At 39.0% G+C, this 243,793-nt stretch overlaps 8 protein-coding genes across 11 annotated transcripts; 1 reads left to right on the top strand and 7 right to left on the bottom strand.

The window, feature by feature from the left end:
- Nucleotides 1-5,497: 5,497 nt before the first annotated feature.
- On the bottom strand, nucleotides 5,498-8,254 carry tlnrd1 (talin rod domain containing 1). The gene has a single exon (XM_058078659.1). The coding sequence runs from the start codon at nucleotides 6,993-6,995 to the stop codon at nucleotides 5,931-5,933; it is 1,065 nt and encodes a 354-aa protein (XP_057934642.1). The 5' UTR covers nucleotides 6,996-8,254; the 3' UTR covers nucleotides 5,498-5,930.
- Nucleotides 8,255-8,543: 289 nt separating this feature from the next.
- Nucleotides 8,544-10,952, bottom strand: mesd (mesoderm development LRP chaperone). The gene is made up of 3 exons (XM_058078660.1): nucleotides 10,759-10,952; nucleotides 9,481-9,713; nucleotides 8,544-9,350 (listed from the first exon to the last, which is right to left on the bottom strand). Exons 1-3 carry the CDS (start codon nucleotides 10,912-10,914, stop codon nucleotides 9,083-9,085), a joined length of 657 nt encoding a protein of 218 aa, XP_057934643.1. The 5' UTR covers nucleotides 10,915-10,952; the 3' UTR covers nucleotides 8,544-9,082.
- Nucleotides 10,953-11,406: 454 nt separating this feature from the next.
- LOC131132144 (cell migration-inducing and hyaluronan-binding protein-like) lies at nucleotides 11,407-125,948 on the bottom strand. 2 transcript variants are annotated; one of them, XM_058077488.1, is made up of 29 exons: nucleotides 125,815-125,948; nucleotides 64,444-64,609; nucleotides 59,353-59,490; nucleotides 57,035-57,173; nucleotides 56,410-56,646; nucleotides 56,036-56,215; nucleotides 52,949-53,019; nucleotides 52,073-52,168; nucleotides 47,893-48,014; nucleotides 46,314-46,461; nucleotides 44,815-45,006; nucleotides 38,925-39,094; nucleotides 34,813-35,022; nucleotides 33,102-33,307; nucleotides 30,828-30,897; nucleotides 30,184-30,312; nucleotides 28,424-28,509; nucleotides 27,354-27,485; nucleotides 27,233-27,268; nucleotides 23,750-23,905; nucleotides 23,329-23,509; nucleotides 22,969-23,184; nucleotides 22,215-22,426; nucleotides 19,445-19,630; nucleotides 19,079-19,283; nucleotides 18,085-18,171; nucleotides 17,558-17,715; nucleotides 16,008-16,108; nucleotides 11,409-15,604 (listed from the first exon to the last, which is right to left on the bottom strand). In XM_058077488.1, the coding sequence occupies exons 2-29, from the start codon at nucleotides 64,496-64,498 to the stop codon at nucleotides 15,477-15,479; spliced, it is 4,047 nt and encodes a 1,348-aa protein (XP_057933471.1). In that variant the 5' UTR covers nucleotides 64,499-64,609; nucleotides 125,815-125,948; the 3' UTR covers nucleotides 11,409-15,476. The 2 variants fall into 2 exon arrangements, with proteins under 2 accessions (XP_057933472.1, XP_057933471.1); XM_058077489.1 differs by lacking the exons at nucleotides 59,353-59,490; nucleotides 64,444-64,609; nucleotides 125,815-125,948 and adding an exon at nucleotides 57,284-57,290 and having other exon boundaries at nucleotides 11,407-15,604.
- Nucleotides 125,949-131,810: 5,862 nt separating this feature from the next.
- On the bottom strand, nucleotides 131,811-137,617 carry abhd17c (abhydrolase domain containing 17C, depalmitoylase). The gene is made up of 3 exons (XM_058078608.1): nucleotides 136,813-137,617; nucleotides 136,054-136,233; nucleotides 131,811-134,480 (listed from the first exon to the last, which is right to left on the bottom strand). Exons 1-3 carry the CDS (start codon nucleotides 137,295-137,297, stop codon nucleotides 134,261-134,263), a joined length of 885 nt encoding a protein of 294 aa, XP_057934591.1. The 5' UTR covers nucleotides 137,298-137,617; the 3' UTR covers nucleotides 131,811-134,260.
- A 4,030-nt stretch (nucleotides 137,618-141,647) lies between these two features.
- On the bottom strand, nucleotides 141,648-190,443 carry arnt2 (aryl-hydrocarbon receptor nuclear translocator 2). 2 transcript variants are annotated; one of them, XM_058078311.1, is made up of 21 exons: nucleotides 188,559-190,443; nucleotides 186,370-186,551; nucleotides 179,978-180,089; nucleotides 177,128-177,175; nucleotides 175,203-175,250; nucleotides 173,392-173,605; nucleotides 172,376-172,589; nucleotides 169,341-169,443; nucleotides 165,893-165,958; nucleotides 164,989-165,074; nucleotides 160,924-161,000; nucleotides 159,422-159,556; nucleotides 158,361-158,435; nucleotides 153,885-154,036; nucleotides 151,451-151,523; nucleotides 151,227-151,350; nucleotides 150,951-151,053; nucleotides 148,646-148,784; nucleotides 145,492-145,642; nucleotides 144,223-144,368; nucleotides 141,648-144,139 (listed from the first exon to the last, which is right to left on the bottom strand). In XM_058078311.1, the coding sequence occupies exons 2-21, from the start codon at nucleotides 186,398-186,400 to the stop codon at nucleotides 144,041-144,043; spliced, it is 2,196 nt and encodes a 731-aa protein (XP_057934294.1). In that variant the 5' UTR covers nucleotides 186,401-186,551; nucleotides 188,559-190,443; the 3' UTR covers nucleotides 141,648-144,040. The 2 variants fall into 2 exon arrangements, with proteins under 2 accessions (XP_057934294.1, XP_057934295.1); XM_058078312.1 differs by lacking the exon at nucleotides 175,203-175,250.
- A 147-nt stretch (nucleotides 190,444-190,590) lies between these two features.
- fah (fumarylacetoacetate hydrolase (fumarylacetoacetase)) lies at nucleotides 190,591-199,963 on the bottom strand. Its single transcript, XM_058078313.1, has 14 exons — nucleotides 199,794-199,963; nucleotides 199,432-199,542; nucleotides 198,553-198,674; nucleotides 197,868-197,917; nucleotides 197,223-197,313; nucleotides 196,850-196,947; nucleotides 195,652-195,704; nucleotides 195,432-195,531; nucleotides 194,130-194,260; nucleotides 193,941-194,016; nucleotides 192,865-192,911; nucleotides 192,691-192,792; nucleotides 191,800-191,917; nucleotides 190,591-190,910 (listed from the first exon to the last, which is right to left on the bottom strand). Exons 1-14 carry the CDS (start codon nucleotides 199,872-199,874, stop codon nucleotides 190,834-190,836), a joined length of 1,257 nt encoding a protein of 418 aa, XP_057934296.1. The 5' UTR covers nucleotides 199,875-199,963; the 3' UTR covers nucleotides 190,591-190,833.
- On the top strand, nucleotides 199,801-203,160 carry mthfs (5,10-methenyltetrahydrofolate synthetase (5-formyltetrahydrofolate cyclo-ligase)). 2 transcript variants are annotated; one of them, XM_058078315.1, is made up of 3 exons: nucleotides 199,801-200,118; nucleotides 201,741-202,005; nucleotides 202,139-203,160. In XM_058078315.1, exons 1-3 carry the CDS (start codon nucleotides 200,050-200,052, stop codon nucleotides 202,363-202,365), a joined length of 561 nt encoding a protein of 186 aa, XP_057934298.1. In that variant the 5' UTR covers nucleotides 199,801-200,049; the 3' UTR covers nucleotides 202,366-203,160. The 2 variants fall into 2 exon arrangements, with proteins under 2 accessions (XP_057934298.1, XP_057934297.1); XM_058078314.1 differs by lacking the exon at nucleotides 199,801-200,118 and adding an exon at nucleotides 200,153-201,233 and having other exon boundaries at nucleotides 202,139-203,157.
- Nucleotides 203,161-204,741: 1,581 nt separating this feature from the next.
- Nucleotides 204,742-239,976, bottom strand: LOC131132562 (EMILIN-1-A-like). Its single transcript, XM_058078305.1, has 14 exons — nucleotides 239,552-239,976; nucleotides 229,827-229,952; nucleotides 226,659-226,879; nucleotides 224,353-224,606; nucleotides 222,404-222,577; nucleotides 221,353-222,327; nucleotides 219,544-219,847; nucleotides 218,032-218,277; nucleotides 217,706-217,954; nucleotides 214,714-214,884; nucleotides 209,816-209,941; nucleotides 209,193-209,210; nucleotides 206,572-206,706; nucleotides 204,742-206,498 (listed from the first exon to the last, which is right to left on the bottom strand). Exons 1-14 carry the CDS (start codon nucleotides 239,683-239,685, stop codon nucleotides 206,176-206,178), a joined length of 3,456 nt encoding a protein of 1,151 aa, XP_057934288.1. The 5' UTR covers nucleotides 239,686-239,976; the 3' UTR covers nucleotides 204,742-206,175.
- Between the last annotated feature and the right edge of the window lie 3,817 nt (nucleotides 239,977-243,793).

The following is a 243,793-nucleotide window of genomic DNA, read 5'->3' as shown; positions in this document are numbered from 1 at the left end:
AACAGAGTAAAAGATGCATAAAAATACAACATTAATTTGTTAATACACAGTTAAAACATGAGAAAAAGCGGGGGATAATAATCATAATAATGGTAATAACAATAATAATTATTATTATTTTTAAATATACAAAATATAAAACAGATTATAAAAGTAAAAAATATAATTATCATTATTATTAGTAATAATAATAATCATCATATTAAGTTAAGTGCTCTGAGAACGCAGCATTTTGTCTATGTACTGTTTATAGGACAAAGGTGGGCCGCGGACATTTTTTCGATTTTCAAGTGGGCCCTGAGTTGGTAAAGTTTGGGAACTCCTGTTTTAGAGTTTCAAGGTGACATTGATTTCACTTCTGTCTAGGTTGAGCTGGAGGAAATGGTTCCATTAAATGCAGAACAAAGTCAATGTACAGGACCATGTTCACCCACCAACAGTGATGGGAGTGTTATCTGCATAGTTGGGGTAGGACACATTGTATCTGCGTATTAACTGACGTAATGGAATTGATATGATTATGATTATTATCAAAACAAGTTTCCTTCAACACGGTCTTCTCTTGAAACTTCTTAGAATCCCCAAAAAGGGCTTGTCCGAGATCAGACGTGTTCTGACGACCAGCCAAGTTTCCGTATTATGTTGCTAAACTGGACCACTGAATGTTTTGAGTAAAACAGAGCAAGCCTGAAGAACAACAATCTCATCCCATCACTGGAACCAACAGTTCGTCACGGTTCTGGATGCACATGCCTGATTAAAAATTGAAGACAAATTACACTAAAGATGTTTCCAGTTTGAGTCCTGAGGGTTATGGAACCAAAAAAGTCAAGTGGTAGACCCAAAATATGTATAAAGGTTACGTTTATTTGACATTTGGGGGCAGGTTTTGGTTTCTATTGGCTGTAAGCTTTGGACTGACATGTCAGTCACTTAGGCTTAGATCAACCTATCCATACACGCGTTTATTATTAGAAACCCCAGCATTATTATAATCCCTCGTTTATGGCGGTTAATTGGTCAATTTCCACCAACTATTATTTATAAATGCAATATAGAAAACCTGTTTACAACTTTCTAAATTGTTTTTTTAACATTATTGAAGCCTGTTGACATGAAATAACAACCCTATATTCACTCAAGCGTTTTGTTTCTAACATGAGTCACATGACGACGGTGTCGTGTTATCGAGGCAATGCGGCTATTGTGTGACGGTATCTGCAACACTAGAATGGCGGCCATAGATATTCATTATTTAAACAGGATCACTTTTCCTCTCATTGGGTTACCGCAGCCATTTTGGAAACATGTTGTGTTGCTATGGAAACAGAGACATTCATTGTATGCTATGCTGCTCTTTTTTCACTGCCTTTGTCTAGCGATCGTGCCAAGGAGAAGCTAGAGCTTGAAAAGCTCCTACTTGGGAATGCTTGGCATTCCCGCTGAAATACGTAAATGGATAAAGATAGGCGGATGAAAGAAAGTCTGCCGCCATCGTTCCGTCAGTATGGGGCAAATCTATTAATACTACACAACCCATCCATCTATTTTCTATGCCGCTTGTCCTCACTCAGGGGTATGCTGGAGCCTAAAGCGTATTCAAGAGTCAAATGGCATATTGAGTACTGGAAATGTGTACATGTTGGCAGGTCTGCACTAAAATGTAAGCCTCTTGTGCAATGTACAAGAAAACAAATATTTTAGAAGTAATATTTGTAGAAGAAAATACAGCAATACAGAGAAATAAAATCAAAATCTGAGGAGAAATTATTAAAATGATTAAATTGGTTTAAATTGTTAAAATTACTAAAAAATTTAAAATTAGTAAAATTAGTAAAATATAAAAAATGTTAAAAATTAAACCTTTAAAAGTTTTTTTTAAAAATGTAAAAAATTACAAATTTAAAAATGTTTAAGAAATTGTACAATTTTTAAATTTAATTTAAATTCACATATGAGAAAAAGTTTATTCATTATATATTATGAATAATATAATAATATAATAATATAATAATATAATAATATAATAATATAATAATATAATAATATAATAATATAATAATATAATAATATAATAATATAATAATATTCATAATATTCATAATATACTATGAATTATATATTATTATATATTCATTATATCATATTCATTCATTTTACTAAAAAAGTGTTCATTTATCATGAAGTACATTTTTATTTTTAGGAGTGTCACTCAGCCTTGAATAATGACAAATCACACAGTAAATAAAAATGAACTAATTTTGCCGGCCTCTATACGCAAGCCGTACGCCCGATGGCGTAGCGTTCCACCCCAACTGGTGTCGTCAGGGGCAGGGACAGGAGCGTCTCAGAGGAAAAGGATTGGCAAGTTCTTCCCTCCTGCAGCAGGAAACGGTCTTAAATTATGACTCCAGTCTTTTGTCATGTGAAGGAAGCCACTCCTGATAGCACAGGCGTTAGCTTCCTGTTGTGGGTGGAAGCGTTGTTTGAGCGCAGGCAGGAAGGCTGAAGAATGCAACGCCTTCCATTTTGCTATCATGTCACTATGGTGTACATTTGTATTTTATTTTTAACCCTTAGATGCATAAGTGGGTCAAAAATGACCCGGTCAGGTTGTTTTCTTGAAATATCTTCATAGTGAAAAAAAATTATCATTTCATATTCCAGGTATTCCTCAAAAAACATGTTTTTAAAATCATGCCATTCACATTTTTAACTTATCTTTTATACATTTTAAGAAATTTTTGTTTTTGTGTTACTACCCCAACCTTCCATAAGTGGGTAAAAAATGACCCGGACTGGTTGTTCTCTTGAAATATCTTCATAATGAAAAATTGTTATTTCATATTCCAGGTATTCCTCAAAAAAAATATTTTTGATATCATGCCATTCTCATTTTTAACTTACCTTTATGCAACACACAATGGATCCATTTTCTATTGTTGTACGGGGTCATTTTCTTTTTCAAAGATGGAAAAAAGTAAAAAATTAAGATGTTTCTAACATGAAATCATTCTTGTGTGGTCCTAAATATAATACTGAATATCATACAAGTGATTATTCCTAACCAAAATGGCAAAATTGGCATAAAAACACATTGATTCTAGTATGGGTCATTTTTGACCCACTTATGGAAGAGTGTAGGGTCCAGTCACTCGTGCATCTAAGGGTTAAATGAAAAATATCTTTAGACATTGGATTTATTTTTTTAAAGTTGCACAATGTAGATAAGCCAATACATTTATTTGGAATGATGTGTTTTGAAAAATATGACGCAAATGGCCCACTAGCCGCAACTTGGGCAGCCCTGCTATAGACAGTTAAAGGCCTTGAGTACTTGTTGGTAAACATTCTATTCTATAGAGATGCTGGCTGAGTACGAAGATCAAGGCTTTGTACTCCAAATATTATTATTATATTTCCAATTTCCATGTCACATACCATGGTTGCATAACTCAAGAAAGAACTTGTGTGTTTGGTCTTCCACGGGGAGATGAACGACTCCACCACGCTTGACCTCGTGTTTACTGACACCGTGGCGTGAACTCCCATTCCTCTACGTGAAGTCTCTGCAATACCTTTTCATTTTGTCAACTCAGGGAAATGTTTATCTTTTCAAGCCCTAACATGGCAGGATACTAATCATTCCATGAAAATATATCATATTTCAAGATTATCCTTTATAAATCAGATTGTTGGGATCAGCCATTTCAGTGAAATATATCATATAGCAGACCAACACCGTGACTGAAAGTGCATTAATTATTCAAACAAAAGTAGGCCGCTGTATAAATTTGGGCACCCTTGTTGTTGTATTGATTTGAATACCTTTAGAATTCATAGAAAGTGTGCAAAAATTATTCATTTCATTTTCTACCACTTTTCCTGACAAGGTTCGTGGGGGGTGCTGGAGCCTATCCCAGCTGTCTTCGGGCGAAATCGGGGTACACCCTGGACTGGTGGCCAGCCAATCACAGGGCACATATAGACAAACAACCATTCACACTCACATTCATACCTATGGACAATTTGGAGTCACCAATTAACCTAGCATGTTTTTGGAATGTGGGAGGAAACCGGAGTACCCGGAGAAAACCCACGCATGCACGGGGAGAACATGCAAACTCCACATAGAGATGGCAGAGGGTGGAATTGAACCCTGGTCTCCTAGCTGTGAGGTCTGCGCGCTAACCACACGTCCACCGTGCAAACAAAAATAGACAGGTGCCTAAATTTGGGCACCCCAACAGAAACATGACATCAATATTTAGTAGATCCAAATGTGCTTTAGCATACTTCAAGAGACTCCGTTTGTGACATACCAGAATAGCTGAATAGTTGAAGGATGCACAGTGACACCATCTGCACCAAGATCCTGTTGTAGGTCTTTGGAGCTGGTCTGTGGGTTGGGTTTCCTTGGCCTCTGTTTATCAGAGATTTTTCTTGGCCTGCCACTCTGCACCCTAACTAGAACTTCAACCATGATGTTGAACAATCATTTGACAATTGTTTTGAGGCTACCATGGTGCTACTCTTCAGAGAAGATGCAACTTGCAATTGGCCGCCTTAAATACCCTTTCTCATGATTGGCTGCACTTGTGTATGTAGGTCAAGGGTCAATGAGCTTACCAAACCAATTTTGTGTTCCAATAATTAGTGTTAAAGGTATTCAAATCAATAAAACAAGGGTGCCCAAATTTATGAACCTGTCTACTTAAAAAAAAAATAATGAATACACTTTCCCATACACCAGTGTGTTTGTCTGCTATATGATATATTTCACTGAAATGGCTGATCCCAACAACCAGTAATTTATAAAGGAAAATTGTGAAAAAATTAATTAGGAATTAATTATATTATGTAATTTATTATGAATTTTATATTACAATATAGTACAGTAAACCTCGGATATATCGGACTCGGATATATCGGAAATTCGCTCACAACGGACAGATAAAAAAGAACCAATTTTTCTGTAATGCATTTCCAATAAAAATTCATTGCATATATCGGATTTTTTATAACGGATTTTGCCTATTTCGGACAAAATCTCCAGTCCCGTTCCAATGCATTTCCATTAAATTTCCCTCGCATATAACGGATGGCCGCATCGTGGCGCTCCGATTCGCCGAATCGTGACAGGCTGCTATACGACGTCATTTGCAGCGTTTGCAGCGTTGCCTGCGCGTCCAGGTACATTGGAAACATAGTCAAGGAAGTGCCTTTTTATAACGGATAAAATCCGATTTACGCATATACCGGATATAAATCCGATATATGCATAAAACTGACATTTTCCTGTAACGGATTTCGCTTATATAGGACAAAACCAGTGGGAACAATTGAATCCGATATATCCGAGGTTTACTGTATAGACAAAAATGTATATATGCATATGTATAAATTCCATTTTAAGAAAAATTAATATAATTTAAACAAAAACTGAATGGAATCCTTGAAAGAGTTGCAGTACAGAGCCAAACAGCATCTTGTCAGAAAGAACATTTATTAATGGTTGAAATAAATACTCCATTAAATGCACGGTCACAACACATTAAAGTACTAGGTGAAGACCAATAATGTGTAAAAAAAAAACAATCTATGGCACATACGCACAGCAGCTTTTAGCAAGTAGGGCTTCACACACCAAATGAAAAGATGCTGGAGCAGGTCAGTCCCTGGTAGCTTCACACCGCGAGGAGACAACTGAGGTAAACGTTTCAGGTTGGAAGGTTCTGTCAGTTTGTGAGGAGCTCGCATCGGGTCGATGGAAGTGGTCTCGGATTCAAGTCACATCCAGCGTGACGTAAAAAAAAAAAAACCCGCAGAGGTGCTCATCGACGTGTCGCGACAGACCTTCAGCAGTGCTAAACCGAGCCTCTTTGGTTTCAGGACAGAGTGAGACGTCGTCATCGTCGTCTATCTCTGGACTAATTCACAGAATGAGAGTTGACTGGCGGCAGAGTCCTCGGCGAGGAGCGCTCTCTGAGGGCCTGAGTGAGCAGCGTGCAGCCGTCTGATATAGCGCACGCAGAGTTCCGCAGGCGCTCCCGGTAGTCGGCCATTTTGGAGCTGCTCTCAGGGTGCTGGGCGACGTCCCTGAGTCCCTGGGTGAGGAGGACGCAGGCCGAAACCACGCTCATGGCGCCTCCCAGCACTGCGGTCTGTACGCCTTTGCCTTCGGCGGAGACAATCGCAGCTCTTCCCAGGAACTGCGGCTCCGTAGCGAACCCGACCAGAGCGTTGACGGCGTGGACGAGAGCGGCGCTGAAAAGGACACAACGGTTCCTGGTGAGCTCACCTGGCTGAGTCTTGATCTCCTTCACACACGCCAAGAAGGCGGTGCCGCTGGTGCTCATGCTCTTGACGCTCAGCTTGAACTGCTCTTTGGCAAAGCGGTCTCTGGACCTCTCGCTGGCCAGTGACGAGATGTCCGTCAGAGTCTTGAGGTTGGTGGAGATGTTCTGGGAGAGCTCCAGAAGGAGCTGGGGGGTTAGATCCGGCAAGGAGGTCGCTCGGAGGACGCCGCAGCTTTGTTCAACCTCGTGACGACAGCGAGTCACTTTGTAGCGGTCCACTAGACCCGGCGAGCAAGGCTGCGAGCCGGGCGTCTCCACAGCTGCCAGATACGCCGCGTGGGCGGAGCACTCGGTCAAAGAAACCACCAAATCGGCCATCTCTGACAAGCGGTCGCCCACCTCGGTGAAGCGGCCCATGTTGAGCTGGCTCTGGATGTCATGCGTGAGGATGGAGAGCTCTTTGGTCCGTGCAATGACCGTGTCGCGGCATTGGTCGAAGGTGTCGGCCAACGCCACGCCCTCGGAAGTCATCACCGGCCTGGTCTCGCTGGACAACAGCAGGAGGTCGGCGACCAGCTGCATCTTGGCCTTGCACGCGTCGCACACGGACGAGAGACGCTTCCTCTGTTGCAGACTGCCACCGGGGGCGCCGGTGGATCCCTCGCCGGCCGATTTGCCGGAACCGCCGCTCGCCATGATAGGGGGAATGGTCACGCTGCTCTTCTTCTGTTCGGGTTATGTTTCTACTGCTGCCTCCAATTGCATTGCTCCGTTTAAGACATTTCGATATTAGCCTCGACTGACTTCAAATTTAAAAAAAAAACTGGCCAAAATTAAAAATAAAAGTTTTCCTTTGATTCCTTCAAAGTACAGCAAATGACGTGGACATTCGATGCCGACTGAAGACGAACAAAGGAAGTTGATGAAACGCAAAAAAACAAAAAGACTGCATTATTCAAATGCCATTGTTGGGTTACTTTCACCCAGATCTGAATGATTATCTGCCATATTCCCACAATGCATTCTCAGTCATTAATAATAAAACTAAATAAAACTAAAATAAGTCAAAATGCCCTGAATTCAAAGTGTCACTGTAGTCACAGGTTTGGACTAAATAAATGCCTTCCATATGGCAAAGATTCTATATGTTTTTTTGCATTTAAACACTTGGAATTCAATCTGCTTCTGTGTTATTTTGTCAAATTAGATATTGAAGTGTCCTCAACAGAATATCATTTTATGTCCACTTTTATCAGAGCTGACGGTGTGGAGCGGCACCTCGCCCAACTGCTTCCCCGGCCTGGCGCACTCATGCTGGGTACACACCGGGCACCACCCGGGCGGCTCTCCCTCCGGCACCACCGTTCCATTGAATCCCGCTCACGTCGAATCGATCCAGACGGTTAAAGTCCATCCACGGCTCGATCCGGTTTCAACCTGGTGTTGTTCACACACAAGTTACAAGCTAGCTCCGGGCTGCTGGACTCCATTTGCACCGTCCGGATGTCCACCTCCTCCTCGCAGTCTTAACGCGGGACCACGGCGCCGGGCAGCTCGCTTCGTCTCGGTGTCCGCTCGCTTTGTGTATCCATGCCGCTCGGTGGTCCTCCGGGGTGGTCCTCTAGTGATAACAGGCGGTTGTGAAGTGTGTTCTGGTTTGGAGGAAGTGTCCGTTATTCCCGCACATACAAAGTGCTGCTCCCGCTGAAGACTGACGAGGAAGCGGGGAGGGTGTGGTCGCGCTGGACGGAGCCAACTTGGAAGAAACACTTTCATACAAGGAAGAACTCGACTACGACCAAGTGTCCTCGACGTTAAAGAGTCACATAAAGTGAGTCGATGAGGGGCATGTTCACGGAAGACGTTCAATGATGAAGACTTTGCTGTTAAACCACTCTGCCATGAGACATCCCCTCGGCGTTAAGTGTACGCCGACGCAGCTCGCAGAGACCGGATGTGGGGCCTTTCAAAATAAAAACCAAACACACGTGCTTCCGTTCCAAATGATTTATAAGTGAACCATTTCAGTGTGGTCATGTGACTATCGCAGCATATTATTTTTTTCGCCACGGAAGCTCATTTGAAGTTAATTATATAACAACTCACTCTTCTTACTATATTTCCTCGATTAATTCATCGAAAACAAGCGTAGAAAATATTGCTATTGGGTGTTTAAGCAAAACATTGCTTTGTAAAACATTTAGCTAGTAAGTAATTACTAGCAAAAATGCTAGTAAGACAATCCAATGTTACCGTGTTGCCCTCATTCGAGACAAACACCAGTTTATTGCTTTGAATTTGTACAATATTTGCAAACAAAAGCCATAAGAGTGTTTAAAAAAAACAAACATTTATTCATATGGTGAGTGAAAATCAAAAAGAAAACATGTGAGCTAATTTGGACAGATTTTGAAGTGTTGCTAGGTGGAATTGAACCACCAACGTGCACGTCTGGACCATGGAAAAGAACATCGGGTATAATTAATTGTAGGTAATATAAGTATTTGATCCTCAGCTGATGTTGTAAGTTACCACCATTCCAAGGATATTGGCATCCATCAATCAGGGTCTTCATCTAATCCCAAAAGGGGGGCTGCGGGACTGACGATAGAGCTTTCTGTGAAGTGTTCGATTTCAAGTGTTTATCTGGACTACATGTTGACCCACGTGTGTCCTCAGCAGTCAAGAGAAACCAACCCAGCGAGGATTGCTGAGTTTATTGATTTGTGACTTTGACCCCGCAGCCTCTTGGACAAAAGAAGGTCAACATCTGCATGACTCCATCATAGTTCCTGTTTCCCACCGCTGGCTCTGTTCCCCTCTAAATCTACCTTTTTACTCTCCGTCTTTTTTTTCTTGGTCTTCTTGGCGTTCGCGTCATTCTGCTGCTTGTGTTTGCCGTCGTCTTTGCTGGCAGCCTTCCCTGGGAATACCTGTCCTTCTACCGTGACCTCCAAGCATCGTTCCTGGCTCTGCAGGAAGTCTTTCACTTCCCAAGCTAAGCTTCCATCTCGGAGCATGAAAATCACCCTGTTGGAGCCCACCACGAACCTGCAGGGTGACATGGAAATGAGGAGTAATCCAGTGAGAACAACAGAAATATAGCTGATGAGGGGTCTTGACTGATCACCATTGGGATGGTGGAGATTGGAAACCAGATGTTTGATGTTGTGTGGAATACCTTTGAATGTCATAGTTGGCATTGAAGAGGCTGCCCTGCCACAGGCCTGTTATCTCCTCCGTCTCCTTCTCCGTGGGGTCTCCCGACACCGTGGCAAACACCATGAGGGTGCGGCCCTTCTTGGACATCTTTAGCAGCTCTTCAGGTTTGGACGCGTCCACCTTGGAGAAGTCAATGGGAGGAGGAGACCTGCGATGCTCTGGAAGATCTCCCTCCTCGATGTCGTCATCCTTCTGTGAAGACATCGCAATATCTACCATGAGTCCACACCAGGAGGAACTCAAACGTCCCAGCATCTCCAACACACATTATTACATATTCTGCAAACAAATAATTAAAATTTCTAAAAAAATACACAACTCTTAAAAAGTGAAGTGATATTAATATTCATTTTCTATAATACATGTCATCATAAGATTCATGACAGAGAAGGAGCCCAGTAGTATCAGCATTGGATCTATACTAGAGCCACTTGTTTTTTGTTGTGTTGTACATGTTACATTGTCGTATACAATGTTACATATTGTTTTGTATATATATATATATATATATATATATATATATATATATATATATATATATATAATTAAAATATACATATCCCATACATTTATTTGTGGTGGCCTGCCACAATTAAATTTGGACTGCCACAGATATTTTTTTTTTTAGATGTGGCGGTACCTGTTCACCCGTACTCAAATATATTAAAATGGGAATGTCACAACTCACATGTGTATAATACAACTGACTCGATATATTATAGATGCATATTGATGTGTACATTAACCTTTAAAATCAGCGCACACTTGTATGGAGTCGAGGAATTTTTTAAATCAAGGTGCATGCACACTCACACACCTGTGAGTTCATAACTTCAAATTGTGTTGTTAAATAAAGTTTTAAAAAACAAGATGATGTACATTTCTAATGACCCAAGCCTTCCACAGATAGATTACAGTCCTGTTAAACACAATACTCCAGATAATTAATGTCAGCAATTAACTGATTTGGGGACAACGTCAACATTAGCACACTCAGGAAGTAAGTACACAGTGTACACTGTATACTTATTTAAGTGTACTGACTGGCGTATTCCATTTCGAACCAAGGTACAGATAGTGAATGCTAACTAAAGTTCTGACCGGCCGAAGCAGGTTTGAACGTATAAAAAATATGAAATTGCTCATTGTGGTTGGGTAAAAGCATTTACACTTTCCACACTAATAGTGCTTATTCATGTGTGGGTACATAAGGCTCACAAGGAACTGAATCGAGTACCTCCCATTCTTCAAGTAGCCTCGCCATGTCTGCGTCATTGTAGTCTCTGATGTCCTTCTTCTTCCTCGGCTTCTCTTTGCCGTCAGTCGCTGTAGAATAAAGCAAAAAAGTACAAAAGAGGAGCACAAAACACTGCCACCGAAAGTCAGGCGCCATGTTTACAGATGGTAAAATCTGATTGGCTGAAGGTTTTACCGGTCACGAGACCTTTTTCCGGAAAAACACACCGGATGCTACTAAATCGCGGGGGTGAACTTTCAAAATAAAACACCCAGTTTTCCTACGAAGTACAGCGCCTTTTCACTCGTTGAGCTAATTTGTTTAATAGGCTATAACACAAAGCTAAGATGTGGACGTTTTGATGTGGTCTGCCATCGTCTTATAATTGATAAAACAAATCATTTTAATACTATATACTGCTTCTGGTGGAAAGGCCCCAGTGACCCAATGTCATCTGCAGTATTGATGTTTCACTCGTTTTATGAAGCAACCAAACACAGGAACCAAAGTAGACACTAGATGGTAGTGAAAGCACTTTCTCTGCACACATTGCCAAAGTATTGTTGGTGCCTGAGAACATTTGTTTCGATGAGCATTAATACACAGGACATTTTTAACAGGAGAACGACAAGAAAGAATGAAAAATATGGGACTTTTACAGAGGTGGCGGTCGGAAAAAGATTGAATGTTGTAACAACAAGACACCAAACTCTGTTCAGCATGATTTATTTCTGTACAAAAGTCTCAGAAGACAAACATATTTTTCAACTGACAAAACTCACATGTACAACACATCCATTTTGTTTACTCTTAACAAGTCATCATGGCCATGAATGTCATATGACTTATTTGAACCGTTCTTTTTATGATCCATGTACACACAATCAAAATAATACACACTAATAATGCTCATATATACATCGTAAATTGTGTTTGTTTTCTAGGGCTGTCAAAAGTAAGGCGCTAACTAATATATTTCATTACATTAGATGTTTTTTGTTGGATTAACGCATGCGCACCAAGCATTCACACGACTCTTATGACGTCAAACAAGCATAGCAGAGCGTCACCACACAGTCACACAGAGTCTGCCGCTCGTTTATAACTTCATTCTGACCTGAATCCCAACACCATAAAGTATATGGTGTATATACATAGTATATATACTGTATATATACAGTATATGGCATATACAGTATATGGCATGTACTGTATGGATATCAAATCTCACACACGTCTCTAGCCTGTTCATCCCGGGAATGACACTTCCTCATTGACATTACAAGAACACGAGATGTATTCAGGGACACTCTGTACATCACAAAGTTAGCTCTATAATGCGTGTTTGCGTGTGTGTATGTGAATAAAGAGGAAGATTAAAAATAAAAATGGATATTCTTATCACTCATTTCGTTACTCTTAATTCGGATGTACAATTTGTTACATTTTAGTGTCCTGGACAATACACATGATATCTTTGAACGCATAATCACACTAAAATGAGAGAGAGAGAGTAGTGTTAGCTTGATGGATAAATTCAGTTGATTTGGAGACATGAACACACAAATATATATAATGCTGTCCTGGCATTTATTTTTCTCTTCATTGAATACAGACAAAATAGCATATTTCAGACATAGTTGCGAATGGTGATTAATCATGATTTATTAATTAATAAAAACTGATTAATCTGACTAAAATTTGCAATACTTTTTCTAAATATACTTCAAAGAGATGGAAATCTAGATATTATAATATTTATATTATAATATTATATGTTTTGAAGTATTCACATTGATTTTTGTTTTATGTTTTGGTACAGGGATGTCCTAATTATGGCTCACAGCAAATTAAAAAAATAGAATTAAGCAAGAAAATAATAAGAAAAAAATGATGAATCTAGTGCTATAAGTGTTTATTAGTTGTGTGTTATCTTGTGTACACTGAAGATGCCTGATCATTCCACCCAGCATAAAGTTCGATTCAAATAAATAATGAAAACCCCTACAGCAATGTGACATTCATGCCCATGATGACTGTATGCAAACTTCTGAGCACAACTGTATACACGTTAGCAGGAGAGTGATGTATCGCATGTTACCTAAAGTATACACACAGGACAGTGACAACAGTACAACTCAGATGATGGAGATGGGTTGTGTCTGTACAATAAATAAGTATAAAATATATCTCTTCTCTGCTGATTTTTTTAAAAACACATCAAACATACAAAACACTAAAATACTGCTACACCCTCCGAAAAAAGACCAGCTATTTCGGCAAAGAAAATGAATCTCTGAATTGGATTTGACGCTGGTAAAAATATTTGATCGTTTTGTTCCTTGCTGCTTAAATTGGATTGCAAACACTGACTGGGAATCATCACAATGTCGGGTGGGAAAACTTTCCAAATGCTGTAAAACTGGACAAGGTGCATACAATGGAATGCCATTTCTCGCTTTTAAGCAGCTAAGGTAAGGGTGTAACTGTACATGTAAAGTGGAACCCTGTATATTCATGATTCAGAAGTTGTAACCCCGCATATTTGCCGACTTTTGATCAAAAGGTTGGGAAACCTAACATATTGTCTTTACAACCTCCATAATTAAGCTGTTTTATTGGTAGAAAACCATTTAATTTACCCTAAAATTGGTAAACCTAACCCTAACCCAAATCCCGACCTCACTCACGGTGCAACCAAAGTTACCCAACATGCCTTGCGGATGCTAAATTCATATAAAGTATTGTTTTGCATGCATATTTGTAAGTGTTTATTTCGATACCCACATAGGCTGTTTGGTGCAGGTACAATGTGTGGTATTTTTGGTTGCACTGTGAGCAAGGGAGGTGTTTGGGTAAATGGTGACATAATAGACATTTTTATGGGCATCTAACTGTAAGCTGCTTCTTCTTTCCACATGCTTAACAATGATGCTGCTGATGTACATTTGATGGTGCGTTCAATAGTCCGGAATTTATGGTACTCATTTTTCCACCACCTACTGTATTGGTAAACAGGAGTTCCCATACGGTCCCTTATTCAAATACTATTTAATTTCTAACGTTTATTAATGTCTTCTTTTACAGTTTGTCATCTTTGTAAAGGGGTCAATGAACAACATCAGCAGGGGATCAAATTCTTCTTCTTCCCGACGCCACTTAAAGTACCCTTCTAAGCTACACTATGTCTTTTTTTTCCAGATGCATCATTGCGGCTGACATCGTAAAAGTTCCAATGCAGAGTTGCGATAGTTGTGTAAACGACACCAAATACCGACAAGCAAAGCCTGCATCATTGCTTTTAAATGATAAAGTACACACGCGTAAGCTAATGTTACAAATGTACTGCGTCCCCCCCCCCACATACTGATAAGAAAAATGAAAATGAAATATGACTATGAATTTCACCGTTTGCTCTTTCTTCCTGCCATTTTTGCTGTTGTTTTTTAAACTTTCCAAATATTTCGACTGTCCTCTGAAATAATATTCATAAACGTTCCTCTGGTAATATTATGTCTTTATCCGCATAATATTTTGACTTTTGAGCAAACGAGTTTTCAAAAATGATGACTTCGTTTGGTTTGTTTCTCATAATATAATGACTTGAAAAATAGAATGTTTTTTCTTTAATATTTCAAGTCTATGCTACTAAAATTAAAACATTTTCTTACATTACAAGTTAATTCATGTAAAATTTTGACCTTTTTCTCCTTAGCACACAACATTTGTCTGTTTATATTTTGACTTTATTCTTATTACAGCTGTTTCTTTTATTTATTTCTGCTGCTGCTTATTTATTTTACAATGTTTCCTTTTTTCCCCTCAAAATCATGACTTATTCCCACAATATTTTGACTTTATTCCTCTATCTGACACACCTTTTCCAAATAAGTTTTCGTGTTTTTTCATGTGAGAACTTTTTTTTCTGTAGTATTTCAACTTTATGCTACTAAGTTCTAATGTAAAATAATTTTTTTTTTAATATGCCAGGTTTTTTTTTTTTTAACCAAAACAAAAGGCCCACCCATGGGCTGGACTTTGGACAAACCCGCTCTAGCAACACCGTCCAGTTCCACCTATAACAGGACACCCCACGGTGTAACTCTTCTACTGCTGAACCGATGCACACAAACCAGTGAAAATGTGTCAAAACATGGACGCTAGCTATGCGGTGATTAAACCCCCAAGTTTGACCCTTGAATTGAATTTTCTCACACAGTTCAATGCCCGCCACAAAGCCACCCACTGTAACTTTACTGTAACGCTCCGCCAAATTATCACTCGGGGGCTGACAAGATTGGTTGAAAAACATCAAACAAAACATCTTCGAAGGGACACTGAGCAACGACTTGTCCATATGTCATGGAGCGTTTGTCTATAGATGATAAAACTTTGAGGCTATCTGTATTACGTGTATGCTAGCGTGTCTTACAAAGCATTTTCAACACAACCCACAGAGGGCGCCACAAATGTCATTTACAGCCACGTGAAAACAGAACAGAATGGAGTGTCCTGATTTTTACACGACTGTAAAAAAAATCACGGTGGACACTCCTTCTCATTCCCAACACATCCAAACACAAAACACACCACTTGGTCTTGGAACCGTGGCTTGAAGCAGCCGAGTCAGCTGACTATGTGAGTGTATTATATGTGTGTATTTTTTTGTTTTATGGGTATACGAGGCCCGCATAGTCTCTTTGTAGTCACAACGTCACTCATAGCTTCATCTTGTGGACCACAGGGATGGGAAGGACCTGGTGGATCTTGGCTCGGTTGGGGTCCACTTCCATTCGAACCCAGTCTGGGCGAAAGGAGCCCTTGAACCCAACAAAGGCCACCTTATCTGTGGAGAGGAAATGTCATTATTGTTTTATAATACTACTAATAATGATAATAACTTGAATTAATCACACAGGCCACACAGCTACGAGACCTGAGAGTTCAATTCCACCCTCGGCCATCTCTGTGTGGAGTTTGCATGTTCTCCCCGTGCATGCGTGGATTTTCTCCACATTCCAAAAACATGCTAAGTTAATTGGCGACTCCAAATTGTCCATAGGTATGAATGTGAATGTGAGTGTGAATGGTTGTTTGTCTATATGTGCCCTGCGATTGGCTGGCCACCAGTCCAGGATGTACCTCGCCTCTCACCCGAAGACAGCTGGGATAGGCTCCAGCACCCTCGCGACCCTCGTGAGGATAAGCGGTAGAAAATGAATGAATGTCATGGAAACATGAAGCCAAACCTTTGAGTTTGACGTTTGGGTCGGCTCCAAGTCGTTCCAGCGTTTTGGTCCATATTCCTCTTGTCACCAGACGACCTTTGGACGTCATGAGAACAATTGAACTGTGGAAATAACCAGAAATGTTTTCAACAGCAGTGCAAATGCCAGAGAACAAGCTTTTCCACTCTATTTACCCTACATCTACTTAAAGCAAGAATTATTACAGTAATCTCTACAGCTCCGAGCGAACCCACAGTGGCGAAATAAGCATGAAGAAAAATAATAAAACTATATAACTCTACAACACAATCGTAAAAAGCAATGCTATTGAGTGAATGAGATGGATGGTGGTTAAGACTCATGTAATACGGTGGTGTCCAAAGTCCGACCCGCAGGCACATTTAAATACAATTATATTCTAAATAGGCTGCATGTGTGTGCAAGTGGTTAGCGCACAGGCCTCACAGCTTAAAGACCAGAGTTTGATTCCATCCTCGGCCATTTCTGTGTGGAATTTGCATGTTCTCATGCGTGTGTTCTCATGCAGTCCAAGGTGTACCCCGTCTCTCGCCTGAAGACAGCTGGGATGAGCTCCAGCACCCCCGCGACTGTTTTGAAAAGTAGCTGTTCTACATATAATTATAATTGCCTTTAACTGGCTACATTTAAAAAAATCTGAACTGGTCGCCAGCCAATCACAGGGCACATATAGACAAACAACCATTCACACTCACATTCATACCTATGGACAATTTGGAGTGGCCAATTAACCTAGCATGTTTTTGGAATGTGGGAGGAAACCGGAGTACCATTTTACCATTTTATAGTACCATTTAAAGTAGTTTAGTACCTGTGGATTGGATCTTAGGGCCTCCAGATTACAAACAAAGCACTCTACAAGCCGAGCTACACAGCTTCTACAAGACAGAGTATAATGTGTGTAATAGTAGTATGCACCAAATAATTCTAATGTGAGTTCCCATCATGCTTTGCAAACATTGCTCTTTAAATAGTTGTTAATATTTTGAGTTAATCTTTGGTCATTCCATATAGTTAAGTAAATACACTGTCTACATTGATGATTATAGTCTGTGTTCTGTGCCTCTTCGCTTTGCTTGACATATGATTAGCAAACTTGAGTACTACGTCTGTACATCACCCCTACTTAGTTGGTGGGGTACTTAGTACTTAGTTGCTTGGTACTTGAGCTTGAATTCACTGCTGGCCACACAGTCAGGAGATTGGGAAGACCTGGGTTCGAGTCTTGGGCATCTCTGTGTGGAGTTTAAGTTTTTACAACGGGTACTCCGGTTTCCTCCCACATTCCAAAAATGCTAGGTTAATTGGTGACTCTAAATTGTCCGTAGGTATGAATGTGAGTGTGAATGGTTGTTTGGTGCGTCATGAGAGAACATGAAAACTAAAGCAGGTGAAACACAGGATGGAGCAAAAAAGAAGTAATATCAAAATAAGAGCCAAACAACAGGAAGTTAGGAATTGTTTACATCCATTCAAAGTACATTTGTATTACACAACAGTGTTAAATAATACATGCATTTAGCATGACTTACCCATCTCTCAGTTCGCTGATGTACTTGTCTACTTGGGCAGGGACACCCTGAAGGATTGCGTTCCTGAATGCTTTGTTCTCGACCACCTTCCCGTCATGCCCGTCGATGACCGTCAGGTGCACGCCCTCTTCTGCTTGGTACAACTTCTTCCCATTGACCTGGAACCAACAGACAATCACAATCGTGTTCTAAGCCCCACGACACGTCGTCCTACATCGTCATGGTCTGTACTGTGCTTATTATTGTATTTTCCATTTGTGCTTTGCTATGTGGCTATTCTTAAGCATTTTATGCCTTTTATTGTTTTTTGAATGTATTTTCTCTTGTTTTCCTGAAGTGCCTTGTTGCTCCATTGCCTAACTCTGACGTTGTCTCTTTCAGTACAATTTAATGTTCCAAAACATGCAGCTGGATTGAAGTTTATTGATGGAAATGTGGCTCATTACCGAGGTGAATGTTTCCGTGTCCATTGGGATCAACTGAATGTCAGGGGTGTGAGGAGAAGAAATGTTTGAGAAAATGATTACCTCAGTAAAGGCAAAGTCCTCCTTGATGTGGTAGAAGCGAGTATTATAGGACTCCATTTTAACCTCCAGTAAGTGCTCTGGAGAGGGCTGAAACAAATCAAACCAACAATTAGCACTGCAAGACATGAAATTCTGGCGATGGTGACACCGAACTGCAATGTTGCACCCAACTGTCGGACTGAAAAGCTGTAGCTAGCATGCTAACTGTTTGCATGCAACACCGAGCACGACACCACAAAGCGTCTATGTAAGGCTAAGATACTAATGTGGTTACTAATGTTAATGTTAACATGCTAACTTTTACCATGCTAACTACTAAAACAAAAACACTGTGAAAGTTTATAAGTTTGAAAGTAGCAAAAAAATATAACATGCTAATTTAAAAATGCCAGCAATGCTAAAATGCTAGCTGTTAGCATGATAAGATTATAGTACTATATTATTAATGTAAGTTAATAACTATTAAAATGGCTTAAATGCTAAGATACTAATGTGGTTACTAATGTTAATGTTAACATGCTAACTTTTACCATGCTAACTCCTAAAACAAAAACACTGTGAAAGTTCATAAGTTTGAAAGTAGCAAAAAAATATAACATGCTAATTTTAAAATGCCAGCAATGCTAAAATGTTAGCTGTTAGCATGATAATGTTAATAGTTAATAACTATTAAAATGGCTTAAATGCTAGCATACTTTCAGAAATCACATTGTGGGTGCAAAATGACCCCATTTGCATGTTTGCTCAATATTTCACGATATTCTGCATATAATCTGCATATTCATGAAGGCAAACAGTGCTATTTTGCTCATATGATAGATTCTTGGCGCACCCTGTTAGTCGATCAGCTTTGCATACGCTGTCAAGTTTGTAAATCCTTTGTAGATGCAAACCTTGAATAGTACAACAAAATACAGTACAACAATCCCTTGTTTATCACAGTAAATTGATTCCATACACAACCGTTGCAATGAAAAACATCCCTGTCTCTCACCAGTCTTTCATTGGGAATCTTTCTGGGCATGGGGACGTCCACCACAGGCAGCTCGGCATATTTTGGATAGGCTCGAGCCATGCAGTTGCTAGCTGGACTTCCTTTCGGGATGATGGCTGTGATCTTCACCCTCTCGCATCCTTTGAGGGAGCAGAATGCAAACCGCTCCCTGTCGTTATGAGCCTGTACCTTCAGGAAGAGCAACCTGCAACGGTCACATGATTACATCATCATTCGCCATCAGCATTTATACATAACTATATATACATATATACATAACTATATATAACTATCATCACACAAATATTAATGTGAAAATCTTATTTAAGTGTACAAACTGGGTCCAATTTGCCATGTGTTTCTGACCCTGTATCTTCCTCCCAGTAGTAGTAGCCTCTGGTCAGGTGTGAGTGGTTGATCTTCTCCCTCTGCGTGGTCCTCATGAAGACTCCTGTCTTGTGGGTCTGTTTGGTCAGACGATTGTGGATGTCTGAGATGACGACAAAAGTGGTGCCTTGTGGGTAGCAGATGCCCACACTGATCCAGTCTTTTCTGATAGAACAGATAAATATGTTTACAATCAGACAAAAATAATCTGTTGGGAAAGAGATCTTGTGGCTACACCTGTGTACAAGTTTTAAAATGGTATAAATCAGTCAAGTAAAACCAGACTTATGCAGGATGCAATGCAAGATTGAAACATTTAATACAGTTTGCTTGAATACAAAAGGCAGGAGTGCCGCCTCTTCACTTGCTTTCATCCTTTGTGACCAGAAGATGGTGCTACAGTTATTTGCCTCGCTACCTTACATTCTCAGTGTGAGACCAGGTCATTTGCTGCTTTCACATTTCCAGCCAAAAAGTCCACATGGAGAAGCTTGTCCTATTTTTGTAGTGAATCCAACAACAGTTGAAGCCCGTGGCCCTCTTTTAAAAACCAATAATGTTAAGAAAGTCAGTAGCTTCTCATCAACGGGCTTTGTACAACACTTGAAATTAAACTGCAATGTTGTAGTCGGAACACTGAGGAACAGATGCTTTATAATGTCTAACCATGTGGTTGCTTTTCCAAGCTTCTGGCAGCCAAAATGGGAATGATAGTCGGTGAATGTAAGGTGGATATTCTTTTGTGCATTATTGAAAACATTCCTGTCAGTGTGGACATAGCCTTAGGGTAGGTTCATTTTAACTGACATGGAAACTCAACAACAAAAACCCAGAAAAAAACACATGTAAACCAGCTATTAATTAATTGTGCTTATGCATAAAAAGGGTGGTGTGCAACACTATACCATTGGTGTAAGGTGTTAAGCCAACATGAGTGGCCAGCATAGAGTTGATAGCCGAGGGGACTAACTAGATGAGGGATCTCAAACTTGCAGCCCACGAGCCAATGCGGCTCGCCAAATCGTGTTTTGCAGCCCATACTTGCAGAACACAACACAAAATGACAGCACAACATGTAACACATAAAAACATATAGCGCAACTACTACTATGTGTTATAATGAACAACCTGTTCAACTTCTTACAAACCAAGTACTACCAGAGCCAGCATCACTCCCAATTGGGGGTGTGACAAAACATTTTTATCTCACATTATTGCGATATTAAACTATGGATTATCAATACGCTCTCAGATTGTATCGTTTTTTAAAATTATTATTAAAATTATATAATAATATATATTATATTATATAATAATATAATATACTAGCTAGCGCCATCCCTTCTTAGTGAGTGAAATTGAGTTTGAGACCCCCGAACCAGACTAAAGTGCCTATTAAACTCAGTCAAATCTCATCATGACCACATCCGGAATCCTCGGAATTATATGTATCCTCATTATATTGCTTCAGCAATTTTAAGAGCGTTTAGCTGACCCATTAGAATCCATGTGCATATGTTTGCTTATGATCCCACTAAGCTGAAAAAAAATGCTCAACTTTTCATCGCTTTCGCCCAGATGAGGACCAATCAGTGGGATTGCTCACACAGGTAAACATGGAGGGAAAAAAATTCCTACTTTACCAGAGATATTTGACATTTCTAAAAAATAAATGAGAGAAAGTTTATCTTCAATTCTAGCAAGGGTACTCCATCAACTCGTCTTTTCTTATCTGAACTACTTTGATACCCCAAAATTCCCTCCAAATTTGACAGCCAAAACCGTGGGAGACTCCTAATTGGCTCAGCATGTGAGCTCATCACAGCTGTTGGTCGCCAGCTAAAAGGAACAGGTTGTCAATTCACTGTGCTACACATTTCTTCTGATTTTTCTTTAGGGGCAAGGGGGGAAAATGGCTCTTTTCACAGTAAAGGTTGCCGACCCCTGTCCTATACTGACAAAATTAGAAAGTGGTGTTCGGCAGTAGTCTGTAGCGCTTTGGAGTGTGACCAATCACAGCGGTGTGGGTGTGACTGGGTGGAATAAAATAAAACAGACCGTTTTGGAAATCCAAGGAAATAAAGCTGGAATAGGTGCAGATTCTTGAAGATCTAAAAAGCTTTCTGTGTAGGTACTCGTGTGTAGGAGTCCACATCTCAATACAAAGGGCCGAAAATTAGCATAATAGGACCCCTTTAAACTTTTTCAAGTATAGATATCGCTACATGAGGTCCATCCATCTATCCATCCATTTTCCTCCAAGGTAAAATACAAATATAAGGCATTCAGAAGATGCATTCAAATACGTTGAGATGATATGTAGTATTCTACACTGGTGACTGGTGTCAGTTATGTTAGTGTAAGACACACAAGCACCAAACTTTATTGCAGGTTTGAATGATCTCATTCAAAGGAGGCACAATAATAATAAAAACAACATTTATCATGATCGGGTCTGGTAAATTACTGCACTGTAAATCAGTTTTGACTGTTAATGTAAATTAATCTATCTATTGTGCTCAAATAGGGGCTGTAACAATGATATTGAACCTTGATAGGCATTAGAGACAATTCAAATTAAACTTAATTTGACCCAAAAAATTGAAGATGTAAAACAACGCTAAAAATACATGATTAAAATCCGCAAATAAATATAACAAGAATTCCCATGATGATTGTAAACTTCCAGGCTTTGAAGGGACCTGAAATCAGGTGATGCTTGATGTACATGTGCATGCCGTTTACTGACTTGTTGAAGTTAATGAGCCAGACGGTGACCTCGGCAGGTGCTGCTTGGTCCCAGTGGATGGTGTAGCCTTTTGCCAAGGTGATCACAGGCTGGAACTGCTGGTAGTGCTTCCTCTTCCCAAGAGCGCCTTCTAGTGTCAGGGGTCGATCGGGGTACTCATCTCTCACAATGTGCATGTTCAGATTGGCGGGATTACGTGTCTGGATGTAGATCTGTCGAAACAACAGCCAATAGATACTGACTAGCGATGTCTTGAACATGTAAAACATTAACATGAACTGAGGTAACGTAAAACGCTGTAACACGCAGTGTCATAACACCAAACATTGTAACACAAAATGTCATGTAACATGTAACAGGAAACCTTGCAAGAAGAAGCATCATATCAAATGTCATAACATGAAATGTCATAACATATAACACTGTATCATGAAATGAAACACAAAACAGTTTAACATAAATAACATGAAACTATAACATGAACTGAAATTGTACACACAATTCCACAACAACACAAAACATTGTAACCTACAAGACTGTATGGAACCTGAAATGTTGTAAAACAAAATCATATCATGGAACCTCGTCACATGAAACATGGCAACATGAAAGGCTGTAACATAAAATGTTGTAACCCAAAAAATAATAATATAACAAAGTGTAGATCTGTTCAATATAGAAACACTGTCAAGATAATTCATTTAATAATCACTAGGTTAAAACATAGAGGACGTTAATGAATGGAATAGTCTACCTGTGCGTAGTGGCCACTGCAGATGGCAGCCCTCCAATCAGGCACATCGATGCAGTCTGGGTGGCGCACCAGCCAGTTGTCGTCCTTAACCAGGTAAGCGCCCGGATACTCGCTAACCGAGCCGTCAATATCGTGAAAAATGGTGGTCTTGTCCCCATCCATCTGCATTTTATTAAACCACGGACCGGGCTCCCCAAAAAACACACGGGATGTGATCTATGGGAGGCACAGGGAGCACGCACTGGTGGGCGGAGACATTGGTACACATTTCATTTCAAGGAAATGCATAATGCATAGTACACACACACACACACACACACAGATAAACACACGGACACACGCAGACGCACACAAACTCACAGGTACATGGTCGAAGGTGATGTCCGTCACATTATTGTTTGGGCAGCTCTGCCATGAGTTGTTGAGTCGAAAACCAAAAGCGCTACTGTGGCGTCCCTCCAGAGCCGTGTATTTGCGAAATGTACAGTTTTGCACGTTGATGGGTCCATCGTAGATCTGCATGCCCCGGATTGGGAAATCACTGCAGGGAAATAAAAAAAATAAATAAACAAAAGATGGTATCTTGTATCATGTGAAAGGATCTGCTCCTATGAAATGGAAAGTGATAACTAAACAGTGGAGCTTCCCCGTCCCAAAAAGTGTGTCTCTCCCTCCCTTCCAGTATGCAAGACAACCAGAGGGATAAAAGTATTTTTATGAATGTATTCCATCTTTTTATATATGTCTTTCATGTGTTCTGTTGTTTGTCGGTGTCACTTACATGCCCCGCGGGAGGGTTCTACCAGTGGGGTCAGCACCGCCTGGGCCCCAGATACTGTTATCAGGGAGCGGCATCCCGTGATTGTCACTTTCACCAACAAACACAGAATTCTTCACTTGCTGACGAGAGCCATCGTCATCTGGAAATGTCCCTCCACTGCACACAGGGACAGAAAAAAATAGAACTAATAGAACTACGAGTCAAACAAAAACCTGTGAAGGAATTTATGGCTGCTGGGAGTAGGAGATCTAAATCCAGATTAAAAAAACCCCCCATCAAAGTCCATTTCAAGCATTCTTGAAAATCACCCAACTTCCTGAAATACCAAAGTTTGCAACACAGCCATGTCTCATTTAGTCTGAGATCATACTGGGAACTGAATGATGACCTCACACATTATAGTGCTGGCATTCCGAATACAATACATTATTCCAATACCAATATAAAATAGTCCTCCACATGTCTGGTGTGTGTGCACCAGTGTAGTGAAGAATTAACCATGGCAAGCTATACAAACCTCTGTTCATCCAATTTTTAACTAATTGTTTGTTTTTTTAACTAATTGATAATTTATAAAGTATATCAAAATTACTCATCATTTATACCTGATTCCGAATCCGAAACTTCACCTGCACTGTCAAGTATACAGGTTCACAGTCGCACTGGTTGAATTTTTGGCGAAAAGGTTACAGAATCGATTTAAATGCACTGAATCGTTTCGGCTCGTATCGTTCTAAGTGAACTAATATCGTCCTTGAATCGTATCGGCAACCACGAATTGTGAATCAAATTGAATCGTTATTAAAATTGTTGTAATGCGGTGTCCGAAGGCCAAACCAATTCACGAGGCAGACTTGCAGTTCGCCCAGTCTAGGCACATTTATTTAGATTGACAGAAAAAGTTACGGATAACACTAAAAATAAAATAAAATAAATTGGGAAAAAAAAGAATGACTTGACTTCCCAAAACAGCATCAAGAAAAAAAGGTATTTGCTCACATCACTGAAATCCAATACTGCAGCCACCCCCCCCCCATACATCCCCAGCTGCCCTCCCCCCATCCTCAGTACATGGTATGGTCTGATGATGTCACTAATGACATCACCAAACCTATAAAACCCAGAGACTCATGGTGGCTCCTCCCCAAACATTCCTGCAGGTGACTCCCCTGGTAAGTATCCCCAGGTAAGACAAACTCTGTACACCTGTTCGACTCCCAATTTATTATTATTATTTTTGTATTATTTATTATCAAAGTATTGCTTCAACCACAGTTGAATAATAATAATAATGTCCACAGTTGAGGTCTGGAGGTCTGCGTCTCCACTGTACACAATATGGACAGAGTACCGCTCATGAAACTCTGACTTTTTGCTTCAAACAACAGTAAGGTAGAACTCCTTTTTCAGATTGATGGTCTCCTTAACATCTCCAACATTGGGTGTGATTTCCGTCACTGGCATTGACTTACCTTCCAACCACAGCTATAGAGGCACAGAATACGGCCCATTTCGACTCAATATCGCTGCAGGTAAAGCCCTGCCGGATGAATGGAAAACTCTTTCCCAGCCATCTAACCCAATTCTTCCAACTGATCAGTTGCCAGCTCAGCCCCTCTCTTCACTAGTATGCTGACAACATGCAGACGCAGGTCTGATGATCCGACTACAAAGTCGTTCATAGACCTGCGGTCTAAGGTGTCAGGTACACTGATGGACATTCTCATGTTCCTGCACGTTGTTTGTTTTGAATAAATTAGGATTTGCACAGTTCAAATCCAATCGCACCACAGGATTCATATCATTTCTCCCAATCACGGCCTTCTCGGTCAATGAAGTCTCCCAGTAGAACTAGAGAGTCCTCAGCAGCCATGCTCTCTCACACACCCTCGAGGGACCCCAATAAAGCCTTCTCCCACAGGAAAACTTACATTCCATATTCCAAGAACCAAATTTGACAGACAAAGACAAGGTCACCCAGGCACCCAACATTGGCTGCCACCCATCGCTAAATACACTGGACTCTTATGTTTACCCTTGCAGATGGTGGGTCTACAGCGGGGGAGATGCCAACACTAAAACATCAATTTTTAGTCATGTTTTGCCACTATGATTGGACAGGCTAGGTTGTGTTGCAAACTGCAAATGTGAGTAGAAAATTAGTGCACATTACCAGGAAAGGCAAATCCTGAAGCTACAGAATTTATTTGCATTTGTAAAGTCAGATGCAGTTCATTTGAAGGTTTGAATGTCTTTGCCTCAGTTTAAATATTATAGTAGAGCTTGCTTAACTATTATACTATTGCAGTGGTGCAATGTTATGGAAATATATTCCTGAATATGTAGCATGCATGTCCATCAGCTCTGCTGCACCTAAGCTTACCATGCATTATGTAGGACTGATGTGGGGCGGGATCATCAGTATGCATCATGCCTAAAGACTTTACTCTAATTCACACCTCAGGGACAACTCTTAAATTACTTTTCACACTGCTTCAAAGCACTGTTTACCACTGCCCCCTAAGCTCCTTATAAGGTATTTTCCAATTACTCACACATGCCGAGAGAAAGAGAGAGAGGGGTGTCTTACATCACAGCTAGCAAAGGCAAACAAATAAAATAGACAGAAAATATAGTGTGTGGGCCATTCCACCGAATTGGTGCTATTTGGAAATTAATAGATTAATAGATTAATTTAAACTAACTCCAACACTGCATAACAGAATGTGTTCCAGATTTCTAAAATTCTACTTGTAAATCCTTCAAAAATTACGATAAATTATTAAAATATTAATATTATTATGTATTTTTTTACACAGTTATGTTATTTACTAGTCCCTAATAACTACACTTTTATTTTATTTTGTTTTATTTTTAAAAAATGTAGTCACAATTCACACTTACGTTGTGCCCTTGAGCTTTCAGCTTGCATCATTCGCATCCTCTGCAGGCCATGGGAAGGACAAAAGTCAATTTGGGAAGGGGGGGGTCGTTCTTGAAAATCTCAGCACAATCCTGAATTATTATTATATTATATAAATAAATATATATATATATATAATATTATATTATTTATATATTAAATATATAAAATATATTGTACATTATTTATATATTATTATATTAATAAATTATTATAATTTTTTTGTTATTTATTTATTGCATATCACTGTAATGTGCTTTGAGACAAAATGCTATTGGCATAAACGCCATGTGGGTATATTATTTTATATTGTAATATTTGATAATTGTATTTTCATGATTCCATGTTAAACACTCACTCCACACAAACACACATTTTGGCTTTGGAAACATATCCAAACTTTAAATATAGTTCCCCAGTTTTACCCCATTCACATTTTTTGAGTAGGTCAGTATGTCTATTATCAGATTTAGAGTTGATAAAAAAAGATTTAAGAGAGCATTACAACAAGCAAATGGCCTCCATAATTACTGATTCACTGATTCAGAAAAAGTTCTTACCTTGCCAGAGTAAGGCCAATGCCATTATCTGCAAATCTAAAAAAAAAAACAAAACAGAAATACAATAAAATAATCAAGTGCATTTTGAGTCACTCAAAAAAAGTCAGTGGAATGCACTCACTGGCAGTCGTCAAGCCAGACATCCCCTCCTCTCAGCCACGCACCATGATCCTGGTTCTTGTAGGCTACAAAATGGTGAATGAGAGCAGGAACTCTGGGTTTGAAAGGGTCAGCATCCTGGTGGGGGCCATACCTAAAAGGTTGACAGGTACCATCACCGGTATTAACAAAACAGACCTTTTGTCATAGACAGACACATAGAAACGTCATTCATGCATTAAGGGTCCAGTAGTTGTTGTCTTATTTCTGCCTGGCAATGCGTGCTAGAGATGTACAAGTCATGAAATCTGAACACTCGGGTTTCACTGGCTCACAGGTGCTCGACAAAAAGTTTTTTTGACTCATCGGTGCTTGATGAAGACTGGACTTTCACTGATTCACAGGTTCTTGACAAAAACTAAAAGAGTTTCACTGACTAACACATTCTTGTCAAAAACTGTAAGAGTCTCACTGACTAACAGGTTCTTGTCAAAAACCGAAAGAGTCTCACTGACTAACAGGTACTTGACGGGGCATAAAGTCTCATTGACTCTCAAGTGCTCAACGAAGACTCAAGTATCACTGATTTACGAGTGTTTATCAAAGGATAAACTTTCACTGACTCAAAGTCATCATTGGTATTCGTCAGGAAGGGCATCCGGAATATAAAGTGCTCAAGCTAGAATCAGTATGCAGATCAAAAGACCCGCTGTGGCGACTCCGAAATCAGGAAAAAGCCGAAAGAAAGAAACAAACAGGTACCTGACAAAGGCTAGAGCTTCTGGTGCTAAATGAAGACTCAGGTATCACTGATTTACGGGTGCTTGACAAAAGGCTCGAGTTTCATGACTCGATTGGTTGTTCAGGAGTCAAGTCAAGACTGAAGTTTCACTGACTCACGGTTACCGGGCGGACACTCGAGTTTCACTGACCCATGGGTTCTCAACAAAAACTGGAGTACCCAATTCACTTGTGACTCATAAGAATCGGAGTCAGTAATTGGAATCAGCTTTACCATCACTAATGTCCTCCAAATAGTTCTGGATGTGAAACATGAAGTGACAGGCTGGAACAAGTTTAATGGAGGCTGACCTGGATCCGATCAGCGACAGGAAGGGTCTCTTGTCCTTGTCATTGGCCTGAGTGGTCTTGACTCCATTGTCCAGAATGAATCCAGCCTGAGACCACGACAGAAATATTCAAATATTCAAACACTGAGCAACAGTAGAGCTTGTTAACACTTTTGATAAGTTATGCATTTTCAAGCCATGGGTTGGCAAACATTTCCATCAAATTCCACAAAAAACAGGTTGTATTTTATATTACAATTACAATATACAATATTACTAATACTTTCAATGTCAATGCAACATATACAGTGTCACTTGTGAATTGGTGAATGGCATTAAGAGAGTTAGAAGCTATGGATGCCATTGCTTTTGAGAAATGCGGATAATGTATCATTGGAAAATAATAGTATTTCATGCATAACACATGAAAAAAATCAACCTCAGCTCCAAAAGCAACCTTGTGTTACAAACATCCCATGGCGGCAGGATGACATGAGCTATGCTCCCATTAGGTTGATCCCAAGTAAAACGTAGAAAAAGGCGCAAAGAGCCATCAGGAGTGCAACACTTTCCACCAGCATGTCATAAACACTCAAACTGTCCTTAATGCGGCAGGTGCCACTCAGAATCAGAATTTATTGTCATTGTATTGCATACAACAAAATTTGAGTGCAACTCCACGGTGCATTTTGTAGAAAGTAAAAATAAGAATAAGGAAAAGGATAAAAATAAAACAAGGAATAACAAGATAATTATAAAAGTGACAGGTGCTGTTCAGAATAAGTGTAAACAGCTAAACAAACAGCTAAAATGATGCATAAGACTAAAAATAGCCAATTAGCTAAAAATGTCATCCAATACTTCTCTACAAGAGAGGAGAAATATGATCTCAGGGAAGAAGTACATTTGAAACACTTCTATGCTAGGACTACGTTATGCTAGCCATAGCATTTCAGTATGTGGAATCAAACTATGGAATGGATTGAGTAAGGAAGTCAAACAATGCACAACGATGAGCCAATTCAAGAAACAATACAAGCAGTTGATGTTTGCTAAATACAAGGATGAAGAGTCTTGAACCAGTCATGATGTGCTATATATATCACTATATTGACACTTACTATGGTACCCATTATGTCATTGGATGCTCATATCACCTTGTACTTCGGTACGAGGCAAAATAAATAAAAAATAACACAATTAAAAAATTAAAAAATTAAAAAAATTAAAAAAAATTAAAATAAAAAAAAATAAAAAATTAAAAAAATTAAAAAAATTAAAAAAATTAAAAATTAAAAAATTAAAAAATTAAAAAATTAAAAAATTAAAAAATTAAAAAATTAAAAAATTAAAAAATTAAAAAATTTAAAAATTCAAACATTAAAAAATTAAAAACATTTATAAATAAAAAATATTAGGAAAGCAGGAAGTGAACAAATGTAACAGTTACTGATTGTAAAAGTACCAAATGGAGGGGTAGGATTTAATAAGCTTTGCTTCTTCCTACTCCTTTTGGACATGTGGAACTGGGAACTGATTATGGGATGCACTCAATTGTAATCTGATGCATGTTCAAATGAAATAAAACCATTACCATTACCATTACCAAATATATGTACATCACTCGCCTATAGGTTTCCATTTTCTTTCCTGCCCTTGATTTAGTTTGCTTTCCTTCTCCTTGTTGCACACACTGTCTAATCTCACTATGTGAAGGATTGTTTTTATCAATTTTCTTTTTTTTTATCATCTCTCTTATAATGTTCATGTGTCCAGACTCACCCGGTAGTTGGAGTGGGCTCTGTTGTTGCTGAACTGACCCATAGGTGTGTGTTCTGTTTTCCCAGGCGAGTATAACCCCTCCGAGGGTCCGGTGGGTACATGGTGGAAAATAAACCAGAAACCGGTTTCCTACAGGACACACATGGAACATCTGTAAAGATTCTGTCACACAGAAGAATAAAACGGGCAAATGCAAAGCACTTTCTTAACATGAATGTACAGTTTGGCATATTTTTAATTTAGTTTCTTTTTGCAACAGTTTCTTCTTGTCAAGGGGTTTAACTTCCACAACCAGAAAATGGAGAAAAAATTATACTATATATATATATTTTTTTTTTGACATGCAGCTCATTACTACCCCTGCCATTTTTGGTCCTATTTAAATTCCTGGATCCGTTGTGTGTGGTTCGCACCTCTGAACATATCTGGATGGATTAGCTTTTTATTTCACCGTCCCCGTATGAAACGTCTACAGCTGTGTCAAATCCCAAAGTGTGATCGTAATTGGCACGCTCACACATGGAATGTGCAGTTCTGTCTGCTCGATGTGGAAGTTTGTCATGAATCTGACCTGGCAACACGGTAATGAGACAAACCCGCACTTGAGATGGAGGCTGAGAGGCATAAAAGAGATGGAAACTCACCTCTGAGCCTGCAGCAGCACAGTTGATGAGGTTGTTATTGGGGTTGGCAATCCAGAAAGTTGAAGTTGCGCTTGAAAAAAAGAGAGACGGTAACTCAGTGGGGAAGAAAAAACAGAAAAATAGACATCCCCTGCGGGATTTTGTGATGCTGCGATCGCACCAGTTAACACAAAATCAGACAAATCGTGCATATTATGCCTTGCAACTTTGTCAAATTCCTACAACTTCCCTGCAGATTTTGCCCAACCATCAAGATTTTTGCCAATCAAATTTGTCCCTGAGCAGCACTCCCTTGAGCAGTGCATGTCAACATGTAGTGGTCATTTGCAGAATGCATTTTTCAGTATATGGCGCTCGATGGAAAAAGTTTGGAATAAGCACTAGACTACAGCAGCCAGGGTGAACAACATGAATTGCTACATCATTTCTATTTCTATCAAGAAAGCCATGAAGGTCAGAATACAAGGAGGAAACCCACAATGACAATCATTTCACATAATGTTCCACTATGAAAACACAATATAGTAAATATTGTGAAGACCTTTGAGTAAACAACATTTTAAATGGCCAACTGAGAATCAAGGTCAGTTATTCAACCTTTGTCCAGGATAGTTTTCAGGGTTTTTGCTTCTTTTGTACAATAAAGCTACCACAAAAATGATGTCTTCTTCATATCTTTGTAAATTTACAAAAATATTTCAAATGCCATTTTCCCCATTGTATTTACCATATAGAAAAACTTTTTTTTATTAAGTTTTTAATAAGTAGGGGAAATCTCTTTGTGGTAAACAATTTTTACCACAACTACAACGATAATTACATCAAATTTTACATAAAAGGAAATCGATTTCGGAACTAGACCATTATTTAAAACATATTTTGTATTACTATTTTTCTTTATTATTAGCATATTGGTTCTTAAACACGCCCACAAAAGTTAATACATATACAAGTGAGACCTCTTACGCATGTTTTTGTTAATTTGTGTCAGCTCAAAATAAGATTTGTTTATTTATGATACTGGTTTTAAATTCAAAATGTTTTTGAGTAAGACTATTTAGGAACATTCAGAAAGGATTATTATTAAGGATTTGCCACAATGCACCTTTCCTTCATGAAATGCACAAATGAAAATACCTAAAACACGGGGCAATAGTAAAAATTCATCAAATTTGCAAAGTCAATGGAATTTCTTTTTGCTTTTAAAACACATTCAAATACGTATATAGAAAGTAATCATTATATTACAGTCAATATTATTTTATTACACCACAATTATTTTTGAATATTTAATGTGAGCTGCAACTCATCCCACTTTTTTAATGGTCATTGAACGCACCGATACACCAATGTATTTTCCCCCTAGGACAACACTGGACTTCAGCCACGGTCATCACACTGACAGCCCGTCAATAGCAGCTGTAACTCCAATTTAGCTGGCAGTTCAATGCCAAAATCATCAGAGAGATGTCTAAATGTGAAAAGCACTGGTTAGTTATGCCAAGGTAGCACTGTATATGACAATAAAAACAATAGCACTGCTCCAGTCTCACAGCGACAGTAGATACAAATACCTATTGTCTTGCTACAAGAGCCATGTGCCAGGGCTTTGAAAGCTAACCAATCAAAATACTCTTCTTTCTCAATTTCTGCTCAATCTGCTTCAATCAAACTACGGTGTGGGCCGAGGGTCAAACAGGCGGAGCATATGTTAATCACAGCTGTTAAAGGAAACTTCTGTTAACACGTCATTAACGCATTAACTTAACCTAATATTTTATATATTTTACCGTGATAGCGTGAAGCCTCAAGCACAATGTACCATACTGTATGAATTGGATGGAGGAGGAAGAAGGCAGGAACCAGAAGGAAACAGATCCTCGGATAATGTGGGAGAAAAGCAAATGCTTCTTGTATGCTAATGCTGGAGAAGGTGGATGATTCTGTCTACGTGAACGCCATCATGAATCCAAAACCTTTGCTGATACTCTGCGGCTTCATGCAAAGCGCTTCAAAGAGATCCAAGTCATGTGACCTGGATTAGGACACTTTATATTCAGTGCTGCTATTTAATGCTTTAAATCAAACGTATTTCGGACAAAGTGTGCAAAGAAAAGTGATACTTTGTTAGGAAATATATCCCAGAAGAAGACTTGAAATGTATTCAAATGTACTTATAAACATGATACAGTGTGAGTGCAAGTTAGAGCTGAAAAACATTGTACAGTGTGAGCTAGACCTGAGCTAGACGCTAGCGTGTACGTGCAGTGTTACCTGCAGTCTTGCCGTGGGTTGGCGACGTATCCTGGGTAGGCTCCATCAGTGATGTCACGACACATTTTACTGTCTCTGTCTGAAGGCAGGAGAGTTCCTGCTCGGACCATGAGGCCCAGACAGTGATAAAATGTGTTTCTCTCCTCTGGACCGTCCTCTGTGAAGAAACAATGGCCGAGCGCGTCGTAGCCCACCACGTCCTTGACCTGTAATGACAACGTATCGTTGATTGACATTTAATACCAACAGTGATTCAACCACAGAAGTAAGCCTTAACATAATAATGATTCGGGTGCATGAGAAAGTGGACAGAAAATGCATATTACACATCACAGCCCCAACAGAACCAATGTAAGAACCAGAATATAACAAGAAATCCCACTAATTCAGTTCCTGGTCCTCTGGTCTCTAGACAAACCAGCTGGTCTTCAGTCTTATCCTGTAGTAATAATATGTACATTTCCACATTTACAGTAACCATTACAATTTTCATGTATTTTTTTATACAATATCTTCCCTGTAGATCTTGTACATGCAGAGAAAAACTTTATTAGTGAACCTGCCAAGTAGATTTGTTCACAGAACACATCAACCCTGTGGACAGAGACATCCATTTCACTCAGGAAGGCATAAAAGTAAACATATTGCCATTTTCGGACTGCAAAATCAACGCAATGCTGGGAAAACGAAAGCCTCAATATTGACTTCTACAGAATATCTGCAGACCAGTATCTGCTCTTTGACCGCTATCACCTACTAGAACCTCCAGGACAGAGCAGAGATGATCCCCACCACTGACAATGAAAGACAAAAGAATCAGACACACATAAGGGACTTTGTGACATCCACCAGGAGAAGAAGGGTCAAGACACACCAGCCTGAGAATAGAAACAGGCGGTGAAATGTGGTGGTCTTTTATGTGGCTGATGTACCAGAAAAACTAAATCCAGCAATGTTGTTTATGCAGTAGAGTGCAGTGAGGAGAGCAATGACATCTACATTGGAGAGACCAACGTACCCTTATACGTACATATATACGTACATACATAGGTACATACGTATGCACCACAGTTCCTTTGAGCCCATAGACAGCACTCCGTTTGCATCTCAAAAAGGAAGGACAAAAACCTCCCAAAGACTGGAAGCCCTTGGAGCCACAGTTTGCATTTCTGAGCTGCTGTTATTTATGTTAGTTTATGTTAGTTGCTAATAGTAATATTAATAGTATTAATTATGAATATGAAACTACAGGGGCTGCACGGCGGGCGAGTGATTAGCGTGCAAACCTCACAGCTAGGAGACCAGTGTTCAATTCCACCCTCGGCCATCTAGGTGTGGAGTTTGCATGTTCTCCCCGTGCATGCGTGGGTTTTCTCCGGGTACTCCGGTTTCCTCCCACATTCCAAAAACATGCTAGGTTAATTGGCGACTCCAAATTGTCCATAGGTATGAATGTGAGTGTGAATGGTTGTTTGTCTATATGTGCCCTGTGATTGGCTGGCAACCAGTCCAGGGTGTACCCCGCCACTCGGCCGAAGACAGCTGGGATAGGCTCCAGCGACCCTCGTGAGGAGAAGCGGTAGAAAATGAATGAATGAATCTATAGGTGCAATTTTAAAATCAAAAGAAATATCTTAAAAATGGTCAAACATTCTTAACGAATCTAAAAAAGAACAGAATCAAAATATTTCTTGCCAAGATGTGAACTCACCAGAAGCCCATTGGAACCATGGATGGTGACACAACGAGAGAACGAGTGGTGGATAGACAGATCACTGACAGAGGAGGGGGGGTTGTAGCCTCCCCTCTCATCCACATCACCATCCATATGGAAGTGGACGGGGTAGTGTCCCATGGTCTGTTGACCCATGTGGTGCAGCTCCATGCCTGATATATGAGCGGCTTTGAATCCTCGCTCCACCTGATGATGACAAAGAGGATCCATCACTTCATGAGAACATAGCAACCAAGTTAGAAACACTTGAGGGACTGGAATGGTGGAAGAAGCTTGGTGGCGTGATTAAAGCAGCCATGTTCAAACTATAGCATGTTTGGCTTTTTTTTCTTCAACTGTTTGTGCAAACTAATAATACTTTCTGAAACAAGAAAGTTTGTGCTTTCCACAGCAGTGTTTATGATTTCGGTTTTTGATTCGGTTTTTTGACTAAATTTAGTCAACTAAACTATAAAAATAAAAAGATAAGGCATCTTTAAAGTATTTAAACTCTCGGAGGAGCATTCACTGACACTCTGAACATCACAAAAATGCTGTAACGCATGCCAAGCTCAAACTCAACTCTGAACCTCTGACATCACTTCCTGTCCAACATTGGAAATGTCTTAAATGACTTATTTTCTGTGATTATATCCCCTATACTTGGTAATAAGAGTGTAAAAGTGACTGTGGGGTGTTATTTAATGTTTCAAGGGCTCTAATTATGTTAAGAACCATATTTAGAAGGTCAGAAACAGGTTTTCTATACTCTCAGTACGAAGATATTACATTTGTTAAAAAGAAATTCACCAATCAACCACGATAAATGAGGTATTACCTTACAGTCGTTTACCTTTCTTTTAATAAAATACAGCAAAAATAGTCCTTTTTCAGACATAGTTGCGAATGATGTTTCATTATGATTAATTCATTTGAAAAGTGTAATTAATTTGATTAAAATTTTTAATTAAATGACTTAATAATAATGTATCCCTGCACTGAAAATAAAGGATATTCCGAAAAAATTGTATAGATTCCATGACATTATAAAAGTGTTCCGTCGAATAAACTTCGATTTGTTACTTTACATTCTTATTCAGCTTCTTTCCTGTGCCTTTGTTCCTAGTGGCCATTTGATGCTGTCTTGTTAACGGACTCAAAGGAATACATTTTTTTACACTTTGAATTTTCTTTCCAAGCAATTTTCCTCTGGAGATTTGCAGCACAAGATAAATGAGCAAGGTTGTGACACTGACTTAAACACCATTTGATGTTTCTGTCAAATCAGCTAATACATCTCCACTTTGTGTCATACATCTGGCGTCATTCCCTTGCAGGACATTCCAGCTCAAATGAACATCTGCTACAAATTAAAAACATGCAACGTTTTTGTCACTTTGCTTGTTGGACCGTACAAGATACATTTATCAATGGAGAGTTTTTTCTGCTTGAGCTTCATAATGCTAGACAGAGATAAAGTATTGGAACAGTATGGCAAACTTTTGTGTTTTAGCTTTAGGCTGTCCCAAGTGCGGCCTGTGGGTGATGTCATTTTCTTATCAATGGAAGACACTTTACCGGTGTAGTGGCTATTTGTCCTTCACTAAAATAATAAATGTAACTTATAATCAAAAGGCCACTGATGCACCATGGGTTTTGTTTTACGCAGGCAAAAGAGTCATTGTCCAAACAATCTTGTTCCGTTTCTTCTTCTTTCCTTTTATTACCAAGCAAGCAAACAAACAAAAAAGGAACAAGGGCCTTTTCCTGTTGCCTCTCTTGCGCTGGTACAAAAACCATAGGCCCACCCCGGTGCATGCTGGTCCTGTGAGCACTGCCTACCTAAATATATTGCAGGTGCCCAGGGTGTTATCCAATGAAATAAACCCACAAATTAACTACTAATTAACCCCAACAAGATATGATAGATAAACAAAATAAATAAATAACTAACAAGAAAATATTATCAAGTAATCCAAACAAAACAACAACAACAAAAAAATAAATCAACAGATATCAGAAACCTAGGAACACACTAATAAATAGCTCCTACAACCGGTATACTGGTACATAAAACTATCGCCCAATCCTATCGCGGCATACTGAAGGACATTCGACTCCTTGGACAGCACCTCACCAAGGTTCTTTTCACACTTTGACCAGTACAACAATCCTGGGGACGATATTCCCATTCAGCTGCAGCAGCACTCGGTAGTAACCCGTCCAGACGGTGTGACAGGAAGGGTGACCAGCAAGCAGAGGTCTTTCACGACCATCTTCAACCTCCCGCTACTGCAGACTGTTGTCGCCACACCCATAATCAACAAAGACTCATCACATCTCCAAGCAAGGAAGCAATGCTGATGACCATGACCCCTCCACACGCCTGGATGACGTCACCCTCTCACTGTGCATCTGGATGCCATTCCTCAGGAACAAAACCCAGACTGTCAGGATGGGAATCAACACCTTCTCCACTCTCCACCTGAACACAAAGACACCTCAGGGATGTGTCCTCAGTCCCCTCCGATACTCGCTGTTCTACCATTCCCATTCACTCCACACTAGCTTCTTTGCTGGTGACACCATCCTTGTAGGGATGATCAGGGATAACGTCATGTCAGCCTACAGGGAGGATGTTTGACATCTCCAGCGATGGTGCGAAATCTTGGTGCATGCTAACAACTTGGAGATGAATATAGTCAAAATAAAGTAGCAATGAGCACATCATGCTGTATTAATAATGACAGAGGAAGTACAGGGGGTGGAAAGCTTCAAGTTTTTTGGAGTCCAGATCTCAGCAGACCTCCACCAACCTTTTCTCTTCTGGTGAGTACTCCCCAAGCACCTACTGCAACTACTGATAAAGCTCTACACATCCACCGCCTCATGACCTATTGCTGGGATTGGTTGCTTCAGCAGCTGCACTGCAGAGGACAGGAGGGACCTGCACCGCAGCACATGATTTGATTCATACTTCTCCCCACTTGGAGATATTTACACTTGTAGAAAGAGGAAAGACAGAATTATGAAGAATCCCTCTCACCCTGGACACTCACTGTCCATCCTTTACACTCCTGTGTATATATATATGCTATATACGTATATATGCACCTGGTTTTGGCTGGGGCCCCCTAGCCAAATTTTGGAACCCCTTGTGGCATGCAGGTCGTAATGTTTGCCCACCCCTGCTTAATGGTAATGGTAATGGTTTTATTTCATTTGAATATGCATCAATTACAATTGAGTGCATCCCATAATCAGTTCCCAGTTCCACATGTCCAAAAGGAGTAGGAAGAAGCAAAGCTTATTAAATCCTACCCCTCCATCTGGTACTTTTACAATCAGTAACTGTTACATTTGTTCACTTCCTGCTTTCCTAATATAGTTAATGTTGTTTTATTTAATTTTTTTTTTACATTTTTTGTCCCATATCGAAGTATGAGGTGATATGAGCATCCAATGACATAATGGGTACCATAGTAAGTGTCAATATAGTGATATATATAGCACATCATGACTGGTTCAAGACTCTTCATCCTTGTATTTAGCAAACATCAACTGCTTGTATTGTTTCGTGAATTGGCTCATCGTTGTGCATTGTTTGACTTCCTTACTCAATCCATTCCATAGTTTGATTCCACATACTGAAATGCTATGGCTAGCATAACGTAGTCCTAGCATAGAAGTGTTTCAAATGTACTTCTTCCCTGAGATCATATTTCTCCTCTCTTGTAGAGAAGTATTGGATGACATTTTTAGCTAATTGGTCATTTTTAGCCTTATGCATTATTTTAGCTGTTTGAAGATGAACTATATCAGCAAGTTGAAGTATTTGTGATTTTAGAAATAAGGAGTTAGTATGTTCTATGTAGGCAGCATTATGAATGATCCTTACTGACCTTTTTTGCAGTACATTTAGCGAGTGAAGATTGCATTTATAGTTATTAGCCCATATTTCCACACAATAAGTAAGATATGGTAGAACCAGAAAGCAATAAAGAGTGTGGAGTGATTTCTGATTGAGAACAAAATCCGATCAGCTTAGATCAGAACATTTTCTTTCATAAAGAACATTAGTTCCTACTGCACAACACACTCTATCTTACCTTTATATGTCCTCCAAAGGTGTCAAAGTCAAAGAACTTGCAGGCTTCATTGCCATAACAGCTGGGCTCCATCTCACCACGAAGTAGGATGCTACGACTTAACAGACCAACCTCAGCTCTCATGTCCACACCATCCACCTCTTCACCCATGTGGATAAACACGGCTTTACCTGGGAACATGAACAGGTACACACTTCATAAGGGGTTCCAGAGGGTATCGGACCGTCACAGGATTCCAGACTACCAAGTGGGTCAGGAAGAATGGCAATCCTCACGGGACTTACCATTGGCGAGCTCCAACCATAAATTGGCACCTAGATTTGTCGGACCTTATCCCATAGACTCTCTCATCAGCCCAACCTCCGTCAAGCTCAAGATTCCACCCTCTCTCAAGGTACATCCGGTATTCCACATCTCCTGCATTAAACCTGTTTCCTCAAGCCCGCTATGCCCTCCGACCGAGCCACCGCGTCTAATTGATGGTCAGCCAGCCTATACTGCGAGGGCCATTTTTGACGTAATTGAAAATTAGGTTATGGAAAATTTTAAAATACTACCAGAATAAAGTAAAAATATGAGATGCAAGTCACAATTAAAAGAGAAAAACCTTTTACAATAAATATTTTTTGGGGGTGGCACAGCAGAAATAAAATAACAGTTGTAATTACAAGAACAAAGGGAAATATTAAGAAAAAAAATTGGCATTTTAATTAGAAAAATTTGACAATTTTTTAGACTAAACTTAAAAATAATATCCTTTTAGCAGCATAAAGATAAAATATGCAAGAAGAAATATTTTTAATAAACAAAACAAAATAAAGTTGTAATTTCTGGAAAATTAGGTTGGGGAAAAGTTTTTATATTATGGGAATAAATACAAAATATTATATATTTATAATATTATATTATTATTATATCAGGGGTCACCAACGTGGTGCTCGTGGGTGGACCACTTAAGGCACCCACGAAAATTATCATTGTTATTTTGTGCTTTAAATTTTGAATCAGAATTGCTTACATCAATGTATTTCTTTTTTTAAATCGTCGTATAACATCAAAAATTAAAAAAAATATATTTTATGTATGACGAACTCTGACCTCAAGTCAAAATACGTATACTGTAACTTCTTGGCATTGCTATACAAAATATCAAAGTGGCCCTTGCATCCTTTCATTATTCAGTATGGGGACACCACTGCTCTATCAAATACTAATTCATTATCTTTCTGTTACAGTCTAGCCTGTTCTTTAAAAAGGCGTTTGGATCAAATACTTATTTTCCCCACTGTATGTTTGAGGAATATAACTAGACTGGACTTGATCCAATAAGGCTGGGTTCATCAAAACAGGTCCAAACAAACATGGTCGCGACCACACGGACTAATACAACCTCATTAAACCTGTCAACACTGCACAAGTTTAACTTTGGCATACACGGCTGGATAAGTAGATCACTGCAAGCTATCTTTAATTCTCTCTGATCCATGTCCAAAATTTGCAACAGCAAGAAACAAGCAACCTCCTGCTCATGCAAAACCTGAGGGGTTTTGGAGTCATGTTATTTTCATGGTGTATTGAAAAATCTGGTGCTGCACAGTAGCAAGAGGAAGCCATAAATGAATAAATGAGTGGAACAAGAGGAGAGCTCAGAGTTAGTTGAGTAATATTGAAAAATATTGTAAATCACAGTCTGAGAACCATAGCTAAATGAATTCATACTTTGTTAGTGAAGTGAAGTGAGGTGTCAGGAAGTACCGTACTTAGTAGTATGCATACACATTGGGCTCTAATTTTGTGGCGTACCCCATGCAGTGATAATTTGGTCTGGCGCACCATTTTGCGCAGCCAATTTGGTAGACTAGGCTGCACTGACATGGCCGTGGCTGCGCACCGGGGGAGCTGTCCACACTTTTATATTGGCGCAGTGACAATTTTGTGACAAAACAGCGTGCCAAAGATCGTCAGCTATGACCTGGTCTGTTATTGGAGTAGGTGAAGCGCACCCTGCACACCGTTGATCCAGACTTGACCGTTGCAGGTTTGAATGATCTTGCAACAGGCTCCTAATTAATGTACGTTTCGCGGAGGTGTCTGGAACCAGTTAACTCCGATAAACGAGGGATTACTGCACTCATATTGGACTATAAATGCACACATGATGATGAAGGAAACAAAATACGTCCTGTGCATGCTGACTTTCACATACAGTATTGAATGTTTCAATCAGCATGAATGGACCTATTTAGAGACACATCCAGGATACACGCTGAGTCTTTTCCTTGGACTTGAGTCAGTCCAAACACCTTTCTCTGACTCCATTACAGTACTCCGAGTTGTTTCAATTTGGCCTGCATGAAACTCAAAACATCCAGGTTTGTACAGTTGAAGCCATGGCTTGCTAAAGTATATGAAATGTGGCATTGCGTTGACTTTTTGCAATATTTTCTTTAAAAGAGATGTTATTTTGAAGGCAGCATATGATACGATGCACCAAATTCTACTACTACTTCAGTTTAGGAGTACATTTTGTCCCGGGCAGAGAAAATCTGAAGTGATTTCAATTTGAGCCCTCTTTGCTACAAAGTATTCTCCTATTGAACACATTGCAACCCATTACTTTCCCTAACATGATCCCAGTAGGTGGCAGGCCTCAAAGCAAGAATGGATGTGTAGCTGGAGAAAACCCACGCACACACGGGGAGAACATGCAAACTCCGAGAATGTAACCCGGGTTTCCTGACTAGGGATGAGTCAGATATTATACAGGAGTATTCGTTATGGATAATGCATTTTTGGATGCGAGTATGAAACGACTACATTTCATCATAATCCGTATTCATGGTTAAAGAAAATGTTCATTACGTATTCATTCTTTCGCCTCTGCAAGTGGGGGGTCACAGTGCGGCATCTAATTCGGCAAGTTAAAAACAGCTCATGTTACGTTGGTCACACTGCCTCCACTTTGTTAGGTTTTCTTCAGTTCGCCTCTCGTTTGGTTTGTATCAAAAGTGACTTGGTAAACTTGTCTCGTAACGTATGCAGGCTTTTGTGACGTCAGTCACTTATGCATGAGCGCTATTTTATTTGAAATGTATTTCTGTCTTATTCCATGAAGTCATCATAAAACAAGTTTTTTTTTGTCAATTTACACAGACAGTGGTAATATGAACTGATTTGGCTGTCGCAGTGACTGGCCACAACATTAGGTACACCTCTGCAGTGGCTGCATCGAACTCTCTGCCTGTATGGCTATGGTGAAATACTACAGTCTTCTCAAGATGCTACAGTATGCACATTGTAATCTTAAAATCAGCACTGGTCATCTTGAAGGGGCTAGTGACACTTTTGACAATTGAGACACAGGTGAGGGTCTTTAAAAGAATTCTCAATAGAAGTGAGACTGAGTTGGAGGGCGGCTACAACAGAGCCAAGGGCCACATTAATAGATGATGGTTTCACCCAGGAGACACCACTAACCTTGGTCGCATCATTTCTTTTGGACCTAAAATGGAACCTTGAGGCACACGTTTAGAGATGGTAAGTGGTTCTGATACAACATTTTTTGAATTCACCCGCTGTACACAGTTGTAGACTCTTGAACAGACCAATGTTAGACAGCCAAAACTAAACAATGTTGTCATTTCTTGAAACAAAAGCCTTTACCAGATCTAAGAAAGCAGCTATAAAAACCTGTTCATCGTCTATGGATATGATAACATCATTGAGGATCTTAAGCGTAGCAGTGATGCATCCTTGGTCAGTTCTGAACTCTGACTGCAGGTCTGACAAGATATGGTTGGTGTTAGCTGTTTGTGAACACTGTCATCTTAATAAAAGTCTTTTAAAGGCTGAAATTGGCCATGTAGAAACCTGCAGAGACCCTGTCAACCTTTCCAAAATTTAAATATTCAGCTTATTCAGGCTGGTGAGCAAAACATCCCCACATTTTCTGTAACAACATTCCCTTTTGTGGGTACCTACAACAAATACATGAGGGGGCAATATGACAACATTGGGGTTTTACAGGGTTTGCTATGGTGATGGACAGGCTGACAGATGAGGTTAGACAAGAATCTCCATGGACCATATGTTTGCAGATGACATTGGGATTTGTAGTGAGAGTAGGGAACAGGTGTAGGAGATGATAAAAGAGTGGAGGTTTGACCTGAAAAGGAGAGGAATGAAGATTAGCCATAGCAACGACTATATGTGTGTGAATGAGCGGGACCCAAGTGGAAGAGTGAGGTTACAGGGAGAAGAGATACAAAAGGTGGAGAATTTTAAGTACTTGGAGTCAACAGTTCCGAACAATGGAGATTGTGAAAAGGAGGTGAAGAAGCGTGTGCAGGAAGGATGGAACGGATGGAGAAAAGTGTCAGACGTGATGTGATAGAAGAGTTTCAGCTACAATGAAAGGAAAGGTATACAAAACTGTGGTGGGAACAGCCATGTTGTTTGGTCTCGAGACAGGAAGCAGAACTCGAGGAAGCAGAGACGAGGATGCTGAGGTTCTCATTGGGAGTGACCAGGATGGATAGGATCAGGAAGGAGTACATTAGAGGGACATTACATTTTGGAGATAAAGTCAGAGAGACCAGACTAAGATGGTTGGGACATGTCCAGAGAGATAGGGAATATATTGGTAGAAGGATGCTGCCAGGTAGGAGGCGTAGAGGAAGACCAAAGAGGAGGTTTATGGATGTAGTGAAGGAGGACATGAGGGTAGTTGGTGTGAGAGAGACAGATGCAGAAGACAGGGTTGGATGGAGGAGATTGATTTGCTGTGGCGACCCCTGAAGGGAAAAGCCCAAAGAGAAAGAAGAGGAGTTTTACAGGGTTAATCAGTTTTTACTACGTCCACATTTCTCAAGTGATTCCAACTATTCCAACAACAAAATATTCAACTCATTCAAAACGTTTTTTGCTCATTTTGTGCCCCAAAATGACCACGGAATAAATGTCTTCTACATTTCTCAAGCCATTCAGGCTAACAGTCAAGCATTCAGGCTAACCCGTACTTCCCATACTTGATAATGAATACCTGACGGGATAGCAGAGGTACTTGAGGTCATGGTCAGAGCAAAGGCATTCCTCTGTGGAGACTGGTAACTCTTTTTGTTGGTTTTGGCTGATGAATCATATGGTTTCTCTCCATGGACCACACGGGGGGAATAACTGCTGGAAGGAAGCCGGTTGACTGCTGGGGTGCCCTTCAGCCATTAAACCTTCCTCACGCTTTTTGTCTTCCTTGGTTCATTTCTACAAAATCATTTTCCAATTCATGTCCCTCTCTGGTCTTTGTCTATGTTGAATGTTTAATGTAAGTTTGCATATGTGAGGTACAGTGTGGACATCCCTACAGTCTGGACATCCTGTATAATGTACACATACATATGCAATCCTGATCAGAATTTTAAGAACAGTTAAAAAAACTGCAAGAATTTACATTTTGCACTGTTGGATTTTAAGGAAGTTCAAAGTACAGCTTCAAAATACACAAACGAGGAATGGAAGTGAGACACAAACTGTTTGCAACAGAGTTAAGCCACAAAATTCAAAGCGTAAAGTGGCGAGGGATTCCTGCTGTTGTATAACATACTGTATGCATTTTTGTCGAGAATTTAGGAGTATCGTGTATTTTGCAATCCACCAAAAAACAAAATCAACACACACACACACCTACACACACTTCTGGCTATCCTGTAACAAATTCACCTTGACACCATCGTTGAAATATGCTTCTTTCATCCAAGGTCAATAATGTGATTACTACTATCCAATAAGTAAAATCACCTTGATAAGGTGAAATAAGTCATATATTGCTTCCATAACGTCTGCAATGAAATTCATAGCCAAAAGACAATTTAAACTTCAAAACTATTTTTCTCACCTTGAACTTTAACTTGGTTGGGAGTGCAAGTAGGACACGCCATGAGGTGAAACTCTTCAGTCTGGTGCATGCTGTAGTCAGTACTGGCCACCACCACCTGATCTCCAGGTTGCCATCCGACTGGCTGGTCAGCAAGCTCCAGAATGGTGCTGTTGGACAACAGGTCAATGGAAATGGACGCCTGAGGACGAACTACAGAATGAGAGATAGAGAGTTAGTAACTGTTATTTTGTCAGTCGGGTGATGTCCTTTCATTATTAAAAAATAACTACTTTTTTAACTTTTTTTACGGACGCAACACCAGAGTTTCTCCTATAATTTGGTTTCAAATGTACGTATATGCAGGCTCCAAACCAAGCAACCACGAGTGGCCTGGTGCTTGTGTGTCTCACTGATTTTGACTTTTAATCCAATCCACTATATTTATATAGCACATTTTATAAACAGAGTTTCCAAAATGCTGCACAGACTAGTAAAATAAAAAGTACAAATAAAATACAATAAATAAAGGTACAAATTGAATTTAATCCAAAACTAAAAGATCAAATAAGAAATAAAAAAGCAAAATAGATATTACAATATTAAAAACAAGAAGCAAAGCAATACAAGTATAAAAATAAAACCAATTAAAATAAAAAGAAAGAATTAAAAAACCATATGACTCACTCCGAGTTAAAAGCCAGAGAATAAAAGTGGGTTTTAAGACGAGACTTAAAGCTTTCGATGTTGGGGCCCTTTTTTACTTGGGAGGAGAGAGAGTTCCATAGCTTGGGGCCAACCACAGAAAAGGCTCGGTCTCCCCTGGTCTTAAGTCTCGTCTTGGGCACCACAAATTGAAGCTGGCCCTCGGACCTAAGTTATTCTTGCAAAAAAAAAAAAATCTACTGCTGATGTTTAAGTGTTCTTGTTAAATTATATTCTTTAAATGTGCCGTGGGCCATTAAAAAAACAGCTGCAGGCACACTATAACATAACACTGTTTTATAATAACTTCTTAGCTTTGTCTATGTTGGATTAGCATTTGTAAAAAAAAATATCAAAACGGTGTTTGATTTTCTTTTTGTATGTGACCCTCGGAAAGTGAAAATTAAAAGTATGAACTCGGAGGTTGGCCTGTGGCAGAGTGATGTGGTGGTTAACTAACAGTGGTGGTCCATGCCGTTGTTGTGCCCAAGCACGTACATGCAAACAAACTCAGTCAGATTTTAAAAATGTGGTTAAAATAAAGAATCTATGAACTCTGAGCTGAGGCTTCACAATATAGTGTCTTAGAATTCCAGTCACACACAAACTCTGCTTCTTTCACTATGTTGACTGATTTGGACTGTTTTTTCCACCTATTTAATGACTAAACAATTGCTTTCACACTATACAAGATAAATATCTATGTGGTCACTTCATGCGTGCATTCACCCACATAAAACTACTTGTTTCTAGCAAATAGGAGTATATTTGTAGATTGGAAAAATCTAGAAGATGTCTAATAGCAATCACATTACCCAGTTTCCCACACAGGAAGCGGACTCTGTAGTTGTGGCACAGGCCATGAGCTTGGTCCTTATTGCGGCAGACAAAGCCATAATCTTTATCATTTTTGTGGATCACATCGCCTGTCTGGTTTGACGAGATGCCATCGTGGGTTTCGGCCTGAAGAGAACACACACAAAAAGGACAATTACTCTTTATAGCTGCTTTCAAATAGCTAAATACAGACGTGATGCACGCACTCCCCTGAATGATTAATGCATTGTCCATAGGTATGAATGTGAGTGTGAATTATTGTTTGTCTATATGTGCCCTGTGATTGGCTGGGTCAGCTGGGATAGGCTCCAACATACCCCTGGACACAAACGAGCATAAGCAGCAAAAAAAATTAGATGGAATGAGCCTATCTCCATATTATTTTACATTTGTCCACCATAGTATGATTATGTACTGTTTCATTGATAGCAGAGCATTTGCAAGCTGATGCCTGTCCTTTTGTTCTGCACCGAAAATGCATCGAAATGCACAACAAACTTGACGACATAAACACAAAATAACAGTGACTATTACTGATCACTGGTCTGGTTTTACTGGTCTGAAGACTTTTTTTAAAAAGAAGATTAAAGACACACCTTTTTCATCAGGCTTTTAACAAATATTTTAAACTCTTCTTACGTTTTTATCTTTTTAGTCCTATTTTATGCTTTTAGTCTTTAGCTTAACTCCAGTGTTTCCTCGGGGGGGTCCTCCACACTGGGGGCTGTGTCGGGTCTGCTGATGGGGGTGCTGTCCTTGGGTCCCTTTGACCTGGCCAGCTGGAGGTTCCTCCCTTTGATGTGGGGGTCCACCTGTCTGTCGGAGTCAGGGGGCCTGGGTGCTGGTGCCCCGATGGCATGGGCTGCGGCTCCTCCCAGTGTGGACGGCCCCAATGGTGGCGTTTCCTTGATCCTCAGTGCCATGCCATGTCTGCCATGTCTCCCTACTGTGTGTGATTGTGTGTGATTGTGTGTGTGTGTGTGTGTGTGTGTGTGTGTGTGTGAAGGGTGGGAGGTAGGGGCTTTCTTTTTAATTGTTTTCTTTTTAATTGTGGTAATTGTTTTTAATTCTGTAAAGCACTTTGTGTTGCATGCCCTTGCAGGAAAAGTGCTATACAAATAAAGTTGATTTGATTTGATAGTGGAATACGTTTGTACTTTCATTGTGAACCAAAACGGAGCGTGTGCGTTTCTGCATCATCATGCTTTCCACTTTCTACTCAGCCCGTGAATGATGTTTTGTGACTTTCACTCATGATTTTAATGGTCAGATGTTGGCATAACGTACATGACACACAACAGAAGGGGGTAAGCCATAAAAAAGGCTGCTGCTGGTTTCACTTGCTGTTTTGCCACAGGCGTTGGATGCATAGTGGAAAGACTGGGCTGCTTATCTTTTAAGGAAGGCAAACATCTGCTGTGTTATATATAGTGCGACTGTGTCATGTACCAGCATTCTAGCGGCGAGATGGACCAAAGTGACCCACAACTGGAGTCGGATATCACATCAATGTCTGCATTAGGGTAATGTGGTAGAACCAGCATGGATTCCATTTACCTGAATGTCCAGTGGACTCTTACACAGTCGGTCAGGATAGGCTTGATGCAGATCTGTTAGCTTCTCCCAGTCGCCGGATCCCCTCTCATCATCCCTGTCAAACCATTCTGTCCACTCAGCCTCTGTACGGAACACACACACATGTACACATATTGGTGGCGAATGTCGGATTTCTTCATGTCAAAGTCTTGTCCTGCAGTCTGCATGTATTTTGATAGTCTGGGGTCAAGTGGACCATGTGAAAACACAGGGACACTACCATTGTGAATTTAAAACTACTGTGATTTCTGATGTATAAGACGCACGTGTTTAAGCCGCACCCACTGAATTTAGAGCTGCTGGGCTCTGGGGTCCTCTAGGTCCCTCTAGTGGATAGAGGCAACATTGCAGCGCTCCCGCAACAATAACTAATTCAATACTTTTCATTCATTCATTTTCTACCACTTATCCTCACGAGGGTTGCAGGCGTGCTGGAGCCTATCCCAGCTGACTTTGTGTGAGAGGCGAGGTACACCCTGGAATGGTCGCCAGCCAATCACAGGGCACATATAGACAAACAACCATTCATACTCACATTCATACCTATGGACAATTTGGAGTCGCCAATTAGCCTAGCATGTTTTTGGAATGTGGGAGGAAACGAAGAAACTGTGCAAACTCAACACAGAGATGCCCGAGGGGGGAATCAAACCCAGGTCTCCTAGCTGTGTGGGCTGCACGCTGACCATTCTTTCACCGTGCAGCCATTAAAAAAAAAAAAGACTTAAAAAGAGATGTTTTTCATTTTTATCTTGTTTTGGTACTTTCCTTGTATATTTCCTACCTAGCTTTTTAAGTTTCTGTGTGATGATTTCTTAGTAAAATGACAACCTGTTTTTGTAGCTTGTTGTGAGTTCACTTATAGCTCGTGGTTGCAAAAGCTACCGCTTCCTCACAGACTCGCAAGCGAAACAGTGTTAAAACTATTAATTGTAGTTCTATTCTAGCTGCACCACTGTATAAGCCAATGGTTTCAAGGCTTAATAAAATAGTAGTAGTAATAATTCATAATTCTCAGTGTTTACGGAGTATTATGGTATTATGGAACAATGGTACTCTGCACTGGTCAATAGGTGTCAGTAATGTTACATTGATGACATAATAGATGCTGCAGGAAGTACTGTACAGAACAGGAAGTAAAAAAACAACAACAAAGCTCCCAATGCTAATGTACATCCATCCATGCGTGAGTTTAATTATGTCTTATTATTATGACTACTGTATTAGTAATAGGAGTGTAAAAGTGATTATAGGGGTGTTATGTCATGTTGAGAGGGCTCTAATAATGTTATAAAACAAATTACAAAAATTTCACTGAAATTAACAGCATAAACAAGGGATTACTGTACATGAAGAAATACAAACTTACTGATGGATTTAAATAATTATATTTCATAATAATATTGAATTTTGGGGAAAGACAACATTTGCCATTTGTAGATTAAATGCATCTTTTACGTTGTATTTATTAAATATGCAATGTGCAGGACACTGTGCTTATTAAAGTTTTTTTTATTGTGCATTTATACATTTTATGACCTGGAGACACAAATGGCGGCTAATATGTGTGATGCCGCCACTATTTGGGTGCACATGTGCTCATGTTTGTATGCCTGGCTAATTTCTTTCATAAGCACACTTTGTAGCAGATAAAAGATGAGAAGTGTCTAATTGGAATCAGATATGAAGGGGTTGGCAAAAGCAGAGACAATAACACCACTGAGGCAGACTACTGATGAGAAGATCAATTGCAGCTCAGGAAGACGTGGAAGTGCGGCAACTCAGTAAACAGTGTTGCTTGTGTGTGTGTGTGTGTGTGTGTGTGTGCTTGTGTGGTCCTGATTCTAAGAATACAGATCAATTTCAAGTCAAATATCGGTGGATTTAACACACTGGAAACATCAGTGATGTTTTGTATATAAAGTACGTGATTTGAAAGATGGGCTAAACATAGACGCTAAATTTTTCTTAACTTGGCATGTTTTTGTGTAGCACAAAAGTACTTTGAATTAAATTAACAAACACTCCAGAAAAATGGCATTTACTGTTATGACAAATAAATCAAATCAGGCTTTCCATAGAGATATTTCCCTAGCTTGTTTTCTATGAATTGCTTATATAAAGTAGATATCAAACCACCCACAAATGGCAAAAACCTGCAAATAATTAAGATGACATGCTAATCAAGCTATGTGATACGTCTACGGCACTACTGTACACAGCATCAATTTGCCTAGGGAAGTGCTGTCTATTTCCAATGAATTATGTTGACATTTACACCCATGCTCACACGACAGATACACCTCCCTCCCTCACTGTTCGGTGAGTGAGGGCCTTAACCTGCCACGGTTAAGGTCAGTGTTCATGACTCAACAACGGCTTGCATGGCAGAGTTCCAAGACCAAAACCATCACTGAACAAAAAGAACATTAATGTTTGTCTCAATTTTGCCAGAAAAGATCTTGATAATGGGCGGCACAGCGGTCTAGTGGTTAGCGCGCAGACCTCACAGCTAGGAGACCAGGGTTCAATTCCACCCTCGGCCATCTCTGTGTGGAGTTTGCATGTTCTCCCCATTCTCCCGGTCCAAATATGCTAGGTTAATTAATGCTAGGTAATTGGCGACTCCAAATTGTCCATAGGACAATTTATGATATGATATGATTTAGGATATGAATGTGAGTGTGAATGGTTGTTTGTCTATATGTGCCCTGTGATTGGCTGGCCACCAGTCCAGGGTGTACCCCGCCTCTCGCCCAAAGACAGATAGGATAGGCTCCAGCACCCCCGCAACTCTCGTGGGGAAAAAGCGGTAGAAAATGAATGAATGAATGAAGATCTTGATAATCAAGAAGACCATTGGGAAATGACGCAATCAAAGTTGGACTTTGGAAGGTGTGCATCCCATTACATCTGGCATAAAAGCAATGTCACATTTCAAAAAAGAACATCATAACAATGGTAAAATATGGTGGTGGTAGTGTGATGGCGTGGGGCTGTTTTGCCGCTTCATGACCTGGAAGACTTGCTGTGATAAATGGAACCATGAATTCTGATGTCTGGCCATCTGTTTGTGACCTTAAGCTGAAAACTAACTTGGGTTTTGCAGCAGGACAATGATCCAAAACACACCAGCAGGTCTGAATGGCTGAAGAAAAACTAAATTAAGACTTGGGAGTGACTTAGTCAAAGTCCTGACTTGAGACTCATTGTAAGACTGCAAGTTAACTGCAAGTTATTGCAAATGCTTGATTGCAGTTGTTGCTGCTAAGGGTGGCCCAACCAGTTATTAGGTGACGGGGAAGTTTCAATGTATTGTCATTGACCAAAATAAATTAAAATAAATTAAAATAAATTAAATTTGATTGGTGATCTGAAACATTTCAGTGTGATACCAGGAAGAACACTTTTTCACACCACAGTATTTTGGAGAGTACAAGGTTTTGTTTGCCATTATTGTTCACAAACTTAACATTGTAGAGCTGCAACTCATGACTGGATGGATTAAAGTGAAGCTTGTTGTTTCGATCAATCCAGTAATGGGTTAGACCCTAGACAGGCCAAATCAATATAAAGAAAACACAAACAGTTAGTGGTGTGAAGAGGCAAAAGAGGCAAAAATGTTCAAAGTTAAAGCTGATGGTGTGAATTTTGCCTATAACACAAATATAACAGGTCTGCTTTCATGGATGATTATGGGAATTAAAGAATATACACATTTAAAAGACTCACGTTGAGGATATTTACACTTTTAAATCCAAAAATGATTAATCAAAGGCCAAAATAGTTGTTGATTAATTGGAACAGACATGTTCCATGATTAAACACTGCAAAAAAAAAAAAATGACTCCCTTCTCAGCTGTTTAGTCAGCAATTTTGGAGAAATGTGTCACATACAGTGCTATTTTATATTTGTCTAAGCCGGGTATGTTGAGTAAAGTTTTGTTTGGGAAGTGTGTGGGTGGGTTTTCTACTTCCAAATGCCTAATTATGGCAACAATCAGCACAAAATGGCAGGACTTAAAGATTTTTTTAAGTGGTTAATTCATGGCAGTCTATGCACTAACAAACAGTAGGCATTCAGTCTCTGGGATGCATTTGGATCCAAGCAAAGGTTTGCATGAAAGTGTGAAAGTGCTACCTTGCATCCACTGGCTGCTGGCCGTCACAGTGAAATGCTCCGCTTTGCTCAGTTGAAAAAGACGAGAGCTTCTGGCCTCTGAGGAGGCTTTTGTCCCTGTGGATACAAACAAAAATATTAAGAGTCATATTCTAACAAAAAAAAGTCAACATTTTAGAGGAATAAACTATTAATATTATGAGGAAAAATAAATAAACAACAATTCATTCATTCATTTTCTACCGCTTATCCTCACAAGGGTCGCGGGGGTGCTGGAGCCTATCCCAGCTGTCTTCGGACAAGAGGCGGCGTACACCCTGGACTGGTGGCCAGCCAATCCCAGGGCACATATAGACAAACAACCATTCACACTCACATTCATACCTATGGACAATTTGAATTAATTTTGGAATGTGGGAGGAAACCGGAGAACCCGGAGAAAACCCACGCATGCACGGGGAGAACATGCTAACTCCACACACACATGGCCGAGGGTGGGATTGAACTCAGGTAATAATAATAATGCACAAAAGTTATTTTTATTTTAAATAAATACATAATCATAATTTTATGTAATAATAATAATAATTATAATATGTACAAATATATATATGTATAATGTATACAAATGTCAAAATTATGAGAAAAAAAATTACAAGGGGAAAGGTTAATAAAGACAAAAAAGCCACAATTTGATGTCAATATAATAAAATACATCATTTTAGTAGTATTTCACCTTTATCACAAAGCTGAAGTGCAATTATATATACGTGTAATGTATAATGTGAAATATGTATAACGTCTCCATTTTTCAGTATGTGGCCCTTGCTGGAAAAAGTTTGGACACCCCTGATCGATCATTAAATGCAAGGCAAGCAACACTGTATAGGTTCCTACCTTGATAGACAGCATGATCTTCCACAGCAGAAGACACGTTTCCTTTCACCACAATAAAAGACCATGGATGTCTGAGGAGGACAAGGGACATACTAGAGACAGAAAGACTATGACCAGCAACACCAATATTTTTTCTCTGTATGAAATGTAGGAATTTATGGTATGAATTTCTGCGTGGAAATTGCAGAATTCTGGGACAAGGAAAATTGACATCTTGATTATTTAGTACAATGGTTCCCCTTTTTGAGACTGAATTATTTTCAGTCACATTTACAGTTGGCGAATATACCGAGCCACCAAGAATAAACAAATAAAAAAATTTTTCCTGCTGTACAACAAACCCCACAGCTGCCTGCTGCAGCGCGTCTGCACACTATGACAGTCCAGCACATTTTTAGAGCTTCACCGTGTTGTGGGTCGCAGGAGGGGACATCCCAGAGGATTCATGACGCATGTTGCGTGTAACACAGGTGGTCAAAACACCGCTATGATAGGGAAGATGTAAAAAAAAAGAGAGAACGCAAGAGAACGTATTGCAGGAAATACACTGCTAATAGTATAGAGAGCAGCACTGGTAATGTGATGATGCCCATGTTTGCATGACAGACAAGGACGAGTATGAAAAGTGGATCGTTTTTTTATGAGCTTGTTGGGTATCATGAAGCCATGTCTGAGCCCGGTGACGTCATAATGCAAATTAGATGAGTGAATTTACTCCCATCACAACCTTTGGGGTCATACTGATATTTCTCATTTACAGTATCCACCATAACCCAAGGGGGTGCCTCCCCAGTTTGAAAACCACTGAATTATACAAAGCGGAAAATTTTAGGGGACTGTGTCAAACATAAAGCAATTGCATTCTGAATGTGTGGAATATTTTGATGTAGGATTGGTTGACAAGTCGTTGAACATCAAAAATAGATGAATTTGGGTGCATAATAACATTTCTACAGATTAATTAAAAACGTGGAATTATTTCATGAAGAAGTATTGTTCTGAGGGCAGTAAACTCAAGTCAACATCACAACGTCTGGTGAACGTTGGCTTACTAAAGAGCCTGAGGGTGTGCCACAAATGACAAAGCCTATCTCAGCATGGCAGCTGTGTTGGTGTGTTAGCCAGCAGGGTGGGGAGAGAATGAAACAAAAGTCATTAGGCAGAAACCCCTCTGTCGCTTTGCCATCACTCCCATCTCATTATGCCACCACCATGGAGCAGAGTGCAAATTGGAAACTCTAATCCGAAGCCTTGCTTACTCTTTCCGTGTTTATGAAAGCATCTTCCTGGAAAACGTTACACACTTTAGTCTGAAATTACAAAATGTGTGCACGTGTACACAGTCAGTCACAGTGTTGATCTCCTCCTAATTTTGCCAATTTACATCCTATAAAAACAAGCATATAATAGTAATAATCGATAAAGTCATGTCCTGTCCTGTCATAGTTTTATACATTCATTCAATCATTCATTTTCTACCGCTTATCCTCAGGGGTCGCAGGGGTGCTGGAGCCTATCCCAGCTGTCTTCGGGCGAGAGGTGGGGTACACCCTGGACTGGTGGCCAGCCAATAACAAGGCATATAGACAAACAACCATTCACACTCACATTCATACCTATTGACAATTTGGAGTTGCCAATTAACCTAGCATGTTTTTGGAATGTGGGAGGAAACCGGAGTACCCGGAGAAAACCCACGCATGCACGGGGAGAACATGCAAACTCCACACAGAGATAGACGAGGGTGGAATTGAACCCTGGTCTCCTAGCTGTGAGGTCTGCGCGCTAACCACGCGACCGCCGTGCAGTCCTAGTTTTATACAATACATCATAAATACGATCAAACACATTGCCGTAATGTACGTATGTATTAACAAGGTGTTGACAATCTTCCCCTAGCTAGTTCGATGCTAAATCGCAAATGCTAGCACAACACTGGACTTCAAACACGGTCATCACATTGACAGCCGGTCAATAGAAGCTGTAACTCCAATTTTACAGGGTCAGGCAAAATGATCTTACACATCTGTAGGTTAACTAAAAGGCAAATAAAGTAAAGAAACAAAAAAAAATGTTTTATTTTTTAACAGTACATATAATGTCATTTTGCTTTGTTTCTTTACAATGCCATTGTTTTTCGTTTCTTTGTCAGTTGCTGCCATGAATTAGACTGGTGAGCGTTGCGCTTTCATTGTGGAAACGTTTATCAAAACAAACGAATCTGTAACTGCAACACAACGAGTGTTCCGTTTGTACTTCAATCTTGGTAGACATGATCCCGTTATGTTATGGTTACCAACTTCAGAGCTACTGGATCTGCATTGAAATGAAAATCAACCGGCCGACTTTGCAACACCAGAACTGATTTAATTTTTAAAACACAATGAAACAGAACTGCATTATATGTACTTTTTGAAAATAAAAACACTTTTTTTTGTTTCTTTATTTGCCTTTTATTTAACCTACAATTGTGTCAGATCATTTGCCTGACTCTGTAGCTGGCAGTTCAATGCAAAAATAATCAGAAAGATTTAAAATGTCAAAACCACTGGTTAGTTGGGCCACTCTTATGCCAAGGTAGCACTGTATATGGCAATAAAAACAATACCTGCACTGCTCCAGTCTCTGGCAGGCCATGGAATCCATGATAAATCAAACACAACAACAGTAGATCCAAATACCTTTGGTCTTGCTACAAGAGCCATGTGCCAGGGTTTTGAAGCTAACTTTACCAATCTAAATACTCTTTTCTTTCTCTAATTCTGCTTCAATCAAACTACGGTGTGGGCCGAGGGTCAAACAGGAGGAGCGCATGTTAATCGCGCCTCAAAAAAATTACCGCCTTTAGAGGAAACTTCTGTGAATGTGCCATTAACGCGTTAACTTTGACAGCACTAAGTCTAACCAGAAAAATCAAAAGAGCAAATACTGAAGTTCATAATAATATACCACCTATATCACAAAGCTGAGATGCTGTTTTTCTTGAAATATACGCCTCGGCATGTGTGTTGCATCCTTTCATTTTTTAGTACTGGCAACCCCCCACATTCATTGATCTTTGACTTATTTATGATGTCATGCATTTACCGAAATCCTAAATTTCCGATGTGCTGACTGCCAAGTTTGGTGATGATCCTTTTGGCCGAGTCCTCTAAGTTGTTTGAGGCCTCATCACTGACCACCATGGCGACGATGAGGCCCGTCTCCACGTCGTCGACATACTTTGCAAGCCGATGACTCTCCTCCTTGCTGCGATACGTGTCAAATCTACGGGTTGTGAAATCAAAGTTACTGTGGATACAAATGTCTGGAAGTTTTCTTAGACTATACACAACCCGTTATTTGGAGATATAGCGTTTTCACTGGGGCTGTCAAAATTAACACAATGAATTTCATTAACATTTGAACGCAATACAGAACACTCGGGGATCTTTAGCACTCAGCTTTGCATCCCGTCTCACCTGTCGTCTCTCAAAACCTCCCCATTCTTGGGGTCAACGACGTGGACAATCATGCCTCGGTTCCCCCAGCTCCTCTCAAACAGGTACTTGTTTTGCTTGCTCTCTCCAGGGTGGAGGGTTTTGTTGAGAAAAGTCCATGACAGCTTCTTAGCCCCGTGGATCTCCAAAGAACCACCAGTCCCCACGCCGATGTACTTGCGGCCAAAGTAGGTGTGCTCCTGATCACTGTCATCTGACCTGAGAGCAGCAGTGTGCAGATATGTTCTTATGAATAATAAAATAAGCAACACAGAAGGAGAAAACTAATATAGTAGAAAACTATATTTTTTTCTGCAATGGTGTATAATGTGAATGTGTATTAATTATAGAAAGAAGGTTAAATAGACAAACAACCATTCAAACTCACATACTTATGGACAATTGAGAATCTCCGAGTATGCATATTTTTACAACGTGACAGGAAGTCGGAGTAAACCACTCCAGGGAGTGAATGAAAAATTTATTTTGGTCTTGGTGCTTTATGTGGCATTACATTTCCAAAAAAAAGAAATACAAATGAATACATAATGAACACTGGATATATTTGATACAAATCTTGTATTTACATGTTTTCAATGTAGTTTACCTTCCAAACAGTGAAATGGTGAGGTTGCCCTTGTACGGACAATCTGGGCTTCCAATGTGCAATGCCCCTTTGTTCCCAATAAGAATGTGTTTTGTTCGAAGAAGAATGGGCCGGTTGGTGTCAGCAATCACCAGCTTTCCTGCACAGGTGGGAGACACAAATAAAGAGAGAAAAGATGGAGAGGTCGCATTGAAGCCTTCTGGCACAGTTTTCATGCTCCGGTGCTCACAGACACCTTCTGTTTCCTACCATTTGTCCCCTCTACCACAGGAGCTCCACAGTACTCCACAGTACAGGCATAGGTCTTGTTTTTGCCACATTAGCCTCTTTGATCACCAAGAAACAGACCCTTGCATTTTGCACATTTCATGACATAATAGCACAAATCTTCACTTTGAAGAACATCTTCTCTGAAGGTTCTTGCTGCTTAAACCGAGCAGAAAGCTTTGAAATCATCGAAGAAAACACAAGACAACTAATCCCCTTTTTTGTGAGAGACAAAGTCATGACGACTCTTAGTTATGTACTCTAGCGCGGGTGTGTGCAATGACATTTTTCCAGGAAATATTCCTCTGAGTAAACAAAACGTTACATAAAAATAATTTACATTTTAAATCAGATTAATTAGTTTTCAAATTAATTAGTCACGATTAATCACCATGTGTCACTATGTCTGAAACATGCCCATTTTTACTGTATTTATATTGAAAGACAAATTATAGTGAAGGATTATGTATATTTGTATGTACTAACAGCTCCAAAATTTTAATCAAATTAAGAAATAGCACACATGTCTGAAAATCCCTGTACCTAACATTCATTCATTCATTTTCTACCGCTTTTCCCTCAATTCTCGCCTGAAGTCAGCTGGGATAGCCTCCAGCATACCCCCACGAATCTACTGAGGATACGCGGCATAGAAGATGGATGGATGGATGGATGAATGGATGGTTCCTTTAATAGCAGAATACCTGAACCTGACCTGAACTGTTTTACTATGAGCAATGAGGAGTTGCGTTCAAAACCTCCACTCATTCAACATGACTTCACATGTTTTGAGTGAATTTTATGGGATTTCCCAGCATCATTAAATGCAATAAAATATACTGAGAGTTAAGGGTTACAAGGTGAGTGACAAGAACATCCACTTATTGTTTTTTTTTTTGCATTTCTGTTTTATACCGGGGTCACCAACCTTTTTGAAACAGTGTTACTTCTTGGGTCCTGATGAATGCAAAGGGCTACCAGTTTGATACACACTTCTAAAATACACAATTTCCCTTTAACTATATCTTATTCTGAATAATTAATGATATTCGTCAACCCTACTGCAATGCTTATAAGCTAGCAGTTAGCAACATAACAACAACATCTCAGTTATAAGCAGCACACTAAACACACTGAAATAGCATGCTAGCAATAGCACAAATTAGTGGCAATGGCTAACTTAGCTCAGCTGTTAGCGACCAGCTTTGCACCTGAATCCCAACACACTCCAATATGACGGTGCAAAAAGCGTCTAGTATTGAAAGAATGAGAAATAACCAGGTTATTCGCGTTAAGCGCACATTATTAGTTGAACATCAAATGTTACGACAACTCTCACGTCTGTGAGACTGCCCTGGTGCATTCAGGTGCCCATCTAGTGTCGTAAATGGGAGGTTTAATCATATTCACATAAAGCAGCAAAAGAGAATGGACACAAGTAAACCGGTCTTTCGTACAAATATTTCAAATATTTTCAAATATATTGTCCTTTCCTGTTTACATGTAATTGTGATTTAAACAAGAATAACAACGAAAAAAATTAGATGCAGCTCGCAGGTTGTTGTGATGTTCGGGGTGTCAGTGAAAGCATCTCGAGATCTGTTTAGTGAGGAAGTGTTCCGATGACGAACGAAGTAGACGTGTTTATGTTTACAGTTGAGATACATAAATGGTGTATGAATTGCACTGTTGTTGATGTGTTCAGCTCAGAATAATGTTATAAAGAGACGACAGAGTCTGCGTGACTCTGTGGGGAGATACACTGTGTCGCCGTCTGTCAGAGCGGTGACTTGTCATGGCTTGTCATAATGCGCATGCGTTCATTACTAAAAAAATAATAATTACGCAATTAATGAAATAAATTAGTTGCCGCCGTTAATGCGTTATGACATTTTCACAGCCCTAATAAAAATATGTATGTAACATGTTATATGTAGTATATATGTGTATACAGTATAACATAATATTATATGTTTGAGTAACATGCTGTATGTGAATTAACTTCAGAATTCACACCATTATGGGAATATGTTATTATTGTTTATTCTTACCTCCATTTTGGATCTCAATGGAGTGTACGGTAGCAGAAGTGGTGAGGAGAACCTTCCTGCCGTAACCGATGACGACACGATGATGCTCACTATGTCCAGGCATCCATGGCTTTAGTCCTGGCTCTTTGTCCGGACACACTGACAGAAACAGCAAGAAAAAACTGATTCTGTGCAACGGGAAATCTGTTGGTATGTGTAAAGTTCCAATTATTAAAAGATAATAGAAGTAAAATCATCTGTTTTAAGTTTATTTAAATTGTGGATCACTGGAAATATGATTCGTTTTAGTAGTACACATGAGTAAAAAGAAAGTATACATAGAAACATTGATGCATAAATAGATGATGATAATAGAAAAATACTTCAAGATCATCACATCGCAGGCATATGAATCGTAATCAGCCACCCCTTGTTCTAACACGAGTTCTTCTGGAGCACTGCTAAAAAGTACTGCCAAAAAAACAGCAATCAAAAACATAACAAGTATGAATTTGACAAGCATGTGGTTAGGAAATTATTTCACATAGATAAGCTTAATTATACTAAACTCAATTATAATTCCTTTAAAAAGCTTCATGCTTCTTCTGTTATCTGAAGTGACAGTTTTATTCCAGTCATGTACTTAACAAAGAAAAAAAATAATTACATCGGATTTAATATTTCCATCAGCCAAGATTGCTTGAGCACATATTCTTAAGTTTGCTTATCACATCCTATTACAGAGATGTGGGGACACATTGTGGAGGTCGCATAAATATCATCGTAGCTACATTGTTATTCAAAACAAGCATCCGCAACAGCAGTTGTTTGAACAGTGTGGCGGCCTGCCACAAATGCATTTGGATGGCCACAAATACATTTGGTGCTACCTGTTGGCCAGTGACGTGCGGTGAGCTTCATCGCTGGTGAAGCAATGACCCCTATTCACAATCCTTATGTGAAACATAAACACATATTTTTTTTCCCTTTTCTGTGCATTCTAATGAGAAAAAACAAGTTAGTATGAGTTAGCTAACAATGCACGTCATGTGTGCTAAAGCCCTAACCAAAAACGGCAACAGTGTCCATTTACATAACTGACTTGTATTTTAACCAAACTATGTCGATATTGTTGCTGTAGCAGCTAACACAAAAAAAATCGATTTATCTGTCGGAGCAACACAACAACTCGGTAGCCGCTCGTCTCAGCATCAATCCCAGATGGAACAGACAGAAGAGTAGATACCTAGCTCTCCATTTCGTGACGGAGACTCAACAAGATGCTCGTTTACTGTCAGCATTTTTTACCTAAGGACTGGAGCATACGTCTTGTGCTGGAAGACAAAGGCATCCCAATTAAGGTGTGGAAAATAATCAATATTAATTGATGTCCAGCATTTGAAGCGGTTGAAGTTCTTTTGTTAATCATCTTCTCTTGAATTTTCACAGTAGCTGTTGTTTTGCAGCCCTGGTGGCGTGGCCGACGTTGAGCCTAAGTACTGTACGTATTATGTCATGTTCTCTGATTGGCTTATTGCTGCCAGTGTACGTATTACGTTCCTGTGTCAGCGGGAAATGGTCCGATAGTCAATCTTACTCAAGTAGCACAACATTTTTACAGACTTTTAAGAGCGTTCATTCATTCATTCATTTTCTACCGCTTTTCCTCACAAGGGTCGCGGGGGTGCTGGAGCCTATCCCAGCTGTCTTCGGACGAGAGGCGGGGTACACCCTGGACTGGTGGCCAGCCAATCACAGGGCACATATAGACAAACAACCATTCACACTCACATTCATACCTATGGACAATTTGGAGTGGCCAATTAACCTAGCATGTTTTTGAAATGTGGGAGGAAACTGGAGTACCCGGACAAAACCCACGCATGCACAGGGAGAACATGCAAACTCCACACACAGAGATGGCCGAGGGTGGAATTGAACCCTGGTCTCCTAGCTGTGAGGTCTGCGCGCTAACCACTCGACCGCCGTGCTGCCCTGGTCAGGTCTTGATCCGATTAATTTCCATAAACAAGGGATTATTCCACTCCATTACAATTACATGCACATGCAGCAAAGACGCAAATCAGACAATGACATCATTTACATCATTAGGGCGTCTGCAGCCAAATATTATTCACAAATATGATCGACCAAATCATAGAAAGGATTTATTCTCAGAATGCACATACACGGTGTGCATTATGTGCATTATTTTACAAATTTCCCCACTGAGGGACGAATAAAGGCATATCTTATGGTTATTTGAAATATTGCTCAAAATATAATAGGTCTGCTTTCATGGATGGCTTGAGAAATTTAAAATATTCACATTTGAGAGGTGAAAGATGGCAAACACGGAGGCTGTGCTGGACGAGTTACGCCACTATATGTGAATAGATTGTGGATGCTTGGGCTAAGGTATGTGCTTTAACTGTTGTCCGATCTTTGGTGAACAGCCACCTCACAATGAAACTGACTCCGACAATGATGAGAGGGACCCCGGCATGTATTAGGGCGAAAGAATATCTGCAAATCTGGGGGGAATCTTGAATGCTGAATCGCGATTGTGTAGGGATCCACTGTACTTTTATTCCTGGTGGATGGAACATCATCCTTAACTGCAATATTGTGCGCATGGAAACATGGTCACTGTGACCGACAAGCCTAATTGAAGTGTATTATTGTGTTAGTGTCTTTTCGACAAGAGTTTCTATCTTGTCCTCAGTGTGTATGATGGTTATCTCATTCCCTGCAGCCAGATGGCTCTATCAGTGACATCCACTGGTTGCGGATCTCAAATAGATTTTCCAGTGGATTAACGCAGATTGATAAGAGGCAAGAAGCAATGGGATAGATTCTGCCGTCTGCTGTGAGTAATGGCTGCTGGACCAAGGGTGCTGGCATCCTCTGATTGGAACATTCTGCCGTACATGAGGCAGATCCGTCTCAAGACACAGTCAATCTATCATTACCTTCTCAGAGATCCAATACATTTTAGCTGCTTAGAAGAGATCAGTTTGTACATCTTTGTGTCCAAACCTAAGATATGCTAAGCAGTTAAATACGTTTCAAGAAAAAAATGCATCTCAGCTTTGTGATATAGGTGAAAAATCACATTTTTTAGTATGAACCATTCCAAGCACATTGGGCATCATTGTTCTGATGATAATACTTTTTCAGAAGTCTTTCCATTGAAGAACATGAGGCAGGATGGGATGTTGAAAAGCTGTGAAGTTGAGAGATGAGCTAGTACAGTCGCAAGGCTGACTCCATGTGCACAACTGATGTCCTTCAATGGGAAAATTGGATTTCGTTTTTGTGCGTGTCCTTTTATTAGAGAGGCAAAGCGTGAAAGTGTCTTCTGTAAATGTGAAGTTGACTTACAAAAGACTCCTATGGCCGTGTGTTGTCATTGACATTCATGTCCATCCTCTGCTGAGGTAAAAGGCAAATGTCATACAATGCCTGCTCCCAACATGCTTGTCTCTTGGAACTGCTGTTTATTATTGTTTTTGTATGTATAGTGTTGTCCTGATTTCTTTTGTTTGCATGTTTGTCACACTTAAATGTTTAAATCATCAAACAAATTGAAATATTAGTGAATGACGTGAGATCTAATGACATACACACCTTCCAAAAAGTTCAACTTTTTTCTCGTTAGACCACAGACTATTTTCCCAAAGGTCTTGGGGATCATTAAATTTTTTTTGGCAAAATTGAGACAAGCCTGTAATGTTCTTTTTGTACAGGAGTAGTTTTTGTCTTCTTTCATTTTTGTCCGTTGCCTTTCTTATGGTGGAGTCATGAACACCAACCTTAAAGGGGACCTATTATGCTTTTTCCACTTTTCTGACCTATAAATGTGGTAAGAATGTTATATTCTCGTGTTAGAAAATGCCAAAGTTTCAGATAATGAGGTTTGCGTATTTGGAGGTGAGCCCTAAAAAATATTTGGGATGGCTATGAACGCTCAGTTTTAGAGAGTTTTTATAACACTGGCTCACTATGACATCACAATGAGCTAGATTTCCTTATATAGGCGTGTACAGGTACTGTAAGCTGTTTGCACTGTTTTGTCTTGGGAGTGTGACCAATCACAGCGGAGTAGGAGTGTCCGGAGGCGAGTCCTGGGTGGAATAAATGAAAAAGCAGAGGAAATACAGGGAGGAATAGGTGCAGATTCTGAAAGATCTACAAAAGACTTTAAGAGTCTAGTTTGGAGTTGTTGTTTTTTTTCCCCTCCCCTCCCCTTCTTCCCCCCCTTCATCGCCCAATCATCCCATCCTGTCACCCCTTAGTATAGTATGTATAAGTATGTATAGCATACTTCTGTATAAGTGACAAGAATAAAGGGCTACATCATCATCATCAAAACTTTTTTCTGCTCCACAACGCAACACAAACGGCCAAAAATAAGCATATTACATCCTCTTTCACTGCGGCAATTGAGGCCTGCAATTCTTTGAAAGAGTTGACGTCGCGCTCTTGTGGTAATTTTGGTTGACCAACCACTCCTGAGAAGGTTCACCACTATTCCCATGTTTTTTCCCATTTGTGGATATTGGCTCTCAGGAGACACCGAACAACCTAGTTTCACACATTGTTGTGTGTTTCTGGCACAACGAGGCTTCGTGGATGCGTCTGCATAAATAAGGCCGTTAATGATCTTGTCTGTACTCCAAGGCCAATGTTCCTGCTGTCAATCTTCCAATACGTAGCTAGAGGTAAGACTTAGAAGATGCAACAAAAAGCTCTGAAACCTGCTCGGAGCACCCTGAGCTTTGGGGTTGGCATCATATTGAGCAGCACTGATGGTATTTTAGGGAGTAATCCATCATGGTTCTTGACAGCTGCTGTACGTTTAGTTATTGGAGCAGATGCTGCAGGCGGTATTTCTGAGGACAGAGTAGACGTCTGTCAAAAATTATGTATGGTGATGAGTCAGAAAACAAACGGCAGGGGAGTAAAAGTGCAAAAGTTAACTACTCAGTAAACATACTCAATCCCGAAATAGATGGACAAATCTCTTCCCTAACGTATCTAAGTTGTACTTTTCTTAGTTTGCAGATTCCCATCGAATAAAAACAAGTATAAATCTTGCCCGTAACTCACATGCTCGTACGGCGGAGAACAGCAGCGCTGCCACAAACACAAAACATATCTTCATCTCTTGGCTTCCCACGGACCAACTTCACACCAGAGGCCTTCCGAGGTGGCTCAGACCTCCTGCTTCGTAGCGGCAAGTAGCGACTTCACAGGGAGTGGCTATAAGACTGATCTGTAAGAGAAAATATGAAAGATAAGGTATTTTAGGCCACACCAACACGGATCCTTTCAAAAACAGTATCATGTTTATTTTGTCTGATCAGAAGCCTGAAAAAGCAACCTGTAATGACTTCACTGTTGGTCTTTTGTTAGATAAGACATACAATAATACTGCAGACTTGCCAACAGAAAGTCTTGAATAAGCTTGTATGCTTCACTGCTCTCCATTTTGTTGCATTTTTCTGCTTTCAGTTTCGTCTTTCAGTTTAGTCTGTACAGTACAAATAACTAAATAGATATCCGTTTCTTTCTTTTCTTAATTTATTTCAGACATGCATACTATGTTACATTATTCTTTCTCACATATACACTTACAATACAATACACTTACAATATCTATTTATATATTTATATATACAGTATAACCTCGGATATATCGGAAATTCGCTCACAACGGACGGATAAAAAAGAACCAATTTTTCTGTAATGCATTTCCAATAAAAATTCATTGCATATATCGGATTTTTTATAACGGATTTCGCCTATTTCGGACAAAATCTCCAGTCCCGTTCCAATGCATTTCCATTAAATTTCCCTCGCATATATCGGATGGCCGCATCGTGGCGCTCCGATTCGCCGTATCGTGACAGGCCGCTATACGACGTCATTTGCAGCGTTTGCAGCGTTGCCTGCGCGTCCAGGTACATTGGAAACATAGTCAAGGAAGTGCCTTTTTATAACGGATAAAATCCGATTTACGCATATACCGGATATAAATCCGATATATGCGTAAAACGGACATTTTCCGGTATACGCATATAACGGATTTCGCTTATATCGGACAAAACCAGTGGGAACAATTGAATCCGATATATCCGAGGTTTACTGTACACACAGATACATACACACATATATACATACATATACATACACACATATCTACATATATATATATATATACATATAGTACATACATACATGCACACACACAACACCTCATTACTACACATGTCTGAAAAGGAGCAGGAAGAAGCAAAGCTCATTAAATCCTACCCCTTCTCCACGCCATAGCAGTTACCAATTCAATAAGTGATTTTTTCCACACATATAATCACAGAATCTTACATAAGACAAAACAACAAAAGAGGAGTGGGAACATCGGACTCCCCAGCAAAACCCCAGGACATTGCTGAAGCTCACCACCAACCCCGCCAGTCAACCCACCTGGCCCCGACCCCCCCTAGCCCCTGAGATGCCCGACATCACCCACCCCTCATGTTGTCTGCCTATGAATTATGTTACCATGATGTAAACAACTGGAATGGTTTCTCAATAGCATTTGAAATTTGGGTCATGAAAACATTTCTGTCCCCCAGTGGGTGGCAGGACAGAAAATCCTCAACCCTGACCTAATTATATGCTTCACTATTTTGTCCTTTAATGTTGAACCTTTTATATTACATGCCAGGATGTGACCTAACATACCGCTGGCATAATAAATAGTCTTCCATTATAGGCTTTTGAAATAAACACTCGCTAATTGAAGGTCAGGAGCAATTAAGTCTGGTCCATAATGTCTCACTGCTTTGCGGTGGTGGCAGATTCTTCATGATTACCACTACAGCAGAAAAACAAACTCGGTTGCCGTTCTTATTGCTCTCTTCATTTGGAAACCAGCCTGAGCTAAGAGGCTGTGGGTAAAAAAAAAAAATCCTACCCCCAAAAATATGGCCAAAGAGTACCAAATAAGTGAATCTTTGATTAGAGGTCATGTTATTTTGGTCAGTTCCTGTTTTTCATCTGGTGTTTCTTGTCTCCTGCTCCATATTTCAGGCAGAATCAGTATTGCCTTTATTTATTGCATATATATTATATATTATATATTATATATTATATATTATATATTATATATTATATATTATATATTATATATTATATATTATATATTATATATTATATATTATATATTATATATTGGCGGCACAGCGGCCTAGTGGTTAGCGCGCAGACCTCACAGCTAGGAGACCAGGGTTCAATTCCACCCTCTGCCATTTCTGTGTGGAGTTTGCATGTTCTCCCCGTGCATGCGTGGGTTTTCTCCGGGTACTCCGGTTTCCTCCCACATTCCAAAAACATGCTAGGTTAATTGGCCACTCCAAATTGTCCATAGGTATGAATGTGAGTGTGAATGGTTGTTTGTCTATATGTGCCCTGTGATTGGCTGGCCACCAGTCCAGGGTGTACCCCGCCTCTCGCCCGAAGACAGCTGGGATAGGCTCCAGCACCCCCGCGACCCTCGTGAGGAAAAAGGGGTAAAAAATGAATGAATGGATGAATGGATGAATGAATTGGACTGCCAAGATGTAGGATTCGATATCCAAACTCACCAGAAGGTGATCAGAACTTGGAATCTGCTTTGAATCTGCTTCATATTCAAGTAAAAGGGATAAAATCACAAATGTTTGCCAGTTAATAAAAAAAAATCCACAAGTGGGACTAAGAAATATTTGCCAGCAATGAACCTCTCCGCACGTCACTGGTAGTAAATCAGAGCCTCATAAGTGTAGCTCAAGCTGCATGTGAATTATTGCAGAGATTGTTTATATTCATGCACACAACTTGGCATCATCGTCAAGTGCTGAGGTGATGCTGCAGGTGCTTCAAGGTGTCATCCTGAATATGAGTAAACCGCTTCCACTCGGCTGACCTTTATGGGCGGTCTATCTCAGTAGATCACATCAAATAGGATGACTGACAGCGCTGGAGTTCACTATTTGAAGTCAAAGAATGCAAATAAGTCAAGTCAAAACAAGTATTTTCTCTTTATCCTTTGTTCACAAGCAAACTATATACATTTTATAAGCAGATACACATTGAGCATGCAGGTGGAATGGGTACCACCATATCTACATGCTAATTACCCTTTAGGATGGACTGCATCATGGGTAATAAATACCAAGAATGCACCTCATGAAAATGTCAGGTGAAGGTCATAAAAACATGTTGCGGGAGGGCTGATTGTTAGCAGTAGACTTTCTGGTGCAAGTTTTGTGTTCATCACAGCTATTTTGCATCATTTTCCACCCGATGATGGTTTATTTACATCTTTTTTATGTTCGAGGCATTCAGGAAATACGCTGCCTCTGATTATTATGATTACAGTTGCACATCTGCCTGCATGGGCAGTTCAATTTAGATTTGTTCATTAGGCACCAAATAACGACACGTTAAGTGAATACACTTTTCATGATTTCACATACTCGTTGCTGTTTTTCGTGGTAGACTTTTATTAGCCAAAAAATACTGAAATATAGACATAGTATTCTGGTCACTAGGCGGCAGTAATATTACACTGATGAGACGGAGTACAGTAGAGTATAGTAGATCACATTACCTGAACGCTGAATGCAGTCAGCCATGGCATGCCCACCGTGATAGAGGAGAGCTGGGCATCCAAAAACTCATATACCGATATATTTAGGTTGAATATCGATATACGATATGTATCCCACAAAGTGACTTTAGCCAAATATGCGTGTCCATTTGTTTTATTATAATAGATACTTAGCCTGAGGATGTTTTTAAAATTTTTAAAGCTTCATGCAAAAAAAAAAACAACCTAAAAATAGTTGCTAAAATATGCTATGTCTTTTACGTCCATGCAGTGACCCATAGCCTGCACAAAACAAAGAATAATACGAGTGTAAAGGGGATTGTAGGGGTGTTATTAGATGTCTACGGAGCTCTAATGGTAAAAAGTACAGTATTTACAAAGTCATGAACAGGATTCCTATGGTTTTCCAACAAAAATATCACGTTTATTAATATTGAATTATACTTCTCGGAAATTCACTCTTATAAGCAATGAGCGAGTGATGACTGTATTCCCATATTTTGACTTAAATTTTCCTTTATTCATTGTTTTTATGACTTGACATAAATCATATTTTTTCCTCAAAAAATTCCACTTTATTCTACTAAAATACATTATTTTTCCTTGTATTTCCTCATACTTCATTATTGCAAAATGACAACTTTGACAGCTTTTTTTCTTCTAATATTTTGACCTTATTCTTGTAAAATTCCTGCTGATTTATTTTTCAATTTTGTTGTTGTTGGGGTTTTTTGTTTCCTTGTTAAATTACATTTCTAAAAGCCCTTGAAAATGGTGGGGGTTCCATATGTCAATCAAATAGTATCTGTTTTATATTTATATATGATTTTCTTGTCACTTTATTATTTGGACAACCATGCATGAATGCGGGTTATTTATTGATGACAATTTAAAGCATGCAGTTTTTCAAGCAACAGTAGTATTCCAATACACAGTAGAGTATATTTTTCTGCTGCCAGAAACAATGAACCTGTTCCACTGCCAAGTCAGGAGGCCTGGAGAAGACGCATGCGAGTCCCTAATGGGACAATAACATTGGCATCAGCGGGAGTACAAAGCCACTTGCTTAGAAAAACTTGATAATCGCTCACATTTTCTCAACAGATGTCTTTAGATGATTGGATTTCCTCCAAGAATGGAGAGAATCTCCTGCTGACTTAGTAAGTTACAAACACCTGAACACTACATTGTTTTTATGCTAGCTTTATTGTGACAAAAAGGCAGAATGCAACCAAAATAACATGAAATAAAGGCTATAAATGAATGAGAATGAGAGAGAGGTACGTAAATATGTACATTTGAGAAAGCTTGCTTCTCTTGCACGACCTGGCAACACTGACACACATACTGTACCCGAAGCCTATGTTTTGTTTTATTTGATACACTTACTAAACACTTATATAGTTGCAATACTTATTTACTTGTACATTATACCGTAAATGCTGCTACTTCTTTCGGAACCCTGCGATTTACAAAGCAGAGTGGCTAATTTATGGCAGAATTCTAATCTTGTGCATCTTTACTTTAGAACTATTCTATTGTTTCAATACTGTGTCAAATCGCCAGTCAGTGAGGAAACAAGAGCTCTTGCTTTGGCTTTAGCCAATCACAAGCTATCAGCACAATGATCATATCAACCAACTGAAAATCACAATCAACACTTTCCTAACAATACTACATTTACTACACAGCAACTTCATACTTAAATTGTGTACCTGACAAATATAAAAACATGTCCCAATATAAGTTAAAAATGAAAAAAACAACATTTTCTACTTTGTTTCTGAGACATGTATTCATTGTGGCGCTGCAATGACATCAGCTTCCCTCTAGGCTTGGGCTCCAGGCCGGCTGGTTACCTCTGGTGGACAGAGGCAGCAGTACATTTTTCACGCTTTCCTTCATCCTTCATTCATTCATTTTCTACCGCTTTTCCTCACGAGGGTTGCTGGAGCCTATCCCAGCTGGTTTTCTCAAACAAAATGCATTATGGGAAAACTTTTTTTTTTCACATTAAAGTCTCATTACACTAATTGAATGGTGCACTTTTCTGTTTTTTCTCAAAATTTTGTGGGTACAATTTATACACCGGAATACTTGTAATCAAATAATCGAATACAGATACTCATACTCAGAACTTTGTCTTATATTATGAATGCCTTATATTTGTATTTCAGTTCATTTAGTCATAATATTGGCAAAACATATACAAAATTTCCCAAAATATGCAGGTTTTTTTTTTGCCAATAACAGGTCATAGTCAAGTCTGCACGGGAGGCCCAGTGGTTAGCATGCAGGCCACACAGCTAAGAGACCGGAGTTCGATTCCACCCTCGGCCATCTCTGTGTGGAGTTTCCATGTTCTCCCCGTGCATGCGTGGTTTTCCTCCCACATTCCAAAAACATGCTAGGATAATTGGCGACTCCAAATTGTCCATAGGTATGAATGTGAGTGTGAATGGTTGTTTGTCTATATGTGCCCTGTGATTGGCTGGTCACCAGTCCAGGGTGTACCCCGCCTCTTGCCTGAAGACAGCTGGGATAGGCTCCAGCACCCCCGCGACCCTCGTGAGGATAAGCGGTAGAAAATGAATGAATGAATGAATGAATATTTGGAAAAACTGTAAGAGTAAAGCTGCAAAGTGCATACGGACGGCTGTCCATCAAAAACACACTTCTAGTTTGGTCCCCATTTACTTTTGTGCAACTATTAAACTATCATTGAAGTATCCAAAGGACTAGCAATGAGCCAATGAACTGAACTGTGCGTGTGCGTGCACTTTACTCATTCCCACATCATGCGCATCCTATGATCCGTGCACATGTGACAAAATTCCCACATTTAGCATTGATTGAATAAAGGGCGGAGGACATGCTTCTCGAAGAAGAATCTCCCTAATCTCGCCAAGGACGCCATGAATAGCATATAATAATATACATGAGCTCCGTGTCAAGGGTGGGGTCTGCTCGGAGGCTGACTAAACATGGACAAGTAGAGAACCTGCTGAGTGCACGTTCACCTATCCTTTTTCCTGCTCCAACTTCTGTGTGGAGAAATGTTTTCATGTCTCGTCAGGAAACCGCTGCTGCTTCAGCTGGAGATTTTGATAAGCTTTTGCATTCCACGTACAGTTCAACGTATGAGATCCTGCAGCGGCCATTTAGCCGGCATCATGTGTTTTTGTTAGTTCACAGGAAAATAGGCTAGGGGTGTCCAAAGACATTTGTGGCCTGCAGTTGGTTTTACCTTGGCCTGTTGCATATTCCACAGATTCAATTAAACGTTACATTACATAGAAAACAAAGGCAAAATGGCCGAAATCTCCCCGAAATACACGACTGGTCAAACGTTTTAGAACACCCAAATTTCTCTTGAGGAAAAACCTACACTAATAAAGTGTTAGGATGGTCTGTCTCTCTCCCCTTCTCTCTTCAATTGCCATTGTTTTTGCCATTATCCTCACAAGGGTCGCGGGGGTGCTGGAGCCTATCCCAGCTGTCTTAGGGCGAGAGGCGGGGTACACCCTGGACTGGTGGCCAGCCAATCACAGGGCACATATAGACAAACAACCATTCACACTCACATTCATACCTATGGACAATTTGGAGTGGCCAATTAACCTAGCATGTTTTTGGAATGTGGGAGGAAACCGGAGTACCCGGAGAAAACCCACGCATGCACGGGGAGAACATGCAAACTCCACACAGAGATGGCCGAGGGTGCGATTGAACCCGGGTCTCCAATAATAAGTCATAGTCAAGTCTGCACGGTGGACGAGTGGTTAGGCCACACAGCTAGAAGACCAGAGTTTGATTCCACCCGGGTCTCCTAGCTGTGAGGTCTGCGTGCAAACCACTCGTCCACCGTGCAGCCTTACATATATTCTATTAATGTAATTTATTCATTTAATATGTGTATATATTTGTATTTTTGAATGATAATTTTGAAAATCATTAATTTATTTAATGAGACTATTGAATTAATATTCCTTCATTCATTTTCTACCGCTTTTCCTCATGAGGGTCTCGGGGGTACTGGAGCCTATCCCAGCTGTCTTCGGGCGAGAGGTGGGGTACACCCTGGACTGGTGGCCAGCCAATCACAGGGCACATATAGACAAACAACCATTCACACTCACATTCATACCTATGGACAATTTGGAGTCGCCAATTAACCTAGCATGTTTTTGGAATGTGGGGGGAAACCGGAGTACCCGGAGAAAACCCACGCATGCACGGGGAGAACATGCAAACTCCACACAGAGATGGCCGAGAGTGGGATTGAACCTGTCTCCAATAATAAGTCATAGTCAAGTGTGCACGGCGACCAAGTGGTTAGCGCACAGGCCACACAGCTAGGAGACCAGAAATCGATTCCACCTGGGTCTCCTAGCTGTGAGGTCTGCGCGCTAACCACTCGACTGCCGTGCAGCCTTACATATACTAGTCTATTAACGTAATTTATTCATTGAATATGTGTATATATTTTAATTTTTTTATTATAATTTTGAAAATCATTAATTTATTTAATGCAACTATTTTATTAATATTGTACATTCAAATTGTTTTGCTTAATGTGTGTATCATATATTATATATCCAGACTTGAGGGGCACTCTGTAGTTTGAGAATATTGCATTTGTCCAACAATGACATAATTTCTCAGAACGATAGCGTGCTGAATAATTGTTAGTCAGTCAGTCTTGGCACCCGCACAAACAGAACTAAAAATATCTCAGCAGGGGTATATCATTAGAGACCTGCGTTGCCAATAAATAACATGAGTCACTCAGCAACAAGTCAGACAGCTTTGATAACAGACCTGTCTCATATGCAGAGGAGAGACCATGCAGGTATGTGTGTGTGTAGGTACTGTGTATGTGTGTATGTGTGTGTTTTCCCGGATTTTGCGGCAGAAAACAAAATTCATGTGGACACATTTGAGAACAAGATGCCCTCTGTTTGATCCATAGTGCAAGGTTAGCGTGGCGTTGAAAGTGTTCAGCATACATACGGTAGCTGAATGCACTCACTCACGCGTACGCATAGCTGTGCACCGCCATGGGAACCTCACTGGAGATCCCCATCTGGCCTGTTGCTTTAAGCACATATTTGCTTGTGTGTATCGGTGCAGATGTAGTGCATGCACAGGTGCAGACGACATGGCAAGTCAAGTCTTGCCTCGGGGGAACAGAAAATATATAAATACGTTTTACAATTCCAAGAATGTTACTTCAATGCCCTTTTATCAGAAAGTCACACAATTAAAACACAACATTTTGTCTGGTATACTTTGTGTACTGACATGTGGACATGGTATCAATAATTCATGCATTTGTATTATATAACGCTTTTAATGGGGATGTAATTTAAATATTAAAGTATTTATTACCAAACATGCACGTATTGAAATGACTGGAATAACATTCCATGCTGACTAAGGAATGGCTACATCCTCAGCTGTTTCTGAAATGCTGCCAGCCTGGGACTCGCCGTCACAGCTGACAAAACACAACCAACCCGGGTCCCAATGATGTGACATTTGAAGAGACTGATTTTCATTTTGAGGCAAGAGCCACCATAATCACGGTTCACTACTTACGTGCATGCCAGGCTAACTATCCATTTTCCCTTTGTGGCAGGGGTAAGCTGGAGCTTATCCCAGCTGTCTTTGGACAGGTCAGCAGCCAAACTGGAGACCCCGTTGTGAAATAATATAGACAGTTGTCCGTTGTCACATCGCGATTCGAGTATCTCTCCTTCACTGTATCGCTTTTTTTTCAAAAATGAATAAGTGATCTCCGTTTTGTGGTTAGGCTACATAGTGGTCAAGTGGTTAGTGCGCAGGCCTCACAGCTAGGAGACCCGAGTTCAATTCCACCCTCGGAGTTTGCATGTTCTCCCTGTGCGTGCATGCGTGGGTTTTCTCCAGGTACTCCGGTTTCCTCCCACATTCCAAAAACATGCTAGGTTAATTAGCGACTCCAAATTGTCCATAGGTATGAATGTGAGTGTGAATGGTTGTTTGTCTATATGTGCCCTGTGATTGGCTGGCCACCAGTCCAGGGTGTACCCCGCCTCTCGCCCGAAGACAGCTGGGATAGGCTCCAGCACGCCTGCGACCCTCTTGAGGATAAGCGGTAGAAAATGAATGAATGAATGTTTTAAAGGTGACTACAGTGGTGTTATTTCATGCCTCAAATAATATTATAAACCATCTTAATGAAGCCATGAACAGATTTCCTATGCTCTAACTATGAAAAAATTAAATGTATTGATATTGATTCCAACCTCACAGACATTCACTTATCACAGTCAGATCTGGAACCAATTAACCATGATAAATGAGGAATGACTGTAATATTTTAAAGAGTTTTCTTCCACATAATATCAGTACAAAATGTAATACAGTGTTGGGATATAGTGTTGTTCCAATCAATTACTGCGAGTGAGAGCTAAAAGCTGAGAGAAAATGAAGTGGAATAGTGCCCATGCTAATGCTATGGGTGCCCTGGTACTTTTCAATCCACTGGTCAGATGGATAAAGGAAGATATTTTAAGAGAGTGAGTGACGGGCAGAAGAAGAGTGACAGGTGAGATGACAGCAGGGACACTTGCATAATTGAGGTCAGTGGAGGTCTGCAGAGAAAGCCAAGGCACGGCATAAATGTCATTATTTCATTATTGAATTCGGGCCCAGACTTGACTGTCTGCCTGCAGCCTAAAATAAATGAAGCCTACTTGGATGTTTTTTTTTGCTGAACCAACAATCACTTCATGAAAACAGTGTAGGCCTGCTGTACATAATACATTTATTTATACTAATTAATAAGTAATTGTATGGTCATATCACCTCGTACGGTACGGGAAAAAAAACAAAAAAAAAAAACAACTTAACTATATTTGGAAAGCAGGAAGTGAACAAATTTAACAGTTACTGAAGAAATCAATTAATAATTACAAAATATATAATACATAATAAATATATTAACTTAAAATAAGTAAAGAGATTTTAGATTAATTAGTGACAAATTAATAAACGTATGTTTGTTGACAGTTGACAGTATGACTATATGGACTATATGGACAGTTACTATGGTACACATAATGTCATTGTATGGTCATATCACCTCGTACTTTGGTACAAGACAAAAAATTAAAAAAACAAAACAAAATAAAAAAAAAACTTAAACTGTATTATGGAAAGCAGGAAGTGAACAAACGTAACAGTTGCTGATTGTAAAAGTAACAGATGGAGGGGTAGGGTTTAATAAGCTTTGCTTCTTCCTACTCCTTTTGGACATGTGGAACTGGGAACTGATTATGGGATGCATTCAATTGTAATCTGATACAAGTTCAAATTAAATAAAACCATTACCATTACCAAATAAACAAAGAGTAAGCATTGAGTAAGAGTAAGCACACAGAGCGGTGGTATGTCCATGAAACACACAAATGAGTCCTGTCTCTTTAAGAAAGTACTGGTACTTCTAATCTATATGGACGAAAGACACCTGTCTTCCATTCAAACGTCTTCACCACCGTGAAGTAAAACCAAAATATTGTAGACGTGAGTTCGAGAGTTTTTGCAATACTGTGGGGGAGCTGCTTAATGATGCCCAAAGAGGTGGGAGTACAGTCCACGCATCAGTAATAAAAGTAAAACCAGGCGGCGTAATTAAAAGAGGTTGTGAAATACTTTCTATTTGAAGGTTGTTCACACACACACACACACACACACACACACACAGCCTTCACGCAGGAAGAAGGGAAGTCCTCCTTAATTGTTGATGTAAGCCAGCAAATCTCCCACGCCTGATAAATGATTCCTGACACGGCAGGGAGGGATGCTGATAAGATTGCATGAAACTTTGCAACTTTTTTTCAACAATTATTTCCAATTCAGATGACTCGACACTATTTTCCTAACACACACTCTCACCTCACTATCCCCAACCATATTAGATGACCGTGTTTACCTACCATTATACCCCCCCCCCCTCCCCCCATGGACAATACTGAAATATAAAACATTTTAATCTTCTTCTTTCTTTTTGGGCTTTTCCCTTCAGGGGTCGCCACAGCAAATCAATCTCCTCCATCCAACCCTGTCTTCTGCATCTGTCTCTCTCACACCAACTACCCTCATGTCCTCCTTCACTACATCCATAAACCTCCTCTTTGGTCTTCCTCTACGCCTCCTACCTGGCAGCATCCTTCTACCAATATATTCACTATCTCTCCTCTGGACATGTCCCAACCATCTCCGTCTGGTCTCGGACTTTATCTCCAAGGCTTCTTAACGTGTAATGTCTCTCTGATGTACTCCTTCCTGATCCTATCCATCCTGGTCACTCCCAATGAGAACCTCAGCATCCTCATCTCTGCTACCCCCAGTTCTGCTTCCTGTCTCGAGACCAAACAACATGGCTGTTCTCACCACAGTTTTGTATACCTTTCCTTTCATGGTAGCTGAAACTCTTCTATCACAACCCGTTCCATCCTTCCTGCACACGCTTCTTCACCTCCTTTTCACTATCTCCATTGGTCTGAACTGTTGACCCCAATTACTTAAAATTCTCCAACTTCTGTATCTCTTCTCCCTGTAACCTCACTCTTCCACTTGGGTCCATCTCATTCCCACACATATACTCCGTCTTGCTACGGCTAATCTTCATTCCTCTCCTTTCCAGGACAAACTCCAAACTCCACTCTTCTATCATCTTTATTACCTGTTCCCTACTCTTACTACCAATCACAGGTTAAGTTATGATTACTAGTTAATTGAATTGACTTATTCAAAAACAGTGTTGGCCAAATTACTTTAAAAAAGTGATGAGTTATAATTACTTGTTTACTTGTAACTTACATGAAAAGGTAACTGAATGCGAAAAGGTATGACTCATTTACAAACTATTAGTCAAAGTAACTAAAAATGAGTTCTAGTTACTAATTAGCAGCCTCTCCGACCACCACCCAACATTCATTCCCATCCATACGCCAATGTGGGCAGCACTGGAGGCAAGGTGGGTGACTGGGTGGATGGAGCGAGGATCCAGTCCCCAACCTTCCAGCTCTGCCCCTATCTCCTGACCAACTGCCCCCCAATGTGACTCTTAAATAAGAGTATTTAGATAGGGAGGAAAGTAATGCTTCAAATATGACAAAGAATTGGGAATTATTTTTGTAGTGGCGTTGACAGAGGTCATTCGCAAAGCCAGTCCAGTAATTTGAATGGTTCTTTGAACTTGAACTGGTTCGGGAACGTCACATTCACCAGCACTAGTATAACGTTTGGAATAGTGATTAATTCGATTACTCCTTACTGGAAAACAGTAACACCATTAATAACAAATGGATTCTTGCTTTGATTTCTACGTAGAAGTAGTAGTATCAGATACTCAGACTGTAAAACGCTGCATTTACTGTCGACGTTCAAAGAAAACAGTGTGAAAGCAGTGTTTTTGTCAAAGCACAGTAAATCAGACCAAATGAGGAATAACAAATGATACTGCGGTGCGAGGTGGATGTTTAAAATGACACTTTTATCCTTTTAGCGTCACACTCAGTCAGCCCAATTTCTTTCACCAGCCAGAGTGCAACAATTATCCCTCCCCTGTTCTGCATTCCCAAGAACACGGCTGAAAACAAACAGAAAAATCTACAGACATGAAAGAAAAGCATTTAGAGTTCTATTTACTTATTTGAAAGAAGGGTTTTAGACATGCACACTGGTATGCTGGCAGCTGCCAGGAAATAAGAGTTAGCCGTCACAGCTTTCAAGCAGATGTTCACCTTGAAATAATAAAAACACTTGAAAACCACTCTGCTCTTGAGTGCTCCCCGTCTATAAATTCAATCGCCACTGTTTTGCTGTGTAAACAGCGTGAATATTATTCCCTTGCCATTCCGACAGACCGCCGCTGTACGCCACCCCCTATTAGCGTGTCTCGGCGTGTTGTACGTCATTTCAAAGCTGAATTTGTGATATACACCATTCCAGCGTACAATAAGTGCAGGCTCGGTAAACACTAACGTCAGACCAGTCAGAAATAGAAATATGAATGAAGCCTGACAGCATTTCAACAGCACATAAAAGTCACACAAAAATGGTTCTGTTTCAATGAAAATGATGTACTAAATTATTCCAAACCGACCTTACATCAATTAACATTTTTAACATCCATTAACAACATATTTTTACACATATTATTGATTGATTACATTTGGTAAGCATGGATATGTTAGCCACACCGTGCTACCTAAACAATTCTAATCTTTGAACCACCTAAATTGACCTAATCGTCAACTTCAATGTGTAAAGAAAAGCCCCTACCAGCCCCTCTTTACATATCTAGGAGCAATTGCATTCGACCTTAATGTTGATTGACAGATTGGACAGCCAATGAAATTATAAAAACACCGACATGCAGCATGATGTGCAGACTTGGTCATAATCGCAAGGAACTTCTGTGTAACGGAGAAACGCTGTTGCCCTATTAAAATAATGGCTGAAGTAATTTTTGACAAAAATTTTGCTGGTCGATATTTGTGCTATTAATAAATTCATTCATTCATTTTCTACCGCTTTTCCTCACGAGGGTCGCGGGGGTGCTGGAGCCTATCCCAGCTGTCTTCGGGCGAGAGGCGGGGTACACCCTGGACTGGTCGCCAGCCAATCACAGGGCACGCTATTAATAAATATTAAATGATAATTAATTAAAATAATTATTTGATCATTTCAACCCTTTTTCTAAAGAAAAAAAAATATCATTAAGATTATCATTCAAAGATCATTGTGTTGTGTCACATTTGAGTCACGAGATGATAGTTATGTGTAGTGTACCTGTGTGACATATTAGCCACAAATGGTGCGTCATCATTACGTCACAAACAATTCCAAAGCAACTACACACACAGCAACGCAATAAGTGGATGAAAAAACAGACAATACACAACCAATGCATAATGCAGAATATTAACCAACTACTATGTGAGCTCGAACCATGTGCTTTCCAGCCTTTTTTTTTTCTTCAAAAACTCTAGAGCAAAGCATTCGAGGAAACAGGAAGTCCTCCCTGCGAAGCTACACTTCAATAAAACCTACACACACACACACATCTATGTAGTTTATTGTTAAACTATTGTAGGAGGTCATAGTTGAGCTGTTTAACATAACGGATACGACTTGATTGCAGATGGTAGCCATCCTTTTACGTCATAACATGTGCTTGAATACAAAACTGCGCACCATATTGCGCCGTTTCGTTTAATTTTTACTCTGCCAATCAAAAGCCTGAGTAAGTGTTCACTGTCGGGTGGAAGGACGCTGGCCTATGTGTCTCCATTCGTATTCTGTTTGCAAACTTCTAGCACTCGTGTAGCCCCGCTACTAACACAAAGAGGCTAAATAGCTGAGAAGATGTTCATTGTCTTCTGTGTTCATTTCATTTAGAGCCAATGCTCACATTACACATGCAGCGCGAACCCTCTTGTCATCCACAGACTAACAGATGGCGCAGATGCGCATACACTTATATGTCAATTTATCTCAAGCTCATAATTACTGGACTGTTTTATTTTATCGTTCAATAAATTAATACATCCATTATCATGACAGTCCTAATCACACTAAAAGGAGTGAAACACAGCGAGTTCGCATTGTGAAATATGAAACAAACGCAAGGGTCTTCAAATGCAACATCTTTGGAATGCCTGACTTTCAAATAACCTGGTAAGGTAAGGTAGTTATTAACTCAAGATGTGGACCCACAACCATTCATTCGCAGGAGTATGCTGGAGCCTATCCCAGCTGACTTCAGGTGAGAGGCAGAGTACACCCGGGACTGTTCACCAGCCAATCAGAGGACACTTACAAATAATGATTGACACTCACATTCATACCTATATGGACAATTAACCTAACATGGATGTTTTTGGAATGTGGTGCTCTACGTCCAGGACGTGAAAAGTGTTCCGTGGTTTTACTTTGCTGTGTTGGGCATCACGTTACTCTAAAGACACCAGGACCCTGAAGCTATTTCCCAAATATTAAGGGACTGACAACCCCCTGGGAAGATAAAAAAAAGGAAATGTGAGAAGCCAGAAAAGTATGTTCTGACCTCGGCTGAGTGTGTGCGCCAGATGAAAAACACACCATGCTTACAAATACGCTTCACTCTATCAACTCGTGTGGTCTTGAGCTTTATGGATCTTTATTAATCTATGATCTTGAGGTGAGGTGCATCGGACCTACAAACAACACATACATCTAAGACGCATTAATATTAGCCTCTCCACCACACCCATGCGTGTGAGTAGCTGAAGTATATAAACGTATAAAAACATATTTTAAAAAAACGTAAGTATATAAACGTTAACGTTGACAAACCCGTGGGATAGGCTCTAGCATACTTCTGCGAATGAATGGTTGTGGGTCCACAGCTTGAGTTAATGCCTACTTTACCATACCAGGTTTTTTGGAAGTCAGGCATTCCAAAGATGTTGCATTTGAAGTTTCATATTTCACAATGCGCACTCCCTGTGTTTCACTCCTTTTAGTGTGATTAGGACTGTCATGAGAATGGATATATTGATTTATTGAACAATAAAATAAAACAGTCCAGTAAGTGTCATTGTTGTGGTGGAAATCATTTCTAAACGATGGACTAATCTTAAATAATGATATTTCTAATAATAAACATGTGTATGTATGGATGGCTATGTTTTGATCAGAATGACTGACAAGTCATTTCAAAGCAGAAACCAGTTCACACCTCCACAATTGAAATTGACCACTAGCTTTTTCAGAAATTACGTAACAGGAAGATGTCATGACGGGTTTATATAAATATATATTAATCATTTCTAAATGATGGACTAACATAAAAAGACCCAGGACACATTGGATAGACTCCCAACTGGCCTTGGAACGCCTCGGCATCTGTCAGGAGATACTGGGCATAGTAGCCATGCAGAAGGAAGTCTGGACTTTCCTGCATAAGTTGCTGTCCCTTGGACCCGAACTTGATGGATGGATGGAAATAAGGAATCGTACTTTGCGGAAATTCACATATCACGGTTGGGTCTGGAACCAATTAACCGCTATAAATGAGGGATTACTGTAGAGCCTCGTTGACCCTGGTACTGGAATATTTGGGCCACAAGAAGCGAAAAATATTATTTTTTTATTATTATATATTATTTTATTATTATTATTAAAAAATAAAGCATACAAGGGCTATAGTGAATTTTTTTTCACATGTGAATTTCACATTGTAGCTACAAACAACCATCTGTCACAACCCAAGACTACACATACGTACATTGATGATAAAGTGAGGAAAGTAGTGCCAGACTTAAAAGCTTGGAAAGGTCAAAACAATTGTTGCTGACCATATTTCCACCTACTCTGCTCATCACTTCACACACCTTCACCCTGAGTGGGCTATAACAGGAAACAAGTGTTTGTTGTGTTTTAAAGAGCAATGTCCTTCAGTAGTAGTGTCAATCAACTTGCAGTCTTTCTCTGTTGAAGCCAAATTCCAACCACTGTAACAATTTAAATAACGTATCTACATTGTATCAACATGTAACTACATTACATCACCCCAGTGCAACGCAGGTGTAACGATGTACAGTTGTCCCATTGTTTTATGGTAATGGTAATGGTTTTATTTCATTTGAACATGCATCAGATTACAATTGAATGCATCCCATAATCAGTTCACAGTTCCACATGTCCAAAAGGAGTAGGAAGAAGCAAAGCTTATTAAATCCTACCACTCCATCTGGTACTTTTACAATCAGTAACTGTTACATTTGTTCACTTCCTGCTTTCCTAATATAGTTTAAGTTGTTTTTTTTTGTTTTACAATCATTGAGGATTTCCTGATATCGTCACATTTTGTTGTAATCATCTTTGTAAACGCACATTAATATGAAAAGCAATAATAAATACAGTCGACCCCCACAAAGTCACAAAGTCCGCAACATTTCAGATAAAGAAGTTTGGGATGGCTCAAAATGCTCGGTTTCACAAGGCGAACTGCAAACTGCCCCTTGGTGATGTCACAGAGAGGCAGACTTCCTTATATGGTTCATAGTTAGGACGCATGTGACCAACTACAGCGGAGTGGGCATGCCCGGAGGCGGGCCATGGATGGAATAAATAAAAACAGACTGTTTTGGCAAGAATCACAAATCAAAGTAAACACAAAAAATACAGCTGGAATAGGTGCAGATTCTGCAAAATCTAGAAAGCTTTCTGTGCAGGTTATTGTGTGTAGCTGCTCTATAGGAGACCACAACTCAATGTAAAGAGTCGAAAGATGAGCATAATAGAACTCGAGCCTAAATGTTTAGCTCGATAGCTTGCAAGTTTGGAAAAAGCCCTCCTCCCATTGTGGAAGTGGTACATTTTTGGCTTCTTAAGTTTGAATTGCAACTGATTGGCTCGCTAGGTTTTTTAGCTCATTAGCTTGCTAACTTGCTACCATCTTGAATCCCTGCAGCATAAAAGTTGAAGAATGTGTTGTAGACTATGAATAATAGGAGTGTAAAGGTGACTATAGGCATGTTATTTCATGTCTACAAGGCTCTAATAATGTTAAAACAATACTCATACTTCTATACTGAGCATATTGAATAAATATTGAATCCTATATCGCGGAACTTCATTTATGGCGGTTGGGTTTGGAACCAATTCATTGCTAAATGAGGGACAACTATATAGTATTCATTCATTTTATACTGCTGATCCTCACGAGGGTAGCAGGGGTTGCTGGAGCCTATCCCAGCTGTCTTCGGGCGAGAGGCGGTGTACACCCTGGACTGGTGGCCAGCCAATCACAGGGCACATATAGACAAACAACCATTCACACTCACATTCATACCTATGGACAATTTGGAGTCGCCAATTAACCTAGCATGTTTTTGGATTGTGGGAGGAAAACCGGAGTACCCGGAGAAAACCCACGCATGCACGGGGAGAACAGCCGAGGGTGGAATTAAACTCTGGTCTCCTAGCTGCGAGGCCGGCGTGCTAACCACTCCCACACCGTGCAGCCCTATATACTATTCATCCTCAGACAAATATATATTCGAAGGCACGCGTCCCCTGAAAAAGTAAATAAGAGTTAAGCCATGCTAACCAAGTAGATAAAAGCCTCAGCTGTCAACTCTCGGTCCTGCAAAACTCTTTAAGGCATCAGTGAGTGACGTTTACTGACGCACAACCACATCAGCTGGCATCCCTTACACGTCTGTGTCCTTATCCCCCCGCCACCTCAAAGCTGTAAACCTCAGGCAAACACTGATCCTTGTCAAGGCAAATAATTGTACAGCGCACAATGTCGTATTATTTCTTATCTTTCTCTCTCACTCTCAGGATCCTTCCTTTAATAACGCCACCGGCAATTAAAAATAAATTGCATGGCTTCCCTAGCCCCGTTGGCAGAGACACTGAAACTAACAAGAGTGTTTCCTTCCTTGGTCACTTTTTAGTCAGATTGATTGTGCAACTCCAGGCCCTTGAGAACACTCATTAGGTGAGTCATGTGAATAAAGAAGTGGAGGCCTGCAGCCAGTGGCCTTTACCGAGCGCTCCTGCTTAAATGTCAACTCTTCCTGAATGCGAGGAGACAATGCGCACCAGTGACTCACATTTCTGCAGCTTGTTCGTTACAAATTCTTTTAGTGCAGATAATTGCTTCTTAGTGCCGTAATTCCCCAAAGAAGCCAGAATGATGAATGAAATGTAATTCTCTGATTCTGTCGCTGATTTCAGGGACGCTTTGGATAAGTTTGCCACCATCATTCTTCCGTGTTTCTTGCTAGTGCAGACTAATGATGACAAATATTGATGCTACCATTATGATGCAACAATATGATGACATGTGCAATAGGAAAGTCTTTAACCTCTAAAAGCTTAGCTTTATGAAGCTTACTAGACAAATAACATAAATAACTAGAAAATTCTTGCGGAAATTTTGATGGGCATGCAACTTGTGCTGTGAACCTCGGGCCCAGTGTCTGCTGTGCCATGCCGCTGAGCATCGCCGTTCGTACGTTACATGAGGAATTTATCAAAAAAGCAAACATGATAAATGCTAGCATTCTATACAATATATATACAACAATATCCCTGCATCATGCCATGTCTGTATTAGCCTTTAGATGTGAGGAATACAGTTACAATGTTAACATGCTAACAGATATCATGCTAGCACCAAAAGTGCAGAGAAAGCAACATTATGCCATGTGTGTATTTTCATTTAGATACGCATAAAAAGTCAAAATGCTAACATGCTAACAGTTAGCATGGTAGCATCTAGCAAGAAAGCACCAAGTCCCAAAAGTGTTAAGGCAGTCCGATAGTGTCCCTACATCGTGCCGTGTGTATTTGTCTTTAGACATGAGTAAATTAGCTAAAATGCTAGCATGCTAATGGTCATTATGCTAGCACTTAGCAAGAGAGTCTCAATTTCCAAAAGTGTTAAGGCAGTCCCATAGTGTCCCTACATCATGCCATGTGTGTATTTGCCTTTAGACATGTGTAAATTAGCTAAAATGCTAGCATGCTAACGGTCATCATGCCAGCACTTAGCAAGAGAGCCTCAAGTCCCAAGTGTTAAGGCAGTCTCATAGTGTCATAGGGCCTGCATTGCAGTGCATTCCCATAATAATAATAATTAGGGTAATTTAGGATTATGGATAAAACAAAAGAAACACGTATTTGTGTTTTTTAATTATATTTGTATCGTTATTGTCTTGAACTAGTATAAGTTATTCAGAGAGACACATTCAAAGATTGATGTTGTGACGATATGTAGTATTGCATACTAGTCACTAGGTGTCAGTAATGTTACTGTAGTGTTTGATGAGACACACAAGCACCAAACTTGACCGCCGGGGAGCCTATTTACCCATGTGTGGTATTCTCCCCCTCTACTTAAGTCAAATCATTCAGATACGCGCGTTGGGTGGAGCAACCCTAGAATGTGGGCGTTCCCTGTCCAATCTAGTCTTGCGTGTATTCTCCCCGCTGACATTGTCACTCTCCCACTCATAACGCATACCCAAACCCCCCCTGATGCTTTGGTCTTAGCATATCCACACACATCACACACACATGATCATGACATTCACATCACTATGACAACACAGCCACAAAAGCACAGGTAAGAAGTCTGTACAGTACAAAGACGCCAAATATTCTTCTTGGTGAATTGACCGTATCAACATTCATCTTCAATGGATAAGACCTTGTCAAATTACAAGTGGGCTCTGTCATTTTCACACATTTGAAGGACATTCACAAGTGCTAGCAAAATTATCCACGGTTTTCACACAGCCCCATCAAAATTATGTCATGGTAAAGTCCGCCTCCTTAGTCAATGAATCACAGAAGCTCGCCTGCATTCACCACTTGGGCCCATGGGCCTGCTTTAGGTGCAATGGCCGTGTCGGGAGTCTGGACGGGAGAATACAAATAAGGGAAATGTGTGTAACTCCAAGGGCGCAGTAAAACACTTAGGTGCAAACGGGAGAATAGGCCCCCGAAAAAACAACAAGCTTTTATTACAGGCTTGAATGATCTCACAACAGGCATAATAATCTTTAACATGGGCTATTCTTGTGAAAACTCCGGACCACCGGGCTCTCTAAACGAGCTGAAAAAAAACATCTACAATACATCTAGAATGCTGCTGCTCGAGTCCTGACTAGAACCAGGAAATATTGCCAAAAAAGTCCAGTTCTCAGGTCTGTGCACTGGCTAAGAAGAATAGCCTTTTGTGTACAAATTGTTTCATAGTCTAATTTTTCATGGACATTCTATAGCGAAAGCGTCAAAGCGGTCCTACAATATCCCTGCATCACGCCATGTCTGTATTAGCCTTTAGATGTGAGGAATACAGCTACAATGTTAACATGCTAACAGATATCATGCTAGTACCAAAAGTGCAGAGAAAGCAACATGATGCCACGTGTGTATTTTCATTTAGATATGCATAAAAAAGTCAAAATGCTAACATGCTAACAGTTAGCATGGTGGCATCTAGCAAGAAAGCACCCAGTCCCAAAAGTGTTAAGGCAGTCCCATAGTGTCCATACATCATGCCATGTGTGTATTTGCCTTTAGACAATGAGTAAATTAGCTAAAATGCTTGCATGCTAACGGTCATCATGCCAGCACTTAGCAAGAGAGCCTCAAGTCCCAAAAGTGTTAAGGCAGTCCCATAGTGTCCCTACATCATGCCATGATGTCAATTCAATGCAAAGTCCATAGGTTTACCTTTATTTACGATTGAGGCAGTTGATTAACGGCAGTAGATATTGATCACGATGATAGAATAGTGTTGTGTACGATTTCAGATGGTTGATATTAAAGTCATGCATCATTTCTTTGGAAGAAAGTTAACTTGCACAGTCGGGAGAGTTGTAAAACCCAGTTTCAAAAGGAGAGCTGTAGCTGGATGTGGTTTGGGATAATAAATGCCGATTTGATGAATTCCCTGGACAATCACAAATTTCATTGAGTTGTGTTGGGGAAGCAAAGCCTGCAATGGATTTAAAAAAACTGCTGTCATTGTGATGTCGGCTCACGGACAAAAAGAAACACTTACTGCAGAAACGGGAGTGACAGCTTGGCATTTTCAGGAGTGGTAAACAGGAGAGAATACATCATACGACTAGATGAGTGTGTTCCTTACATGGTTTTGTGAGAGGAATATGCAAGCAGGACGCAGCTCAATCCCGATTTCATGTTGCTTGGGTGTTTATGAGCTCTTTGGTCAAGAGCCCGTGAGTAAAGGTGAGGACTGGAAAGAAGACCAAGTGCTAAACTGAGCACTCCGCCCTCTAGCTCAGCACTTTCCTCAGTCCAGCAATATTAATGCTGACACCACAGCACCTGCTCATGCAGGATTTTGCTCAACGACACATCCACACGTCTCCAATCATGGCGACATGTCCACTTTTTGAAATTGCTGTCCTCTTTCTGCATCACTAAATGGTCTTTTGTTTGACATTCAAACAAAAACATGGCAAAAATGCAACAAACACCTCGGCCAAACACACAGGAAATACCCACTCGTGCAGAGCTTTTCATAGAAGATTTGCTTCCCCATGATTCTGTGTCACATAAGCTCACATTCTTTAGAAACAAGCCCCCACTCTGCTTTGTATCAAATCCTTCTGGGACCTGCTGTGACACAGTCTCTTGGGCTGTTTTCGAAACCGCATACTTAATACGTTATACTATATACTATACACTATATATTATATACTGCCCATACTATCCACACTCTGGTATTATACGGGAGCCAGGCAACAACATTTCGTTGGCAATTTCACTGCTGTGTCCATCCATCCATCCATACATACATACATACATACATACATCTGTCCATCCAGCCATCTATCCATCCATCCACCACTCCACCCACCCATCCATACATACCAACATACATACAAACGTACATACATACATACATACATACATCTGTCCATCCAGCCATCTATCCATCTAGCCATCTATCCATCCATCCATCCATCCACCACTCCACCACCCATCCATCCATCCACCCATACATACAAACATACATACATACATCCAAACATACATACATACATATATCCACCCATACATACATACATCTGTCCATCCATCCATCCACCCATACATACATACATACATACATACATACATACATCCATACTGCATACCCAATCCATCAGACCATATGCAAAACTTTCACGCTACAGCGTACTACATGATAACCCACAATGCATTTCGCTCCTACCCAATGCTGAAATCGAAGTTGATTTCACTTTATTATGATTATTTCACGTTGCATCCTGGGTAATTTGGGTGTGAGTAGTAAGCTAATGATACATACTCAACATTTGTGGCCAATGCAGTATGCATCTTGGAACTTCTCGCATACTCAAAAATGGCATACTGCCAGTGTAGACACACTGCATACTCAAAGAGTTAGTATGAGTAGTAGCTACTAAGTATGCGGTTTCAAACACAGCCTTGGATTACCATAGCCATGCACTCCTAAAGAATGTGGTCAGCTTGTGAGCTTCTTACAGGGCAATAAATAGAGAAGGGGCGTCCCCCAAGATGTTGAAATTGCTGAAATTTCCGGAATAGAGGTGTGTCCCAAAATGACATGTCATGTATTGCTATCTTAATTACGCTTCACTTTACTCTAAGGAGGAAACATGCAATGATGATGCATCCTGTATATCCGGTCCAGGTCTACATACAGCAAGGCTTTCCAAATTTTTCCCATGACCCCACCCCCACATCCTTGGCCCGACCCTTGAGCAACTGACGATGCCCCAGACGACAATGGACTGCCCAAAAGGGACCTTGCATGTCATGAGTGGGCGTGTGTTAGCCCCCTAAATTCTAACTTTCTACTGTGTAGTCAAAATTTGAAGGGCATCCGGCCCCAGGGTTGGATGAGCGGAATGGAAGACCACAAGACAGACGGATCGCCCATCCACCCCACAGCATAGTGAGACTCCAGGGTCCTAAATGTATGTGTGCTGTGACATGAGCTAGAAGTGTATGACAACGAATGATGTGATTGGCGGGCAGCTGAGACATTGGTTGGTTGGTTGGTTTTTCACACCCCACGCAACACCGTTCACGGGTTGGAGTGTGCGAGCCCCCTAAATCCCAATTGTGTACTGGAACCACCACAAGGTAGCTCTTTACCTATCCCTAGGTATCCCTAGGTTCTGTATATCTGTTGCAACAGGCGGGGCATGTACAGGGGACCAAGAACCCACGACAACCCCAGGGCACCGGCCAGTCCCCCAGGGACAGAGCTCATGCCCAGAACCCCTGAGCACTAACCTCTAAAAAAGATCCCAACCCTCCACTGGTTGAATATAATATCTTAGTAGTGATGAAATTTACAGATCATAGGCCAATCATTTGGACACACAATCGCCTATCATAATCTAAACATCATAACACTTCATTTCACCCCAACACAGCAATGAACATCCCAGATCTTTCAACCACTCCTGAGTTCGAGAGGAAGGATAAAAATTACCAAAATCCCATTCAAGGAAGACTCCCCCCCGAAAGTTTATATAAATAAAAACCCGCTGAGGTAAGCAGGGGCAGCCACAGTTCACACGTCCATCCTTATACGCTGATATTCCAATTCAAACTGCTGTAAACATCATTTGTGGACGTGAGAAGGAAGGGAATGTCTCCAGTGAAGTGGAATGCAGAATGAAAGTATAATAATAATCCCTGCAGTGACTTAGAATATCTTTATGGGAGTTTAGGGCTTGTTGTTTTTGGGAAGGAAGCGGGAGTTGCTGTCTGTTCTGCTGAGAGTCAGACATCTACGGTATGTGCTTTTGTAAGAAGCGTGATTAGAGTGTTTTATTACAATAACACACCGAAGGGGAGGGGCTGGCAACAAGGAAATGCTTTTTCATGTTTAGGTCTACAATTACCACTTTGGTGAAAGGACGACGTCACAATCTGGATCTGTGTTTATGCTCCAAGCTAATGATTTTATTTGGACTGCTCCAGCTAACTCTTATTAATCAATTGTTTGCTTCCCAATTAGTGGTGTTCAAAGGCACAGCAGCTGCAGCAGGAAAATGGCAGAATGTTGTTCTTCCTATCCATGTATCCGTTTTTGTCCTCCTCCAGTTCCATCGACTGCTGTCACTACCCTGCATGTAGTCAGCCATGGCAAATGATAACCAGTTCATTCATTCATTCATTCATTTTCTACCGCTTTTTCCTCACGAGGGTCGCGGGGGGTGCTGGAGCCTATCCCAGCTGTCTTTGGGCGAGAGGCAGGGTACACCCTGGACTGGTGGCAGGCCAATCACAGGGCACATATAGACAAACAACCATTCACACTGCAGTTATACGAATAAAGTTATAACATTATGAAGAAAAAAATATTAAATTAATCCAATAAAGTAAATAAATAGTACAATTTAAAAAATTAAATGGATTAAAGTTGAAATATTTTGAGAAATTTTTTTTAGCAAATTAGGGCACAAAAAACTTTATAAATATTACGAAGATAAAGTCAAAATATTATGGTAATAAAGTCATAACACGACAAGACAAAGAAAATGTAAAAGTTGAAATATTTTTTGGGGAAAAAACATCTGCTTTCAAATGAATCTGTTTTTGACCACCTTTTTACTGCATTCATTAATTAATTCATTAATTTTGCAGAGGGTGCTGGGGCCTATCCCAGCTGACTTTGTGTGAGAGGCGGGGTACACCCTGGACTGGTGGCCAGCCAATCACAGGGCACATATAGACAAACAACCATTCACACTCACATTCATACCTATGGACAATTTGGAGTCGCCAATTAACCTAGCATGTTTTTGGAATGTGGGAGGAAACCGGAGTACCCGGAGAAAACCCACGCATGCACGGGGAGAACATGCAAACTCCACACAGAGATGGCCGAGGGTGGAATCGAACCCTGGTCCTCCTAGGTGTGAGGTCTGCGTGCTAACCACTTGTCCGCCGTGCCGCATAACCAGTTCAATGTGGTGTAAACAAACAGGAATGTAAAGGTGACTATATGTCTGCAATGGTAAAAAAAATGTACTTGAACGTTCTAAACACATTTTCTATGCTTTAAATTTGAAAAATATACATTTAGGGATGTCCAATATTGGCTTTTTTGCCAACTCTCAATTACCGATTCCGATGTCAACTGATATATTTTTCTGGAGTAAAATTCTTGTTGGCTCCTCCACCCGTCTCTGAGGAGATAATTATTGTATTACATATTATACGTATATAAGGATAAGTTTGTGTTTGTTGTGCTTTAATTTATGTTATTTTTAGAAACATTAAATATACTTTGAGGCGGTCGAGTGGTTAGAATTTACGGTCATATCACACGCACACACAATTCTTACATATAAGCACTATAACCTGTGAACAATAGTGCAACTTTTTTGATGCTGATGATGCTACGTTGAATACTCGTACTCAGAACTTTTTATATTATGAATGCCTTATATTTGTATTTCAGTTTGTTTAGTAATAATATTGGCAAAACATATACAAAATTTCCCAAAATAAAATATGCAGGTTTTTTTTTTTAATAATATAGGTCATAGTCAAGAGTGGTTAACGCACAGGCCACACAGCTAGGAGACCCAAGTTCAATCCCACCCTCGGCCGTCTCTGTGTGGAGTTTGCATGTTCTCCCCGTGCATGCGTGGGTTTTCTCCGGGTACTCCGGTTTCCTCCCACATTCCAAAAACATGAGGATAAGCGGTAAAAAATGAATTAATTAAATAGATTTTGACTTAACCATCTGATCAGATCAAATTCATTGTTTTTGGTGCCTGTTTTCCAAGTGTATGAGTGTGTATGTTATTGTGTGTGTGTGTGTGTGTGTGTGAGAATGTGAATGTATAAACGAGAAGCATTGTGAGCTCTGATGTCACCACAGGACATACTGCAATCTCCCGAAAATGCAACGTTTGTGCTGCATGCTCTATATCGGTTCTCATTATAGGAAAGATCCTAATACCGATATCACCCGATCTCAAATTTTTAGGCTGTTATCAGGCCATAGTCATCGGTGGCTGATATGATCAGTATGATATTAATCAGCCATCCCGGATTACATTTATAAATATTGAATCCTACTTTGTGGAAATTCTGGAACCGATTCACCTCCATTAAGGGACTAGTCTATTACTGTCTCCTATTATTGTAGATTATTCATTCATTTTCTACCGCTTATCCTCACGAGGCTCGCCAGCCAATCACAGGGCACATATAGACAAACAACCATTCACACTCACATTCATACCTATGTACAATTTGGAGTCGCCAATTAACCTAGCATGTTTTTGGAATGTGGGAGGAAACCGGAGTACCCGGAGAAAACCCATGCATGCACGGGGAGAACATGCAAACTCCCCACAGTGATGGCCGAGGGTGGAATCGAACTTGGGTCTCCTAGATACTCTGATTTCAGCCTCCCAAGTGAGAATATTTCTTCATGTTCTGTGAGGTTTTTTTCATGTGTTCTCCCCAGCCAAATCCTTGTGCTTACCCCTGCAGTTCTTTCTCACATCAAATCTCTCCTGTGTGCTTCGACTCAAAGAAGAATAAAATAAAAGCCGTGATTGACTTTTCCCAGGGATAGGGTTTTCTTTCCACTCACAGATGTAGTAACATGCGGAAAAAAAAAAAACTTTTAAAGTTGAAGCATTCAAATGATTCTGCCAATATCTGGTTCCCCCCATCCTATCAATTCTAAAAACATTTTAGTGCAATTATCTATGGATTTTCATTCATCTTCCTCATCCTGGAGATAGCCAAGCCCCAAATCCCCTGCACTCATGTGGCTTCTATGTGGGTACTCTCATATCTTCCCAGTTACAGATGCAACAATTAGTGTAATTCAATGTAATCAAATGGAATCAACTATTTTGCTATTCGATTAATCATTTTTTTGATGTAAAAATAGTTTCTGATTTCAGCCACTCAAATTTGAAATTGCCTTAGTCCTCCATCAAAGCCGTCCTATTAGCTTACTAACTGTTTGTGTTTGCTTCATATTGATTTGGTCTGTCACTACTGACTCCATTCATTATAACAACAAGCTTCAGATGAAGCCACTAAAAAAAATAATAGTTATTTTAGCGACATGACATCAATTAATATCACCATTAAAAAGACCATTAATCAAAACATTCCAACATCAAAGTGGATATGATGCCAATCAAAATATTGCAGCTATATCACAAAGCTGAGATGTGTTTTTTTTAATTGAAATGGATATAACTTCTAAGCATTTTTACTAGCCACGTATACATGGACCCAAATATTCCAATTCCATTCAGGTTATTTGCTCAAACGGAAAGAATGTAACCTTTGTATACACCTCATTCCCAAAGAAAAGTGCCAATCCGAATGAATATATAATGGGATTCCCAGGGGTGGAATATTCCTTTCCCCAATCCGATTGAGGTATCTTATACCCGCTCAATCGGAAAGTTGTCAGACTGCATTCTTCTTCTGTTGTTTATTGGCGGTTGGTAAGCAGCTTTGGTGTGCATTAGCGCCATCTGTGGAACAGAATCTAAACCCTTCTATACGCCATTAACAAGTCCAGGTTTATTAAAAAAGAAAATACATATCTATATAAAACATGTGCCGAGCTTCGATCTTCGTTCTTCGATTTGAAAAAATGGAGGCAAGCAATCGGCACTGGACTGCTGCGAAAAATGTGTTTTTGAATCAAACTAAATTTCAAGACTGGACGAAGGAAAAACCGGAAATACGGAGTTATTCCAACAAGTGCAAGAAAAACTGGAGGAAGTCGGTATCACGTGATGTTGGTGTTTACGCTTTACTGCGCATGCCCCATTGACTATTCTGGTTGATTATAGCGCCGCATGTAGACACGTGATTGGAATATTCCTTTCCATGTATACCATTGCTTTCGGAAAGGTCATTCGGAAAGAGAAAAACTCCTCATGTAAACATTGCTAGTATGTGGCCATCGCTGGAAAAAGTTTACACACCCCAAGTGTAATCGTACACAATTTGGACTAACAGCAGACGCAAAATAAAAAAACAATATCCACTAAACCAGGAAGAAATCCAATCAAAGACAATATAGTGGACTGAACCAGCACAAAATGAAGAGTGCGACAATTCAAGCAGTAAATGTCACGTAAATATCAAAATGTCAGGATCCAGTGTAGTACTTTAATAGCACCATTGCTACATAAGCTCCAGCGCCATCCAGGTCCAAGATACAATTAGTTTGCAGAGGGTAATTACACATTAAGGTCCTTCTACTCTTTCGCTGGAAGCAGCAACGAGGCAAAGCCTCTTACATGGTGTCAATCAAGTGTACAAGATGTCCACTGCATTTCCTCAGTACTCCTGCCTCTCAAATCCCATCATGGGGACTGCAGTTCATTTTCCACTGTCATACACGTCATACACGTCATACACATACTGTCTAACATGGAGGTGGAAACATTCTGCTTTGGGGACGTTTCTCTGAGCAAAATCCCTCCTGGGGAGCAACCTAAAGAAAGTCCTTGCGTTTTGTTTACAATTTTCCTTCACTGTCTGTGACGGAAAATACATTTCTGGGGATCACAATAGATGAAAATATGAGCTGGAAACCTCATATTACAAATATACAACATAAGGTGGCCAGAAATATTTCAATATTGAACAAAGCAAAATTTGTTCTCAATCAGAAATCACTCCACACTCTTTATTGCTCTCTGGTTCTACCATATCTTACTTATTGTGTGGAAATATGGGCTAATAACTATAAAAGCAATCTTCACTCACTAAATGTACTGCAAAAAAGGTCAGTAAGGATAATTCAGAATGCCGCCTACAGAGAACATACTAACTCATTATTTCTAAAATCACAAATACTTCAACTTGCTGATATAGTTCATCTTCAAACAGCTAAAATAATGCATAAGGCTAAAAATAACCAATTAGCTAAAAATGTCATCCAATACTTCTCTACAAGAGAGGAGAAATATGATCTCAGGGAAGAAGTACATTTGAAACACTTCTATGCTAGGACTACGTTATGCTAGCCATAGCATTTCAGTATGTGGAATCAAACTATGGAATGGATTGAGTAAGGAAGTCAAACAATGCACAACGATGAGCCAATTCAAGAAACAATACAAGCAGTTGATGTTTGCTAAATACAAGGATGAAGAGTCTTGAACCAGTCATGATGTGCTATATATATCACTATATTGACACTTACTATGGTACACATTATGTCATTCTATGGTCATATCATCTCGTACTTCGGTATGTGACAAAAATTAAAAATTAAAAATTAAAAATTAAAAATTAAAAATTTAAAATTTAAAATTTAAAATTTAAAATTTAAAATTTAAAATTTAAAATTTAAAATTTAAAATTTAAAATTTAAAATTTAAAATTTAAAATTACAATAAAAAATAAAAAATATATTATGAAAGCAGGAAGTGAACAAATGTAACAGTTACTGATTGTAAAAGTACCAGATGGAAGGGTAGGATTTAATAAGCTTTGCTTCTTCCTACTCCTTTTGGACATGTGGAACTGGGAACTGATTATGGGATGCACTCAATTGTAATCTGATGCATGTTCAAATGAAATAAAACCATTACCATTACCTTTTTGTCTGTTTTCATGGATGACAAAGAAAATCAAAAAACACTCACATCTTAGATGTGATCAACAATTAATCACATTGTGAAATAATTGCATAACGGGCTAATCACCAACTTGATTAATTGCTGCAGCTCTACCCTGGGAAGACATGAGAGTACCCAGAGAGGAGCCACACAAGCATGAGGAGATCATGCATATTCCACAAAGATCTCCTAAGCCAATCACGTCCCTGCTGGGAGGCAACCCGTGCACCATGGTGCTGTGCATGGACACTTGTTCCCAGGTAATGACTACCTTCAAATACAAATGGAAAGTGAGACAGTCTCTGGCATTGACTATGATAAATATGTCTGTTATTATCTATGAAATCTACCTCCAGGATAAGGAAGATGAATAAAAATCCATTAATAATTGAACCAAAAATGTTGGTTTTAGACTTGATAGGATAGAGGGATGCAGATTCTACCAGAATCATCGGTATGTTCTTATGTCCAGGAGTGGAAAGAACCCTATCCTTGGGAAAAGTCAATCACGGCTTTTATTTGATTCTTCTGGGAGTCAAAACACACAGGAGACATTTGATGTGAAAATGAAGTTCAGGGGTAAGCACCAGGATTTGGCTGGGGAGGAACACATTTGGGATATGTTAGATCCGGAATGTTTTCAACAGCCTTTCAAATCAGTTGTGCAGTTTTTCGTTTCTGGTTAAAGTCGATATAATCTTTAAGACAAGATGATTTTAATATGATTTGTTGTTAGTAACATTCTTATTTGAGTTTACCAAATGAATATGTATTAGACCAGGGGTCTCAAACTCAATTTACCTGGGGGCCACTGGAGCAAGGGTCTGGGTGAAAAAAACATTTATTAAAAACATAAAAAAACAAATAAATAAACTGTCTTACACTTTTTCAGTGCTTTGGTTGCGGTTTTCCAAAAGAAAAATTCTAATAAAACATTCCACTGTTCTCAAATACATATCTTGGAATGCTGGAGCCTATCCCAGCTGTCTTCAGGCGAGAGGCGGGGTACACCCTGGATTGATCCTCAGCCAATTGTGGGGCACATATAGATACTGTTCTCAAATACGTATCTTAATTTTTATTTTTCTACACAAAATAAGATGAAAAACTAAATAAACAAATTAAGAATAAAGAAATTGATTGACAGTGCTAATAATAATATATAATCAGCATCATCATATAATATAATATCTAAAAATATAATATCATTCATTCATTCATTTTCTACCGATTATACTCACGCGGGTCGCAGGGGTGCTGGAGCCTATCCCAGCTGTCTTCAGGTGAGAGGCGGGGTACACCCTGGACTGGTGGCCAGCCAATCGCGGGGCACATATAGATACTGTACTCAAATACTTAATTTTTATTTTTCTACACAAAATAAGATGAAAAACTAAATAAACTAATCAAGAATAAAGAAAATAAATCAATCAATCAGTAATAAATAAATAAAATAATAATAAAACAGCAAATTATCTACTGTATGACTTATTTTACCAGATATTGGAACCCATGCATGGACCCACAAACAAATCCTGTGAGGAAAACCTTCTGAGGAAAACACATTCCCTCATTAGGCAAAAACTCACTAACTGCTGTCACTTCTTAGAACCCTGCCAGGAAAATTGTTGAGTACACAAGCTTCCATCTTGTAAATGTGGACACGCTCAAATGAAAACTACATCCGGTCCATGTCTAACGCCCCTGGCACCATTTAGTCATCATACTGTATGGCCATCGCTTGTCCGAGTGTTCTGAGCTGCTAAAACAGCAACAACACTTCCCGAGGACCTCGCTTAAACATTCCCAATTATATTTTCTGAATCCAAGAATCTCCGACATTTCTGTGTTTCACTCACTGACTTTTGAGTTGACAGAAGCTTTTGAAAACGCCTGACTAAACGCCTTCCAAGTTGGGATTAACAAATATACAGTAGAGTAGTTCTGTTATTTATGGGGTCTGCTTTCTCAGACTAATGGTGAAAAAGCAGTGGTAGGAGAGCTGTGGAAGGGACAGACAGAAAGTGACATTGCGGGACGGGAGCATGGCGTGAGTTATGGCGGCATAACCCACGCGTATTATGGATTATGGTGCCTGTGAGATCATTCAAATCTGCAATAAAAAGCCTTTTGTTTGGTGTCTCACCCAAAATTACGGTAAATTACGGTACACCTAGTGACCACTGTTGAATAATACATATATATTATCATTGAATGTGTCTTCTGAATGCCTTATATTTCGAAATAATTCATTTAGGTTCGGCTGCACGGTGATCTAGTGGTTAGCGTGCAGACCTCACAGCTAGGAGACTAGGTTTCAATTCCACCCTCGGCCATGTCTGTGTGGAGTTTGCATGTTCTCCCCGTGCATGCCTGGGTTTTCTCCGGGAACTCCGGCTTCCTTCCAAAAACATGCTAGGTTAATTGGCGACTCCAAATTGTCCATAGGTATGAATGTGAGTGTGAATGGTTGTTTGTCTATATGTGCCCTGTGATTGGCTGGCCACCAGTCCAGGATGTACCCCGCCTCTCGCCCAAAGATGGGCTGAATGAATGAATAATTTAGGTTTTTTATGTCTTTGAGGACAAGCATGACTGCAAGAAGCAAAGCAGATGCATTTGAACACACCACCACATTAGCATATAGCATATAGCATCTTCCTGGAGGAGAAGCCCCCACATCTGAAATGATCACAGTCGCCCCCTTGTGTTTCAGAAGCACACAGCATAGCAGAAACGACCTTGTCTCTTTCACAGCTTTCCACTGCAGACGCGTTGAGTGGATAAAAGAATAAAAAAAGTATTGTAAACAATGACACAAACACGCACAAACACCTGAGCCCCATGCGGCTCACCACAATGGAATGCCGACATTCATTCCAGCACCGTCTGTCCTGCTTTGACAAGCCAAAATGTCTCATGAAACGTGTTTACTGAATGTTGACAATACATGCGGATGCTTGTGTGTGTGTGTGCTGCTAAAAGTTTAGGCTCAGGGAGCAGTAATAGAAAGGGCATGGAAACACATCATCATCATGTGTGCATTCATGAGTGGATATGAACAGCTTGCATAGAAAAGTACAAAGTAGCCATTTTTTTTCCAAACTATGGAATGGATTGAGTAAGGAAGTCAAACAATGCACAACGATGAGCCAATTCAAGAAACAATACAAGCAGTTGATGTTTGCTAAATACAAGTCATGATGTGCTATACATATCACTATATTGACACTTATTATGGTACCCATTATGTCATTGGATGCTCATATCACCTCGTACTTCGGTATGTGACAAAAATTAAAATTGTTTTTTTTTTAATTAAAAAAACTTAATTCCTATATCAGGAAAGCAGGAAGTGAACAAATGTAACAGTTACTGATTGTAAAAGTACCAGATGGAGGGGTAGGATTTAATAAGCTTTGCTTCTTCCTACTCCTTTTTTTGGACATGTGGAACTGGGAACTGATTATGGGATGCATTCAATTGCAATCTGATGCATGTTCAAATGAAATAAAACCATTACCATTAGGTAGGTAAGACATAAATCAGTATAGTTTCCCCATACCGTTACAGTATTATCTCCGTCAAACGCAGTGGAGGTTATATTTTTGCCGATGTTAATCTGTTTGTTTGTTTATGTTCAAAATATGGCGTAAACAGGATATATGGATGAAATGATAAAATTTTGGGGATGATCCAGATCCCTACCTGGAAAGGATTCTTTAACATTGCCAGATAGAACTGCTTGCAACCTTTAGATTTTACCACCAGAGGAAAATATTGCTATGTTTTTTGTCAATCTCAACATTCCCAGTTATTCTCCTCGAATTGTACATTTTCCGGCCCCAATATTCTCAAAGAATGCAATTTTTTCATATTTCTTAACACATTCAAACAATTCTAACATTAAAATGGACACGAAAAGTCCCACATCGTGTAATGCCGCATTTTCCACCAAAAGATTTCCATCCCAATTCCCAGTTATTTCTCAACTGATTCCAAACATTCAGCTCGTTCAAAACATTCAGCCCAATTTCCACGGTTCAAAAATCATTAGTTTTGCAGGAATTCCGCTTTTTCCAGGGCAACAATTCCCATTGAAATTAATGTAATTCCACATTTATCAAACATTCATTAATTCATTCATTCATTTTCTCCCGCTTATCCTCATGAGGGTCGCGGGGGTGCTGGAGCCTATCCCAGCTGTCTTCGGGCGAGAGGCGGGATACATCCTGGACTGGTGGCCAGCCAATCACAGGGCACATATAGACAAACAACCATTCACACTCACATTCATACCTATGGACAATTTGGAGTCGCCAATTAACCTAGCATGTTTTTGGAATGTGGGAGGAAACCGGAGTACCTGAAGAAAACCCACGCAAACGCCACACAGAGATGGCAGAGGGTGGAATTGAACTTGGGTCTCCTAGCTGTGAGGCCTGCACGCTAACCACTTGGCTGTCGTGCATTTTATATTCTAAAATTATTAAAACAAGGACAATCAAACTTGCCTTTTTCTTTTTTTGCTATTTCTTTTATTCAATTTTTTGTTGTTGTGTGATTGGATTTAGTCCATTGGTACTGTACTGTAGCGTTCCGTGAAACGGACTTCCAAAATAAAGCACCCTACGCTGAGTCATTAGCTATTGTCTACTGAGTGCGACTGGGCCGAGATAAATGGCTTAAACAGTAGTAAAAATGTAAATAGAATTGTAACTTCTTCCAGGAACGGCGGTTTGTCGTCTCCCACATGCTAAGACAAGACCATCCACCCTGTAATACAGTCAAAGCTTTGAGGGAGCCAGAATAAATACCTCCTTTTGTAGTTCTGTAAAATCATCAGGACACACCTGCTGCCCTCCATACGTGGACCACCATCCAGATGTTCCTAATGTGCTATTTCCACTGCAGAAAGTGGCAATTACACCTCCCACAGCTTTGGATGTGCTCCAGTAAATGTGGGCTAGTTCTCCACGTGTCGAAGGTTTGCCGTGACACCGCTGAGCAACAGCACACATCTGAATACCTTCAACTTCGACAGCATTGTTGGCATTTCCCTCACTAATCCCCATCCACTGACCTGTTGACACTCGCACCACCGTACACAGTTTGAGCGTGATCTTAATGAACTTAATCTAAGCCTTGACATGCTGAGACATGTGGGAAAGTCCATCATTTTACCACCTATACTCAGGACAACAGAACTACCTTTTATTAGCAAGGAAAGCGATAAAAATACATGTAGAATTGTCAACAGGAATTCCGGTTGCAGTTTCAATGGTTGCTGGAGCCTATCCCAGCTGACTTTGGGTGAGAGGCTGAGGTAATCGCAGAGCACATGTAGATAAACAACCATTCACACTCACATTCATACCTATGGACAATTTGGAGTCGACAATTAACCTAGCATGTTTTTGGAATGTGGGAGGAAACCGGAGTACCCGGAGGAGATTCGAACCCAAGTCTTTCCGATCTCCTGACATGCTAGGTTAATTGGCGACTCCAAATTGTCCATAGGTATGAATGTGAGTGTGAATGGTTGTTTGTCTATATGTGCCCTGTGATTGGCTGGCCACCAGTCCAGGGTGTACCCTGCCTCTCGCCCGAAGACAGCTGGGATAGGCTCCAGCACCCCCGCCACCCTTGTGCAGTAGAAAATGAATGAATGTTTGATAAATGTGGAATGATATTAATTTCAATGGGAATTGTTGCCCTGGAATAAGTGGAATTCCAGGGTGGAGGGTCGCGGGGGATGCTGGAGCCTATCCCAGCTGTCTTCGAGACAGCTTCGGAGTACCCGAAGAAAACCCACGCATGCATGGGGAGAACATGCAAACTCCACACAGAGATGGTTGAGGGTGGAATTGAACCCTGGTCTCCTAGCTGTGAGGTCTGCGTGCTAACCACTCGACCGCAGTGCAACCTCTATGATAAACTTGAAGTTCCCAATATGAAATGGGTGATCACACCTTCTCCGTAAGACTAACAAGTCAAATAACCTCAGGGACAAATTAGTACAGTATAACATATATCCCTCATTTATCACAGTTAATTGATTCAAAACCTGACAGTGATAAGTGAATTTCCGCAAAGGAGGATTCCTCTTTTATAAATGCAATATTTTTTATTTGTTTAGTAAGAGCACAGAAAATCTGTTTGAAAATTTACACTGACTATTTCTTTAGTGTTGTCCCATGAAAAGACTTTAGTATTTGCAGAAATACGGTGGTCTAGTGGTTTGTATGGAATCATTATTTACATTTACTGGACCATTGCCAACATAACGGAACCATTTTTCTCTGACTTGTATGTGTTGTTGGAATACTGTGAGGTTTCATATACTAGGTTTCATTCATGTTTACGTTTATGACTGGTCTAACATTAGTGTTTACCAAGCCTGCACTTAGGATTGTATCCTGGAATTACGTACAGTATCTCATTTCATTCTCAACAAACACCATCACTCCTCCACGGGTATTACACTTCACAGTCCTGAATGTTGATCAGAAAATGCACTTCCCAAATGAAAGCCTATTTGAGGTTCCTGCCAGAAGGCTTTCTTCCAGTCGTCTTCTAATCTGACTGCATGTCAAGACCCATTTATGTCGTTCTCCTAGCAACTGACTTCTTCGCATGAATAACATTAAAAGCATCCACAACATCATTAAACCCTCATTTACTTTGAAAGGATCAACTGTCACCTGCGTGTCACCGCAACATTTCTCACTAACGTTCACCCTGAAAGAATTTTTATTGTTGAGTTTGTTTCTTCCCAATTGTGGTCTGAAGTAGCAAAGACAGCACAGAAGGTATTAAAATGTCATCGCAAATTTCCAGCCGAGACACTAGACAACTGCTGTTGTGTCTTCTGCTACCAGAACACGCGATGCTGGGCTTTGTGCTGACAAATCACACTAATAGCTAACACACACACTGAGGTTACGAAACACCACTTTGTCGGCTGTTTTGCTTCGACACAGACTTTGACATTTCCCAGATTTGCTGTTCAAACAGCCAACAGCAGCCTCGTCGGCATCCCGTGGGATTTTTTTTTTTTTTTTTTTTTTGGAGGACCAGCCACCATTGTGGCATGCTGCCAGCAGTGGATTCATGCAACGTGCACAGCAGGTAATCCTCCGGGCGATGCACTGCTCCTCACAGAAGGAACAGATGCTGTCATTCAAACGCAACACAATGTAGAGCTCTTCCTGATTTACACATTGGAAGAATGCAAAGGAACAACAGCAGCAAAACAGAATGAACGGCAAGAGAACTGTGCACACTCGAGATGTGCAAGACATAGACCAGAACTTGCAAGTTTTTGTTGCTGAATCGAGATTCATGGGTACTGACTCTATTAACTCGTTCACTTCACTCGGAGAAGATGAATTTACTGACTTACTGGTGCTTGACAATGACTTGACTTTCACTGACTCACAGGTGCTCCATAAAGGTGAGTTTACTAAGTTGCGGGTGCTTAACTAAGACTCAGAGTCAATGACTCATGCATGCATGACGGGTTGCACGGTGGTCGGGTGGTTAGCGCGCAGACCTCACAACTAGGAGACTTGAGTTCAGGCTTCAGGAGTGCTCGGCGAATACTCACATTTCACTGACTCACAAATGCTCAATGATGACTACTTGCAAAGACTTGAGTGTCACTGATTCAGGAGTGCTGGATGAAGACTCAAGTTTCACTGATTCACAAGTGCTCGACCAAGACTTTAGCTTCACTAACTTACTGTGTTTTACTGACTCACTGGTGCTCAATGAAGTTGAATTTACTCAATTATGGGTGCTTGACAGAGACTTGACTTTCACTGACTAACGGGTGCTTGACAAAGACTTGGGTTTCCTTACTCACGGGTGCTCGATAAAGGTGAGTTTACTGACTTTCGGGTGCCTGACTAAGACTCAGATTCAATGACTCATGTATGCTTGACGAAGACTCAAGTTTCAATGACCAGTCACGAACGTATGGGTGCTCACATTTCACTGACTCACCAATGCTCAATGATGACCACTTTCAAAGACTTGAGTGTCACTGATTCAGGAGTGCTGGATGAAGACTCAAGTTTCACTGATTCACAAGTGCTCGACCAAGACTTCGGCTTCACTAACTTACGGTGCTTGACATAGACTTGTGTTTTACTGACTCACTGGTGCTCACTGAAGATGAATTTACTCAATTATGGGTGCTTGACAGAGACTTGACTTTCACTGATTCACGGGCAATCGACAATGATGACTTTCACTGACTCACGGGTGAGTGATGACATACTAGCAAAAGGGATCAAATACTTATTTATATTCTTTCTGTTTAAATCCATGTAGCATAGAAATGATGTACTTTTCATATCCTTACTTTTCATGTTTTCCCCACTAGATATTAAAAAAAATGTTCAGTCAACAACAACCTGACTATATTTTGACTACATGGACGGTAGAAAAAAAAAACACCCCAGGAACTTCTGAGTCATCATAGCTATTTATAGCGGCTGCTGAGGCCTCGGTACCTACGGTGTGTGAGGACTGAGCGATGCCACACATACACACATAAATACTTCCACAGCCTCAAATATCAACTGTCTGACTCGGTAATCCCTTGCAATGTTGGGACCGCAGCACAGGAGATTTACATGACAGCAGTAGAGCACAAATTTGGTACCAGACTGCCTCAAGCACTATGCACAAATGTGGCGGGAACAACCCAGTGCAGAATTACACACCGAGCTCACTATTTTGTGGGATGACCTAAATGTGTTTTTGCAGGTCAGGTCAAAAATTGCCCATCATTTTTTTTCACGTTAGTAAGTTTCTTGGAGGCCATTTATTACTTTGCATGCATGCAAACGTCATCTCTCAAAACAAAAGATGTACATGTATGATGATTTGACTGTGTCATATTTTAAGTGACATGTCCGCCATGCAATGCTAACAGACTGTGGCCGTTGCATCATCCGCATATTGAGCAGAAAAAGGAAAATTTTGATCGCTGTTGGTGTCAGTGCGCTTTCCCATTTGAGTTCATGCATGGGAAAACCTACAAAAACACAACCGCACATTTGCACTGAAATAAAAACAGGAAATGACTCAAATCTTGGAGCGTTCTACATCAGGCTTTAGCAAACTTTTAAAAAGTGACCTATTATGCTTTCTCTACTTTTCTGACCTATTTTTTCTGACATTGTTGTTTGCATGTGTTCAATGATGGCTCTGCATACTCGGTTTTACAGAATTCGAACACCGACGTCATTAGCCACGTTTATATGAGTTTTTCTCTTTCCGAATGACCTTTCCGAAAGCAATGGTATACACGGAAAGGAATATTCCAATGGCGTGTCTACATGCGCCGCTATAATCAACCAGAATAGTCAATGGGGCATGCCCAGTAAAGCGTAAACACCAACATCACATGATACCGACTTCCTCCAGTTTTTCTTTCACTTGTTGGAATAACGCCGTATTCCCAGTTTTTCCTTCGTCCAGTCTTGTAATTTACAAATTAACAAATTTGAACAATTTAAGTCTATATGAATGAAGAATTTCACATGCTTCACATGCTGTGTTAGCAGTGTTAGCTTCACTGCTACGCTAATGTGTGTAGCATTAGCATCGGCTAGTTACTTCCATTGCCTCTGAATCCATAGTGAAAAATTTAAACGAAATTGATCCTTAATGTATCCAATTCATTATTTTTTATTCCTCATGCTTTCCTTGTATTGCCCTGAATTCCTGAATTTTCCATTCTGTGTTACTACTACCTTGTTCCATGTTTTCCCTCTTTGTTTGCTACTAGCTCTCATGCTAAGTATTGTCTTGCTTTTTCAGTCATTTTTGTTAACCTTGTTAACGGATAGGTTTTGGTTTTTCCTGGAGCATCTTGTTGCCCCGTTTCTTTACAAGTGCTGTTTTCCTTTCCTGATGCCAAAGTAGAGTATCTATTATTTTGGATTGTATAATTAATAATGTCTAGGAATTTTTTATATTGCCATTAACGTATGTAGGCTTCTACATTTTCCATATAAATTGTGTTGTATAAAATTCACAGCGCTCATATTGAAGCGGATTAACCAATGTGAAAGAGCAAAGGTGAGGCAGGAAGAAGACAACAAGCTAAGACATCGAGACGGTCATCTGATCCCGGGCTGACACGAGGTGCCACAATTCCAGACTTTCACTTTCAACTGTGGCCATCAAGGCCGTGAGCCAGAACTCCCCAGAGGAGCCCTGGCATCCTAGGCCTCATTTATCACAGCTGACTAAGACAGATGGATCATCACTTATAAAACAAAAACAAAAACACTATTGTTATTGGTGAATACAATCTTTGAACATTTTTTAAAATGAATCGAGCCATCGAGAAATGAAATAAGACATCTAAAGTCACCTTTACATAAGAACAGAAAATAAGATTGTAGGGACGATTGTGTCTGTTGTGAGAGTATTCAAATATGCAATAGAAGCCTGTTGTTCTGCCGATCAAGTCTGGTGCTTGTGTGTCTCACAGAACATTACTGTAACATTAGTGACATCTCGTGACCTTCGTGACCTACTTATTTTAACATCTTCCATGTGTCTTATATTTGTATTTTACTTTGCTTACTTATTTTTATGCTAGAAAATTCTTCAATTATGACGAATAATATGGCGTATTCCACCTTCAAACAGCATATAATTTATTCATTTATGTATATTTATTAATTCATTTTCTAATGCTTATTCTGGAGTGTGCTGGAGCCTATTCCAGCTGTCTTCGTCTGTATTGCCGCATTTTCCATCAAAAGATTTCCATCCTAATTCCCAGTTATTTCTCAACTGATTCCAAACATTCAGCTTGTTCAAAACATTCGGCCCAATTTCCACGTTTCAAAAATCATTGCTTTTGCTGGAATTCCACTTATTCCAGGGCAACAATTCCCATTGAAATTAATGTCATTCCACATTTATCAAACATTCATTCATTTTCTACCGCTTATCCTCACGAGGGTCGCGGGGGATGCTGGAGCCTATCCCAGCTGTCTTCGGGCGAGAGGTGGGGTACACCCTGGACTGGTGGCCAGCCAATCACAGGGCACATATAGACAAACAACCATTCACACTCACATTCATACCTATGGACAATTTGGAGTGGCCAATTAACCTAGCATGTTTTTGGAATGGGGGAGGAAACCGGAGTACCCGGAGAAAACCCACACATGCACGGGGAGAACATGCAAACTACTCAGGGGTGGAATTGAACTTGGGTCTCCTAGCTGTGAGGCCTGTGCGCTAACCACTGGGTCGCCGTGCAGCCTCATTTATGTATATATTGGATGAAAATGGAAGTATGAATTGACTGCATATATATGTATAATAGAATGTATGCAGTAATAGAAGAGTTTTGGTAAAGAGTAATGTGTTTGTTTTGCAAGCCAAGCAGTTAAAGTGAAAAGTTGAAACCTTTACCCTTGGTGTCCTCACATCACCCCATCCTTTCTGTGGGGATGTCAGTCCGAAGCCAGTTCTTTTCAATTTGGCAACAACACTCACGAGGTGAGCCTCACTCCAACATTCCTGGAGAAATGGCCCAAATATTCTCTGGCGAAAAGAGTTGGAAAAGCCAGACCGGGGTGGCCTCTGAGTGTACAAAGCGGATCAAATATTCAAATATGGAAAAGTCATGTAACACAAGTATGATGAACTTTATCTACCAGGGTTACAGTACACACTCAACGCCTTAGAAAGCCTTTTCATCGAAACCTGCACGGTGACACATATTCCGATTCAGTGCGTCCAAAATTTCTGCCCACATCTCTACCGACCTCGTCTTTGTCGGTTACGTATTACACCGGGAAGGTCATGGGTTTCTAAATAGGAGAATTGTGTCGGAAACCCAATGTTCCGTACCAAAACTGCAATTATCAAATAATTTGATAAAAAGGGAGGAAAATTTGTTTTCTCCATATATTATTTGAGACCCAAGTTCAATTCCACCCTCTGCCATCTCTGTGTGGAGTTTGCATGTTCTCCCCGTGCATGCGTGGGTTTTCTCCGGGTACTCCGGTTTCCTCCCACATTCCAAAAACATGCTAGGTTAATTGACGACTCCAAATTGTCCATAGGTATGAATATTTTGGAAAATGGATGGATGAATTGACTGCATATACGTATTTATGTATAACAGAGTAATGTGTTTCTTTTGAACTTGGGTTTCCAAGTGTCGGAAAACCAATGTTCCGTACCAAAAACTGCGATTGCGAACACATGTACTGGCTTGTGGCAGCCAAGCATTCATAGCGAAGTCGCCTTTAGATCCTTCGATGTTTTCATCGGGTCTTTGTCGGTTACGTATTACACCGGGAAGGTCATGGGTTCCTAAATAGGAGACTTGTGTCGGAAACCCAATGTTCCGTACTAAAAACTGCGATTATCAAATAATTTAATTTAAAAAAATGGTTTATATATTCTGCTACATTATTTGAGACCCAAGTTCAATTCCAAACTCGGCCATCTGTGGAGTTTGCATGTTCTCCCCGTGCATGCGTGGGTTTTCTCCTCCCACATTCCAAAAACATGCTAGGTTAATTGGCGACTCGAAATTGTCGCCAATTTTTGGAATTTTGGAAAATGGATGGATAAATTGACTGCATATATATATATATATATATATATATATATATATATATCTTTTGAACTTGGGTTTCCAAGTGTCGGAAACCCAATGTTCCGTACCAAAAACTGCAATTCCGAACACATGTACTGGCTTGTGGCGGCCAAGCGTTCATAGCGAAGTCGCTTTTTGATCCTTCGATGTTGCCTCTTCCTATCATTGCGAAGCAGAATTTACCAAGCGTTGGATTGTTCACCCACTAAAATTCCGATTCAGTGCGTCCGAAATTCCTGCCCACATCTCTACCGAACCATGATCGCACATTGCTTTCATATGGTCTTTGTCGGTTACGTATTACACCGGGAAGGTCATGGTTCCTAAATAGGAGAATTGTGTCGGAAACCCAATGTTCCGTACCAAAAACTGTGATTATCAAATAATTTAATTAAAAAAATGCTTTATATATTCTGCTACATTATTTGAGACCCAAGTTCAATTCCATCTCTGTGTGGAGTCTGCATTAATAGGGAACGTGAGCTGGATTTAGACCGTCATGAGACGTAGTAGAGTCATGAGGTTAGTTTTACCCTACTGATGATGTGTCGTTGCAACGGTAAAACACCCAAAAAATGTTATCGTCCCAAAATATGAAATAAAGTATAAAAAGTGTAAAAACTGGCGCTAACAGAAATGTGTTCCATGATTTGATACTGATTTGACGTCATTGCCAGTTAGACTTTGTTAAACCACAAAAAAACAATGAGTCACGCTTTGACAAATTCTTGGACAAATCCTCCTTGTTGTTCCTGGATTGTTCCAAAATGTGCCGACATAGGAAGAAGCCACCGAGCAGCCTCTCCAACAGCTAATCACCTTCTTAGTGGAGTCCTCCATGTTGCCGTTTAGTCTCAAATCTCAAGCATTGTTATTTCTCGTAAACCTTCATATTCATTTTCCGCAGAATCAAAATAATGACTTTCTGCTGAAACAGATCACTACAAATCCTCCTTACCACAAGCTCTGTGTTTGTTTCTTTTTTATTGGTTTCTGAGAGTGCATTTGGAGCCAATATATCAGTAGCAGCTAATGAGAATAAGCTGGCAGTGAGACAGCAGGAGGCTGAAATGACTCTAATGGCTGTGAGCAGAACCTGGAATAAAACTGTAGTTGTAGTTGTCAGGCTAATTGACTGTAAGGAAACATTAAAAATAAATGGAGCTTACCACGTGTTTACATAACCCAGACACATTTTGCACCATATACAGGAAGTTTCCATCTAATGACGCTGATGTAAGTGGAGTTTGAGTCTAAGTGGGAATGTATACAGAACTAACTACACAGAACACAGGAAGTATATCAAACTACTTGAATCTTTGTGGTTGTCTTGCACACTAGAAGGGGCGTTGCGAGGGAAGGCGAGACAGTATGCGTCTTAATTACCACTGTCCTTTTAATAGGAGCAGATAATTTCACATGTTTAAATATAGCATCGTTATACTTCATGATGGTTGCCACGTTTCTATAGCTTGGATCGGTCATGCAACAAATGCTTATTTCTCCACTTTCTGAGTATTTCATTTGGATTATCGCTTTCCTTTTCTTTGAAAAAGGAATCAAACTATGGGATGGATTGAGTAAGACCCTCAAACAATGCACAACGATGAGGGAATTCAGGAAAAAATACAAGCAGTTGATGTTTGCTAAATACAAGGATGAAGAGTCTTGAACCAGTCATGATGTGCTATATATATCACTATATTGACACCCACTATGGTACACATTATGTCATTGGATGCTCTTAAAAAATAAAAAATAAAAAATAAAAAATAAAAAATAAAAAATAAAAAATAAAAAATAAAAAATAAAAAATAAAAAATAAAAAATAAAAAATAAAAAATAAAAAATAAAAAATAAAAAATTAAATTTTTGAATTAAAAATTAAAAATTAAAAATTAAAAATTAAAAATTAAAAATACATAAAAAAACTTAAACTATATTAGGAAAGCAGGAAGTGAACAAATGTAACAGTTACTGATTGTAAAAGTACCAGATAGAGGGGTAGGATTTAATAAGCTTTGCTTCTTCCTACTCCTTTTGGACATGTGGAACTGGGAACTGATTATGGGATGCATTCAATTGTAATCTGATGCATGTTCAAATGAAATAAAACCATTACCATTGATGCCATCAGAAGAGTCTGCCTCCCCAATGGGAGACATCAGGAAGGGAAAGAAGTTGACCAAAAACTGTCCTTCCTTAATGTAGGAACATATATCTGCCTCCACATGCAACCTGATTTCTTTTGTTGTACAAGTATTTTCAATGAATATCATTACAAGTTTCCGGACTCAAACTGCTTCTATCACTGTCACACTTTGTCTTAAACGTCCAAGTTAAAGCATGTTTTCAATAACGTAATCAAATAACATCCACCCCAGGGTTCTTTTAAATTGCTGTGTTTCACCAAATTTGCAATAGACGTTGCAGTGCGTTTGTTGTTTGGCACCCAAATACATCACCATGACTACAATATAAACAAAAAAGAAAATAAATACACTCCTTTGTCTATTGGCAATGTAAAAAAAAAGAGTTAAATAAAGTAAATGCAGTGGAACATTGGTTAGCATCATTAATCTGTTCCCTAACCAAAATGTACCCTAACCAAATCAATGTATCTGATCCAGAAAGCTAAAATGTTAACTCGAAACACATTTTTGTAGTTTTACAATTACAGTTTTACTTGCAGAAAACAATTGTACATGTCTATAAATATTGAATGAAAGACATAAATGAACATTGAAGGTTACCTTTCAAGGTTAACATTGAAGGTCACCATTCAAGGTGCCTTCATTAAAGACGTGATTGTTGGCAAAGACATGATGTGGCTGCGAGATTAACACGTACACCATCTTGGTTATTCCTCAAATGTGTCAAGTGTTTCTCACCTCAAGTTTATGCTTTTCTTTTGATCTTCTTCTTTCTTTTTGGGCTCTTCCCATCAGGGGTCGCCACAGCAAATCAACCACCTCCATCCAACCCTGTCTTCTGTATCTGTCTCTCTCACACCAACTACCCTCCTGTCCTCCTTCACTACATCCATAAACCTCCTCTTTGGTTTTCCTCTACTATCTCACTATCAGTCTGCACTCTCTGACTTTATCTCCAAGGCCTCTAACATGTAATGTCCCTCTGATGTACTCCTTCCTGATCCTATCCATCCTGGTCACTCCCAATGATCACTCAGCATCCTCATCTCTGCTACCTCCAGTTCTACTTCCTGTCTTTTCCTCAGTGGTTCTGTCTCTAGGTGAAGTGTTTCTCACCTCAAGTTTCTGCTTTTCTTTTGATAACAGTTGCAAAATAAGCCAATTATCAAATAATTTGTTAAAAAAGGGGGGAAATTTGTTTTATGCATATAATCTGTTATATTATTTGAGACGGGCTGCACAGTGTTTGAGTGGTTAGAACTAGAGTTCAATTCCATCTCGGCCATCTCTGTGTTGAGTTTGCATGTTCTCCCCGTGCATGCGTGGGTTTTCTCCGGGTACTCCGGTTTCCTCCCACATTCCAAAAACATGCTAGGTTAATTGGCGACTCCAAATTGTCCATAGGTATGAATGTGAGTGTGAATGGTTGTTTGTCTATATGTGCCCTGTGATTGGCTGGCCACCAGTCCAGGGTGTACCCCGCCTCTCGCCCGAAGTCCAGCACCACCCACGACCCTCCCGAGGTCAAGCAGTAGAATGAATGAATAAATGAATTAATTATTTGAGACTGGCATTAACTCTGTTAGTTAGCAAAGAACTACAGAGTCGACCACTGATGACATCATATATGAGTGATGGAGCTGACTTTCACTTCCTGCTTCCTTGTAGTAGCAAATAGGATGCTAACAAGGATGTTTTGTGATAAAAAAAATACATTAACAACACAATTGGACTCATATTGTGTATTAAAAACATGACAATATACATTTTGTATATACATATTGTGCACTAAACAAAAATCACATACAAACTAAATTTTGGAAAAGGGATTTAACACAATCATGCACAGATAGAGTCAGCACAGAATCAGGAAATCAATGAGGGTTTCTATGGAGTTCTGAGCGATGACAAAGCGCAGCAGCAGCTTCATATAGACAAACAAACTGACTATTTTCCTACTCTTATTAGATTGCATCCACTTTCTGCTTGGATCCACACATTCCAAGCAGCATCCATTATTGCATTGATTTGTCATCCCAATGAATTATGAGTCAGAGGACCAGAAGCCACCATTTGACAGTTTTGTTTATCCACAAAAGCTGTTAGAAAAAAAAAGTCAAACACAAGCTATCTATCATGGTACGTCTACTGGCTGTGAAATGAGCATCATTACAAAAGTCTATGATTGCCAAACATTTGGTGACGTTTCAGACGCCCTTGGTGATGTCAGTGAAAAGCAACAAGCAACAAACTTTTATTATTATAGAAAATTACTTCAAAAAAGTTATTAGCTTTCCGTGACGCACATTCAAAGAGCCGCCCAGATATTGGTCCACAGGTTTCATAGTTCTCTAATGCTAAGAGTCCACTGGGCCGGCGCCAGTTGGTGCCAGTTTGCGCCAATGCAATTTGCGGTGGCGCCTAGTGGCGCCAATACGGTGCCTCGTGGCGTGCAGTGTCTCAAACTGCCTCCCAAGTGGCTCATGGTAGCCCGTAACAGCGGCAAAAATTGAGTTTGGCGGCAAGAAAATTTCTAAATGTTTTAAATCTTTGTGTGTCCACCAAGTGGAACCAAATGGCGCAAACAATCCGCCTATTGGAATCCACTAGAATGTAATGGCGTGAGCCAAGTTGCGCCAATGATACTAGGAGTCCACTGGGCCGGAGCCAGTTGGTGCCAGTTTGCGCCAATGCAATTTGCTGTGGCGCCTAGTGTCGCCAATACGGTGTCTCGTGGCATGCAGTGGCTCAAACTTCCTCCCAAGTGGCTCGTGGTGGCCCGTAACGGCGGCAAAAATTGAGTTTGGCGGCAAGAACATTTCTAAATGTTTAAAATCTTTGTGTGTCCACCAGGTGGAACCAAGTGGAACCAAATGTTGCAAACAATCCGCCAATTGGAATCCACTGGAATGTAATGGCGTAAGCCAAGTTGCGCCAATGATGCTAAGAGTCCACTGGGCCGGCGCTAGTTGGTGCCAGTTGGTGCCGGTTCGTGCCAATGCAATTTGTTGTAGCGCCGAATGTCGCCAATATGGTGCCTAGTGGCATGCAGTGGCTCAAACTGCCTCCCAAGTGGCTCGTGGTGGCCGTAACGGCGGCAAAAATTGAGTTTGGCGGCAAGAAAATTTCCAATTGTTTAAAATCTTTGTGTGTCCACCAAGTGGAACCAAATGTCGCAAACAATCCGCCAATTGGAATCCACTGGAATGTAATGGCGCGAGCCAAGTTGCGCCAATGATGCTAGGAGTCCACTGGGCTGGCATCCGTTTTTTAGATTATGTGATTGCCGCATGGTGGCTCGCTGTGACGCAGAATAACGGCAACATGGCAACATGCCGAGCAAACATTATTAATTCAGTGCCACAGCGAGCCACTACGCACCTAATCACATAATATTTGGCACCAACTGGCACCAACTAAGTGGACTCCTAGCATAATGCTGCTCAATTTAACAAAAAAAATGAAAACCATGACATTTCCATCACTTTGTAAAAAAAAAGTTACTATTTTCTCCTCCATAAATGTAATTACTCCAAGTCGGCTCACGGGATGAAGTGGGAGATAGGTCACTGTTGATGCACTACACTGCTGATGGGGATGTCAGATACCCTGTGATTGTGTGCATGTTTGTGCCTCCCACCCCCGCAAGTTGCAAACCTAGACCAAACACTAGTGTGTGTGTGTGTGCATGTGTGTGTGTGTGAGTTTGGAATACTAAGTGTCATGTGTTTATTCTTTAATAAAATGAAAGATCAGATATCTTAAGAGATGCTGCTGATATGACTTTAATCTTCTATAGTTCATACTGCAGTAATAAAAGCTATCCATGCCAACAAAATGACAGAATATTACGTTTAAAGCGTCATAGATCTTTATCAGTAAACTTAATAATGATGCCGTTAGGATGTTGGGCTTTTAGTCCCATGGATGCTGGTGTTGCTATTCAAGCCAAGAGACGCTCCCCTAAAGCAAATGCAAAGGAATTCAACTTAAACAATTGAAATTTAAACACAGTGTCCATGAAATGGATGCCACAGTAGCTGCCATTTTATCAAAAATGGGCAACATCCGCCATCGGTGATGGCCATTGGCAGTTTGACATCTGATCTATGGACGGTCTTGGAGGATGACAAAGTACTTTGGTCCACCCGCCTTCAGGACTTTTTAAACTTCAACGTATACATTAAAGTAACTTTTCCAATCATTCAGGACACCATGGCTAGCTACAAACACATTGTGAAAAAATCCTGTATTTTTATGGCAACATTCCCAATAAAATCACTGAACAATTTTTACAGTTTCCAAAACCATTTAAAAAACATTCAGGCAATCTAACAATATTCCTAGTTATTCTCCTTGAATTGTACATTTTCCGGCCCCAATATTCTCAAAGAATGCCATTTTTCCATATTTCTCAACAAATTCAAACAATTCTAACATTAAAATGTTTGTCTCATTCCAGACACAATGGACACGAAAAGTCCCACATCGTCTATAATGCCGCATTTTCCACCAAAAGATTTCCATCCCAATTCCCAGTTAGTCATTTTTATGCTAAAAAATTATTCACTTATGACTAATAATACGGCGAATTCCACCTTCAAACAGCATATGATTTATTCATTTATGTATATTTATTCATTCATTTTCTACCGCTTATCCTGGAGTGTGCTGGAGCCTATCCCAGCTGTCTTCCGGCTGTCTTCGTCTGTAATGCCGCATTTTCCACCAAAAGATTTCCATCCCAATTCCCAGTTATTTCTCAACTGATTCCAAACATTCAGCTCGTTCAAAACATTCAGCCCAATTTCCACATTTCAAAAATTGTTGGTTTTGCTGGAATTCTACTTTTTCCGGGGCAACAATTCCCATTGAAATTAATGTAATTCCACATTTATCAAACATTCATTCTTTCATTCAGGGTCGCAAGGGGTGCTGGAGCCTATCCCAGCTGTCTTCGGGCGAGAGGCGGGGTACACCCTGGACTGGTGGCCAGCCAATCACAGGGCACATATAGACAAACAACCATTCACACTCACATTCATACCTATGGACAATTTGGAGTCACCAATTAACCTAGCATGTTTTTGGAATGTGGGAGGAAACCGGAGTACCCGGAGAAAACCCACGCATGCACGGGGAGAACATGCAAACTCCACACAGAGATGGATGAGGGTGGAATTGAACCCTGGTCCCCTAGCTGTGAGGCCTGCGTGCTAACCGACTCTATTCATATATTGCACAATTCCACATTCTCAGACACAATATTCCCATCCTATTCCCAGTTTCTCAAGTAATTGAAACAATTCCAATATCGAAGCATCTCATTCAGGACATTCAGACTAGCAGTATTCCACATCCCATATATTACCACTTTTCTTGGAATTCTGCATTTTTTTTTTACACAAATTCTCATTGATCTTGATCATGTCTACTATCTCCACATTTCCAAACCTTTCCAAAAGCAAAACATTCAGCTCATTCAAAATATTAGTGTTACAAGTATTAGCAGTTTTTGCTCAAATTCCCTATTTTTCGGATCAAAAGTTTCCATTGAAATGAATGTCATTCCACCTTTCTCAACCAATTCAACACAATTACAACCTCAAAATGTTTCCCTTATTCAGGACATCCAGACTAACTTTTATCATAATTCTGTATTTTCATAACACAAATTCCCACATTTTCCATATAGCACATTTTCCATTACATAATTCTCATCACAATTCCCGGTTTTACATTTCTCCCATTTGTCAACCAATTGAAACGACTCCGACACAAAAAACTTTTTTCTCATTCGGGACATTCAGTCTACCAATAGTCCACATCCTAATTATTCACCCTTTTCCAAAAATTCCACATTTTCTATATCACACATACCCACTGATCATGAAAATTCCTACTACTGCCACATTCCAGCCCATTCCATCATCTGATAATATTCAACATCACACAAATCCTCTACAGAATTTTCCATATAAGCAACTCCAATTGAATTCTTATTATTTCCTCAATTTTAAAATCATTCCAATACCAAAACAAATCATGGAAATTCCCACATTTTATGTAATCCTGCAATTTTCAAGACAACTTCCTGCTGGGAACATGGCACAATTCCTATTACAATACAATTCCCATTGAAAGAATTGTTATTTTTCCACAATTCTCAACCCATTCAAACCAATCCAAAACCAAAACATTAATTTTCCATATTTTCCATACAGCATTTGGGTTGATCTCCAGCATGCACACACAATATTCCACAAATTGCCAAACATCATTATGATCACCAAGAGCAGGCAGACACTTGCACTTCCTGTGGTAGACGCGGTACGGAGGCTACGGAGGCCTGCCTGTCCAAACAAGCAGCGCTGCCACCGTTCAAGAGAGTTGACGGCTTTCACGCAGCACTGCGGTGGGATCGTGCTCTCTTTTCCGTGCGCTGACACGTGCTTCCTGATTATTTTGACAGCTCCGAGTCTGCTGCGATTCCGCTTTTAAACGACTAATCACTGCCGAGGTTTTCTTGGCCTGTTGCATAAAGTTGCCTTGGCAGAGGTTTCACACTCCAGACTTCCCTCCTACAAAATGCTGCGAGTGTTTTCATCAGCGTATGAAGAGACTTTGCCATTATTTGGAAAAGTTCTACACTGGGAAAATAAGTATTTGATCCCCTGCTGTAAGTTTAGCCCCTGACTAAGATATGTATTTGACGGAGTGTACTTAATCCCCTTGCAGTCAGCAAGCATTCTGACACCCGCAGGCCGCTTTTTATTTAAAAAAGTACTCTAATCTCAACTCCTCATGGGAATACAAGACGCCTGTCGTCCATTTTAACGTCTCGTCCACCATGCGGAAGACCAAAGAGATGTCCGTCCTTAGTGTATAAGGAAAGACAAATCCTTTGGACATTTTGTGGAGCATGAAAATATACTTACATGGCTATTCCCTTATGGGAAAAAAATATATTGCAGTATATTGGCAAATTTAATGCAATGTATTAGGAAATATATTTCCATATATGGGATCTTATGTTTATATTTTCCGATATATTGCAATATATGCATCGATCATATATTTGTATATATTGATACATAAAAAAAATATCTTGCGATCAAGACCAAAAAAGGACTATATTTTTACATATATAAAATTGCATATAATTTGGGATATATAAACTCATATATTATATATTTGGATTTAATATATTTCAATATATTGAAAGTGGAAATCATTTGTTTATTCTGCAATATATTGCCATATATTACATGAATATATAATATATTGTATAATATATGTATTAAAACATATTATTCCATGTATTTATAATATATAATGTATTGGAAAATATAATGGAAAAATAATATATTATAATATAATACAATATATTTAAAGTAATATATTGATAAATATATTTTCTTTTCGTAAGGGTTGGCTTCATTTACATTTCTTGAAGGGGTTTTAATTAAAAGAAGAACACTCTTTAAGGTCCCAAGAGGTGTTGTTGGATTATTTGTATGTGCTATTTATAGCATCTGGAAAGCTCGACTTGGTCTACATGTACGTTCCTGTGCTAAAGGCACTGATGAACACTTGGATACACACTTATGATCTAATCTTTCAAATACCACTGTCTGTTGGGACCCACACATTAGTCAAGCCATCTTCACTAGCCTCACTCATGCACAGGGAGAACATGCAAACTCCACACAGAGATGGCCGAGGGTGGAATCGAACTCGGGTCTTCTAGCTGTCAGGTCTGCGCTCTAACCACGTGACCGTCATGCAGCCCCTAGTTAGACGCATACTGTATATAAACACTTGGTGCTATTATGCTATGTGTTTTGCATGCTAATGTTAGCATTGCTAGCATGCTAACATTAGCAATCTCAATATGTAGATACAATAAATGTAGGCGTAATATTTATGATGTAAATCATAATGCTAAAATTATAAAATGTAGATTATTATATAATAATAAATAATAAATAATAAATAATAAATAATAAATAATAAATAATAAATAATAAATAATAAATAATAAATAATAAATAATAAATAATAAATAATAAATAATATGTAGATAAAATAAACTATGGTGCTTGGTGGAGGTCACTTATGAAACAATTTAAGGTAATTATTTGTGTGTGTGTATATATATATATATATATATATATATATATATATATATTCATTCATTTTCTACCGCTTTTCCTCACAAGGGTCGCAGGGGTGCTGGAGCCTATCCCAGCTGTCTTCGGGCATGAGGCGGGGTACACCCTGGACTGGTGGCCAGCCAATCACAGGGCACATATAGACAAACAACCATTCACACTCACATTCATACCTATGGACAATTTGGAGTCACCAATTAACCTAGCATGTTTTTGGATATATATATATATATATATATATATATATATATATATATATATATATATATATATATATATATATATATATATATATATATATATATATATATAAAATTCTGTATGGACTATAATAAAAAAATATTCACACATTTTTTTACACTTTTAAATCACAAAAGTGTGTTGTGTAATCATATTCTAAATTCTAATCAATTATTACAGGCCCAAAGTAAATAAAACAGTCAAATATTCCAAAGAAGAGTATTGACGTTTGTGTCATAGCCCAAAGAAGAATAATTATTTGAATACATTTGCGGTGTTCATTCATTGAGCAGATACAGGAATGATGAACTTATGACTGATGTACTGTATTTGGTGTCAAAATATCAGTGCTTCCAGCACTGTTTATGCAACGGACCATGCAGGAACTTCTAGAAATGCTGAGGAAAATCATGATGACATGCGCTTAATCAAAACAATCATTTATGTGACTTGTCAAACCAAAGATTGTCTTTCCGCTGGCATGTAAATCCAATTATTCTGTTGCAGTCACCCAAAAATATGAACAAAAACAATACATTTTTACAAACAATGATTATTTTTTTGCATGCAGAAAACAATGCAAAATACTTAAAATAGATAAATGACCATTTAATATGAATTTGACCTTTCATTAAAGGTCAAATTGATATGAAATGTTAAACTTCATACTTTGTGATGACTTCTTTCTTGAACTCAACAGAGTTTCTCCGTTTCTTTAGCCAATTTTTGGCGTTCGCAACTTTCTTTGGCCCCATGGCGGGTTATTTAGCTTATTTTGTACTCAATAAAAAATGCATGGATGCAATAAAGGACGATATTGAATGATAACGGAGACAGTGTACAAAAACAAGGGCAAAATTTGGTGAAAATTTTAGTCGACAACTGCATTGTACTTAACTTACAAAGTTCTTAAATGTAGTCGATATGGCAGAGCTGCCAGTATAAAGTACAAAGTACTTCTCCTAACAGTTTCGTAGCTTTGGGAAGATGATGAATATGTCAAAGATTATTTTTGGATTCTCCCTCAGCAACCCCGTAGACAAATACGGAGTAGTTCCTTTTATAATAACAGAGGGCAAAAGAGTGAACAGCCAGCAGGCCTGACCAGAGGAAACACATTTTTCTTGGAGACTGAGGAGTGCATGGTTTTCTCAAGTCAACGGTGTTTTGGATGCCTGCCCTCAAACCTCCGTGCCAGCCCTCTGCCAGGACTTCCCTGTGTCGTTGTCTGAGCTTGCACGAGTGGAAACTCCAGCCTGCACTGGAAAAGTACAACAAAGTTGTGTTCTTTACCTTCTTTTCAGGACAAAGTCTCAAAGTAGGCAGGGATTTCAAAATAAATCTTTCATTTCCTTTTTTCTACCGTTTTGGGTTCTTTTTTTTTTTTTCCAAAATGAGTTACACCAGGCGTGCTCAAAGTGCGGCCAGGGGGTCATTATTGTTAAAATATAATTTAACAAAAAAACTAAAAAAACAAAAAATTAAAAAAAACAGCAACAATAGAAAAATCAACAGTAATTTTACAAGAATAAAGTTTAAAGAAAATCAAGACAAAAAAAATTTATATAGCTAGAAAAAGTCATAATTAATAAGGTAATATTAGAACGACAAATAACGTACTTTAAATAAAGTAATTTTAGACAAAACATTAATATTAAAATTTTATATTATTGTGAGACTCAAAACAACAAATTAAAATTAGATTGCGAAATATATAGAATATATGGGAATAAAGTTAGAATTCTAAGAAGAAAGTTTACAAAAAGAAAGTTGAAATAGTAAAAAAAAACAATAAGATAAAAAACAACAACAGTAGAAATGCAAAAAACTGCTATAAGTTTATAAGAATAAAGTCCAAATATTAAAAGAAAAAAGTTGTATTGTGAAATTAAGTCACAATTTTACAAGAATACATTTTTAATATTTTGACAAAAAAATTCATTTTAGTAGCACGGAGAATAAAGATATTAAAAACTAAATAAATAAAGTTGTCATTTTTTATTATAATAATAGTTATAATATGGGAATAAAGTTAGAATTCTGAGAAGAAAGTTTACAAAAAGAAAGTTGAAATAGTAAAAAAATACAACATAAAAAACGACAGTAGAAATGCAAAAAACTGCTATAAATTTATAAAAAAATAAAGTCAAAATATCAAAAGAAAAAAGTTGTATTCTGAAATGAAGTAATACTTTTACAATGATAATTTTTTTATATTTTGACAAAAAATGTATTTTAGTTGCACGGAAAATAAAAAAAATATGTAATTTTATTGTTGTAATTTGAGCAAAAAACTAAATAAATAAAGTTGTCATTTTTTGGAAAATTGGATTATAATAATAGTTATAATATTGGAATAATGTTAAAATATTTTGAATGCAAAAATGCGGGGAAAAGAGCAAAGTTCATATGAATAATACACTTACATCCTTTCATTTTTCACAGTGTGGCCGACACTGGAAAAAGTTTGGACACCCCAGGGTTACGCAATCAAAAAGTTGGTTTTCGTACGCGCCATTTTTTCTATTCATTTAAAAGCAGCACTACACTGTCAAAATTCATATAGCAAGTACACAGTATACACAGTATACACAGTGTACACGTGTGACATTTCCAAGTATACTTTCTGTGGGTGCGAGTTTCCCAGTGAGAAGTTTTCCATGGATGTAAAAAAGCATCTCCATGCCAAGCAACATTACCTTCTCCATCTCCATGCTGCATCAGGTCACATCATTGCCATTATCACAGCTACACTGATGCCACTGCGCTCTGCTGCTCCCAGCATCAAACTATCAGCTTGTGGGGAATGGAAAGTATCCTGCAGGGTGCTTTCAAAGACAAACGACACCAAAGTTTTCTACAGCCTCATCAGAAAAGCAGTCAAGCCGTCCACCGATATGAAGATGGAACCTTTATGTGCTTCATTTCCAAAATCCTAGTAAATCACTGATTCCGATCCAGGAAATACTTTCACAACATGTCTGTATGTTCTTTTCCAAAAGATGCTGAAATGTTTGATAGCCTGTATGAGCACACAGGACGAGCAATCGCATCAATGACGTTTATGTTGACACATCTTTATCATGTGCATGAATGTACTGCCGAGCGAACAAGCCTGTCATGTTTTTGTAATACTTAATACTTGATACATAATACTTGATGTATTATTTCCTGTTTTCTTCATGTCTTATGTAAGTGTTCCCTCAAGACATCGCGGTTCACCTTTCGCAGACTTGCTGTTTTGCTTGTGTTTTGAACATGCATTGTGTTCTACATCCTTGTGGTGTATTAGAGCAACATATCTGTGCTCTGTTGTATGCGTCTGTTATTGTATTTATAACTACTACAGATAGAGGGTGTTGTATATACACGTAGAAGCCACAACAGTTCTTACTGGCTAAGAGAGAACCCACACATTGTGTTCTGTGTCCTTGTGGTGTATTAGAGCAACCCATCTGTGCTCTGTTGTATGCGTCTGTTATTGTACTTATAACTACTACAAGTAGAGGGTGTTGTATATACACGTACAAGCCACAACAGTTCTTACTGGCTAAAGGAGAACCCACACATTGTGTTCTGCATCCTGACTGGCTGTAGACCATTGTCAATCAATCTCCTTTGGGCTGTTTCCTGTTGTGGTCAATGGTTGATAGGAAACTAGCTAACAGTGCTATCCGCCAATCAACAACAGAAAAAGAAGAAGCTAACTGACTTTAGGGCAATATTAACCATTTTAACAAGGATACAAAAACGCTACAGCTGAACAGTTCCAGGCGAGGTGTGTCCAACCAAGTGGGTTGATCATTGAAATTCAAAGAGAAGGAAGAGAAAAGTGTATAAAGTGTACAGTAAGGGGTGTTATGGTCTTAAAACAAAGATAATAATTGTAAACAAAAAAATTAAGTTGCCTACTTTGTGGATTTCACTTATTGTGGGCTATTTTGGAAGCTATCCCTCGCAATAAACGAGGGAACATCGTACTCCAAACTCGGAACAAGAAAAGAAGGGAAAAGATGATGGAAAGAAGAAGTAAGATGGACAGAAGAAGAAGGGGGAAGTCTCCTACCATCTCCTACCATCCAAAGGAGATGAGGTGAGCTCTAGCTTTGAAATTGGAAAGACCCTGCTGGAAAAACCAGCATATGTTGGGTTTTCATGCTGGTCACTGGTCTATGCTGGTCCTCCAAAACATAACATATGCTGGTCTATGCTGGCCCTCTATGCTGGTTTGGAGGACCAGCATAGACCAGCTACCAGCATAACACAACAACAGATGCTGGCACCTGACCAGCATTGACATGCTGGTCTACAGACCAGCATAGACCAGCTACCAGCATGAGAACACAACATATGCTGGTCTATAGACCAGCATAGACCAGCTACCAGCATGAGAACACAACATATGCTGGTCTATAGACCAGCATAGACCAGCATATGTTGTGTTTTCACGCTGGTAGCTGGTCTATGCTGGTTTGGAGGACCAACATAGACCAGCATAGACCAGCTACCAGCATGAAAACACAACATATGTTGGCAACATATGATGGCACCTGACCAACATTGACATGCTGGTCCTCCAAACCAGTATAGACCAGCTACCAGCATGAAAGATATGCTGGCATATCTTGTGTTTTAGCTGGTCTATGCTGGTTTGGAGTACCAGCATAGACCAGCATATGTTGTGTTTTCATGCTAGAATGTTGGTCTCAGCGGCATACATTGTGTTTCCTGGGCCACCAGACCAGCATACCAGCAAGAAAACACAACATATGCTGGTCATTCTGGTATGCTAGTCCTCCAGACCAGCATAGACCAGCTACTAGCTAACAAAACACAACATAGTATACTGGACATGCTGGTAGCTGGTCTATGTTGTTTTTTGTTTTTTGTTTTTCTTATTGGCTACTAAAAAATCATCCAAAGTGTGTAAAAAGGTTAAAAATGAGAATAAGCACGTAAAGAGCAAATTGTTATTTTTCTAGCCATGTTGTTCCTAGTATTTCCGTTCCCACTTTCCAAAAGCACCTGTGTTCCACTTTTGTTCATGTTGCTTTTTGTGTCACTAAATAAATACAGGTGCTGTTGTTGCACACCTACCATGTTTATTTCTTTATCGGAGTCTTTTAGCCTGTTCCTTTCTGGTGGAAAAAGTCGAAAAAGTGGGAGAAAGGTGCATAGATGAAGTAAAAACGTTTGGGGATGTTTTTGTTTCTCAGAGTGAACAGAATTCTATAGTCTCGGGATGAGAAAGAGAAATAAGGCAGCTGTCAATCACAACATCGCTCATGATTAACTCTCAAATCTTGGCTCAAAAGTTCATCTTCTATTTCAGCATTTTGATCCTCCTCTAATGGCTGCTTTTATTGTCTTAGTGATGAACAATTCAGAGCCGATTCGTTTTTTCCTGATCTTTTTTACTGTTCGGGGTGAATGTCATCGGTCAAGATGTGTGTCGTCGTCTCTGTGACCCCGCAGAGCAGCGAGGTTAAAGACACCAGCTAAATCTGGCCACATTCCGAACCCTCTTGGTGACATATTATCTCCAAAGTGACTTGCGACAAATCAACTTTTTCTGGCATTATTGGGTTTTCTGGTATTAGGGGACTTAACAGTGAAAGCACATATTGTTCAAAGCAGTCAGAAGGGGTCAGTGTGCAGTCAGCTCCCGCAGCACACTAATCACGCTACCGTGAAGAGCGATGCCACCAGGGTGGGGGCGAGATCTGATGTTTCACTATCTTATACTTCTTGTACGGCATCGTACTCTACTCTACCCCTACCTTCCTATTTCATCACCAACATTCATGTTTGTCTGCCTCAAACCTAAACTACTGTTCATACAACGCTTATATTTACAACATAATAACATACAAGTCTGAATATACAATATAAACATACATTACACAAAAAGTGTATTTAATACATAGTGAATTCATACATTAAATAATACCATATACCAATCAATCATGATTTATAAAATTATTAAAATAAACATAAAAATATTGCTTCATAAATGAAAAAAATACATAAAAATAAATGTATTTTGATAAAATTAGACTTATATAATATAATTTATATATATAATTAAATGTATAATTTATAATAATATATTATTATATTTTAATATATTTAATATAATTTGCCAAAAAATGGCAAAACTAAATAAAAATCAGTAGTTTTAAAATACTAAAATCTAACAGAACATTTTGACTTTATTTTGACTTTATTCTATATAGTTATGAGAATAAATATCAAAATATTATGGGAATAAATTCATGGTAATGAGAAGAAAATGTATGAGAAGAAAGTTGAAAAATGTAGTTGGAAAAAAACAACAAAAATGGAATAAACCAGCTGTAATTTTATAAGAAGAAAGTCAACAAATATTGCAAGAATAAACTCATAATATTATGATAACTATTTTAGTAGCATAGAGTTGAAATATGAAATACATTTTTTAACATAATGAGAAAGAATTTATTATTTAATTAAATAATTTATTAATCATTTATTTAACAATTATTTATTATTTAGTGAAAACCATCAAAATATTATTGTACAAAAAAGACATATTAAAAGACAATATTTAAAAAATAACATTTACAAACATTATTGAAGAAGACTTAATACTCAAATTTGGTTCCAACCAAATATGAAAGTGTCCCTTTCATCTCTTCTTATTCACCCTTGCTGTCTATCTTTTATTATTGTCATGGTGAAAATGCACAATGTACTGTTGAAGGTTACACAGGGAATTGGGTACTTCCTGACTTCCTCAACAACCTGTTGGAGGGCACTTGTGGGGTGAAGGGTGCACTTGCTACCTCTGGAGTATGTACTGGTAGCACAGTGTAAACACATATTGAGGACAAATATTTTTATTCAAATAAACCCAGCGCTGTGCTAGGAAGTCTTATTTTTTTATAATTCATAACAAATTCATTTATTAAATTAAGTTTAATTTTAATTGAATTTATTTAATTTAAAAAATTCTACATTATTATTTAATAGATAATTAGAATTAAATACAATATATATAATTGAACAATAATGTAAAAAAAATCTGATTTAAATATATATTTAATTCCCCAGTTGACAAATATTGACATATATTTGTAACAATTGAATGATATATGTGTGCAGGCAGGAGGAAGACAGAAGACATAACAGTACCTCGGTCTCTTCTGGACAGCTCAGCCCACCCGAAAGACTCCCTCAGCTGCCGTGAAATAATGTGCACAGATCCTAAATCCTAATTCCTAACGACGAGGTGCGCGGCAGCACACCTGTGGCCCCCAGCGGCCAAAAGATGCAAGATATTCAGCATGGCGCAAAGAACGACGAAGCCTCGCGCAAAAAAGGAAGGAAGGAAGGAAGGAAGAAAGCTTACCCGAATGTTGCAAAGAAGCTGTGATGGCTGGTTCCGGCTGTGGTTCGGAGCTGGTCCTGTGGTAAGGAGCAGCGGAGTGATGGTGCAGATGTTCCGGTACCGGTGTGCACAGACGCTGGAATTGTTTGAGCGGCGCACCAGCGCGCACGAGCTCTATTTACTCCTCCTGCAGGAAAGACACGCCCACCGCGTGTCTCCACGCTGCCTGTGTGCGCGTGCGTGTGCGTGCGCAATAGTTTGCACTGAAATATTTCTTCTTTTTTTTTTTTTTTTTTTACTCATAAGAAGGCTTATGGATTCCATTTGATACTCTGGCTGTAAGTTGATTTACTTAAATGAATTGATATGTATACTTAATAGAGTATACATTGTATTATATATATATATACACAATATATTTGAAAAAATATTGATATTAAAACAATTTTAATTTATTTTAAAATTTAATTTAAATTTAAAATTTATACATTAATTTTTATTATTTTATATTTATTTTAAGATCAGTAATTGTATTCAGAAATATTGATTTTGATGGCATTAAATATATTTATATTTCATGTTTTAAATATAAAATATATAAGACATAATATAATGTAATATATAAATACAACATATTTATATTTGTTTCATATTTGTTTTTAATATTGTGTATATATATTTAGATTTAATTTTTAACCAACTAAAAAATACTACAAAAATAAGTATATCATCTACATATTATATTTTCATTTTAATGGATAATTGTGGTTAGTATGTATGTATTTTTTTATTAATATTGATATTTAAATGTAAGAAATATAGATTTATAGAGATACAATACCAAAGCAATGTCCTCAGCTAGGAATGCAACAGTTTGAGTCCCGTACAAAAACAGACAAATGGCCACGCAACACAAGGGTTTAATCATGTGCAGGTGAGCTGAATGCAAAATGCTAAGACACACAAGCACCAGACTCGATTGTCGAAACAACAGTCATTTTTTTGCAGGTTTGAATGATCTCACAACAGGCACACTCATCCCTAAAACAGAGTACTGTTGTGGCCGTAACCCATGCCATGCTAAAACCGAATCCCCGACATCACTTCCTGTCCACCTCACCCCAATCACTGGACCACATTTCCAGCAACACGCGCAAACACAAGTCTCTTTTGTGTCTTATTTTTTCTTATAATGTGAGTGTAAAGGTGACTATAGGGGTGTTATTTTATGTCTGGACAGCTCTAAAACTGTTATTATGCTTTTCTGACCCATAAATGTAGTTAGAATGTTGTATTCTCGTGTTAAACGATGGCAAAGTTTCAGATAACACATTTTTACACATTTGGAAGTGAGCCCTGAAAGAAGTTTGGGATGACTCAAAACGCTCGGTTTCAAAAGGCGTGGTAAAACTGCCCCTTTGTGATGTCACAGAGGAGTGTAATTCTTTATATGGTTCATAGTCAGGAAGCACTACAGGAAGCACACTGGTTTATTTATGTGTGACCAATAAATGGAATAAATTAGTAGACGTTTTGGCAGGAAGTAGGAATAAGAGCAGCTTTACGTGCTGGTTATTGTGTGGAGCTGCTCTATAGGACACCACAACTCAATACAAAGGGGTGGAAAAATTAGCATAATAGGTCCCCCTTCTAAAAAAAATGTGTTTAGAATATCATAAACAGGTTTTCTATGCTCTATGAAAACATTCCATTTCTTAATAAGAAATCCCAGCATCCTGCAATGCACTTAACCACAGTCTGGAACCAATTAACCGTCACAAAATGTTGATAATATGTATACAAATAATGTTTTTCATCAGACTATGACACAATAAAATATAACAAAGACGAGCATTTTGAGGGGAATAAAAATACGTTTGATGTCACGACATTCACTTCATGTGTAAAACTGAATTTTAAATGGCTGTGATAAATACGAGGGGCATATTATAGCATTTTGATGATGAATTTTGGGGTTTTTTTATGGGTGTGCCCTTCAAATTATTCAACAAAATAGGATCTAAACAAGAACCCAGGAACCGGAACCAGAATCAATAACCAGGATTACATCCACAAGCAAAAAGAATATTCCTGATTCCCTGACTTCAAGTTGTAAAGATGGCGGTTAGTTCCTGTTGATAGCTGAGACTTCCATACATTCCTCCACATATGTCTGCTCACCTGTTTGGAATTTGCCCTCTGTGGTTCCTACCATTGCTTGGTACGGGAATGTTTTTGTATTCCACTTTTGTGCTTCTTCCTGCAGGGCCGTGTGGTTTAGTCCTGTTTTATTGTTGTTCCATGGTGCCTTGTTTTATTTTGGTGTGCACCGTCTTACGTCTTACATCTTCTTTGTTGTTTTTCACCCATTTCTTCACATGTTTGGGAGTCAAAAAGCATTTGACTGGAGGCAGGTATATGTATATCCTCTGTCACACCTTGTGTGGGTTCCCACGTGTCAGTTTGTCTGTGTTCCCTCTCTGGGCTTTGGTTTCTCTTTTGTATTTTGTATTTGACTTCCTGTTTTGCCTTGTCTGCCTTCGTTGCCATAGTCACCCACACCTGTCCCTAATTTCTGTTGGTATTTCGTTCAGGTGTGTGCTTCTCCCCGGGTGGGATCATGATTGTTTGTCTGTCTGCTTCCTGACTTGCTTTATCCTGCTGCTGCAATTCTTGCTATAAATATTTTTTACCTGCATTTGGTCCCGTTCTCTGCATCCTGGGGTCGCACCCCAAAGCTCTCAAACCCGATCGTGACATCCTCGTGGTTACCTCGTATTGGTCCGAGTTCTCTAGTCTGTACCCCTACTTCCTTGTTCCCTTACTATTAGTAGTAAGCATACGATTAGTAGTAATGGTAATGGTTTAATTTCATTTGAACATGCATCAGATTACAATTGAATGCATCCCATAATCAGTTCCCAGTTCCACATGTCCAAAAGGAGTAGGAAGAAGCAAAGCTTATTAAATCCTACCCCTCCATCTGGTACTTTTACAATCAGAAACTGTTACATTTGTTCACTTCCTGCTTTCCTAATATAATTTTTTTCAATTGTTTTTTTAAATTAAATTAAATAAAAAAAAATTAAAAAAAATAAAAATAAAAATAAGTTTTTTGTCCCGTACCAAAGTAGGAGGTGATATGAGCATCCAATGCCATAATGGGTACCATAGTAAGTGTCAATATAGTGATATATATAGCACATCATGACTGGTTCAAGACTCTTCATCCTTGTATTTAGCAAACATCAACTGCTTGTATTGTTTCTTGAATTGGCTCATCGTTGTGCATTGTTTGACTTCCTTACTCAATCCATTCCATAGTTTGATTCCACATACTGAAATGCTATGGCTAGCATAACGTAGTCCTAGCATAGAAGTGTTTCAAATGTACTTCTTCCCTGAGATCATATTTCTCCTCTCTTGTAGAGAAGTATTGGATGACATTTTTAGCTAATTGCTTATTTTTAGCCTTATGCATAATTTTAGCTGTTTGAAGATGAACTATATCAGCAAGTTGAAGTATTTGTGATTTTAGAAATAAGGAGTTGGTATGTTCTCTGTAGGCGGCATTATGAATATAAGCTCCTTGTTGCTTCCATTCCTCGTAGTTCTTGGCATTTTTTTGGACACTGAGTTTTTTATTATATTTTAGCTTTCGGCACAGCAATGGCGACGTCGCTACAAAGCTTGTGGGAGGGTTTACCGCATTGTGGAGAGGAAGAATAAAAATGTCTTTTGTGGAATGTGGCAGAACATCTGATTGTAGGTTGGACTGAGGTCATGAAGTGCAGAACATGACACCGCATTTACGCTACCTGCACTTTAAAGTATGGCATTGCTGCGTAAAACAAAAAAAACTGCAATTTAATAGGGGAGTCTTAGAATAGTGAAAATGTGAAAGTTCATTGTTTGGTTTGCCGGCCACTCCAGGGAAGGTTCACCATTTGTTTTTTTGCCATTTGTGGATATAGGCTCTCATTGTGGTTTGCTGGAGTCCCAAAGTTTTACAAATAGCTTCATAACCTTTTTCTTTTTTACCTTTTATTAATGGGGGAAAAGGGGGGGGGGTCACGTTGTCACACAGGGATATTTTTTTCCTCCCTTAATAATAAGAGGTTTCGTTTAAAAACTGCATTTTGTGATCAGCTGTGTTGCCATTGACTAATATGTAAATTATTTGAAGATAAATGACAAATACTTGGCTGCACGGCAGTCGTGTGGTTAGCGCGCAGACCTCACAGCTAGGGTTCAATTCCACCCTCGGCCATCTCTGTGTGGAGTTTGCATGTTCTCCCCGTGCATGCGTGGGTTTTCTCCGGGTACTCCGGTTTCCTCCCACATTCCAAAAACATGCTAGGTTAATTGGCCACTCCAAATTGTCCATAGGTATGAATGTGAGTGTGAATGGTTGTTTGTCTATATGTGCCCTGTGATTGGCTGGCCACCAGTCCAGGGTGTACCCCGCCTCTCGCCTGAAGACAGCTGGGATAGGCTCCAGCACCCCCTGCGACCCTCACAAGGATCAGCGGTAGAAAATGAATGAGTGACAAATACTTTTTCACACCACTTTGGTTTACTTTCAGCCTGTTTACAAAATGTAGCTCCAATGGCTGACTTTGTCTTCTTATTAAATATGTATTGGGTTTCCTACTGTATAATCAGACATTTGTTAGGTATATCAGATTGAGATTTACCTTGGCATATTTGGACTGTTATCTTGGGTTTTTCTAACAAGGGCCACCTACCCACTGATGTACTGCTTATCCGCTCTACTTCCTAGGCGTGTCATATCTCCACCTAATATACCTTACAAATATTGCCTGACTATATACAGAGTATGACGACAACGAAACTTTCATTTTTCACTCTGTCAGTTTGGCATACGTTGCCCTCCAGAATATTGCAACAGCGAGGCCAATTCCTTTATTTTTGCTGTAGAGTGAAAATATTTGGGTTTGACATCAAAAGATAAATATGACACCCGAGAGCAAATTTAGATAGCACCCATTTTTCATGTGACTGAAAATATTGGAACATGTGTGTCCTATATACTATTTATTCAATCAACAAATAGCACAATAGAGTGTAGGAAGTGCTGCAAGTACTTCCTATATGATATTTATAGTGTATTATTATTAGCAAGAATAATGATGTTATGTGCTAAGAGTAAAGACTTATGCTAACTCTTAGCATCATTGGCGCAACTTGGCTTGTGCCATTACATTCCAGTGGATTCCAATAATATAATAAAAGGGATGAGCGAGTACGCCACTATCAGTTCACCCATCAAAATGATCTGTATCTGTACTCCGAATGGGCGCGGAAGTGGTAACTAACCGGAAATAGGCGTGGCTTAAATCTGTACATTATTTTAAACCTGAAATTAACATGGATGGATGAGAGGTTGCTATATTTATTGTTATTGTAGCTGAATATTAATATACTGTGTATGTACTGTGTATGTGTGTAAGTGTCAGACACATTAGTTTTTATGATCAACTCTTCTACAACTTTCAGTTTTTCTTACTTTTTCGACGATGTACCGTCCACAAATGGCCTGCAGGCTACACTTTGGACATCCCTGGTTTACAAGACACACACACCGAGTTGAGGTGTGTCGCAGGTGATCTTACCTGCTGCTCGAGGTGCTCACTGAGGTTCATCAGCGCGTTGAGAGGACGCAAGAGTTCCTCCATCAGCGGTGTTCCTGGCCTCGTATGTCCTCTGATTCAGCACCTTGGTGTCACGCCTGCCAGAGGTGTTAAGTTACATAGGACACTTAGCCAAACGTCCTAGTAGCAAGGGGCATTTGTTGGCTTTTGGGCCAAATGTGTTGAAAATGTTCTTGTTATGACAGATTTGTTTAGTAACACTGGCTGTTCCTACCTGTGACCAACAGGTATCTGTATATATATATATATATAATCTGGATTCTGTATAAATGAGCATGTGTTGTGTAATTATTCCACCTTGGGAAAAGAATGGTTGATCTAAGTCCCAAAATGAGAAAAGCATTATTTTCTTTCATGCAGTCTTTATTCCATTTAAAGTGTTAAAAGATACATTGTGTTGCTTGTTTTGCAACAATTAGAAAAGCATCTGTTTAAGGCATATTGCATTCTCCTTCCATCTGCTTCATATTTGCATAACGCTGATTCCAGTGTCAGACTACAGAATATCAGGATGGTACACAAGACAATCAAATGTGGCTTTAACTGCTACAGTGTCAACCTAGCAACATTTCTAATCTAAAAACTAGCAAAACAATTACCACTGACAAGGTGCCATCAAATCCTTTCAAAGACAAATTCAAGCAAATACAGCAAAGTTAAGACTAACATGATGAAGAACGTGGTCGATCCCATCCGTCCGCTATCAATATTGGCTTCCTATACCAGCGTCATTTTATTCCAGCTATTCCGGTACTGAGATTGGATCGGAAGTGAAACGACGTGGATATGAGAAAAATACTTCATTATTCAACTTTATAGTGGGTTTTTTTTGTGAAATGCGGTAAAAACAGTCGACGGGAAAGAAGTTACTGCTGTGGTTCTTCTTTCCTCTTTAAAGTGTTACGTTCACATCTTTGGAGTTTCAGCCTGGGAAAAACTTCCACAGTGGCTCAGCAAGTAAGACTTTTGGAGGAAAGTATTGCAAGATGGTACGGGACACTTTACATCTTTTTCCAAGCTTTCACAGTGATTGACTGATTGACAACTTAGGGGTGTAACTGCGTAATTGCGTTTTTCAGTGCAATACCTTCAATTTCCCCACACAGCACTAATTACAAAGTGGAAGACAGGAAGTGTTTATGGTGTCTACTGTGTAAACAAATACAGTGCAGGCCAGCGATGTCATGGCTGACAATAATGCCAAGGAGAAATCAGGCCTCCCCAGTGAAATATGTAAAAGGTTCAAATACATCCTTGCACTTTACTTAAAAACAAGAACGCTAATGTCTTTTTATTTTAGACTTGTACAAGATCAAAGAAGTCACAATATTAAGAGAAAAATTGAGATTTCACATTAAATTTTACAAGATGACAGCTGTGATATTTTGAGGAGTCACAATTTTACAGGAAATACTAATTTTAGAATAACATAATGGTAATACGATGAGGAAAGTTGGAATTTGACTAGAAAAAGTGGCAGTCGAAGATGAAAATGGTAATACGGTGGTTTCAGCATTCGGATTTTTGAGTCGCGCAGGAAGCGAGTCGACGAAAACGTCAACTTGCTCAAGAATGACGCAGTGACTCGTTTTTATATTGGCACCCTTAGTCACGTATGGCCAAAAATAGTACATGTGGGACACACAATGTAACTGTACCACAGACTATGTGAGTACAAATACAATCATTTAGAACCCGCAAAGTATGCTGAGTAACATAAAATGTTATCGTTTTGCATGTATGTGTGTAATACTATACAGGCATTGTGTGTTTCACATTTTGGATTATTTTTTATTATGTTTGTGATTATGTTATTTTTGAGTACGAGTATGGAGGTCTAATTTGTTTTTTCCCCCCGCCATTTCTGGGACAAACGTAACTTCTGTGACTAGCAATATATGGGATAAATACCCACTTTGCACAAGGTACCCACTTTGCCCCACCCATACAATGGTGTACCGTCACACCCCCATCACTTACCCAAAAGCAAAATAGCAGCAGGTGTAAGTCTGCGCCGTAGTCACTGTAAGGCGAAGGATAAAGGAGGTACGCGGTCAAAAAATGGACAACAACCGAAATTGCAACTTCGAGAGGGAAAAGCTAGCAAGCAGTCAGGCTTGGCTTTTCAGCAGCACAAGCAATATCGATACTTGTCTTGATGGTTGTGTTGAGGTAAGTCGACTTATTTCGTATTGATCACTGACTGAGCAGCAGTCATCAGGGCTAAAAAAATAAAAAATCACAGCTGTAAAGTTGAGATATGTGGTGGCATCATTCAGACCATCCAACATTGAAGCATCCAACATATCCACTGAAAAAAAATAAAAACCAGGAATGCTACAAGATAAAAGTCCATTCCTGTACACGGAATTCAAACCTGAAAGTAGACGCACGATTCAAGTGTTTGATGAACCCTGTAGAATAACTTCAAAATAGGAAGTACAAATGGATTCGTCCTGTTTGAGTACAAAAGAATAGAAAAATCCAGCTTGGTCGGCAGGGATGCAACATAGTTGGAAGTTCATGGTTGGACCAAATGAAGGAACCAAGGGAAGGAACCAAGGAAAGGACTTTGGATTGAGAAGCAGCTGCTTTTGAGGCCTAAGGCTCGTCAAATTGGGTCCACATGTACAGTACGAGCAGCGGCAAGGTTACACGCACTTTACCAACCTCCTCTTCCATGACACCCTTCATACCTGTCACCAACTGTCTCCAAGGACAGGCAGGTGTCGACTCCAGCGCTGTCCGTGCTTGCTCAAGAGAAGTCGGGAAAGGGGGACTTGAACCCTGGCTCAGGATGTGGGAAGCTCAAAGGAAATGAAGCGTTTGAGCCTCTCCAGGTACTGCGCATAGAGTTCGATGTCATTGTGGCCCGCTCCCTCCACCCAAAGGGGCTCCACGGCACGGGGGCAGCGCTCATACATGGCTAAACCGTGGGAGAAATCAATGACTTCATCTTCTGTGCCGTGGATCACCAGCACGGGAGATACCACCTTGGACACCTTGTCAATACTGGAGAGACCACAAAGGAAAGGACCATGTGTCACAAAATGGCACCACACTCTTTGGTTTCAAGGTTTTTGGGGGAACGCAGGCAAGACAGGACCGTTTAAATCAGGGGTGGGCAAACTACGGCCCCGGGGGCCACATGCGGCCCACCAAGCGTTTGAATCCGGCCTGCCAGTTACTTTCTAAGTATTTCAACTTTTAACATACAAACTGGCAGGGTGTACCCCGCCTCTTGCACGAAGTCAGCTGGAATAGGCTCCAGCACATCGCCGCTTTAATTTATAATACATAAAATTTGCAAAATGTATATATATATTTGCACTTTCAAATCAATCAAAAATAAAGTATGAAATATATAGCTACTCGCCCCTCATAGAAGATAATGTAAGATGAGCCATGAACACATGGAATGGGAGCGGCTATGGTGCATTCAGGGACTGCCAAGGTGTCAAATCTGACAGCTTGAGGAAAAACATTATCAATGAAACATGAAGATATAAATATGTAAATATTGTGGGCTTTTTCTACTGTGATACATGTATGCCAAGGGTGTACAAACTTGACATATTCAAAAATGTGAGGGCCATTTTGATATTCTGTAAAGATATGCTAAGACGTTATTTATGTATATTTCAGGGAAAAAAATGCATCTCTGCTTTTTGATATAGGTGAAAAAGAATACGGGACAAATGCTGGTCACTTCTAATTTTTCACATTTTTGCAGTTTTTTTCCAAATAGATACATTTTCTTAAATAATCTTCCTAATTTTCCAAAAATTACACCTTTATTTCAGTTAGTTTGTTTCCTATAATATCAAAAATATCATCCCTTTAATAACATATATATATATCAACTCTATGCTACTAAGATGACATGTCATGGGTAAAATTTTAAAATTAAAACTGTAAATAATATTTTGACTTTATACTTGTAACATTATGCAAGCCTGTTATTATGACTTATTTCTTTAATATTTACTCCTCTGTACCCAAAGTCAGCTGGGATAGGCTCCGGCACATCGCTGCTACCCTAATAAGGATAAACGGCATAGAAAATGGATGGATGGACAGTGAAAAATGGTCTCGCTCTAAAGTTTTCCGCTTTAGAATTTATAATACATAAAATTTGCAAAATGTATATGTATTTACACTTTCAAATCAATCAAAAATATGTGGCTATAATGAAAGTCAATGGGACCAAATTGGTCCCAAGGGTGAAAAGTTCAGGCACGTTTCCTTTGACATGTTTTCATTACTTACACGACATGAACGACTCAGCTCTTACGGCCAGTTCTTTGAAGAGAACAACGGGAGCCGACTCCTGACTTTATTTCTTGTCTGTTTTTCAAATAATAATCATAACAACAACCGCGCGTGATTGGTGAAAACATACGCTGTGTGTGTGTGGACGCTTAGCAGAACAAGGGAAGGAGAGGTTACACAAACAACACAGTCGTGACGACGCAAACAGGAGAAAGCGAGAAAAGAGAGTGAAAGAACGCCGTTACAGAATTAGAAGCGACACCTAAAAAGATGAGGAGCAGCTGGAAACAAAAGCCGAGGCACTTGGACTCACCTGGGAAAAGCGTCGAAACAGTAGGTCTTGCGCGTGGCGGGGAACGCCACTCGCAGGCCCGACATGAGTGGAGAGTGCAGGATGACGGCGGCGCATTCATGGCGAGCGGCCAAATCGATGGTGGGCACGGTGCCAATGCTCTGACCATATAGGATGATGTTCTCAGGCGATACACCATATCTGTGTTGAAAAAAAACATGTACATTTATGTTTATCAATATTCAATAAATGGCTTGTGTAATTCCTAGTTTGCATTAGTTAGATGAAAAAAAAACGTAGAAATATGTTAGTAGAAAGGATGACATTGAAACTAATTAAGGAATGAACTGCATAATAAAATTGGCAAATTAAAGGCAAAAATCACCCCATGATTTTGAAAAATATCAAGTAAAAATTATTTGTATCCCAAAATGTGCAGTATTATCCACCCCAGTCAACACCAGAAGGTTCTAGTTGGCTGCTGTGTTTGTTTTTTGGTTGTATTGTTTGATAATGTAAGCTATTTGTCTGAGACCCTTATTTTGTTCAGTGCAGTCTTACAGGGCGTAACCACAGCGCTTTTATTGTGAAGGCCGGAAGCACACAGCATCGTCTCGCCATATAAATTACTGTAGTCAGCCGCCCAGTACACTAACAGCACACTTCCGGCCTTCACAATTTAAGCTTGTTAGAGCGTTGAACAAAATATGTCCGTGAAAAATATCTCGCATTAACTTTTTATTTGATTTTATAAGTAGACACTTCATGTTTGTAACTCACTTGCTCGTCAAGACCTGCCAGGCCGCCTCGATGTCCGCATACAGGTTGCTCTCAGAGGGTTTTCCGGTGCTGACTCCGTAGCCCGAGTAGTCGTAGGAAAAGATGTTGCAGTTGATTCTGGAGCCGAGGCCGATGTAAAAACTGCACATCTGTCCCAAATCCACGGCGTTCCCGTGGGAAAACAGGAGAGTGTAGCGGCCGTTGGGAGCACAGCGCACGAACATGCAACCCACCCGGTTACCCCGGCTACTCCTGGTGCTAAACACCTCCACGACGTCTAATTCACGCTGGGAGTACTGCCAGTCCGCCCGCTCGCTTAAATGTAAGCTAGGAACTCCATTACTGTCCGTATGCACAGAGTACGTGGGTTCCGGGGGGAGAAAGGCTAGTTTGGCCGCGATGCGACTTGGACACGGTGGACAACAGAAGAGCCAACATAGTTCGCTGAGAGAAAAGCCATTCATGCTTGGTCCGCGTACGGGCATTTAGGTGAAAAACAGTCTTCCGGTTGCACTTTTAAATTGTGTGCCATCAACAAGCTAAAGCTAGCTGCCTTGAGAGGACAGGTGGATCCTTTCTCGGCTTCCGCGCTAACAAGCTAGCCGGTGGAGCGGATATAAACAAACCTCTCTTTTCCGCGGATAAATGTTGACCATAGTTTGCTTATTAAATACAAATTTATACCCGAAAACATAACACAAGTGAAGCATTGCTGATATACGGATACAAGTTATTTTCAAATTGTGCCTGCTTCATGCTGATTTAAGTAGCCTACGAGGACAAATGAACTCGTTTTCCGGTTTAACCGGATATCCGGTTTGGATGTGTAACATTTTTTTATTATTAAACGTGAGGCAATAACAAGAAAAAGCCAGTAGAATAGAATAAAAAGAACAACTTACAAAACAAAACATATAATCGCATATGGATACTGTTCAATCACCTGTTTTGCTGATTTATAATAATAATAATAATAATAATAATAATAATAATAATAATAATAATAATAATACGACTACTACTGTTACTACTACACTAATACATTTATATCAGGTGTGTATGCTTGTTTGAAAATAAAAATCATGATTAAAAAAAATTAGTTAATAATTGATTAAAATTTCAGCGTTCAGATAGACACAACAAAATTAAGACAATATAAAAAAAAGGCTAGCAGTAAAATCATAACAGGAAAAAGTAAATAAAACAACTTAAACAAAAAAAGACAAAACACCAGTCAAATTTTAAAAACTTCATCAGTAAATTAAAAATGACAAAACAACCAAAACAAAAAATGAAACAACAAAAAACATCAACATAACAAACTAACAACAAACTAAAACACAAAATTAAAACAACATTTAAACAACATATAAACATTCAAACACGAAATTACTAACAACAAAACAAAAAGCAAAGGCACATTTAAACATCTTAAAAAATAATACATATATGTAAAAATGTATTAAGCAATTATACGATGACATTCATACATGATACTGTCCACTTATGAATCAATTTACTTGCCAGTAAATAGAAACATGTTATATGATGTATAACGCGCAGCCATTCTTTGAATTTTTGCCTAATACCAATAACCTCCCCCAAGGAAAATATATAGCCGAGAATGTTTTTAGAGATTAGATGTGTCTAATGATGCTTCCCAGGCATGCATACCTGCATACTTCATCTGGAAGCACAGACTGCAGAGTGCCAGAGGCTGTACACATGCCAACCACTCAACTTTATTACTCAAGGAGCTTTGTGTCTTACAACAACATTTTAAATGTCTACTTTTGACACATGACTCGCTCCTCCTCCTTGAAACTCTCCTGCTAGCTTGACATTGATGTTTTTTTTTAGATTCCAGATCAACATTTGCGATAAAAGTGACTGTTAGGTTAGATTAATTTCCCTTCAATATGCTTCACACGCTTACGAAACACATTTAAAGTATGAAATGTATAGCTACTCGCCCCTCATAGAAGATAATGTAAGATGAGCCATGAACACATGGAACGGGAGCTGCTATGGTGCATTCAGGGACTGCCGAGCAAGGTGTCAAATATGACCGCTTGAGGAAAAACATTATCAATGAAGCATGAAGATATAAATATGTAAATGTTGTGGGCTTTTTCTACTGTGGTACATGTATGCCAGGGGTGTACAAACTTGACATATTCAAGAATGCGAGGGCCAATTTTCATATTCTGTAAAGATATGCTAAGACGTTATTTATGTATATTTCAGGAAAAAAATGCATCTCTGCTTTTTGATATAGGTGAAAAAGAATATTAGGACAAATGCTGGTCATTTCAAATTTTTCACATTTTTGCATTTTTTTCCAAATAGATAATTTTTCTTAAATAATCTTCCTAATTTTCCAAAATTACATCTTTATTTGAGTTTGTTTGTTTCCTATAATATTAAAAATACCATCCCTTTTAAAGAATATGTACACAACTCTATGCTACTAAGATGACATGTCATGGGTAAAATTCTAAAATTAAAACTGTAAAATAATATTTTGACTTTATTCTTGTAACATTATGCTTGCTTGTCATTATGACTTTTATTTATTTCATATTTCAACACTGTGCTGCTAAAATGATACTATTCTTAAAACTTCTTACAACTTTATAAAAAAATAATATTTATTTGATGAACAAAGGACAAAAAAAGGACCCTAGCTCCACAACACCTGAAGAGACAAAAAAACACACAAAACTATCGAAAAATGAAGACAAGATCAACTAAATAATAATAACAATCATAACAACAATAATAAATAATAAACTGTGATAACAATAACTCAATACTTTATATTAAAAAAATCATACAATCAAAATCATACAATGCCACTTGTTAATTTTTTTTCAAGTGTGTCATTGGCTATTAAAAAAAAACAGCTGGGGTCGCAAAAGGCCCTCGGGCCACACTTTGGACACTCCTGGTTTAAGACTTATGGTCATTTCAAAATAACCTTTGAAATCTTATTGCTGGCTGCAGCTTCCAGCTTTGGGGAACCCGTCCGTACCTTGGATAGTTCCATGATCCAACAAAAAGAGCCTATTGTCCGTGAATGCAGCATGAGTGCTCCACTAATGCTTCATGACTTAAGAAAATGATCCTTGTAGCTTCGTAGAACTTTTCTTTTACCTTTTTTTTAAACCTGGAAAAGCAGTAGCGTTTTTTTTTAAATCCTACTGCATTTGTTGCATTCCCGAAAAGGTTCCTGAGCTGGAAAAGAGGCTTATTTCAAACATTAGCAGTCACCGCATGCAGGCTTTTTCCACGCACTTTGCTGTCAATCATGTGCGTGTGATTTGGTTAACCTCTTCTACTATCACTGAGCTTTTATTCCCAACAAAAACCAAACTCTTGAGTCACGCTGGCAACAAAACAATTACTACTTCATGCAGTGTTGAGTTCCTAAGACAGTAATGAAGGTCCAATCAGAGTATTCCATGGATGCTCTCAATGACATGCGTTGCCCGCACACACGTTTAACATTTTAGATTTCGCCTTTGTTTGCTTGGCGGTGCTCTTTATGACGGTTGGCTGCCAGCGTCTCCTGTCTCCGAATCACAGCAGTTTTAGAGCAGACATTGTGAGCAGCATCTGTGGTCAGGAAAAAGTCGAAATGGAGAGTTGAGGCTGGCACAGGAAGTGGAAAAATTATTATTTTTTATTTTTAAAGTCTTTAAAATACGGTTTTGCAAAGTCCGCTTATGGAAAAACAAAAAAGATGACATGCCGCTTGGATTGGTGAGCTTGGTTAGGATGAACGTTTTCTGTTGACCAAATTTTTTTGCTCTTTTTTCTCAAATTTTATGGGGGGGGGGGGGGGGGGGGGGGGGGGGCTTAAACACAGTCATCCCTCACTATGTTGCACTTCGAACATTGTTCCAAAACTCTATCATGGTCTTCAAAAATGAATAAATAAATGATCACTGTTTCATGGCTGAATGGGGCCTATTTAAAAAAAATGGAAAATTCAGCAAACAGTGCATATTTTTGCCTACATTTAGCATTTTAAAGCATAAAACGTCTAAATGAGCTAACATACAAAATGAAGCCCTCCATTCAAATTGTGAATGTAGTACTCTACATTGGTCACTAGGTGTCAGTAATTGTTCAGTGAGACTAGCACCAGACTGATAAAGCTAATAAAGACCATATTAATAACACATAATATTAATAACTACGAAAATTTAAGTAGAAAATTTGAATGGGCCTGCCGTTGTAATTAATTACCCCAGGTACGGCACTGTACCTGGACAGTGGGATCAATTTCCCCACAATATTGGTAATGTTGACATTGGGACTGTTGCACCCATATAGTATGCTAATGTTGCTAACACCTAGCATAATAATATCTACATATGAAAATGGCAAAAATTTTAGTATTGCTAACATGCTAACATTAGCATACTAACACCTAGCATGATAGTGTGCACCTTTGAAAATGACTGAAAATGCACTTGTGCTTAAATTAGCATGCTAGCAATAGTAACATGCTAACATTAGCATGCTGACAATTAGCATAATAGTGTCTACCTATGAAAATCACCCAACATTTCTGAAAAACACAAGAAGGCAGCCTATGCTTAGGCTGTTTTTCATATATTACGCCACTGTTACATAAAATGTTGCACGTTATAAATAGCACACGCTCATCTATAAGGCCATCTCATCATCATCATCAATATTTGTGCCCTTTCATCATCGCCAGTACCGGACCTGAATTTACCTGGTATCGGATCGATCCTTCCATTTGCAGTGTCCCCTCATCCGGCTTTTAATAACGCTGCCAAATAATGCAAGAGTTCCAAGTGTGAAGTGGACACACATGATCAATAAGAATTTATTGTCACAAATCACACGTTGTTACACAAAAATACACAATTTATACAGGCCTAGAAGTCAAAGTAGATTTAACAACTAACTAAATACCAACAGTTAATATTGACTCACATTGCACACATTATTATTATTATTACACGTAACACAATAACACATAAAAATCACATTTATTTACAAAAAATGTTGATCTGACATCTTAAGCGCAAACACTGAAGTGTGTGTGTGTGTGTGTGAATATCATGTAAAAGCTGGCACACTACAAAGTATTCCGAAAAGGTTTGAGATGAAGAAAGTGAAGTGGTGTGAAATGTACAACAGCAAACACACCAGTCAAGACGCTATTGATGAAGTGCACTTTATGCCTCAACTCAGTCGACTCTGCGTTTATAAAATGTTTATAAATGTTGAATTTCTACACGGAATGACGACACGCTTTTTACACGGTAAGGTTGATGAGGTGATGATGATGATGGTGCGTGAGGCAGATGGAGTTGAACTTGTTCAACGCTGACGATACACTTCATCCCTCTACGCTTGTTGGGGTTACCAGAGGAGGTCGGTCACGCTTTCTCCATGAAACCGCGTCAGTGGAATGACGTCCTCATAATTATTCATGGCATCATCATTACAAAATACTCATCTAATTAATACAATACAAACAATATAGTATAACATCTCATCATCATAATAGAACACAATTTTCTTTTTTAATGAATACATTCACACATTACTAATACATTTTTTTAATTTATTGGTAAAATCTATTTTGTATTTTTTATTTGTATTCATTCATTTTAAAATGTATTTTATTTAATATTATTATATTAAATAATTTAAAATGGAATACCTTTTAAATTAGTAAATTATTACAAATAAGATACTAAGTAATTAAGTTCCACAAATTGATAATAAAAAATCCTTATTTATTAATTTATAAATGTGTTCAAATTATGTTTGTATTTTATTCATTTTTAAATAAAATTTAAATGTAGTAACGTATTCATAATTTTCTCAATATTAAATTAACAATTCTTTATTGCATTTTTATCAATTTTTAAATGATTTTCATTGTATATTATTTACAGTAAATGAATGACTTTACAATACATTAACTCATTTAAAAGTTAGTTAAAAATGAATAAAATACAACAGTAATTTTAACACATAAATAAAAATGTTTTTTCTTCAATCTATTAATTCACATCTATCATTTCTGGCAGTTTATTGGCTCCAGGCCCAATTATGATAAGTGAATATGCATTTCTTTTTACTTTTTCTTTTACGTATTCAACGACAAAACATCATGATTAATATATTTTTAAACATTTCAGATAGAATCAAAGTGTGAAGTGGCGAGGGACGAGGCCCTTCTTAATTTTTTTTGGGATTTTATTAATTGAAAAAAAAAATATGAACGTACTAGTTTAGTATTTATTAATTTAAAAATGTATTTCATATTACATGGTTATTGATATTGATTATTCTTTAGCATTTTATTCCTTCAATCCAAACCAATGAGGGTCAAACTATGCAAAGCGGTCATATTTGCAGAAGCAATGAAACTAAATAAGAAAGAGGTTGTTTTTAAATCAAATAATTCCCGATGAATATGAATGCATTTTAAGGTTGTTTTTTTTAAATAGTTTTAACCATAACTTCAACGTTAATGATATTATTCCAGAATACATCATGTACTTTTGTGTATATTTATAAAATGTATTATATTTAATACTTGTTGACGATCTGATACAAGCCACTTTCATACGCAAAGGGCCAATTAAGTGGTTGCGGGCTACCTGGGAGGAGACGTCGGAGAAGTATGAAAGTACCATGAGATGAGATGACCTCCTCTGGTAAAAGTACACTAAGTGTCTTTGAAGATGTTAAGACATTTCTGTGTCTCAATTGGTGCACTTGCGTATTTACAGTAATGGACGCTTACCAGCCTCAATAGTCACCATCTTGGCGATGTAGCTAAGCGGCATGGTTCCAATTGAGCATTGAAAAGGAGGGACGGAGATGAAGTGGGTAAATATTGCAAGGCCAGCAATACACACTCAAGAACTAAGTACACGGAGTACTTAGTGAAGTGCACCGACACGAGTATTCCATTTGAGACACTGCAGCATCCACGGGGGGCGGGGGATAAAGTGTTGCACGTTGACTGAGGTAGCGTCCATCTGACTCGTCTTTCAGTGATGAGGTATGTTGACACAAGCGCATTGTTGTGTGCATGCTGGATGGGTTCAAGCCGACATTCAGATGTGAGCCGGTGGCCGCCAAGCCAAAGAAAAATGCCACGTGATGGGTGCAAACGTCAGTCCGCTTCCTGTAGCGAAGGAGGAGGAAGAGCGGAGGGCGGCTTTTACTCAGAGAAAGGTGGGAACATGCCGAGGTCGGCAAAGTCCTCGATGTTGTAGTTGGCCGTTCCCTGGGTGGGATCTCCAGCCATGGGTAGCATGTCCTGGACACACGCAGAACGCAGACGTCAGCTTCAAAGTCTCAGCAGACCAATTATATGTGTGTGTGTGTGTGTGTATGTGTCACCTGGAAGACTTCAGTCTGGCTGGGGTTGGGGTGTGTGTGCTGCTCCCCAGCTTGTTGGGAGTGATGCTGATTCTGCCACTGGGACCAGACTTCACTGGGTCGACCCTGAAACTGAGCTCCAGTCTGGCTGCTCTCTCCTGACACGTCTGGAATCACACAAGACTTCGTTTTTAAAATGGCACCAAACATGACCGTATCATCACCTCTATTTGCCTCTAGCACCAAAAAAAATGGAGTGAATATGTGGGAATTTTATCAATATGTCTTTGGTAGAAAAAGAGTTAATAGCTTTAATATAATTTAAAATTAATAAAGTCCCAACATGTTACGTTAGCAATTAAAAAGTACAACATATACTAAAATAATTTTAACAAATTAATATATTATACAACATACTATATACAATATAACATATATAACAATATATGAATTAAAAAATGCTTTTCAACTAAAATATATATCACTTTTAATTTTATTAATTTGTTTAAATTATTTTAAAATATATTCGATATCATTATATTTTTTTAAATCATTTTTTATGTTTTATTAAATAATATAAATCAACATTTTAACAAACAAATACATTGACATTTTAATTCTATTTAAAATGTAATAAACACAAAAAGTATTAAGACATCAATACATTAGAAAATAAGATTAAGATTAATTTATTAATCACAAATTTAATTATTTGTAATTAATATAAATAAATCGATGTATTTACAAATACATATATTGTTATTTTTTATTTTTGTTCAATTGCATTATAGTCAATGTAATGCATTAAAAAAATAAGATTGATTAATTTCACTAATCACTAATTATTTGCGATTAAAAATAAATAAATAAATACATTTACAAATAAATATATATATTAAAACAACATTTTAAGATACTGTATGTTCATATATATTTTTTAATGTTGTTCAATTGTATTAATTGTAAAATTAATGCATTAATGTCTTCATCATATTACACATTATTATTATTACATTATATTACACTAATTGTTACACACGACTCTTTTCTATCCTATTGGAAAAAGCTAGTAATTGAACACATGATGACATGGTGTAAATTAACTATGGGCTAATGTTGAGACATGAAAAAAAGGGGTAGGACTCTTCCTCCCTCGTTCTTCCTACTCCTTTTCCGACGTGTTGACTTGTGCAAGTGTAAACGTGTGATGTATTTTCTTCTAACTTTGTTAAACATGTTCCAAACCGATAAACCGCCTTCCACATCAGACAGATGACATGGATGACACACCAAAAGCTGTGCTGCGGTTCGTCAGTCCTGAGTAGGCGTTGCCGCTGGGAGAGGAGGTCGCTGGGGATGAGAGCGGACTGTAAGAGGCTGCATCGGTCTGGTAGCTGTGTCCCGCACCGATACCAAATGGACTGGACTGGGCTTTACTGGACTGTGGAGCAGACACACTTGCTTAGATATTACACATACATTATACATTTAACATATATATAGAAGATCGTTTTTTTATGTTTTTGCTTTTTTAGGTATGTTGTAGGACTGGGCAATGTATTGATATTTAAAAATATCAATATCAACCTCGGCACATTGCTAATATATGGCTTTAAAAACTTGGACGTCAGACAGACAGATGCTAAGCCTGATGGAATTGACACTTTGGTATTCCTGCCACAACATAAGGACATGCCTGTGTTTACCTAAAAATACTACTGTTTCATTTAAAGTTCTAATCTACACCTTCTGCTCCGTCTTGGCAGTCAAATTCATCCATCCATTAGAGCACAAAAATATCTTAAATGCATTTTACTTGCTTCCTCCTCTGCTAGTGCTGGTAAAATAAACAAACAAATAAACGCTGATTTCCTCTCTTTGGAAGGACAGCAGTGACAAGCACCTTTCAGCTCACACACGCCCCCAAGCGTTCAGTATGAAACAAGTACAGCAAGCGCCTCAAAAAGAATAATGATGTCACACGTACATAACAGATATACTACACAGGCTGGAGAAAGTTATGGTGTGGAGAGGCGGGGTGTGTTACAGCCGCAAACGTAATTAACCACAAACGTAATACAAATCTGCAGCTTTGAATGTAATAATCCCGCAAATGTAATACATTTCCCACAAACATATTTTTGCCTACTGCAAACATAATACTGAATTATTAGTAATAATACTGAATTTATTACATTTTGTTTGTAGGCGTACATGTGCGTTTTAGTTACAGTATATTATTGTATGTGTGATTTTGTGTGTATGTGGTGAAGAAATAATCAAAATAAATTAATATAATAATAAAACATAATAAAAATAATTTTAATAATTGTACTAAAACAACTGCAATTATCACAATTATGTTATCTTTTTAATTTAAAATAAATTATAATTTAATAATTAGATTCCTTTAATGTATTATAATGCAATTATAATGTAATTTATAATAATATTTATAATAATATATATTTTTTCCACAAAAAAGAAAAAAAAAGAATTATCTTGTTAAAATCCTCAAAATGACATCTACACATTCTCCCTCATTAAAAGAATAAAAATCAAACAACAACAACAACCACAAAGATCATTATTTTGTCTCATATTACATTTGTGGTTATTACATTTATATTAAGTTATTACATTTACAGATTTTCACTTTCCCACATATGTAATAATAATGTAGGAAATTCAGTATTACGTTTGCAGTAGGCAAACATTATTACGTTTGTGGGAAATTTATTACATTTGCGGGATTATTACATTCAAAGCTGCAAATTTGTATTACATTTGTGGGCAGTTATTACGTTTGCGGGTGTACCTATGGACATTTTAGAGTCACCAATTAACCTAACATGCATGTGTTTGTATTATTATAATTATTATTATTAATAATAATAAATTATAATATTATCATTATTATTATTATATTTGATTCCATTTTTCTATAAGTTAGCCCAAGTTCACGAGTAAAATATCTCTGCTGCTTTGGTAGGAAGTATGAGCCTGTAAAATGTGTTGAGTGATGATGTGCCAATGTAGTCTGCAGCACAGCCATGTTTTTGAAAGAGTATGAAAGAACATGGCCGCCTGCACTTGAAGACTGTGTGGCATCTGGAGCATCTGGACAGAAGGAAAGAGCTTTTCATCTCGTACCCTTCCAATAAAATTCAACAATCTCTGCTGCCCCGCCCCCCTCCTGTTTCGATTCATACTGTGTTTGGAGAAGGCCAACGTAGGACCAGAAATTTGGTCGCGCTCTAAACTTGATCATGATGTCAGATTGAAACATCTGTTCAGGGACGGTGAAAACATCATGCCTCTCTTTTACTCGAAATTATCTCACTTCAGTCGTTTGATTCATTTGCTGGAAATGTGAATTCATCCTGAACACATTCTTTTACTTGAAGCTTTCCAGATATCTAGAGTCTCTAAGTCAGGGATGTCCTAAATGCGGGCCGAGGGCCATTTGTGGCCCACAGATTATTTTTTATTGCCCTTGGCTTATTCTATAAATAGAGGTGAATAATAAAATGGAAGAAAACAGCAAAAATGGGGGAAAAAGCAGTATTTTGCAGTTATACGAATAAAGTTATAACATTATGAAGAAAAAAAAATATTAAATTAATACAACAAGGTAAATAAATAATACAATAACAAAATAAATATATTAAAGTTGAAATATTATGAGAAAGAAACAGTACAAAATAAAATTGCAATCTTTAGCAAATTAGGGCACAAAAAACTTATACTTACTACTACTTACTTATATATATATATATATATATATATATATATATATAATATTACGAGGATAAAGTCAAAATATTATGGTAATAAAGTCATAACACGACAAGAAAAAAAATGTAAAAGTTTAAATATTTTTTGGGGAAAAAACATCTGCTTTCAAATGAATCTGTGCAACAATTGTTGTTTGACCATCATTTTGGGTGCTGGAGCCTATCCCAGCTGTCTTGAGGAAAGAGGCGGGGTACACCCTGGACTGGTGGCCAGCCAATCACAGGGCACATATAGACAAACAACCATTCACACTCACATTCATACCTATGGACAATTTGGAGTGGCCAATTAACCTAGCATGTTTTTGGAATGTGGGAGGAAACCGGAGTACCCGGAGAAAACCCACGCATGCACGGGGAGAACATGCAAACTCCACACAGAGATGGCCGAGGGTGGGATTGAACTCTGGTCTCCTAGCTGTGTGGCCTGTGTGCTAACCACTCGTCCGCCATGCAGCAGCCTTCTAAGTATATATTTTTTAGCATTGTTAGAGCTCCCTATACATGGCATAACACCCCTATAGTCACCTTTACACTAGACATAATAAGAGGTCTGCATGCTAACCACTCGACTGCCATGCAGCCCTGCATGAAAACATTATGGGCCCAAACCTGAAGTTGAAGGTTTGTATGTTAGCTTGTATTACCTGTCCAGAGAAGGGGGGTCGGTTGCCTGACCAAGACACCTGGCCTGGGTTCAGTTGTCTTGAGATCTGAGCAAGATTCTGATTGGATGAACTTGATGCTTGGATGTCATTTACACCTGGGACGTGGATCACAGAGGAACTGTGGGGACATAGAGAGTAGAAACATCAGCAAGATACATTAAATCACAGCCCTTTAGTCACCTTCACACTCATTACCCAATATACAGTAGTAGACATAAAAAAAAGCCTGTTGTTCCGGCAATGAGGTCTGTTGCTTGTGTGTCAAACCAAACAATACGGACACGTAGTGACCATTGTCATTTTCATCACCACATCTTTTGAATGCCTTATATTTGTTTTATGCCATTTAGACACTTTTATACTTAAAATGCTTGATTTAGGAACAAAAACCCCTTATGTTTTTTTTTTACCAATAGTAGGCCATATTCTATCAGAAAACATAAAGTCAGGCTTTGCATAGCAATTTGAAGGCTAAAAGTCAGGTAACCATTCACACTCACATTCATACCTATGGACAATTTGGTGTCGCCAATTAACCTAGCATGTGGGAGAAAACCCACGCATGCACGGGGAGAACATGCAAACTCCACACAGAGATGGCCGAGGGTGGAATTGAACTCGGGTGTCCTTGCTATGAGGCCTGCTTGCTAACCGCTCTGTCACCGTGCAGCCCCCCTATGAATTCATTGAATAAATACAGTAAGAAGTGTTGATTTGTAACAATTAACACCCTATTGAAGCATTACAATTGTCAAATGGATTTAAAATGAGTGTTCACGGTAATAAAATGAACTTTGGAAATGAGCTAAGACAGGCGTGGGCAAACTTTTTGACTCATGTTCAAAAATGTGGTATTTTTTGGCTAAAATGTTGGCTGTAAAAGTGTCATACAAGCTGCGGCATGTGCTCGGTCCCTTTTCAAACATCTGGAGGTTGTTTTGCACAACTGCATGCTAAAAATGTTAGAATGGGTATCATGACAGACCAAGTTTAAAAAAAAAAAACCCATAGAATTTTACAGGTTTTTAAACTGAATACACACAGAAAGTGCATGAAAAAAAGATATGGGATTTACAATATGAACTAGGAGCTTCCTTACATTGAACATCAAGTGTATGTGAACGTCACTCTGTGACACCGTCTTTTGTAGTCAAGCAGAAGCACAGTAAAAATGTGACAAACATGGCGAAACACCCATGTTTGGTATAGAATTGTGGTAAATAGTTTATAGAATGTGGTATAGAATTTACTTCTCTTTACTTCTCTTCTTATTGTCATATTGGCTGCTCTGTATACAACCCCCACTCTGCTTTGTATCACAGCCTCAACTTGGGATCTGCTGTGACAAAGACTCTATAAGATTACTGTCTATATCACAAGAAAGTGCATCAGCTCTACCATCATAAACTATTGGAATTATGCAGATATTTTTATAACTTTTTTCCGCCAAAGACCACATATGGAAAAAAGAAAGGATGCAACAAGTATATTTTGAAAAGCGACAAACATAGATATGATAAAAACTTACATATTTCAAGAAAAAGCTGCATCTCAGTTAGGTGAAAAAGTTTGATTTGTCCCCCCATTTTCGCTGTTTTTTATTTTTTATTTTCCAAATTTTTCAACTGTCTGTCAATTTTGTTTTCATAATATTCCAACTTTATTCCCATTATATTTTCAGTTTATTCCCATAATATTTTGACTTATTCCCCAACCTTAAACCTTAAAAAAATATTTATTTCTCGTAATATTATGAAATTTAAACTCTAAGTTACTAAAATGACTTAATTTTTTCAGAATGCTACAGTTTTATATCAGCTTTAAAACATATATTTTATGCTTTTTTTTTTACTGTATTCTGGTAAAATTCACGTGTTTCTGGTAGTTTTTCCCTCCCAACTATTTCAACCACCTCCTTTTTAAACATTATTTCCTAAATATTTTTACTTTATTCATAACATTCCAACCTTTTTCTGCAACCGAATTTTCCAAAAATTACAACCTTGTTTTATTTCTCTTAATCATATTACAAAACATTACAAAAAATAAAGTATTTTTCTTTCAGATTTCAACTTTATGCTACTAAAATGACATTTTACTGGTTGCAAATGGCCCCCATGCTGCACTTTGGAACCCCTAGTTTAAGATTTAAGACTTAAAAATAACATTTGAAGCTATAAACTGGGATAGTTACATGACGCACTCCAAGCTATATGTCACTTGTACATCACACGACGCTGTAGAGCACACATCACATTTAAAGGCTTCTTATGGCTTCAAGCACCTAAAGGTTTTGCCAGTGTGTCCCTGCTGGAATGGAGAGCTCTGGGAATAGAGCTGCTGTCCTCCCGCTGTCGAGGAGGGAACCATCATCTTCTTGTCTCCAGCTGCGAACACACATACACACACATTCACACAGAGCAGATTAAAATGATAGTTAATAACAGGAAATAGCCGCTTGATAAGCTTGGTTGATGAATTAATTAATTACGCATCAGTTCCGTGATCATAATCTGAGCCTATTATGATTCAGGAAGAATATGTAAAACACTCCACATACATCCGGAGATGTTGGTGTACATTTCAGCAAAGCGTGGGTCTCTCTCCTGGGAGAAAAGAGCTTCTGGTTTGTCAATGTTCTTCCCAGCCTCATGGACGCCACTGTTCACGTTGGCCACAGGAACCTGAGAAGACAAGAAGCTCGGTCACCAAGCAAATACAGTATAACATGTCTCACTTTTCATGATTTATCATTTGAATTATTTCAATTAGAGTTTTTTTGACCTGGGAAAGATCATAGGCAGTCAGTCCATCTCTCTGGTGAACTTCTAGCTCCGCCTGCTGCTGCTGAAGCTGTCTGTAAGGACCACAACATATACATCATCAGCAACGAGGTGCTTTGCATACAGTAATCACTCCATCATTCCAACATTATCCTCAGTCCACAACAGAAGAAGGCATTGGAATCTTTGATGCGAAAAAAAAAGCAATCCTAAAAATCACATAACCTTGCAAACTCCTATTACCGGTTTGTTGTTTTCCTCGATGTTGCATGATTGATGTTAGTATCTGGTGCTTGTGTAGCTTCCAATGCACGTCTAACTTCCATGTCAACAACCTCTGTACCTAATTCACAACTGCTGCTGCATAGTATGTAGAGTGGAACCGTGAGTGGAAGACATTCCAAAGTGGAAAAACAAATATTACATTGCGTGGTGGAATTATGCGCATTTTGCAATACGACACAGACGCAGGGATGGAGTTTGTTAAAGAATAGCAAGGAATGTATGATTAGAGGAGTCATGAACTGGCATGACAGCCTCAGCATATTTTTTGGACCATCACAGAAGCAACATGACTTGGAATGTCGGGAATGTAACATGAACACATGTAACTGATGCACGTCCACAAGCAGCTAAACAAAGCAGTGACCTAGCCTGACGATGTAAAGTATTTTATTTTAATTAATTTTAAAATTAGCTTTCTTTGGGCACTCCATCCCACAGATGTACATAGTACAAATGGTCTAGTTTGTGTATACTGTTCGAAAAACGAGTTTGGTAAATAACTTTTGTACAATATTGTGGTGTCTGCATCGGAGTCCAAGAGTCGTCACACGGAGTCTGAACATTTTCTAATGATGTTGCACGCTTGATATTCTCAGAGCCACCTGAAATAATATAAGCAAGTAGGACTTCTTGACTTCCCGCTCAAATATAGTAAGTGAGTGCCAAGCGACCATGACCTCATCAGTTCATCACTGGGTCCAAATGGACATTTGTACCAGATGCTAGACAAGTCATTTCTGGCATTCCTGGAAGGTTACACAAGAAGAACGTGACAGATGTGAGGCTACTGTGACCTTGACCAAACCATCACCTAAATTTCGCCATAGTCTTCCGAATTTGTCCTACATTATACAGTGTTTGTCCACATCTAAGCCGACATTTAAAACATTTCCAGACCCGACTGCAATAAATGAATAGCCGCCAACTTCTAAATTGAATATTTTTGTCATTAGAACATAGAAAACTGGTTTACATTTCATTCATTCATTTTCTACTTCTTATCCTCACGAGGGTCGCAGGGGTGCTGGAGCCTATCCCAGCTGTCTTCGGGCAAGAGGCGGGGTACACCCTGGACTGGTGGCCAGCCAATCACAGGGCACATATAGACAAACAACCATTCACACTCACATTCATACCTATGGACAATTTGGAGTCGCCAATTAACCTAGCATGTTTTTGGAATGTGGAGAAAACCCACGCATGCACGGGTAGAACATGCAAACTCCACACAGAGATGGCCGAGGTTGGAATTGAACTCGGGTCTCCTAGCTGTGTGGCCTGTGTGCTAACCACTCGTCCGCCATGCAGCGGCCTTCTAAGTATATATATTTTTTAGCATTATTAGAGCTCCCTAGACATGACATAATACCCCTATAGTCACCTTTACACTAGACATAATAAGAGAAAATAAGCCATATAAGACATAAAATAAGACTGGTGACAGTGTGTGTTCCTGGAGCGGACAGGAAGTGACGTCCAGAGTTCAGGGTCACAGTAGTTGCCACATTAACTAATTAATTAGTAATTTTTTTTTTATTATTCTTGGCCTAATTAAGGCATAAAAAATACAAAATTAACTAAAATACAAATACAGTTTAAAGGACGTGAATGATTTGTAGTCTGCACTGGCTCATAGCAGAGATTCAAGTGATGTGTCATTAGTTTTCGGAAAGGAAGAAACATCTGGGGATGAAATAGAGACGGTGCAGAACATGGAATTAAGCCGTATTTATCACAACCACCGGTAATGGGACTGTTTTGTTCCCTGTGGGAACAAAACATTTTGGCATGACTACTATTTTCCTAAAAAATAAACCAAACAAAGTTGATGAGTTAACTCCAGTGTTTGCTCACTAACCCAAGATGAGAGCCGTCGCTAGGCCGACACCATTTGGGAAATGCTCCCTATCCCAAATGCTCCTTAAGGCGATCGGACAAAATTCCCGCAACGTACATTAAATGTAGTTTTTACTCATTTTAATGTACGCTTTCAAAAACCGAACGAACAATAATATAACAAACAAAAATATTTTTGGAAAGAAAATGGATGGATGGTAAACTACGTATATATCATTTTCTTTAAGGAAACTAATCAAAGTTTGAACATGTTACTTTACAAGTAGAAAAGATGTGTGGTATGAGTCACTTACTTGACATTTGTGTTGGTGCAGATGATATACTCGATCTCATCAGAGTAGGGGTTCTGGAAGGTAAAACTGCTGGTTCGGATCAGCATCCACTCTCTGTTTTTCATGCGGAAACGGTACATCACCGACAGAACTTGACCCTTTAGCTTCACCACCTGAATAACAAAAGCCAGGCATCAGGATGGATGTTTTAGATAATGCATTCCAATTTGACTTAGGTACACAGTTGTAGCAGCATGTTCATGTGCATGAAAACACAATGTGTCCAATGCAGAGGCGTCAAAACTTTTTCCATCAAGGGGCCACATAATAAAAAATAAAAGGGAAGGGTGTGGGTTTTTTACTATACACACTAAACTATACACAAAAATTCAGATTCAAATATCACTTTCAGAGAATTAATGTTCAGGTTGGGATTGACAGTTGAAGTTTCACTTTGACGTATGGAGAGGGAAAGTATTTGATATTATTTGAATTAGTACGGGGGGGATTTCATTCATTTATTTTCTACCGCTTGTGCTGGAGTCTATCCCAGCTGTCTTCGGGCAAGAGGCGGGGTACACCCGCGGTGTGTTGCAGGGTCTTCCGGCAACACAAAGCTGCCCGGCGGATGCCTGTCTGTAAATCATGCGACAGAAAAATATATCGGCGAACCCACGCGCGTATCGGCCGATACCGATTCAAGTAAAGAACACAAATATCAGCCCGATATATCGGCCGGCCGATGTATCGGTCGATTCTTAGATGACACAGCTGATTTAGGAGCAGTCATGATTTTGATCGGTTATGAACGAACGGGTCAAAAGAACTAGTTCTTTTTTGTGAACGGAATGAATGAGGTCACCGCCCCTCAAATACCCGTTCAGTTGCAAATGCTTTTTTTGATTGGCTGGCGAGTCAGTTCACCGTTCCTTTTGTAGGGCGGGGATAATTATATCTCATATTTGGTTTTCATTTAGGGTGCATTCTTAAGTTTTTCAACGCACATTTATCTAAATATTTTCTTTATATCTTAATTCATATTTGTTTGCACTGAAGTTGAGTATTTTCTTTTTGTATTGCACAAAGCACATGTAATATTTAATATTTATATACTTGATATTTAGGGCTATAGGGTTTTACATTTCATTCATTCATTCAGTCATTAATTTTCTACCGGTTATCCCCACAAAGGTCGCAGGCGGCGTACACCCTGGACTGGTCGTCAGCCAATCACAGGGCACATATAGACAAACAACCATTCACACTCACATTCATACCTATGGACAATTTGGAGTCGCCAGTTAACCTAGCATGTTTTTTTTTGGAATGTGGGAGGAAACCGGAGAAAAACATGGAGATCATGCAAACTCAACACAGAGATGCCCAAGGGTGGAATCAAACTTGGGTCTCATAGCTCTCCAATGCAGGTTTGCATTCTCTTCCCCCGCCAGCTACAATAGAATATGGAACAATAGAAGAAAGATGTGAAATAGCCCATGGATGTAAATGTGGGTGTCACTGGGTGTCTGTAGCCAGCTCTGTTATTGCATTGAGCTGTCAATAAATTAAAAGACTGAAGGATTCGATCTGAGCTAAAATGACTTAGAAATAAAATACAGATGGAGTTGGGGCCATCATTTCAGTCCACGTAGGCATTTTTCACATAAGCGTTGCACACTTGAACTTAACTAGACTTTACCCAGATGAGCTGCGTGTGACAAGGCAAACGTCAAAGTCAGCCAAGGCAGACATGAAATGGATTTTTCTGTGCCAGCTCCCAAATCCTAAGATCACAACCCATTGAACCAGCATGTGAAGAGAGTCCTTCCCGTAAATCAACAGCCTTTGCTGATGATTTAACCCTGCGGCGACCCAACCGGGCTCTTTGATACACTTTTTCATATTAATACATTTTTGCCAGTGTTCATATTAATGGTATTTTCTTTGTATTGGCTTGGATTAAAGTTCTTCTTCTCATAAAGGTTACATATACATTACACACAGAGGACCTGCACAGCCGAAACTCGCCCCCACTTATTACCATATAAACCAGGACTTTTGCTATGATCACATGTTGCCATCACATGAGATGATACCTCTGACTGCCTGTTGATAACTAATAAGGCATCAAAATAAACTTTGTTGTAATTCACTGACATATGTATTTGTGTGTTTCTTTTTAAAATAGGAGATGAAGTATATTCATTCATTCATTTTCTACCGCTTATCCTCACAAGGGTCACGGGGATGCTGGAGTCTATGCTGTCTTCGGGTAAGAGGCGGGGTACACCCTGGACTGGTGGCCAGCCAATCACAGGGCACATTTAGACAAACAACCATTCACACTCACATTCATACCTATGGACAATTTGGAGTCGCCAATTAGCATAGCAATAGCGTGTTTTTGGAATGTGAAATGGATGCACAGGGAAAACATGCAAACGCCACATGGAGATGGCAAAGGGTGGAATCAAACTCTCCTGTCTTGGAGCATGTTGATCATTAATTATTGAACTATTTCAGTTCTTTATATTGCGGTTTGGTAGCCCGTTAACTGGTACCAAGAAACGGGAGCATATAACCCCTCCCCTGGCCTCTTTGCACTGTTTGCCTGTTACTTACAGGATCAAGTTCAAATTTGTTCTCTTGCTTTTTAAATTGCTGAATGGCCTGGCTCCCTTGTACTTATCTGACTTACTGACTGTTTACGTTACCCCTTCAGAGTTATGAGGTCCAGCTCACAGCTCCTTTTAACCACGCTTCGATCGAAATGTTAAATCTCGGGGTGTCGCAAGTTTTTGGAATGGCCTGGCCCTTAAAATTAGATTTGCACTGGATCATTTTAAATCCTTATTGAAATCTTACTTTTATGGTCTGGCTTTTAAGACGGGTTAACATTTCTATTAGTGTCATTACTTTGTTACCTTCAGCTGTACAATTTATTATTATTCTAGATTGATTATAATTGATTGCAAGTAATCGAGATGCCCATATAAATATATATTTCCTGCTCGCATAACAATGACATTGTTCTTTCATTTCTGACCAACATTTGCAATCAAAAGGACTGGCATAATTATTACATAAGATTCAGCTCTGGAATCCTCCCAGTCTCTCTTCAATTTTCATTGTTCTCGCAAACACAAAATGCAGGTTTAATGTAAGAGGGAATACAGTAATCCCTCATTTATTGGTTTGTTGCGGTTTATTGGTTCCTGACCCGACCGTGACAGTAAATTTCCGGACTCATAATTTCTACAGCGTAGTTACAGCATACAAAAATCTGTTTACGACATTCTCAATATAGACTTTAACTAGGGATGTCTATCGATTACAATATTTAATTGTGATTAATCTCATTTTGTTTACAGTTAATTAACCCAATTTAATCACGGATAAAATAGTGTTTATTGATAGTAGGAATACAAATCTCTTTGTGGTAAATGAGTCAATAAGCAACTACAACGATAAGTACATAAAATGTACCAAAATCATACAATTTTGGTAATATGGGAGATTAATGCAAACAGCGATTTGTACATTTTGCTCCTGAAATAAGTCGATAAAGTGCATAAAAGTAGAGTAAAATGTTTGCGCATCTATGTATAAATCTACAAGTCTCCTACAACTTTCTTTGTTCACACAAAAAGTTGTGGCGTTGATGACTAATTAGCTGTTATCAGAGCGTTGCAGGAAATATGACTGCTCTCTATGACAGAGATGTTTTCCCACTCATGCACCAAAAATACTTTTTTTCCGTTTAAAATGCAACATACTCTCCTCCGAATTCCCGCGTGTTGCGCATTCAAAATAAAAGTGAGAAAGCCTTTCTTTCATCATTCATTTACTCATCAACAAGCGGTCATGAGAAGATTGCGGCTGGAGCACACCTCCACAAACCCGGTTTGTGTTCTTTACTCCAACACACACGTCTTTAACTCTCACATGAGTACACAACACCCTCTAGTACTGGAGTAGTAAATACAATAAAACACTCAATCAGGAAAAAGCCCAAAGAAACAAACAAACATACAACAGAGCACCAACACATCGCTCTAATACACCACAAGGACACAGAACACAATGTACGTTGATACACTGTTAAAAAAGATTCAAAATTGTAGATATATATTGGAATACTGTACTGCATATCAATACTTTAATCTTTAATTGAAGCGAGTGGTGACTGTAAGTTTCACTTTTCTCACAGCAACTATGGCGCATTGAAGGACCGCCAAGCAACGCTCTAAGAAACAACATCATCAGTGAAGCAGAAAGACATGTAAAAACTGTGGACTTTAACAATGGTGCATGTACAGTATGCTGTACATTTGACCTATTTATAAATGATTAATGACGAATGGTGAATGAGGTGTGTTTTTGGTGAAAAACAACATGTCAGAATATCTGCAGATTTGTGGGGCCAGGAAAAATGAATAGCGAAGGTGCTGACTGGGATCCACTGTGTGTATGTATGTATCAAGATGATGAAATTACCTGTTGAAAGCTTTCTCTCAGGTGACTCTGGTCCTCGGGGTGGCAAAACTCCAGAATGTCTTTCCCCAACAGGTCCTTGGAAATAGAAAATAATTGTACATTTAAAACATATAATGAAGTGAGAAGAGCATATCATGATACTCATATTAATACTATGGGGTGTCTTCATGGGGAGTGCAATATCAGCGAGTATTTCATTGAAAGTCCGTCTTCACTCCAACACGTAGCCAAAATGTCGACTATTGAGCTAATGCACACCCACTGTTTTGAGTGCAACATCCAGGTACTGACAGTATACTGTATTTTGCCATATTGTGAGCACACAAAGATGAAGTACTCAAGAGTTTTCAACTTAACTAAGAGACAACCAGTGTGCAAGGTACCAGATTGTTTTAATGTTTAACGATACATTAGAACAAGTTCTTTAGGTAATTCTGTAGCTTTTGACAATGACTGTTTGTTTTTTTGCACCATTTAATAAAAACTTAATGCCAAATTGATTTTCTGGCTATTGTCCTCCATGCTAGTTTAAATCTGTGTTTCTCTGGACGGAGTAGAGAAGCAAACCTCCAATCGTGCTTTCCAATTAGTGTTCCAAAGCTCAGAGCCTGCAGCAGAACGATGCTGGATTGTTCCTCGTCCTTGTCGTCTGTGCTGCTTAGCACTACACCAACAACTGAGAAAATGTTCTCTCTTCCTCATTTACTACTACACCGTTTTTTGTGTTTTTTTTTTTTTTTTTACTGAGCTTCAGGCCAGCCTAGTTTCTTGATGTCATGGCGTCTGTTCTTAGAACTCATTCAATCCCAGCCAATTTTCTTCGACACCTCCAGTACCGACCATTATAGACGATTTTTTAATGGCTATATCAGCATAGAACGTATGTATAAGCATAGAAATATTAGACTCTAGTACTTCATCAGAAAAAAACTTTGGTTTCTACCATATGTTTCAGGAAAATATCAGTTCCCAACAAGAAAAGGTCTTTTTGTGAAAACATATATGCAAAGGCAGGGAACTCTGTTAAGCATTTTTACTTCAGCATAGTTTCCCTCGCTTACCTGAGGCTGATAACCAATGACATTGATGCAGCGCGGGTCCACAAATGTGACGACGCCATCGGAGTTGTGGCGTGACAAGAACTCTGTGGGTACGGCGAGGCCGTTCATATCCATGGAGACTGGCGAGCTTGTCACCTGACGGTAGAGTAGAGCATATTTACATTGGACCTTTGTGGTGGAATACGGCATATACAGTATATTATATATATATATATATATATATATATATATATATATATATATATATATATATATATATATATATATATATCGTATTTAAGCAAATTTTACCTGTTTAAATCTGTTTTTAATGTCTAACTTGTCTATACCTGACTGCTGTGTGTCGCTTTTAGCCTTGTTTTTAGCTCTGAATGAATGTTGTATTTTAATGCATCTTTTACTCAGTTTTTTACTCAATTCTATTTTTCTTCACTGTAAAGCGTCTTTGAGTATTTTGAAAAGCGCTATACAAATAAAATGTTTTATTATTATTATTATTGACATATTTCAGGACGAAATTAAGCATTTTCAAGCAAAGCAATGGCTAAATACAGGATCACTCGGACATTGTGAAGGATATATAGTATTCACTGGTCACTAGGTATAGGAAGCACTATACAGAACAGGAAGTAAAAAAAGAACAAGTCTTATTTATGTCTAAAATGGCTTATTTTCTCTGATGGTAAACGCTTTCCCACCTCCAAGGCCCCCAAAGCCCTTTGACACCGTTAGCACATGTACCTACTGATGACGCAGCATCAGGAGCAACTGGGGGTTCAGTATCTTAACCCAAGGATACTTCGACATGATCATGGGAAAACAGAGGATGGAAAACGCAACATTCAGGTTGGGAGACGACCACCGCCTGAGCCATGCCGCCCTGATGATGTGGACATTACTACATTGGGTAATAGGTGTGTAAATGTGACTATAGGGGAGTTATTTCATGACTTGAGAGTATAATGTTAAAAGGTGTATTTATAAGGTTTTTATAAAGTTTTCTATCCTCTAACAACAAAAACATAAATAAAACATTTTTATAAAGACATACATGTCATGAATCAGGCCAAGAATTAGTGTTGTTTATAAGGGTTTAGTATTCCTATTCGTGGTTTTTAGCTACTCATTTTTTGTGCATTTCCTCACAGCTCTGTTGCATTGCTCCTATTGCACCTTCTGATCTAAATTCTTTTTCAGCTGTAGCTTTTATTAATAGTATTCTGCTCTGAGCAAGCCAACACAAACTGAAACTTTTGCCAACCTCGCCTCTGCATCTGGGTTCTAACCCAAAATACATACGTTACATAAGCAGCATTGTAATGCTAGTTAAAGTCAAATATTAAATGGGATTCAAATTGTGTACATGTGTACTATATACTGTATAGCACATTTGCTTCCGGAATGATAAATTCAGGACTTTGTAAACATGAAAACACACATTGCTATGGTTTTGTTTGTTTTCTCAGAGGCGTTTCTGCAAGGATCCAAACGACTGCACACACCTGCAGTCTTCCAATGGCCACGAGGCAGTACTTCCCAGTCTGGCCTGCCTCTGTGTCCTCATCTGGTACTGTCATACCTGGGGGGGTGGGGGGAGAAGACAGTCTGGTGTGAAAAAGCCATTATTGCAAACATTTATCTTTCCTGTTGCCATTTGACCTTTGAAACAACGTGTACCAGTCTCTTCTAAAATGATATATTAGTCACATGTTCACCATGACTCCTCCATACGGTACCTCAGAGGGAAATTCATTCTGGGGCCACATATGGATATGTGGTATCCATATTTAAAGAGCCGTGATTGCAGTGGAATAAGAAGCAGCGCGTGCTTGCTAGGAAAGGTGCATTAAAGTCAGACACACTATACGCCCCCGGAGGTGGGGAGAACCACATTGGCATCCATATTTAAAGAGTAGTGATTGCATTGGAATCAGAAGCCGCCATTAATGTCGGACATACTGTGACTGCACTCAGTAAACGCGGAGTTCATACACAAGTCAGAAGTCCGGGGTCTCCAGCCTAACCACAACTTCTCCTCCTAACCACTCTTCAAGTCGCTTTCCAAAGGGTTTATTCATTTATTATCACCCATAAAATTAGAAACTGGGATTCAGCAGAAGACCGGAAGTACTTGGATGTGACCAATCACAGCAGAGTGGGTGTGCTCAAAACGCGGGATGGAATAAATAAAAAGACCGTTTTGGAAATACAGCTGGAATGGGTGCACATTCTGGAAGATCTAGAAAGTTTTCTGTGCGGGTCACTGTGTGTAGCTGATCTGTAGGTGTCCACAATTTAAAACAAAAGGCTGAAAAATTAATTAAAATTTAAAGAAAATTAGTTGCTGTAATTCCAGAGAAATATTTACAAATATTTAAGTTTTGACATTAACATCATCAAAATATGATATCCTCTTAAACCAGGCACTCCTTCATATTTTGTTTTTTGTTATTGGCTGAGGATTTGAGCATAGCTAACTGTTTGTTTTAAATATAATTTTTGACCCTTTCTATATAAAATATTATTTATGACCCTTTCTATATTTGTTTAGAAAATAATGCCCCACTTTATTGCAGCGTTTTTTTATTTATTTTTTTAGATCAAATTTAGATCTGCCATCGGCTAGGGGTGATGGAAAAAAAAATCGGTATCGGCCCCAAAAAAACCCATATCGGTCAATCCCTAATTCAACGTAAATATATTGGGATATGAGTTGTTGGTCCATATAGCCCAACCCACAGCAACCAGGAAGTGAAAAGGCATCTCGCCGTGTTGCAGGAAGGAGGTTACGCATTGAAGGGAAATTTTAATGCATGCACACGTGTGTGAACGTGTGCACACGCACAAGCAGACACAAAGTGAAAATGTGAAAATAAATAGTTCATGGTGTCATATTTGTAAATAAAAGGGAAAAAGATGAAGGATGAGAATCTTTCTTTAGGTATAAACCATGGCTATATTGCCCAAGACCACAATGTTGTGTCTTGAAATATTAGTCAAAATCATCAAAAATGTCTGGTATCAAATGAGTTAAACGTTATTTTCCTTGTATTCCATACATTTTCTAATAATTAAATGTACTGCATATAGTAAAGCATCTAACACGTTAAAGGGCCCAGATGCACATATGGATCGGTTTCTAATCAGTAAACATGTTAGAAATTTCATAGTTCATCAGATCATCTCCAAATGGAAGCATAAATAATCACTTCTTTCATCGTCTTGTTTCTCCAGGACGACACACACTTGAATGAGCAGGCAATTAGAGCAGTATCATTGCACCATGTGCAACCTTGTTTATCCGCATTGCATGCCTTCTTCCCAAGTTTATGACTGCGTGTGCAGATGACAACCGTTTGCCAGCAAACATGTGCCCGGGACATTCCAAAGAAATATTGCTGGCGTAAGGAATCTGTGTCAGCAAACACACATGTGGTATGTGACTTCACACAGATATGTTCAAGGCTTTGCGTGATGTTCGCTTTCACAACACAAGTACAAGCCACATTGCTCACATTGTCAGATGGTTTTCCATTAGCTTCTTATAAACAAGACAATGGAAAAAAAAAAGACACGGATAAAATGATTATTCATCTTCCCAGCACATATATGCTTTCAGGAATGGGACACATTATTTGTTGTGTACATATATAAAAAAAAAAAAAAAAACCTCAACGTTTTTGTTTTTGTTCCCATCTTTTATGAGCTGAACATTTTGTACGTACACAAAAGGACAACTGGTGTTGACAAATGTGTCCTAAGATAAGATGAGATAAGGTGCCGCATGTCAAGATGCTGATTAGACAGCATGATTATTACACAGGTGTACCTGCGGCTGGCCACAACAAAAGGCAACTCCAAAATCACACAGCACAATGCCACAGATGTAATGCTGAGGGAGCGTGCAACTGGCATACCGACTACAGGAATGGCCAACAGAATGAAATGACCATTTCTCTTCCATAAGTCATCTCCAACTTGGCAGTACAGTAATCCCTCGTTTAGTGCTGTTAATTGGTTCCAGATCTGACCTTGATAAGTTAATTCTTGATTTATAAATCAAATGTTGTCATAGTTTTCAACATTCTAACACGTTTTTACCATTACTAGAGCCCTCTATACATAAAATAGCACCCCTACAGTCACCTTTACATCTGTGTATTGTGAAATATGAAATAAAGCCTGTTGTTTCGGTGATCAAGTCTGGTACTTGTGTGTCTCACACAACATGGCAGTAACATTAGTACATTAGCTTTTTACCAAATAAAATTTGAAGCTTGAAATGCTTAATTCTGTCCCGAAATATGTACAGTTTACTTAAATATGTAACATGTACATTTCTGGACTAGTGATAGGCCATATTGAACATATCATGATTTGTTAATTAATATATTTTAATTTGAGGAACCAAGTAGAGAGGGATTACTGTACATACGTTTTTGAATGATACACTACATACAGTGCAACCTTGGTTAACGTCAAAACTGCAGAGCAATTTTGTTGTGGTTCATGTACATTTTCCTGGTATTGTACATTGTACTCTTATTTATACACAGTGTGAGTCCAACTGTGTTGTTAATGTATTTTTATCACAAAACGTCCTACCTTGTTAGCATTTATTAGCTAGCTAACAAAGTAGCACCCGGAACCGTAGATCAGCTATGTTATATCATCAGCTGTTGACTCAAAAATATTAACACAAACCACGTTTTAAAATATTAAAATGATAGTTTTATATGCATAAAACTATTCTAAATGCATAAAAATGATGAATGAAAGGGATAAATGAACATTTCAGGCCTTTACTTTCATTGAAGACATGATTGTTGAAAAACACACCATGTGGCATTTATTGAATTCAATAATATTTCTCGCCTTCTTTGTCAAAATCCCAACCCTTGAAACTTTTTTTAGTTCCATTTTGGGATACTGAAGTGAGAACAATACTGATGTTAAACGTATTAAGTCTGCCATGAAGGTAAAAGTAACCTTAAATGTTCATTTATCCCATTCATATGTATTTACGTATATGTATAAGTCATTCTATAATTGTGTTAACATTTTTGGCGTTATGGAAGGGATGAAATGGGTTGACATTATTTCTCATGGGAATAACATGTTAGAGATCTAAAGTGTCCCTGCGTTTTGCGGGATTTCAAGTCAAATGTGCATAATGATGTCCAAATGTAAAAAAAAATAGATGGCTAACCACATATTTGAGGTGAAACATAAAAGGTAAACAAGTGGAACATCCTACCCTGGAACCCAAAAGGTTTACACCAGTTATGTTATGTGGCAAAAGATCCACTGGATGTTTGCTTTGTATTGCGTCACAGCACACACTACTGAAAAAGATAGCGCACCGATGCCCCCCGATGCCCCGAAGGCCCATATTGGATACGAGAACTAGGTTGTTATGAATCTTTGCTTCAATGAGCAAATGAGCCTCAATGATCAATGAGCTGTGCTGAAGCCATAGCTGCTTTCCATAAAAGACAGTTATAGTCTCTCCGAGGTTACAAACTGCAGCATAGAGCGAAGAGTGCATACACAAAGTATTTGTTTACCTGCAGGGGGCCATGCCTTGATATAGCCAGTGCAATGAACCACAGAGTACTGAGCCTCTCCTTCCTTCGACGGGCCAAGGCCATTCCTGTTGGTTAGATACAAACACACCACATCATATAGAGCTGACAAAAGGATGTGGAGCTACAACAACATTGGAACATCTGGAATTTCAAGTACAGGTGATAGTATGCTGAATACTGGTGCAACATCTTACTAATAGTATATTATCTTTACACTAAAATAACGCTCATTTTTTCAACATTGAAAAGTCTGTATTTCTTAATTATTATTTTATTTTTTGCAGCAGATCCTTATAAATAGCAGAATGCTCTTGCTACATAGAGTATCCTTGACTGGTGTTAAATATGACTATATCGTACTATATTATCCATCTGGTGAGGAAAAAATATGAAGGATTAACATTACATGACACACACACACAAAAAAAAAACTATATTATGGAAGCAGGAAGTGAACAAATGTAACAGTTACTGTTTGTAAAAGTACCAGATGGAGGGGTAGGATTTAATAAGCTTTGCTTCTTCCTACTCCTTTTGGACATGTGGAACTGTGAACTGATTATGGGATGCATTCAATTGTAATCTGATGCATGTTCAATTACATTACATTATATCAACAATAAAATAGTGAAGGCTACCCTAGTCATTAGCGTTCTGAAAACGACCTTGTTCCTTCAGCATCACAAATACAAATGTACAGTATGTGGAGCTTATTTACAGCAAATTGTAAATACATGAAAAACTATTCTTGTCTTTGTAATGCCGTATAATTAATTCACATCAATGAGTGCACGTAAACCTTTGAACTTCTGTGTTCAAAGTATGTTTTATAAAGGAGCAAAATATAACACAAGATAACACAAAGACAAGGGTGATTCAGTACCTGTATCGCTTCCTCATATTAGACAGACGGTTTAGTGAGATGTGATCCAGAGGAGCACTGCCACACCTGCACACAAAAAACACAACTCTGTTACATATTTCATGATGCACTTACACTGCGTTCCAAATACAATGCACGCAGTGTTATCCCTTGGTTTACAGCTCTGACAATATCCACACATGCACCCATGTAGCCGACTGTAATGCAATGACTTCACAACACCTTTGTGATTCACACATGCTAATGCACAGCGTGTGTGTGTGTGTGTGTATACGGAACCCCATCATCATGTTATGGTACATACAGTATGCCAGTTTTAAGGTGACGGTTGGATTTATTTTCAGTACAAAACATAAGACTTCTTAACTTTGGTATACACAGCTTTAATGATTTAAAAAATGAAACATGAATACCCGTAATTCCACCATAAATGAAACCATGTGAAATCACAACTTGTTCTGATAACATTTTCACTTTTTTCCTGTAATACTACAGCTTTTTTTCCCATCATAATACCCCTTTTCATGTAGACTTAATTAGGAATTTGGTAATGCTTTAATTTTATTTTAACATGCATACAAGTGACAGTGGAATACATCACATAATATAATCCACAGTTCCACTGGCCCAAAATGAGTAGGAAGAAGTAAAACTTATTTAATCCTACCTGCCATCCGTTTCACATTAATTGCAATATGTTTACTCATTTCCTGCATTTCATATGTGATTTTTTAATACACAGAAATGTAAAGCAATGTACAACAATATAGCAGTATGATTATCAAGGTTGATCCACAATAATAGTCAATATAATGAATACAAATAAATAACATAACTTTGAGACACTTGCTCCATGTATTGTATTTTGCAAACATCAATTGATTCTATTGATTCTATTTCTTCAATTCGCTCATCCTTATGCAATGTTTGAGTTCTTTACTTAATCTGTGCTATAAATTGATTCCACATACTGAAATGCTGTGGGGTTTTAATGTTCTCGTGTGTAGGTGTTTTAAGTTTACTTTTTCTCTGAGATCATATTTCTCCTCCTTTGCAGAAAAGTATTGTATAACATTTTTGTGTAATACGTTATTGTGTGCTTTATGTATAATTTTAGTTTGAAAATGTACCAAAATGTACTAAATCAGCAAGTTTGAATATTTTTGAAATAAAGTATTTGTATGTTGTCTATATGCTGCATTATTGATTATACTAATTCATCTTATTTACAGGACATTTAGCAAGTGAAGATGACTTTTATTACAGTTACAGTAAAGAGTAGGGAGTGATATTTGTACAATATTTGCTTTATTAAATTAAGTATTTTACACCACCTTATGTTGTATGTTTTTAATGTGATATTTCCAGTTCATTTTCATTTATCATATTCTCCAAAATTTATTTTTCTCCACCCTTTCAATGTCCACACCGACACTGCTCATGCATGTCCTTTCTGCTATTACCAAATAGCATTATTTGGTAAAAATAGCATCTATTTTTATCAAACCATCTTTTTAATGTAGCCATTTCATCTGTGACTTTTTAATTAACTTTTGTGTGGGAACAAAAAGCAGTTTTCAATTTTAAGTCTTTCGTCACTTTACAGATATTAATAAACAAGTTGAACAGTGTTGGTCCCAATATTGACCCCTGGGGTACTCCATCCATAATATTTAAACTTTCATTCATTTTCTACCGCTTATCCTCACAAGGGTCGCGGGGGGTGTTGGAGCCTATCCCGGCTGTCTTGCAAATGTATATTCTACAAGGTAGCTTTCGATTCGACCCAGTTCACAACTAACCCTCTGATTCCGTACCTTTTTAATTTTGTAATTAGGATGTAGTTATTAATTGTATCAAAAAGATGTTTGTCAAATCCATGCACGCTTTCTGTGGTCTATAGCTCTGTTAATTTCGATCAGTGCCACAGAGGTTGAAATGTTGTTTTACTTGTAAAATTAAAATTTTCTTATAATATGCCAACTTTTGCCTTATGTTCCGTACTGAAAAATCAGATTACAAATACATGTACCGTTAATACTAATTTAGACCTTTTTGGACTGCACTCCGATGTTCACAGACTGGAGGAACTGAGCTTCCTTCTTGAGAAAGCTAGTCAGGGTCTACCAGTAAGAATAACATGACATAAGCATGTCTGGATTTAATCATGCTTTCCCTGAAACACAGCTTGCAGATCGCCGTGTGATCTTCTCGGCCATGTTTGTGTATGTGTTACAGAAGTGTTTATCAGTCACTCGCAGACTGTCTGAGCACCATGTTCTTTGAATTACCGAGAGCTGGGAATAGCAACAGAAGAGGAAGATGGCCAATCCAATGAATTCCTAACAACTCAACACACCGCACATGGCATGCAAGTCAACTTGCAGGACGTTATGACAGCCATTAAGACGAAACAAAGTGGCCTCTGATGATTCCAACCGCTGTCCAAAGCACACAAAAGCATACGTTTCTCTTTATAAAATGTTCTCAGCTTCACTTTGTGTTCGTGCAAAGCTGCTTTGACACAGTTCTGTACAATTTTCATACAAAAGGCAAGTATTTTACAAGAAAGGAGGTGAGTAAAAGGCGTACATATGAAGTCATGTCTACCCTGTGTGTCCCATATATTCATTCATTTGTGGCAGCTGTCCACAAAATGAATATTAGTTAGTAAATCTATGTTTTTAGATTGAGCGCTATGTGATCATTCTCGCTCACAGTCACATTATAATGATGTGAATGAATGGCTTGTTGGTACCAGTCCGTCCAAATGAAGTAAAATACATATATGAGGTATTCATCGGACTAATGTTCTGATGTTGGGATCGTTCTAATTTTTTAGTGTCAATTCCGGGTTCCGATGCCAAGTCCCCCAACTGGAAAAAATAACCACGGACGGCTCAGTGCAATATTTGAAACACAATGATATCATGCAAAGGAGGGTTCACGACAACATATACAACATAAACACCTCAAGATTCACGGGGTAAAAAAATAGTGCGAGTGCCCTGTGTTTGACGTTATGTCAGACTTCCTCTAAGTAGTCAGAATTATGGGAGTCAAATTCAAGTCAAATTCATGAATGAATGAAGTCAAGTCCCCAACCAGTCAAGGGTGTACCCTGCCTCTCGCCCCAAAGATGGCTGGGGAAGGCTCCAGCAAAACCACCGAACAAAGTGCAAAATCTTAATGTTGATGAGATTATAATGAAAAACATAATTCAATCATAAAGAAATAAAACTGTAAAAATTGTGAGCCACACCTGCATTATTACGTATTATTAATAAATTAGTACCCATTTGGAGTGAATGAGATGTGTTTTTGCCAAAAAATAGTTTATTTTGGAGATAAAAATAAACATTTTGGATAAAAACCTCAGAGCTTGCAGGGCAGTGACTGATTAATTGTGAATGTGCAGGGATCCTGTGTGCAGATATTAAACACAAACCTCATGCGGCAGATGAAGGAGCGCCGGGAGCCCATGCACATTCTCATGGAGGACTGTTGTCCCTCCTTCTTCACGGTTCCTGTCTTCAGATCCAGAATCCGTCCTGTAACACAGACAACAACGGTTGATTTCAAATAGGTAACAGTTACTAATGTGAGGAATAATCCAGCCATAGAATCACTCAACAGGAAGACCGATGATAGAGGGACGGATGGATGGATGCTAGGTCTTCAGTTAGTTTTTGCTATTTGCAGACGATGACCATCAGAGGTCCTGGATGGTTCACATCCGAGTATGAAGCTTCTGGCATGAAAATCCTTCCATCTGAGTGCCTTATTCAATAAAAAAACCTGTGAAAAGCCCATGGTGTTTCCACATCACATATACATAGTGAATAACTATTATCTGGTGTACATTGAGGCAGAACGTACCATGTAAGAAAACCATAAAACCCCAGAGCGGCACAAAGAGGATCATCAACACCATTGCGACAGGACTCATCCCTTCCAGATGGAAAAAGGAATTTGCACCATCTTGCAAATATAAACTTCACTGATGTTTTGCATGTGATTTTCTTTGTGTCTATTTATAACAAAGATCACCCACAGGTCAGGTTGCCTTCAAGACATTGAAGAAGAATTGTACTAGCTATCCACAATAGTATAGTAAAACAGTCATAGCATCTGTCCAACCGAGTTTACATGTATGCCGTATATATTATATATAAGTATTATTTGTGGTTGAAGTTGGATTTTGGGTCTGCCGGTTGGTGATGCGTGTGAGTGAGTACAATAATTCTTCATTTATAGCAGTTAATTGATTCTAGAACCAAAAGTGGTAAGTGAATTTCCTTAATTATAAATTGAATATTTTTACAGTTAGACCATAGAAAACCTGATTATGACCTTCGAAATATGGGTTTTTAACATTATTAGAGAGCTCTAGAAATGAAATAACATCCCTATAGTTACCTTTACACACCTATTATTGATTATTACTGACTACAAGTGCCGTCTGCCACCAGCACCGGGCATCGGAGTGCTTGTGCAAAGCAAGGCAACCAGCGGCCATCTTGTTTACATATGTCTTCTACCAGGGAAGAAGAGTCGAGCGTCTTCATCACATACACATGGATGAGCAGGACGAATATAACATTAGCGATTTGTGAGGTCTGTTTTTGTTTTCTTTGAGGAGGCATTTTTGGCACGTTTTCCAGCTTGGAAAAACTTGGCCCCAACAAGCGGAACTATGTTCCTTGTCACGGATGTCCTACTTTGGGCCTCATCTATAAAACTGTGCGTAAAAGTTTGCATATACCAGGCACCCAAAATGTACGTACGGACAGAAATATGCACACATTCACGCAATTTCTGCTTCACCTGCTGTCCAAATGTGTATAAGCAACTTTAATGCACCATAAATGGTCAATGCAAAGTGGCTCATGCTGCGTCCATATTTGATGACCCTTGATGGCATTTTGCTCAGTTGGAATGTGGGAGGAAACCGGAGTCCCCGGAGAAAACCCACGTATGCACGGGGAGAACATGCAAACTCCACACAGAGATGGCCGAGATTGAACTCGGGTCTCCTAGCTGTGAGGCCTGCGCGCTAACCGCTCGTCCGCCGTGCAGCCCAATACTTGTATAATTAAGCACTTTTTTACTTGAAAGTGTTTACTTGAATGTGTGTTTAAGAAAGCTGAATCCTTCTGTGTTCAGTGTTTACGTTTCAATAAATGGTAATGGTTTTATTTCATTTGAACATGCATCAGATTACAATTGAATGCATCCCATAATCAGTTCCCAGTTCCACATGTCCAAAAGGAGTAGGAAGAAGCAAAGCTTATTGAATCCTACCCCTCCATCTGGTACTTTTACAATCAGTAACTGTTACATTTGTTCACTTCCTACTTTCCTAATATAGGTTTCAATCATATATATATATATATATATATATATATATATATTTTTTTTTCTTTTGGTCAAGTACCGAAGTACGTGGTGATATGATATGAAGGTAGTTATAAAGGGAGGTGATAAATGTTTGTAATATTAGTCACCATTGTCATTTTTTCATGTAAATTGAGCGTGCAAAAGCAGTATCGGCCACAAATATCAGCCCAAGCAAAATCGGCAGTCCATAATCGGCTATCGGCTAAGGGTGATGGAAAAAAATCGGTATTGGCCCGAAAAAAATCCATATCGGTCTATCCCTAGCTATATGTGCCCTGTGATTGGCTGGCCACCAGTCCAGGGTGTACCCAGCCTCTTGCCTGAAGACAGTTGGGATAGGCCCCAGCACCCCCGTGACCCTCGTGAGGATAAGCGGTGGAAAATGAATGAATTCATTAATTAATCGGACTACATGGTTAGGCTTTCTCAGCAGTGGAAGACACCGGGTTCTACCAACTGCACTCTCACCTGGAGCCCCACTGCATGGAAGGATAAGGATGCTAGAGCTCCTTAATCAATGCACTCTTATATCCAGTGTCCTTAAAGAAGACATCTCATCCTCTGAGTTTCACATGTTCTCTTGAAAAAGTAAGTAAAATATGTTTTTGTCTAGATTAAGGTGATTTTATAGTACCTTTTTGTCAGATCATCCAGCCAATAGCAGGGGTGCAGCCAGGAATTCTGGGCCCCGTGAAAAAAATAATCCTCATTACCTAACAATGTCCTCTAGTGAGCACATGGTCTCAATGTTTTCAGTCACCCTTTCACCGCTATGAGTGTCACACACAATCTATCAAATGTTTCATTGTATTTTCATTGTAATTCACTTATCATGGTCGGGTCTGGAACTGATAAACTGAGATAAACAAGGGACGACTAGAATGTGTTTGCACTGAACTTAAAGGCTTTGTATACTTCATTGCATGTTATGGTCTGCCTATTGATAATTCCGAGCACTGCTGCCATCTAGTGGATGTACACCACCACTACTAATACAGTACACAAAGCTGTTGAGTTCCACTCAAAAAGAGATCTCTACAGGGGTGATGGACAGCCATGAATAAACAGTATCAATTACTGTACCTGTCATGGAGTTTTCTGAGGTGCTGAGCTGTTCCCTTAGCTTGTCCACATCATCCGGGTGGACCTGTTCATATAGAGTGCTGCCAAACCACTCTGACTGGGGGTGGTTCAACACCGGTGTCACTGAGTCAGAGACGTAGATCACGCGTCCCGTCTCTGCTGCCACGACAAACAAGAACCCATCTGCAGCCTCCAAAATGAGATGTTTCAACTCCTATGGGCAAAAACAAAGAAAATTCATGGAAAGATAGAGTTGTGTACAGTTGCTCCATGATGGTTCGAACACCGCTGCTTCACTGTTATTTAAAAAATATGTCTATATTATTTTAATTTAAGTAATAATCAGTACAGGCTGCACAACTGCCGAGCGGTTAGCGCACAGGCCACACTGCTAAGAGACCCGAGTTTGATTCGACCCTCAGCCATCAGATTGTGGAGAGCTTTGTAATGGTGATGAGAAGGTGTACCCCACCTCTCGCTCGAAGACAGCTGGGATAGGCTCCAGCACGCCTGCGACCCTTTAGAGGATAAGTGGTAGAAAATGAATGAATAAATGTTTTGTGCTTGACAATAGTCTATTAGGGCTGCACAGTGGACAAGTGGTTAGCGCGCAGGCCACACAGCTAGGAGACCCGAGTTCGATTCCACCCTCGGCCATCTCTGTTTGCATGTTCTCCCCGTGGGTTTTCTCCGGGTACTCCTGTTTCCTCCCACATTCCAAAACATGCTAGGTTCATTGGCGACTCCAAATTGTCCATAGGTATGAATGTGAGTGTGAATGGTTGTTTGTCTATATGTGCCCTGTGATTGGCTGGCCACCAGTCCAGGGTGTACCCCGCCTCTCACCCGAAGACAGCTGGAATAGGCTCCAGCACCGCCGTGACTCTTGTGAGCGGTAGAAAATGAATGAATGAATAAATGTTTTTCAGGTTGTTTCCTCTAAAAGATGATGTATGAAGCATATAGCATTGGTGGTCCAAACACCATACTGTAATACTTGCTTGTGGCAAAAGTACCTGTTCAGTGAGAAAGGAGGGCTTATAGGCTCCATCCGTAGACGTGTTTCCGGTACCACGCATTGACTTCATATGAGACACTGCCATGCGCAGAATGGTCAACTTGTCTGGTTTACGGGCCAGTGCACTGCAGGTGGGGACCATGTCTGACAGCTCGGTGATGTACTGGGTCATTTTATTGCGTCGGCGTCGTTCGATCTCACTGTGGTTTTCTCTGAAACAGAGAAAAAAACGTTACAAAAGGCGGCAAGGCTGGAGTATCATCTTTATTCCAGTTTTATTTTAACGGAGAGACAGAATCTAACCCCCTATCCCTAACATGAAGCACAGGTTATTCATGAATATTTCTTTGTTTGGCTCAACTAAGTATTACAGGAATCCCTTATTAATGGCGGTTAATTAGTTCAAGACTCAACTGTGATAGGTGAATTGCCGCAGAGTCAGATTGCTTATTTATGAATAAAATATTTTCGTAGTTTGACAATTGAAAACCTGTTTACAACTTTCTGAATCGGTGTGTGTTTTATTTATTTTTTTCATTAAAAATAATATCCAACCAATGTCTGACTGTTTTTTAATTACTATTTTTTGTATGAAAATATCTTCTTGTCTTATTTAGTCCAATTTTTCCCATTCATTTTAATATATGGATTATTTGTATACATGCAGTTATGTTCTTTGTTATTTCATTGAAAAATAACCTAATAAATTCTTCTAAAACCTACTTTAGACATGTAATTATGTGATTTAATGTTTCAAAACATGACATGGACAATAAAAAAAATCATACAAAGCTTTAAAAAATAAAAATGACAAATAAAAGTGTGTTGTGACTTTGGAAAATGTGGGTCCCGGGTTGAGACCACTGAGAACTCTTGCTCAAAATACATTTTTTAAAACATGATTAGAGCTCTCTAGACATGAAATAACACTCATATAGTCACCTTTCCACTCTAATTACCCAATATAGCAGACATATTAAGAGAAAAAAGCCATTTAAGACTTGTGCTCTGCATGTGTTGCTAAATGTGCACCGATGCTAGCAGAGCTGAGTGTAGGTCAATTAGGGCTGAGGGGTTCAGACTTGAGTTTAAGTTGCCGTGGGTTACGACTGTAACTGTAGCGTTTGTTGTGATATCATTCAAACCTGCAAAGCCTGTTGTACCGATGATCAAGTCTGGTGCTTGTGTCTCACACCCAACATTACTGACCAGTGTGGACAATACATAACATGACCTTAAATGTGCGTATTTTTGACTAATAGGCCGTGATAGAGTCAGGTCACAAAATTTGAAGCGCTACATTGCAAGGTATTTCTGTATTGTTTGCATTTCAGGAGTCGAGTTATTTTGATATTTTTTTGTTACATTTTTGAGACAGATTAGGGCTAGGGTTTTCACTGATACACACTTAACGTAAATATTCTGTATTATTATATATTTAGTGAATATGTTTTTCCAGAAAGAACTTCAAAACAAATGGTAGAATGATCTCAAGAACATAGTCTGTTTTTCTAAAAGATTATCTAAGATACCAAAGAAATATACACAATAATAATGATAATAATAATATAACAATATTCAAGTTTAAAATGACATCATCATGCTTCCACGGTACCTGTATTGGCCATTTGGTACACATTTGTACTTCCTGTATGTTTGAATGAAGAACTCTATTCAGATGTTTGTCAAAAAGGGACACCCAGGAATAAAATCCTGACTCGTTGGTTGTTTAGTTTGACTTCAGGGCAGGGTTAAACTGCAGGGTGTACATCCTCAATATCCTCTTTGGCTTCAGCTATCTTGGCCTACCTGGCGTATCTCTCCTTATCCCCACCAGGTATCTGATCATCATCATACCTACAAGAAGAGAAAAAAACATACAATTAATTTCAGTGTGTGCTGTTGCTAGGGAAAAATCTTTGAGGTATTTTTGTGCATGGGAGAAGAAAGTGAGATGTGAATAAACATGGTGGAATTAGCAGTGGTTTAAAAAAAAAAAAAAAAAGATGCTCATGACTGGTGCAATGGGTGCAATGAAAAAAGTTGTTTGTTCCACTAATAATAAAATACAAATCCACACACAATTCAACTCATATTTGCATCATATTTGCATCTTCAAGGTAATATCAAATAATCAAGATCATTTACTTTCTTATATAGAGAAGTCGTTGAATGCATTTAACTGCATTTACTGATATACTGCATTTAAAATAGATTTTTATAAAAGCACCAGTTGACCAGAAGTCATTTAACACATTCAATTTATATATTTTTTTAATATTATATAAGTGCCAGATGACAAGAGATCAATTGTAATGTATTAAATTTGTTAAAATAATAAATATTTAACACCAGATGGAATGAGAAATAACATAATATAGTGAATTTTATTTATTTATACTTACAAGAATAAAGCCAAAATTGCCCGAAAACGAAAGTTGAAATATTTGGAAAATTAAAAACAACCAGAAGTAAAAAAAAAAAAAAAAAAAAACAACAAAAAACTGCTGGAATTTTACAAGAATTAAGTCAAAATATTAACAGAAAAATATTACAAGAAAAAAAATAATCAGTTTAGTTGAGGTCAAGTTGAAGTTTTTAAGCTACAATATTACAGGAATAAAGTAAAACTATTGTGGGAATACACTTAATCATTATTTCAGAAAGTTTAAATATTTGGAAAATTAAAAACTTGGAAAACAAAATGGTGGGAAAAAGCAAAGAGCGAAGTTCATATTAATTATACACTTTTCAACTTTTAACACATTGCTGAGATTAAGTTTTTATTTTAAATATACATGTTGCTTTAAAAAATATCAAAGTGGCCCTTGCATCCTTTCGTTTTTCAGTACTGGCCCTCGCTGGAAAAAACTTGGACGAAGATCTGTCAAAGGTGTGTTGCATCATGACGTGGATCCATCAACCCTTACCACAGCATATAAAAAAACACGATGCACGCGTCACCTCCACCTCCTTTTCTATCAAAGTCTCCAGACATGAGTGACTGATACTCTCACTGACAGGGCGGCAGCATTCATCCACTTCAAGGTCTCAGCAGGCGTTTCACAAGCTTCCGTATGTGTCATGCAACTGTCAACACTAAACGTTCAGTTCCTCTTGGGATCAGCAACATCTTCATGTAACTTAAACCATGTCCAGGGGAACACGGATGCTTCCAAAAACACACATTTTCACACCAAAAATGTAGTTTAAGTCTAATAAGTCTCCCACTAAAAAAACAAAATAGAAAACTATTCCTTTTTCAAATATCCGTGTTGGAATGGGCATAGCCTTAATAGGAACCGCACAGAAGGTTCATCCTCTAGGATTGTAATGACATAGAAAACGTATATAAAACCATAGGAAACGTATATAAACCCAACAGACAGTTGAGATGTTTGAAGCAAAAATAAAAGATGATCCCTGAGTTCTGATGTGACGTCAAAGAAAAGTGATTTATGAAGTGATCACAAGCCAGTTTACCGACATGAGGGTATCTGTAGAGGCACATGTCAACTTCAAGGTGCTGATATTAAGCCACCAAAAATAAAAATACTTCAGATCAACCTGAGATTAGATGACTTTATAGCTACACAAAAGGTCCCGACACAGAAGGACCACGATAGTTTTATATAGTAATATTTACACTGTACCAATAATCTAACCGTACCCACAGATACCCTCAAATAGGAAGTGCCATATCTTTGAAGGACATCAGCTTCCTTTGTGCTCACCTTGAAAATTTGCTTGGTCCCTCTCCGTCCTCGTCATCAAAGTCCATTCTGAGAAACAACCACAGCAAACATTTTAGTTTTTGTAATGTCCATTGAGTGAATATAGTGTGTATACATATAGTGTATTTAATAATATATTTAATTTAAAATATAAACAACAATAAGTGGTGTACATTTCTTATCACTTGAGTCACAATTTTGATGACTTTGGACTCGACTTGACAATATAATCAGGACTTGCAACGCTACTTTGACTTTGAATCAATAGCCACGTATAGATGGACCCAAATATTCCAATTCCATTCGGGTTATTTGCTCAAACAGAAAGAATGTAACCTTTGTATACACCTCATTCCGAAAGAAAAGTGCCAATTCGAATGAATATATAATGGGATTCCCAGGGGTGGAATATTCCTTTCCCCAATCCGATTGAGGTATCTTGTACCCGCTCAAACGGAAAGTTGTCAAACTGCGTTCTTCTTCGTGGAGTTTTTCTTCTTCTGTTGTTTATTGGCGGTTGGCAAGCAGCTTTGGTGTGCATTAGCGCCATCTGTGGAACAGAATCTAAACCCTTCTATACGCCATTCATAAGTCCACTTTTATTCAAAAAGAAAATACATATCTATATAAAACATGTGCCGAGCTTAATTATAAAATATTAGCAAGATTGAACTTTATCTTTTCCTGTTCCCGGGTGCGTTCTTTCAGCAAATGCTGAGATATGACGTAACACGCAGCTCCAGACGTTCTTCCATTTAAAAAAATGGAGGTGAGCAATCGGCACTGGACTGCTGCGGAAAGTTTGTTTTTGATTCAAACTAAATTTCAAGACTGGACGAAGGAAAAACTGGCAATACAGAGTTATTCCAATAAGTGAAAGAAAAACTGGAGGAAGTCGGTATCACGTGATGTTGGTGTTAACGCTTTACTGGGCATGCCCCATTGACTATTCTGGTTGATTATAGCGCCGCATGTAGACACGCCATTGGAATATTCCTTTCCATGTATACCATTGCTTTCGGAAAGGTCATTCGGAAAGAGAAAAACTCCTCATGTAAACGTGGCTATTGACTTGGGATCTGACTCGGACTTAAGACTTCAAAACACTTTTCAGTGAAAGTGTTGTGTAAAATGTGTTCCCATTGAAATTATTCAACTAACGTGATTATGTCATATTTTCTCTTGCAATCTGCCTCATCAAAGCATATATTAACGTCCAATCAGGTTTAAGAACAACAAACGTGTGGATTACATTTATGTGCACTGACTAAAATCCTTATATGTGATATTATTTTCCACAATAAAACAATTCAAAATGTAGTCATTGTATTTGTTGATTGTCCCATTGTTAAATTTCAAACCTCTGTGACTTCGGCCTTGACTTGGATTTGCAAATCTTAAATAAAAGACTTGAGACTTATGTGACACTTTAATGCACCTGGCCTACCAGAGAATAAAAACATGTAGCAGGAAGGCTCAGTTTTGCCAACGTAGAGAGTTTATCGCTGTAGTTAACGAGTAATCAGACTCTTCTAGTTACTCATTTTCAAAAGGTCTGACATGAAAGAAAGCATCATGTACTCCAGTGGTGTGCGATCAGCCCCTGCAAAGCCTTCTCTACTAGCATAAAAACGGAAACACTGACCTACATTTACAACTACAATTCCATGTTCCATGAAATTGTACTCATATATTCCCAACAGTCTATTATCTTCATTTACTCAGCATGTAACTTGGCTGTACTGCTTCCAGTAGTGTATGTTAAATTTTCTTGTCCAATCAGATTTCAGATCGTATCAACGTAATCTGCCCAGGGCCTTTAGAATCGGGGGTGCTGGCCCATATCACATACACACCATTAGCCTGACACGGCCAGTTGGCCTACAATAAGGATTTTTTCCATCCTCTGATTGGTTGATTTCAACGGGGCACACGCTAACCATCCCCTCCTTCACTTGGAGGCCCTCCTGTCATAACAGTGCTTATGCATGATCAAGCAGACAGCTTTACGCTACAGCACACCGGAGAGAACCATCCTGTGTCTATGGATGGACCTGCATCGTACATGCACGGAACTGAAATCAAACAAGGCAGGACCAGTCCCCGATGCCCAGGTGTCATGTTTATGATCCACGTTTGGATTGTTTGTGTAGGTTGCGATTCTCATGCATGGGTTAAATGTGCTGCATTGGCCACTGGGGATTATAATAACAAGTACTGATCTGTACACATACGAACATTTTAAAGCAGCCCACTGTGATTTATTTATGGAATCATCACGTTAAAGCCTGGTCGGAAAATGACATTTCCATGTCAAAGCCGGTTATGGTCCCAAACGCCTTGCTAATCATTATTTGAAAAGAAACGCATATAAATATACCGTCTTAAGAGGACTCCATGACTGTACAATAAAGCCCTTTAACAAGAAGTGGCGATGCCATTTCTAAACTACCATAAGTCTTCAACTATTTGTGCATTTCAAAATAATTCTAACTTTCCAGTGATATACATGTCATTATAGTAATCCCAGGGATTGTGTTACAGAAGCTCCAAGAGGACAAGGCTTCGGTACAAAGCAAAGTGGGGGTTTGTTTCCGAAGAACCAAGGTAGGTTTTAATCAAATATTTTGGTATTTCTTACAGTCGGTTTTCATATTGTGTTCATTTTGTCAAGTTTTTGATTGAAGTTACAGAATGTAACATCTTCTACTGTAATATTGACTACTGGTAAAAAAAAAAAAAATTAATTTTGAGGTAGCAAAGCAGGTTGTAGTAATTATTTGGTCATATGTGATCTGAGGATGCCCGGATGTTCTTTCAGGGTCCTTCATCGACAGAAACGACACTCACCCTCCTGATCTTCTCTTTCCTCCTCTGCCTGGCATGGCACCTCCCATCCTTACTGGACCCGACCCAACTGCACCCGGCATCGCGACTGTCCCAGGCAGCTCGTTGGCCATCTCTGCAGATCACAACACAAACATTATGCATTTATCATCACACTAGCGACACATGAAATTATATTTACATTCAAGCAAAATCGAAACATCTGTGGGCAGCAAACCGCTCCTTTCGGTGTCATTTTGGGATAATTCTATACCCAACTTAGATGTAAACATAGAGTTTTCATCAGTAAAACACCATATTGCATTGATTTACACAGACCTATATACTCTAGCCTGAAGCATCACAGAACAGCAGATACACAACTGATGTTATAATGTCCACACACATTCCCTATTCATTCAGTTCTGAAGCCAGTGAAGAACCAACTGGCAGGCCACAAGTCCACTTACGTGTCAACGTGCCGTTGAACATTGGCAATATGAGCATCATCTGTATGCCAAATAGCCCTCCACACTTATCTATTTACCTGTGATTCTCTCACTCCCCTGACTCATCATCCCGTCCTATCACGATCCACTCTGTTAATCATTCTGCCAAGTGCAATGCATAAAGTAGCACAGTTGACATTTCATTATGATGTGTATTCCCTTGTTGTCTTTTATTCCACAGACACATACTAGTAGAAACACAATAACCGAGATCATTGGGTCTGCAGCCATCTTTTCTTCTTTCATAGGTTAGAGACCAACAACAGAAGGCTCTCCATTTCCTGGCAGGAAAAGCCACAAAACACTGCTGCCATTATTCCAAACGGGCACCCTTCGTCTTTCACTTTGCCAGGAGTGCAAGCCTTCAAGACAGTCACATCCAGTATTGTTAGATTTGTGTACATACCTCATGTCATTCTTTCAATGTCTGGGCAAAAGCTACAATTTTTTTTTATCAACACAAAAACATTATAATGCGTGAGATGTGTAACCAGGAAGAGTTTGCATGTGTGGAATGGGCAGATTGTGCATTTGCATGCATTCATTGCTTTAGTTAAAATGACCACTTTTATGTTACTTTGTAAAGACAGGGTGTAGTAGTTATAGTATTGCTGTTTTTAGTCACATACTGTTTAATTATTTGGTCTTTTGGTCTGAGTCCGGCACCCTTACTAGGAATGCTTTTGAATGCTGTGTTCTATACAATATTTATTTCAAATCCAAACGCCACAGTAGTTTATATCGGAGGAATCGCTTACTTACTCAGATCAGTCTAACCACTTGAATCGATAAGGCCAATGCTGTTTTTCAAACAGTTCTGTGGGCCGGAATGATTTCCCACAGGAAAATTAGCTTTGTTTTTTTGGATATTTTTTTGTATATTCCAGTTCTTTGTGATAGGTGAAAAAGTGCATCACTAGTATTAACTTCGGTCTTTGTTCACTTATAAATTATATAAATTTCATATTATAAATTACATAAATTGTTCGCCTTCTCTTGAAAAAAAATATCAGAAAAGTCTCTTCTCGTAATATTATTACTTTATTTTGTTTAGTTTCTTTGTCATTATATTACAACTTTAAAATGAATAAATTATATATATATATATATATATATATATATATATATATATATATATATACGTATATTTAAACTCTATTCTACTAAAATGACATTATTTCAGTAGCCGTAAATTGCGACTTTATTGCTCGTTAAAATACAACTTTTTTGTCTTCAAAAACAGCTATTTTTCCCTATTTAATTTTGCTTCTTGCTAATTTTTTTAAACTATGATAATCCCGACTTTATTCCCATCATATTTTTACTTCATTCAAATTTTTTCTGCAACCTAATTTTCCAAATTCATATTACGATTATAAAAATATACGATAATAAAATATTTAATATATATTTAATGTGTCAACTTCATGCTACTAAAATGTTACTTTTTCCTGGTAATATTACGTTACTCTCATAAAAATGTACCTTTTCTTCTTAGAAAACAACTTTTTTTATATTTTGACTTTATTCTTGTAAATTTACTGCTGAGTTTTCCATTTTTGCTGATTCTTGGGAAAGAGGGCACCCATTGAATATAATAGTAGGGGACACACTGATCCTTGTTATTTGACAGATTTGGACACATCCACACTGAAGCCCTGAAATGGTCTTTGTTCCTGCAAAGCACGCAACCCTCATTAGATCATTTCACATGTCACGTGTCACATGCTCTTACACCAATTGGATCTGGGTGATGGCCAGATGGAGATAATCCTCCAGTGACACAGCGTTCCTGCTCTGAAGTCACTGCACCTCACTATACTGCTGTGCAAGGGGGAACGGCACAGCTGATCTTGGCTCTAGACTGATCTTGGATCTAACCAACTAACTTTGTCAAGGCGACGGCAGCAACAGCAGCAGCATTAAGCGTTACTTAGGTCTAACTGGGCGTCATCACCCGACAAATGCACGCATCTGAATGGGAATGACAACGCAACATATGTCATCGTCAGAAGCCAGTTTCCATGCCATACCAATATATAAGCTTTCTCTTTTGTACCCTTCCATTATGTGGCATCCATCCAACACCGCATAGGTGTGATTGCACATACGTAGCTCGTGTGCAAATCACCATCCTGACGGTTACTTTAATTCTATATTCATTTGCATCCACAATGACGTAACAAAGGGAGAACATGGTTGACCTGTTTTCAGATAGGCGCTCCAAGAAGCTCATTGGCTCGTTAGAAGACACTTATACCGCTTCATTTTCTTATGCTGACATTTCCACCTGTGGTCCTTTCTGCTGGTCTTTCACTAGAGTTCACAGCTCTCGTGTACGATGACGGGTGAGTGTGTGTGCCGTGCTCGAAATGGGCGTTGTGCGCGCTGATTTCAACAGTGGTGCCAAGCTGATGGACGAGTGCCCGCATTTTGTGTCTCCTCTCCGGGTTGCCGAGGGCACAGAAGAAGGGATTGGCTGCATCTGCAGTTCAGAAGGCAGCAGATGCGGCTGGAAGGGCCCAGCAGAGGCGGGCAAACCTGCTTTTCAGTCAGGTTTTCAGTTAATGTGAGAAGACTAGAAATAAATGCATTGTGAAATACCCCAAAAAAGAGTTGTGGATACATTTAAACATTTACACTTCATTTATGGGATCGGTATATATCGGAAGATCTACCATCCACTATACACTTGTTTATAAATAAGAGTATGTGTGTACATTGTACATATAATTAAGTAATTCACAATTCAGTCAATATGGCAAAGATAATTACACATAATTCCTCAATAGTTGTGTACATAAACTGAGTAATATCTCAGTGAAAATAGCTAGGTAGCATTTATGAATTATGTCCAGTTAGCATTTGCTATACAACATTAAAGATACTGTATACCGGAGATTAAAAAGGATTATGCAAATGGAAATGCAGCCACAGTTAAGGCAGTATATTAAAAAGCTTTCAGCAAAGGGCACATTTTTCAATACTTCATGAAATAGCAGTTTAACAAACGGACTTGGAAGAAATACATTTTGAATATCGAGTTCATGGCGCAAAGCGCAGCCATAAAACAATTAATTTTTTTTTTCTATACAAGTAACCGCTACAAGTGAACAGATAACTTTTGTGATGGATACAGGCGTCTTTCTGCTGAGTTATTTATCCATAATCTGAAAAATAACAATGAAAATTGCATTATTCGTGAATACCTGCCGATATCTGTTCTTCGAGTGACAGTTATGATGCAGGTGACACCGAACTAACACTACCTTCTCCATAATGGGCACCCCTGAGAAACCATACATATCCATACGCTGTATTAAGTAATACTGTTTTGCAAAAATCCAAAGTGTGGCGGCATTTACTGAGAACCAATTAACTGCGATAAAAAAGGCATTACTGTAGAAGAAAGTTGGTGGTTTAGACATTATTATGTTAATTAACTTGAAATACTGAAGGTAATTCATTGGTTCATTCATTTTATACCAATTCCAGGTCAAAAAGGTGTATTTTGCATGGTGACATTAGGATAAAATTTGACATAAGCACTGATAAATAGGTAAGTTATCACCCTACATATCTTTTATTTCACTCTGATGTTGGCATCCTTCCCTTTCAATCCATTTCATTTGAATGGACTTAATTTAAGCTTCACTTTTTGGTTTAAGTCTCCATATCCATTTCATAGCAAATTGAAGGGGAAAGTTTAACAATGATAATAAAGCAGTGCCAAAATATATATATGTCCAAAATATGTTTAACATTGACGTCTGTTAGAAGTAGAATATTTTCCAACATTACCTTATTGTTGTATGAGCAACAAGTGGTTGGTTTTGGAAATATCACCTATTTTGGGCTGCGTGTACATGTGTGGGTGCGTTTGCTGTGGTTTACAAGTGTCTCTGAATGCAGTGGCAACTTGTGTCGGAGGAGTTATGTAATGCACCTGAATGCACCATTTTAGAAAAAGCTGGAGCAGCATGGATAGCAGTTTGCGAGTTTGCAAGTGTCTATTATCTGACTTGGAATAAATAATTCCATGGAGTCCCAACTCTAAAAGAACCACTACTCCCTTCTTAATACTATCTAAAATACAAAAATACATAAAACCATCAATAAAGCCTCGTTTTCCACTTATTTGTGGATATGCACACAGATCAAGGAACAACTTGCCTGTCTCCTTTCTGCTGCGGTCTCCTCACACTGTGAGGTGTTCAGGTGCACTTGTTACCCCCTATGGTAATTGATGTACCCCGGTACCCCACTTTGGGAACCACTGGTCTATGATATTGTAGTATATTTCATTATTACAGTTGTTGGCTTAGCAAATGAGAGATCAAGCACACAGGTCAGCTCAAATGAGGGAATGTCAAACTTTTTGGTATGTTAACAGAATATGGGCATGACTAAAACAACAACACTATCTTTCCATGCACACAATGCAGTGTTTCCCCACACATTGTTTTATATATGGTGGCCTGCTACTATTTAGTTGTGGACCACCACCTAACAATACAGTCTCGTTCTCAAACAAAATATAATAGAGTTGTGTGTGCGGCTTGTGAAGCAATTCCATACAGTCGATGGCATCGTAACTCTGCAGTTGGGAGGCACTTCAGCTTGCTTGCTTCAGTTTGCAAGCAATAGTCAACCACTAGCTATACAACACAGAGCACAGAGCAAAAATGAACCACGAGTGTATGTGAATAACAATAAGTACAACAGAACTTTAACTGTTATTTACAAAGTGCCTGCAAGGTTATGTTGGGCACGCAAGCGGCAACTCCCCCTTGATATATAGTGATATAACAGGTAAGTTATTGTTCAAATCAACATCAATATGAATATGCACCTCTCGGGCTTATGCACAAAATGAAACCAACAAATGCAAGTCAATAATTACATATTCTCTTAAGGTTTAAAAACAAATTGGATGATGAAGTCATCTAGTCACCCCAAACTCAACACCACAGATAGATTGTGGTCCTGTGGGAAAGAGCATGGCTTGACGACACAGAAGCATAAATCAGTCTTTACTTCTTAATGATTTCCCTACATTTTAACAAGGCCACAAATGCTAGGCTAAAAAGAATGTTTGTGATTTCCAATCAATAAATCTTCTTTATTCGATTTAAAGTACATTTGTGCTACAAGCATGAAGAATGTAAACATATACTATCTTTCAGATGAATTAGTAGTATTCTACCCAAAAACATCACTAATGCCTATGTGCTATAACCTCCATCATTTCACTTTAAATAGATCTGAATGCTTATGGCTTAAACTGTACTTACATAGTGACATTAATCCCTTGAAATGTTTGTTTATATTTTGGGATCAATATAAAACTAGCCCCCAGGCCACACATTGGACACCAGTGGTTTAGTTTATGTTGTGTCCATCGTGTAACTTTCAACCATTAAACATATTTTTATATATTTTATCATCAGCAGGCAGGAATGTTTTAAGTATATTTGTTATAAAGTGTATGTATTTACACGTAGGACTACTGTAGAAAATACAACAGCCAAGAAATGCGAACAAGTAGAATATGCAAAATAATCTTTGTGTCCCTAAGAGATGAAACCAATGAGGAGAGCGTCTTACCACGAACACAAAGCTACACGACGACAAAGAGTTCATTGGAATGACACCTTTAGGAAGGCTTTTTGATCGAAATATTCGTTGAAATTTGAAGAAAAGGAGTGTTTCTGTGGGGGGAAGGGATGGATGCTGCAGCCAGGCTTCGGCGGCCTGGCGGCGGCTTCGAGCCTCCTTCGTCCTCCATAGTCTCCACAACAACACGGTCATTATTCAACTATCGTCAGAAAACACGATCAAACATACTACAAAACACGACAAAACGCGATCAAACATAGCACAAAACACAAAGCTGTGCCGACTTACCCGACGGATTGACGGCGGCGGGAGTCGCCATGATGGTGGTCGGGGAGAAGAAGCGGCGTCAGCGGTGTGGATGACGCAGAAGAAGGAGCACACAGTCCGGCCACACAGCCTCCAAACACCGCAGGCTTGGCACGCTAGCTTCGCTAGATCCGCCTCTCATCCGCTAACAAGCACCAACCTCCCTGATGGATGATGATGACGCGAATACTGATTCATTGTGTGGAAAATGCACATTTAACGCAATATATCGTGAAAGCAAACACCGCGAGATGTCCAACCTGAATAAATGATTATGAAACACACTAAAAGCATCATTGTATTTGTTTATCAGGGACAATGAAAACATTGTTACACATAAAACAATACACGACACAGATTATATGTAAACATTTTAGACAAGCTTAATTAGGCTTTTCTAGTTGTTTATACATATATATATTAACATAACTACATACATAAAATAATCCAAATTACAGTGAGCCTTGGTTAGCGTCATTCATTCATTCCATAGTCCGACTAACCGAAATTAACTCATTCGTTTCCATAAGAAGTCATGTAAATCCAATCATTCCAGAAAGCCCAAAACACTTTATGTAGTTTTACATTCAGAAAACAATTCAAGATGCATATAAATGAAATAAATAAATGATAATTTAAAAGGAAACTGCACTTTTGGGGGGAACTTTGCCCATCATCCATAAAAATAGCTCAGAAAGAGCTAGCATGTGGGGGCTAACAATGCACACCAGCAGTGTTCTATTTACACAACTGTATATAAACCGACTAACAAAAAGAACAATTTTATGGCATGGTTGCGGAGCGCAAATAGACAACCAAATTATTTGTAAAGTTTTAGCCCACATTCCATGTTTTGTTTATACTGTGTTGAGATATCATATGCTATGTGCTCCATCTATCAAAATTGATATCATGGTGTCCAAACTAGTGGTGTGTCACTCATGAACGAACGGGTCAAAAGAACTAGTTATTTTTTGTAAACGGAATGAACAAGGTCACCGACCCTAAAATACCCGTTCAGTTGCAAATGCTTTTTTTTTTGATTGGCTGGGTCAGTTCACTGTTTCTTTTGCAGGGCAGTACTATCTGCGTGCTTGCCTGTCTTATTCTAGCGCCTCGCTCTGTGGGTGGGTGGGGCTAGCTGACTGAAAGACCGAGACCGAGAGATTGATCGACACTTGCCGGCCGTTCATTCATGACAGACAGTCGGTCATGAATTGAAACTAGTTCTTTTGACCCGTTCGTTCATGAACGACACACCACCAGGGGAGATCATAGGCTAACGACCAATTGACTGAATTTACCAAAATGAACGGATCTTTTTAATGAGTGAACCGGAATGATCAACATGAACGGTTTTGCCCACCACTAGTCCCAACTCTAAAAGAACGACTACCCCTTTCTTTTCATTCATTTTCTACCACTTATCCTCACAAGGGTCGCCGGGATGCTGGTTTTCGGCCAGCCAATCACAGGGCACATATAGACAAACAACCATTCACACTCACACCTATGGACAATTTGGAGTCGCCAATTAACCTAGCATGTTTTTGGAATGTGGGAGGAAACCGGAGTACCCGGAGAAAACCCACGCATGCACGGGGTGAACACGCAAACTCCACACAGAGATGGCCGAGGGTGGGATTGAACTCAGGTCTCCTAGCTGTGAGGTCTGCGTGCTAACCACTCATCCGCCGTGCAGTGTCTTAAAGTGTCTTTTCCACTTTATTTTGCTTAGGTGGAAATTCTTGGGGCAATGTTTTATTATTATAAGTGGTTGTACAAAATAATTTGTCTGAAACTAGATATTTTGATTACGTTAAGTGAACTCATACTTTTAAGTATAGACATCCATCTATCCATTTACTATGCCGCTTATCCTCTCTAGGGTCGCGTGTATGCTGGAGGCTATCCCAGCTGTCTTTGGGCAAGGGTACACCCTGGACTGTTTTAAGTATAGTCAAATATTGTAAAACTCAACTATTTTGAGTAGATGTTACTCAATTGTTTTAGTAAATCAAACCCATTAAACCCATTTTAAAGCAGTTAACATGCAAACTCCACACATCCACACAAGTGGAGATTCAAACACAGATCGAGGCAACATGGCTACCCCCCTCCAATAGGCTCACCACCCATATTCTTCTTCTTAAAATTCTTTACAATCTTACATGTATGTCCCTGAGGTCCTTTGACAGCTCTTTGGTCTTGCCCATGGTGTTGCAGAGGTTTGAATGCAAGCATGTTTGTGTGACAGGTGTGTTTAATCCACATAATGAGTTGAAATTAGGAGTACTTTCTTAAAGGGACAGGGCTCATTTGTTCGTTCCATGGAAACATGTGGTCTGGCGTTTGGTCAAAGATCAAATACTTATTTTCCCCACTGTACATGGACTGCAACAAGTCGACAAAGAAGAATTAAAGAAAAGACTGGAACTGGTAGCTCACATTGTGTTCGATTTCCCATTCAATGAGGTCCTACCGAAGGCCTTTCAGTGCTCATCCACCAGGAAACCGTTCACAATTCACCAACTCTCAGTGTGACAAAACCGGCTAAATTGTACAGAGATAAAAATATCTAGTCGTGGGTTGAAGTCAAGGTTACATTGACGAGTCCGCAGGGTTTTAAAGGTCATGATGAAGGTAGATACACCACATTATGGTAATGAGGATGCCTCAACACTCGGAGAATGTCAAACAGATTGAATTTACCTTGATAGCTGAACTCTGACTGCTTTCACTCTTTCACCTCCGCTTTACTGTCTCCTTCAGCCTTTTCACATACAAGAGTCAGTGTTGCTCATTTTTGTAAAAAACGTGTCCCGATACACAAACTTACATTACAGTTATGTGCCAACATTCACTACAATTACAGTGGAATACCATTCATTATCACATACTACAGTATTAATTGTCCCTGTACCTTAGAAACCGCCCATGAATGATACAGGAAAAGGCCGAAATGATACTGTGTCAAAGCCCAGGGCAGTGATACTGATAAAATATAGAGTTTAACCATGTCCAGTATCAGCCCCTGTAGCTGTCCACTCAGAGCGCGCTGCTTTGGTATCGTGCCCGTGAAACAATCAGAGAACAGCGCACAAGCGTGAACACACACTATAAATATTCCTAGTGCTTCTCCAGTCACCAAAAAACCCAAACTTGATTAATGGAACTTTAATTGTCAGACATTGATAAGATAAGACTGTTGATAAAATATTATTGTTGAAATATTTTTGCAATTATTGTGTTTACACTGTTTAGATATAATACATGTAATAAACGGAACATTTTCTGGAAACAAAATGGTCTTTTGATTAAATAGTACGTGATAATAAGCTCATGATTAAATAGAATGTGATAATAAGATCATCACATGGTTTGTCTGTTATCAGGCCCAGGATCATGCCCCCAAGTGTCAGTATCAGCGGTCTCGGGGTGATACTGACACTTGGGGGCATGATACCTGGCCTGATACCAGACAAACCATGTGATAACCTACATATAACTCCAGCACGATACCTTTGACATCGTTTGTCAAACTGCTGATGAATCCGTGAATAAAAACATGCTACTGTCATGTACCGATCTATAAAACTAGTGAGTCCAAAGTCTAGCCCAGGGGCCGGTGGGGCCACTTGTGTCCCGTTTGTGTTTACTGACACACACAAATTGAAGCATGTCTACTTTGGGTCAGAATATTAGCAAGGAGGACAAGGACCACGCTGATAAGAGTTGTTTGCCCTTCAGTAATGCCTCATTTGTTGTGATTTTGTCTTTGGCAGGTGCCATTTTCTTTTTGTTAATTGTTGTTTTGAAATTTTTCTTTGAATTGATTTTTGTTTCTGTATGCCAATATCCAAAACAAATGATTTTAAAAATCCAGCTTAGGGCTTCAAACTAAAAATTAAGTTGAAAAATATGGTCTCAAATTTTCTTTTGACCCTCAGTATACTTTGCTAAGATCATTTTCACACTTCAGGGACCATCAAGGGGTTTGAATCAGAACCAAAAATGACTTGCTGACATCCCAGATGTTAAGTCATGGTGGCCATTCACCAACCATCCACTCATCCAGCCATGGGGACCATCCAGGTTTGCCCAAAACTCATCAGTAAACAAGAAAATAATAATCATGTATTGTATAAATAAACGAATATCTTCCAAAGGAATGATCAGAAGATGAAAAACCCACACACAGAACATGTTGAAAGCTTTCTTATCATGAAAACAGGAAACACAACCCATCAATAATACTGATTATAGTAGCACAGTAACGCTATGAGACATCCCAGTAACAAGGTCACTCCTGCCCTACAGAGCGAGAAAGAAATGTGCATGAATAATTAAGCCAGGTTCATATCATGGGAGAAATACAGTATTGTGTGTATGTGTGCTGAATATGTATTTTGCACTAATGAATGCAACCTTCCCATTGAGTGGCTTTCATTGTTGCAAGGCAGGGAGGATGGTTCCAGTGCAGGAACCAAAGCCCACCCTGTGTCCATCTCTTTCACCATGACCTGTACACACGGGAAAAACATGCTTATTTTATGTCTTGCAGGTATGCATGCCACACAACGACACAGTTGACATTCATTCCATCAATATCACATGGAACCGTAAAGCAGTAGTTTGGTATACACCAGTACTACGGTATTCATAGTACGTACTTAAACATGTATTCAGGAGTAGGCAAAGACATTTGCATGTTTATCAACATGCACAAAATAGGCTGCACGGCGGATGAGTGGTTAGCGCGCAGACCTCACACCTCGAAAAAAACGAGTTTGATTCCCCCCTCGGCCATCTCTGTGTAGAGTTTGCATGTTCTCCCTGTGCATGCGTGGGTTTTCTCCGGGTACTCCGGTTTCCTCCCACATTCCAAAAACATGCTAGGTTAATTAGCGACTCCAAATTGTCCATAGGTATGAATGTGAGTGTGAATGGTTTGTCTATATGTGCCCTGTGATTGGCTGGCCACCAGTCCAGGGTGGACCCTGCCTCTCGCCCGAAGACAGCTGGGATAGGCTCCAGCACCCCCGTCAGAATAAGTGGTAAAAAAAATGAATGAATTAATGCGCAAAATATACAGTATTTTCCAGACTATAAGTTGCTCCGGAGTATAAATATCAGTCAAGAAATGTGTAATGAAAAGGAAGAAAAACATATAATGTAATCATAATGTAATCGCGGTTAATTGTTTCCGCGCCCCATCATGATAAGCGAATTTCCGTGAAGTAGGATTCTTTGATTATAAATGGAATATTTTCAGAGTTAGTGTACAGAAAACCATGGCTCCCATTCTCGTAAAGGCTATCGTTAACCCTGGCTAATTAACTGTAGCTTTGTGACGTGATTATTATTACATTACTATAATCTAGTTACCATTTGGTTGGCGTAACAGCTCACCTGTAATGGTAACTTCATCTCCATCCTGGAGGAAGGTTCTGGTTTCTCCGCCGCCAAGATCAATACTCTTGGATCCCCTCCATGACAGTTCTAGCATGGAGCCAAAACTGTCTGCATCCTGTGGGGCGACAGTGTACTTACATTACATATATATGTAAATATATATATATATATATATTTAATGTATGTATATACATATATTATGCATTACATATACATATAAACACCACACACAATGGTGTGAAAAAGTGTTTTCATGGTGCCATTTACAAAGCAAGTCTTCCAGGTCTTGAAGCAGCAAAAAAAAATCCCCCGTCCATCACACTACCACCACCATATTTTACTGTTGGTATTATGTGTCTGTTTCTAAAATGCGGCATTACTTTTACATCAGATGTAAAAAAAAACATTCAATATTTGTCTCTTCAGACCACAAAGTATTTTCCCAAAGGTCTTGAGGATCATTCAGATGTTTTCCGGGAAAATTGAGACGAGTCTTAATGTTATTTTTGTTCTGCAGTGGTTTTCGTCCTGGAACTCTGCCATGCCCAAGGTCTTTCTTATGGTGGAGTCATGAATCTGCAGTCCTTTGGATGTTGTTGTGGGGTCTTTTCTGATATGCTGGAGCCTATCCCAGCTGACTTTGGGCAAGAGGCGGGGTACATCCTAGACGCCAACCAATCGCAGAGTTATAGACAAACAATCATTCATACATACAGTATCAATAACGGGGACAACATGCAAACTCCACACAGAGATGCCAAAGCAGAGATTCAAACCCAGATCTTCCCGATCTCATGACTGTGGCCAACATGCTAACTCAAATATAAGCCATTCATGTGACTTACTGCGTAATGTACATATGGGTACTGTGTGCCATGAGGTACTTACAGGTCCACTGATGGTTCCAGAAGCCAGAAGGTCGCCAGGTCTGACGTTACAGCCGTTGACCGTGTGATGGGCGAGCTGCTGCTTCATGGTCCAATACATGTACTATGGACACAACATCACCAAACAACTTTTTACTTTCTAATTACATCTGTTTATCATACACAAGGTTCTCACCTTGAAGTTTGACTTGCAGATGGTTGAAGATTCTTTCATCTGCTTTCCTGGAGGAAAACAATAGTAACCATTCTACCAACTTTTTACTCCCATATTTATGGTAATGGTTTATCGGCAAAAATATAACCTCCACAGAGGTAATACTGTAATGGTAGGGGAAACTATACTGGTTTATGTCTTCAAAAAGGGTAATGGTTTAATTTCATTTGAACATGCATGAGATTACAATTGAATGCATCACATAATCAGTCCACAGTTCCACATGTCCAAAAGGAGTAGGAAGAAGCAAAGCTTATTAAATCCTACCCCTCCATCTGGTACTTTTACAATCAGTAACTCTTACATTTGTTCACTTCCTGCTTTCCATAATACAGTTTAAGGTTTTGTTTTTTTTCATTTTTTTTATTTTATTTTATTTTTTTGAATTTTGAATTTTTTTATTTTTTGTCCCGTACCAAAGTACGAGGTGATATGACCATACAATGACATTATGTGTACCATAGTAACTGTCCATATAGTCCATATAGTCATACAACTGTCAACTGTCAATAAACATACATGTTTATTGATTTGTCACTAATTAATCTAAAATCTCTTTACTTATTTTAAGTTAATATATTTATTATGTATTATTAATTGATTTCTTATTTAATGGTTATTTTATTTATTATGATTTATGTTATTATTTTTTTAGTTATGTGTATAAAGTAAAGAGGGATACATATATAAAGTTTTGTGTTGTTATTGGTTGTTGGTGTCACTTTTTTCTCATTGTGCCTTTTGCTGTGTTTTTAACATTTTTTTAAATGTTGTTTACATTTTTTTTTTTTTTTTGCAGTGATGCATTGACACATTTTAAGCCACGATGGCCCCTGAGCCGCACCTTTTTGCTAGCATTGTGGTGCGAGCTGGTTTACCTGCAATCGACGGGTTGGTGACCCCTGGTGTACACAGTATAGTGACTGAAGTATTCTATTTGAGACTCTGTAGAGATACTCCTAGTGTGCATGAGGCAGTTGATGTGTGTGTTAAGTACCTGCCAAAATACACAATAACAGCATTGTTGGGGTTCATACCTTTTAGAGATACAAAAAGATTGATGTTGAACGTGAACGGATCCTGATGTTGAAGGTAGGGGAGGGGCTCTGGATCCTGCAACAAGTGGGGACCCACACAAAGAGGTTTTTCTCTTTGCTTGTGTTAGCGTGCACATCTTTTAGCAGAACTCCATTTCAAACGTGTTGCATAACAACAGCGGTCCTAACCTGAATGGGATTGGGCTCCACAAAAGGCAACAAGGCCTCCATGGGGACCACCCAAGGTGAGATCGTTGTACCGAAGTTCTTTCCCAAGAATGGACCAAGAGGGACGTATTCCCAGGCTTGGATGTCCCGAGCTGAATAAGATCAGGCACACATGTAACAAATTAGTCGCGTTATAGACTAAAAACATTGAACAAAACATTGATTCAGACTATTTGTACCATATTTACACAGAAAGCTCTTTTTCCACATGAGGCTTTTACAATAGTTTGGAATTCATTTGATTATTTCTGAGGCCACGTTCAGAGAAATAGGGATATTATTATGATATTATTATTATTATTAAACAGTATGTCAAGGTAAATACTCTTAAACCCAACCCTAACTGTAACCCAATAGCTTTTTTTGTAATTTATTTATTATTTTCTGTCATGCCCCCCAGGGGACAGAAGTGTTTTCATTGCTATATTTTATTTTTATTGCTGTATTAATATACGCTAGATATACATACACTTTTTCAAAATGTAAGTTACAAGTTGACATGATCTGACTCTTTCTGTAAAATATACACAGTACCCATTCCAAACGTCCTGTGTTCGAGCCCTGCATTGTGAAGCAGGCAGAGTACATGATGTGTAAATCGCTTTATTTCTCCATATTTAGCTTTACTGCGCTTCAACCAGTGGCGTCATTAGGCTTATTTTAAGGGGGCTTCAGTCCCCCTAAAATGTTCTTAAGCCCCCTCAATAATTTGATATTTTTTATAGATGTTTTTTTTTACAAAAAAAATCTCAAATTTCATATAAGCAGGCTCATAAGCAAGCCAATAAGCAGGCTAATAATAAAACTAAAATAATAATTGAAAAAATTAACATGATTATAGTAATAATATTAGGCTAATTAATAATATAATAATTATTATTATATAATTGATCTCTGTCCACTGGACAGAATGTTTGCAGAGCTTGAGCAGCGGTTTTGCAGTGTCGATTGTGTGTACTTGTGTAAATTTAATGGTGGCCTAAAACTATTGAGAATCTCTACTAAATCTGCCCAAAAGTGGGAAAGTTATATCCCGGTTCTTGTTCGGTATTTTTTGGGGGGTATTTTTTTGAATGTCTACAACATTCATTCATATCCTGTGCATCTCCAGGGGGCTAACCCCCCCCCCCCCGTCCTGATAACCGAGTGACGCCCCTGGCTTCAACTAAAGGCTCTAAAATGGAACAATCTGTCTGCTGAGCACGTAATGTTATATATTTATAAATAGGGAATAATATTTATAAATGGCGTGAATGTACTCACCACTCCAGTCATTCATGAGTACCATGCCAAAGATGTGTTCATGGGCTTTCTCAATGGGGATTGGCTCCCCAGGCAAATTCCCCTTTCCAACAAAGAAAGCCTAAACAGAGAAACACACGTTAAGATATTACACAAGGATGTTGATATGAAGCTTCTTTTAGATATATACTCTTTATATATAAACAGTTTAAATACGCAAGTGATAATGTGGAGAAATTACCATCTCCAATTCAATGTCCAACTGCTTTGATGGGCCGAACACAGGAGGCTTTGCTAGGACAAAGGAAAGACAAACATAAAAGATACATTTCATACATATCTTTCACATTGATACAAATTTAGCCATAACATCAAAACAACGGTGCCACACATAAACAACACAAACAATGGTTGTTTTACATGAAAATATATATTTTTTACAAATACAACATCATGAACTATTTACAATTTTCACATCATTTGAACACACCTTAAAATTCCCTTCAATGCGTACCCTCCTTCACACAACAAGGCAAAATGTGGCCGCCTTGTGGCCGTTTTTTCAACTTAAAACTGCACCACCATGGTCTCTTCTATTGTGAAGTTGCATCATCGCCTCTTTTGCCTCAAAAAAACATAAAAGGCTGTGCTAAAACAATGTATAATTACGTCCAGGTCACCGGAACAACAGGATTTTATTGCAGGTTTGAATGATCTCACAACGGGCACAATAATAATAAAATTGCTGTGGCTGTAACCCATGTCAAGCTAAAAGTCAACTCTGAATTTCCTGTCCGCCCCACATCTGGAAGACATTTATTGCAAACACACACATGCATATGTTTTATTTAAGACTTGAATGTCATATTTTCGTTTATTATGCCTACTACGTATATTGGTTGATAGGGGTCTATAAGTGACTATATACTATGACTCTGATAATGTTAAAATGTATTTATTAGGTTGTAAACAGGTTTTCGATTTAGAAATAAGGAATCACAGTTGGGTCTGGAACCATTCATTCATTCATTCATTTTCTACTGCTTTTCCTCATTAGGGTCGTGAGGGGTGCTGGAGCCTATCCCAGCTGTCTTCAGACGAGAGGCGGGGTACACCCTGGACTGGTGGCCAGCCAATCACAGGGCACATATAGACAAACAACCATTCACACTCACATTCATACCTTTGGAGTCGCCAATTAACCTAGCATGTTTTTGGAATGTGGGAGGAAACCGGAGTACCCGGAGAAAACCCACGCATGCACAGGGAGAACATGCAAACTCCACACAGAGATGGCCGAGGGTGGAATTGAACTAGTTGTGAGTCTGCACGCTAACCACTGGACCGCCGTGCAGCCAGGTCTGGAACCAATGAATCAAAATAAACATTATATAGTAAATCTTCATTATTATTGTATTTAATGCGAGCTATGAACTTACTCGGATCAGGCCTCATCTGCCCTGACGGGCGACGGATGGGGGTGCCCGACACAACCACTGATGATGCTCTGCCATGATACCCCACAGGAAGCCTCAACCTGCACAACACAGCATTATAATTATACCTGCTAAATATCTTCAAGGCGAATACATTCACGCTAAAAACATTCATGCAAAATACTTCCATGCTGTTGTGTTTGAATATGCTCTCCGTATGAATGTACGGAGATAATGTAGAATGCACTTCATAAATAAAATGAACCTTGTATATTATGGTACAGTAATTAAAAAAACCCTGGTTGTCTGTTCCATACAGTTCTTAGTTCCTACTACAGCATATGGTACTGTACTGTATACAGTATATTTAGTTTACCAGTTTGGCATCAGGGCATTTTCCTTTCCCCGGAACATGATCCCAACATTAGTTGCATGATCCCTGGAGGAGTAGAAGTCAGTGTAATCACCTGTAAGATAGTTCATATAAGATATATGGGATATAGTTTTAAGGCCAGAAGGTGGTTTAATGAGAAGAAACACTGCCCCCTACTGCTGGATGGGTTATATTGTTAGTATGTTTCCAAAAAAATCATTTCCATGAATGTTTGGCAGCTTACAAGGCATCCATTTGACACAATCATTAAGGATTAAATTCAGGTTAAAAAACACTACATTCAGTAATGATTTAAAGAATAATTTAAATTGATTGCTTTTTAAAATTTGTCATAAAAACTTTTAAGTACTACTTCATATAAAGAATGTCATTTTACTGTAATTGTATCATATATTCACATTTCCTGAGCAGCATTTTGGGAGCTAAAACAAGGCTTTTAGCTTTTAGCCTTGTTTTAGCTCTGAATGAATGTATGGATATTGTATCTTAATGCATCATTTGCTCTGTTTTTACTCAACTCTATTTTAATTTTTTACTCTCCTGTAAAGCGTCTTTGAGTACTTTGAAAAGCACTATACAAATACAATGTATTGTTATTATTATTATTAACTATGTGTGGAGACGTACCAATATCAGCTGGAAGATACATCGTGGCTGCACTTTGAGGGACGAAAGCTCTGCAGACAAAAAGACAAACATCACTCATGTAACACAAGACAACAATACACTGTGTTGGAATCGAACTTACAAAGCTGAATACTTGCAGATATTAAAACAGAGGAGGTTATTTCAACTATTTAAACTGACCACCCTCAATCATTGCCATTTTGGCTACTTAGCCGAATTCATTAATAATACATGAAATAATTAATTATATTAAAAAATATTCCAATGAAATATTTAAGAATTCAAACAAATCATATAAATATTTTGCAAATAATTAATTACATTTAAAAATAAATAAATTATTATTTAATTTTATTATTTATATTAAATAAAACAAACATTTATATATTATAAGCATTTTGCCTATGTGTCCAGACTTCTGAAGTAAACTGGTAAATGCTTGGCCACTAGCTAATCACTAGCTAATCAAGGTGGTCATTTTATTCTGCTAAACAGTCCAAATTTTAGAAAAGAAAATCCTTCAAAATACCAAAAAGCTGACGTCGAGGCTGACATACTTTTTGTCCCAGTGAGACAAACGTTATATTGGTAAATAAAAGGTAGCAATCTGACCCCCTGGTCCGAACAGCCTTGCGTTGGGAAGGGCATCCAACGTAAAAGCAGTTAGACAGGTAAAAAGCCTCACCTGCTGCGTAGATCACAGTCATCTCTTAGAGTGCTCTCATTGGCTGACAGCAACACCTGCAAGGTACTCCTGGTCTCTTTCCACGCTTCGTATCCCAGTGCCATGAAAGCATTAAGTGTCGGCTGGTACGAGAAAGACAGCATTAGAAATTCACTGCAATGCAATAAGAAATACGTTATACAGTATTCCTAAGTACTGTATGTATACCAGTGGCCGCTGGATGACACATGCTACAGAACATTCATTCTTATTCAATATATGTTGTTATTTGTTGTTTAGCTATGTTGATCATAATTTTGGTACATTTATATAATAATAATCTGTTTGTGTTTTTTCATTATCAACATTTTCAATTATTATATTTAAAATGTTTATAGGCTATAATTCAATTATATTATTAAATAACTATTTATATATATATCTGCATTACTCTGTATTGTCATTGTGAAATGTGTTATTTTTCAATTACATTGTGGATAAAATCCATTTTAAATTATTACATTTTATCATTATTATTACATAATATAATTTGATATTTATACATGATGTATTTTAATCATTAAATTATTAAATGTATTTTATAACATGCCCATGATATATTTAGTAAATATATTTCAAGTAATATTTTAGCATTTAAATTACATTATTAAAAAAATTATAATATAAATAAATATATTTTATATATAAAATATATGTTATGTATATATTTTCTCATTACATTATTAACTTAAATGTATATAATAATAATAATAATAATAATAATAATAATAATAATAATAATAATAATAATAATAATAATAATAATAATAATAATTATTATTATTATTATTATTATTATTATTATTATTATTATTATTATTATTGAATAAGGAATGATACCTGTTGAAAAACATGCTGGTGTTTGGACATCACCGGTCCTCGAAAAAGTGAGAGTATGACACTCAGGTCCAGTATCTGGTCTCCAATAGCAACTCCAATGCGACGCTTGGCCTGACAAAATAAATTCAGAAAATATATGGGTACATTCAATAATTATTTTTTTTAAATTATGAAAATAAACCATTTAATATGTTTAAATACATGTAACATAAATGAAAATTGTCATGATTTAAATGACATAAAGAAAAAGTGTTATCATTATATACTATGCATTGTTGCTGTGTCCAGACTTGAGGGACACCTTGTATGTCAACAGCAAGAGTTCAATAAAGTTATTGATATTGAAGAGTGACAGCACTTACCTGGTCGGGTGTTGAGAACACGCCATAGGGAAGGTTGTGGATGGAGAAATCACACGTTGCATCTACGTTTAGGAAAGACATCTTTGGTCTTCAGAAGTTACTTTCCGAGCTCCAGCTATGTCGGTGAGTGGAAAAAAGAGAGCTTCCAGATGTGAGCTAGCAGCCTTTGGACGGACCCGCCTGTTCCTGTCGGCCAATCCCAGGCTGCCTGGAGGATCCGCCTTAACTGGATCGCTAACGTGAACCAGCTTGGTGCATGACTCAGCACACTTTCTTCTGCTCAAGCTCAGAAGATGATCTATGTTGTGTTCAACAGAGATCTCGGGTAAGTATTCCTCAAGTGTTAAAGCGAGGTGCTGGCTAACTTTCAGCTCTTTATTGATACAATCAATTTAAAAGGTGCCAGTCTCGCTAGCTTGTTGAACAATATGGCTGCTCTTGTATCCAAGGCGCCATCTTTTGACAAAACCATGTAACAATAATCATTTTCACTTGAGCTTTCAAACATTCATTCATTCATTTTATATGAATATAGAATATATAGCCATATATATATATATATATATATATATAGTACTGTAGAACAATAAACAGTCACAATCACTGTTTCCCCATAAAATCGCACAGATGTTCACTAGAGTCAATCAATCAAACTTTATTTGTAGAGCACTTTTCATACATAGAATGTAGCACAAAGTGCTTTACATGTTAAAAAGAAAGACAACAACGAGACACATATACACAAGTAAGCAAGAAAGTATTGTTAAAGGGGGCCTATTGTGCATTTTTTTCGGTAATGAGTTGTGGACTCCTATAGAGCAGCTACACATGATAACCAGCTCAAGTTTTATAGTTCTTCCAGAATCTGCACCTATTCAACTGTATTTCTTTGGATTTTGTGGTTCCTGCAAAAGTTGTCCGTTTTAATTTATTGCAGGAGGTCATTACTCAGTATAACAGTGTGATTCACTGTGAATAATAAACTCTTCACATCGCAATTTTGCACTCAAAACCTAGCTTCGTCCAATGTTGCCTAATTACCGTAATTGGTATTGAAAATCCTGTTAAATACAGCATGTATCAGTATGTAAAGAGGCATGATATAACATCATACACTAGGTGGCGGCATACACCTTTAAGATATGGTTGTAGTCCGCCAATCACCGAAGTAGAAGAAGAAGCAGATGCGGAAGTAGAAGAACGGCAGACGTGAGGTCTACAGTGTGCGTCGTGACGTCGGTTGGAAGTTAATATTTACCGACATGAACCGATAAAGACGAAGACAAGCCAAGCAAACAAAAAAGCAGACTTTTGGAAGAAGAAGACACAATGGCCACCATGCGAGCTGCCAAACAAGCGCTAAGAAAGGAAATAAAGCGACGGGTTGCGCCACTCAGTGAGCAGGAGAAACTGAGACAATCTTCAGTTGTGTCCCAAAAAGTAAGACCTGTCAATCCATATCGGCATGATATCATGGCACTAAGGCACTGTAAGAGTAAGTAGGGTGTGCCATTCATTTTGGGTCATTATTTATTTATATTCTATTCGTATTTAATGAATCTAACGTGTAAATGTGTATTAAAATGTATTTTTTGTATTTATATTAGTGTATTTTATATTTTTATTACCCTTATTGTTACTTTAAATTTTATTTGTAGTGTTTTTATATTTTTATTACCCTTATTGATACTTAAAATTGTTATTTGTAGTGTGTTTTATATTTTTATTACCCTTATTGATACTTAAAATTTTATTTGTAGTGTATTTTATATTTTTATTACCCTTATTGATACTTAAAATTGTTATTTGTAGTGTATTTTATATTTTTATTACCCTTATTGGTACTTTAAATTTTATTTGTATTGGTACTGTTTATGTATTTGTGTGTAGAATTCGTCGATATGTATGTAGAAACTTTGCATTTGTCTAAAAGTTCTTTTTCCCCAGCTCTTCAGACACCCAAAATATATGGCGTGTCAACGTATCGCGGTGTTCCTCAGCATGGACGATGAGGTGCGCACACAGCAAATCATCAGCGACGTGTTAGGAACGGGTAAAAGGTGCTTCATCCCCAGATATGAGCATGGCAGCAACCACATGGACATGTTGAAGCTCAACAGCCTGCAGGACATGGCCACGCTACCTGTCACATCCTGGAACATCCAACAGCCTGACCACAACGACCACAGCAGAGAAGAAGCTTTGGCTGCAGGTACACAGGCGTCTATACCTGCACATCTAAAGTGGACTTGCAGAACTGGCATATTCATTGAAGATGGTGACTGTAAAAATGAAGCTGTTCTTCTAAAGCTTTGACACACAGTGAAGACATTTTCGTTTTCCAGGAGGTCTGGACCTCATCTTGATGCCAGGCCTCGGTTTTGACCTGTCTGGGAAGCGTCTGGGCCGAGGAAAGGGTTTCTACGACACTTACCTGGAGCGCTGCAGCAGACACCCCAAAGGCAAGCCCTACACCATCGCCTTGGCCTTTAAAGAGCAGCTGTGTCAGGACATCCCCGTTGATGACAATGACGTGCTCATTGACGAGATCCTGTACGAAGACGAGCAGTAATTGCTCTTGGATGCTTATGGAAAGGATTGCTGCAGGGATTGATGGCTGGCAAATGGCAGGTGATGTTTAAATTCTACCTTGATTTTGTATGACATTTCAGTGGCTATCAAACACATCATGGGCAACCAAACGTTTAAAAAAACTCAGTTTTTTAAGGATATACAGTGTTTCCCACTTTGTGTGGATTTCTAATGCTTGCTGACTATGCAGAGCTACAATGCCATCTACTGGATGGAGTTGTAACAACAATCCATTCAGTCACATCATTGTAATGTGAATAAATAACATCAATCAAATGAAAGAAAATCCTTCTGTGGTGATCCAGAATTAACAGTTAACTCTGAATTAACAGTTAACTCTGATATGGTGTGGGGCTGTTAGCGCTCGTAAAGGGATCACAGTTTCACAGAGTATCCATTGCATTTTTGGCAATGATTGGCTGGAATCTAATCCATGATGTACCTTACCTCTCACTCAAAGTCAGCAGGGTTAGACTCCAGCTCCCCACAGACCCCAATGAGGAAAAACACTTTTGAAAATGAATTGTAATACACTCAATTCAATCCCAGACATTTTTTTCAAATACTGACCATTTTTGATGATTTTGAGTGATTAGAAGACATACAGAATATTGTTTTGCAGGGCTATATAAATATGGTACCTACAAAAAGACACATTCAACTCTCATATCTCATCAGAAAATGAGGTTTGTTTCAATTTTTTCTTGTTCTTGAGTGAAAAAATACATTTCAGGCATAACTTTCACTTTGACACAAATGTAGTCAGTCATTCATTCATTCATTTTCTACCGCTTATCCTCACGAGGGTTGCGGGGTGTGCTGGAGCCTATCCCAGCTGTCTTCAGGCGAGAGGCGGGGTACACCCTGGACTGGTGGCCAGCCAATCACAGGGCACATATAGACAAACAACCATTCACACTCACATTCATACCTATGGACAATCTGGAGTTGATTAACCAATTAACCTAGCATTCCTGGAAGAAGCCGGAATCCCCGGAGAAAACCCCACATTCACGGGGAGAACATGCAAACTCCACACAGAGATGGCCGAGGGTGGGATTGAACTCAGGTCTCCAGGCTGGTAGGTCTGCGCGCTAACCACTCGACCGCTGTGAAGCCCCCAAATGTAGTCATATTTATCCAAAAAACATCCAAACCACAACATCATTTAATTAATAATTAATATAATTAATGATATGAACTATTATCACATTTGGAACTGGACTGTCCATGTGTTAGTGTGCTCGTGTGCATAAGTTAACATTTCCCTTCAATGTGTAACCTCCTGCACACTACATCCTCCCCATGCTTTTTCACTTCCTGCTTGCTGTGGAGGCTTTATTACATGGGAAAGATGCACTTCTGCCACATTTTGGCCGTTTTTATTACTTAAAACTGCACTAACATGATCTCTTCTATTGCGTAGTTGTGTCATCACCTCTTTTTGCTGCACGTGCAAACAAAAAGTACGTCTAGCGGGACATGATGGGTCTTCAGGCAGGCAGTATATGTTTTCCTGGTGCTTTTTCATCTGGCTGAGCGTCAGGAAAGAACTCCATGACTTGGTGTTCATCCCATGCCTAAACAGCCCATTTAATGAAGGCGTTGACTTGAAAAGCTGCTTTCATGTTTTTAGCGCATGTAGTGGATGTGGTAACTGTCCTTGTGCATCCAGCAGGTGGCAGCAGAGACAGGAAGTTTATGTTTGCTGACATTTTTGCTCCCTTCAGCATGTTGACACCCTCCTGGGTTGCTGCCATGGTAACAATAAGCATGATTGTTTCCAGATGTTTCTCGCATCAAAAGCGGACTGTTGGAAGTTTTTCAGGTAGACGTGTGTACGTGACGTGATAGGATGTGTTTGCCACTTGACGCGGATCCAAGGGAGGACACTCCCAGGGCTTTTACCATTCTGCAGTAATCTGAGATGGGAACATCTGGAAAAGATGAATCAAGCAGCAGCTCAATGAGCTCAGCTGCTTCAGGAGTTGAAACAACAACTTCTGGTGCAGTCGGTCCTCACCAGGGGCGTCAAGACATTTTCAAGGCATTACAGCATTAGCAAAGACGCTCTCCGTCTTGTCGAGAGGATTTTCTTTTCTTTCTTTCAAATGAAAACGTTATCGTGAACAGTCATGGTATATTCTTTCACGTGGTTGCCTTCCTCCATGGGTGGTGACACGTGGTACGGGTAAGACGCACCTGAGACTCCTTGTAAGGAAAAGGTCTTAGTCATCGTTAAATGTTGCTACCTTTTACTCAATATTTATTATAATAGGCTCCAGCACACCTGCGACCCTCATATCTTGACTTCACCACTGTATATATTTCTGGATGGTGGTGTTGCATTTTATTGTGTGTATATAGTGTTGTGGCCCAGAGTTACGGATGTTACACATTATATCTTCAAAAAGCAGATCCCGAGCCTCAATATTAGTTCAGGACATCCCTATATCACGCTGGGCACATGCACCATATATAATAAATAATATAATATAATGGACAAAGGGCTGCACGGCGGTCGAGTGGTTAGCATGCAGACCAGTGTTCAATCCGACCCTCGGCCATCTCCCCGTGCATGTGTGGGTTTTTTTCCAGGTACTCCAGTTTCCTCCCACATTCCAAAAACATGCTAGGTTAATTGGCGACTCCAAATTGTCCATAGGTATGAATGTGAGTGTGAATAGTTGTTTGTCTGTATGTGCCCTGTGATTGGCTGGCCACCAGTCTAGGGTGTACCCCGCCTCTCGCCCGAAAACAGCTGGGATAGGCTCCAGCACCCCCCGCAACCCTCGTGAGGAAAAGCGGTAGAAAATGAATGAATAATGGACAAATTATTCATATGCATGCATGTGACATAAATGATATATGTAAACACTGCACACTAATAATGACACGCAGTAACCTCTATGCATTAAATATTTCTGTTTTATTACCATACATTCATCTTTTCTAAAAGAAAACTTAAAAATTAGGATGTGACATTTTTGTAAGACAATATATCTAATGTGCTCTTATTACTTTCACAAATCCCCCCGTCCCCAAATATGAAGGAAATACAAAGTAGCCTATTTTGGGGGATAATTGTCAATAAAAGAACATTGAGTGGCTTATAGACAAAACATTGTGCAATTGATAAAACATTAAAAAGTGGAACTTTTATACCAGTTGAACATTGAACGCACACGTATGCGTTCAAAAACAACAACAGTGTGTGAATGTTACAAGAATTCGGAGGCACGGTACACGGGTTCAGGGTCAGCATCTGGATTGAAAACCATCCATACCTTTTTTTTTTTTTACAAAGAGCTGGAGCCGATCCCAGCTATGCAGACTACACCCTGCGCAGCTCACCAGTCCATCACATGACACACTGAGACAAACAAAAACATTCACAAGTCAGACAAGTCGACCACTAGATGTTCTATCAACGTCGTTTCATGAGTGAGTGAACAGAGGGCGCCAAAAAAAATTTTTTTTAAAAGAAATTATGGCACTAAATCTGTGGCGGTCCAACATGGGGATAAATGAATGAACTTATAAAATCAGCAGGGAATCAAATACTTCTTTTCCCCCAGTCAACAAGAAGTTCTCCAGGTATGTAAAAAGCCTGCTTAAACAATCACATCACATAAAGCTGCTTTGAACGAGTTTCCCTGAACGTTACAAAAATGTCTTCCTAAAAGTTCACTTCAGAATCAAGAAGCGATATCGAGGTTTTGGTGCTGCCTCCTGTGGGCTTGTCTTGTTCTTCAGGTACTCTGTCCTTGTCTGGTCGTGCTTTGGGCCGTCACATGGCTTCATAGAGCAGAATCCCGTTAAAGATGGTCAGCGGTTCCACAGAGTGGGCCAGCTTGCCCATCACCAGGTCGATGCAGACCGTGTCCCCAGCCAGTAGCGGTAGGATGATGTTGAAGACCGCCAGTGAGCCCGGAGGGGTTTTAGTCTCGGCCATGGGGTTGTTCTCCAGGCCCTCGGGCTGGTAGCCCCCAGAGTCCACACGGGCCATGCCGTAGTTGGATTTGGACAAAACCGCCTCGATCTTCTCGTTCTTATGGCCAGTCAGGATGGCACTGAAGAAGTAGTGTCCATCAATGGGGGCTGTGAAAATACCTGAGAGGAGGAGTTTTGCTGTTAGTTCATGCAAAAATATATAACTTTATATTTGTATGAGTTTATGTTTGACCTGTTCTCGGGTCATAGAAGTCTCCTTCGTTGACAAAGATCTTGTCAAAGACGATGGTTCCTGCCCGCTCCATCGGGACAGTCAGAGCAGCAGAGAATGACAGTTTGGGAAAGTGAGCATCGGCACCCGGCGTTCCTGACAAAACACACATTTTTACTAATTACTATGAAATTATGACTCAATTGATGAACCTAAACCTGATCTCACACTGCGGTGTAGTGGTTTCCCTACCCTGATACAAGAACTTGGTTTTTCAATGCCCCAGTTTTCAGATGATTCAGGCTCTGTTTGGATAAAATACTGCACGCAACAAAGTAGTCTGTTTAGACCATCCCGCCCAGTTTTCATTTGGTCTGGTTTTTGACTGACATTGTTGCCCAAATTTTGCTCTGGTTTTCATACATTGTCTCGGTTAGTGTAAAATATTGCGTGTGACAGACGAGTCAGTTTCAAACACCCTGGTTTTCAGATGATTCAGTTTTCAACCCAAATTTTGTCTATTTTATGTATCGTCTTTGTTTTTATAAAATCCTGCACGCAACAAAGTAAGTGTGGTTTCATGATCCTGCCCAGTTTTCGTATGACTTGGATTTGGACTACAATTGTTGCCCAAATTTTGCTCTGGTTTTCATACATTGTCTCGGTTAGTGTAAAATATTGCATGTGACAGACGAGTTGTCAGATGATTCAGTTTTCAACCCAAATTTTGGCTATTTTATGCACAGTCCTTGTTTTTATAAAATCCTGCACGCAACAAAGTAGTATGGTTTGATGATCCTGCCCAGTTTTCGTATGACTTGGATTTGGACTGCAATTGTTAGCAAAATTTTGCTCTGGTTTTCTTACACTTTCTCGGTTATTGTAAAACATTGCATGGTTTTGGATGACTCGATTTTCGACACCAAATTTCTGTAATTTTCGATAATTTCAGTAATTTTGTATACTATCTCAGTTTGTCAGTTATCATAAAATAATCCTTAGTGAACATTCATTAGCACTTTGCTGTGCTAAAAATTACTTTTTGATACTGGGCTCCTGCTACTGTATTTTCCATGCTCTCACGTCAGTCATATAAACAGAATCAGAATCATATATATATAAGAATCCTATAGAACATATATTGATCCGTAAATTCACTTTTAAATGTTTGGTTTTCTCGATCAACTGTTCTGACTTTTGACTCATTTTGAGTGATGTCACCATGTTTGCCGTCACCATAATAACTGAAGTAATTACACTCGCAAACTTCGGTGCAAACACGATTATCGGTTATTATATTTCCCATTCACTTTGATTGGTCATCACTGGGTCCGGATCGGGACTGAGGTCTGCCATTTGGTGATGGCTGTCGCATACTCTCTTGGTTATCATGAAATACTGCGTATAACAAACTCCTCATTTGTGAAACCCATGTTTAAATTCAAAATCATTCAATTTTCAATAATATTTTGCTCAGGTTTTCATAGACTGTCTTATTCTAGTATTCTGTGTAGTCTGTTACCTCAGGGTTGGACATAGCCAATGTGATGCTGCTGTCACCACATCAGCGTTTGCTCATGCCTGACTTCCATTATCATTTAAGACAGGGGTGGGCAAACTACGGCCCGGGGGCCACATGCGGCCCACCAAGCGTTTGAATCCGGCCCGCCAGTTGCTTTCTAAGTAACTTCAACTTTTAACATACAAACTGGCAACATGACTTGCAAGTTGGATGTCTGATTTAGTAAAAAATAAACAACAAAACTGTAAAATTAAATGACATAGTTTGATGTGGTGTGATGTTTAAAGTGCTCCTAAAAAAGGGACATGAGAACATACAACTGATATAGGATAACACTTTTACAGATAAAATTAGACAAATAATTCAAGGAAAATGATGAGCATAAAATAGTGTGTGTGTGTTAAATATATGTTCTGGCCCCCCACACAATTTTGTTAACTCAATGCGGCCCTCGAGTCCAAATATTTGCCCACCCCTGATTTAAGAGGTTGGGCGATATGGACTTTAGCATATATCCTGATATTTTGGGGATGTACCGCTGTAAATTCAGCAAGTCTTGTATAAAAAGCCACAAACCTTAAGCCACGTCATTAAATACACCAGTCTCAAATAAATAAATATAATATGGTATAAATATGGTAACAAACTGGCTAACCTTTCCGCGCACATTGCTACTAAATCTTCAACAAACTCTAATGCCCGTGCTTGTGATTAAGGAAGATGTAGCCACCCATGCAATTCCAACTGTATATGGAAGATATTTTTATGACTTTTGATTACACAGTTAGACGACAAACAGCGCTTATTATTATTTTGAAGGCTTGTCCTCTGTGTGTTGGGTACAAAAATAAACATAAATAAACATCTTTGCTTAGAACCTGCACGGCATCCTCGGGCATTGTAAAACGCTCCTTACATTAAAGCCATTTCTTATCATCTTATCACTGGATTAATCTAGATATAAAAAATATCGCCCAACCCTAGTTCAAACTCTTTCTCAATGTTCTCATTTAGAAATTGACCAAATGAAAGGAACACCATGAGGAGAATAGCCAAGTGAAGCATCCATACTGAGAGATCCAACCAAGTTGTCACGTAAAGCCACTGATATTGCACACACCTGTCTCTCCTTTGGGACCTGAAAAACAACAATGTTCGCTATGTTAGCATTGCTTGTTGAATTAGCAGAATACCGTATTTTCTGGACTATAAGTCGCTCCAGAGTATAAGTCGCACAAGGCCAAAAATGCATAATTCGGTAGAAAAAAACATACATAGTAAGTCACACTGGAGTATAAGTCGCATTTTTTCGTGTAATTTATTTTACAAACTACTTGACCAAAACAGACATTACATACTCTTGGAAGGCAAGTTCTAACAATAATAAAAGAATAGAGAACAGGCTGAATAGGTGTAAGATATGCTAACACAATGGTTATTCAGCTACACAAAAAATAAACATGAAAACAAAAGGTGTCCAGTGTTTATGTAACATAAACATTTTTTTCATTTATAAGTTGCTCTGGAGTATAAGTGGCAGGAACAGCCAACCTATGAAAAAAAGTGCGACTTATAGTCCGGAAAATACGGTAGTTGTCAATGGAACATGACATCATCCTTTTGACATTTCGGATGCCTTAATTGGATAACTTGGACTACTCTATAAAGTCCAAAACTATTTGGACTAGAAAACTTTATGATTGTAATATAAGAAAGTATCAAGTGAAAAAAGAACTCCTCTACCTGGTAGACCACGTGCACCACTTTCTCCTGGTCTTCCGGGAAATCCAGGTTGCCCTTGGGGACCCGGCAGTCCATTGAAACCCTTCTCTCCTGGGGGTCCCACAGGTCCTGGAGGTCCTTGCCGCCCTGTACAGTATATACTTTGTATATTTACACAAGTATTCACAATTTTCTTATGTTGAAGCCTTATTCCAAAAATGAAAGACATTGTTTTTCTCCTCAAAATTCGACACACAATACTCTTATAATGAGAAAACGCAGCATAAAAAAATATTTAGACGACTACTTGGTTCAAGTCTGGTGCTTGTGTGTCTCACTGAACAGTACAGTAACATCAGTGACAGCAGACGACCATAGTGTGATTGTGTTATATTTGTATCTTACTTTATTTAGATGTGGTACAGAAACAAAACATGAAGCTTCCGTTTGAAACGACAGGAGTTGGAGCATGAATAAATTTTATTGAACATCTGCTCTGAAATGCAACGTTTACTACATACTTTATAGCGCACTGTGCACGTGTGTGGCTGATGGCTCATTCCTTTTTAAAAGCGCAATAAATGTGGAATGAGCTGAAGTCAACAGTGAAAGCGTCGTAAACACCCGCTGACTTCACGGAGAACAGAACATCTATGAAGTCCATGAAACTTCTACAGCCACACACGCTGGTCACGCTCGAGGAAAGCCACAGACTTGAATCTCTTTATTAAAGCAGGGACATCCGTCCAAAGAGGGCCACATACTGAAAAATGATATTGTGATATTTTGTACAGCATGAAGATATGCTAAGATGTACAGTAGGTGAAAATGTGTATTATTAGTATCAACTTTTTTTTTGCTGTTTTAGTTTTTTTAAATTTCCAAATATTTATTTTTTTATGAATTTATTCCTGTATATTAGGACAAAAAAGTAACATATTTTTTATTTAATATTTCAGCTTTATGCTACTGAAATGACGTTATTTTTCCTCATAATATTCCGATATAATTCGACTTTTTCTGCTTAGATTCCAACATTTTTCTCTCAATATTTTCACAAAGACAGCTTATTTACAGCAATTCTTTCCATTTCTGCTGTTTTTAAGTTATTTTTGTAACTATTAAAATATTTTTTAAACAAATCTATTTATTAGCTAACTTTCTTATAATTGGGATTTTTTTTCTCATGACATTACAACTTTTTCCCAAAAATGTAAATTATTTTGTTTGTTAAAATAACTATATATTTTGTTTAAAATTTTTTTTTTAATAATTCAACTTCATGCTGAATGGTATTTTTCCTCACAATTTTACCTTGTTCTCTTATATTATGACTTTTTGTTGTTAGGTTACAACATTTTTCTCTTAATATTTTCATTTTATTCCAGTAAAAACTTTCCATTTCTGCTGTTTTTTAAAAGCTATTTTAAAACTATTTACTATTTATTCACTAACGTTCTTCTCATAGTTAGGATTTTATTCACATAATATTTTGACTTCATTATTGTGACATTACAACTTTTTCCAAAAATGTAAATAAAAAAAATGTTTTGTTTGTTTAAAAAAAATAACTATAATTATTTAGAAAAATAACCCTTTTTTTTTTTTAACTATTTCAACTTTATGCTAGTTAAATTATGTTATTTTTCCTCACAATTTTACCTAGTTGTTAAAATGATGACGTGGGCTACACTGGACAAGTTTGGCTGCAAGAGTGACTAAAATAAGTTTTTCTCTGCGTCTCCTGGGATGATCTTGGTTGCAAAGTAAGCATGGTCATCCTCTCTATTATTTATTTTTGTCTTTTTAGCTGAATGTCCCGAGGCATAAGTATCAACACCTTGAGATAATATTCCCACGTTGGGATGATGCCAGCACTTTCCCTCAGGAATGTGCTGAGTAACGTATACCTGAGCAGTCCAGTCCAGACACAGGAAGGAAACGTGAGCGTTTCATGTGTATGTACGGAGTGAGACCTTCAACACATGGCGAGCGTGATATTCTATCTCAACAAACAAACCAAAGTAGCTTCATCCTTTGGTGGAATCCCGTACATTCCCTTCCTTCTCCTGGCCCCCGCTCACAGGTTTACTTGTCCCATCACTTCTATGTGTTTCGGCTATTTGTCTGACTTTTGAGGATTACAGTGAACACCCACAGAGTTGCATTCACTGACGTGCAAATGTGCACATTTTGGGTCAAAATGTATTCAAATACATTCATTAATTTATTAAAGTATATTTTTGTACATTTATATTTTTAGTGAATTTTTTTTTTATCTGATTTATTTACATATATTTTTGTAAAGTGTACATTTATTTATTTGAAAATATTAAAATAAAAAATGTCAATTATATGTATTAATTATGTATATATTTCTATTGATAGAAGGGACTTTTTATATTACATATTTACAACATTTTTTACATTTATATATATGCTTATGTGTTATATATATTTAAAATACAGTTTAGAAATATATATATATATATACATATATATAACTATTTTTAAAATATCTATATTTATTTATCATATATTAATTATGTATATATTTCTATTATTTCTATTGATAGAAGGGACTTTTTTATATTACATATTTACAACATTTTTTACATTTACATATATGGTTATATGTGTTATATGTGTTATATATTTTTAAATATAGTTTATATATATATATATATACATATATATACATACATCTATATAAAATATATACATTTACATATAAATATTTATATAATATATATATATTTCTATATACTATATTAAAAAAATATATAACACATTTAAAATTTAAAATTAGACTTAAAAATATCTATATTTATTTATCATATCATTACTTAGTTCATTTATATTTATGACAAAGCCACGTGTTTTAATAAGTGTGCGTGTAGCTTCAGGAGGGCATCTGACGTGAAAACTAAACCAAATCAAACATGCCTTCCCTCGCTGTGGCGACCCGAATGGGAATAGTCCAAAAAAAGTATGATATTTCAAAACAGAGTAATGAAAAGGCCCCCAAAAGGCCTCCAGTTGGCGATAGCGTCCAGTAAATAACACTGCGCTTGGTTTGCGATTCTGCACAACGCGGCGACGGGAAACACTGGCGCTAATGTTGTTTTCAAGCAGCTGAATGATTCACAGCTGGAACAGCTGGCCTTTAAATTCCCATATATTTCACAACGCCACATCTTACCACTGTCTAACCAAGGGGCGGCACGGTGGTCCAGTGGTTGGCACAATTGCTTCACGGCACCATGTTCTCAGGGCATGCAGTGTTTGCATCGTCTCTGTGCCCAACTGTACTGTTGGGCACAGTCTATCGTCCTAAAAAGTGTTTATGGCGTCGCGCGTCTACGCTGTAAACAAATACAGTGTAGTCCAGCATTTGGCTAGCAGGAGTCATGGCTAGCGATAGTGCGACGGAGAAGAGAGTTTGAAAAGCCTCTTCATTTAGTTCGAGAACACTTGGCCTTCTCTGTGAAATACGGTACGTAAACAAAGACAAGCAGAGAAACTGCAACTGTTAATACGACACTTCAACCAAAATCAAACTTTACTTTGCCAAAGTCGTCATTCACACTCTTCGAGCTAGTACTCTTCCACTTGTCTGTATCCTTGCACTTTACGAAAAAGAAACACCGCAAACTAGATTTCATTCATATTTTAAAAATAATTATTTTGATGTGAAAATTTTTACAAGATTAAAATCAGAATATTATATATTTAAAAAAAATTAATAATTATTTTTTTATTTTTTTTTATAATTTTATCTGCCTGAAATCGGCATAATATCTGATTTTTTCCCAGATCATGAAAACCGATAAAAAACATCCTGTATGCAACACATACATTATGTTTTCATTCCACCACAGGAGATACAGTCATGTTACACATATCGGCTGATCGGTACCGTAAATTGAGAGTTGAATATTATCGGCATATGGGTTTTTGGCCAAAAAAAAGCCAATATCAGACATCCTTAGTAATTGTAATAATGTTGGAATTTTAACCCCCCAAAAGTTGAATGAACAAAGTCAGAATATGACAAAAAAAATACAAGAAAAAAGCTGAGAAAAACCATTTAATATTTAATATATAATATTTAATAATATATAATATTTCATTTGAATTATTCTTCAAAATTTATTATTTACTGCAATTTTCATAAGAAAACAGAATTAGGGATGTTCCAATCATTTGGCTTACATCCGATCAGATCCAGTAGCAATGCTTTTTTTAATTCTTTTGTTACAAACATGAATTATGAATTTGTGGAATTGAAAATAGCTTTTCTAAGCATTAAAAATCAAACTATTGCTGAAATTACTTTTTTTATGACACAGCATGACCAACAATATTGTTGTTTTGTAACAAACCTTTCAACAAAAGGCAAGTTGTAATTTTACCAAAAAATTTGTTGGACTTCAACAGGAAAAAAATCATTTTTACCAGATACGACTTCCTTTTTACGAGATTTTTTTGACAATAATTTTACAAGATGAAAGACAGCATATTATGCCAAAATGCCCTCATTTTACACATACAAATGTTAAGAATAAAGTATAGTATAAAATTTTGATTGGAATTATAATTGTAATTGTAGAGGCTGAAAATGCTAATTCGCCAAGATGATATTTTTCTTAAGAATGACCTGCTAGCAGATACGATACGAGGAACGTACCAAACCGTGATGATGGCGTAGCGTTACACCCCAATTAGTCATGCGTGTTATTATGCGACTACGGGAATACAGTCAGATCTACTGTTGCACCAACTAAACCACGTTGCTACCAAATACTGTTTGTTATTGTTAGCTAGGTGGTATGTAGCTCATTCATTCATGTTGTTAATAAATACAATATGGGGGTGGGCGGTACCAACACAAGGGAGTGGAAAAGAAACAATCTTACCAGCGAGTCCAAGGTCTGAGAAGCTCTGCAAGTCTTTCAACATGTTATTCACGCTGAAGTTGAGGTTCTTCATTCGGGTCTGGACGCTGTCCAAGATTCCTCCGTGATGGACAACGGAGTTGTTTAGACCCGAAACACAAGTCCATAAACTAGATACATGCTGGTTCAGTCCTGAAAATCACAACAGATACTATACTAACACTGGTGTTTGACACACTTATTGCAAATGTTTCAGATCATGAGTTCATTAGTTAGGGTGACCAAATTGTGATTACCAGGAAAACCAGGACTCTCTGCCCGGCATTGAATTGAGAAACTCAAATGATACTGGAAGTTTACTAACTTAATAGAGATCTATCAGTCTGGAAAAGGTTAGAAAGCCATTTCTAAAGCTTTGGGACTTCAGCAAACCACAGTGAGAGCCATTATCCACTAATGACGAAAACATTGCGCAGCGGTTAACCAACCAATATTATCCCAAGAGTGCAGGGACGACTCATCCAGGAGATCACAAAAAGAACTGCAGGCCTCACTTGCCTAAGGTCAGTTAAGGTCAGCGTTCATGACTCCACCGTAAGAAAGACACTAGGCAAAAACGGCCTGCATGGCAGAGTTCCAGGACAAAAACCACAGCCGAACAAAAATAACGTTAAGGGTTGTCTCAATTTAGCCAGAAAACATCTTCATGATCCCCAAGACCTTTGGGAAAATCATCCCAACAGTAAAATATGGCTGTGCTGTCCTCACAACACGTGTCTGTATGTTGCTAGACAGCCAGCGAACCAATGAAGAAAACTCCACACACAAGGCTTCATTTTCTTGCTTTATGAAGCTTTCTTGTAAAAATAAGTGGTAACTGAAACATACAGAAAAAAATAAAATAAAATTCCAATACTGCTCATGTTGCAGGCTTAACACACATCAGCTAACAGTTAGCTAACACACGTACACCAACTGCAAATACAAGCTAGTAGTAGCATGAAGTTAGCAAACTTGACAAAACTATTGAAATAGAAAATGCATCTATGTAAGTACTTTATACACCAATATACTTACAAAGACGATAATTTCGCAAGAAACAAGCGTTTAGAGCAGTGGTCCCCAAAGTAAGGCCCGGGGGCCGGACATGGCCCACTTCCACATTTGACCCGGCCCCCTGAACAATAAAGCATGTACATTTTTCTGTCATAGAACTGGAAATGGTAACCTATTGTGACGTGACTACAACCACACTTTGCCCCAGTCATAGAACATAAACAAACAAACAAACTACCCTGACCCTTATGGAGGACCAAAACTGCCAAAATAATAAATAAATAAATAAATAAAAGTGAAAATAAAAACAAAAATGAAAAAAAAATCAAAAAATTAAATACACAAAAATAAATATAAATGGAAATAAAAACAAAAATAAAAAACAAGATTCAAAAATTAAAAATAAATACAAAAATAAATGTAGAAATAAATACAAAAATAAATATATAAATAGAATTACATATCAATAAATAAATAAAAGCACTCTGCTCTCATATGTATTTATTTCATGCTGCAGACAATGTCAGCTTGAAATGCAGAAGGAAAAACTATTCAAATGAGGGGGCGGTCCTAAGTGTGTCTTGGGTTGAACTGTTCGCCTATTGGTTGATGGACATGTGAGTGCGAAAATCGACTAGGTATGCCTGCAAACGGCCACAGCAAGAGGAAGTCACCACACCACTCTCAATGGCGGTAAATATGGCTGCAATCTCCAGGGATCTCCGTTTGCTAGCAGATATTTCGGATAATGCTTCCCCGGATTACCTGCTTTTCCGGGTGGAAGCCTTATTGGAGCCTGATCTCTCTCCTCCCCGACGGAGCTTTTTCGCACTCACATGTCGATCAACCAATAGGCGAACAGTTCAACCCAAGACACACTTAGGACCGCCCCCTCATTTGAATAGTTTTTCCTTCTGCATTTCAAGCTGACATTGTCTGCAGCATGAAATAAATACATATGAGAGCAGAGTGCTTTTATTTATTTATTGATATGTAATTCTATTTATATATTTATTTTTGTATTTATTTCTACATTTATTTTTGTATTTATTTTTAATTTTTGAATCTTGTTTTTTATTTTTGTATTTATTTTTGCTTTTATTTATTTATTTATGTATATATTTTTTTATTTTTGTTTTTATTTCCATTTATATTTATTTTTGTGTATTTAATTTTTTGATTTTTTTTTTTCATTTTTGTTTTTATTTTCACTTTTATTTATTTATTTATTTATTATTTTGGCAGTTTTAGTCCTCCATAGACCCTGGGCCCCCTTCAGAGGAGGGAAAAGTCATGTGGCCCTCAATGGAAAAAGTTTGGGGACCCCTGGTTTAGAGCAACTTTCAGCGTGTTTATGACGTTTTCCCGTTTCGTTTCTGCCGTGAGGCCAGCCTGCTTTTCACCAAGAGCAACCAACAAAGCTTGTCTATATGCAGGAGCACTCACTCTCTAGTGGCCCAAAACGATACTTTCTAGAGAAGATGTCTCACTCTGTAAACTGGTTAGTTTTTAGTAGTGTTTTTAACAATATTTATTAGAACTTTTAGCTATTTATTACTTTCATTTTAACTAACTCATGAAACGCATTATTAATGTCTTCGACCCAAAGACATGACAATGATGGTGGTAGTGTGACGGTCTGGGGCTGTTTTGCTGCTTCAGGACCTGGAAGACTTGCTGTGATAAATAGAACCATGAATAGTTCAGGTTCTGACCTGAATCCTACTCAGATGCTGTAGCATGACGTTAAAAAGGCGGGTTTTTTTTTGGCCGAATTACAACAATTCTGCAAAAACAATTAGGTCAAAATTCCTTCACAGGCCTGTAAGAACTCATTGCAAGTTATTGCAAACTCATGATTGCGTGATTTCATGATCTGAAACATTTACGTGTGACAAACGTGCAAAAAAAAATTATAGAAATCAGAAATCTGAATGAATGCTTGTAACGTCCATACCTTCTTTGATCTTGTGGATGGAGTCATAGACTCCGTCCATTCTTCCACAGACGCCCTCAAGTTTGGATAACCTCTTCTCCAGCCCGTCTCCAGATCTCTTGCAGGCTCCCATCTCCACCAGCAACATGTTCTCAAAACGTAGGACATCCCGCTCCATCCCACTGAACCGGTCCCGACTTTCCTCAATGTGTTCTGTCACCTCCTGTTGGATTTTGTCCAGTTCCGAAATGATCTTATCCTTGGTGTTTCCTGTCAAGAGCAACATGAATCAGCTACGTGACTCGGGGGAAGCACCGAAACGGTCATCGTGTTGAAAATACGCTCACCCAGGTCGGTGATGACGCTGCCGTGTTTCTGAACCGTGTGTTCGAGACCCTTGAGGGTGTCGTTTATGGAGCTGAAGGTCAGGATGACTTCAGAGAGTTCACCCTGCAGCGTCTTCAACTGGTTGTTGCTCATGGAGCCTCCAATCACACTGTGACCATCTAAAGGTCTCTCAGCATTCAAACCGTGTCCATCTGCACCGGTACCTCCATTTGCACCGCTTGAACCACCGCTACCAGAACCACCACCTGAACGGTGAAGAACAAGTTCAATACTAGAAGTAATACAAGATTAAACAGAGAAGTATGAATGAAGTATGAGGGTCTCGGGGTGTGCTGGAGCCTATCCCAGCTGTCTTCGGGCGAGAGGCGAGGTACACCCTGGACTGGTGGCCAGCCAATCACAGGGCACATATAGACAAACAACCATTCACACTCACATTCATACCTATGGACAATTTGGAGTGGCCAATTAACCTAGCATGTTTTTGGAAAGTGGGAGGAAACCGGCGTAAACCCACGCATGCACAGGGAGAACATGCAAACTCCACACAGACATGACCAAGGGTGGAATTGAACTCGGGTCTTCTAGCTGTGATGCCTACACGCTAACCACTCATGCTCCGTGCAGCCAGTATACTGTTAAGTATTACATGTTATCATCAATGTACTCGTACTTGCATTATAGCAGCATGTATATCAAACGATAAAACGTTTGTTTTTTGTTGTAGTCGAAATAGGTGTGTCCCAATGACGTGCATTGTTAGCTAGCTCATATTAACTCGTTTTCTGGCATTATAATGCACAGAAAATGCAAAGAAATTCTTGTTGATGCATTTTCACATAAGGATTGTGAATGATGGGCAAAATTCCACCAAAAGTGCACTTCCCCTTTAACTGCTATAAACGAGGGAGTTGCTAATTAACCTAGCATGTTTTTGGAATGTGGTAGGAAACCGGAGTACCCGGAGAAAACCCACGCATGCATGGGGAGAACATGCAAACTCCACACAGAGATGGCCGAGGATGGAATTGAACTCAGGTTTCCAAGCTGTGAGGTCTGCGTGCTAACCACTAGACCGCCGTGCGGCCCCGGAAAGTAACTAATAACTACAAATAATGACTTTTTTATGAAGATAAGCCAAACATTGTAGCAGGATGGGAATGTTAGTCCCGGTTCTCATCAATTCTCAAGACTCAATTCCCAACTGTAATTATGATGCTATGATTATGCTACTATGCTATCATTATGATGACGTTACTCATTTCATTACTTTCTTGGGAAAGTAACTAGTATTTATACCTAGTTACTTTTTTCAAGTAATTTTCCCAACACTGTTATTTAAAGCAGTAATTACATTACTCCGTAATTATTAATCATAACTAATTACTTTATTTTAGTAATTTTTTGTCAATTATTTTGGAAAGTAATTAGCCATAATATTTGTGTTACACATCCAATTAATTTTTACTAGAAACTATAATTAAGTACTAGATTGCAGTCCTGTGTCTTACATCGACTGGTGCACCGTGAGACATCCTCTCGCAGAAGACGAACTTGATCCTGCAAGTGTGAGCAGATCTGGTTGCAGGGACCCCCAGAGTCCACGCTGAGTTGAAGTCTGTTGACGTGGCTCTGCAGCCGGCCCAGTGACTCCTTGGAATGGTTTTGCAACTTCCGTAACTCATCTTCCAGCGTCCCGCATAGGTAGCAGTCCTGGCCGAGCAACTCCACCTCTGTCACAATGCGGTTAAAGTGTTCACCGTGATCACCTGTCAAAGCCTTGATCTTACGGACGTCATGGCTCAGGTCCACTACCTAAGTGATGGAAATTCACTCATGTTAAGATTCAGGATTTTTTTTGCTAGTACTGCAGTTTTCTTTGCTGGAGATCTAGGATTATAACATTTTCGCAGATCATCACCATTCCAGTACCTTGGGGCTTTGTTCCCGAATGACGGAAGGCTAGAATGCGAGATTGAGAGGTGGATTTACGAGATGCAGACTCTACATCAGTCTGTTGTGTTGCCGAAAGGCAAAGCTCTCAATTTACCGGTCAATGTATGTTCCTACCCTGCCCGATGGTCATGAGCTTTGGGTAGGATTCACAGGTACAAACAGACGAATAAGTTTCCTCCACAGAGTGGCTGGGTTCTCCCTTAGGGAGAGGGTGAGAACTCAGAGTAAAGCCACTGCTCATTGGGAGGAGACAGATGATGGGAATCTGGTGTCTGACCAGGAGTAGGCCTCGGGGAAGACCCAGAACATGTTAGAGAGACTCTCTCTCTCAACTGGTCTGGAAATACCTGGGAAGCCACTGCTCATTGGGAGGCGCCAGATGATGGGAATCTGGTGTCTGACCAGGAGTAGGCCTCGGGGAAGACCCAGAACATGTTAGAGAGACTCTCTCAACTGGTCTGGGAATACCCGGGAAGCCACTGCTCATTGGGAAGAGCCAGATGATGGGAATCTGGTGTCTGACCAGGAGGAGGCCTCGGGGAAGACCCAAAACATGTTAGAGAGACTCTGTCTCTCAACTGGTCTGGGAATATCTGGGAAGCCACTGCTCATTGGGAAGAGCCAGATGATGGGAATCTGTCGTCTGACCTTGAGGAGGCCTTGGGGAAGACCAAAAACATGTTAGAGCGACTCTGTCTCTCAACTGTTCGGGAATACCGGAAGCCACTGCTCATTGGGAGGAGCCAGATGATGGGAATTTGGTGTCTGACCAGGAGGAGGCCTCGGGGAAGACCCAGAACATGTTAGAGAGACTCTGTCTCTCAACTGATCCTCTGGCAGGAACTGGACAGAGGAGCCGATGACAGGAAAGTCTGGGTTTCTCTGCTTTGGTAGCTGCCTGAGCCCAGATATGCAGAAGAAGATGACGACGGATGCATTGATGGAAGGACACCAATCATCACAATTACATAACTATTAGTAATATTGAGCTTGGACTGAAGCCTAAGGTGATGCAACATGTTGATGCAAGCACGCATAAATTGCCTTTCAACTTAGATCTCGAAATGATGGCAGTCCAAAAAAACAAACCAATGATGCCAATAATACTTACCTTCGTTTTTTCTTTGGGTTGTCACATTTGTCACGTTAACTACTGATGACTCAGGAGCAACTGGGGGTTCAGTCTCTTGGACATTAAGGTTGGGGGGCAACGACTCTTAACACCTGAGCCAGACCATGTCAGTAAACACTGCCTTCATATGGACAAGCAAGGTGAAGAAACATGTCCTGACTTGTTTCTTCATATTGCAGTGGATCTCCGCATATTCAAAATACATACGTATGTCAATAAATCATGTATTTACCTTATCGTTAAGAGAGTCCCCAGACACTGACAGGTCTTTGAGTCTGGTGTTGAAATGTCGAATCTGATCCTCGTTGGCCACCACTCTCCACTCCAGTGATTTCTGTGTGGAATTATCCCTTTCTCCTCCTATTCCAGATGATCCTCCCCCTCCTATTCCAGATGATCCTCCCCCTCCTATTCCAGATGATCCTCCTCCTCCTACATTCACACTTCCTTTGCCTCCACCTCCAGCCCTGCCATCTCCAGCACTGTCACCTCCAGCAGTGCCTCCCTGACCTCCACCATTAACGGTATTCCCTCCTCCCCCTCTTCCGACCTCCCCTTCTCCCGTCGTGCCTCTGCAGCCGCACTCGTCCAGGTTCCTGTTCAGGACTGAGGTGGTGTTCTCCAGTGCTGACAGTGTCTTGTCATGCTCGTTCACTCTCTGCTTAACCATCCCCACATCCAGCTCCACGTCTGCAATCCTGAAGGCCTGATCGTCAAAACGGTCCAGGAAGACAGTTCGGAGGTCAGAGAGTTCTCTGTGAAAGTAGTCCTTCAAATCATTTTCCAGGTATGCGCAGCTTTGTTCCGTCTGCTCCATGGTGTCGTTAACCCGCCGTTCCAAATGCTTCAGCAAACTGTTGACATGATCCTCCGTTACCATGACATCCTTTCTACCGCCGCCGATTGCCCCTCCTTGAAAGCCACCGTTCTCACGACCGCCGCCACTTCCTCCCTTGAGTGCGTCGTTCAGGCGGTTCTGCAGGACGTCAAAGTTCTCTGCCGTCGAGCTGATTTTGCGTTCGGTATCAGTGACGCGGTTTCTGAGGTCGTTGACGCCGTCGCAGCATCCCTTTGAAGTGGCCACCTCCCGCCGCAATCCATCGAGCGCCTGTCGATAACGAACATCCATGGCGTTGAGCTGCTTCTCCAGCGCCCGGATTCTTTCACGATCTTCTTGTTGCTGCCTGTGTAGGTCCTCCACACCAGCCTGAACAATGCACAGCGAACGCACGTATCTTACTTCTGATGAAGCCATGAATGTGAGGAGTACACGCCACTGATACCTGACAGGAAGAACACGATAGCGAAACCCTTCTCTCAAGCTCCTTTAGAATCTCTTCCTTCAACGAGTTGAGGACGGTTCCGCTCAAACCTCCTCCAGGAACACCTCCCTCCAGATCGTTCCCTTTTCCGTTGACTAGATGGTTGTTGATGCTGACCAGGGTTTTATCGTGAGCCTGCAAAAAACGCCATAGAAATCCTCAAAGTTGTGTTAGAAATCAACACGCACAATAGTACTGGGGAGACCAGTATTTCTGATCATGTTGATTTTAACAATCATTATGTTCGTATTTATATGAATATATTGATCTATAATATACTGTTAATATCACTGCATTCGATCCAATGCAAGCATAATCAATTAACATTATGCTATTATTACATATTATTGATATGGTTAATGAATTAACATTTGTTAATATAATAATACTATAGTATAGTAGTTTGGGTGTGTATTGGCAAGAATCTGGCGATACGATACTAGGCTCACAATACGATATCACGATATGTCACGATACTGTTAACAAGGCGATATTTTTTTTGTTTTTCTTGTAGTTTATTTCTTGTAGTTTAGTTTATTATTTTATAATTTAGATTATTTCCTGAAAAACAGAATTACAGAATTAAAGTGTAGCATTTGGATAAATAAAGCTTTAACATCCAGCTTTACATTTACAAAAAAAACCCATAAAAAACAAATGAATGAAATTATGTCTCCAGATCCTGCTCAAATGTTCACAATCTATTAGCTGTGAAAAAATGCAGAGTATACAGTCCCTGACTTATCCAGTATTTTTGTGGAACAAAGTAACTAACATCAGTAAAAAGTCATTTTAGGATGCTTGAAATATCACTATTTTGTTAAACAATGGTTATCAATTTAAGAAACACAAAATACCTGCAATATATGTACACTACTTTGTAGTATACAAAAGGACCTTGGCATTGCTTGCTAGCGGCAGGTCCTCATGGTGTCTCGCTAAGTGGACTCGCAGATTTATCGTGTTTCCCCAATACTCTATTTGGGAAACACGACACATTTTCCAAACGGCATTGGTTTTGTCAATTTCTGCACACCCTACTTTGTGTAGAAATCCAAAATGTGTCCACACTTCAGCCTTGTACGCCGCAGGGGCCGCTGTTATGTGCTGGCATTCGGCCATGTTGAACTGTGTTTATGTGTGAGGACGTTTCACTCGTGAATCTCGTTCAACGTCCTTGCCTAATTGACTACGTAAGTGCTGCCGATTAGTCCAGGGTGTACCCCGCCGCTCACCGAGACTCAGCTGGGATAGGCTCTGGCATAATTTTGTAATAAAGTTCCAATACGGCAATTTATGGGAACCAATTTAAATGGGTGGACGATGAGAAAGAAGGGCTACATATAGGGGTGTAAGAAAATATCGTTTTGGCGATATATCGCGATACTTCGTTCCACGATACTGTATCGATATTATTTTGTAAATTTAAAGCTGGATGTTAAAGCTTTATTTATCCAAATGCTACACTTTAAGTTTTTACAGAGGAAAGTTTGTGATACAGCATAACATACTGTTCTAATCCAATAAAAATGTGTTTAGTAAGTGCATATTGCTGGTGTAATTCCGTTTTTCCAGGGAATAATCTTTAACTACAAGAAAAACAAATAAATATCGCCTTGTTAACAGTATCGTGATATATCGTATCGATTCTTGTCAATACACACCCCTAGCTACATACGTGAATTTTTCGTGAAAACTGCAAATTCAGAGGAGGAAAATCTGCCAATTTTTATTGAATACTCTTGCTAGTAGAGGTGATGTCGCCTCCCATGTGTGGAACCATTATCCCAAACAATCCACACTGAACACTGGAAACGCAAGCCATCCCAGGATGTATCATTCCAAATTGGTCAAATCCCACACTAGTTAACGTTCCTAGTTGTACTTGCTAGTTCCAAGGTGATCATCACCTGTGTACGATTGTCCAGCTGATCCAGTTTGGCCTGAATGCTGTGGATTGTCTCTTTAATCTCTGGCTGAGCAGCATCTGCAGGGTTTCTTCCTCCAGAAGAGATACCGCCACTGCCGCCAACACCAGGTTTGTTGACCCCTCCCTTAAAGTGCTCGTTCATGGACATCATGGTGGACTGCAGGTCCTCAATAGTTTTGGTTAGAGTATGGATCTTATCCTCCAGCTGTCTCATCTTTTCAGTATCCGCTCTTCCTAGAGAAGAAAGACAAAGTTAGTGCTAAGAACAGGGGTGCAGCCTAGGAGCCATTAGGGGCTGTTTGTAACCCACAGCTCATTTTTATTGTCCATATTGCAAAAATAAAATGACACACGGCCTACATTAGAACATCAGACAGAAACTCCAAATGGCGTACGTCATGGTCTACCACAAAGTGATGTTTCAGTGGAATGCTTGTGTGCTTTAACTTTGTGGTGCTGAGATAGCAGCTGCTTTTTTTTTTTGGAGTTCAGGGAGTTCATCCAAAATCAAATGATTAACTGTTTTTGCTTTTTCTTCTTTGTTTTTTTTTTTTTGCCGCTTTTTGTAACACCACCTGTGGTAATAAAGGACCAAAAGGAGAACAAAAGGAGAAAATCAAAGTTAAGTTTGGTTTTTTTGTTATACTGGCAGAATAAAGTTTAATGAGGACACATACGCGGGCAAGATTTGGTACGTTTTTGAGTGTTAAAACCCTCAAAAGAGTTATTTGGGTGACACAAAATTACAATTACAAAACATTACCGTCAAAACAAAGGAAACCATAACAAAACAAAACAAAATATCTGTATATCTGGGCAGTATGTCCTTATTAAATGGGACCTGTTTCCACTTTTCTGACCTATAAATGTAGTTAGAATATTGTATTCTCATGTTAAATGATGCCAAAGTTTCAGATAATGAGGTTTGCACATTTGGAAAATGAGCCCTGAAAGAACTTTGGGATGGCTCAAAGGGTTTGGTTTCAAAAGGCTGTGGATGTGGCCGGAGGGGACAAGCAGAGGTGGGCGAAAAGTGGTTAATCAAAATTTTCCTCAAAGGAGGCGCCTGATCCGTTAAGTTTCACTAGTGATTTTGAAAAAAGTACGTCAAATATGTGTTTGTCCAAATTTTATGACTGAATTTTATGGCTGAATCTGTGGCTCAGATGGCAGCGGATGCGGCCAAAGGGGACAAGCAGAGGTAGGCGAAAAGTGGTTCATCAAAATTCTCCTTATAGGAGGTGCCTGATCCGTTAAGTTTCACCAGTGATTTTGAAAAAAGTACGTCCAATATGTGTTTGTCTAAATTTTATGACTGAATTTTATGGCTGAATCTGTGGCTCAGATGGCAGCGGATGCGTCCGGAGGGGACAAGCAGAGGTGGGCGAAAAGTGGTTCATCAAAATTCTCCTTAAAGGAGGCGCCTGATCCGTTAAGTTTCACCAGTGATTTTGAAAAAAGTGTGTCAAATATGTCTTTGTCTACATTTCATGACTCCTCTTTCATATCATACAGACGAGGTCACACAATGTGGTGCCGGTGGGAGCCCCCCACCTACAACTACATGCGGTGCCTGCAAGCCTACTATTCATTCAGTTTTTCAGTTAGTAATCTGAGAACAGGAGAAAGAAATGCATTGTGAAATATGAAATGCGAGTTGTGGATAGAAGCATTTTGATAATGTTCTTGGAAAACAAGCATATTTGCTTTGTTTGGCTTGGAATAAGCTAGGAAAATAAATGGGACTAGCTCTTGGCCATTTTGATTTTGTAAAAGTTGCTCTCACAAGAACAAAAACAACCAGTAGTACATTTAAACATTTACACTTTCACATCTATGTGATCGGTATCGAACGATTTCACTCATGAATGATTGGTAAAACCCTGATCGGAGCATTCATTCATTCATTCACTTTCTACCGCTTTTCCTCACGAGGGTCGCGGGGGGTGCTGGAGCCTATCCCAGCTGTCTTCGGGCGTAAGGCGGGGTACACCCTGGACTGGTCGCCAACCAATCACAGGGCACATATAGACAAACAACCATTCACACTCACATTCATACCTATGGACAATTTGGAGTCACCAATTAACCTAGCATGTTTTTTTAGGAATGTGGGAGGAAACCGGAGTACCCGGAGAAAACCCACGCATGCACAGGGAGAACATGCGAACTCCACACAGAGATGCCCGAGGGTGGAATTGAACCCTGGTCTCCTAGCTGTGAGGTCTGTGCGCTAACCCCTAGACCCTGATCGGAGCATCCTTAGTGAAAATAATGAGGATTTACCACTGTGTCCCCCATTATGTCCAAAGCCTGTGTTGAAGCCTCCTTGTCCGGTGCTCATACCACTTCCTCCTAGTCCTGGCTGGGGTCTGTTGGTGGCTCCTGTCCCACCCACTGGACCACTGTTGCAGTCGTCTCCACTGTAACCCTGGCAACACTTCCACTCCATTTGTGTCACCATTTTATAGGCTACTTTGTACCTGGGTCTCATGAAGGTACGATAGCTGCAGGACAAATCAGAAACTTCAATTCATCAAATTTTGAATATTTATTACACATTACTGCATATTATCGGAACTCTCTACTCTAAGGGTGCAATCACACTCGCATTTCTTTTATTCTCTTCAGGACCTCTGTCCATCTCACAGCGGTGAGAGACACGACATGTGACTCTCTGGTGTCTTATTTTTACCCCGTCTGAGCTGAAAGATGTCACGGTCCACCACAAGTATTTTTGAAGCCAGCTCTAAGCCAATCGGATCGTCTGAAAACAGAGACTGACCCTTGATTGCATCAGTCAGGGAGGCGGTAGGGACAACTCACAAACACCAGAAAATGAAAACAGATAAGAAGAGAGCAAGAAGAACACATGTTAAAGTACTTTGTACTGCTACTAACGGCAGGAAGTGGAATCTATATTCCACTTCCACAGTGTGTCATGGTACGTATTTAAACATCTGCACTGCACAAAGTGATGTGAAGCAATGTCTACTCTCATATTTATGTCAACGCAGATTTTGCCATTCATTCTTAGGAGGCTTTGACATCGGCATGATTGGTGGCGTAGCGTGATGACACAGCTGATTTAGGATCAGTCGTGATTTTGATCGGTTATGAACGAACGGGTCAAAAGAACTAGTTATTTTTTTGTGAACGGAATGAATGAGGTCACCGCTTCTAAAATACCCGTTCAGTTGCAAATGCTTTTTTTGATTGGCTGGAGAGTCAGTTCACCGTTCCTTTTGCAGGGCGGGGCTAATTATATCTCATATTTGGTTTTCATTTAGGGTGCATTCTTAAGTTTTTCAATGCACATTTATCTAAATATTTTATTTATATCTTAATTCATATTTGTTTGCACTGAAGTTGAGTATTTTCTTTTTCTATTGCACAAAGCACATTTAATATTTAATATAATATATACTTGATATTTAGGGCTATAGGTTTTGGTTTTTTTACATTTCTTTCATTCATTTTCTACCGCTTATCCTCACGAGCGTCGCGGGTGTGCTGGAGCCTATCCCAGCTGTCTTCAGGCAAGAGGCGGGGTACACCCTGGACTGGTGGCCAGCCAATCACAGGGCACATATAGACAAACAACCATTCACACTCACATTCATACCTATGGACAATTTGTAGTCGCCAATTAACCTCGCATGTTGAACATGAACATGCAAACTCCACACAGACATGGCCGAGGGTGGGATTGAACTCGGGTCTCCTCGCTGTGAGGCCTGCGCGCTAACCACTCACCGCCGTGCAGACTTTTTTACATTTATATTGTTTATTTTAATGTTTGTATGTTTAATACGTATTTGCGCTGTTTGTTGACATTTTGTACTTTTTGTTATTGTTTTTAATGCATCTCAAGATAGTAAAAACTATTTTAAAAAAAACTTATATTTTTGTTATTCCCACTATAATTTTATATTACATGTTCTCCCCGTGCATGAGTGGGTTTTCTCTGGGTACTCCGGTTTCCTCCCACATTCCAAAAACATGCTAGGTTAATTTCCTTAATTTAATTTCCTAAAGTACCTTAATTTTAAGGTACGTCATCAAGGTACGTCATGTTGCGCTGTTGAGTTGTGAACATGAGTGAACGAACTGACTCAACACGGCTGACCGGGTCTATGCACAGGGGGAGATCACAGGCTAACGACCAATTGACGGCTTTATATGTCATTGAAAGTTATATGTTCCAGTTGGTCAATAAATAAACAAAAAGCACTTAATTTGCATTTCCTGCATTCATACAGATATACAGTGGTGGGGCATTTATCCCGCATTTATCGTTATCAAGGTAAAACTAGCCAATTTATCACGATATTGATTTGAGGTCACATAGCAGAAATATTGAGTGGTGGGCAATGGTATTGTGATTACTCTTTCGAACGCATATTGTTTTGAGAAGCAAAATTCTTACACAACAACTAGCTGGAATTACTTTCCTCCACAACAAAACCGAACAGAACTCGGTTCACGGGTGCGGGGAAAAGTCCATATTTGGTTAAGCTTGATGCGATACTATGTCGACCGGCAACAGCGTGGCCGTACCGGCGCTGCACATTGCTAATAAGGAAGCTAATGTCTGTGGTTTCAAGACATCGAAGACCCAGTTCTGACTGAGAGGAATTGCACAAAAAATGACGAAAAAAATTACACAAAAAGTATTTCCATCTCGTGGCCGTGCTGGACCTTCACTTTCTCTTCTTTCGATGGAACGGTATGACGCAGAATTTTACTAGCTTTTGTTTTCATATCGTGGTATACCTTGAATCTGGCCCATGCTTACTTAGAATTTACTCATCCATTTTAATATTTCATAAACATTTCTTTTTTACCTCCATCTCCGTAGAGTCACTTTTTAAAATCATGTTTACTTATTTATTCATTCATTCATTCATTTTCTACCGCTTTTTCCTCACGAGGGTCACGGGGGTGCTGGAGCCTATCCCAGCTGTCTTTGGGCGGAAGGCAGGGTACACCCTGGACTGGTGGCCAGCCAATCACAGGGCACATATAGACAAACAACCATTCACACTCACATTCATACCTATGGACAATTTGGAGTCGCCACTTATTTATTCATTTATCTTTAATTTCTTTATCTTTTACTGTATTTATTGATCAACTTTTCCTTAGCACAGAAGCTGGTGTCCAATCAGTCATTGTGTATTGCAGGCTGTTGTTTTTACGCGAATGCACAGTGGGAACCAAATTGTGTTTAGTTTTGAGGCAAAAGATGGAATAAAGGAGATCTCCACAGCTTTGTTTATGTCAGATTTCCAGCTGGAGCTCAGCTCTTACATTCCTCACGGCTGAAGTGACACAATTGTCTATCAGGATTTTCCAGCAGCATTCGTGAGTCAGACAGCAGACAACATCAAATATGTCTTAAATGTTTATACAAGATGTGTGTGTGTGTGTGTGGGTGGGTGCAGTACTTACGCGACCACTCGACTGCACTGACTGCTGCCCCAGGCACAGGGATGGTAGTCTGCCTTCACATATGTCTCAACTCCATCTTCAACTACACAACTCACTGTCTTTGTTACCACAAACGCACACCAGTTCCTGTTCAACACACAAAGGTATACCAAAGGTATCAATAAGGTATCAAGATGCATCATTAACTAATTCTTAGGCGTCAATATGTTTCAATTAGGGCTGCAACTAATCCAATCCACTTTATTTATATAGCACATTTTATGAACATTTATGAGTTTCCAAAGTGCTGCACAGACTAGTAAAATAAAAAGTACAAATAAAATACAATAAATAAAGGTACAAATTGAATTTAATCCAAAACTAAAAGATCAAATAAGAAATAAAATGGTAAAATAGATATTAAAATATTACATATTAAACAACAAGCAAAGCAATAAAAGTATAAAAAAAATAAAACGAAAGAACTAAAAGCATACGACTCACTCCGAGTTAAAAGCCAGAGAATAAAAATGGGTTTTAAGACGAGACTTAAAGCTTTCGATGTTGGGGCCCTTTTTTACTTGGGAGGGGAGAGAGTTCCATAGCTTGGGGCCAACCACAGAAAAGGCTCGGTCTCCCCTGGTCTTAAGTCTCGTCTTGGGCACCACAAGTTGGAGCTGGCCCTCGGACCTCAGTGACTGCGCTGGAGAGTAAATTTGGACGAGGTCCGAGATGTATTTGGGGGCATAAACAAGGTTGCCAACCACTGAGTTAGTTCTTACTTTCACAAGAAGAGGAATGTTCCTGAAACGGAGGGTCAAGTAACGAAAGGGGACTCAATGTTTCAGACTGTGACGTATTGACCTTGCATTCAAAGGTATTTGATTAGCCCTCACGTTCCGATGTGTAGTAGTAATTTGACGTTTGCAGTGGCAAGTGTATTTAAATGTCTGGAAAATACAGTATATACCCACCGCAGCGACCAGTCACTCAACTTGTTTACGTTTAGCATTTATACCGGAATAAGTAATTTTCTCATCAGTGGACAAATCTATACCAGTATACAGGTGTATAAAAATATTACCCAAATTTGTCATAATTAAAAACAAATATGTTGCCATAACAACGCAGTAGTGGAACGACTGCCTCCCATGCAGCCCACCACCACAGCTTCAAAAATTCCGAGGGGAAACCATGTTAATTTTGTCAAATTGTCCGGATGTGATGTAATGTAATGACATCATTTCACATTAGTTGAATTGCGAGAAGCAATTACTGATAACTTCCTGTTTTGAACATGCATCAGGCTAGCGTCGTTCTCACTGTGAAAGATAAAATGACATCACACCAGTATAAACTTTGAATGTTCTCCAATATTCATCAAGAGGTGATGTATTAGGACTATGGAGGGTTAAAGAAAACCACATGGAAATGGATGATTGATTGTCCTTACTGAAGACACACACTGGAGGTATCTGGCAGCGTCATACAGAAGAATAGCCTTGAGAGGAGTCTATTGTGGCTTCATTACCAGGAAATGCTCAGCAGATGCTGCTAATACCATCTGCTGATGTCATGAGGCTTGAACACTTTGGTTGAACAAAGCCTGACACTGTGTCTTTAAATTCAATTGACTTCCTTGTGGAATTCAACACAAACAAACAGGAATGTTACTTTCACCACATGCGCCCAGAGAGTCAAATGATGGAGAATATATCACGGAATAAATTTAAACAGAAATCGCAGATGTGTAGGCAAATACGGCTATTGTTCATGAAAACTTCCTGTATAAAGGCTTGTTATCGCGTGAACAACTGCTCTTGCAAACGTGGTTTTCGCAGCCGGAGCGCACGCTTGCCACAGTGCCTACCGGAGTCAGTGTGGGTGGCATTTTGCAGCAAGCCGTACCGAATCAAGACGGGAGCCACAACGGATTCAGCCTTAATCTGAAAAATGTTTAGTACTTCCACATTTATCTAACCATTAAAACTTTAAGGCTGTCTTGTTTGACATTTTGGGCTCTAATTTCATGGCGTGACGCAGGGTGGCCGGAGCATGGCGTAGCCCACGCAGTGGTAATTTGGTCCAGTGCACTCTGATCGGGGTGCAGGCGAAGCGCGGGCGAAGCGCGGGCGAAGCGCGGGCGAAGCGCGGGCGAAGCGCGGGCGAAGCGCGGGCGAAGCGCGGGCGAAGCGCGGGCGAAGCGCGGGCGAAGCGCGGGCGAAGCGCAGCCTGCATAATGATAAATTGGCTGACAGGTGCACGGTGCAGACACGTCACCCAAAACCTCACAGGTAGAGTGTTGCGCACATTTCAGTGGAAAAAACAATAGCAGCAACTACTTTTTGATGTAAGTGTCTGAGTCAGCATGTACATTTTTGTATTAATTGCACCCCGATGTGGGCGTTACCCCCTCGTGACACCTCTTTTAGTTTCCTTCTTTTCCTCTGTTCCTGTGTCCATGCCCTTATTTTATCACTACTTCCTTTGTAGTTCCATTTCTAGTTTAGTTTCTCCTTACATGCTCTTATTTTTGTATTCACTTCCTGTCTTGTCTGGTTTCCGGTTCCTATCTTCCACACCTGTTTCTAATTTCACTCCCTTCTATTTAGTTCAGGTGTGTTCTCCCTCCGTTTGTTGGTTCTTTGTGATTTGTTTACTTTGCTTGGCCAGTTGGCTTGTTTTCTGCTTATCTGCAATCATTATTAAAACTAATTTTTTTTTTTACCTGAACTACGTTCCTGTGTCTGCATCCTGGGGTCACAACCAAAACGCAACAAATTGTCCCGTCACACACAAGCTCAATCTGACGGCAACCGGGACTCACTCTACACTGGGGTGGACGTGTCATAATTCCACAATTTCTACCCAAATTGTCTCCTTGGGTTTCAACTGTATGTACAGTAATTGCAATATTGATGTGATGCGTTGAGTATGTGCAGGCAGCCTCCTCCTTTTGGCATGAAGGGCTGTTGATGTCATTAGAAACACATTCCGTGCCGTATTCCCTGCTGACAGCAACATGTTGACTGCTGGGTGTGTGTGTGTGTGTGTGTGTGTGTCTATGCAAGCATACATGTGAGCTCGGCGTGTGATGGTAAGCCATCATCAGTTCAGTACGCACGTATACGTCAGTGTGAAGGTGATGATTGGGTTCATTTTAGGTACAGTAAGAAAAAAAAATGCAAAGCAAAAAAATTCTTAGACTTTGTGTAAACAGATGATGAAGGATTTTAGAAATCTCAAAGATCTCAATTGACCAGTTGATCATACCCATGTGATTGAAGGGACAAGATCACGGGTATACAAGTGGTTGAAATGAGTTTCCTCAGACAGAAAAAAGCAAACATCACTGACAGAGGAGATAGTTGTGCTAGCTTGGGCATCTGGTAAGGATGCTTCCCGGACTCCACCCGCGGGAAGTTTTCAGGGCACGTCCAAATGGCAGGAAGCCTCGGGGACTGAACATTTTTGTCAACCAAATGATTCAGTGAAGGAGATTAAGAAGAACGGGATGACGTATTGGTCTGAAATATGAGACCTGACTGTTGATACTGCGTTGCATTGCAAACATAGTATCTGATTGAAAGCCACATACGAATGAGCCCTGAGTCGCATTTGAAAAAATCTGAATTGTGCTCATCACAATAGCCACGTAATATTCCTTCCATGTATACCATTGCTTTTGGAAAGGTCATTCGGAAAGAGAAAAATTGTGAACATGGCTACTGACACAAAACAAATCAGATACAGGTCGGATATGAGCAAAGAAATCGGAATTGACCTGCAGTGTCTCTCTGCTGGCATTGGGATGAAGCAGCCAAGAAGAAGGAAGTCTGGTCTTCAGATTTTAGGCTGCTTCCTTTTTCTCATGCAGGATTAAGGAAACTGATACTCCCCAGACATCAGACGAACAACAACAACAACAAGCAGCAGCACAGTTTCAACGTCAACCTAAGCGTTTGTTAAAGCTTCTCTGAGACGCCATCACTTTGTTACTCTTGAACATAGAAGACCGAACAAAGGGTAAGATCACCGTAATTGAACACATCTTAGCCTTCATCTTGATTATTTCTCTGCAACGGATTAAGAATGTTTGTTTTAAGAATAAAACCGACTCCCAAACAGAAATATCTCTCAATATTTGAGATATGAGAGTTGCATGGGAGTACCTCAAGGGTCTGTCCTTGGTCCCTTGTTGTTCACAATGTATATTAACAACTTCCCAAGCTGCTGTCCAGATGTCAAGTGCCAGATGTACGTTGATGACACTGTCATCCACGTGTCATCTAAAACATCTGACGCATGCTTTATTGAACATCTCATCCCATCTCGCTCTTACTGATTAAATAAAGCTGTATCCATGTGCTTTTCCATATGGACCAGGCCCATACGTGATGTAGCTGAGGTAAGAATTTAGAAATAAATCATTGATGAAGTCCATCCATCCATCCATTTTCTGTACCACTTATCCTCACGGGGGTTGCTGGAGCCTATTCCAGCTGTCCTCGGGCGAGAGGTAGGGTGCACCCTGGACTGGTTGATGAAGTCAATAAAGTTAAGTACTTAGGTATCATCAGATAAAAAAAAAATATTTTAATAGTCAGGTTAAGGGCTGCACGGTGGTGGTTAGCATGTTGGCCCTACAGTCAGGAGATCGGGAAAACCTGTTTGATTCTCCGCTTAGGTATCTACGTGTGGAGTTTGCATGTTCTCCCCGTGCATGCGTGGCTTTTCTGTTGGTACTCCGGTTTCTTCCCACATTCCAAAAACATGTTAACATATTAATTGGTGACTCCAAATTGTCCATAGGTATGAATGTGAGTGTGAATGGTTGTTTGTCTATATGTGCCCTGTGATTGGCTGGCCACCAGTCCAGGGTGTACCCCGCCTCTAAATCTTATAATAGCATTTGGCTTAATTCTTACTGATAAGAACATTTTTGCTTAAAGCTATGTGATTCGGAATGACTTACTTTAACTTAGAACTGATTTAAAAATTTTTGGACTCCATATATTCTGAAAAGTTACAAGAAAAATATTGTAGTTGTAAGAATTATTTTTTTTCCCTTGAAATAAGAAAAGCTGTCTCATTGTAAGATAAAATGTGTGCTCTTTTCAAGTAGTAAAGTGCCTCGTGGCGTGCAGTGGCTCAAACTGCCTCCCAACTGGCTCGTGGTGGCCCGTAACGCCGGCAAGAAAATTTCAAAATGTTTACAATCTTCGTGAAGCAATCGGCGTGAAGTGTCCACCAAGTGGAACCAAATGGCGCAAACATTACACCTATTGGAATTCACTGGAATGTAATGGCACGAGCCAAGTTGTGCCAATGATGCTAGGAGTCCACTGGGCCGGCGCCAGTTGGTGCCAGTTTGCGCCAAAGATTATGTGATTGGCGCGTAGTGGCTCACTGTGGTGCAGAATAACGGCAACATGGCAACATGCCGAGCGAACATAATTCGGCGCCACAGCGAGCCACTACGCGCCAATCACATAATCTTTAATCTTTGGCGCAAACTGGCACCATCTGGCGCCGGTCCAGTGGACTCTTGGCATCAAACTCCTGATAGTGAGGCCAACATTCTAACCACCCCTATTTTTTTCAGTGTGGTCCTAATCTTACTTTTGTCCTAACATGTCACCGACTAATGGAAATCGAGCTGTGGGCCCCAAATGGGCCCCAAACATCAACAGTAGAGCCATTCATATCACTCAGAAAGCATCACACCAATGGCCTGAAATAACACCAACACAAGGTTTATTTTCTTCTTTCTTTCTCTTCTAACTGTTAAGCCTCTGTCCAAGTTGGCTGTACTGCAGCAGTAGAAGGAAGGTTGTGTTCCTGACGTCACACATGCCTTCATCATGAATCCATCCGTCCTGAGGGCCAATGTGCTGCAACACTCCATCACTTTCACGCTTGCTGGATTCACGACTATAAATACCCCATAAAATTGATTCCATTTGGACATCATTACAGTTTTGGTCATTAATTCAAGCCAAAAGGTCGCACAAAAACCAAAACTCACTACACGCAGTCAACCAGCTCCAAACTGCAGTGCTCCGCCTACCATTGGACCAAGACAGGAACCCCGACAGGGGGGCCATGTTGAATGGGTCATGGATGGTCTCACTTTTTTACCAGTTCTAATAGGGTTTTTTTTTTAAATATGTATTTCCAGCTTAAAGGTCCTTGCTTATTTTTAGATATAAAAATCTTAATTTAGGTTTTCACTAGTTTTAAGTAGTTTTTGGCAAAAATCTAGTCTTTTTTGGCCAGCCCTTTTTTGCAGTGTTACATAGTTAAAGGGGTAGTTCAGATTTTTTTTGCCATGAAGTTGTATGACATCCCTATCAGCAGTGTATCGCATCAACAGTGACTTACCCCCCCCCCCCCCCCCAGTTTATCATGTAATGTACAAAATGTACTTGTTTTCAGTGTATTTTCCAGCATACTTAAATGTAGCAAATTGAGTTACAAATTGAGTGATAACAATACCCACTTATTTTTTCTTTATATTATTGTTATTTAAGTCATTTTTTTTATGTCCGGAGAGACCCTGAATGTATCTCACAGTCTTCTGATGAGAATGAGGAAGTGTTGATCGGACTATATGTGAGTCGGAGATCCATACAGTATACGGTGTTGGAATTATACTGCTGTTGATGTGTTCAGGTCATAATGAAGTTATAAACGAGCATGTCATCATAATAGATAGGCGTAGTTGCTCTGGTGCACATGCGTTAATTATACCAAAAACATTTAGCTAATTAATGAAATAAATTAGTTACCGCTGTTGACAGTGTTATTTTCAACATATATATTTACTGTATGTGTATGTATACTGTATATATATATATTTCATAGGCCCAGTCCCCCCCCCCCCCCACATGATTGACCCAATTGTTTCCAAATGTCCAAATAAAAAAATGGAACCAGACTGCATATGAGCAGATGTGAATGCCAGATGTTACAAAAAAGGAGCGATTCCACGAGAGTCCAAAAAGCAGTCAACCGGGGGTTTGGGGGGGGGCTATGAGAAAAATACTATTTTACCGATGCTGCAATATACGCAACATTAATACAATACTGCACATCCAATACTAATAATCAAAGGTGTTGCGAGTTACCAACTTGACAAGATGAGACAACAAACAAGACTAGGTCCACGAAAACAAGACGAGACAAGGTTTTTCCCTGGCATGTTTTACACGATGCAACCTTTACATCACTCTCACAAATGGCATAGAAGTTCCACACGGCAGACATGTTTGTTTGGGTTTGCACATTGTGATGGAGGCATTAGCCAAGACATTAAAGCAGACACGGATTCTCTACAGGCTGCAATGGTAGGAACCACTGGTGGCCGTTCATTGAAAAGTATTAATTGGCGATGGCAATGGCAATGGGTGACCAATCAATGGGAGCATACCTGGTAGTTACTGTAAAGACAGTACGTATACAGTACTGTGTAATATCATAAATATTGGTCTAACTGACAAAATATAATATGGAGCCAGATTAAGATGGAAGGATGGATTGATGGATGAGTGGGTGGATGTAGGGTGGATTTACAGGATGGATGGATGGGTGGATGGATGAATGGGTGGATGGATGAATGGGTGAATTTACAGGATGGATGGATGAATAGATGGATGGGTGGGTGGATTTATAGGATGGATGGATGGGTGAATGAATGGGTGGATTTATAGGATGGATGGTTGGGTCGATTTATAGGATGGATGGATGGATGGGTTGATTTATAGGATGGATAGGTGGATGGATGGATGGGTGGATTTATAGAATGGATGGATGAATGGATGGATAGGTTGGATGATGGATGAGTGGATGGATGAATGGGTGGATTTGATGGGTGGATGGATGGATGCGTGGGTGGATTTATAGGATGGATGGGTGGATGGATGGATGAATGGATGGGTGGATGGATAGGTGGGTGGATGATGGATGGATGGATGAATGGGTGGATTTGATGGATGGATGGATAGATAGATAGACTTCCTTTATTGTCATTGCACAAAAACACAGCAGTGAAATTGCCAACGAAATGTCGTTGCCTGGCTCCCGTATTACACCAGAGACTAATAAGATAAATAATAATAACAATAAAGAGATTAAATAGATGACACTGAATATAAACAACATCATGTACAGCATAAACAGTCAATTGCAAAAATCATTGAAATAATTGTGTGAGACCAGGAGGGAATGCAGTGTGTGTGTGTGTGTGTGTGTGTGTCAACACTTGTGTCTTGCGGGTGTTTATGAAACATCTGCTGCAGCTGCACCAGGATGCAAAGTGTCCCTCCCCCTTGTCACTGCACAAATTCATCTGTCAAGGAATGTGAACACCTTCAACATGCAACATCCAGCATCCAACATTCAACTAGCAACATCCAACATGTTCTTTTACCCGTTTTTACAGATTTTAAGTACAGTGTGTGTGAAGTACTTTCATAAACCTATCACTATGTTTACACGCAGTAAAATACTAACTATGGCATGGGTTGAAAGCAGCTGTTTAAAACATGTGAAAACATCTTCATGAGCGCCTTGCATCACACCCCTCGAAGTCTATTCCAGAGTGGAGGAGAGAAGGGGGCAACAATATGGTTCTCATCCAGGTGGTGCAACACAGCTGCAAGGGTTCTGGATGGTACATTTGTGGACTCTACAATGTCCCTCACAGGGTCCCATGTTCTGGGAGTATAGGGATTGGCACACGACTATTGACATTTGGTTCTCATACAACCGGATTACCAGAAGTACGTAAGTCGAGTGGGTTCCCAGCAAAGGTTGGCCTTCGCTATTGGCTGCCCTCTGTCATCAAAACACCATGGATTGGGGTTCAAACTCCGAACTCCGGTCTCCTAGCTGTCCTAGCTGTCAGCTGCTACTATATCAAGTTAATTTGTATTCACTATATCATGTTTTCATAATGTCAATTTTTATTACTACTATTATTTACATTTGTTACTAATACTATACTTACTTTTTTTAATACTACTATTACTTTGGATCAATATGACTATTATATATTATATTTTATATATATACTATTTTTTGACTATTTATTACTTTTGCTATAATTTTTTATATTATTATTTATATATATTTTTACCAAGGTTCCTACAGAGTTCAGATTCTGTAAATAGATCTGTATCATGAGAGCTGCAACAATTAATCAATGAATTGGCAATTAATCGATTAGTAAATTAATCCACAATTATTCAAACATTCATGATGGTGTCAATCCAATACCAAGTATAAATACAAATATTTATACTTTAAAAGTATATTTATACTACGAAATATAAATATAAATACAGAATCACTTTCACCAAAACCAATACCAATTTTATTATTGGCTATGTAGGTTTCTAAGTAGTACAGTAGTTGGCCTCACCTAAAAAATACAGAGGTGTGTACTGAGTATGCTTTATTTTGTACTTTTTGTGCTTTTTTTTATTGTGTATCTTTCACTTTTAACTTTCCCGTCCAAAATCTTGCCAGGTTGCCCCAATATCAGCTTCATTAGCTTTTTACTCGGGAACTAAGTACACAGTGTAGGCAGTACACTTTTACTTTTACTTTTTAAGTGTTTCAGTTAAACGCACACCTGTTGATGCACAGGATGGAGACATGACAACGTGATGTGTGATTGACAGTAGTACTCAAAGGAGAAGTACTTGAAGGAGTACTTTCCAGAAAAGAGTATGAGATGTTACCTGTGTCTGCTGGCCACTCGGGCACCGTGCGCGTTCCCGCCTGCATAGAGGCTGTAGGAGGTTCTGAGCGCGAACGCGCTTTTGGCGTGTCCCCAGGTCCAAAGACAAAGCAGGACCAGGACGAGGGAGGCCATCCCGTGGATTATGGATCGGAATCAGGCTCCTTCAAGTGGACACAAACGTCGAAGCTCCATGGAGAGCAAAGTGTGTGGGGGGTAAAAAAAGTGGATGAAAGTCGTCCTAGCGACGCTGATCCATAAAGTCCAGAATGGAAAGACACTTTCTCCTCTTGTCATCCGCTCCCGCTGCTCTTTTGTTCCTCTTTTAGTCCATCACTACTTGTCAAGTAAAGAAGTGAAAGAAAGAAAAGACCCAGCAGGACAAATCCATCTGCTCTCCGCTCCTCGTCTGCTCAACACACACGACAACCCCAACCCCCCTTTAGCCCCTCCCAACGCTAGCATCTGGAACACACGCGCACGCACGCGCACACACTCTTTTTTTCTTAAACATTTTAATGTATTTATGATGTCGCACTATTTAACTTGACGACCACTATTAATATAGTAGTAATACTTTACAATTACTATTTATTCATGTTTATTACTGCTACTATACCATTCATTCATTTTCTACGCTTATCCTCACGAGGGTCGCGGGGGTGCTGGTTTTCGGCCAGCCAATCACAGGGCACATATAGACAAACAACCATTCACACTCACATTCATACCTATGGACAATTTGGAGTCGTCAATTAACCTAGCATGTTTTTGGAATGTGGGAGGAAACCGGAGTACCTGGAGAACATGCAAACGCCACACAGATATGGCAGAAGGTGGAATCAAACTACGGTCTCCTAGCTGTGAGGCCTGTGTGCTAACCACTCAGCTGCTACTATATCAAGTTAATTTGTATTCACTATATCATGTTTTAATAATATCAATTTTTATTACTGTTATTATTTACATTTGTTACTAATACTATACTTACTATTTTTTAATACTACTATTACTTTGGATTACTATGACTATTATATATTATATTATATGTATATATACTATTTTTTGACTATTTATTACTTTTGCTATTATTTTTTTATTATTTATCATTGTATTTTTTTTTTACAATTTTTTTACAATTAATCAATGAATTGACAATTAATCAATTAGTAAATTAATCCACAATTATTCGGTGTTCGATTAAATTTTTTTTCAATTTAAAAATGTAAATATCATCTGATTCTCGCAAATGTTTTTAATTTCCTTAGTCATCACTTAGTCATTACAGTATTACATTGATATAACATTAAACATGATATTATTCATTGCTATTTTCAATATTATTATTATTACTATTTTTATTATTAATTAAGCACAGACAATAACACTGAAAATGGAATGGAAAATTAATAATACCCAATGAACATAACGTTTCTGTGTTTTTGGATCTGGGAGGAATAAACCTACACAAGCACAGTGAGAACATGCAAATGCAACAGAGGAATGTAAAGATTCAAACCCTCGATCTCCTGACTATGTGGCCAACATGCTAACCTCTTCATATATTATGTCTTTTTTATTTTTTAACTGAAAATGTAGAATGTATATTTTTGGTATGTTTGTATTCTTAGTGATAGTTCAAACTGCTAAGAGTTCTGAATGATTGAAAGATTGAATGAAAGAGAATGTAAAAGTGTACAGGAGTGGTATTCGGTCATGTGACACCATGCCATCATCCTGGGGGGGTTTTCTCATGGAGTGTCCGTCATAAATCTTTGGAGGCAAAGGTGAACATCACAAATGTGAAGTAGAGGAGAAGGTTTCACCTTCAGGGGTGAAAAGCCTCCTCAAATGTTACAAGCCAAGCTTAACTATTTACACAATTTAGAGGAAGAACAAATAGAAACACAAAGGCCATGCTTTTGTTTATTGACAACACGCTGAAAAAGGTTACAGTAGGAAGAATCAGAGCTTATTTTATCCTGCACCTCTTCTCTGTATCGCAACAACATTTCTTCATTTTCTGTGTTTAATAGCTGACTTATTTATTTATGTTTATTTAAAACAATTATTTCATTCAAATGGAAAAAACAAACAATACAACATAAACACGAACACGCTTCAATCCAGAATTAAAGAGAGAAAAAAGACAACAAGTTTTAATTCATTCATTTTCTACCGAGGGTTGTGGGGGGTGCTGGAGCCTATCCCAGCTGTCGGGCGAGAGGCGGGGTACACCCTGGACTGGTGGCCAGCCAATCACAGGGCACATATAGACAAACAACCATTCACACTCACATTCATACCTATGGACAATTTGGAGTGGCCAATTAACCTAGCATGTTTTTGGAATGTGGGAGGAAACCGGAGTACCTGGAGAATATGCAAACTCCACACAGAGATGGCCGAGGGTGGAATCGAACTCGGGTCTCCTAGCTGTGAGGCCTGTGTGCTAACCACATACTATTTTTTGACTATTTATTACTTTTGCTATTCAATTTTTTATTATTATTCATTAATATTTTTACCAGGGTTTCTACAGAGTTCAGACTCTGTAAATAGATCTGTATCATGAGAGCTGCAACAATTAATCAATGAATTGACAATTAATTGATTAGTAAATTAATCCACAATTATTCTGTGTTTGATTACATGTTTTTTTCAATTTAAAAATGTAAATATCATCTGATTCTCTGAAATGTTTTTTTTTATTTTAATTTTAGTCATCACTTAATCATTACTGTATTACACTGTATTACACTGATATTACTGTATTACACTAAACAATATTATTGATTGCTATTTTCAATATTATTATTATTATTATTTTTATTATTCTTCATATGCTGTGAAGCCCAAAAAATGTTCAAAAAGTACAAAATAAATATGCAAAAACTGGAAATAAATTAAGTAAGTATAAGTAAAAAAAAACAATATACTGAAAATTTGTGCAGTCATGGATGGAGAAGAAAAACGTTTGAGTGGATCCCAGCTCAAACAACTGGGATCGACTCCAGTTCACCCGTGACCCCAATGAGGACATTTGCTATATAAAAAAAGAATTAATATAGTCCATTAACTTCATTTTTAACATCCAGATTTCTAATATGTATGACATACTTCCCAAAAAGAGAATTTATTTTGAGCGTGTTATGGTATTGCAGAAACTAGGTAGGCTAGAAAAATGGAAAATTTATGATATTGTAGGTTGGCTTGTACGAGGTGTACATGGATGATATGAATGAATGGTATGAATGGTATGGTATGAAAATAACGACTTTGCAATCTACTCAATTTATTTCTACTAGGTTACATTTTCTCATGGCCCCTCGTCCAACCACTGAGCTGCATGACTGACAAAAGGGCTCATTCCGTTCATGCTGTTGTTCTGTGAAACAAACACGCCAAGGTGCTGAAACCAATGCACAGAGTGAACTCCCTTCTGATCTGTTTGGAGTTGAGCGATGAAGATAACAGACATGCACGGTCAAGATGATCAAGTTCATCTTCATTTATTGTGTGATTAATTAATAGTGGCCCTCCGGACAGAGTGAATATTTGTTGAGACCGAGGCTCACCAAGACTCTACCTTCAGTGGCCCTCGGTTGCATCGACCATATCGACCCCATTCACTGTCGTCGTGGGGTTCAGAACTTTGTGTGTGGATAAATGTTTCTTTGGAGGAAAACATTCTTAGTCATTATCATAAAATGTCCACATTACCCAGTTGAAGAATCCGTGTTCTTACAGCAGGAAATAAAAGCGGGATGGGTTGTCCCTTCGAGAGCATGACAGGGCAAGATGTCATCTTTGACTTGGACAATAGTATAATTCATCATAAGCATGTCACATATTATTCTTGGAAATGCTTTTATTATTTTGGTAATGGTAATGGCCATGATGTGCCATACATATCACTATATTGACAGTTACTATGTTAACGATTATGTCATTGTATGGTCATGTCACCTCGTACTTCGGTACGTGACAAAAATAAAATTAAACAAACAAACAAACAAACAAAAAAAACTAAACCATATTAGGAAAGCAGGAAGTGAACAAATGTAACAGTTACTGATTGTAAAAGTACCAGATGGAGGGGTAGGATTTAATAAGCTTTGCTTCTTCCTACTCCTTTTGGACATGTGGAACTGGGAACTGATTATGGGATGCATGTTCAAATGAAATAAAACCATTACCATTACTCCAACTCCCCAACTCAATCTGCGGGGGCAGACATTTA

This window comes from Doryrhamphus excisus, chromosome 7 (genome assembly GCF_030265055.1).
Source record: "Doryrhamphus excisus isolate RoL2022-K1 chromosome 7, RoL_Dexc_1.0, whole genome shotgun sequence".
Taxonomy (NCBI): Eukaryota; Metazoa; Chordata; class Actinopteri; order Syngnathiformes; family Syngnathidae; genus Doryrhamphus; species Doryrhamphus excisus.
The sequence above is the reverse complement of the archived record's forward strand: the minus strand, read 5'-3'. Positions and strand labels throughout refer to the sequence as shown.

Bases quoted from the DNA above. Each gene is read 5' to 3' on its own strand.
- tlnrd1 (XM_058078659.1), bottom strand. From the start codon at position 6,995: ATGGCGAGCGGCGGTTCCGGCAAATCGGCCGGCGAGGGATCCACCGGC.
- mesd (XM_058078660.1), bottom strand. From the start codon at position 10,914: ATGGCGCCTGACTTTCGGTGGCAGTGTTTTGTGCTCCTCTTTTGTACT. The intron at 9,714-10,758 runs GTACTCGATTCA...ATGTCTTCACAG, and splicing joins GGCTACTTGAAGAATGGGAG to AAGGATGACGACATCGAGGA. The intron at 9,351-9,480 runs GTATTCCACACA...GTCACCCTGCAG, and splicing joins GCCAACTATGACATTCAAAG to GTTCGTGGTGGGCTCCAACA.
- LOC131132144 (XM_058077488.1), bottom strand. From the start codon at position 64,498: ATGAAGATATGTTTTGTGTTTGTGGCAGCGCTGCTGTTCTCCGCCGTA. The intron at 46,462-47,892 runs GTAAATGGAATC...TGTTCTCTTCAG, and splicing joins AGAGTCCACTGGACATTCAG to GCCGAAACCCACGATGGCAT. The intron at 22,427-22,968 runs GTAGACTATTCC...TTGTTTCGACAG, and splicing joins GCAGTGGCCACTACGCACAG to ATCTACATCCAGACACGTAA.
- abhd17c (XM_058078608.1), bottom strand. From the start codon at position 137,297: ATGCCCGTACGCGGACCAAGCATGAATGGCTTTTCTCTCAGCGAACTA. The intron at 136,234-136,812 runs GTGAGTTACAAA...TTTTCAACACAG, and splicing joins TGGCAGGTCTTGACGAGCAA to ATATGGTGTATCGCCTGAGA. The intron at 134,481-136,053 runs GTGAGTCCAAGT...TGGTCTCTCCAG, and splicing joins TGTTTCGACGCTTTTCCCAG to TATTGACAAGGTGTCCAAGG.
- arnt2 (XM_058078311.1), bottom strand. From the start codon at position 186,400: ATGGCGACTCCCGCCGCCGTCAATCCGTCGG. The intron at 159,557-160,923 runs GTGTGTGCAGTC...CTCTACCGTCAG, and splicing joins TGGCCATTGGAAGACTGCAG to GTGACAAGCTCGCCAGTCTC. The intron at 144,369-145,491 runs GTGTGTCATCCA...GTGTGATTCCAG, and splicing joins GAACCGCAGCACAGCTTTTG to ACGTGTCAGGAGAGAGCAGC.
- fah (XM_058078313.1), bottom strand. From the start codon at position 199,874: ATGTCTTTCCTAAACGTAGATGCAACGTGTGATTTCTCCATCCACAAC. The intron at 195,532-195,651 runs GTAATTTCTCCA...TTCTCTGTTTAG, and splicing joins TGGACATTGAATTGGAGATG to GCTTTCTTTGTTGGAAAGGG. The intron at 194,261-195,431 runs GTGAGTACATTC...GATCTTATTCAG, and splicing joins ACTCATGAATGACTGGAGTG to CTCGGGACATCCAAGCCTGG.
- mthfs (XM_058078314.1), top strand. From the start codon at position 201,123: ATGGCCACCATGCGAGCTGCCAAACAAGCGCTAAGAAAGGAAATAAAG. The intron at 201,234-201,740 runs GTAAGACCTGTC...CTTTTTCCCCAG, and splicing joins CTTCAGTTGTGTCCCAAAAA to CTCTTCAGACACCCAAAATA. The intron at 202,006-202,138 runs GTACACAGGCGT...TTCGTTTTCCAG, and splicing joins AGAAGAAGCTTTGGCTGCAG to GAGGTCTGGACCTCATCTTG.
- LOC131132562 (XM_058078305.1), bottom strand. From the start codon at position 239,685: ATGGCCTCCCTCGTCCTGGTCCTGCTTTGTCTTTGGACCTGGGGACAC. The intron at 222,328-222,403 runs GTATCAGTGGCG...TGCATTGTTCAG, and splicing joins TATCGTGTTCTTCCTGTCAG to GCTGGTGTGGAGGACCTACA. The intron at 214,885-217,705 runs GTATGGACGTTA...TGTGATTTTCAG, and splicing joins CATCCACAAGATCAAAGAAG to GACTGAACCAGCATGTATCT.